Here is a 283,143-nt window from a genome sequence, read left to right as displayed (position 1 = left end):
TTCCCAACCCCTGTACCAATAATGATCCATTTAAATGATTAACAACATAAAAATGCTGCCATCCTCAGCAAATGCTCACAGAATTAACAAGAGCAAGCAAAGGAAAATCACAAAAGCAAACATAAGCAACAAATCAGTGAAACAAAAACCAAAGGAACTATAAGGGACAACCAGACCTTGTAGTATTTTATAGTCCATGAACTTGCACTTGCTCCTAAATTCGTTCTCCATTCTTCATACTCTGGCATTGTGTAAAATGATATTGTAGTTTTACCTCTGGTTGCCTGGACAAGTGAATTCAAGTATTATCATGGCAGTCAATCAGATATTTTATAAAATTACACATCTGGCAGGGGAAAATCCCTCTGGTGCAAACTAGTATGGGATCAAGAATAAAAGTTGAACATACATAAAAATATGTCCATGACAAAACCCAACTGTTATCTACCTTGATAATTGGAGTGACGAACTCAACCAAGAAAGATTCAACTTTAAGAAGAGACGGCCAAAATGAGTGAATGAAGTTGATCAACAACCCTTTGATATGGGAACCATCATGATCCTAAATTTTGGTTGTCAAAGCATGAGCAAACAAAACTTGAGTTTGATTAGTTGATATAAAATTGGAGATCTCGTATGCCAAACCTGATCTGTCATTATCATGAGATGGCCATATCTCAAACCCTTGGCGCTTGCATACTGCTTTCCATGCTGCAAACCAAGGATCTGCTTTATGTTCTGAATTTCAGCATTCTCCATTATCTGCTTGTGGTTTGCCTCTCTGACATTCAACAGTTTTCCCCTGAGAGGAAATACACCATAGTAATCTCTCCCTACGACAGCTATGCCAGACATCTGCAGGGGCAGAACTCAGCATTTCAGTTCAATAGTTAAAGTACACAAAGTTATGTAGAAAGTATGCATTACTCACAGCAAGAGCTTTTGCAGAGTCGCCTTCAGTCAGGATCAAGGTGCACTTCTCAGAGTCCTTCCCACCAGCTTCATTTGCATCCTCAAGCTTAGGAATGCCAGAAATTCTTGACTTCTTGCTTCCATCAGTCTTCTTTAATTCTTTGCTAAGTTTGAAATCAGCCCAGGATAGGACATTCTCTATTATACTGGATTTCTCAACTGCAATCATACAAATTACAAATAGAGCATTAGCATTAGTTGAGCAGTAAAAAACTGATGTAAGCAACTATAGTGTTCTGTATCACATACCTTTCTTGAGGAAATCAATAGAAAGCTCAAACTTTGACCCAAAGCTTCCCTGACGAGTGGTCAAGGTCTCCTTGGTCTGTGAATCAAAGGCCGGATTGTCAATTAGTGCATTAACAAAGACCCACAAATGGCTCTTCACATTGTGCAGCTTCATGTTCGCATTCTTGTTTTTCTTGTTCACAACAGTCATCACATGGTTTGCAATTTGGTTGGTGATATAATCAACATGAGTTCCACCCCTTATGGTTGCAATTCTGTTGACAAAGCTGACCTGCAATAGCATAGCAGATTTTAGGATGCAAGTGTAACCACAACTCAAGAAGCTGCTCTCACATAACCCAATATTACCTGCTGAAACTGCCCTTCACTTTGACAAACACACACTTCCCACCGATCATTGTTTTCATAAATCCTGAAATAATAAACCCATTGTGAATGATCAGATATAACCCTAAAAAAAATTTTGTTTATCGACATCACCAAAACTTTATGTTTGTAGAAAATTAATACAAACGTTTTGAAGTTATCAGGTCTGTCGCAGTTAGCACTCTTCATATACAGGTTAACATAGTCCGAGAAGCTCTTTATGGGCACCCTCTGGCCATCCAACTCGACCTTCACTGTTTTGCCGAGCGTGCCGGCCATATCAACCACTCTCTTCCTCATGAGGGCTACAACATCTTCTTCAAGATGAGCCATGTTGAACTTGGCAAGATCAGGCTTGAAGGTGACCCTGGTCCAGTTCTCGCCCTGCTTGCACTTGGTAATCTGGGGCTCTGACTTCTTCCCCATGTTCTCAGAGAAAACCTGAATTCAAATTGAAGAAGAAACTTCACACTCTGTATCTTAAGATTTAGAATGTCTATCCCCCGTAACATGTGGAGAATGAATTAGTTCATATTGACCATGCCATCTGGACCCTAAAAGTCGGCTTTAAACTAGTGATGACAAATTGAGCCATGTGGATACTAAACCTAACTAACCAATCCCACAACAATTTAAGATGAAATTTCGTAACAACTTTAGCATGTATCACAAAAACAACTAGAGAACAAGTATTAAATTGAAGAGGTACCTTAAGTATCCATATGACAAAATTTATGAACCAATTCACTCGTGAACAACAAAAGAGAACTACACTGAACCGCTCAAAAATTTGTGCAAGCCTAGTAGAACTATTAATCCCAACCTACACTCGAATGCTATATCCGACAGATTTTAAACTGACAACAGAAGGCACTTAGTTCTAATAGTCATATGGCTAGTCAACAGAACTATGGAATCCGAAGCCAAAAAAATTCTAGTAGCTAATTTGTTTGTGACAGATCTACCCCATTTCAAAACACATCAACACCGGAAATATGGCAACCCGAAAGGACAAAACGCCCTTATGAAGAGCGCTCAAGAGACAGCCAAAATATGTCACCTGCTTATACTTCTTCTGGCGACGCCCATCAGCGGTCTCGATGACGAACTCCGTGGAGAAGATGTTAGTGAGTTTGGCGCCGTATCCGTTCCTCCCGCCGGTGGTCTTCTTCTCGTTGTCGTTGTAGTTGCTACTGGTGAGGAGGTGGCCGAAAATCATTTCTGGCACGTAGACGCGCTCCTCCTGGTGGATCTCGACGGGGATCCCGTCGCCGTTGTTGTATACGGAGATGCAGCAGCCGTCGACGTCGATCTGGACGCGGAGCGCGTCCATCTTGGGATCCCGCTGCTTGTTGTCGGCGGCGTTGACGAGGATCTCGTCGAAGATCTTGTAGAGTCCCGGGACGTAGGTGACCGAGCGGTTCACCATGGCACCGTCCTCGAAGACCCAGAGCGGCTGGGTGTGCTTCTCCACCGAGCCGATGTAGGTGTCAGGGCGCAGCAGGATGTGCTCCAGCTGCGTCTTCTTCTGATACATCTCCTCGATGGTCTTGCCTCCGCCGCCGGCGGCGGCGTTGTGGCCGGAGCTGGAGTGGAGAGGGCCCGCCATGGCGGCGACGCGCTGCACACGGAGGTCGTGTGCCTGCGCTAGGGTTTCAGGTGGAGTGTGCGGAGTTGGGGATTGGGGATCTGGGGAGAAAGGAATGGGGTTGGGGGGGTTTATCGAAGCCCAAGGGGTGCGATGCGAGCAACGGGGCTGGGATTCGAAATTTGAATTTGGGGTGCGGGAGTCACGCGGCGGGCTGGGGAACGGACGGTGGGATCGCGTCTGAGGGATCGTGCGGCCGAAATTGAACTGCGGAGTATCCAGAGGCTTCTGTCTCACCCTGACGCTCCAGCGACAGCGAGCAGTGGTCAGCGTTGAGTGTGGACAGAAATTTTTTTACCATGGCCTTCTTTAGGGCTTGTTTAGATCCAGAAATTTTTTGGATTTTGACAGTGTAGCACTTTTGTTTTTATTTGACAAACATTGTCCAATCATGGAGTAACTAGGCTTAAAAGATTCGTCTCACAATTTATAGACAAACTGTGTAATTAGTTTTTATTTTTATATATATTTAATATTCCATGCATGTGCCGCAAGATTCGATGTGATGGGGAATCTTGTAAAATTTTTGGTTTTTGGGTGTATCTAAACAAGGCCTCTTTACCTGAAAACCAAAAACTTTTCAAGATTCCCTGTCACATCAAATTTTGAAGCACATAGACGAAAATAAAAACTAATTACACAGTTTGCCTGTAAATCACGAGATGAATCTTTTGAGCCTAATTAGTCCGTGATTGGATAATATTTGTCAAATAAAAATGAAAATGCTACAGTGCCAAAATCCGAAATTTTTCGGAACTAAACAAGGCCCATGTGTGGGGCAATGAGCGTTTGAATTGCAAAAAATGTACTCTCTCCGTCTAAAAACACATCTCGGTTCTTGAGGAGTCAAAGAATCTTTAAGTTCAAGCTTTGTTTAGTTCGCAAAAATTTTCAAAATTTTCTGTCACATCGAATCTTTAGTCGCATGTATGGAGCATTAAATATAGATGAAAATAAAAACTAAGTGCACAGTTTACCTGTAATTTGTGAGATAAATCTTTTGAGCCTAGTTACTCCATAATTGGACAATGTTTGTCAAATAAAAACGAAAGTGTTACAGTAACCAAAACCAAAATTGTTGCGAACTAAACAAGGCCCTAGTTTATAAATCTTGTTGTTTATATTTGAATCTCTAATTAAGTTCATTATGAAACTATATTTAATAACTAATCTAAATATATTCATTACACATCATAAACATCAATATATGTTTATTTGTATTTAGTCAAAGTTAACAATCTTTGACTCTTTGGAAACCGAGATTTATATGTTTTTTTGGAACGGAGGGAGTAATTTCCTCAGAACAAAAATCGTAATTGTTTAATCTCATAATTCTGTGTTCAAATCTTATCCCGAAAAGAATGTACAGTAAACGTGAGTTTGAAATCAGTTTTTTTTATAGGAGCCACCTTTTAAAAAAAGGCAGTGCATGCATACAAAAAAGACCTGCCGCACCCTATCCATCTAGTATTGGTGATACTCTTCCACGGTGTAGAGGTGGCACCGCCCGGCAAGCTCCTCGTGGGCACAAATGGCGTGTTTGGTTGTCCGTATAGCCATGTCGGCTTTGTGCACGTAGCTGTTCGAGCGTTGGGTTGCCTGGTTGAAAGTTGAGGCATGTCTCATGCTATACAAGATTTCCTCCTGAGCCAGGCTGAGCTCATACGCTCGAAATAGTCGTTTCTTCGTAGCCAGACTCGCGCGATGTAGGAAGCATGCAGCCAGTGCATGTCAGTGAGACAAGCGATGCTTGCACACACGAGAACCAAACGAGATTTCCCTCCATCCAAACTCTGTGGGTGCGATAATCAAACACGGCCCTGTGCATACTCTTAACCTAGCTCCCTAGAGCATGCCTGTTGAGGTATAGCCTGGTTCATCTCAGAAGTTAACCAAACACGTCCAAAATATTTTGAATAAGGAAGTCTCTAGATAATTGCTTTTTGAGTTACCAAAAGTTTTTTCTCTGGTTCGAAGAGTTATAGTTGAAACTATTGTTCGCTAATTTATTTTTAAAAAATACTACTAGCTGATAGGAAAAATACGACTTATACGAACGGAGCCTTAAGTGTGAAAACAGGATACAAGAAGGGCAAACATTTACAACTATACTAATCTAATCTTAAAAAATAAGCGTATTTGGGACAACTTCACAAATTTTGTTCCCCACACTCTATCATTGAACAGTTTCACGGAATCTGAAATGTGTGAAGCACCACTTTAGATGCTCACACAACTCTATTTTATTCTCGAGCAGAGTACGTGAAGTTGAATATGTTTAGTTAAAAAATATGAAGTGAACAGTCCTTCAACCTTAAGAATCACAAAAATATAAACTAGAGAAAGTAATTCTAGTTTGATACTTCTCTCTCTGCCCCAATATAAATGTACATTTATTTAAAAAAAATCAAACATTCAAATTTAACTCAATATCAGCATATGCATTTATTTTACGATGAATGGCTAAGTTAATGTATTTTGTATAAAAAATATTTATAACTTAAATAAGTACTAGTAGATTTATCATGAGATATTTTTATAGTATTAGGATTGTGCCCGTGCGTTGCAACGGAAAACTCCACTTTGTAAAACGAGCATATGGTTCTATCAAACCAAGCACAAAATGAAGGGGAACAAATCCATATTTTGTTTAGTTGCAAGTACCGGTGGTGCACTCTTAAAGGTTCTTCAATTAAATTGTCATCCAAACGAAAATAGTAGGGTACCGCTAACAATGAAGTTGGCAAACAAATTATTTAGAAGTATAAAAACATGTTGCTTTTATTCAGGCATGCGTGTTGTTGTAGGCTGGGTCGCCGCCTCCTTGCTCGTGCCGATCCTGCATTTCCCAGCCGGTCGCCAGGTCATCGCCGCCGGCCATCAGGCAAGCTGCAACGGTGCCATGGAAACAGGACCATGCAAGCAGGCGTGTAGCCGGCCAAGAGCATAACTTAAATACACATATATACACAGTAGCAAATGGTACTTGAATGTAGTTTCGTATCTGGTGGAGATCTTGCAAAGAAAATTATCTTTGAGAACGAACGAGCAGCCTGGCCACATCCTCGATCGACATCCGAGAGGGGAACAGGCCCCCGCGGGCATGATGGTCTCGAGGCGACGGCCGGCCACGGCAAACCTAGCGGCAGCGGTGGCAGACGACCAGCAGGAAGGCCACGACAAACCAAGGCCTTGTTTAGATACACTCCAAAACCTAAAATTTTACAAGATTTCTCATCACATCGAATTTTGCGGCACATGCATGAAACATTAAGTATATATAAAAATAATAACTAATTACACAGTTTATTTGTAAATCGAGACAAATCTTTTAAGTCTAATTGCTCCATGATTGAATTAACATTTGTCAAATAAAAACGAAAGTGCTACGGTGTCAAAATCCATAATTTTTGCATCTAAACAAAGCCCAAGTAGAGAGATATCTATCGGCAGGAAGCCATAGCGGTGGCGGCAAACGGCAGGATGGAGTCCAGCGGCGGCGTTGGGCTGGACGGCGAGCGTACTCGGGGCAAAATTCAGCGCGCGAAGAAATTGGATCACTGATCGACCAGTCAACCTGGCTGCTGGCTTCTGGTCGTCAGCACAATCAGCTCATTGGCCACGCCGTCCACCTCGAACATACTGCACCCAGGCACCATCAGCTCCCCGACCGACCTCGACATCGCCGTGCGCGGCACACACGTTCAGCAGCGTGTTCACGGCATTGACCGCAACGTATGCCTCCATGCATCTTCAATGACTCCGGCCGGCCAACGACTGTCTCCCATGCATCTTCAGTGACTCCGACGACGGTCTCCAGAGCGTGCTCACCGAGATCCACCTGGACACGCACACGGACGCAACATGCTAGGGCACAAGACGCGTTACGTACGCCTACCTTGGATTGCACGATCCGTTGCCGGCTCGATTGTCCATCTCTGTTGTAGGCGGGGAGCTATGTTTAGATCCCAAATCTTTACACTCCAAAATTTTTGGCTGTAAACTTTACATTCAAGTAGGTGTTTAGATGCTTCCTAAATTTTTTGGTCTGCAAGACACATGACACGGGTCCCCAAGCAAGTTTACACAGCTTTGGGGCTCCAAGGTCCCAAATTCCAAATCTTTACAGCCAAATTTACAAGCCTCTGTTTAGATCCATTCTTCCAAAAAGTGCTTATTTCTCCAAAAATTTTGGTTGTTTGGCTGCATCTAAACAGGCCCTAAACAGGCCCTAAGTTGAAGAAGGACGTGTGATTATCTTCGAAGCCAAGCCGAATGGATATTTAAGCTATTATTAGTTGTTTATTACCACATAGAATGTGTCAACATAGTAGCTAGATTGATCCACGGCCTATGGCTCACGCAAGCATGGGCACAAGGGCTCGTGTCTTTGGAGCGTTCACAATGGGTTGAACTAATCTTGGATCTTAGTTGGGTCCTATAAACAATTAGACATCACCTCTTATCCTAGCTACCAACAATGTATGGAATCGGGGACGGACCAATCTTGAATCCTCCCCTAGTTTCTTCCTCACCAAATCTAACGGAGCTACACGTGGATGTGTCATAGAGGTGTCGTCATCGCCCCATTGTCCGCTTCTCGTAGCCTGACCCTGCCACAAGGTCCTTCAACTCCAACATCGACCATGGGCTCCTACGCCCAAGGGGGTGCAACGATGGTGCCATGGGGGCCCTTCTGACCAAGGCAGAGAGAGTGGTTCTAGCCAAGGATGGGGCCAACATTTAGGATGGTGGCGCCGACATCGGTGGACGCCGACAACGACGATGATAATCCCCTCTATTCGACGGGAGCAGCAACAACATGAAAGAGAAGAAGGGTAAGAAAGGGAGCACAATTTCTTTATTTTTTTCAAGCCGGGTTTGATTCAACGGAGCGAGTCTTTAGTAAAATCGGCTCGTGGGGTATGAGAGCGGGTTCGATCTTCATATTTATTGTATGGGAGTGGTGTCGAACCGCACACTTCAGACGCTCTTAGAACTGCGACATTAGCAGTCTCACAACATCTTCAATAATTTATAGAAAACATCACTTGATAAAGTAATAAGTTTTTTGAGTGACTAAAAAAATTTACAGTTTCTAAATTCTCGCTCCTAGAAGATAGAAGTTAATTTTACACAAAATTCTCAAACTATTTTTGAATCGTCCCACCACTTTTATATTTTATTTCTCTCTTGTACATCTGCATCTTGAACCATGGCCTACTTTTTATTTTTCCTCACGTTCTTGCACCTTTAGATTAGCGGGATGGATACCGTGCATATTTATCCGTGCAATGAAGTGGGTTTTTTTTCAAGTGCGGGAAGATTGAGAGTTGAGATATGGAGTTGTTGGATAGCACTTGTTTCAATCTTGCCAAAAAGTTTAGATTGAAAGTGGTTTTTGAAAACTTTTGGAGATGCTCTTATATTAAAGGTGTTCTCTCCATCTAAAAAAGTGCACTTCTAGCATTCAGAAATTATCCTATAGTAGGGTTCACCTGACTTCACTAGCTTTGTGAGAGGAGAGGAAAAAAAGCTCACATGAACAATGCGTGAACAGTGCATGCATTAGAGGAGCTGGGATCCAGTGGGAGCTCTACCAAATGGGGCCTAAGTATACTTCTAAGCCATGATCCACCTAGCACTAATATGCAACTTTTGCATGTTATGATACCATTTGCTACTTTCTCCTAGCTAGATTATGAGCATCAATATTCATATTCCTACTCTCGTGAGCAAAATCAACATAAATAAAACCACGATCCCTAGCCCTAACCTCCTTCGCAACTTGGCCATATGAACACATGCCTTCTTTGCCAAGACATAATACATTAGCATTGTCTGAAGCTAACAGGAAGGACTGCAACGTTAGATCAAAGGCCAGCGCTAATCCTTCCATGCATGCAATTGTCTTAGTCGTTTCACATCAATAATACCATCCAGTACCACACCTAAAGCCCTCAAGATTCTTCTCTACCTAGCCGCGAGCAACAATCGCTGCCTATGGTCTATCCATGTTCCTAGAGATTGTTGCATCAACATTGATTTTCATACAACCCACGGAGGCGCGAACCACTTCGGACTCTTAGTCTAGACTATCATATTCACCACCCAAGACGGTTTAGACGCTAGTAAATCAACCACATATTTGTTTATTACAAAACTATATGTCGGTAGGGGGCTTTGGAAAATATTCTCATATATAGCTTTTCTTCTTGTGTACCAAGTAGCTCACATCATCACCACTGCACGAACAAGATCGCCACGAGACACTGACTTGATCAATGTGGCCACCCATGCCCTGGCGTCTTCCTCTTGTACTGTATCCTCACTCAAATGTTCAACAAATTTTTCGCGCTCTAGCACCCCACACATCATGCAATATTGCACTCAAGTAAAGACTACCGCCAAGAGTCCAGAGCACCGCACAATGCCCAAAAGTGTTGTGGTTTGCCATGTTCTGGTGTTGAAGCACGTCGGCTAATGGCAACGAGTACCGTGCCAAACGCGAGAGGAAGACACTTATCTTTGAACAAACTTAGACTTGCCTTAAAGAAGACCACTCATTTTCTTCCTCTCTCATACTTGATCTTTGGACGTTCTCCATGATAACACATGTCTTAGCATTAACATTTTGTAGACCAAATGTACAATGGAGATCTTCTTTTTGTCATGATGCCAAGTCCAAAAATCGGGTTGTCATTGATTACACAAAGGTATATAGACATTATAGCCTCCTTAGGGCACTCACAATGCAAGACTCTATCACAGAGTCCAAGACACTTAATTACATATTATTTATGGTATTTTGCTGATGTGACAGCATATTTATTGAAGAAAGAGGTAGAAAAAATAAGACTTCAAGTCTTATTTAGACTCCAAGTCCACATTGTTCGAGGTAATAAATAACTTTAGACTCTATGATAGAGTCTGTATTGTGAGTGCCCTTATCAGCTTGCATAAAAAACTAATGAAGCTTTGATGTACCCCAGGTTACCAACATGTAGTTTCACTGGACCCAATGCGCTTGATCAAACCCTGTTGAAGGACCTCTGCCGTATCTAGTAGCGAGCTTCCTATCCCGGAGAGGGCCCAGCCCAGTGCGGCCACCAAAAAGTCACGATATTACCTCAGTAGCTTGAGGCCTTGTTAGTTCATCTCAAAAACCATTTTTTTTTCAAGATTTTTCGTCACATCGAATTTTGCAGCACATACATAGAGCATTAAATATTAATAAAAAATAACTAATTACACAGTTTACCTATAATTTACGAGACGAATCTTTTGAGCCTAGTTAGTCTATGGTTAAACAACAATTGTTAAATACAAACAAAAATGCTATAGTACTCAAGCTCAATTTTTTTCACCAACTAAACAAGACCTAAGCCACAAACTTCATGAGCATTCCCTTGCCGCCCAAAAAACAATGCGCTCTTATGCACCACAGATCCACACTCGAAAAAAACATTCTTGTTGGCCTAAGAGAAGAAGAAAAGAAGGGCCCGAACAGAATCAATAAATTGCAGCCCACTAACGCACAAAAGAGGTGGTCGTAGTGTTTTTTAGCTCGATTAGCAAATATGCTTGTGCGTTGCAACGGGAGAAAAAAAACTACTAAATAGTCACGCAAAACAATAACGCCAATGGTACATATGTATTTTATAATTTTTGCTTTTTTACTTTATTTCATGATGACAGTCACATTCATAATGTAAGTTAATGCTGACAATAAATAACAAATATCCTATTAAACTTGTATTGAATTAAAATATACCTTAATATAGTTTTTCCTTCCATTGCGAAACACATAATCATTTAGATATAAATATATCCTAACTTTACAGTTTTTTATACTACCCATATGTTTCTATGATTCAATATCGACCTTTATAGCTTTTTTGACGCATTATATCAGCCTCCATAACTTAATGCACAAACAACATAATAAGTGTTGAAAAAATAGGGGTTATGCACCGAGGCGTGCCTTAGACAGGAATCGAACAGTACAGAGTTAGTGAAGTCTTTGGGAACACCAACAACGAGGACATTCTCCTCGTACTCCTAGCCACCTCCACGTATTCTAGGTCTACCTCTAGCACGTTCTTACTCATCACTGAACCTATATGCTTACAACATATGCAAGGATAATTTAATACAACTATAGTTAAAGCACAATCAACAAGATTCATAACATCTATGGATACATTATATTTTTATAAATCTAACAAAGTTGGTTTAGATTGTTTCTAAATTTTTATGATTTTTGGTGAATTTTGTAAAATCTTTGTTTTTTATAAAAAAAGAAAAATGAAAAAAATAAAAATGTTTGCATAGGCTTGGTCCAGCTAACGAAGCTAGACTAACTGCAAGGATCTAACAAAACTGGTTTAGAATTCTTCTAATTTTTTATAATTTTTGGTGAATTTTGTAAAATCTCTATTTTTTATAAAAAAGAGAAAATAAAAGAAAAAGAAAAATGTTTGCATGGGCTTGGTCCAGCCTAACGAAGCTAGATTAACTGTAAGGATTTGGCCCAAGTAAAAAAAAGAAGCCCACTTGAATTTGGACATTTTGCATCAGAAACTCTAATTTATTTTTAAAACTATTAAGATCTTTTGACTTCTTTCTCTCTTGTATTTTTATATCTGGAACCCTGTATTTTTCTATTCTCTTCCATACTCTTAATCGACAATTGACGGACAAAGGTAGAGATGGATACGGTGGACAGGGGCAGATACAAACCGGCAGACTGAAATATTAATAATTATATATTAGGAAAAGATTAGCAGAAGACTAACATTTGCCATGCCAATCTTAAAGCAAGCGATCTAATATAAAAATATAAGATAATATTTTGGTGAGACAATTAAGGTCGGCACTTAGTTTGTTACCAACAAAATAAAAAAAATTCTAGCTACTTTTTATACTGCTTGTGTATCAAATCTCTTAAACTAAGAGCAACTCCAACAGTTTGCTAAAATTACTTGGCATCCTACGATTTTTGCTAAAATCACAAAAAAACAGCCTCCAACAAGTTGGCAAAACTACTTGGCAATTTTGTGAGCTTGGCAAAATTCCTCCTTCACTTGGCAAATATGCCAAGTCCTCCATCGCTTGGCATCACGTGTATCCCAATTTGCCAATTTGTTGGAGGCTCAATTTTGTGATTTTGGAAAAAATCCTAGGATGGCAAGTCCTTTTGCCAAGCCCAAATAGCAAACTGTTGGAGAATGCTTCTTTTTTCACTTGACATTTGGTTTTGAGACTTGGCAAAACTATAGATTGAGTTTTAGCAACTGTTGGAGTTGCTCTTAAAGTATCTCCAGCAGCACTGCCTAAATCAGACTACCTAAATATCTATTTGGTACGGTAGCCAACTATTTTTCTACTATCTAAATTTTGCTCTCGACTCCGGTAATACTAGCTAAAATATGCTACCCAAACTTAAACTCATCCAAACAGAGAATGAGAGGGGTCCTACATATCATCCTCTCTTATGTCGTCATCACCATAAATGAACTTGTCATTGGGGAGGGGAGCAGAGGTAGCCCTGGGAGATGTTGGAAGAGGTGTGGCCACCGTCGTCGAGAGTAGGGGAGGAGGTCGCGCACCGGGCAGGCCGCCCACGCCAGGAGCAAGTTGTCTGCACTGAGGGGCTCAACGCGGGAGCCACAGAACACGAGCGTTGTGCCTGGGGCAGGGCCATAGTGCTAGTGGCAGGGGTGTCAGATCCGGCCTTGCTAGACCCATAGATGGTAGCAGTGGCACTCAAAGGGGGGCAATAAAGTTGAGCATGCAGTCCGTGGGCCAAAGGCACGGCCCAAAGCACGATGATTTGGCCCGGCCTGAGCACCACATAGTCCGGATCCCAACCGTGCCCGTGTCAGCCCGAAGCATGTAGCGGGTCGTGCTTGGGCCGGCCCCTCGGGCCGCCGGACGGCCCGGTCCGGTCCGCTTTTAACAGTAGGCACAGTGTCGGTTCGGTATGAGGGAATTTATGAAATTTGAAGTATCAAGTTCTATGACATGTGAAACTTGTGACTTTTGGCATGTAAAATATAATGTGTGAAGTATCAAGGTCTATGACCTAAATATGATTTACTTGTGCCTTGTTAAATTATGTATAAAATATGGTGTTTTTTATATAATGCCCCATAAGCCGATCCGATGGACTATGGGGCCTCATGCTCTTCAGACCGACATAGCCCAAAAATCGGCCCACGTATCGTGCCTGGGCCGTCAGGCAAACACGATGGCCTGTGGAGGCATGGCCCGGTGGCATGATAGGCCAGACAGACCGATGCCCTATCAGGCCATGCCTAGCACGGGGTCGTGCCATGTCGAGCCGGCCCAACCCGTTGCTCAACTTTAGGGGGTGACAAGGCACCTGCATATTCATGGAACTAAGGACGCGAGGGGCATGATCGGAGATGGCCCATGCTGAGGAAGGCCGCGCATGGCAAGCCACGTCGGTGAGGAAAGTCCAGCGGCAGAGGACTCATTAACGCCTTCGGGGAGGACTGCGGGCAACGATGTTAGGTGCTTCCGAGCGCGTCCGGAGGAAAGAGAGGAACACAAAATAGGTAAAGTGATTTATTGGCCCAACAAATGTAGGTAGTGGGAGGAGGAATTTGTTTGACCAACAAAAAAAGGAGCTGCTAAGAAGTTTTTTATAGCCTCCACTACATAAATAGGATAGGTAGTCTATGTTAGATAACTTATTGGAGATGCTCTTACCTATATTTTAGGTCTTTGTTCTAACTAGAAGATTGACTAAAAATCTAACTTACGAAAAGGCATACGTCATGCTAAAGGGTCTTTAGCCTAGTAGTTAAAGCACCTGGAGCATCTAGTAGGCCTAAGTTTGACTTCCCGTCGGAGCAAATTTAAACAGGTTTAGAATAAAAAAGAGTTTAAAAACATAGGGTGAGTTTTTCCTCGCTAACTTTGGTAAAAAAACATATGCTATGTTTGTAATATAGCTTATTCTGACATTTAAAATTTATTATGAAATATAAAAGATTTGGTGAACAAAGAGGAAATGTTTACTAAATAGAAATCCTCGATTTAGTAGTTATCATATTTTTATATAGGCAATGGATCTAGTGCAAACTCTTTTATATATAATAAGGGAACTAAGAGCCCACTTTTTAATTACAAGGAATAGGAATAGAGTCAGATTTTAATTATTATAGAAAGTTAAAATAAAAGGTACATACGACTATTACAGTTTCTCTTATTTTATTAAAATAGCTAAAATATGTTATATGTTTAGACATAGGATAGAGAATACTCCCTCCATCATAAAATAAAGTGTATTATGACTTTTAAATTTTGTATCAAAATATAATGTATTTTATATAATGATAATGTTTTGATTTGATAAGATTTGTTAAAAGAAGTCATAATTTGAGAAGAAACTTTATAATTGGAATAACCTATAGGTGCATGCATCATTTAATTGTTCTATTAAGCTGTCTTAAATTTTTTAGAACACATTGTATTATATAAGAGGAAGTAGCTTGTTTAGTTTATAGAAAATTTTGCAAATTTTTTTAGATTTCTCGTAATATCAAATCTTGCAGCACATGGAGCATTAAATATTGATAAAAGAAATAACTAAAAACTAATTACACAGTTTATCTATAATTTGTAAAACAAATCTTTTAAACCTAGTTGGTCTATGATTAGACAATATTTGTCAAATACAAATAAAAGTGTTATAATGTCTATTTTGCAAAAAAATTTATAACTAAACAAGGTCCTAGAAGATTGGCTGCAAAAGATGGAAAGGAGAAGGAAAGGAGAAGCCTGTTTTCCTTCTCCTCCAAGACCAGCGGATTTGTGCTATCCCCTGTCCTCCAACAACTCGAAAAAATCCCGTCGACAAAATGGAAACAAAGACCCGCTTTATAAGAAAACACAAACCGAAAACATGGCATAAAACCCCCGATTGTAAGGATCTGACCGCTAGGGTTTTCGGCCCTTTCCTCACCGTCGCCGCCATGTATGGGAACTCCGGCGAAGCACCCCCGTGCCGTCCCACGCCACCTACAGGCCGCAGTCTCCACCGTCTCCACCGCGCAGATACTCCGCTCTTCCGGCTACTCCGCCGCGGAACCTGCCGCGCTCCGCGCCCTCTCCGACATCGCCGGCCGCTACATCGCGTCCTTGGGCCGCACCGCAGCAGCTTTCGCAGAGGCCCGCGGCCGCACGGAGCCCAACGTCGCCGACGCCGTCCTCGCGCTCGAGGACCACGCGCTTGGCGGCTTCCCCGGAGCGTCCGACCCCACGCGGCCGTTGCTCTGTTCCGGCGCTCTCGCGGAGCTCGCGCAGTTCGTCGCCGCGGTGAGGGAGGTCCCGTTCGCGAAGCCCCTGCCGAGGAGGGATCCGGGCTGCGGCTCCAGCGACGGGTGGGAGAGCTTCGCGGCAGCGGGGAGGGAGCCGCCGCTGAGGCACGTTCCACAGTGGCTGCCATGCTTCCCCGAGGGGTGGGAGGAACGCGTTCGCTGCCAGGTGGCATCGAATGACGAGAAGGACGCAGGGCAAGTGGTAACGGTGATGAACGGTAATGGCAAGAGAGGCATGCCGGAGAATAGGGAGAAGCTGTCGTTCCGCTTGGGACAAAAGCGGCAGCGTGTGAAACCATCCAACAAGCATGGTGGTGCCTTCGAACGTTTGACAAAACAAGGAGAAAATTCTCTATCCATAGAATGTATCTCTTCAGCTTCAAATTTAGTCATTGGTCCATAGAATGTATCTCTTCAGCTTCAAATTAAGTTACTGGTCCCTTGGCATGGAAAAATTCTGAAGCATCCTTCTGTGTTGGCCTTCAGGTCTGAAACTGTTATTAACACACGTGTATTTTAACTGAAGCTTTCAAGTAAGTCTCTTCAAATTGCGCCTTATTCTTGTTAATTATCTTCTATTCAATTTTTTCAGGCATTCACAAGAGCCAAATCAGCACCTTCTGTTTCCTATCGCTGCCTAAATGTATCAGATGTCCTTGATAGGGATCAATAAGTGAGGGCGCTAACAATGCTGATTGTTGTTGCGGAATGACTCCGATTTGCTCCTATTCCAATAATTCAGCTTAGGTTTGGCTCTTTCTTCTATCTGCAATTTAATCTGGTTAACCTACTTCTTTATATGATGCCTTTGTTTTGGCAAGGCATATGGTATCTAAACTGAAAGCAAAAAGAATTGGTAGGTAAACACAATTGACTTAGTGGTAAACGTGATAAACCAGTTTGAATTGAAATATTAAAATGCAGCATCATTTATTCTTCCTTTATGGCAGATTGCTCTGACCAGCTATTACTACAGTTTATGCATATGAAATAGTGTGTGAAAGAAGTATAGTACAATTGTGCTCTCAAGAAAAAGAAACTGTGCAATTTTGCTCTCATAAAGGATAGTGCTTGACACTGCATGTCTACTTTCTGTATAGTGCATTCACTTTTAGGATGCAAATTATAATAGGTTCGCTTCACATACTTTACATCAAAGAACTATTTTAGCTATATGTAAGTGGTCTGAAAGGTTATGACCCATTGTGTGAGGGCTATTTCATATGTTTTAGCCCATGTTATTTTTGAGTCCCTATTTGTTTGTCTTTGGAGAAAAGATGAGTACCCCAGATCTCAGTTATCCATTATGTGTATTATATTTTGTGCATTAACAGTTAGCAAAGTGTTTAATTTCTTCTGGATTGAAATCTTCAAATGACTGTGGCATGTTAGCCAGGCTGCCCACAGGATTAGCTTGGGCTCACTCTATGCCAACATGTGTTTTCTGTCGCTGGCCTTGTGCCTGTGAGCACACTAGTAGATGTGATTGTTGATTTGTGTTAAGCAATGATGTTAGCTTTGGTTCTGTTTCTGTAGGCCTAACCCTAGTGCTCATTTACCAAAATGCCTATATACATATGCGTGCAATCACTACAGTGATTAATCAATCTACTATTCTGTGAGCCAATTTCGCTTATAGTTCCTATGGCTTGTTTATGCTTTTGGTATCGTTGGCTTAATGTAGGTGAATCAAAAGCAGTTTACCATCTATGATCTGCATTTGCTTTTGCTTCATCTTATTGAAGTGCACCATTTCATTATTTTGATACTCAGATTTCCCAACAAATTTCTTGGCAAGGGAACAAATGGTCAGATCACAATTGTGAATTCAACTCTGCTGCTAGAGGTCTATAAGGTGTTGGGAGCTTCTGTATGGACTATCGGACTGCAGGATTTGAGAAGATCTGGGCCATTGTCTATTGGTGCAACATCATATTCTATCAGAAGTGATAGGTCTACTGGAGTTCATAATGTTGTGCTGTCCCCATTATGGCCACTTGATTCGGAGTTCCTGAAACGAATAACATGTACAAGAGAGTATTGCAAGGCGTTCTGGACACCCTCGATGGCGAGTAAAGTAATTCAACATCTCTTGCTTTGCTGCCAGTTACTTGGAACTCTGTACCCTGCTGGTTGTGCAGAGCTTCAGGGAGATACAGATGACGAATACTGCCCTGTTTGGTTTTGTTTAGATCCATTTTTTTTTTTTTTGGATTTTGATACTGTATGTAGTACTTTCGGTTTTATTTGATAAACGCTGTAGCACTTTCATTTTTATTTCCATGGTGTATCGCCGTCCCTAATTGGAGTTTTGGTCAAAACAAAACTTATTTCAAATATAAGCAAACTCAACAAACAATTGAAACTTGGAAACATGCGCGTAGGAAAGCGTATCGGCAGATTTTAGCACATCGCGTGAAAGTAGACCATCTGATTGCCCGATGGCTCGCGCGTCAGTCCAGGTCAGCTGGAAAGCCTCCTCGAAAACAGCCCGGTCATACAGCACAGCTTCCATGAAGGACTCGCACGCGGTGACGGTGCGCTGCGAGAGAGACCCCCTGGTGGCTGCCTCCACTTGGATCTGGTTCTTGCACTGCCCGAACGTGCCGTGGTCGACGGAGAGGAAGAGCTTCGCCTCGGGGAAGCGGACGTCGGTGTCGAACGGCGTTGGGTGCTGGTACAAGCCCCCCCCGAATGGTCGCCCTCGCGTCCTCGCGTGCCTGCTGCTCGAGGAGGCTTGAGTTGGCGAGGGAGCGCAGCGCGGACACGACACGACGTCGTCGTAGCGCGCCCAGCGGTGGGCGCCGGCCATCTGGACGGGCACGGCCGGGCTGTAGCCAGCGTGAGGAGGAGGCCGCTCCCACGCGCCGTCGACGCCGTTGCGGATGACGCGGGGGATGCGACGCCGGTCGTTGTCACTGTCGTTGTCGGGTGCCGCAGCTTGGTTCATGGCTACGAGAACCAGAGGAGACTCTGACGGATGGGTTGCGACTTGCGATCGCTGCGGTTGTCGTCGTCGTCGCGCTGAGCTGTTCGCTTCATGAGCCGGTGACGAGTTGAGAGGGGTTGGCCCTGGTCATAGGAAGGAGCGAGTGTGGCATCACGCCAAGCGTGTATGTTGACTTTGTGATGGGGATTGACTTGTGTGAAGAACCACTGGGCAAGTTGACTTTGGGTGTCCCATCTCCCATGTGATGTGCCATTGTCCAGGGAAATTGCTAAACGCCTAAACCTGTGGATACGAGAACACTGTAATTGACATTCATCTATTTCCTTACAAAAAAAAGGACATTCATCTATTTCACCCTCACCTAGAAAACAAAGTATTTTTAAACTTTTAAATGTTGTAAACAGTCTAAACAAAACCATCTCAATAACCCGTTGGAGTGGTACTGAACATTGCTGTTTTGATTCAGCACGATAGTAAGGCCTTGTTCTATTACCTAGGATTCCACCCGGAATCATTCTAGCTCATCAAAAGTTATACAAATATAAACTAGATGGTCTGCGCTTGCGAGGCTTTCATGGATCCTGCTGACTTGGACCGATAATTGAACTCGGATGGTTCGGTAAATATCGTCAGAAATTCATTCTGGTTGACTGCTGGCTGCTGCTGCTGCTGCTGTTTGCTTTTGGTTCGCGCTGTTTCAATTGTTTGTTTGGCTGCGTAGCTCAAACTGTCAGATCTTTGCTTATGTGCGCGAAATGATTTGATCTGCCTCCTGCCCTGTGTTGTGTTGTGTGGGCAGTGGGCACCGGCCATTCCCAGAAAACGTTCGGTCTCATTAATCAAGATTGTGCCTGGAACGACGAAGATCGTGCAGTGTTTCCAGAATTCCAGTGCATCAGCGCAATGGTTCGATCGAGCTTACAGTGCCATCAATGCAGATCAAGGTGGCCACGACGTTTTTTTTTTTCAGGCACTAATTTTTGCAGCCCCGTTACAACAAAATCTGCCATGCAGCATTTTACTGAGATATAAGATAACGAAAGGGTAAGTGGTAAGGCTCAGCGCAGCCGCAGCCAGCTTGCCGAGCAGAGGCCCATGGAATAACCTTTTTGTTCACACTGTCTATGGGAAACTTCACATGGATGACTAGATTGTTCCCATTTGGATGTTGAGTACTTGCTCTGATATATTACATCGACTAGATACACATGCTTCTAAGCATACAGTTGAATCAACTACTTCTCGACAATAAATAACAGACACATCAGGATATAATTGAGGGATTATACATGACATTAGGAAACCTATGACCTATTGCTATATATGATGACACAAATGTTTTAACTAAATTGACACCTAAAATGCTGAAGTTAGTACTTTACAGGAGACAGTTGTGACGAAACCAAAAGACATAGTCACCATTGCTAGTTACACCAAAGAGTACCTCTTCATGGTATCAATGGCTCAGCTGCTCTGAAGCATTCATGATCTCAGTCTCCAGTCAGAAATACACAAGCGTTATTGATCTTTACAGGTTGTCACCAATGCTAATAAGAGATCAGCTGTTCCAAGTTATTAAGGAGCAACCATATCAATCTGACTCTTCACAGGTGTTACCGGATGATTGAATGGTCTGCCTCTTCAATTCACAGGAATGTACATAAAACTTGCATGTCAACGGCTGGCAACATAAACCGTATGTAGCAGTAGCACTACAGTTGAAGCCTATGGAGGATCTCGCACTGAAGGACTAGCCATTCTAACACGATGAGCGACAGATGGAGGTGGCCTGCCAACTGCTTCCAATATCCTAGTGAACACAACCTTCGTTGGGACACATGTCACTAGAGGAACTGCTCCCTCTGATTTGATTAAACCACCAAATATGTCATTGCGCCAATGTGCCTTTGCTCGGCCACCTTCTCCGTGGTGTTTTTTTGCGGCGGAAATGGAAGAGAGAGCTCTAAGGTTTGTTTTCTTGGATGACTTCTTATGGGACTTAGCTGATGACCTCCTAGCATCCGAACTGCTTTTCTTATTCACCTTAACCTGGTGATTCGAAGAAGACGAGTACTTTCTTAAGGTTGGTTTCATCTCATAATCAGAATACACAAGACCACCTTCATTATCGCCATCCAACAGTGCTCCTGACGGATTTGAACGGGGAACTCTTTGCATGGCAGTTCTTCTACCTGTTGGCCAAGCAGGTGGAGTAGCTGTGCTCTCTTGCATACCACTGTCACCGCAGAATACCAGATGATCTGTGGAACCATCTTCAACTATTTCAATTTGGATAGGGTGTCCAACAATTGCTTTGCCATTAAGTCTGCTCATTAAGGAGACAAGAGGGACATGCTCTCCTTGGTAGCTGGCCTGAACTTTAAGGTTAACATTGAACAACATTGGTCCCATGCCACCAAAACGTGAAGTCAACTTCCTTTGGTAAAATGAAGGTCCATCCCAATATGCATTCCGATCAACATGATACTGTTCAGCGTCCATATCTAAGTGAGAAAGATTTGAAGAGTCATTCTCATAGTCATTAAAGTAACCGTAGCCTCGGCTAAGATCTTTTGTGATTCTCAAGGCTGAATGGTATTTTTTACCATAGTACAAGTTAGCCTCTGAATGGCTCATGTCCTCAAACAAATTAGTTTCCTCAGAATCATAATTGGGCTCCTCTTTAATTTGGTAAAAGCTTTCCTCAAAAAACTGCTCACCAGATGTGTGCATACCTTCTTTTCTGGGATTCCCACCATTTGTGTTATGCAAAGACCCTTTTAATGGTCCATTGTATTTGTTTAACCATGTATTTCCATCTCTCATATCCACTAATCTTTTTGCGGCATTACGATTGTTACGTTTACCTTTCATGTGCCACTGAGAGACACCCAGCTCAGAAGAACCATCCTCTTCCTCAGATTCATTTTGGGGCACATAAGTAGAATATGTCACCTCATTGTCATCATAATGCACATGTTTGAACTTGTCAGAAGCTGGAACAGAATACGGATCAGGAGCACATGATTCTATGGGTAGAATCACACTTGCATCTGCCAAAAAAATTGTCATACAAAAGTTATCAATAAAATCTACAGAAAACTAATGCAAGAAATGACATTAGTAACAGACAATAAATTGAAGTCACAGAAGTTTCCGGCAAAACAAAAAAAAGCAGAACAAAGGTACACAGTAAATATTTCAAGGAACTATTTATGGCCTTCTAGCAATCTACTCCCTCCATTCCAAATTATAAGACATTTTTTTAGATACATAGTTTTTGCTATGCACTTAGATATACACTATGTCTAAATGCATAGTAAAAGCAATGTATCTAGAAAAGTCAAAATGTCTTATAATTTGGAGCGGAGGGAGTATTTGTTAATGAATCAGGCTCTGGGATTCCGAGATTCCTTGTTTTGCACGATTTTTGTCAAATTATATTAACAGTCAAATTCTGACTGTAAATCTGTAATACAAAACCCCAAGGAAAAAAAGAATGCAAGCCAGGGATGCTGAAATAGTAAGAAGCAATAGATCTATACCTACTCTTTCACCTCTAAACTACCAGTTCAGAAATGCCCAATAGAAGTACAAATAATTCTTTTAGTCATGGATTTACTTTATGACTAATTATTGCATCTTTAAAGTCTCATAGTTCTATAAGTATGACTGTGTTCCCTTGTATTTGATTCCTCCACCTCATATGCCCAATTACTTAACCATAAGACAAGGTCATTACAGTATCTCATACCTACAACTGTTCTTTTTTCTTAACCTATTTACCCAGTAAAACTGAATCAATAATCGTCAACATCATCCAACAAGCCTTACCCATGGTTTGAACAAATGAGTCACATGTAGAAATTAATTATAGCAACTTAGTTCTTCATCACCCTTAACCCTGAGCATGTACATATTTACAAATGATACAAGGGGTCCAGTGCATGTATATAGTTACAGTGATCCAATATACGAAAGTAAATCATGCTGTATATGGGTAAGTGAAGAATGCAATCTGAAGCATGTTTGTGAAGTGAAACTTTAAAACATGTTTTATGCAGGGCAAATGAATCATCAAAAGAGCCACAGCAGTCATGCGAAACAAACATCTGTACTGCCATGTTAATAATGAGAGCCATGTTTTTGAGGGAAAAAACACCTCCACTTTCAGCTACAGACGGTAATTTTCAGCCCTTATTGCCAATATTTGGATCACTAAATCGCAAGTCTGATGCTAATAGTAATGTTTTAGTGTGTTGTGCTATGCTATAGCCAGCATTCTATGACCATGTAACATGAATTCAAACCATTGGAAAGAAGAGAATCGAGGTGAATACACATACTTTGCAGAAGTTCAGCATCATCTTCAGTCTCACTTTCTGAGCATTCCCTCTCTGAAGACTCGGTTATTTGCTTCTCAACGAAGTCAGAAGAAGTGTGCTCCTCAGAAAAATAACCAGGATGCTGAAGATAGCTTTCATTCTCAAAATCAGCTCCAGTAGAAGACATCTTTATAGAAGGTAAATCACTATGACTCTGAGTTTCACCAGAATCACTAGCCATGTATGTATATTTACTTCTTCTGGACCGGGAGGTAGCAAGTGAAGGATTATTATTCTCCCCAATTAACAAAGCCCCAAAATCATCATTTTGCTTTAAGTGAGGAGGCAAGTTTTCACTGCTCTGCAATACTTGAGAAAGTGGTCTTCGTCTGTCTGATTTTGAAACAAGAGAATCTTCAAAATCACTTCCGTCCGATCTATTTTTCTTCACAATTGTACTCCTCTCCTTGTTCTCTAAAGTGGCACCTCCATGAGAATGTCTCGAATGGGAGAAATCACCCATGTGATTACTGACAACATTTCCTTCAGTAAGAGATTCTGAAAAGTTTCTCTTTGAACCAGCATGTAGAAAACATTGTCCCACTTCTTTCTTTACATCAGGAGGAACAGATGCATCTTTGCGCTTCTTGCTCTTTTTACTCTTGTAGCGAGTACTTCCAAGGTCTTTGCGATGTTTTGTGCAAGCTGCATTTCATGAAGACAGCTCAGTTTTAGATGCAGAATGCTTGAAGCTCATGGGTAACATACAAGAAACAACCTAAACAACTAACAAAACTCTTCACTGTCACCTAAACTTACCAGAAATATTACCAGGAGGTCCAGGTCTGAAACCTTGAGTTTGATACTTTGATGCAAGCTGTTTCCTCTCCAATTCAAGTGCATGAAGAATAGCATCTTCTCTCCGTGCATATTTCTCTCTTTTCTTCACAACAGTCCCTTGAGTGGCCTCTGCCTTCTCAATACAGGCATCAAACTCTCCACACCTGAATGCTTTAACACGTTTTGATTTCTCAAGGTTGTACCAATCCCTAGGAAACAAAAGGAAAAGTGAATACAAACAGAATATGTGGGAGAACTTCAAAATTCAGAAAATACCATTAATCCAGATAGTTAGAAATGGAATTGAAGGAATGGAAAGCATCCAAAGCCTAGTCACAGGCATGTGGAGCCATGCCTCGTTCCTTGTGCCAGGAATGCCATCATTCCCAAACATGGGAGCACTCTTGTCCCAGCCTTGTCAAAACCTTTTTCAAATAGCATAGCGTGTTCCTCAATCACATTTCTCAAACCCCATTGACCCAGAAACTTTGTGACCCTCCCAAAGAATCATCTTTGGTGTTTGGATAGGAGTGTGTGAAAATTACCATTCTACATGCCAGAATCATCACCAAGAAATGAATATTATTGTTCCTATTATTAACCTTTTTTTCATTAATCTGAACTTCTTGGTTTTCATACCTAGTCTAACCCAACTTGCTTGGGGCTAATGTTTTGTTGTAGTAGTAGTTCAGAATAAATAAAATTGGATATGGAAATACAGTATATACCCAGCTACTATTCCAGGATATTGACTAGCAAAATCATTGGAAGAAGTCTTAATAGATATGCTTAAAATTAGCTGAAAAAAATTTGAAAACACAGATTCACAACAGAGGAAGTTTTGACAATAGAGCATCAGATGTAATAATGTGATCATAATAAACTAAGAAAAAGGGAATAATAGGTACAATCAAGGACATGGAGACTTCTTGAATCGCTAAGACCTAATCACCTCACAACAATAATTCTAAGATTTTAATTCTCCTAGTGAAGTGCTCCATCCATTCAAAATAAGTCATTTTAGTTGTCTTAAATCAAACTTATTACCTTTGACCAACTTTATAAACAAATGCACTAACATCTACAACATCAAACTAGGTTCCTCAAATCCACCATGAATTATGCTTCGATAGTGTATATATTTGATATAGATGTTAATATATTTTCATATAAATTTGGTCAAAGCTATAGAAGTTTCATTTTGGAGGATACTAAAAGTCTAAAACGACCTACAATTTGGAACAGAGGGACTACATGAAGAAGTAGCTTAGAATATCAAAAGCTATCTGTCCTATCTCACAAACAAAATCTGTTAACTACATGAAGAAGTATTATTCTACATCATATCTACAAACAAATATAGTAGCTTAGAATATTATGGCACAATAGGGGCACAATAGAGCAAGTATAAAAACTGTAATCTTATCTACAATCTGTCTGGATACCAAAAGGAAACAATTCTTTGTGCGACATAAAATCCGCATGACATACTGTAATCGAGATGTTAGCAACACTAGAATACATATGCTCAGGAATTTCAGGTTCTTGAGAAAGCAAGGGCACAAAGCCACCATAATTCTAGAACATATCCTATGTTTCCACTACATATCCTGAATCTGCTATTTTCCCACTTCTAAAACTTCCATACATCAAATTGTTTACACTAACATCGAACCAAAGATACCATGAGCCACGATCATGAAACTGCCTGGGAAAGTTTTCCAAGAAAGAAAAAAAGACAATTAATGCTTTCAAAGTTAGTAAGGAAATAGACCCACTACATATCACAGCCACCAAGTTCCCAGGTAAGTGGAGTCGAGGAATGTTATTAAGCAACGTTGTAAGGTACGTGGAGAAAAGTTTGGACAAGGCAGGGACAATATTGTTCCAGCGTTCCCAGAACAGGAGCAACATTCCAGGGACTAGGAATGTGGTATCGTTCCATGTTCCCAGTGACCGTGCTACATATCCTATGAACAACATTATTTGCAAGGTCTAAGAAAGAAACTAGCAATGAGCTTGACTACAAGCAAAGAAGATAGTACTTGTTGAGCCCCCATTCTCTCAGGCATCGTAGCTTCCATGAAAGAAAGAGCCAAGTATCCCACATGGATCAGAAATAACAATAACAAGCAATCTAAAATGTACAACAGCACAGGGCTCAGGGGTAGAAAAACTAAAACAAAATAAGGGAGTGGGACCTTACACGCTTGCGTCTTCCCGGCCGAGGAGCTTGACCGGCGTGCCGGACCTCGGCGACATGATCTGCGACGGTGGGAGCTCCTCGGGGCCCAGGATCCTGCCGGGCCACCAGGACCCGTTCCTCCGCCGCACCCACACGATGGTCCCGGGAGAGGTGTCCCCGACGCCGCAGCAGCCTCCATCTCCGTCCGCTCCTCCCTCCACCGAGCTCCCCACCATCCCGCCTCACACCAAACCCTAACCGCCGGCCGGCCCGCGCGCCTCACCCCGCTTCGAGAAGCTCCCCTCCCCCTCGAGATCTGGACACCATTCAAATCCCGGAGGGTGCCGGCATCCAGAGGCGCGTCCCTCACGGCGCCGGCCCCGCGCGACTTATTCCACCGAGATCACTCTGCCCGCGGCGCGCTCGCCCTCGCCTCAGGCAGCTTCTAGAAGCTTCTTCTCAGAGGCTCCCAGAGCCCCCTTTATCCTTCTGCTGCTGCTTCTGCTGCTGCTCCTCCTCCTCCCTCCGCCCACGCCGGCGCGGGGATAGGGGCTCCACGGAGTCTCCGGCTCGCTGCCGGTGAAGTGGTCGGTTCCGGCGTGGGCGGCCCTGGAATATTATTTCCCTCTGTTTTTGTTGGGAGGAAAAAAATGTGAAATAAAAAGGTTTTCTTTTCTTTCTGGGCAGTTTGGTTCCTGGTTTCCGGTGGTCCGGTCCGCGTGAGAGACAAAGAGAGGGCTGCCGCCTGCCGGTGCCGGGGGGCGGACCGCCGGAGGGAAAAGGAAAGGTAACCGACGGGCGGGCTGGCCCGACCCCAGAGGCCGGAGGGAAACGTGTAGACCGAGCCGGAGCGGGCGGGCGTACTCGCCCGTATCGACCGGCGCCAGCCCGACGGACAGACAGCCCACGTGGGGTGACGACGTGAGGGGAGGCGTCACGGCAGTTTTTTTACCCCCGTTTTCCAGCTGGACCCGTACAAGCGGACCAATTGGGATACAAGTGTACGTCAGACATTACCAGATGTGGTAGGAATAGGATTGGACAAGCCTTTGCATGAAGCCTCGTTTTGCAAATTGAAAAATAAATTGAACATTCTTATACCTTCTCTAACATATTACTTCCGTCCCACAATAGATAATGGTATGGGATGCTTGTATGTCAAACTTTCTCAACTTTGTCTATATTTATAGAAAATACATGTATATATCATGGGCGGATTTAGGGGTATTTTCCTGTATTTCTGGGAATACCCAACTATTTTGGTGCACTTTTATGTAAATATGTATATATACTTATATATATAAATATATAATGCTATAATATATAGTATTTTCGCATATTTGAGCTCAAAAGATGTAAAAAACTGGCATTTCAATTAGAAATCTATATTCTGGAAAGCAAATTTTGGTTTAAAGTTGCTGACGTGGAAAGCAAATTTTGGTTTAAAGTTGCTGACGTGTAGTGCAGTTGGCTATATTTTAAGCCTACGAATTCGACTTTATGGAAGTAGGAATATCCAAGTTTCAAATCCTGGCTCCGCCACTAGTATATATAAGTGCTATTCTACACTCTAGGTGTAGAATACTATTCTACACAAAAGTGTTATACTGAACAAAATTTAGTATTGTTCAGTATTTCGTGGTCCTGAGTGTACGACTGGATGATACTGAACATTGTTCAGTACTACTCAGTATTTTTTCTGCTCAGTTTTGACTTACGGTGTAGAATAATATTCTACACCTAGGGTGTAGAATAGCGCTGTCGTAGGATGTGATTATTAGATATAAGCATGACTTGCTAACCTAAGAGTATACATTGAAAAATCAAATGTATTTGAGATCATATTCTACCACGATTGCTTCTATGTTTGTATTGTATGTGTCTAGTGGTTGGTCTGTTCGCTAGTCTGAAAAGTCAAGGCTGAAATTACTGTTGGCTGATTTATTATGAGAGAAAAACACTGTTGTCTTGTTCATGAGCTAGTGAACCTAAGCGTATGAATCAAGTTGACGAGCTATACAAGTGCCAAAATCAACTTTAACAAGATAATCGCTCATGGGCATGTGAAGAAGCTTGAAGAGGGATCAAACCGAGTTTGAGAAGCAAGCAACAGCTAGTTTATGTCAATGAGAGAAAAAGTGTAATGTCTACCCTAATATTCAAAGCATCTATCTCAAGCAGTGTCACCCTTTGTAGTAATTAATGACAAAGGCGGAGAAAGAGAGAGAGTAGAACAAAGATATTATTAAGGGAGGATTCAAACTGTGACGGCTAGACCAGACCAGACCACAACATGAAGCAATAATATGTGGGCCACGCCCACAAAAATCATCCTTAAGGACATCCGCAATGGTAATTTGCAAATAACTAGCTAGATGAGACATAGAAATAATACAAAATGAATATTATAGTGGAGAATTATGTGAGCTATGATAGAGGAGTTTCTGGGAGATTATTTCAGACTAGCTATTTGGGAGTCACTAGTTATTTGATCTCTCTCTTTAATAATTCATAGATTTTTTTCTAAGACGAGCTATTTGAGAACCGCTGGAGACACCCTGAGGCCTCTGGAATGTTTTGCCTTGTTTTCATACCAACCATAGCATATTTTTGAAGAGAGCCAGTGAATAATAGAATTCCCACTGAAATCCTTCCACCGTAGGCTAGTTGAATCTGGCCCAAGAGTTTGAGATGGGTTTTGCGACTGAGGTAGGTTTAGATCTAGAATTTTTATTTTATTTTTTAGACGTCGTGGACATGACAGTAGGATTTGAACGAGAGGCTGCACTCATTATTGATGAAGAGGAGGAGCTAGGGGAGACCCGTCCATGGGCCGAACAGCAACATGGCAAACTTAGGAGACTGCAGGCAATCAATTGAATGCCGCCGCTCGGAGTGGGATTGACTATTGAGCAAAGTTTGCTCCTCCGAACTAAAGTTTGGATGGCCGTGACTCTTACACTTCAGCCCTCCCGCTCTCATCCGCTGGCAGAGGAGAAAATTGCATATTTTGGAGTCTGATCCTAGCAGAAGGGCAAAAAGGATCTGTTTAGAAGGCAAATAAATGTGTTTAGATTAAGAAAGAGAAAAAATATATCAAATATCATGGAAATCAAAGGATCAATGTTTAGAGGGCTATTTTTATAAAATCAATATTTGAAATCCTAAATTTGCGAAATTATGCATTTTTCTCCTTGTCGGAAACGGTTACGGACCAATTTTCCCCTCTCTCGCGGCCTGCGTATCCCTCTTCCCTCGGCTGCTTCCTCCTCCCTCCGCATCCACACCATGGAATCCTAGCGCTAGCTCGGCTAAATCGAGGGGCAACCAGTGGTGCAAACAAATCGGGTGATGCTGCAGGCGTACAGCCGCTCCTGCGCGCATGGCAGCACGTGGCGCGCGCCGTGCTCGTGCAGCCGGACAGCCGCCGACCGGCATTGGCGGCTTTGCGTGCTGCTGGTGAGTGGTGACTGGTGAGTGCTACTAATCTCATATGGGCTAGGCGGCTGGCCGTCTCACGGAAACTCGAAAGCACATCAGGGTCTGCGATTGGCGCACGGCAGCTGCTTGTATCGATTTACTTTTTTGTTGATGCCTTCTGAAGTCTCAATCTCCCAATCTGGCAAGTGGCAAATCCCCATGAGTCCATGGAATATCATACTTCTTCATCTCTATTTCAATTGCATAAATTGAAATCGACGATTATATATTTGTACCGAATTTTTATAGACTTGCACAAACTGAATTGGTTAAATGGGATCATCATTTAATCATTCCTAAATACTACTTTAGTTGTCTTTTGTGAAAAATACATCTCTGATTTCTTGTAAGTGTCCAACTTTTGTGTGTTAATTCAAGTTCAGTGACTATTCTGATGAAGATACAGGAGGCAAGGACGAACCAAATCACCATCAGTTAGGTAATTTTCTAATCATTTTTATGTTTTCATCAAGTTTGTTGTACAATTTAACATGAATACCAAATATCATCTGAATTATGCATTTTATGCTTTAATTTTATTATCTATAAGGTCCCTTGGGAACGTAGGAAAATTTCCTAAAGACCTGTGTTTTTCCTATAAAATTGAATTGAATCCTGTAAAATTTCTACATACCTATACGAAAATCCTGCGTTCCAAAGGGGCGCTAAGTATGTGACTAATGTGGGTAGTTTAAACGTTGGCCTTATGTGTGAGGATTCAGCAACTCCGCCACATTAAAGACCATGCAGCATGCCAGATGACTAGGGCAGCAAACTGCAGCTGCACACTGCACTGGAGATCTGCGAGATCAGGTACAAGAGCGGAGTGGAATGATTATTTATGTTCGGATCAGCTACTGCACCTGCGGTAGACCTGCTCCAGTTCGTCAGCCTCGGCAAACACGGAGATCTTGACTACGGGTGCGGCTGGCCAAATTGATTCCAATCCTTGTATCCTTTTGTAGTTTTGCTTACTATTGATTGATCCCCCCAGGAGTTCAGGTACTTAGTTTAGATCTCCAGACATCGTAGCGTGATGGACTCTGTGACTGTAGGAGAAACCCACCCCGACTGTCCTGTGCATAGCGGTAAGGATCTCATCCCAGCCATCACGCAGTAACAATTTCTACCACAATTATGTGTCATAACTCCAAGACAAATTTAACATGGATCATATTGTTAGATATATACTAGCTTTTTATTTTTATGGAATCGTGATGTAGCATTTCCTCCGAACACAAACACATTCACTAGACCTGAGCCTGAGATATGTAAGTTGGGTAGTGGAGTCGATCTGCCATATAAGTTCAGAAAAGGAATTAAACATAATAAAGTATTGAGTGACAATGCCGGGAAATCAGAAGCACCACATATTCCAACATGACTGTTAAAGTGTACAGAAAAGAAGACAAGAAGTTCAGCATGAACAAGCTATCAAGAAAGTTTGCAGCAGTCATCAAAGAAGTTTTGTCAATGTGGTCATTCGCTGATAAGTAAGCACCTTATTAGATGCTAAAGAGCAGACCAGCATGCTAAGTTGTCTGAATAAACATTATGATGGGTATGGCTAGTTGAAGATATTAAGAGCCTGCTTCTTTATCTCCACAGCTTCAAGGAGCTTCTTAGCCACCGCGCACGCGTACACCGAAGAGCCCTTAGGTATCTGCAGTATCAAGATATGAAGTATTATAACTAATGTCTGTGCTACAGACACAGGGAAAAGGATCAAGAACCTACTTTCGTTTAAGAAAATTTGTTTGTTACCTTTGTATTGAACATGAATATATGGTGATCTCCTATGATTCCCCCAACAACATGGATGAGCTCAAGACGAAACTCCTCTAGAACCTTTGCAGCACAAAGCAAAGAGTTGGCTCTCTTCTTCTCTGTGAACTTGATATTTATTTCATCATCAACTATGCGGACATCAACATCGCACTCCTTGGACCTTCTTTGAACCCAGGAGCTCCTTATAGCCCCATTCATCTGATTGTTTTGGTCATCACTTACTGGCTGCATTGAAGAGCTTTCCCCATCATCAGCTGCTTCATCATCCAACTTCAGTATCTTCCTCCTGTCAGTGCTGTTCCTCTTCTTTTCCAGTAAGATCTTCAGTTCTTTCACTGTTCTATTAAGCTCATTGATGTAGTCAATGGCATCTCCAACTATAGAGGCCCTGTCATTCTGGAGAATAGTTTTACAGCAATTCAGAATTCATAGCCTCTTATTCACTAAGAGTACAATAAATGTAGATTTAGGAAAGAAAAACAATATTGCATTGTGCTGGGCATAACTAGAGTTTCTGGAATGGAAATTCTCTTATCCCGCATATTTTATAATTTCATTCTATTTTGTTGGATGCTGATACTAAAGATCAATTTACGTGCATCTGTCCACTGATACATGCAAAAATTCCATGATCGCATTCCTCCACATACTTGAACTGATAGCACTTTATAAGAGTTTGCTAATGACAAATCCATCTTTAATAAAGTTTTTTTTATCATACACACATTTGTTTTAAATTTTATTTTTCCTAGGGAAAACAATCTGAATACATGTTCCAATACATCCTGTACGAATAGAACTTACTAAATGTTCTACAAATCCATGCAACTGTGGAAAATGAGTTCTGTAATGAGAGAAGCAATTAAGGAATTTGTGCTTGGAGAGATAAGTTATACAAACCTTAGTAGGGTTTGGGAACAGTGATCTTAAAGCCCCATACTTCACATTTAGCTGCTCCCTCCTCTCTCTTTCAGTTGCAAAGTTAGCTTTTCCCTTGCCCTTGCCAAATCCACCTTTCTGTCTTCTAGTCCCCAGTACTGGGCTGTCGAACTGTCTCCCATCTATCTCCTGGAAAATATTTCCTGAGACCCCTGCTACCCCGACCATCCCATCTCTCTCATCATCACTGGTAAATATCCCATAGTTTTGTGGTAGTGAATGATAGAGATCCTTCAACATATGAGATTGAGTAGCATGATAACCTAATGGTAGAGTTGAATCGCTGAACATCATTCCACTTTCATGAGTTGCTACTCCTTGAAGGTCATTGGTAATGTCCAAAGGATTGACCATGTTCTGTGCTGGATCACCAAAGATATGTTCTGTCGAAGGAAATTCAGGAATCAAACTGCACCTTTGGATCTGTAGAGAATTTAGAAGATCATGTGCAGCTGCATAAGTGCCATTTCCATATGATGCAGGGTCGTAGTCCAGGACCTGTTGTTCCACAGTTATGTTATGTGGACCTTCTATCTGGTGGCTGAGGATACGATCTTGGACACCATAGACAACAGGAACTAAATTTGCAGTTTCTGCTGGAGGAACTCCTTGGATCATGTGATCACTATGGTCCTGCTCCATGTCAATCCCAAGCTGGTGATGAATTTGGTCGATCACCCTTGCAGGCTCAGAGGTAAGGTTGGCTGGATTGGAGTGATCTTCTATGATAAAGGGCGCAAGTCTGAAGTTCTGCTGTTCAACATCTGTATTGTCATAGATGGAAGATTGGGAAGAATCATGGATCATCGATCCTTCCATGAGAATATGATCATGAGAACCATCAAAATAGCCTCCCCCAGCAATCATTTTGGCCCTGGTTACCTTCACTCAAGATAAAAAAATACAGCATTTAGGAACTATATGCACCATATAAGTATCTATTTAGCAAAACACTTAGGAAGAAGCAAAGGCAGGAGACAAAACTGATTAAGAAACATAGAAGTAGCATGCTAGAGGATCTGAAATAGACAAAAAATATTAGCTGGTGCCCATGAATTGAGGGAAAAGATGTCTCGACCTGTATGAAACAACGATGGAGTTGATTAAGCAGAGAAGATTGCAGCTGGCTTAGTTGGTTTGATTGTTTGAGAGGAGGAAGAGAATACTCAAGGTTTAAGCTAGGCAATCTGTTTCTCTCTATCTTTTCCGTGTGGAGTTTTATTAGCACATGGATGAGACAGGAAGCCTTTTTGCTTCCTTAGGACCCAACAAACTGCCTTGCGTCTTTATTTGCGCCCTACACCTAAAAATATTAATCTTGCTAGTTTGTGCTTCAACTACCAAGCTCAACAATTAATCAGCAGAACACAGACTAGTATAAGTATTGACAATGACCAAAGTGCCCTTTACCTTCTTGAAATCTTCTAAACAATGCACTACAAGTCCAATAGTTGAAAAGGGTATGTTTAAATCTCAAAGACATAAGCAAAACTTCATTCTTTAGATACATATTGTTTCTTCAGGTTGGTATAAACAAAGTCGGCAGATTCAATCTAGCATTTGCATCCTGCCAATAGTACGAAAAACTGAAAGTAAAGAGAAGAGAACAGTACCAAGATTATTTTGACAGACCAGATAGCAAACACGCTGTTCAGAAACTAGTTGCTGAAAACCATCCTTGTGAAGTAGTTTGAGTGTGCTGCTAGTAATATATATACAACGTCATGGTAAAAGGCAAAATGTAATTGGCATGTGGCCAGTACCGCAGTAGTACGGAAATTTGGTTGCCACGTAAAATTGATGAACAGATAACAGAATATGTTTATATCAACACCAATCATTTCCTAAAAGTTTCTCTTGAACATTCTTAGAAGAGGTCAAAGTGAAGGGCTATCAGATTTCAGATCATCATCATCATTAAGAATGGCCATGAGAAAGATGGAAAACTCACACTCTTTGAACTTGGCATCTTTGCTGTTATTCATGCCATAGGAAGTTGGGAAATGCAAGTCATGCCTTCTCCGTTCCTCCGTATTTTACGGACATTATGCTGTAGTGTGCTTTCAGAAACTAAAAGGACAAGTCCAACTACCTGAAACACTGGACAGTTGCAAAGGGAGTCATAACCTTGCATCACTGCATAGAACCTAATAATCATGTCATGCTTGCATTTCTTTGTACTTTGTAAACTTCGATCCAGTATACAGTAGTTATGCGGTTGACATTTCTGGAGTTCTTATTATTTCCCATACAATATATGTGCTAGGCAGAGACTGTCTAAACGAGGACTCTCTGAATATATGTTTCAGGAACATACCGTGTCCTTTTTCAATTTTGACTGCAAATGAACACCTCATCCAACAGAAGGGTCAAGAGAAACACCCTGCAGCCCATCTCAAATCCATCTTCAAGAGGGAGGGAACACCTATGAGAAAACAACAGAGTGATGGAGCTCAACTGCCAAGGCTCGTCTGCGCTTAGCTTTGTGACTTTGGTGATGGATCTTATGGCCATCCTTGAATTTGTTCATGGCAGCATTCATGACAGCCTGTTCTAACCATGTGGTATGGGGTTCATATGTTTTTCTGGAGCTGTAAATGCTTGGCAATGAATACGTAACTACAATTGGTTTACTAAACTAGCATTCTGATCGTTTTGCAGAGCTGTATTACAGTGGCAAATTCAATTAGCAATAGGAGGCAAATTGAGCTGGAAGTTGAAAAACAGTGAAATTCGAAAGTTTTAGTATTAAACTTCGAATTGGGGAGGTGATTCCAACGGGAGGTAGGTTGAATTAATCGCCTCTGAAGGGTGCCAACTCTTCTGATGGATACCGGTGAAGTAAACTGAAAGATTAATCGCCTCTGACTCTGAATGCCAATGCCAAGTCTTGTGATGGATATCCAGGTGAAGTAAACCGGAAACATGGATGGTCTGGTACTTCGAGTTAAACACGTTTTGATATTTGTTTTGTACGTAGTACTTTTGTCTGCGGCTTCAGGATATGAGCCAACACCGGTTCTCTTTTCCTTTTTTTTTTTTGTTTTGACAACACCGATTCCGTGCTTGAAAGTTGGACTTGGATACGCCATCCTGTCCTTATCACTACTCCTTACAGGGGAATCGAAAAAAAAAAGAAGAGATGGCAATACGAGCATGGCTGGAAACCTCGACACAAGTCACAGCGTGGTAATAAAATAACACACGTATAATGCCCCGGGCAAATCCATTCAGTCTCGTACAAGGAAGGTGTTATTTGCCGAAATGACTGACGCAATGACGCTGCCGTACAGCAAGCATGTCTCAACTCCTCCAATCAAGATCCAACAACAACATCGAGACTTCTCAAAAAAAAAAAAAAACGAGACCCTAGGAACGCACGGTCGGGCCGAAACGCGGAGACCCTAACGGGCTGGACCGGAGCCGTCCACGCCGCCACGAGCCCACGAGGGTAGAGCCTCGCACCAGCCAGCCCTAGAGCCCGCAACGGCTATTTTCTCCTACCCTGCCCTCCGGCGGCGGCTCGGCGTACTAGCCGTTGGCCGTGGCCGTGTGGTGCGGCGGGCGTTCCCCTCTTCCCTCCTCCTCTTCCTCCTACAAATAATCTTTCGTGGCCGATCCCTAAACCCCACAAAGCAAAGCATCAATTCTCTCTCCTTCGCGCATTCTCCTCGCCTCCCCACGACGATCTCAAGCCGCTCGCCGGGGAGTCGAGACACGCGCACTTCTCGCCTCGTTCATAAGCTCGTCTCTTTGTTCTTTCCGCTGTTAATCTTCTTGTTTGATTATTTTCTGTGCTTGATTCTAACCTGCTATTATTTTAGTTCGCGTTTAATTCCATCGCTACTGCTGTTGTTATTTCTCTGTTGTGCTTGCCCTGTTCTTTTGTTTGCTCTCTAACCATGGACGCAGGATCCCACTCGATCTCCTCGGAGAAGAGCCGCGCCGCCGCCGCGCCCCGGCCGCCGCTGCAGGAGGCGGTCTCCCGCCCCTACATGCCATCGCTGGGCTCGGGATGCCGTAACCCGTCGGCCAAGTGCTACGTGAGTCCCTTTCTCTTGCTACTGGATCGAGTAAGGTGGGTGTTCGATGGTTTGCCTGACCACCAAGTTTGGCTGGTTCTCCTCCTGTTTGTGTTCTGCAGGGCGACAGATTCATCCCGGACAGATCGGCGATGGACATGGACATGGCACACTTCCTGCTCACTGAGCCCAGGAAGGACAAGGAGAACGCGGCGGCGTCCCCGTCCAAGGAGGCGTACCGGAGGCTGCTCGCGGAGAAGCTGCTCAACAACCGGACACGGATCCTCGCCTTCAGGAACAAGCCGCCGGAGCCCGAGAACGTATCTTTCGCCGATGCGGCTTCCTCCAACCTGCAGGCCAAGCCTGCTAAGCAGCGGCGCCACATTCCCCAGGTATGCGCAATAGATCTTCTGATTCGGCTTCTATCCATCTTATGCAACGGGTTGTAGTGGCATGGGAGAATGGTGGATCACTGATGCGGTTGAATCAAAATGTGCAGTCTGCCGAGAGGACCCTAGACGCCCCAGAGCTTGTTGATGACTACTACCTCAACCTGCTTGACTGGGGGAGCAACAATGTGCTGTCCATTGCTCTGGGAGACACACTGTACCTGTGGGATGCGTCGAGTGGATCCACATCCGAGCTTGTGACCATCGATGAGGACAGCGGTCCTATTACCAGTGTTAGCTGGGCTCCTGATGGTCGGCACATCGCCGTGGGGCTCAACTCGTCCGACGTCCAGCTTTGGGACACCAGCTCCAACCGACTGGTACGTAACAGTGTCCTGCTTCATCCAAAAACTGCAATGCATGTTCACTGTTGCTGAATTAAATCGTTTTTTCTATGCAGTTGAGAACACTCAGAGGTGTGCATGAGGCAAGGGTAGGTTCACTGGCATGGAACAACAGCATCCTAACCACCGGTGGCATGGATGGCAAGATTGTGAACAATGACGTGAGGATTAGAGACCACGTTGTGCAGACTTACGAGGGGCACAGCCAGGAGGTGTGCGGGCTCAAGTGGTCTGGATCAGGGCAGCAGCTGGCCAGCGGAGGCAACGACAACCTTCTGCACATTTGGGATGTGTCGATGGCATCATCCATGCCATCTGCTGGCCGCAACCAGTGGCTACATAGGCTCGAGGACCACACGGCCGCCGTGAAGGCACTCGCGTGGTGCCCGTTCCAGAGCAACTTGCTTGCCACTGGCGGTGGTGGCAGCGATCGTTGCATCAAGTTCTGGAACACACACACTGGTGCGTGCCTGAACTCAGTTGACACCGGATCACAGGTGTGCGCTCTTCTCTGGAACAAGAATGAGAGGGAGCTGCTGAGTTCACATGGATTCACACAGAACCAACTGACTTTGTGGAAGTACCCATCGATGGTGAAGATGGCTGAACTTACTGGCCATACCTCTCGTGTCCTTTTCATGGCTCAGGTGAATTTTTCGCACCAGTTAACAAATACTTATCTGCATCTGTGCCATGGAACTATCTGCATTTGAGTACATGCTAGTGTGAACATTGCTTATATAATTCTTTCGTGGTGAAACTGCAGAGTCCTGATGGATGCACAGTAGCGTCAGCTGCTGCAGATGAGACCCTCCGGTTCTGGAACGTTTTTGGAGCCCCTGAAGCGCCCAAGCCTGCTGCCAAAGCTTCCCACACTGGGATGTTCAACAGCTTCAACCATATCCGATAGGATGAGTCATGAGGATAGTCTCTTTCTAAAGCAGATGATATCTGCCTACCATCGCTAAGCAGGTGGCATGAGGGAGCACTGCAATCCTAATGCATCATTTTTTGGTATGCTCATTGCTCAATTTCTCAGTACAAGCACAATCTCTTGGTGATCTTGGAGTGGGAACTGAATTGACACATGCTCTTTCCGTTGGTAGCTTTCAGGAGGGTCAGAAATCAATGACAGTTCGCTTCGTAGACGTCGTCTTCATCAAGTAGATATCTGCAATGATACTGGAACCAGAACCTCGAAATGCAGAGTCTTAGAGATTGAATTGCAGAGTCGGTGACTTCAGGAATCAGAAGAAAAAGATGTATACCCCTAGCCTCAGAGGTTGATAGCAAATTTGTTACTTGTCCTGTGTTGTGTATGCTGATCATTAACAGTAACACTCTGTACAAAGTATAATGTTTTCCTCCTCTTTATTGAACATCAATAGCGCCTATTTGATGTGCCAATTATTGTTAATCAAGACAGCGATTCTTTTTTGCAATTTTTAATGGAATATTTGTCGGTTGTAAATCAAGACAACCATTATTTTTGCAAATTATAATTTGCCATTTTGGTTGCAACATCAAGAGAACCTGTGTCAGATAATGGAATACCATGTCATTTCTCATTAAAGTTTCGTTTATGAACACTTTCAATAGACTGAAAAGATTAAAACCAATTTCCATACTCCAAAAGTATAGAATGTAGAGAATTGCGGCTTCCTTCCAGAATGTTCCATGGTGGCTTGGAAGAAGTCATGCTTTCGATGGTGAAGATGGCTGAACTTACTGGCCCTCTCGTGTCCTTTTCATGGCTCAGGTGAATTTTTCACACCAGTTAACATGCCCTCTCGTTATCTGCATGGTGAAACTGTGCCGAGTCCTGATGGATGCACAGTCGCGTCAGCTGTTACTGGAACGTTTTTGGAGCCCCTGGAAAGCCCAAGCCTGCAGCCAAAGCTTCCCACACTGGGATGTTCAACAGCTTCGACCATATCCGATAGGATGAGCCATGAGGATAGTCTCTTCTATTGGATATGGTCCCAGTGGCCTGTCAATTTGTTGGGAACTGTTCTTAGTTTAATCATGCGAGTACGCTCTTTTTGTTATTGATTTGGCTTTTGGTTCAAATTTTTGCTTACTAGTTCTCCTGCTATGCTAATACAGATGACATCTACTTACCAGATGGCGTGTGGGAGCACTGCAGTCGTCATGCATCATTCTTTGGTATGCTCATTGCTCAATTGCTCAGTACAAACACTATCTGTTGGTGATCTTGGAGTAAAGAACTAAATCTGACACCTCGTATTTTCGTCGGTAGCTTCAGGAGGGTCAGAAATCAATGACACGTAGATGTTATCTGCAATGACACAGGAACTTGAACCTCAGAGATTGAATTACAGACTCTGTGACTTCAGAAATCAGAAGTGCAGATAAGATATACTGCCCCTAGCCTTTGTTAACATTTTTTTTTACTTGTCCTGTCATGTGTATGCCGGCCACTAGCACCACTCGATGTACAGCGAAGTATAATGTTTTCCCCCTTTTGGTTGGAACATCAAGAGCGCCCGTTTGATGTGTCAATTATTTGTAAATCAAGACAGCAAAAATTTTTGCAATTTTTAATGGAATATTTGTCGGTTGGATGCATCAAGAGGGGCAATCTGATTTGCAAATTATTGTAAGTCAAGACAACCATTTGTTTTGCAAATTGTAATTTGTGATTTTGGTTGCAACATCAAGAGATCCTGTGTTAGACAATGGAATATCATGTCAATTTCTTTATTTATGTTTCCCTTAACATTACATAAACATGACCAATTCCACACTCCAAAAGTATAGAATGTAGAGAATTGCGCGCTTGCATCCAGAATGATTCAACTGAGGATGCAGGTGTAACGAGACCAATTCATCCAGAACCGAAGGAAATTTAAGTTCAGTGGCGGCTTTGGAAGAAGCCATTATCAGCACTGTATGTTGTTTTATATGCTCTCAAAAAAAGAAGGGTTTTCCTTCGTCTAACAAAATAACCACCAAGGTTGACTCCTGAATGCCTAATAAGAGGTAAAGAACTATGGGTACCATTGGCATCTAGCTGTAAAGTAAGAAATAAAAATCTTACATTGTCAATCTCTCTCAACATTTTTCTTCTCCTTCTGTAAAGATCTGTCTAAAGTAAGTTCTATATTTGTTTAGTTCACTAAAAAAACACATGCGGGAAACATTAAATATAAACAGAAATAAAAACTAATTGCACAGCCTATAAATCACGAGATAAATCTGATAAACTTAGTTAGTCATTGATTAAACAATAATTACCAAATAAAAACAAAATGTTAACGTACCCAAAAAAATCACAACTACACAAGGCCGCTCCGTTGTGTTACTGTAGGGGTCCGTAGAAGGAACAGTGCTTTCATGTGGACCACGGATTGAGATTCTGACACTCCCTTTGTCGCGTTGCGCAGGTGCGCACCCCGCCGAGGCGCCCAGCGCCAGGCAGGCTTTGCCGGTTCGCCCGCCCGGAACCGGACGAGAGCCGAGCGGTGGCGCGGTAACAAGATAGTAGTGGCGAGCACGAGAGATTCCGCGTGTTCCGCTCCGACGGCCGCACAGCTCATCGCCCTGGCTCGCTGCCGCGCCACCACCCAACAACCAACAAGACGACTAGGCATGCGCGCGTTCTCGGATCCCCCTCTCCTGCTAGGACACGGCCAGCGGCATGTGATCTCGTCAATACAAAGCCGCCGGTCGCTCCGCATATGCGCGCGCTCCTCGGCTCATGTGGAAGTGGAACGGCCGGCCGTGGTTTTTGTTCGCGCGGTGCGCCGCTGTCCTGTGTCGCGCCGCGAGGCACAGCACAGGCATGCGCGCGTACGGCGTACCCGGCCGGGGGCTGATTCGTTCGGTGGCCTCCCTGTCCTGTCATCTAGTAGTCGCAGCATGTTACTGAGTAGGTGCCTCCAGAACTCACACGACGGCTGTGAACTGGGTTGGTTTGAGCTATCAACAAAAAACCACTCCTCCGTACAACTACATAATAAACAGTTAAACACGACTTGATGCTACTGACACGCTAGCGACTGATCGAAATGGTTCCATCCCCTTCAACTTTAAGCATACGATTCCAGACCCAAAACTGAAACCTAAGCATGCGATGCTCGCGGAAAGCCGTTCACTTTAGGGTAGGGTAGAGGGATAGAGTGGAAATGCGAACAAAGACAAACGAATCGTAGGATAGCTACTAGCTAGCTTCTCAAATCTACATGCTGCCCCGGCCCCAAAGAAGAATCTTTCAACCTCAAGGCTCAAGCTGACCTGCAGTAGTCCCAGACATGGGAGTGCCATTTTCTACGTACAATTACTCTTTCAATCTCTCTACCGCCTTCAATTCACTGGCACCTAATTGACTCCAATTAAGCCGCCTGTTTTTAAAAATTCCACGCCTCGGATCCCTTTGTCTGATCATGTACAGGGTACATCAGTACAAGGATCAATTAATTTATACTATTCATATTTATATTAGGGAGCAGGCACGACTCATTTTGTAGTGGTTCAGATGAGAGCTAACCCCTGTCCATGTGACGTACAATCATGCCGTGAAGCACATCACAGTCTCCAGTAGTCGCACACACGAAATGAACATCACGGATCCAGCACGGCTGAAGCAGATTAATTCCGTGGCGTGCTCTTTTCTGATCAAGCTGCCGTTTGATCGGAGGTGGTCCGTGCATCATGATCAGCGGGACTTTGTAACCGTCGGTGCACCGATCGATCGAGCTCCGATAGCCAGAGATCACGCTGACGCGCCCACCTAAACCCGCGCGCCGGCTCGGCTCCGGCCGGGCCAGCCGATCGAGGAAACGGCAAGGCGAAAAAAAGCGAGAGTGGCAAATTGGGCGAGCGGCGACGAACGGAGGGCGGGTGGGGCGGCGGTCACGGCCAAGTTGGCGCCCACGAATATTCCCGCTCCCGTCCGGGGCCACGCGACGCCCACCGGCAACATCTCCCCGCGTCCCTCTCTCGGCCGTTCTCGCGCGCCGGAATAATTCCCCTCCACCAATCCTCCATCGGCAAAGGCCGTGCGCAGCTCTCGCTATCATCGTCGATCCATCGATCAGCCATTCCATCGCCATGGCATTGGCATATCCACTGACGCGCATAGTCCCGATCGTTCTCGCGAGCCGTTAATAAAATCCCGTCGCGTTCGTTCACCTCGGTTGGCACCGGTATATGCAGTCGACGAGCCGTTCTTGATCCCGTGCTCCCGGCCGGCGGCTCCGGTAGCCGCCCGCCTGCGCATTGACCGCCGGCCGCCGGGGGTGGGAGTGGGCACATGGCGGCATGCCGCGCCTACGCCTACGCACGTACAGTGCACTGCACAGAATTCAGAATTGGTTGTCGAAGCAAATCTAGCAGCGATCAGACAGCTTCTCTGGCCTACGACCGGAAGACACGGCACGCACACATGCCAGCTCCGCTCTTGTCGGGGGCCGGCGTCCACGTGGCGCGCCGCCGCACATGCCCCTTGGCCTGTCCTGTCCCGCCTCCCGCGCCCTCCCTCCCTTGTGTCTGAACCCCAAAGAGAGAAAGAGAGACGGCCGGCGAATCGAACGCGCGTGAGCGTGGGTCGTCTTCGCATGGGCACCATCTGACGGCCGCGGGAGCGCGGTGCCGACGACTCCGCTTCCGCTCCCGGGCGGCGGCGGTGTCCACGCGGCGCGCCCCGGTTGGGCCGGCGTCCTTGGCGTTTGTTAGCTCTGTTCCGGCACAAGGCTCCCCGAGATTCCGCGCACACATGAGTGAGGGTGAGGTGAGTACAGGATGATTATGATGGCATGGCGGGCGATGCCGATGCCGATGCGCTCCTCTCTCTCTCTCTCTCTCTCTCTCTCTCTCTCTCTCTCTCTCTCTCTCTCTCTCTAGCCGTCTCCTACATATTCCTCCTCTCTCTCTCTATCTCTGTCTCTCCGCCCAGCTTTCGAACGCGACACTCATCGCAGCACATTCCCGTCAGGCCGGAATCCGCCTCGGGCTTCGCCGAAATCCTACGCTACCTTCTCCTCCTCGCCCCGGCCCCGAGCGCACCAGATTCACACCGCGCCGTGCGGCAGGCAGCTTGCCTCTAGCTAGCCGCAAGCTGCAGCGGACGTGCGTGCGTGTGCCTGCGCGAGCTGCTTGCTAGCTAGTTGCAGCTCGAGCTGCTAGCTGTTTCTCGCGCGGCGAACCACCAGCTGCGCGGTGATCGACAAGCCGGCCCCGGCCGCGGGGAGATAGCTAGGAGGCCGAGGGACATCACACAAGCAGGCAGGCCACGCGATCGATGAGCATGTTCGAGGGGATGGAGAGGGCCGGGTACGGCGGCGCTGGGCCGATGGGCGGGGTGGTGCTGTCGCGGGACCCCAAGCCGCGGCTGCGGTGGACGCCCGACCTGCACGAGCGCTTCGTCGAGGCCGTCACCAAGCTCGGCGGGCCCGACAGTGAGTACCCGCACTCCCTCTACTGCTTGCCTGCTCTCTTCTTGTACTACTGCTACCATGCCATGCCATGCACCATCAGTTCGACACAGCCCAAAGCTCCCATCAGGTCGTTGCAACAGTAAAAGCTTAACAGCAGCATGCATGCTCCAGCTTCGAACCCATCTGCTCTCGTTGATTGGAGCATGCGCAAAGATTCCAAAAACACTTGATCATCTAACTGCATCTATACTACATGGTGACCATGTATAGTGTTCCGCCGATTGCTAGCTTCACTGATAATGTTTTTTTACTGATCATGTACTATATTAGATCCTTTTTTTGGATCCTGGTTGTGATCCTGTTTTGGGGTTTCTGAATCTGACATCGTTTTCTACTTGATTATGCTGCGCGCGACAACAGAGGCGACGCCCAAGTCAGTGCTGAGGCTGATGGGAATGAAAGGGCTCACTTTGTACCACTTGAAGAGTCACCTCCAGGTACCACCACCTAGTACTTCGATCTCTTCTCTCCAAATTCATGTGTAGATAAACAAATGTTGTCCATGTATCGCTTTCTCCGGTGATGTCTCGTCCTTGTTGTCTTGTTGGTGACGATGATCGATGTCTTGTGCGCAGAAATACAGGCTTGGAAAGCAGAGCAAGAAAGACACAGGTTTGGAAGCCAGCAGAGGGGGTATGTACCTTGCAAATACGAATACTAATACAAACTGCTAAAATTGAGCAAGGATAACATAAAGATTCTTTTCCAAATCTTACATTTTCTTTTTGCTCTCTATCCTCACAGCATTCGCGGCGCAGGGCATCAATTTCTCCACACCAGTACCTCCTAGCATTCCATCTACGGCCAGTAACAATACGGGGTGAGTAGTGGGTGTCAAAATCCAATCCTGCATGCTTCCTTTAGAAGCAGTACATAGATTCATGCGTGTCTGCTTAACAGCGTCGCCATGTTGTCTGAAGAACAAGCATTTGCCTTCAGTAGTAACAATCTAGTTAACTCGATTCTGTTGCATCAGTGAAAGTGTGAAACTAAAAGGCTGGTGTCAAAAGGACTGATGAACATGAAAAGTAGGAGTACAATTGAACGAAATAGCAGCAGCAGATCGTGCTATTTTTTGTTGAAAAAAAAGCTATGTAGATCATACTATCGGTAATTTAGATACTTGTGGTCAATTCTTATAAAAGATAAATGCCTTCCAAATTCCTAAACAAGACGTGCTTGTTTAATTTAAACTATACTGGTCGGCTAATGATTGAGAAGTCGGAGTCATTCGAAAGGGAGACGTTGACCTCGCAGAAAAAAAAGGGACGTTGATGTGACAAGGGAATATTTGAGTTTATCAAAGCCTGCTGGAGTTCCGGCGTTGATTAGTTGATTGATAAGTTGCATAAGCAGTTTTTATAATGTTATAAAAAACAATCTAGAAAGAGCGGCTAGTGAAGTGATATAAGTTAAATGCTGGATTAGGATTCCAGAATCGGCCTATTTCGGTATTTCTGTTACCCAACTGAAGCTATGTGATGTTTGAACTACCTCTTTTTAGGAAAAAAAAAAAGAACTGTTTCCAAATGGTTTCAATTTGTGTGGATTTACATCATTCTTCATCTCGGTTATGATTCTCCTATTTCCGGTTGCCTTATCAATTCCTGAACATGCATCAGAGAAACGCCACTTGCGGATGCGCTGAAGTACCAAATTGAAGTCCAAAGGAAACTGCACGAACAGCTCGAGGTTAGACTAGACTACCCTCAAACCTTCTCTGCCACTGCAACTACTGCAGTCACGAATACAAGATTTTGACCTCTTGATTTGTTTTCCACATGCAGGTTCAGAAGAAGCTGCAAATGCGGATCGAGGCGCAAGGCAAATATCTGCAGACGATACTCGAGAAAGCCCAGAGCAACCTCTCCTACGACGCAACCGGAGGCGCAAATCTAGAAGCAACCAGGTCACAGCTGACGGACTTCAACCTCGCGCTCTCAGGGTTCATGGACAACGTGACCCAAGTGTGCGAGCAGAAAAATGGCGAGCTGGCGAAAGCCATGTCCGAGGACGGCCTCAGAGCGAGCAATAATCTTGGATTTCAGCTGTACCACCATGGAGTTCAGGACAGGGACGATGTCAAGTGCGCGACGGATGAAGGGCTGCTGCTGCTGGACCTGAACATTAGAGGAGGGTACGATCACCGGGCTTCGGCGGATCTGAAGATGAATCAGCACATGAGGTAAAACAGTTCAGTAGAAAGGCGACGGCTATAGTTTAACCTAAGGGTTGCCCTTGTGTTTGTGAGAAATTCTTTCGGCCATCCTGGTCCCTGAGGATGCTTTGTTTACGGTGATGGCCAGCATATTGCTAATGTAAAATTTGGTGAGAGGCTCCGAATAAGCGTAGCTAATCTTATACAAGATCTTTATACTTCTATTTCAGGCATCTATACAACAGTGTTAAAATGAGCCATACGTCGTTGAAATGGTCTAAAAATTACAATATGAATCCAAAAAAATGTAACCTAAGAAAAAAATGTGTTAGGACGGCCAGTGTTATAACAAAATCAAATAAAGTATATTGGATTTTGATTTTTTAGATAATGGATATAAAAATCCGACCTCGGAGCCTCTATATTGGCTTTTGATAACTTAGTGCAACCCATTCATTCTCCAATGTTTATGCGTGCGATACTGACAAGAGGTACAAATCTTTTTTTTCTTAATGAAGATGGTCACAAACAAAAATCACAGCATGGTCGATATAAAGGTAGACTTGCAGCATGGCAACATGGCAACTATGAATTTACTAGAGAAGAAGAGAAGATAAAAAATGATTAGAAAATTTAAATTGATAACAGGAATAAGGAACCGAACAATTTGTAGGTGACTTGGATAGCACCAAGAGAAATTTGGTCCACCTTTGATTTAGCCTAGGTAGAAAATTTCACGGCCACATGATAGAGGTGACAAGTGAGAGACAAAAAGAACAGAGGAAGGTGACAATAGTTAAGGAATCGATGAATGCATGATAGCTATATACTTCGTAGAGTTCATGTCGACTGATGCAACAGAAGCAGATAGAGAGAAAATATAATTAAAGAAACAAATAAAACTATTAAAAAGATATTCTCAATTAAAAGAAAAAATAACATAAAAAGCAAGTACTCACACCTGTTTGGTAACCTTACTAGTTTTGTTTAGCCCTTGTTTACTTCCACCCAAAATCCAAAGATTTTTCAAGATTCCTCATCACATCGAATCTTTAGACACATGCATGAAGTATTAAATATAAACAAAAATAAAAACTAATTGCACAATTTAGTCGAAATTTACGAGACGAATCTTTTGAGCCTAGTTAGTCCATGATTGGACAATAATTACCACAAACAAACGAAAGTGCTACAGTATCGCGAAAACATTTCGAAAAGGACTAAACAAGGCCTTAGTGCCTATTTGGCATGGCTCCTCCTCCAACTGCTTTTTCGCAAGAGCGAGAGATCTACAAGCCGGTTTTTAGGAGATGTTTGGGACTGCTCCGCTTATACCTGGGCATGCAGCCCGAGCCCGTGAGCACGGCCCGAAGCCCGTCATTTTGGCCCGACCCTAGCCCGGCCCGGCCCGAAGGTCATTGGGCCCGGGCTGGCACGGCACGGGGCTGCAGGCCGTGCTTGGGCCGCACTTCAGGCCCGCGGGCCGGCCCGGCCCGGCCCGCCAAATAACAACATTGTATAAAATAACTCATTTTGATATCTAAATCTATTCTCTACATATGTCATATGTATTTGAGTGTGTTATTTATACTGATGAAGTGATGAATTGATGAATGTGTTTGAAATATGCTTTTAAATCTGTGTTTATTGATATCTTATTGTTCAACGGGCTATGGGCTGGCCCGGCCTGACGGGCCCGCCCGGTACGCAAAAAGGCCCACGGGCCCGTGCCTGGGCCTGAGGTCAGGCCCGCAGGCCGGTAAGGCACGGCCCGCAGAGCACGACGGCCCCCCTCGGCCCGTTAGGCAACGTGCCGGGCCGGCCCGGTGTCGTGCCGGGCCGGCCCGGTGTCGTGCCGGGCCGGGCCGGGCCGGCCCGTTGCCCAGGTATAGCTCCGCTACATGTTTTTCAGCTCCACTCCATGTTTTTTAGCCAAATGGTTTTAGCTCCACGCACTCAGTTCGAGAAAAAAAGGGTGGAGTTACGAGAGCACAAAGAGTTACTCCTCAAACTCTAGTTTTTTGTAGAGCTGCTCCACGATTGAGTTTGTGGAGTAATCCCAAACACCCCCTTAGTCTACACCCAGAAATGAACAGCGTGGCATGGTAACAGGAAATGCCATTCAGTCGTATTTAGGCCATGTTTGGCTTCCCTTGCTAAATTTTAGTCACTTTAGTAGCTAAAATTCCAAACACATTGATTAAAAAGAGCTAAAATAGTTTAGTCTCATTAGTCACCCAAGAGTAATTAAAATAGTTTTAGCTAGCTAAAGTTTAACAAGGAGAACCAAACAGGTCCTTGCATTTAGCTGCTAAACAACACTATCCTGGCGGGAAGTGGCCACTGGAAAATAAAATGTTTCCGAAAACAAGGTTCAGATCAAACAGCAGAAATGCGGAACCAACCAAATCAATGGTACGTTCAGGAGAAGATTCAGTGAGCTCCAGCGTCAAGCACGTATCAATGTCTGAATCTCTACTTACAAACACACACGTAAAAGATTAGGAACAACCCACGAGATCTTTGCTACTCATAGCAGCCAGGGATTTTATTTCTCAAGCATCAACCTACATCTAGTAAAAATGAAGAACTGGAATTCTCAAGCATCCAGATTGTTCAATGGTATTCAATCGGCGCAGGTGTCTCCTTGAGCTGCATACCCTGGAAATGAATGTCCTGCACATCAGAAGCAAAGGAATTCAGTTCAGACACCACATATGTAATACTTCGTTTGAATCATCTAAGATTTGGTAGAGGCAATCTTGTCCTTGCCAACGGATCGGAGTGCACATACCGACGCAAAGTGATTGACGTCGCGGTGGTGCGCCTCGTCGGAGCGCACCACGACAACCACATCCTTGAGCGTCGCATCAGCTGGGAGCTGCCAGTAGTCGATGGCAATGGCCGGCGCGGGGACGTTCTCGATCTTGCCGGCCTCGAGGTCCTTGAGGTACTCGGTGTAGGAGTGGATGGCCTCCTCCTCGAGGTAGCCGACGACACGGTGCGCGAACTTGGGGGAGATGAGGTAGCCGAGGAAGTAGGCGTTGAAGAAGACGCCCTGCACGGCGAGGACGAGCGCGCGCTCGTACCACTTGGGCTTGGCCACCTCCATGAAGGTCATGAGGTGCATGCGCTCGTTCTCCGCCTCCTCCAGCAGCGCCCGGATCCAGCCGCCGCTGTGCTCGAAGCGGCGGAGCGAGCGCAGGTGCAGCAGCATGCCGCCCACCATCCCCGGCACCGCCGCCACCGTTTCCAGCATCATGGCGCGGCAGCCGTACCTCCTCTGCGCCAATTAACTCTCCATGTTAGCAAAATACTACTCAGGAAGATAGAATTCTTCAGGGTTAATCTGGCCCGTTTTGTTTTTGAATGAACTCTGCCCCGTTTTGTTGGAGACTGGCATGGATGTTCCAAGGAAATGGGAGGGACGAGCAGGGGTCACCTGGAAGAATATGTCGGTAGGCACGCGCAGCAATTTGACGGTCCAGTAGGCGATCTTGTCGAGCAGCACCTTGGGTTCGTGGTGCCTGGTGAGATCGATCGAGGTGTCCGGCTTGTACGCCTCCCATGGCTGCAAAATTAGCACACCAGACACGACAACTGAGACGCCGGTCAGCGAAAAGCGCGGCCTTTAGTCGGTGCGCTACTTACCCTGAAGCAAGACCACCTCCACTCGACGCCGTCCTTGCTCATCAGCTTCGACGGCGCGACGCCCCAGTAGCTGCTCACCACTTTGTCCTTCTTTCCGTCTCCCTCCTTAGCGGCCTCCACCGCCTCCGCCTTCGCCGCCGCGGTGCTTCCTGCGTTCCCCTTGGACGCCGCCGCCTCCTCCTTCGCCTCGGCGGCGGAGGTGGACAACAGCCGCACCCACACGGCCGCCCCGCGCCATTCCCCGCCGCCGGCCAGGGCCAGCAGTGGCCTCGGCGGCGCAGCCGCGGGAGAGGAGGAAACCGAGCCGAAGACGCGCGGGCCCAGGTGGCGGAGGAGGACGGATCCTGCGGCGCGGGTGCTCATCGTCGCCGGACGCCGGCCACTGGTGCGGTGAACTGGTGAAGGGTGGATGAAGGATTTCTCTAGAAAGTGCTCTGCTTGCTTCGCTGGCTCGCTGCTAGTGTTGTCGGATATTGTGAGCACGTGGTCGCTCGCGACTCCGCGATCGCAGCCTCGCAGTGGCAGCAGATGTCCCCAATTTTGGGAGTGCTTCTTTAGAACAAGGTCAATAATAGAAAAGAAATGTTTGGTTATGAGTTAAGTGATTAGAATCAAGTTATACAATAAATTATTTTATATTTATTTTTAAATATATTTTTCTATTTTTTTATAACATTTGTTATTTAGACCTATCATTATCTATGTATCCGTGTCTAGTTTGATGTTTACATAAGAGTTAAGCTATTTTCTTTCTTTTTTCCTATATATCAGCATTAGCTTGGTTAGGGTACTCATAATGCAGACTCTATCATAGAGTTTAAAGTTATTTATTACCTCGAACAATGTGGACTTGGAATCTTATTTTTTCTAACTCTTTCTTGAATAAATATGTTGCCACGTCAACAAAATACCATAAATAATATATAATTAAGTGTCTTCGACTCTATGATAGAGTCTTGCATCGTGAGTGCCTTTATAAGGCTATTATTGTACCTGCTCTTATGCGACGGATGATGAGTGCAAATCCAAGCTGGGCCCGCCTGTCATGATAATTCCGGCTGCTAAGCTGAAAAAAAAATCCGGAGCCATCGCTTTATGACGTGAGGCGGCTGCTATAGAGGTGTTAGATAGTACGGAGTAGCTTTGTTTTTTAGGCCTTGTTTAATTCCACCCAAAATACAAAATACATTTTTTTAAAAAATTTCTCATCATATCGAATCTTTTGACACATGTATAGAGTATTAAATATTGATGAAAATAAAAATTAATTACACAGTTTAATCGGAATTTACGAGACGAATCTTTTGAGCCTAGTTAATTTATGTTTGGACAATAATTACCACAAACAAACAAAATGCTACAGTATAGTGAAATTTTTTCCTTGAGAAACTAAGACCTTATTTAGTTGACTTCAAAAACTAAAAACTTTTCAAAATTCCTCGTCACATCGAATCTTGCGGCATATGCATGAAGCATTAAATATAGATGAAAACAAAAACTAATTGCGCAGTTTGCTTGTAAATCGTGAGATTAATCTTTTAAGCCTAGTTACTTTATGATTGGACAATATTTATCAAATAAAAATAAACATGCTACAATATCAAAAATCTAAAAACTTTTTTATCTAAACACGGCCTTAAAAACAATGGAGAGATAATTTCGACTCTCATCTTCTCAGGGCAAGCACAACGCGGGCACCTAGCAGCCTTTGCCTGGAAAAAGGTGACCATCCACGTTTGTCCTATGGGTTAAAATCACCGTTACTCAACCCAAGTTGCATGTGCTTTGAGAGAAAAGCCAAACACATGAACCAGATGTGGTCCCAACACTCTAGAGCCACTACTCGCACCACACTACCACAGTGCTGGTTAGGCCTCGTTTCGATCTAATTTTTTTTATTTTGATACTGTAGTATTTTCATTTTTATTTAACAAATATTATTTAATTATAAAGTAACTAGATTTAAAAGAATTGTTTCGTGATTTACAGATAAATTATGTAATTAGTTTTTATTTTTATTTATATTTAATACTCTATATATGTATCGTAAAATTCGATGTGACAGTAAATTTTAAAAAAATAAAATTTAGAATAAACTAAACAAGGTTTTGAGCATATAAACAATTTTTGTCAAATAAAAATAAAAATACTATAGGAGCCCATAAAAAAATTGGGAACTAAAGAAGGCTTTGAAAACAGTTTACTCTTTTTTCCCGATCATTCCCGACCATTTTCATCCCGATGACGGCGACAACACAGGACGGCAGGAGCGCGAGCATAGGGCAGAAAAGTCACAAGCGAGCATGAGCATGGCGCGTGGCCTTGTTTAGTTCATCCTGAAAACCAAAAAGTTTTCAAGATTTTCCGTCACATCGAATCTTGTAACACATGTATGAAACATTAAATATAGACGAAATTAAAAACTAATTACACAGTTTAGTTGTAAATCACGAGACGAATCTTTTAATCCTAATTAGTCCATAATTAAATAATATTTGTCATAAATAAACGAAAATACTACAGTATCGAAAACTTTTCACCTTTCGAAACTAAACAAGGCCCTGGTCGCCTGGAGCTACCCTGGCATGTGCCATGTGGTCGTGACTGGTGACAGACTTGTGAGAGGGAATGGAGGTAGGTGGGGAATGATAAGGTGTTTAACACATAGGCCTTGTTTAGGCCTTGTTTAGTTCTGAAAAATTTTGGGAAATTGACATTGTAGTATTTTCGTTTATATTTAATAAATATTGTCCAATCATACACTAATTAGGCTCAAATAATTTGTCTCCTTAATTTCGACCAAACTATGCAATTAGTTTTTATTTTCATTTATATTTAATACTCCATGCATGCGTCTAAAGATTCGATGTGACGGGGAATGTGAAAAATTTTGCAAAATTTTCTAGGAACTAAACAAGGCCTTAGTTCACCCCAAAATTCAAAAAGTTTTCAAGATTCCCCGTAACATCGAATCTTGCGACACATGCATGAAGCATTAAATATAAACGAAAACAAAAACTAATTATATAGTTTGTCTGTAAATCGCGAGACGAATCTTTTGATCCTAGTTAGTTTATAATTGGACAATATTTGTCAAATAAAAACGAAAGTGATACAGTAGCGAAATCCGAAATTTTTCCGAAACTAAACAAGGCCATAGGATGTTGGACACATAATGAGGTATTAAATATAAATTAAAAAATAATTAATTATATAGATAGTGACTAATTTGCACGACAAATTTTTTTAAACTTAATTAGTCTATGATTGATAATATGATGCTACAGTAAATATGTTACCAATAACGAGTTAATTAAATTTAATAAATTTATCTCGTGGATAGTAAAAGCTTCTGTAATTTTTTTATTATTATTATCTGATAAATATTCTAAAACTTTACTGAGTAACTTCTCGTGCATAGTTTTGAGCATCTCCAACAGTTTATTATTTAACTTTATCATCCTTAATTTTTTTTTGGCATACTAGAAAAAACACTATACGATAGTTTGCTATCTGATTTGGCATCTTTGCTAAGTTGGTAAAAATCTCTCAATTACGTGCATATATGAGCGCGCTTCCCCGGCACGCATCGAGATGTCCTACTAGTTCACTCTAAGGCCCTTAGATGAAAAATTTTTAGAAACTAATAAAAAATAATTACATAGTTCGTTTGGAAACTGCAAGACAAATCTATTAAGCATAATTAATTTATTATTAGCACATGTGGGTTACTATAACACTTAAAGCTAATCATGAACTAAATAGGCTTAAAAGGTTGGTTTCGTGATTTTCTAGCAATCTGTGTAATTAATTTATTTTTTTATCTACATTTAATATTCAATGCATGTGTCTAAAGATTTGATGGGATTGATGAAAATTTTTTAGGTGGGGAACTAAACAGGGCCTAAAACCAATTTTTTTAAAAAATTTCTCGTCATATCGAATTTTGCGGTATATGGATGGAGCATTAAATATAAATAAAAACAAAAATTAATTGTACAGTTTGTTTGTAAATTATAAGATAAATCTTTTAAGTTTAGTTAATCTATGATTGGACAATGTTTGTCAAATAAAAATGAAAACGCTAAGTGTCAAAATCTAAAAAAAAAATGATCCAAACAAGGCCGCGTCTGCTTGTGGTTCAGTTCAGAGCATCATGGCTACCTGCTCTGACTGCTCTACCAGTGCTGCCGCCGCGTGTGATGTTTGTGAGCATTCATGAATACTCCTGTCATTTTTTCAAAAAAAAAGTGTTTATTACAAATTGAGTGGAAGCATAAACTAATCTTAACAATTAAATAAAAAAATACCATGTAGCTAATATATAGGTCCACGATTCAAGTATTTGGGAAGTTAAAATTACAAAACTATTGAAGATGATCTTTTTTTTTGTTTTCACATATTATTTTGAAAGTTGGCAAATATTATGATTGCTAAAGAAAAAATCCAAACTATTGAAGATACTCTTTATATAGTGTACTAAAAAAAGTTTGTTAATAATGGAAACAAATATCGAGGTGCGGTGTATCTTCGTGTTGCCTCCCTGGGGTGTGGGTTTGGTCTATTTAGATTGGAGATAAAAAAAATTTTAGGTGTTACATCGGATATGTCGGAAGGATATCGAAAGGAGTTTTTAGAAATTAATATAAAAACAAACTACATAGCTGGTCGGGAAACGGTAAGATAAATCTATTAAGTATAATTAATCTGTCATTCACACATGTAGGTTACTGTAGCACTTAAGGCTAATCATATACTAACAGACTTCAAAGATTCGTCTCGCGATTTTCAATCAAACTGTGTAATTAGTTTATTTTTTGATCTAAATTTAATGTTTCATGCATGTGTCTAAAGATTCGATAAGATGGATAAAAATTTTTTAGATAGGAAACTAAACAGGGCCTTGGTTGTGTTGGATGTCTGTTGTGCAGTTTTTTTTACGTTGGACACGTTCAGTAGGCATTTGCAACAGAATTCATTGCACAGCGCAAATATTGTTGTGACTTGCTGTGATTGCCCTAGCGCCGCTGCCGCCGCTGGTCCCAGGAGTGGGGATCTATTGTTTTTAATAAATTTTTTTAATAAATTGAGTTTAAAGTTAGTGTTTTTTCATATTAAATTTATTGGTATTAGAGTTCTATCTTTTTCTTCTCCTCTTCGGCGACGGCGAAGGAGAGAGGTGGAATTGTCTTCTCTATGGCGGCTCCGTTGAAGATAAGAACGACAACTTCGGTGTCAACATCTTCATCAACATGACGATATGGAGACTTTTGTTTTCGGACGGCGACATCAAGACAGAGATAATGTCGCCGCTATGGAATAATGTTCTCTAGTCTCTTCTTTGTTTTATTATGATTAGATCTAGCCACAATGAAGGGCTAGAGAGAATAATTTTGAGATTAGTTTTCCTCGCTCTTCGGTGGCAGAAAGAAAAAGAAGGACGACACTTGAAAGAAGAAGTTCCTCAATTCCGCATATTGGAATGTTGGCCGTCGTTCTTTGGGTATTTGTTCTCAGGCTATTTGCTGAGTGTTTGACTATGCAAGCATCCATACTGCAAAACATCTAACATGTTAGGTTTTGAATTGTGCTTTTCACAGCATAGGTACTATATTGTAATCCAAAGCATCTGTAATGTTTTCGATATGCGCAGCTATCATATAATATAATTTTTCTTTGGTCGCAAAAAAATAGGCATTTGCAACAGAGCGTTGTTATGCCGAACTGCCACGGAACGGAAGGGTTTCCTCGACCTGGACTACTGGAACGGTAGCCTCTTCCAGGACTAGGAGATCGGATCGGACAAGGCCTCCAGCAGTACAGCGTGAAGTACAACCTACAACCGGGGGTCATGGTGAATGCTGCAGGACACAAGGCGTGAACAAGGCCTCAAGCTGAACACACCGTCCTGCCTCGTTGCAGAGCAACTCAAGCTCGCAGTCATCCGGATTGCGGAGACAATCCCCTGAACACCATTCTAGACCCCCTTTTTTTTTTTCAGTTTGCGTCGCGATTGCCAAATCTATCTCGGTTTCGCTACGGCGCCAGCGGCTCCTCCGCCGAGGCGGGTGAACGTCCCACGCCGATGTCCGGCAGGTCCGAATTGACGGCGAACCGGAGCAACCCTTTCTTCTCAACGAACCGCAGCGCCGGCTGCAGCACGAGCCCGACGGCCACGGCGCCGAGGCTGACCAGCGCCACCTTGAGCGTCGACAGCGCCAGCACCACCACGATCAGCGCCGTGGGCGGCACTAGCATCGCGACGCACCCGGCGGTCCCCAGCGGGACGCGGTACGGCCGCGGCGCGTCGGGCCGGCGCACGCGCAGGAGCACGAAGGCGATGAACTCGAGCAGCATGCCGAAGCAGTAGAGGAAGTTCTCGGCGGCCACGATCTCCTGGAAGCTCAGGGAGGAGAGCAGCAGGACGCCCGACGCCGAGAAGAGGATGCCCACCAGCGGCGTCCCGTGCCGCGACCGCCGCGCGAAGAAGGCCGGCAGCATGCCCCGCTCCGCCATGCCCAGCAGCTGGTACGAGTCGCTGCTCATCTCCGCCACGAACATGCCCATGTTCGACAGCGCCGCCGCCGCCTGCACCCACCACATGAGCCACGCGCCGCCGAGGAGCTTGGCGAGGTCCGAGAAGTAGCCGTCGCTCCACTGGCCCCTGTCCAGCGGCACCGCGCCGGTCCCGGCGAGGAGAGGGTACAGGTAACCCACCACCACGAAGATGACCGCGTACAAGAGCGCCTTGGGCAGCGTCTTGCCGGGGTTTTCCACCTCGCCGGACAGCGTGCTGATGGAGTCCCAGTAGTTGAGGTTCCAGAACAGCGTGTTGAGGTACAGGTTCCAGTCGACGTTGTGGAGGTCGACCACCAGCCACCTGGCCGGCCGGAGCCTTGGCAGCGAGATGAGCCCCATGACGAAGAAAGGCAGGATGGAGAACACCCCGAGGCATATGGCGACCCAGCCGACGACGGTGAGCCCCCTGTAGTTGAGCATCGTCAGCACCGCCGTGAGCCCAAGCACCGCGAACGTCCTCGGCGGGCCGCCGCCCAGCGCCGGCACGGCAGACTTGAGGTAGTCCAGGAACAGGACGGGGTACAGGGCATTGTCGATGACGCCGCTCAGCCACTTCACCCACCCCTGCTGGAATCCCCAGTAGGGGCCAAGCGCCGAGGCGACCCACACGACGTAGCCGCCGTTCTCCGGGAACATGGTGCCCAGCTCCGCCGTGATCAGCGCCTCCGGGATGCTCCAGATGACGGGGAGGGCAAGGAAGCCGACGATGGCGAGGAGCGGCCCCGCCGCGCCCACGCTGTCCTCGATGCCGAACGGTCCGCCGGAGACCTCGTAGAAGATGAGGAAAACGAGCGGGACGATGGAGACCTTGCGGAGCGCCGCCGGCACCGGCACCGACCCCGCGTCCTCGCCATTGGCGTCGGGGAGGCCCCTGTACTCCGTGCTGCATTCGCCCATTGCAGCGGTACCGGCTGCCGGTGCGGTGTTCTCGGCGGCGAGTTTCTGCATAAAATCAGATTGGTCCGTCAGATGATTCCATCGTATCAGGTTAGGATTACAGATAGAAGAAGAACAAGAGAAACTCTTCACATCGTATGACAAACCAAATCATGCCAATGCTAGTATGATCACGAAACATGTAACAAATTGGAAAACGAGACAGATGATTTACCAACAGAACAAGCAGCTATTTGAGTCAGTCGTATGTATCTAATCTATAGTACTACGTTTGTAGATTTTGATGAGACGTTGAAACTGGGCATGTACTCGTCTCCTGATGCTGCTTGTGATCGTGATCAAGCGGATGCATGCTACAGAAGTCGGAGTATACAAACACCTCGATAAATAACAGGACTCTGCTTGGATTACTCGCCTGAAACGAATTTGTCGTGAGAACGAGCGGGAGGTGTTCTGTTCAGAGAAGGCGGTGGCCGTGATGGCCGGCCGGTGACACCTGTCGCCGCAGAGACGACCATGCAGCCTGCACCGGCTACACCTGTAACGAAATCACGACGGCCATATAGGGATGGGTGCCCGGTCCACTACCGAGAAGCCAGTCTTATTTGGGCCGACAAGGCTACGGCAGTTAAACTGGACCAAGTGTGGGCCTTGAGTGGCTTATCATACGGCCCATTTATTAATTCACTGAGCCTTACCGAGCTTAATAAGCTGCTCCAAATCTCATAAAAACAAAAATACAGGAAAAGAAAAGAATAAAAATCATCGATTGGGCCTCAGAAGAAGTCAAGATTCGTTACGGAGAAGATAAGGTGAGGGGTCAACGGAAATGGATTTATTCGGCGGTGAGGAAGGCTGGCGAGCCGTTCCGTGTTCCGGCCTCCGTTACCGAAGAGCAGAGCCCTCGCTGATCGGCCGCGGCGAACACAAGGATACCGCAAGAAACGGCTAGTCAGGTGAGAGTGAGATGAAGGATGGATGGAGGCCGAACATGGTGCTCACCTCTTGTTGTCCGGTGTCCGAGGCAGCCTCCACGGGAGGCGGTGGCGTCGCTGGCGACGTCGCCGTCGATCCCTGCTGGTGATCGTGGAGCACAGCGAGCAGCACCTCCGACTGCGTGTAGCCCTCGCCCATGGTCCTTGGGACCTTAGCTCCGGACCGACGACGCTTCTTCCTCTAGCGAGCAAGGCCGTGCAGCGTGGACCGTGTACAATATAATGAGAGCTTCTCTAGCAGATATAGCTACATATTCCATTCAACTTCTAAGCCTATAGAAACTAGCAGCAATATAGGAGATGAAGAAATGCTCCAACATACTCCTTATGTACCAGAATAATGCTCAACTTGTATTTTAAGGTGTCAACAGATTTTTTTTAAGAAAAAATAATATTAACATTTGAACCTCTAAATATGTTTAGTATGAAAATATATGATAGTACATGTTTAATCTAATAATATCTATTTTGATGTCATAATATTTCTACGTTTTCATATGCTCCTCGAAGCGAGGATGGAGTATTCTCGCTTATTTTAGAAAGGATGGAGTATCTCTTAGGCCGGCTTATTATCCCTATAATACTAATCCTTAAAGGCATCTCATATATGAAACAAGGCTTCTCTCCTGTAGAGATTATACGTAGAAGTCAACCCACTTAAAAGGGGCTGCTTAGCTGGCTTCCAATTTTTTCACAACCAAACTCATAAGAAGTCAAAACTTTTAGTCATCGATTGGTTCATTGTCAAAGAATTGGCACACATGGCCAAAGTTTTGATAAGTTTCTAAAAACTTCTTAGAAATTGCATAAGGGAGAAAAAAAATTGTTGTCTACTATTGTTGTGCCACTCAACCAATTGCACACCTATAATTTTAGCAAACTTAAATTTTGACATACCATAATTTTCATTGGGCGAAAGCCAACTAAGCAAACCCCAAACTCAATGGAGCACACTAAAGTCCCGCCGCCCCAATACTTTGGGCGCCACCTCTACAGGGGTGGCCACACTTGTTGCATGTTGGATTGTGATGTAAGAATTTCGATTTCCTATCGCACGTCGTGGAGGCGCGGGGCTTGTAACTGCACCCTAGGCTCTAGGGGGAGAAGTGGTTCAGCGACACGGTCACTGTCATGCCATTCTACATCGATCAATCTCTAGGCGCAACAAAATATTATAAAGTAGTAGTTGAACCTAAGAGACGCCAAGGGCTTGTTTGGCACAACTTTATCACACACCTTCATGAGATGTTGTGTCAAACATTTTTTTCAAAGTAACTTATGAGATGCTCTTTTTATGCGCTCACAAAGAAATGGAGAGAGGAGAAGCTGAAAAAAGTAGTTTTTTTTACAGCTCTTTTCCTCATTTCTTTCTCAGCCATAAATGAAGTTGTTGATGAAGCAATTTTACTAACTACTTTTTTTAAAATAGCTTAACTTTTAAAAAAAACTGCCCATGAAACTGTTTTACTCACTAGTGATGCTGGGCTATACTAAACGAGGCCTAATTCTACATTGCAATTTGCAATGACAATCTCTGTAATATTTTGTTGCAGCTACAAACTACAGGGCAAACGTGGGCTTTGGATGGCTTGACCATATGGCCCATTTATCAATTCACGGGGCCTTATCGGAGTGATGAAGCTTCTCCTGGGCCTTGTTTAGTTCCAAAAAAAATTTGCAAAATTTTTCAGATTTCTTATCACATCAAATCTTTAAACGCATGTATAAAGTATTAAATATAGATAAAAATAAAAACTAATTACATAGTTTGGTCGAAATTGACGAGACGAATCTTTTAAGTCTAGTTAGTACATAATTCGATAATATTTATCAAATACAAACAAAATTAATACTATTTCTATTTTGCAAAAAAATTTGAAACTAAACAAGGCCCTAATAATAATGGAACTGAACTCAGAAGTCAAGATTCGTCTCCGAGACGATAAGGTGAGAGGTCAACGGAGATGATGGAATTCTCCGGCGGCGAGGCAGGCAGCAGGCTGGCGAACCGGGACACCCAAGAAGCAAGGCGACCCAGGTGAGCCAGCCGTTCGTCTGCCGGCTGGCTGCACCGCGCTAGCCAGCTCATCCGCCGATCAACGCCGGCGATACAAGCATACTAGTGCATACAGCAAGAAACAAACACAGCTACTGAGGTAAGGGTGGAGCGCGGGAGATCGAGACAGTTCACCTCTTGTTGTCCGGTGTCGCCGGAGCCAGCGTCGGCGGCCGGCCGTGGCGTCGCCGTCGAGGTCGAGCCCTGGCGGTCCTGGAGCACGGCCAGCGGCACCTCCGACCGCACGTCGTCGCCCATGTCGTGAGCTCCGGACGATGCTTCTTCCTCCCGCGAGCAGCGCCGTGCGGTGTGGACGTGATGTATAGGTACTGAGCAGAGAGATTGGGGGGCGAAGAGCCAACAGGTCACTTTCCTTGCGATCCCAGCGTCAAGCAGGGCCTTGAGCAGAGTCTTGCACGTCTGGATATTTTTCAGTTCCCAAAACACGCAGAAGTTGTGCGCCTCGCGTTTGCCGATTGAGAAGAGAAATCAAGGACCTTCTCAAAAAAGTTTTGCAAAATTTTTCAGATTCCTCATCAAAACAAATCTTGCGATACATGTATATAGCACTAAATATAAATAAAAAATAATTAATTATATAGTTTATCTGTAATTTGTGAGATCAATCTTTTAAGCTTAGTTAGTCTATGATTAGACAATATTTGTTAAATACAAACGAAAGTGCTATAGTGTCCATTTTTTTAAAAAAACTTCATAGCCGATAAGTCTTTAGGCGTTACATCGAATATCATGTGATGGTGTGATAGGGTGTTCGAATACTAATAAAAAATAAATTATAGAATATATTAGGAAAACATGACACAAGACCTGGGCCTTGTTTAGTTCCGAAAAATTTTGGGAAATGGACACTGTAGCACTTTCGTTTGTATTTGACAAATATTGTCCAATCATGGACTAACTAGACTCAAAAGATTCGTCTCGTCAATTTCGACCAAACTGTGCAATTAGTTTTTATTTTCGTTTATATTTAATACTCCATGCATGCGTCTAAAGATTCGATGTGACGGGGAATGTGAAAAATTTTGCAAAATTTTCTGGAAAGTAAACAAGGCCCTGGTTCGTTTTTGTTGGTTTTGAGACTAGGGCCTTGTTTAGTTCCAAAAAATTTTGGAAAACCGACACTGTAGCACTTTCGTTTGTATTTGATAAATATTGTTCAATCATAGACTAACTAGGCTCAAAAGATTCGTCTCGTCAATTCCGACCAAACTGTGCAATTAGTTTTTATTTTCGTCTATATTTAATACTCCGTGCATGCATCTAAAAATTCGATGTGACGGAGAATCAGAAAAATTTTGCAAAATTTTTTGAGAACTAAACAAGGCCTAGGAACTATTCCAGCCAATCTATATCTATACAAATAACCTAACAATCCAACTGGAACAGTTTTAGAGCAGTCATTCCAGATTTTTGAGACTAGGAACTATTCCAACCAATTTATATCTATACAAATAACCTAACAATCTAGCTGGAACAGTTTCAGGGCAGTCATTCCAGATTAAAAGAACAGGTCCTAAATTTAATTAATCCGTCAATAACATATAGATTACTGTAATAGTATCTAATTATAGATTAATTAGATTTAAAAAATTTATCTTCCAAAATTCAATTAATCTATGTAATTATTTTTTATTTTATCTATATTTAATAATATATATATTTAGATATTTGATAGAATAAGATAAAAAGTTTTTGAATGGAACTAAACAAAGCCCAACACTCACTACACGTCGGCGAGAAAAGCAACAATGGCGCACTCTGCCTGCTGACCAGCCCACCAGGGAGGCTGGGAGGGGGAAAAAAGGCTCGCCTTTGTCGGGAGCAATCGGCCACATGACCGGCGACATTTTTCAGTATTTTCCCCTGCTACTGATTCGGCGGTAGTACGCCGGTACTTAAGTAATCCATAGGGAGATCAGCTGGATTTGCCCGTCTGCGATGCAGATAAGAAAATGTTGGTTCCGAGCAAGGGAGGTCAGTTTCGTGGCGACCGCTGGGCTGCTGCCTGCTGGTCCCTGACCCACCTCGGTGGCTCGGTGCACACAGCACAAGACGCCCGCGCGAGGCTGATGGTGATGAGCAAGAGCATCTAGGGCATGTGCGCATGGCGAGGGCTCATTCGTCTGTGTTGCCTGTGCCTGCATGGGCTCCTGGCACTGTAGCCAGATCTAGCACGTGAGCGAGCAGTTGCATGGATACTCCCGTCCAAACCCGCACCGCGCTGCTCCTGCTCCATCGCATCCGAGTATCCGACGAGTCAAAGGTATCACAGGGAGGAGAGGACGGAGGACGACGAGAAGCAAAGGATCTCGAGGGGCTTTAGTTCCTAAAAACTTAGCAAAATTTTTAAAATTACGATAGATGTATGAAACATTAAATATAAATAAAAAATAATTAATTACATAATTTATCTGTAATTTATAAATCAAATCTTTTAAACCAATTTAGTCTATAGCTAAACAATAACTGTTAAATACAAAGAAATTATTATAGTAGCCAAAATTAAAAAATTTCACTAGCTAAACATACCCAGTAGAGCGTTTGGACTTGCAGGCTCATGAATCAGTTTTTAGGAGTAGTTGAGCATTTTTTTTTTGTCAAGTCAGGCTAGCAATCGGGAAATCATTTCATCACCAATTAAGGTAGGCACCCAACCCACATGATCAAGCAAAATCATTGTGCTACCTGTTCTTCCACTAGAACACAAAAAATCTGCAGAGAGAGAATAGAGAACTAAACTTAACTCCCCCAATAATGGCAGAAACAGTTTCTATATAGGAGTATACCTGAAATTCTTCTACAATTAATCGGACCGACTTGTCCGTTGGAGCAGAGCAGGCTTGTGTATCAGGATGGATTAGCCTCACCGAGCCAGCAAGGGCGACGGGCTACCAACCGGGAGCAGGGATCCGTGTCAGCTTGCTTGCGTCGGGACCAATCCACCGCCATTATACACTTCCGCCAAGCAGCGGGGACCGTACTGCGTGCTGTCGATGGCACGGAATGTAGAGATGCTGCGGGCACGGCACTTGGTGGCTTGGTGCAGTGCAGTGCTGTGGTGTGGTGCGGTGGGGCTTGTGGCTCGCCGTGAGCACCCGGATGGATGCCCGGATCATCTCTGTGCGGTGCCTAGCAGCTGCGAGCGCCAAACCTAACCGGCAGCAGGTAGCTAGGTTGGTCGGCTAGGACCATCGAGGTCCGTCACCATCCGACGCTGGACCGATGGAATGATCCAAGTGGAAATACCGGTAAGACCGTAAAGAAAGTATCGATAATGGGATACCCGTGATCATTCCGTGGTTACAGTCTTGGACGAGAGATTTTGGAATGAACTGCAGCTAGCTCTGAGTATTCATGTTTGAACAAAGTTCATCGGAACGAGACATTACCACCATTCACCGGAGTTCTTTATCACTCAATCTATGATAGAAATCGAGGTCGAGCAGAGCAGATACAGTTTTGCATATGACGCATCGCCGCAGTTGGTAGGTATATTCACTAGCTAACAGAGGCGTCGCCATCGTGCTGGAAAAGTCCACACGGCGATAAGTGGCCCATCATCTCGCTCCAAATCGTCATTAACAATGCATTAGGGCCGCGCGCGATCTTAATGCTAGCCGGCATCGATGCCAACTCCTCTTCCCGAGCAATCGCCCTGATGCCAAGTTGCCAGTAGAGGGAGGGTGAAAGGCGAGCGCTTTGGCGTCCGGCGGGGCGAGCCCAAAAAAACGAGCAGGGGGGAGCGGTTAAAAAGCGGGCAAAAAAAGGGGAGACGCCGCGAGCGGCAGACAGACAGGCAGGCAAGGCCAAAGGCGGGGGCGGAGCGCGAGAGGCGACGCGAGAGGAGGAGGAGGCGGTGCTGTGCTGTGCTGCGGTGGCCTTGCCATGGTTATAAAAAGTAACGGAGCGCGACGCGGGTAGAATCCGGAAGGCCCGCCGCTGCCCCCTTCTTCCTTCCCGTCCCACACACGCCGCCAGCCGCCGCCGCCGCCGCCGCCGGTGCCGGTGCGGCTCGCTTCCTTCCCCCCGGGTCCGCGCGGGCTGCCTGCGGGAGCAGGGAGGCAGGGCACGCGGCAACCACGTGGGGAGGCGACGACACCACCCTATGATCTGTCCTCGCCCGCAGGGTAAGGTATGGAATCGATTCCTGTGTCGCCTCTACGCGCCTCGCGCTTTTCTGTGCGCCCTGTCTCTGCGGAGGCTTGCTGGCCTCTCTCTCTCTCTGTTTTTGCTTGCTGGGCGGGATTTGGCCCTGGATCTGTGCACCGGACGCCGGATCTGGGCGGCGAGTTGGTGCGCTGTAATGCCTCTTGCGCGATGCTGTGTTTTGTGGTACGGTCTTTTGGATCTGTTTCATTGGCTTGATTTGTATTATGTTGGGAAAAGGTCCTTTTCTCCCCCTCATCTGAGATGGTAAAAGTGTCCTCTTTTTTTTTTCTTGTCTCAGTTTGGACGATAAATTTTTGTGTTTTTTTTTGTTGCCGTGAAGGTGTAAATTGCGATTGAGGGCCAATGCAGGTTGTTTACTCTAACGCTACCATTTTCTTGTTTGGGGGTTGGGGGTGGCTGTTTGTGCTTGTTTGTCTTTGCAAGATAGTTATTGTTGCCCCGAATTGCCTAATAGACCATTGTCTATGTTTTTGTTTGGAGTATATCATGATTTTCATGAAATTGTTATTGCAACCCATAGAAAAGCAGCTTGGATGTATCTCTGTTGCGTGGTGCTGATGCTCTACATTGACAATACTCTAGTTCATCTTGAATTTAGCTGCAAATGCAATTGCATTGGTTTTCCCAAGGGCATTGATGATAGAGATTGTCACCATTTCAGCAATAGATTTGTTAGCAATGCACGGCAGGAACAATTTCATTATCACTCACGGGAAAGGTAGCCCAACTTTATTAGAAATTCCAACGGTGCCTTTTATTTTTATGTATTCTGGTATATTTGGGTGTGCTAAGATCCTAAGGTTAATTTATTTTTGCAACAATTTGACATGCTCTGTTGCTGTAAATGTTGTCAAGTTTTTTTAGCGCCTTTGAGTCCCTTTTGCTTATTGTGTGCTTTCTGACTCAAACTGCCGATTGGATTGCAGCAGCAGTGAATTTGGGAGCTTGAGGTGTTCATCTGAGACATGGAAAAAGTGACCTGTCGGGCATATCTCCTTCAATGCAAGCAGTTCTTTTCAAAAGAAACTCTTGATTGGTGTGTCTTAGCTCGTGGGAACACCCATCTCTCCTCTCTGGTGAACTACACATAGCTGCTATATGCTTCTCTATGCTCATCAACAAGCAGGCTGATGTGATATTTTCCTGAAGTTACTATATTTCAGTCTATGCCAGACATCTACATGTAACTCCACCACCTTGTTCTTCCTTTGTTTTGTTTTATTGTATTTGCATGATTTTCATTTCTTATTTTCTCTTTTTACAGGGTTAATATCTTCGCTGTGTTCAGCCGACATCTGTTGCTGCCCTAGTTAGTTGTTTTGTCTTTTGTGTTCTATCTGAGGTCAAGGCTCATCCTTGCTACCCTTTGCAACTTCATGCTATGGTTGCAGTGGGCTTGTAGTGGAACAGAATCCTACATACTGAGGTAGTTGTTTATTTTTTTCAAACCATATCAGCCTTACGATCATCTTTTTTCTCTGCTCTGAGACTGTCAATTAATTGCAGACCATATCCTATTTGCTAATTGCAGGCAAGAGATTGATCAGCTAGAACTTGGCAAACATTTGCCTGTGTTGGCTGTTCATATTTCTCTGGACTCGGTTATTCTGTAGGATACCACAACAATGGATAGGTAACTTTTATATTGACTGGCTATTTTAGGTTGCTTTTATTCTTAGTTCTACAGATTCTCTATTTTAGGTTATTTTTGTCTTACAACATGTCTTCGCAGATTCAAGTTGATTAAGGAAGTTGGCGATGGGACTTTCGGGAGTGTATGGCGTGCTATAAATAAACAGAATGGTGAAGTTGTATGTATCCGAAGATAGAACTTCTCTGTAAACATTTTTACTGTGAACTCTGAATCAAATGATAATAACATGAGAATTTGCCGATGCTTTAATGTAGGTTGCTGTTAAGAAAATGAAGAAAAAGTATTATTCTTTTGAGGAATGTATGAGTTTGCGTGAAGTAAAGGTATTTTAGATCAGTGATGTTCCTTTTATCATTCCCTGCTATGTTCTTTAAGCTGACATTTTTTTTTATTGAAGTCTTTGCGTCGCATGAATCATCCTAACATTGTGAAGCTCAAAGAGGTTGTCAGGGAAAATGATATATTATACTTCATAATGGAATACATGGTAAAGATGTTATGTATAGCAAATATTCTACTGTGCCATTATTGTGCTCTTGTTGAATCTGAACCCTTGTTTTTCTAGGAGTGTAACCTCTACCAACTTATGAAAGATAGGGTCAAGCCTTTCTCGGAGTCTGAAGTCCGCAACTGGTGCTTTCAGATTTTTCAGGCTCTTGCTTACATGCACCAGAGGGGCTACTTTCATCGTGACCTCAAACCTGGTAGGTTCTCAGTGTTGTCAACAATCAGTTGAGATGTTGCCATATCATATAAAAAATGGTTACTTTAGTCATCAAATGATTACGAAAACACAGCTTTGACTAACAGTCTATATGATTTTGCAATATAGGTAGTCTAGCAAACTCACGTATTCCTTGCACATATCCTCCCACATTGTGAGATAAGCACAACATCACATGATGTTCATAAACATACCATGATACGAACTACTTTTGAAAAAAATATACACATACCATTTTTAAATGATTAATCTTGTGCAAAAATGTTAATTCGTGGTTGATATTAAGATATTTTGACCACATGCAACCCATAAATGATAATTCCTTGCACTAGAGGGAGCATATGACATGATTGCATCTGAATCAGCAGCTCAGTTTTACTTATGTGTACGCCGTATTGCACTGATAATGCCTTGGTTGTGCAGAGAATCTGTTGGTTAGCAAAGATGTCATAAAGCTAGCAGACTTTGGTCTTGCAAGGGAAGTCTCATCATTGCCACCATATACAGAATATGTCTCAACTCGCTGGTTAGCACTGTCCTCTCTTCAAACTAGACACCAAATTAAAAGGAATCAGTCTTGTCTTATCTTTTGTTATTCCCTATGTTTGAATTCCTTAGGTATCGGGCACCAGAAGTCTTGCTCCAGTCATCTGCTTATGATTCTGCAGTTGGTATGAAAAATAAAAATTAAAACTTACTATTTGCTTATTGTTTGTCTATTTATGGATGGACCAACTCAACTCGTAATCTGACATTTCTTCACCTTGCCATCTCATAGATATGTGGGCAATGGGTGCCATAATGGCTGAGCTGTTGACACTCCATCCTCTCTTTCCTGGAACCAGGTAATATGGTTGTCTGTGTATGCTGCTAAAGGTTGCCTCTCACAAATCTGTTGCTCAATTTGTTTGCTGCTTTCTTGTTGGTCACCTTAATGTTTGACATAAATCAAATTAAATGTCCAACCTTGAACACTCTTGGTTCCAAAATTTAGTTTATTTTGGTTCTTTATCTCTCCAGAAAAGTAGATTTGTTGCAGACCCCTCATTTCAATTAAATAATTAAGAATCTCTATTTTCTTGTTTTGTCTCATCATGGCTATTCTCTTACTCGTTTTCTTGTTTCACTATTTAGTGAAGCGGATGAGATTCACAAGATATGCAATGTTATCGGTAGTCCAGATGAACAATCTTGGCCTCAAGGATTGTCTCTTGCAGAAGCAATGAAGTATCAGTTCCCACAGGTCAATATTCACTAGTTTCTTCTCTTTGGAGCCTCAAAGTTTTTAAAAGAAACATGTGTTAACCTAGAATTATGCAGCCAGTGTATTTGGATCTAATAAAAGTAGATTAAATACCAGAAAACTACAACATGCCCCAGTTCCCAGTTGTTCTGTTGGTGTTATGTCAAATTAGTTGTAGTTCTTTCAACAACAAGTATTTCCTGAACATTTTAGTTTTTGTTAGGTTTAAAATTATTTTTCAATAAGTGATTAAGATTATGTTTAAGACACTCTCAGTGTCCAAGACAATGTTTTTTCTTCACTGGAGGGAGTATCATCATGATTTTCTTGATACTTTCTTTTAGGAACTTGTTTGTCGCAACAAATGAAACAGTACACTACACACGTCATTTAATTCGTCCTAAATTGTTAGAATCTGTTTGTGCTAAGTTTTTCTTGAGTCTTCATCCATTCTGCTACAGTCCATTCAAATCCTATTACTCTTGTACTTGTTGCCAAAATCCCCATCAGATACCAGAAGTGTTTCTGTTTATGCCATTCTCTTTCTTGGTTACCATAGTTGGACTCCACTGATAAGGATGGATTGTGCTACCTTTTGCCCCCTCATTGTGAATGTGAATACATGTTGAATGACTGGTTAATGTTTGATCTAATGTTGAGTGTGTATTCTATCCATGCAGATCAAAGGCAGTCAACTGTCCGAGGTGATGACAACAGCTAGTAGCGAGGCAATTGACCTCATCTCAGTAAGTTCTTCAGTTATAGTATTGTCTTAGATGATATATCAATCAATCATTGCATTACTTAATAATTTAAATTTGTGCATGTCTTGCAGTCACTATGCTCATGGGATCCTAGCAAGAGACCAAAGGCCACAGAGGTCCTCCAGCATGCCTTCTTTCAGGTAATAGTATTCTTTCCACTCTATTTTTATTGACAAGGTTCAGTTACTTGTCTCCTCAGGACTATAATCAGTTTTCCGGTTGCCAACTTTTAGGGTTGTACATCTGTTCCACTTCCTGTCCGTCCAAAAGCTCCTAAAACACCTCCATGTGGTTAGTTAACAGACTAGTATTTTGCTTTGCACCTAATTCATTTAGGATATTATTGTTTTACATGTGTTTGGTTCATTTGTTGTAGTTGGAGCAAAAGGAATTTCAGAGAACAGTGTCGCTAGAAGATTCTCAACTGGAACTCTATCAACGTTGAAGTCTCATAGCAATGCATCCGCAAAATTAAACAGTTTATCTAAGACTGGTATGTTTCTTATATGTTTTAATTGGGCTGGAGCAAGCAAGATTTACAGGATTTAGTTTGATTGTCTATTTTGTTACCAACATTACAGGTGTCCAACGAAAACTTCACTTGGATCGGCAGTCATCACATAAGAGTACAAAACCAACCGAGAATAGCAATAAACTAACTACAAATCGGGTACCAGCTCGGAATAGCCCAGGCAAGTTAGTCTATGATTGGATAATAATCATGAGATGAATCTTTTGAGCCTAGTTATTCTATGATTGGACAATAATTGCCAAATTAAAACGAAAGTGCTACAGTACACAAAACCAAAAAGTTTTTGGAACTAAACACTTCATAGGGTTGCATTGCCCAACTCCTTGCATGAAATTTGGGTTCTGATTTTTAGAAACTTCTTTTCTTGGAATTGCAGGGAATCCTGTACTTAGGCATTCACGCAGCTTGCCTGAAACTGGTCGAGGAACAATCCAAAAGGTCTCATCAATTACAGAGAAACTATCCCAGATGTCTGTGACCTCGAGAACACGAAGCACTGTGAAGCCTGCTGCCCCGGTGCTGAAGGCCGGACATGGTAAGTCGGACTTTCTTGGGAAGTCTGACGATATCCCTCCAGCAAAGAGGCTGACAAGAAAATTGGTCAGCTAAATGAGGATATGTAGAGTGAAAATTCGATCAGCTGCAGGAGGGGAATAGTGTATAGTGCGCAGAAACCAGTGTGCCCAAGAGGATAGCTCAGCCTGAGTGTTTGCCTGTTTACGGTTGTGTGGATTTGCCATCGCCACAGTTTTGCTGCGTCGAGACATCTTAGAATGGGTTTGCAAATCCTTTGTGAAGTGCTAGAGCCTGCATCAAGCCTTCCCCTCTTCCGGGCCGTTGTTGATCTGCTTGTTGCCTGCATCAAGCTTGCCCCCCCAATGTTTTAATAAACATGATTGTGCTATTAATTTGATTTGGTTTGTCTTGCACCAATCTTTGTCACAAGCTGTCCGTCTATATTTACATTAATAGCCTGTAAATCATTGAGCCCAACAAGGGATGGACATTTCACATTTGGTTTGAATGTACAGGTACAGCGCCCAAGTGAGGACGCAGTAAAGCGTCAATTGACGTAGGAGTACGTCATGTAACGATGGCAAACTCGTCCTCATCGTACACGACCTGTCAAAAACGCGAGCTTGGAGAGAATTTTTGTCTTGCTTTCTTTTTTCATTGCAGAGTGAATTATCTCCAACATGGGCAAAGTTATATATTACCAGGGACAGCTTGCTGGGTGTCCCTTGTGGATAATCTGCTCTGTGCCCGCGCTTAGAAAATGTGAGCACAGTAGTTACTCTGATGAGATCAACACAATAGTATCACCAAGGAAAAAAATTACATTGGTCATCAACACACAAACCCTGATCAGTAGTAGCAAACATGTTTTACACAGGCTCCATTCCGTGGACCTCTTTCAACCTCTGTTCACCCTGTAAAAACTAGCACTAGCAGATAGTAGTATCACTCAGCCCTACAGTACTCTAGTATTGTCCATGGATTGGTGGCTTGGCTTCCATCCAAGGCGGCACGCACTGCACATCCAGACGTCACAGGTACTGCGCGTGTATTCGGTCTCTGTTCTGCTCCCACCACACCTTGGCCCTGTCCTCGCCGAACCTCTCCCGGCTGCAGCAACGCCACAAAGAACACACCCCATTAGCATGACACGATTACTTCCAGCATGATTAGATGTCCGATGATGAATCTTAATTGCATCGGTAGATTGAGTTAGCTAGTGTGGCCGTCGACTTGCCTGAAGCGGACGCGGCGGAGCTCGCGGGTGCCGTCGCCGAACTCGCGGATGGTGATGGACACGCCGGGCTCGTCCTGCTCCACCCACTCCGTGGCCTCCAGGTCGCTCGCGTTGCTCACGGACACGGACGCCTCGTCCAGGGACGACGTGGTAGCGCGCGACGGGTCCAGGTGCGGCGGAGCACCCGGCGCCGGCGCGGAGTTGAGCAGGTTGAAGTGGTGCGCCCACACGTGGTCCGACGGGTCCGGCACGGCACTGGACGACGGGTTGCACGCGGCACGGGCCGTGGAAGAAGCTGCCGCCGCCATGGCCCTGCACGAAGTGGCGCGGACGATCGGCTGCTCCCTGCCCACCGCTGTCGTCGGCGGCAGGATCACCGGGCTCTCCCTCGTCGAGCCTGCGCGGGAGTAGAACGACGAGTCTCTCTGCATGCCAACGGTTTCAGTTAGTGTGGTCTGATCCACGACGACAGCACCCAAAAACGTACGTGCGCCCGGTCGAGACGGCGGCCGGACCTGCGTGGCGTCGTCGATGGAGGACGTCGGCGTCGAGATGCCCTGCTGCCGGCTGAACGTCTGCACGTTGTAGAGCTCCACCACGCGGTCGTAGTTCTCCCCCCACCACCGCTGCGCCTCCCACTTGTTGAAAATGTCGCGGCTGCACACGCACACGTTCGATGCTCCGTTAGCTGATCACGCACTTGAAAACTTGATCAAGCAATGGCGCGCAAAGCTAGTTCGTGAGAGGGGGCACCTGAAGCGGATTCGTTTTAGGTCGTTGCCGGCGCCGCCCGGGATGGAGACGAAGGTGATCTGCACGCCGGGCTCCACCTGGGCCGTCCACTCCCTCGGCACGCGATCCTCTTCCAGGACGACAACCTCGTCGTCCTCCTCCTCTTCCTCTTCCTCCGCCTCCTCCTCCCCGATGCTCGGAATCCAGCTCGCGCTCGGGCTCCTGACGTGCTGCTGCGGGAAGCCACGGGCGACCTTGGTGGCCGCGTCCCACGGCGGAGGGGCAGGCATGGTTCTCGCGGCGGTCGCGTCCGTCCTCGTCCTCATGTAACTACTGTAGCCCTCGGCGGCGCCGTCCGACGTGAAGCCCGAGTCGTCGATGACGCCCGGGTACGCGGCAAGGCGGCTGTTACGGTGGAAGCGGTTGCCCCTGAACGACGGGCTCGTCGCGGCCTTGTACTGCCTGCCGGAGCCGGAGAACTTGAGCACCATGTCCTTGAGCTGAAAGCACATTTGCAGAAGGCTTCCTTTTGTCAGATGATCGCAGGTGCAGAATTCATGACATGGCCCATGATTTTTTTTGGCACGAATTAGTTCGCTTCTATTTTTTTTAGATTACGTTCTTAATTAACAACATACACTGTTCAGTTAAAAATCTTGCAACAGTAAGATGACTTTGTTTAATTAGAAGCATAGGCCGTAGGCACATTTCTTTCCAAACAGCATACAAGAGCACCACACCTCGACAGACAATCAAGCGTAAGCGAGAATTCAGTCTTTAAGTAAAGCGTCAATGATAACACCAGATGGTTAATGATGGATTCCACTCTGGTTACTAGTGCCTAAGATTAGCAGTAGCAGACACAAGGCACTTGAGGCTTTAGGGGTTAGATTAGATGAGATGGCTTAGGCGAAGGCTACAGAACACAAAAGCGCACACCCCGCTAACCCAGCACATCTTTCGTCTGAAGCAAGGTACGTACAAAGCACCAACAAAGCAGTTAGTGGTGCTGCGCATAATAACACCCAGAGGGGACGATCTACTACGAGTGCATGTGTTGGTGTGTGCTGTGCGCGGACACATTTGTACCTTGACATAAAGCACAGCAAAGGCACAAAAGCATGCGGGGGGAGCCAACACAAGGATACTCGAGTCCTAGTGATGCATTTCATCAGCCTTGTTGTGACTTGTTGGTGTCATGAGCATGAGGATGCAACAGGCAGCTACGACAGGCCCAGCCTGGGCCTAGGCCCCCCAACCCCAAGCCAGCCCATGTCCAGGACCACACAACGTGTGGCTGCAAACATTTTTTTTTCTTTCTTTTGGTGTGAGACTGGTAAGGACCAGATATGAAACATTCTTTGACGAGAGAGTAGTAAAGCCCAAGGTTAAATCAACCAAAGAATGTCTTTCCAGCTTCCACAACGAGACGATCGCATCTTTGGCAGCAGAACAAAGAAAAAGGAGAGTTGCTTGGAGTTGGAGCTAGAGGACAGCAGCATCTAGCAAGTGCCGCAAAAAAAAAGTGGCGGAATGGAGGGGAACAAAAGTGACAAAATCAAATCACAACATCACATTGCGCACAGAGTCCAAACTCCAAAACCTTGGGGTGTGGGGATCCATAAAATGCAAAGGAAAAAGCAGCCCTCACCACGTCGACTCATGTACCCTTGCTTGACCAGCTTTATATCCAACGGACGTTTTCAAACGTTTTTTCACCGTCACACTCACCCCTGTACTAATTCCAACTCAAACGAGAATGGATTTTTTAAGTTAAGGAAAAAAAAGGTACTACGACTTGTAGGCTTTGTTTACATCCATTTTTTTATCTTATTACTGTAGCACTTTTATTTATATCTGACAATTATTGTTCAAACATATACTAAATAGACTGAAAAGATTTATCTTGCAAACTACATTTAAACTGTGTATAAAAATTTTATTTTTTTTATTTTAGATAGAACTAAACAAGCTCCGGTCCTAGTCTCTTAGATCCAAAAACTTTTTTGATTTTGACACTGTAGTACTTTCATTTTTATTTGACAAACATTATCCAATCCAATCATGGAGTAATTAGACTTAAAAGATTCGTCTCGTGATTTACAGACAAATTATGTAATTAGTTTTTGTTTTTATTTATATTTCAAAAAATTCGATGTGACACAAAATCTTAAAAAAATTTAGGTGAACTAAACAGGGGCCAACTTCCTGTTTCGGCCACGGCCGACCTTGGCAGTACGGGTAAAAGTATTTTGTGTCGCAGAGAAAAGCTGCGGCCTTGTTTAGTTCACCCCAAAAAGCAAAAAGTTTTCAAGATTCCCCGTCACATCGAATCTTGCGGCACATGCATGAAGCATTAAATATATACGAAAGTAAAAACTAATTACACAGTTTAGCTGGAAATCACGAGACGAATATTTTGATCTTAGTTAGTCTATAATTAGATAATATTTGTCACAAACAAACGAAAGTGATACAGTATCGAAATCCGAAATTTTTTTGAACTAAACAAGGCCGCAGCGCTCCCTGTCTCGGCCTCTGTTTGGGCGTCAACAGCGTGGAGACAGCTAGAAGCCGGACAAGAAGCAGCGGACGCCGTACGAAAATTATGTGGGAGACGATGACCTGCGCAGCGCATTGAATCCACGGATCAATGCGTCGCATGGTACTAATGGCCACGGCCGAGACCGAGCAGGACGACAGCCCGGGCCGCGGGCGCCCGCGCGGCGCAACAAATCCATCTGCGCGTCTCATTCCTCGTCCGCCCAGCAGCCGTATCCGCCGCCGTCACATCCATGATCCACGTAGTATGGGGTAGCGTGCATGGAGTAGGGTGAGAGTACTCTACCTGGGATGTGAGTGACTTGCTGCCGGCGTCCCTCCCGTGGGGCGTGGCGGCGCGGGGGCCGCCGTCCTGATCCCCGCCGTCCTTGGTCGAGCAGGCGATGCACGCCAGCATTTCGAAACACTTTGCCGCCGCCCGCCGCAGGGCAAGCGCTGTCCTCGCCTCGACCGCCGGTGGAAGTGGAATGGAACAGTACGTGCGCGCCTGCACCAGAGCAAACCCATCAGTCATGCGACGGGAGCAAGCAACAAGCATACCTAAAACATCTTTCAGACAAGTCAGGCCAGAACCAAAATCCAACAGAAGCTTCAATGACGCAGCGAGGCAGAGAGTCCAGAACTGGCAAGAAGGAAGCACGCGACGAAGAACACGGGCACATGCATCGCCTAGACATGCCCGGGGAACGAAGCGGCAGGCTATCAATTTCAGACCAGCGTGACGCTGGCGCCGTAGTGTCCGTGGTCCGTTCCGTTCCAACGCATGCACGCGCACGGCCAGCGGTTCGCAACCACTCGCCATCAACAACCTGCACCGCTGCACGGCCGGCAACAGCCGAACAGTGACGCTAGAGCCCACGCGTGCGCAAGCGGACCCGACCCGACCCGACCGGCCCCGGCCCGCGCCGGCCCCGTGTGTGCGTGCACGCGCGCCGGGCCGTAGAGCTCAGAGCTCCATGCCAATGCCATGCATGTCGCAGGCCGGCCAGGCATGCCACTGTCGACTCTAGCTAGCTAGCTACGACATGCGGTGCAGTGCATGCTTGTTCCACTGAGCTCGACCTAGCTAGCTCAAGAGCTAGGGAGTAGGGGCACTATGCATCGAGGAGACGAAGTCAATGCGGCGTGGCGAGGCCGCTTTTTTATACTACGGGCACAGAGAAGCTACGGCAAAGCAGAAGGATAGACGGATTGATTGATGTGGGCGGGCGTGGCAGCAAAGCTGGCTGCTGGTGCTGGACTCCTGCACCGGTAGAGGTTCTTGAGCTAGAGAGAACGAGTAGAGTGTCTCTTCCAAATACGATGCCGACTTCACTCGTGGCCAAGAACAAGAAGGTTCTGAACTTCTGATAGATCTCTTACCATGCGTAGTATCACTCGATCTGAAACCACAAACCAGAGGTCCAGCGCCCAGCAGAGCCCAGCCCCAGAGCGAGTGAAGTGCATGCAACAGTAAGACCAGAGCTGCCGGAGGAGAACAGGAAGCAATGAACAGCAACAAATGGCTAACAGTGGCTGGCAGCATCACCTAGCCAGGTTGACAAACACTTGGAGCCAACTAAGTCTACTATGGTAGTACGTGGGGTCCTTGCGCTTTCAAAGCCCTTTGTTTTCATTGAGAAGAAACTGCTTAAACAGAGCAAAAAAAAACAACAAAGGATGTACATACTGACTGGATAAACAGGCGCTTTTAGGCAGGCGCAGCCAGGGGCCACATCCATTGTTTTTATGGTTCAGTGGCTGGGTAGTGGTGCCCACTATTGGCAAAACACAATTTGCAGCTCTCTGTATTATCAGCCAAATCTCCCCAAGAAACATGGTACCCAGAGGTTAACAACCGCACTAATCACTTGTAATTTGCGTGGAAGGAAAAGTGACTACAGTTAAGCAACCAATAATGGCAGTGGTTGATGCCAAAGCTGGGCACAGTTAACTTACTGGTCAGCAAACGCCCATCGGCAATTCCTCCGTCTCCACGCGAATTGGCCAGACACGCCACGCCCACGACAATGCTCCTTGCGCCGCAGCAACAGTGGAATCTGCTTACTGCTGGCCTGCCTGCCTCTGAGTCTCTGACGATGAGATGAGCTCAAGTGAAGAACACCTGCCAAAAATAAAAAGAAGAACGATTTATATGAAGCACAAGCCGGCGGCGGCTACATGTGAGGTGGTGCGCAGATTAACAAGCAATCCTGTGTCGATAAAGGAGCGAGCGAGTACTCATTGCCGGGCAAGGGTGTCCACGCCAGAGCAAAAGGCAACAGCGGGAAACAATGGTGATTGCTGCGGCCCCCCGGATGGACATGGACCCAAGAAAGGGTCGGAGATCTTGATGATCACCATCATATCACAGCAAACGGAGCAGCGCAGAGATAAAGACACACACACACACCAAAAAAAAATTTGCTATATCGAGGAACGAGTAGCGAGAAGCATAGCCAACGAGGCCTCCCAATGCTATGATGTAAGAACAAGATCCCCATTACCTTCCCAGCTCTTCTTCTCCTGGGTTGGCTGCCTGCCGCCGCCGCCTGACGGGTCAAATATCTGGAGCAGGCGCGAGTTGAATGGAGGATCCCAGCAGGGCGGCGGTGGAGCAGCAAGATCCCGCTGGGGGCGTGGGCGACGACACCGGCCTGCTGCCCGCGCTTTTGGATGGTAGCGGCGGTCCGCGGTCGAGGCCAAACAAACGGCAACAGCACGGGGGAGGAGATTTCTTCCCCTTGTTTTTTTCTTCCTCAGCAGCCGCGGCGCTGGCGCAGCGGGGGAGGGTGGTGGTGGTGGCGGAGAAGGGTGGAGGAGTGGAGGGGGGGGGGGGAGGCAGCCTCGCAGCCAGGCAGGTGCGGGGACTGGGCGCCCGGATTCGCTCCCGGCCGTCTGATCCGCCCGCGCCCCCGAAATCGAGCGAGAGAGCACGCGCGGACCGATGCCTGTCTCCGCGTATTTATACATGGCCGCTGCAGGGTGCGGCGGGCCCCACGCGATCGGGGCCGTCCGTATCGCCCCGCCGGGAGGGGACCGCCGCGACTGGATTGGAGCAGTGCGGACTGCCGAGCGAGCGACCGAGCCATATGCTTTCTTTTCTTCTTCCTGCTTGCGTGGCGGCGTAGTAGGCCACGCACACCGGGGCGCCGGCGGCGGGTGGCCGCTGGCCGAGCCGAGGGTCCTTCCGCCGCGCCACGGCATGGGCGTCCCCCGGGACGGGTTGCAGGCTCTGCGGCTGCGAGCTGTTCTGCGCGGCGGTGCGTGGGAGTAGTGCGGAGGCGATGCACGCGCCGTGTCGTCGCGGGCTCGTCCGGTCCGGTGGCGTCGACGTGCCGGATGGGCTCACTTTCACGGTCGCGATGGCTCGGTGCGCCACGCTAGGCGCTAGGCCGCATCATCTTTGGAGGTTGGAGCATCATGAGGGCGCGCGCGCGGGGGGCGTTCTCGGCGTCGTCCCATCATGCGAACGCCGTGTGGGTGTGGGTGGGGGGTAGTGCCGCCCGGAAATGGTAAGCATGCTGCTGCCGACTGTTCCCGAGCCCGTCCGATTTCGTCGTCCATCTTCAGTGGTACCAAGGTCTCAGGGCGCATAATTCCCGGCAATGCAACTTAACGACTGATCAAATCGATTTGCCGGCCCGATCACAGAGAGGAAAAAAAGGGTCGATTTGGTGGCAATTCGGGTCGTTAGCACATCAAGCAGCAGCCCAGCACGCGCGATGGGTACTGTCTGCTTCACAGCCTCCACTCTACTGGCCGCCAGAGGAACGAGTTGTTTCGATGTACAGCGTCCCCGGTGTTAAAGCAGGACAGTTGGTGATGTGACAAGTAGTACAGCTGCCATAAACGGAAATTGGAGTTCAGAATCTCTACCTCCAATGGGAGATTCCTCTCTCGGACTCTATGCATGTTTGGTTCCCACTCATATTCCCACTGTCGAATATGTCCTAAATATTTGCCACGTCTTCGTAAGTCGAAAATAAAGTTTCCACGCTTTTGGAGCTGGGCAACTCTCTGTAAAGTCTCGTGTAAGTTTCGTTTGTATTAACAGACTGCTTATGTAGGTGTTTTTCTAATATGGTAATATTTTTAAAAAAACAAAAGAAGTGAGATTAAACTTTCTTGACACAATTACCAACCCTATATGAGTTATAAATTTAATGTCTATAAAACTATACATTGAGGATGAATGTTTTATCTATATTTTAATTTTATTTTACATATGATGTGGTGGTCTTGCAAACAACATTATAAAGCTCTCTACTGAGAATAGTCTTATTGTTATGCAAGTCTATTTTAATACAACGAAATCATACTACAATTTGTGGTGGCAACTAAAGGTTTGCTCGAGTCCATTAGCCATAAAAATTAGCAGATAAAGTTAGCATTATTAGATCTAAATAGACCTGCTAATAAACATGCTAGCTATTTGCTAGAGATCTACTAACTATTAGTTTTATTAGTTGATTTGGTGTTGCTGATAGGTGCTAATAGTTTATGTACGTCTTGAACTAGCTATCCAACTACCTATTAGCAGGCAGATTTAAATGGAATCTTGCTAAAAAATAGCAACTATTAGCTATTAGCTAGCTAATAATTTTTAGTACTAATAGATTTAAACAAACCCTAAATAGCTGCTAAAGTTGGCTTAACTTGCCTAACCTCAAATATGGCAAATAGTGACTAACAACAAAACATCTCTAGAAAAAAATTATCATAGTTTTTTCCCAAAAAAACTCATAATAATATGACTATTGATTCTGTAAACTTTGACTGTCACATCAACTTAATCATTTACGCGTGAAGTCGATCGCGAAGAGACCACCACATCAAGAACTGCAAAGTGCTTCTGAAGTATCTACGTTAGTCCTTGCAAGATGCACTAGAAAAGAAATGTAGTCTTGAAATCTTCACATAGATAAAAAAAAAGCCATAATTGTATAGATTCCAATGGCGAAGCTACATTAAAATTAGGGGCTGCAAATGCACCTTCTAAAAATTGTTAAAACAATAACTATTATGTCTAATTTTTTGGACATATATACTTTATATGCAGTGCATGACTATGCACCAACAAGATAAAAGTAACCCCCTCTCTATTTTGCTTTAGATTTGGCACTGATTAAGACTATTCATCATAAATAAATAAATTCAGGTAAGCAAGAATAAATTGGATGGACGCGACCCAGGTCGAAACAAATCCCACGTCTAGCACAATCTGCAACATGTGGATATTTTATTAAATATAGCAATGGGTAATTACCCGCTGAGTATATGCAATCCATACTCTTATCTATGAGAAAATATTTTACTTGCTAATTTACCTATACCTGTACACGGGTAAGAGTTTTTTCCATACCCTTACCCACGTGGGTAATGGGTAACCCATGGGTTATCCTTACCCATGATTCCAAGAATACTCGCAAAAAATAAATACATGTTTAAATATTTCAGGCTCCCAGTTTTAGCCAAAGCATCACAAGTCATTAATAAAACCATCAAATATACAAGCTCCATTAACACCTAATCAAGTAATCTAATAGATAAAATCCATCATTACTAGATAACAAGTGGCAAAAATCACAAGTTTCCGTATTGTGCGGCCACTGCAAGGAGATAAGGGAAAGGAGAGGGAGCGGATGGGTGAGGTACTAAGGTGAAATCCTAGGTTTTGACAATATTTCATAAAGAATAATCTACCAGGGAGCGCACAAAATATGTTTAGCCCCATGGTCCACCCATATCCGTCACCAACAATTACAACCATTTGATATATTTTATTTTAAATACTTGTCACTGTTATTATAAAAGAAAAGACACCGGAAGCAAATCTTCCCACCCATTTCACAAAGAATAATCTAAAGTAGAGTCATAAATTTGCATATAAATTAGTCGTCTCTAACATTACTAATAACCTTATGTAAGCCAGCATATGCTATTATATGCATCCTAATTGCTAAGTAATCTATGAACAAACTGCAGAGCAAATTACTATAGTGAGCACGGATTTGCCGGATTGGGTAGTGTAGCATGTTCAACCTTCATGCTCGCTGCAGTATGGATATGGTGTCACATGCATCAAATATTTTAACTCTAACTTCAATAGCATTTATGAATCGTCGAAATAAATCTGCTGCATTTACAGTCAGACGTTAACAAGGTCTAGAAATGGTATGGACGACGAACTGCTCCCTTTCTCATTGAAGGCTTCAGATGGGGGGGCATAAAAATGCTGCCTTTGGCAATACGGCATGGCGCACTCGATCGATCAAGTTTGATCTGCATAGCCCCTCGAGACGAGAGGCTTTGCGAAAAGAAGCGTTGGCATGGCAACGTTAGGCCCGAGCGCAGAAAAAGCTAAAGGGGAAAAACTAAAGCGGTTGATGAGGTTGCGGTGGCTGTATGATAGTTTCTTGAGAACACAACACACACACACACCAAAAAGAAAGCAGGTTGTGCCATGGCATCGAGGGACGGGCATCGTCACTTGCCCCTGCCGGCTGCTGGCGCTGCATCCACGAATGGCCGAGGGGACAGACACAGCATGGACCGACACAATAGCATGATCAGTGAACAGTGAACAGGGCCAAGTTTTGGTTCAGAATTCAGAAAATTGGAGCTGGAGTGCCGCTGCTATCTGCTGTGTGCCACTGCCACGGCACACCCTGAGGTCACAGACAGACCGACCTTTGATTGCTCATTCGGATGACATGGGCAGGTTGCTTGCTTGACCACCGCTAGTTAGCTAGCTAGCTAGCTGGCTTGCTGCTTGGACAAAGTATAACATTACCAGTACATGCCCGGCCGGTTCTGCAAACGACACGCCATTGTTGTGACACGGTCTCGCCATGATGCCTTCCCGTTCTACCTCCACATGTTCTGCCGGCACCGCGGTAATCACCTCACCGGTGTGTAAAGGCAATCATTTGGTGGCGACAACCCGCGCTGTCTTTAGTTTGCTCGGTTATTTATTTAGAGCAGAGGATCAAAATAAGCTAAAGCTAGCTGATGCAAACCGATCCATATGGCTGATGCAAACGGCTACGTACGTAGTAGTCGATCCAGCGAAGAATCTATTCAAAACAGTTGGGCGAGCTAGCAGCAGTAGCACTGTAGCAGGTTGTCGCTGCTTTGCTTTTGCGAGTGCATGCAGCGATGTCCCAGCCCAGCAATCGCCAAAAAAGAAAAAAAAACTGTAGTAGTAGTAGTGTTATTAGTTCCCTGATCCCAAGGCGCATCGCATCTCTCGCAAAGAAAGGAAAGGAGATTCCCACTGCAGCTGCAACAGGGTCAGGGAGAGCTGGGAGCAGCAAAGGTGGTGTTGGCTGCCGGCGGGGCGCCCTGCTCCTTTCTTCCGGCGCGAATTTTGTTGCAGGAGAGGGGGGAGGGGGGGCAACCACGGTCTGCAGGTACGTACACGATGCTGTTTTGTTTATAGCCGTGTGTGTGCTTCCTTCCGTGCACACGCATCCCGCGCGGAAGGAAGGCGGTCAAAGAGGCCTCGCATCGAGCGCGTCACTTGTGTACGGACCACGCAGCCTTCTTGTGCGTTGGGGGTCTCTTCGCGGTTGCACGGCGGGCAGCCTTTCGATCCCAGAACGATCATGACGACCGGCCGGCTTGGAGAATGGAGCCGACTGCATGCAGTTCAAATCCCTCGGCAGTCGGCACGGCACGGTACGCCTTCTGATCGATCTTGATTATATACTACTATTATTATTAACAGTAAGTCATGCCCTAGCAACAATACTCGTTGTTTGTTCTAGCCCGTGAAAATTGAAGAATGTTCGAGTGCGGCTGAACCAACCAGATGGTTCGGTTCGTAGTAGTACAACGTACTCCATCTTTTGAGATGCATGCATAGAGATGTGGGTAGTCACGTACGATCGCGAGCCGTTCTGTCTCTTGCCGGCCCCTCCAAAGGCCTCAGCTGAGCAGATTGGTATAGGTCAGGCAGGTACTACAGGTCAGATGACTGGCCTGGATCCTACGCCTCGTTTAGTTCCGAAAAAGTTTTCGAAACTATATCAATTTTATTTTTATTTAACAAACATTATCTAATCATAGAGAGTAGCTAGGTTTAAAACATTCATCTCGTGATTTACAGGTAAACTGTGCAATTAGCTTTTATTTTCGTCTATATTTAATACTTAATGCATGTGCCGCAAGATTCGATGTGACAGGAAATCTTGAAAAGATTTTGGTTTTTAGGTGAAGTAAACAAGGCCCTAATTCCGAAGGCCATTGAACACTGTGCCAGGCAGGCCACTACAACCACTACCAGTAGTTCTCTAGCTAGCCGCTTTCGTTGCCCATCTCGCCATGCACGAAAACGGCCAAGCACCCCATTTTTTGGCCTCCCCGATGCGCGCGCCCCGGGGAGCGGGAAGCAACTCTTCCGCGCGGCTTTACGCCCCTGCCCCCGCTGCCTGGCCGTTCCAACGTTTAGCCCGTCGCGCACTCGCCCGGCCCGGGCGAAAACGACTGGACGACGTCGTGGCCGGGGCCGGCTCCGCCGCTCCGCTCCCTGTGGCGCCGCCCGCACCGCAGCGGACAGATCGAGGTTTTCCAGGAGGAATAAAAGCAGAGCGCAGGATGCCGGAGCAGATCTTTCACGAAAGCGGGCGGGCGGGCACCGGGCACGGGAGAAAGAGAGCGGGTGGATGCATGGCTTGGCTAGCCCGGCGCAAAGACGGGCGCGAACTAAAGGCGGCACCAGCAGCACAGCGCCGGATCGCGTCGGGTTGTTGGGTGCGCGCGCTGCCTGCGTCTGCGTGTGCAGCCTTTGGGAAAAGGCCACTCGAACTCGATACTCTGTAGAGAGGTGGCTGTGTGTTGGTTGGCGAGCGCGATGGATAGCAACGGGACGATGGCTCACTGTGTGCCGTTGCTATTTTCCCCAGCGTCCTGTAGCTGGTAGGGGGGTGGTTCGGGCCAAGAAAGGGGTGGTGTGCTCTGTGCAGCTGAAAGCCTAGCCCATCACGGCCCACCGGAGCAGACAGGCAGCAGGGCCTAATAAAGACCCGCATCAGTCACCGTTTTTCGAGCCTGCTTCCTGTAGTGCCAAGAAGCATGTCCCGAAAAGAAAACGTGCTGTGGCTGTAATAGTTCCAAAAAGTGAAAAGTTTTCGATATTGTAACATTTTCGTTTGTTTGTGATAAATATTATCCAATCATGGACTAACTAGGATCAAAAGATTCGTCAGCTAAACTGTGTAATTAGTTTTTATTTTCGTCTATATTTAATGTTTCATATATGTGCCACAAAATTCAATGTGATGGAAAATCTTGAAAATTTTTTGGTTTAAACAAGGCCACAATTGATTGCGGATGAACATGAAAGTATGGAGGAGGTGATGGAGCGTACTCCTACACAGAACACGAACAAATGGAGCGAGCTAAAGAGGCAGGCGAGGCGAGCGAACGATCATGCGATTACTCTAGGGCGCATCTCTTTGGTCGGGTGACGATTAGACGGTTCGCTCCACATCGATTCCGGCGAGCTTGACTCAGCCGTCACGTCGGCGGCGCCATTTTTGTGGGTTTTAGAGTTTTGACACGACGGCCCGACGACCATGCCAATCGCCGTTGTTGGAGACGCGCACCTGCGCTCGCGCTCTCGCTTTCGCTGAAATCCACTCCGCCATCGGCATTGCCGCCCTGGGTGCTTGCCCAGCTCGCTTTCTCTCGCTCCGAGTCGATGATCAGCCATGCACGCGTGCTCCAAAGGACAGGACACCGGCGTAGCCATCTTATCATCACTGCATGCACTGCAGTGCGTGGACCGCAGCCTGTCGCCAATGCTTTCGATCAGAAATACTCCGGTGGCAACAGCGAACAGGCCGGCAGCTAGCTTTGCATGTGTTGCCTGACAGAAAAGTAGGAGGAGGACAACGTACTCTCCTGCACTCATACTGAGAAATGCACTGCTCCTCCAAGAGGCGTATTACTCCTGTACTCGTAGTCTCGTACTGAGATAAAATCGGTCAAAACTCAAACGCTCAAAATGCAGTCAGTTTTTTGTGTCTCGCTTTGAATATTCAGAGCTGTCAGTCAATATGACTGAGAGGCAATACACTGGAGATGGAGTGGTGGACAAAATGGTTTGCGCATAGATTGGTCATGATGTAGCGCCCATACGATCATCAGACACTCCGAGTTCTGCAAAGTCGTCCTCAGGTGCTGCCGAGGGCACACCTGAGAATGAACTGACTATGTACGAGGTGTACCACAGTGGTGCAACAGTTGCGTCACGCCCTCACCGAAAGAATACAGTGAAAGTGTGACATTGACATGGTAGCAGAAATGCACTGCTCCTCCAAGGCCTTGTTTAGGCCTTGTTTAGTTCACCCCGAAATCCAAAAAGTTTTTAAGATTCCCTATCACATCGAATTTTGCGGCTCATGCATGAAGCATTAAATATAGACGAAAATAAAAACTAATCACACAGTTTGACTGTAAATCACGAGACGAATCTTTTAGGCCTAGTTAGTCTATGATTGGACAATATTTAGCACAAACAAACGAAAGTGCTACAGTTCCGAAAACTTTTCAGTTTTCGGAACTAAACAAGGCCTTAGTTCCGAAAAGCGAAAAATTTTCGGTACGGTAGCATTTTCGTTTGTTTGTGACAAATATTATCCAATCATGGACTAACTAGGATCAAAAGATTCGTCTCACGATTTACAGCTAAACTGTGTAATTAGTTTTTGTTTTCGTCTATATTTAATGTTTCATGCATGTGCTACAAGATTCGATTTGACGGGGAATCTTGAAAACTTTTTGGTTTTCAGGGTGAACTAAACAAGGCCCAAGAGGAACTGTATACTACTCGCGTTGTAAAAGTGATGTTTTGGATTTCGTGTCATCTTATTTGACTGTTTGTCTTATTTAATAATTTTATATAAATATTAATTATTTTATTATAACTTATTTTATCATTAGAGATATTTTAGTAATAATTTATTTATTTTATAATTTGCAAAATATTTTTTTAAATAAGAAGAATAATCAAACACTAAAAGTCAAGAACGATACTTTTAATGGGACATAGTACTCCTCTATACCAAAATAAGCACAACTTTACTTTCTGATGAGTTAAATATTTTTAAATTTGAAAAATAGACCTATTTAAGAAATCAATAATAGTTGTATCTTGTAATATGTTTATCATGAAAATACATGTCCTCTATTAATTAAATAAGATGGGCAGTTATTTTGATACGGAGAAGATTATGTCATTATATTAAACGTCGACAAGTTTTCAAATATATAGCTGACGACGTACGGCACGTGATGATGCCCTGAGCGACTCTGCAACGTACGGAGTACAAGCTTTCAAACATTCCTTTCGTGCGGTTTTTCAGAGAGGGAGGACTCAGGCCTTGTTTAGTTCCAAAATATTTTGCAAAATGGACACTGTAGCTCTTTCGTTTGTATTTGATAAATATTGTTCAATCATAGACTAACTAGGCTTAAAAGGTTTGTCTCGTCAATTCCGACCAAACTGTGCAATTAGTTTTTATTTTTGTCTATATTTAGTACTTTATGCATGTGTCTAAAGATTCGATGTGACGGGGAATCTGAAAAATTTTGCAAAATTTTTTTTGAAACTAAACAAGGCCTCAGGCCATTCAAACATTCCTTTCGTGCCATTCTGCAACTGACCAACTGTTTTGCGCAGGATTGGAACTAGGCCGCCGAACTAGAACGCATTTGGACATGGAATTATATGTTGTTACTTAGGCTCAGCCGCTCAGGACAACCACGGGCTCAGGATTCAGCCCAAAAAGCAGGTGGCGATTAACGAGAGAGTGGTCACCAGGAAGATGGATAGGAGTAGCACACTGCACACAGTAATCAGATTAGCTATAGAAGTACAACGTCAATCTCCATCTCTATCTCAAACACGTTAACTTCTAAACAGCCAAACACAGGCTGAATGACATATCCTCAGCTACGAGATGTCGTGCTAAGTTCCAGAAACATGCATCCAAACACCAGTAATAAGGATCCAATCGGACGCTTCCCTCCAAACAAAGAAATACAAATTGTACGCCACAGCCCGGGGACCAGGAAATAAATCAGAGGCTTCCCTCAAAACCGAGAAATTCAGGAAATAAATCTGAGGCTTCGAAGGCAAATGCAACACAATTCCCCAGGGTTTCAAATGAGAGAAGAAACATAACAGAAGCAAAACATCAAAGAACGAAAGGGGCCAAAATCATTTTTTTCCCTGAATAAACGTTAGACAAAATTATAATCTTCATATTCCAGTAAAGATACCACTATGGCGCAACATTTTACAATGGGTAGATACAAAAAGAGGGGTTATGTGTACCATTCTTATTTCTATATGTATATATAGATATAGATATATATATCCTAGCTGCCCATTGATTCCGACAGAAATTCCTAGCTTCCACATACTGTTATAACATCCGCTTCAAGTTTGAAGGTGGCCTTCCTTCAGGCTCAAACCACTTGGTAATTACAAGTAACCATTCGAATCCTCTGAGAAAATTTGGGAGGGCTGCCTTCTCTTAATGGATGAACGGTGGTAACCTGAAACAACGATGTGCATAGCATCACAAAAACACATACAAGGTAAGAAACATAAATTCAGGAAGTAGCGTACATTTAGCTGACAAATGCAGCATAGTTTATCAAGCTGACAGTTGGGACAGTGGATGGACAATCAGTTTTACATTGTTCTTATGTACTACCTCCATATACAAGTGCATCTTTTCCTATCTGCCTTCAATTGTAGTAAAAAACCCAGCCTTAAGTTTATGGACAAGAGTACAAAGCAGGGCGTAAGATGGTTGAAAACTCTACTGCAAAGTGGTGGAGATCCTTATTATTTTATGAACTGGTTAGTGGAGATATTTGTTTGGGTTTTTAAACAAAAATCTAACCTTGAAAGCAAACCAGAAGCTACGGATAAGCAAAGTACGGCTTTTACATCGCACTGCATACAATATGAACAGTCTAAAAGGAGGGAGGGAGGATATAGTTTGGTATGGAAGTAGGAAGAGTCATGCGTGGTGTTTTATGGCAAATTGAGTGCAGTGGCCAGTCCATAAACAATGCTAAACTCATCAGAGCCAATACAGTTATGTGATGAAACAAATCAACCAATTGAAATTCAACATTCCAAGGTGTGTAATTCTAAAGTGACCAATTTCTTTTTAAGAAATTCTTAAGTGACCAGTTGCCCCTCCAATTTTCTCATTATGCTCCTACTCATATTTCAGTATGCTCATAGTTCAGAATATGGAGGATAATGGGTAGGTCCTTTAGAAAAAAACAAAATAACCAACCTTCAAATCACTGAAGGTACTTGACGCTGAAAATCCAACAGAGATGGGAAAAAATGTAGATGGATCAGCTGCAGGAACAGCAAATTCCATAGAACCACTGGAAACGAAAGGAAAGCAAGCATTAGCAACTGTCTGTGTGCATGTGTTGAGGGGGTGGGGGATGGATGATGAGGTCCTGTACCTGCGGTTGGACTGATCAATAAGAATAATTGACCATTCCAACACAGAGTTTCTCGAGTCATACCTGCATGCAAGAAAGAAAAGTTAATATATAAGGCTAGAGGTCAGCTAGAGGGGCTAACAGAGAGAACATATAAGTACTGAGATAAATTTAAATAAAGGAACAAATTTTCAAAAAAAAGAAGCAAATCCTTGGATATACTTCAAACAGGAATTATTTATTATTCAGTATCAAATATTAAGTTACGAAAACACAGTCTAGAGATAGTTTTGTGGACCTAGTATTCAATCAATGGAAAAAACAACTTCTATAGGCCTAGACTTGCTTCTTGTATACATCCCAGCTTCTTGTAAAACAAAATGTGGAAGTACCTCAGCAAACACAAACCCTCCCCTCACACCCCCACCGAAAGAAATTGGGGTTGTAGAAAAAAGTAACACTCCCACTGTTTGTACCGAATGGTTAAGTGAACTCTTCCATGCTCTCCACAGCTTCACCTTTGTTATACAACCTAAGCTTTCTATTCACACCCAAAGGCTTGTTAGATGTAATTAAGCTCTTAACATTATTTGGATTCAACAGATTTTTCTTGAGACATACACAGCACCGAAGTATTTAAAGACAGGTAACACAAAGGTTTTGAAACATACTTCCATTCTCCATCTATCTGTCTAACACTTGGAGCCTCCCTGAGTGCAGGCAAAGGTATAGAAATGACAATGTTGTGCAAATCAAATATCTCAGAAGCTTCGTACTCAATGTTCACGTATGTTTCATTTCCAGAGACTGAAGGCCAGCAATTAACTGCAAGTGGCAAGAACAGGTTACAATTCTAAATTTGCAAGTACTACAGAAGACAGTTGAAATATACCTGACAATGGCAGAGATGACTCATCCAACTCCTGGATTCTCCATTTCACAAGAGGGGTTTCATTTTGACCACTAGGGAAAGGCCTGTTTGGATCTTTTGCAGCAACAATTTGCTGACTATTGAACAACTCTTTGTTAATATAAGGGTGTGTCTTGAAGCTAAGTCCAGGTAGATCTTGGTTCTCGATCTGTAAACCATACAATATAGGATATTTATTATCCTCTAATTAAAAACTACTTTAGTTAGAAAATATTGTTAAGCAAAATACCAGCCTTGGAAGCAGGTGATAATGATGATACATATCAGGTTATGATAGAAGGGTTACCCAATAAGGTTTAAATAAATCTGAGGAAATCTCAAGGCGTAAAAAAAAAAGTGTTGTGTCTGTACCAAACATTGTACCACAGTTTTTTTGTGTGTTGTGGTGGTGGTGGGGGGTGGGGGGGGGGGGGGGGGGGTTACTGCTAGTAGGACATTAATTGCTATGACAAATCTTCCAGGAGCAAATTGAATGATAGATCGCACTATTGCAGTATGATCAAATGTAAAAGGTCCCGGAAAAAATATAGAAAATAACCTGCAACTGGATAAAACCGTTGGTGTCATTCAGAACTTGGAGAGCAAGGGTTCCTTGAATATCAAAATTATGAATTCCACCATCCCTTTTAACAGTGGCACTGATCTTTTCTTCGATTGCCACTGTGATAGGATCACTTGTAGGGGCAGATGGCAGTCTTGACTGAATTCCACTTTGTTGAGTATCCTCAGAAATGAGTTCTCCTTCAGCTTTCAAAGATTCAAGAAACTGATCTGTCTTCTGTGCCTTGCCCAATTTCATACCACCAGCCACTTTACTAGTAGCAGTAGGAGCAGAAGAATGACCTGTCCAAGTAAAATAAAAATGACACAAATAAACAACATAATAACAGGCGCTCCAAATAGAGGCGTCCACTAATGAACGATAATAGTAAATGCAAAATGTTGGTTCCATTCAAAATTCACATGAAAGCTGAGACCAAATCTCGTTGAAAGTTGTATGGACGATTTGAGATTTCCGACCAAAAGTTCTGAAAGATAAAAAAATTACTGTCCACTATATTCAGCTCTAAACATAAATCAGTACTATGTAACCATCAACAGCAGTAATAAAATAATCAACGGCGTCAGAATTTCCACATATTCAGTATGCATTAGTTTGCGTACCAACCTTTGGCCTTTTGAGCAAACAACTCCCCAAATATAGGATCACCACCTAGACCACTCCCTCTGGTGTTCATGTCATTAACAACGTTTGTAGTCCTCTGGGAGCCAAATGCGTTTTCAGTCTTGCCTCTACCAATCTGCATAAATTACAACAAATTGCCGATGTTGGTCATAATCTTGTGTAATACAGTTGCAAGTTAGTCAAAGAGCACTGTTAATCACAAATAGCTTTGCACGGGTACTCAATTTTTACTCCTTCCAGAAGATATTAAATTTCCAAGAGAAAAATGACAGTACTGCATGCTGCAAACAAAACACCATGATCGAAATAGGAAAAACACTTTATCTAACCAGAATTTCAAAGGCAAACAAAGACCCATGTGCCACAAAAATATAAATAAAGAATTCAGAAGAAGAAAATAGCCAATGGTATGCCATTTTTTTTGGTAAGAAAGTAACCAAGCTCTACCCACAATATGGCACACCAAATTATAGCAAACATCCAAATAGAGACGAGGCATGACTTTGAACAGGTGCCACAACTAACACTCTACAAGAAAATATTCAAATCAAGGTTCCAGGAATTTATGGGTGGGTTATATTTCCAATCTAGAACTTTTTTATTTTTTGGAAAAGAACAACAGCAGGGGAAGCCCCCACTGTTAGGAATTTTTATTAAACCAAAAAGAACCAACTGTACAAAAGAGACAGAACAAAAAACAGCAGCAAAGAAGGAAACAGGTAGCCTGAGGCTGGCTGGGCCAAACTATGTGCACAAATCTATCCAAGAAAGGAAGAGAGCGCGCATGTTTTCAGAGATCCTGTCAATGAAACCTGTTTTCCAAGCAAGGAAGGGCGTTTGGCCTCTATTAAAAATGAAGTTGTTTCTTTGCTTCCAAATTTGCCAACCACTGATGGTAAAAACTTCCATGAAAATGGGTTTCAGAACCCCCTCCTTCGCTTCCAACAGCATATGAAAGAAATCAATCGCAAGGTTCCACTGAACACCAAGCCAATCTAGAACTTTCAAATATAATAACTTAGTTCTCTTTCATCAAGTTCACCATTTTTTATCTTTTTGCAATATAGTTTGTGAGACGAAATAATTCACTCAATGACTATTTCTCTCAAAAATTTATAAAACATCAATAAAGATGACCTGGAGACCCACATCGCAAGCATGAAAGTGTTGAAAGTAATAATGGCTATTGCCATGATTACAAGATTGTAAAGTTAGACCAACAGAAGAGGTAATATACTGACAAAAGAACGCGACAATGACGAGAAACACTTCTATAGTCCTATGTTTCAGTATTTAATCAGCAACTACATAACTGGAATATAACTAATAAAAGATGGTGATTATTATATTAAAGAACCCATGTCAGGAAATAAATGCAGTAACAAACCAGACAAACTCAAATAGTAAATCTTTTTGCATGTTTTTAGAGCTGTCATGGCTATTGGTTATGTTTACAAAATTTCAGCTTTAACAGTATATAGGCAGGTAAAAAGAAAATCCCTTGATGTTGAATATTCAAGAGAAGTGTGTGTTCCTTTGAGGAAAAGAATAGGACGAACCTTGCTTTTCTCAATCTCAGTAACTCGTTGCCTCATGCGATCCCTAGTTTCATTTATTTTGCTTTGCATGACGAGTTTGTACAGCTTCTCTTCATGGCTCTCCATCTCACAGTACTGTTTAACTTGAGCAACAGTAACATTTTCTTTGTTTCCAAGGGAAATGGCTTCATCAAAAGCAGAAGTGAGGTCAAATGCCGCCCGACAGACACCTTCCTCATCCAAAGAGGGGGAGTATTCAGGTACCTTTGTACGTGTTCAAGGAATCACTGAATTGAATTGGCATTTTGAATATGGAAATGCTATAAGCTTATAATTAGGTCCTAAGCAAGGGCACGTGGTACTAACATAGTGATTCATGTGTTAACCTTGGTTCCAAAAGCAAAGAGTGTATTTATGCTTGTGCATAATGTTCTTTCTTTGATCTTACAAAAGGAAAACAATGCCAGTAACAAAAATTAATAATACAGAGATGGCAAAAATAAATCCATTTTGTGATATTGACAACACAACTTTTGAACAGCATAAACTAGCCTTTGATGGTAGGAATATAACATAAAAACTGGAACAGGATACAAGTTTAGAAAGCAGCCTTAGTGTCTCCAGATCTTCAAGAATGTTACTCTGCTTATTTGTGATGACTAGCAGATATAAGGCTTCAATAGGCTGATAAACATAACGGACATTTTCAGTCTCAACATAAGTGTGTTGCTTTCCAGTTCCCACCAACTTCGGAAATGCTGCAAGTAGTCCCTCAATTCTGCTTCGAGACATATCAACAAATTGTCTTGAAACAAGTGCTGCAGTTGAAGACAAACATAAACAAGACATTATTTGCTACTAGATCACACAAATATAGAAAAAATGGTGGCCGTAGCTTGACAAAAATTAAATGCACCATAGTAAACCTACAATCTACTTTACAGAGCATATTGCACAAAGTTGATTTTAAGTGGTGTTGTTTTGACACAATTGTAGACCCATGGCTCACATACATGCTAATATGCTATATGAACAAAAAGTAAATACAATGCAAGTGTTCAGGGCACATTAAATATATATATACATTACAGCTACAAAAACTGAGAAGAGCGTTAAGTGTTTCAGAAGCAGATATCATTAAAGAATCAACAATACTATTCAGAATTAGTAAATGGGCAATAACCAGCTTACCTTTTCCAGACTTTGATACTACAGAGGCTGCAAGAACCACCTATAATACATAAAAAAGAAAAAGATTGAACTGTCAGATTCTTATGGATACCAAGACATGGGATGCAATCAAGAATGCAGGAATAACGTATATCAATCACCATAATACAATCTCATAATGTCTAGACTCCAGAACGACAAGTGAATTAGTTTATAAAAAGGGAAACACAATATAACGTTGAGTCAATCGAAGTACCATTTTCAATAGTTGTCACTCAGGAATAACCAAAGCTGAATCAGTGAGCTACTTGAACTGCAAAAGGAGAGGAATTAGTTCCACAAACAAAAGACAATGTAAGATGTGTATGAGCACAAACATTCAGTACACAGAGAACATAGTCACAAAGCAATGGGATTTACATGTAGGTATCGTATAAGTTGGTAAAATGCAATAAGATATGCCAAATGCACAAGGGGAACCATTTTATCACAAGTGAAGGCCAACAAACATTCCCGGGCCTCGGGGGAAGACAGGGCAGGGGCCTATAAAGTTTTTAAGAATGTCGATGACAATTGACAACAAACACGAGAATAACTGATCAGCATATACCTCAAAACAATGCAGACAAGTGAGAATATTTTAGCACAACTGATTTTTCTCATATTGTCCAGGTTTTACCATACATTAACCAAACCAGGTTTCAGCTAAACTGAATTTCATTATGCCATACTGGTTTTTTATCATGCGCATGTACACCCAATAATTTTTGCAAAGCAATCGAAGTTAGTAGGCATAATACATGCATATACACCTGTAATTAGATTCAGATCCGATTACGAATAGTATGTTAGGGTATGGGCGCACAGTTTTACCTACGAATTATGTTACGGTTTGGGCGCACGGCTTCGCACAGCACGAAGGGAGGACCAAGGGGAGGGAATACCTGGTGTCCTGGTGGTGCTCGTCGCCGGCCAAGGTGGCGAGTGGCGAAGTAGAACAGCAGCGACGGTCGCTGGGACACCGGGCTGTAGAGGGCGGACGCCGCGTCGGAGCTGGTCGCGAGGACGCTGGGTCCCAGGTTGCGACGCTGGCGAGAGTTCAGGCGGCGACGCCTTCGATCCGATCTACGAGACCCAGAGAGCTGGAAAAGGATCGGGAGGGCATAATGGGTAATTTGCATATGTTTTAACCACCTCTCTGGAGTCAAAATGAGGGTGATGGCACGAGAGAGAGAAACAAAATATTTTCTTTATCTCTAAATAATTGTCGTTATTATTACACATATATGTAATATTTGTATTTCTAAATAAATTTATTTAAAAAATTGGAGTTAAATATCTTTTCAATAATACTAATTATGTAATATAAATATTAATATTTTCTAATATATATTTAGTCAAACTAGTTTTTGAAAAGCGTAAATGACAAATATTTAGGGATAGATAAAGTATATTTAGGCCTTGTTTAGTTCGCAAATTTTTTTGTTTTTGGGTACTGTAGCATTTCGTTTTTATTTGATAAACATTGTCCAATGTGGCAGAACCTCCTGAATTAAGTGGCCCACATGCACCCATCATTGTCTTAAAGACTTCTGATCAACGTGCACGAGTTCCAAATGACTCAAGAAATATGTCGGGTGTCCTCGGGAAACCCGAATCATCCACGTTTTAACTCATACAGGATCAACATGGAGTTACCACAACATTACAACATTTGTTACAAAATAACTTAGATCGGAGTGCGGAAGATTTATAACTTAATTTACAACATATGATGAAGTACAAACTTAACTAAATTTCTAAAAGGTGTGTAGAGTAGCGGAAGCATCCTAGGTGAAGCTTCTAAGGTAGAAGAGGTGGATAAATCATGTCGCGCACACCGACATGACCTCCATAAGCAGTCTAAGTCAGCACCTGCAACAGGGGTTATAAAACCCTGAGTACAAAAGTACTCAACAAGACTTAACCGATTATAAAAGAGATGAAAACTCAGGTATGCAGGTTATAGGAATTCAAGGTAGAGCTTTAGCAAGATCAAAGCATTTCTTTTGCATAAAAGCTTACTAAGATTTAAAACCTACTTTCAAGTTTTAACTCAAGGTTATCATTTATGACTAACCAAATTATTATCAAACTTTCATAAGCAAACCATATCTTTCTTATACCAAAGATTCACTTATTACTACGATGATGGTACGAGGATTGAGGTTCCATATCCGAGGAAACACGGCGATTCGAATCGATTAAACCCAGCTGGGGATTCAGTACCACACGACATATGTAGAACTTAATCTTGCATATGTCAACCTGTTTCTATAGATCCTCCCATACAAGAACGGGTCCAGCGTCACCCGAGAGTACAGTACACCACCATCCTACAGCCAATCTAGATGTTTCCCGGTCATCTCAGATCCGTAAGGTGGGTACACGCTACTCTCGCCATCTCTCCACTCCCAGTACGCGGTTAGCCGTTCTCAAGTATCGGAATAGCTATAGGTAAGGCTTACCAGCGCATGTGGGCTGTACTCAAAGGTCTCAATCACAACAGGCCAACAACGGTACGGTCCTTAATCGACACAGTTGGAGACACTACTTTAAGACTCCATTCTTAAAGCAAGTCCACCGACCGGTCTCAAGTTGAACATCATTAACCATAAAAGTATTCCACAACAACCCTTCAAACTTTCTCATTTGAAAACCTATCTAATAAGCAGGGCTAAGCATACTAAGTATTTTCATAAAACAGGTATCAAGGTTAATATTGAAATCATCAAGGTAGATAATGCGGCAAATAGGATTCACTCAACTCCTATTCACCTAATGCATCATATTAACTCAAGTGATATAAATAACTTTATGAAAATACAAGGATAGGGTTTAATGTCCAGGGCTTGCCTTGGCCGGAAGGGAAGTTCGGCAACTCAGCAAAACCCGAAGGATCCACAAACTCGGAAGCAACCCACTGAGGATCAGATTCTTCCGGAGCGTATTCTATACGTAAAAGTGCATATGCATGATTATGATATACTCATGGCATGATAAAGACATGTTACATGTTCTTGGATGATAACAACAAAATATGATTATCTCGAGTACAATTTACCTTCATGGTAAAGAAACAAACTAATCTAGCTATCAAAGCATGGACTATTATTAAACCAATTTTATCATCTTTATTAAACAATGTTGTGAAACCATCATACCACAAAGATCATTTATATGAAATAAACCATAACCAGGGAGCATATCATGCTAAGTGATCACTGGTTGTCAATCAGTCCAAAAGAACAATCAAAACCTAAAATGATTAGGTTTTCTATTTATCTTAATCAATTCTTAATTAAATATTAATGGCAGAAATTAAGTATTAACATCAAACAATAATTAAATGCCAAAGGTCATTAAGGTTAATGACCTCAGGTCATCACACAATTCCAAAAGCACTCAAATTCTAATTTGGAAATTAAGCTACTCATTATTTAAGTAAAGGCTAGCTAAAAACAATAAACTCTATTTGCACACATAACCAGGACAGCAGCATATACACAACTTCATTCAACCATAATTAGAGATACAAACATCCAATAAAGGTGATATTAGACTTTCTGGAAAGCTTAGATAATTTTCTACAACTTTGTTATTATCTTCGAGAACTGATTTAAAAGATAAAATGGCCAAACAGTATGAATAAACAATTCTGTCCAGACCTTGGACAGAATCAGATATTAAGCTTCATACATCTATAACCAGAGTTCTAGATCACCAAAATTCATGATCCATAACATTTTGGAAAGCTTATGAACATTACTACAATTCATCTTTTATCATGAAAGCATGATTCATAAGTTTGGTAGGTTGAAATTGCACAACTACAGAAACTGATCCAGAATTTGACAGAGATGAACCATTTCTGAAACTTAAATTTAAACAGGCATAACTCATAAACTATAGGGCCAAATGCCACTAAAACTTAACACCAGGTAGATACATGAATTATATACAACTTTGTTATAGACAAGTTTCACATCCATCTTTATCTACCTAGAGCAATTCATAAGGTTCCAGAAACTGTTCAGAAATCACTAATAATTTAATTATAGACAAATAACATTTCATTTATGTTTCAAACTTGGACCTGGGCAAAACCCAGCTCACCAATAGTTGAAATACATCAAAGAGATACTAGAAAACATCATGGTCATCCCTAAATAAATTCCTTTCATGTCTTTATTAATTTATTTAGGTAAATAGACAAAGTAATAACCATATATCAAAAGTACACAATAAATTCTGAGAAAACTACAGAAGCTCATATATGCTCTCCAAAGTCTACTGTATAAATTTCATGCCACTTGGATAAGTATAGCAATTTCCATGAAAAAGATAATTTTCCATCACAAGAAAACATGTAACAGCAAGATAAATAAGAAACTCGACATTTTCTACAAACACATAGCTAAAATATGTATCTGTATGATATAAAGACCTCATATAAAGGTACAGGAACCATATTTTGTATTTATTAATTTTTAGTTTAATTATAGACAATTTAATAAGCACTAAACAAGATAAATTAATAACTTAACCATATATCATCTACTGAACATGAAATTTTTACTGCAACATTCACATAACATCATGAGAACACCATAAAAATTTCAGGGCAATAGGAGCTATACAGAATGAGATATGAATTTCTCCTTTTTAAACATAATTAAAAGGCATAAATCATAACTAATTATTTTACTACAAAACATGGTCAGTTTCATATTTTTAATAAAAACTAGACATCTCATGGAGCACAACAAAATTTGGTTCACCAAAATTGGAGCTACCAAACTCCAGATATGAATTTTCAAAGATTCAACAAAGCATCTACAAACAAGTCCTTATAGCACTATTCACCTGAGTCACAGTCTGTGCAATTAGACCCCTGGGAAACTTCAAATTGTTGCACGGGGTCCCTGGTCGCGAATTGAAAACAGAGGAAATCCTCGTCGGCGGAGGTTTCAGCGCAACAAAGATATGTTGGCGTCGGGGAAGAGGCTGAGAGCATCAGTAGGCTCATGCGCTTCCATTGGTGGCCATGGCTTGCCCCGTGATGATCTGAGGAGGCGTGGCCGCGCGGGCAGCGGTACGGCAGCACAGAGCACGGCCATGAGCCATCATTCCAGGGAGTCTTGTGATGCAACAAGGAGGTCCTTGAGCATCACGGAATGGCAAGGAAGCTAAAGAGACAAACGAGAGATCAAGGGAGCCACTGGAGATAGTTGGCCACGGTGAGGTGGTGCTCGACGGCCATGGTTTTAGGCGGCAGGACAGCAGAGGAAGAAATAGGAAGCAAGGAGGGCGCTGTCGTCCGCTTCGGATGAGGATGGCGTGGAAAAGGCAAGGGCAAGCAGGCGGACAGCTGCGTGGAGGGTATGCCGGACGCCAGCGCGTCCATCGCGGTGTCCGGGAGGTGGAGCTGGCCGGCTACTGTAGCTGGCCTTATCTCCTCCTTCACTGTTTTTTTTAAATTACATCCAAATTTTGAATAGAAGTCAAATTTCTGTCAAAATAAAACTTATTCAGAATTTTGAATGCTACAAAACATTTTTAAGGATCCAAAGCTGATTTTGAAAGGAGAGGGACGAATTTGAGTAAAACAGATTGAAATTCAAATTCCAAATTGGGGAAAAATCCAATTTGAAATTGGGGCAGATTAGAAATTCTAAAATTACTTTTGATTTTTCTCAATAACTTGAAAAACTCCCAGAATAAAAGTTGTTCATTTTGATGAGCCCTACAACTTTCATTTTGATCACTTTTCAAGATTCCAAATAGATTTTGAATTAGGGATTCAAATTGGAAAAGGGGGCAATTTCTGAAAATCTGTATTTTCAAAATTACTTTCAATTTTGTATTGAAACTTCAAAAACTCAAAACACCAAAGTTGTACACCTTGACAAGATCTACAACTTTGCTTTTGAACTCATCCCCAAATTTTGCTTAGTTTTTAAGTTACACAAAAGGGGGTAAAAACTGGGATTGAAATTAGGGTTTTTCCTTAGCTATTCCCTTACCACCCTCCTTAACTAGGGATTAAACAACTATCACAAGCATCACTTCACAAGATAAACATACTTTAATTCCCTAAGCACAATCAACCAAAATAAACTTATTTTAAGTTGATGCATAATGACGTGCATAACAAATATGCTTTGAAATGCTTATGATGACATGATCCAGTTTTAGTGTTCGTAACATCAGGGATGTTACATCCAATCACGGAGTAACTAGGCTCAAAAGATTCATCTCACAAATTACAGGTAAATTGTGCAGTTAGTTTTTATTTTCGTCTATATTTAATGCTCCATACATGCGACCAAAGATTCGATATGACGGGAAATCTTGAAAATTTTTGCGAACTAAACAAGGCCTTAATGGCAAAGAAGAAAAATCACCAAGTTTTAGTGGCACATAAGAAAATGTCATAGATACTAGATATTAAACAAATTTTCTTCTTGAAAAAGTGCTAGGCAGAGTTAAGCTAGCGAACTGCTTCGTCGTCTCCTGTTTGGATACTCTAACCAAGTTAGATGTTAGAATTATTTTATAGCTCATGACTAACCCTCAATTACTTTAGCCGTAAAGGTGTTTGGATGCAATGGTTAGATTAACAATAAATATAATTTTCTAATCATTAGGCTCCTTTGCAGCTGGATTTGGTGTGGCCGACTGTTGTGTGGCCACCTCCCACTCATAAATGACAAAAACAAATCATTTTTACAAATTAAGCATCCATCACATGATAAAATTTATTTTATCCATACAAATGAGATGTCTCACTGAAACATACAAGTTATGAATGAAGCAAAACAAAAATTACGGTGGGTTGGAAGGCGTGGATGTCTTGCGGAGGTGTCGACGAAAGCTAGTCGACAGTCTACCTTGGGGTATACCCACAGTAGTAGTTTATCGGTAGACGGTGCGCAAGCTACGAACTCGATGGTGACGCAAGACACAGACAAGGTTTTTATCCAGGTTCGGCCGCCGTGTGAGCGTAATACCTACGTCCTGCGTCTGATTGTATTGGATTGTGTTGAGATAATTATGACCTGTCCTCTAGGGGACCCCTGCCCCTCCTTATATATCCTGAAGGGACAGAGTTACAAGCAAAGTATCTTATTTGGTACAATATCTTGTAGCCTTGCAGTGCACGCCGACCAGTCGTGCGCCGTACGTCTTCATCCTGTGGGCCGAGCCACCTCTGATGGTGTGGCCCATATAGGCCCATGAGAGTATAGAGGTTTATACCACCACAGCTAGTCCCCGAGCACCATGTATTGTGATGTAACACGCCGTCTTGAGCTTCTTCGATCAGTGAGGCTTGGCGTCTTCAATAAGCAGGAAAGTCGCCCAAACAGTTGCAACGGTATTTTGACCAACTCAAAAGACAATTGATCAACATTGACATCGAAGAAGCAGGTTGTTCGAAGAATGCATGGTGCTCTAAATTAAAAAAGATTTTCTTTCCTGGTGAAGTGTGCCCACTTTACTTTTCTGAAAAGTATAGACCTCAAAAAAGCAAGCATATTCACCGCAAGGTGAAGTGTGCCCACTTAGTCCCCGAGCATGGTAGTAGGTGACGTAGGCACGTGGTGCCATGGTCTAAAGAGAAAAAACCACATAGAAAATCTGATACTGAAATGCATCGACAGATGCATCGTACCGATGTAGTCCCCGAGCTTGCTGGAAGGCGAAGTATGAGCCTTGTAGCAAGGTCTAAAAAATTAAAATTACCTAGTCCAATTCATATGTAACTGAGAAAAGCAGTCCCCAAGCTGCGGTCGGAGAATGATCGAAGCAAGTCCCGAGCACAGCCCAAGGAGTGATTGATGAGTCTCCGAGCACGATCGGTAGTCAGCACAGTCCCCGAGCACGACATAGAGACTGATCGGCCAGTCCCCGAGCGTGGTTGGAAACGTAAACGTGCTTGGTGGTCAGCACAGTCCCCGAGCACGGCGTAGAGATTGGTAGACAAGTCCCCGAGCGTGATTGGGAACGTAAACGTGCTCGGTGGTCGGCACAGTCTTCAAGCACAGCATAGAGAGTAGTCGACAAGTCCCCAAGCGTGGTTGGGAACGTAAACGTGCTCGGTGGTCGGAGCAATCCCCGGGCACAGCGTAGCGAATAGTCGACGAGTCCCCGAGCGTAGCTTGTCGAGTGGACCAAACTCCTGAAAAATAAATATAGAGAATAGGTAGTACATGATGTATAAATAAACTCTAGATAAAAAATCAGTACTGAGATAAGTTTTAGATTTTTTGTTATAAAATTAGCACAAGTAGTTAATTCATCCTAGAGCTTGTACCAGCTCTGGTCTAGCCAACAATCAGCATGAGGTGCGGAACCTAGACACGCGTGGGATTGCCAGCCTCGCCAGAGAGCTACTGCCGACCACCCGGAACACAGAGGACGGATCTCATGCACGTGTAGGGAGGAGTCGGAGATACTACCGGCTCTGGAAAACTCGTGTAGGAGAAAAAACTAGTGTGGCTAAACAAAAAGTTGTTTTTGAAGGATAATAAAAAAATATTATGCCAAAAATAAATAAAATATTAGAAGTGTACTTATCTTTGAACGAAAGTCTTGTCGGTGGTGACAGAATTGTCTGGCCCTCGAGCTTTTTGACTTGTTGTCATGACGGTGGTCGCGGTTGTCGTAGCGCCGTTCTTCGCGGCGATTATTATTGCGAGTCGTGGTCAGAGCAAGTAGGCCAAACAACTTGGTCGATAGCCTGAGCAGGTCGGTGTCGTCGATCTGCCTCCCATTGTAGCAGAGAAGGGGCGACGCGTTGTCGGTGTGGTCTGAGACGTTGATGGTGTGGTCGAAACTGTGGCCAGTGTGGTTGGAGCCGCAGCCGACGTCGGTGAAGAAGTGATCGGCATAGATCGGATCTACGCCTCCTCTGCGGTCATGGCGATGAAGCTGTTGAAACCGACGATGAACGTGAAGCCATCCGCCAAGGCCGCGAAGTGGGGGATGATGGCCATCTTGTTCGTCTAAGAGAGTTGTACGCACACCCCCTACCTGGCGCGCCACTGTCGACGAAAGCTAGTCGGCAGTCTACCTTGGGATATACCCACGGTAGTAGTTTATCGGTAGACGGTGCGCAAGCTACGAACTCGATGGTAACGCAAGACACAGACAAGGTTTTTATCCAGGTTCGGCTGCCGTGTGGGCGTAATACCTACGTCCTGCGTCTGATTGTATTGGATTGTGTTGAGATAATTATGACCTGTCCTCTAGGGGACCCCTGCCCCTCCTTATATATCCTGAAGGGACAGAGTTACAAGCAAAGTATCTTATTTGCTACAATATCTTGTAGCCTTACGGTGCACGCCGACCAGTCGTGCGCCGCACGTCTTCATCCTGTGCGCCGAGCCACCTCTGATGGTGTGGCCCATATAGTCCCATGAGGGTATAGAGGTTTATACCCCCACAGGAGGTGGCGGGCTGGGAGGCGAGTGGAGAATAGAATCCCGTGCGGGCTCAGATGGGAGGCCAATGCCTTTTATCTATGGGTCCCACCTCAAATATCTCCAAATAGCCGAAATAAGCACCTCTTTGGGGGATAGTTTTTTGGGTGGGTTAGATGCAAATAAACCTAATCTAACCCTCATGTTTGCATACTTTAGAGCTATTTAAGCCCTAAATAGCTAAATCTAACTCTAACCCATGGATCCAAATAAGGCCTTTGACTCGTCCACCCAAGCCGCCATTTCGAGGTGATATTTCGTGGGATTTCTTCTTCTTGGGCCTTGTTTACTTCCTGAAGGAAAAAATTTCGCGGCACTGTAGCACTTTCATTTGTTTGTGGTAATTATTGTCTAATTATGGACTAACTATGCTCAAAAGATTTGTCTCGTCAATTTCGACTAAACTGTGCAATTAGTTTTATTTTCGTCTATACTTAGTACTTCATGCATGCGTCTAAAGATTCGATGTGACGAGGAATCTTGAAAAATTTTGAGTTTTTGGGTGAAAGTAAACAAGGCCCACGCGCCAGAGACTCAGGAATTTTTTCCCCAAAATCAACCTTTGCTCCGATTACCAAATGTTATGGAACGGGATATCTGGAACTGAGGCTGGGAATAGCAGGATTTATGGTGGTTTAGTAAGAACAACACGAGGTTGAGGAGGAACACGTCCGGATTTCGTGAGATACATGGATTATTTGGAAGAGAGTTACAGAGTCTTGTTCCTTGATGTCCTACCGGAATTAGCGCCGTTTACATACCACGGACATCCATCACGCACACAGCTAAGCTGCAATGCAAGGCCCACTCGTACAAAGATGGCCCACACACACAGCTAAGCTGCAACGCATGCCTAGACCTGCTTGTGTTAGGTTTGAGAACAAAGGTGGATGAGAATATGGGATATGGATATCCATGGATTTCAAGATATGATGGTATCTATGTTGTCTGCTTGTGCTTGGTTGGATGACGAGCCATTTTTTTGATGGATAAGAGTGCATGGAATAAAGATAGTTGACTAATTGTATCTATTATTTAATAATAATAATAACTAATTATACACTAATAGACATGCATTATCACTATTTTTGTCATTGTAATCAATAATTAAAAATAAATTATGTTAATTGGCAGTACTACCCTAATTATCACATAAAATTTTCCTAATCAACATATTAGCACTTATCTAAACTAACTTTATCATCATAGTTACTAATTAATAGAATAACGTACTAATAAGTCTTAATTTATTTGTTAATAACAGTAACAAGAAAACATAGATAAGTTTATCCACTAGTCGTTTGGTGACCATTGTATTGGATATCCACTCAACCAAATACATCCTATATTTCATATACTTCTCTGCATATACAATCCCAGATAAAAGAATATGAAAGTTCAAAAAAAGATAAAAGAATATATGTATATATTGTGATTAAAAAAATAGATACATCAATGTGTATGCAATCCTTTCAGTCATTACGGGCTGGCCCAAGTGCCAAGACGAACAGGATGTCTCCGTTATGGTATGCATCTTGGCAACAGTGACTAAGCTAGAGTAAATTAGAGGATGATACACTTGACTTATGGGGTGTATAGACTTATGCTATACGTGGTACATATATGATAAAATTTTAGAAAAAAGTTACTGTATTTCCAAATTTTAGGTGGTGCATTTGCACCAACTAGCTGCTTATAGGTAGCTTCGCCTCTGCTTGGCGATGCCTGCAGACCATGTCCCGTAGACCCGTACTGAGATGGGCGTAGGTGGATTCCTGCGTTCTGGCACGTACCATCTCATTTTGTGTCCACCGCCCGGGAGGAGTTGGATCAACGCAAATGACAAACGAGAGATCCTGGGTCGCAAATCCTTGCATTGCAACAACTGGCCAACCGGACAGAAGTGCAGTATCGCAACCTGTGGCACGGGGTGGTCGTCACGCCCTCGGCCTTGGGTCATTGGCTCAATGCTCGTGCCGGGAGATCCGAAACCACCGATCCGACTGGCCAGGCAGGCAACTCATGCATGGCCGACCCCCCACCACACCTGCCTGTTCCGCCGCAGTCACATGCGGTGACCGCCCCCACACACCTCGCTCGCGGCTCGCGGGGAGGTGACCGCATGGCACGTCCAAAAGCTAACACATCTAACCGTACCAACCAAGCAACCCTGCGGCCTTCGCGGCATCACCGAGCGCCGGCCACCTCACCTCGTCCGGCACTCCGGCGGCCCACGCCGCTTCCTCATCCATCACCATCAGCCTGGTTGTGTTCGCCAACTTTCCAAGTGGAGGAAGTTCCGGCCAGGCCAGACCCACCCGATTATACACTGTGGTGGAACCGCTGCTGCTGTGATTATTGCCCTCTTTTCCGTTCCTAATCCCCCGACGTGTTTTTTTTTTTCGAAACACTTTCACCGGCGGCAGCGGCACACCGTCTCATCTCAACGCGCTCGCGACGCAAACGCAATCATATAGGTGGAGCCCCGGTAACATGCGGTGCCTGTCCGTTGGGGGGATTCGGATGGCGTGGGCCGTCGGGGTAGGAGGCAACTCTGTGTCTGGGGTAACGACCCTTGCTTGTCACGGGCTCCAGGTGACAAAGCGACGGATCCTGCTGCTCGATCATGTCCCGGAAAAGGGTCGCCACCACCCTTGTGCGCTGCTAGCTGGCCGATTCCGGCCTGCCTGCTCATGTCGAATTACTACTCCATACCTGCAGCTGCAAGCAAGCCCCCCCTCCACAGTTCCACTCACAATAAAAGGAGTTGGTTAGCTCAGCAGCAGGAGCACGCATAATACTGTCACTGCCTTGCTTCGGTTGATGGATTACAGTAATGCTACAAAAGTACTCCCTTCATCCAGACGCTTGACTTTTTTTATCTCAAGTTTAACCACTTATCTTATTCAAAAAAATTATGCAAAAATAGTCAAATTTAAGTCATTCTTCAAGAATTTTACCAAGCCACAACAAAATAATTGATATTCTGCACAAATTTTTGAAAAAGACAAGTAATCAAATTTGGTGTTGAAAAAGTCAAATGACTTATAATTTGGGATAGATTGAGTTTCGATCAGTGGGGCACACACAAAGCTTTGAGCCTAAGCAAAACGGTCTCATGTTCGCCCACATGAGGCGATGCGAGACAACGGCCGACGGCGGCGGATTGTGTACTCCAGCCGCTTGGTTTGGTACAAATCTGACGCGGAAAATGACCGATAAATATACAGAAGCATGGATTGTTTTGTTTCCGCAGCTACCGCGCGGTGGGTGGAAGGGAGACAGACAAAGGAGGGCCTGGAGGAAATCAGAAGGCAACAGATGCAATAGTCGGCCGGCTCACGGACATCGGTCAGTCAGATCGACGCACCATTAGTCATCTGCAGCAGAGACCACACATGGTTGTCTCCAATCAGTAACCCAGCTGAACCGAGCAATCTTTGGTCTGTGGTGTCAGCTGGAAATGCAACTTACCGTTGGGCGACTGGGAGCTGGCCACGGAGAAGTCCGAGGACGCCATCGGTATGGACATCGACAGCTGGGTCGCCGGGAACGACGGAGCGAGGCTTGCGGCGTTGTCGTCGGAGAGGCCCGGCCAGGAGTCCCTCGCCTTGGGCCACTCGTCGAAGAAGGGCCGCAGCGTCTGGTTCTCCTGCTGCTTGGCGGCGGATTCCATGGCCCCGAACTCGGAGTTCCCTAGGAAGGAGAGTGGCTGCTGCCGCTCCATCTTCGACAGCGAGGTGACTGTGCTCTGACCCAGGTTGCTCAGCGCCCCAAGCTGGGGGTAGCTCGAGAGCGGAAACGAAGAGGTTTGGGATGGCGGGAGGCGCCACTGGTTCTCCATTGATGAGTCAATGGCTTCTGCAATCAGCTGGTTGTGCTCCTCCGCCAAAGATCTTATTCCGTAGGCGTTGTACCTGAATTTCAAAAGGTAGGGTGGTGAACACCGCAAATTAGGAGATGCAAAGGGAAAAAAACACATGCCAACTACAGTATGATTGGTTTAAAGAAGGAACAGTATGCCAAATTAGTCGTCCTAAGAAGGAACAGATAATCAAAGCCCTACACAAGTTACATTTGTCCTTGGCTAGTACATGATCAAATTTATTGACACACTGAAAAACACAGCCATAGCATTCAAAATCAAATTACCCTTGAATTGATTCATTTTAGACTTGTGCAATGACCAAACACCTAAACAAACTGACCATGTTTGGTTTTTTAGTATGTAGGATTCAGATCAAAAGTATATTTACATGGCAAAATAGTGTCTACAAAGACACATGACAGTGTTTCAGTAAAATGAACGCATTTTGGTAAGTAACGCTATCAAGAAACAAAGCCTACCAACAAATCAATAGCGCGCAAGTAGCAACAAAGTGAAAGAACATGCGATGGTACACTAAGAACATCTGTTCAGTAAAACCAACAATTTGTATTGGTGCAAACAAAGCATTGGTATGGGCAAAAGGACATGTGGCCATGTTTCACCTATCACATTGAATGTTTGAATATATGCATAAAATATTAAATGTAGACTATTTACGAAACTAAAAACATAACTAAAGAATAATTTGCGAGACAAATCTTTTTAGCCTAATTAGTCCATGATTGGACACTAATTGTCAAATAAAACAAAAATGCTACAATACTTGTTAAACTTTAAGTCAATGGGAGTTTCATGTAAGTTTCATTTGCATTAAATAGGTTGCCACATAGGCTTTTTTGATGACATGGCAGTGTATTTAAGAAGAGAGAAGAAATGAGTTTCATCTAGGCCAGTCTCAATGCATGTTTTATTAGAGTGTCATGCACATTAAATAGGATGCCACATAAGCAAAAATGCTGACTTGGCAGGATCATTAAATGAAGGAGTTTCATCAGATGAGAGAGGAGTTTCAACCCCATAAAACTCATATGGCTCGGTTACCTAGTTTATAGTCTTGGTAACTGTGTCATGAAACTATGCATTGAGACTGGCCCTAGATGAAACTCTCTTGACACGATTACCAACTCTATATGAGTCTTGGAATTAAATGCCTATGAAACTATGAAATGAAACTCTCCATTAAAAGTAGGTGTTGCATCTAAATTTCATTTCATTTCACATGACATAGCAATCTTGGAAACAACGTCATAAAACTCTCCACTGAGACTGGCCTAACACCCCAACCAAACACCCAACTAGACTTCCAGTATGATGCACATGCTGCCTTTCAGTTCTATCAGTAGTTATGGACCAGATTTATTGTATGCTGCCCCCTAAAAGAGTTGCAAGAGCAACGACTTGATTCTGCAAAATCATAAAGACGTGGAGTAATGGCCAGGGAAGGACAGCATCAGCGAGCAGCAGGCACTAGCGTTGCGACCACTGAACACAAACAAGTTCCATCTTTATGGGCAGCACGTATTCGAAGGCCTTGTTTAGTTCGCAAAAATTTTCAAGATTCTCTGTCACATCGAATCTTTGATCGTATGCATGAAGCATTAAATATAGATAAAAATAAAAACTAATTGCACAGTTTACCTGTAATTTGTGAGATGAATCTTTTGAGCCTAGTTACTCCGTAATTGGACAATGTTTGTCAAATAAAAACGAAAGTGTTACAGTAGCTAAAAACCAAAATTTTTGCCGACTAAAGAAGGCTGAAGCTTGGTCTGTGCCAAAGCCAAGAAGGCTGGGCGCTGCACCTGCACGTCCACCTGACCTGAGAACAACTAATCTCGTAGAGACATGGACACTGCCCTGGGCTTCAGCAGGGGTTTAGAACTGAACCCAGAAAGCGTGGACAGACAACCAGCCAGCGCCTGAACTCTAGCGTAATTTCTTGCAGCGAGTAAAGTCCTAGTAGGTCATGCTGATTGCGCATGGCGCCAGTAAAGTACTGAGCACGCACTACACTACCGGTTTTGATTGCCACTGATTATAGTAGTATGGTGAATGGTGACCATCTGACGCCAATCAGTAAAAAAAAACCATAGCACTGTTAAGAAACAGGATGGCATTGAGCAGAGGTGGGAAAAAAAGGGGAAATAACAGTCACCTGAGATCCTTTGCAGTTCCACCACCAAGAGCTGCGTAGCTGGCAGCATTGTCCATGTGCAGCTGAGACGACCCCATCGACGAGGAGAACGGGGTAGAGATATTGCTGGCCCCGCCACCTCCACCGGTGCTGCCTGCAATGGCCGGGTAAAGAGAGTGATTCTGGAAGCAGCTGCCGTTGGTGGTGGTGGTGGCGGCGGCCAAGGCCAAGGGCGGAGCGGCGGAGACGGCAGCGGCGGTGGCGGGCGGTTGGGACTGGGGCACGAGCTGCGTTTCCACAGGCTTTCTTGAACGGTTGCGGCCGCGGTGCATGTGGCGCTCGCAGTACTTGGAGTCTGGGGCGGCCTCCTTGGAGCACCGCCACTTCTTGCCGTCCGTACGCCGGCACCGCCCCGGCTCCGGATCCAGTTTCTTGCCTAAGTAGTACGTCCCGTACCCACCAACTGCACAGATCACACCGAGAAAATCAGAGGCTGTTTGTTATCCGTTATTTAAGCATCATTTATGCGTTTGCTTTTATCATCTGCCTGTAGTACGCATGCATCTGGGCTCTGCCGTGTCCAAATGGATTGGCATTTGGTACAGGACGGTACCGATGCAGGCGCAAGGTACGCTTCCTATTCTTAGCAGTCGGACAGAAATGGCGAGCGGCGGAGCAGCTGCCGTGTGTTGCATTCAACGAAATTGCTTGCTGGCGAGTGGCGACCTCACCATTACTGATCATCGAGAAAGAGAGGAAATATATAAATGCAAAGCAAAAGTATTCGTACTATTGAGCCACAATGGTGCGTGCTACTGATGCTAACCTCTATTCCAACAACCAGTAAGCTCGGTATCAAATCAAACAGCACAAAATGACCGTCTCATCATTTGATGAATCTTGACGAGACCACGAGCTCAGATTAAAAAAAACAGAAACTTTCCCGGAGCAAATCGGAGGTCGTGTAAAACACACGCGCGGTTCTTGAATCGCGCATCAGGGATTAACAAATGACCGGAGCAAATTAACTAATCGAGGCAAAGTACACTTGATTACTTGATTGGAATAAACAAAGAGTCAGGACCCCGGGGACGGAGCAAGCAAGCACACAAGAAAGCAATAGTATACAGGAAGGATATGGCGGCTGGCATGGCGCCGAGGAGAGGGAGGAGGGATATGCCGTACGTGTGGGATGGCCGTAGAAGCGGGTTGCGAGGGAGTCGAGACCGCGGCGGATTGGAACCACGAGATCCGGCGGGACGGGCACGCCGGCCACCAGGTACTTGTATATGAGCGCCTGCTGCTCCAGCTCCTCGTACTGCGCCGGCGTGAACGGCACCACCGGCCTCGCGGCCGGCCACCGCGAGCTCAACTGGGCGTCCTCCCCCAGGCCGCCGCCGCCGCCCCTGCACCAGCACACATACCACCGCGTCACAACCGCGAACCAGACGGCAACAATGGGAGAGCCACGAGCGAAACGACGACGGCGAGTGGAGGTGGTGGAGTACTTACGCGGAGAGCGGGGTGGAGCGGCAGAAGGGGAGGAGCGACGCCGCCGTGGCCGTGGAGGAGCGGTGGTCGGCGCCTGCCGGGGAAAGAGAGGCATACGGCATCGCCATCTCAACCTGTCTCTCGCGCGCGCTGCTTGCTCCCCGCGGCCGGCCGGACGGCACCCCTCTTTAGAGCAACTCCAGCAGAGCTTCTACTCAAGCCCCAATAGCTAAATATGGGTGCTCAGACTAAAAACATTACTCCAGCACGGTCCCTACTCCAGACCCCATATTTGGCTGGGCACCCATATTTCTCTCCTAGACCCCATTCCTGTTGGCCCAACAGGGCAGCCCCCATCCTCCATCGCGTGTCCTAGCCTCAGCTCATGCTCCTTCTCTCTCTACCCTTGTATGTGCATGACACCCTACGGTAACCGGCTCGATGCTCTAATTGTGTCCATGTCCAAAGGAAGAAGAAAGAGGAAGAAGAAAAGGACACTGACGAGTGGGTCCCTTGTGTCATTCTCTCTGGAATAAGTTTGGGGGCCTAAATTTGGGTGCTACTGTTGGAGTTGAAGCAAAAAAATTGAGCCCCACGAAGTAGGAAGAGCACCCAAATTAAAAGTAGGGGTTTAGTTTTAGGGTCTAATGCTGGAGTTGCTCTTAATGAGCTTCCGGGCTCGTGATGTGCTTTGCTTCGCTCCCTCGCTGGTGCTCGCGCGCGCTGCCTTTATTGCCCCCTTTGTCTCTCTCTGCGTCGCTGTCTGCCTCGCGCTGGAGCGTCAGGCGTGTCGAGACTCCCGGCGAGGCGGCGAGCGAGCAGCGGGGGCGTTTGGACAGCCGACTGGAAACTAGTACTGTACATCCGGTCATTTGTTGATGGTTAGGGTCTTGTTTAGTTCCCAAAAAATTTTACAAAATTTTTCAGATTCCACGTCATATCGAATCTTTAGACACATGCATGAATTACTAAATATAGACAAAAATAAAAACTAATTGCACAGTTTGGTCGGAATTGACGAGATAAATCTTTTGAGCCTATTTAGTCCATGATTGGACAATATTTGTCAAATACAAACGAAAGAGCTACCGTGTCCATTTTGCAAAATATTTTGAAACTAAACAAGGCCTAGATTTGTGTTTAGATTCATCATATCAAATCTTTGGACACATACATTGATCACTAAATGTAAATAAAAAATAAACTAATTACACAGTTTGGTTTAGAATTGCGAGATGAATCTTTTAAGCCTAGTTAGTCTATGATTAGCCTTAAGTTCTATAATAACTCATATGTGCTAATGATATATTAATTATGATTAATAGATTTGTCTTGCAGTTTCTAGACGAGCTATGTAATTTGTTCTTTTATTAGTTTCTTAAAACCCCTCCCGATATCCTTCCGACACATACAACGTGACATCTAAAAAAATTTTAACTTCAATTTAAACAGGGCTAGTTCCGAAAACTTTTTGGTTTTCCAAACCGTAAAACTTTCGTTTTTATTTGATAAATATTATCTAATCATGGAGTAATTAGGCTTAAAAGATTCATTTACACGTAAACTGTACAATTAGTTTTTATTTTCATCTTTATTTAGTGCTTTATGCATGTGCCGCAAGATTCGATGTGACGGAGAATCTTGAAAAGTTTTTGATTTTTGGGGTGAACTAAACGAGGCCTTATATTTAGGGCTTGTTTAGATGCAAAAACTTTTTGGATTTTGACACTGTAGCACTTTCGTTTTTATTTGACAAACATTGTCCAATCATGGAGTAACTAGGCTTAAAAGATTTGTCTCGCGATTTACAGATAAACTGTGTAATTAGTTTTTATTTTTATCTATATTTAATACTTCATGCATGTGCTGTAAGATTCGATGTGACGGAGAATCTTGTAAAGTTTTGGATTTTTGGGTGCATCTAAACAAGGCCTTAGCCTTGTATTCTAGGGCCTTGTTTAGTTCCAAACAATTTTGTAAAATTTTTTAGATTCTCTGTCACGTCAAATCTTTATACTTATGCATGAAGCATTAAATATAGACAAAAATATAAACTAATTAGACAGTTCAATTGTAATTTGTGAGACGAATTTTTTAAGCCTAGTTAGTCTATAATAAACAATATTTATCAAATACAAATAAAAGTGCTACTGTGTCCATTTTGTACAAAATTTTGCAACTAAAGGCCTTGTTTAGTTCCAAAATTTTTTGAAAAAAACAACATTGTATCACTTTTGTTTTTATTTGACAAATATTGTCCAATCATAGAGTAACTAGGCTTAAAAAATTTATCTCGCAATTTACAGACAAACTGTGTAATTGGTTTTTATTTTCATCTATATTTAATGTTTATATGTTGTAAGATTCGATATGACGGATAATCTTAAAAAGTTTTGGGTTTTTGATAAACTAAACAAGGCCTAAACTTCAATCGCTACTCCTTCTATCCCAAAATAAATAAGTGTTATTTACGCTTCTCGAGAAATTCCTTTAACAAAATATATAGTAAAAAATATTAATATTTATAATAAATAATTAGTACCTTTTTAAATTTAATTTTTAACAAATTATTTAAAGATACAAATATTACACGTATTTTCTAAGTCAAATTTATGGTAAAAAAGCTAAAACGTCATTTTTTTGTACGGAGTGAGTACAGTATTGGTGTGGACAAGCCCGACACGAGGAGGGCACTACTGCGCTGGTACGGCACTGCTAGTAGCTGGGCGCGAAGCTCTACTAGGGGCTCCGGCCCAGCTAGATGCCAAGCGATGCCGGCTGTCCCTCTGGCGTTGTGGACTTGTGGTAGTCCACTAGTCCGAAGCACGGTAGCAGCGTAGCGAACTTGTGCGAGTACTCTCTTCTCAGGCGTTGTTTCATCATCCACTCGGAAAAAAAAGGCGTTGTTTCATCAAAAACAAAAAAAAATTCAAGATTATATCATATCGAATTTTATAATATATTCATAGGGCATTAAATATAGTTAAAATCAAAACTAATTACAAAGTTGGCTGTAAAAATTATGAAATAAATCTTTTAAGATTAGTTAGTTCATGATTGAAGAATAATTGTCAAATAAAAATAAAAGTATTATAATATATAAAATCAAAAAAATTAGGAACTAAACAAGACATGAGGATACTCTTCTGTTTCTTTTCTTTTTTTGAGAGATACTCTTCTGTTTCCTATGCTGCTTTGTTTGTTTCCGGGCTTTTATTTTTTGCGCGAGCGGCGAGTGGATATGGATGCAGCACTGTAGCGAAGGTGGTGACAACTGACAAGCATCAGACAGACGAGGGGGCGTGACTGTGGATTTTGGAATTTTCAAGATTCCTCTTCGGCTTGGAGTTTGATATTATAATATTTTTGTTTGTATTTAATAATTATTATCTAACTATAAATTAACTATATTTAAAAATTTATCTCATAAATTTGGCTTGTTTAATTCTGAAAACTTTTTTAGAGTTTGATATTATAATATTTTTGTTTGTATTTAATAATTATTATCTAACTATATATTAACTATGTTTAAAAATTTGTCTCATAAATTACAATTAAACTACGCAATTAATTTATGTATTTGTCTATATTTGTTTTATGAGCCATATTTTTCTGCCAGTAAATAGTGTTTTGGTGTCGTCGTGGTTTCGAGTTTTAGTAGGAGTTTTATTATAGTTTTATTTACATTTAATAAGTTTCTACATAGGTGCTTTTGATGGTGTGACAATATTTTTAAGAAAAGATAAAAAATTAAGTTCCATATAGGAATGAAACTCTCTTGACATAATTATCCACTCTAATCCTAGAATTAAGGAGCTGTTTGGTTGTTGCAACAGTAATGTCAACGTAATTAGTTCGATCGTCTTTCTCATCGGTAACGACCGCAGGTCTAAATCATTTGCGTTTGCAATATAGTCGACGGAACCAAACAGCTCGTAAATATCTATGAAACACAATGTCTATAGCCAGTGCAAATGACAAGCTTATCGAAATAAAGCAAAACCTGGCAGTATATAAGGGGTGGAGATATGATTTCCCTTGCGTTATATGTAGACTTTGTAGTAGAATGGAATCACAATGAATATTAAGTTCATACAAGCTGATAGTCCAAATCGTATGACGCATGCAACGTTGCTCGCTGGTCTGAAAAATTATGTTTGAAAGTATTGTTCGTTGATTTATTATGAAAGAAAAAATACTGTTAGCTAACAGAAAAAATACGGCTTATATATTGATTATTAGCACCACTAAGGTTAGATGATGGGGACACTATGACCGGCATGTAGTTTTCATTACAATCACACATCTCAAACTATGCATCTTCCATCGCACTATCCGGATTCCGGAGTGAAGTTATGGAGGGCCATGCATGCAAGTACTCTCTCGGTCTACATCTATGGAATGCTTGCAAGAAAAATATCTTAACTTTCACCAAATTTATAATGAATAGTGTTAATAATTATCTACCCAACTAAATTTACTAAAATATATTTAATAATGATATTTATCTTGTATTATAAATGGTAATACTTTTTTATATGAGAACAAACTTTAAAACATTTGACTCTTAAAAAAAGTGAGAACCACGTCCTCTTGTGGATAGAGGGAATATTATTTTGGATTGCTTCAAGATTGGGTAAGATGGTACTCCGTAAGTCCAACAAAATTCACCGGTTCTTCTTCAAAACACCAAATGAACACTCGATGACACTATGAAAAAATGGATGTGCAGAACTGATTACATCATTTTCCTCACCCGGTTTTGGTCACAACGATGATCTGACAAATGTTATGCAAGATAGCATGCATAGTTGGTGTTGCCCGAGTCAACCAGATAAAACTTACCTAAAATAGAAAATAATACATTACATAATACAAATACTTAGAACACGAGGAATCTAACTGTGTGTGAATTGAGTTAATAAGATGCCAACAAATGCATTTACCTAGCAGTTGAAAAACTTGTCACCATACCTAGCGAAGGAAGACGAGAAGAATTAGATTAACCAGAATAAATTGGTCATGAGATGGGGAATTATAGCGATGAGAAAAGAAAGAAACAAAGCGTCACAAATTTATTTTCGAGGAAAATGTAGTTTTTTCACGTAGGTGGACCCACCTTTACTGTTATTGGGGGTCTAAACATAGCAACCAAGACATTATCTTTGCGTGGACCCCATCTTAAGGCCTCTACAGACCTTAGACGTTTAAGATGCCCTTAAAGCGACTCCAACAGTTTTGTAAATTTTATTTGGCAAATGTTATTATTTGCGAACTTCCAAAATGATATGGAGAGGGAACAAAAAGAACATCTCCAAGTGTTTGGCAATTTTGACTTGGCAAAAACAAAATTCTACTAATTCTGAAAATCAACAAAGAAGCATGAGGTTATCAGCTTGCTATAAAAGCGTGCGCATGCAGAATGCTAAGCCTATCTAGGTGTGCATAAATGCCAAGAAAGGAGGAGAATTTTCCAAATTGCTATAAATGACAAACCCAATTGCCAAACTGTTGGATAGGAGATTTTGAGAGTTTTGGCAAAAAATAAAAATGCCAAACCTATTTGTAAAACTGTTGTAGTTGCTCAAGTATAACAAGGTTGATCCACCTGGCTAAATGGAGTCCACATCAAACAAATAGGCATGATGTGGTGTATAGAGAGAAGGGACGATGCTCGAATTTTGGCCAGTTGAATCGCACCACACAACCTGTTCCTAGGTAATTGCGAGTAAGGATGAAAACGGTCGAAAACGGTCGAAAAAACTCTTAAATTGTTTTCTATTTTTACATTTGAAATACGAAAACGAAAACGAAAATGGTAAAGTCGGACACAAAAACGAACGCGAACTTACAAAATATCGAGAATTCCGAAAACGAACCAATTCAAGCGGATTTATGTTGAACACGGACGATATACGAAAACTCAATACGAAATACCAATATGTAGTACCAAGTGCATGATTAACTATATACACGATCAAGTTTAAGTGCATATAATAATTAAAAAGTGTATGATCCTTGGTCTTAGGTATTTAATACAATAGTCCACACATAAATATAAGTCTAGAACAAGTAATTAATAGATACCAGGAACGCAGCTAGCCACCAGTAGAAAGAACGCAAATGCGTGATGAGTAGTATGTAATTAGGTTGTGTGACGGTGCAGTTGACTAAATTCGGTTTAAACCAAATTTTGAATTCAAAAAATTTCAAATTAATAGTAGAAAATTAGAAAACGGTCGAAAAATATCTAAACCGTTTTCTACTTTTACATTTGAAATACGAAACATCTAAAATACGAAAGCGAAAGCGGTAAAGTCGGACTAGAAAATACAAATTCGATCGGGTCAAATATAGAAACCGGTTCGGTTCGGCATATTTCCGTTTCGTTTTCATCCTTAATTGCGAGTGACAGCGTCATCATTTCACTCCCCACCTTCCTCCCTCCTGAGATCTTGCATGACACCCGCATAATCTTGCTCATCCTTGTGCTAATTCCTAGCGCACCTTCGCCCACACCCTGAATAAAAAGCCCCAAATCCTCACAAACCCTAATAGGCAGACCCGCCACCGGGGCCATATGCTAGAATAGGTTGCAAATCCAAGAGGATGTTTACACTAATACCAGTGAAGATCGTATCAACTTGGCTCCCAGGTTCCAATTCCACCTCTACAAAGCAACAACCCCCTGCCTCTACATCTTCTTGGCCTATGTAAGCTTTAGAAGGATGAGCACAACAGATCGTATGCAATGTAAGCTTTAGAATATTTCCTCCGTCAAAAAAAACACAATTTTGCATTGATGTAATTACCTAATTAAATGCCTCTATGTACAACTATAAGAGCTAGTACAGCCTAGCTTTATGGAATAAGGTTGTGTTTAGTTTTTGAAGGGAAAAATTTCGTGATATTATAGCATTTTCGTTTGTTTGTAGTAATTATTATCTGATCATGGACCAACTAGGCTTAAAAATTCGTATCGTAAATTTTAACAAAATTGTGTAATTAATTTTTATTTTTTTCTATATTTAATATTTTATGTATACGTTTAAAGATTTGGTGTGATGAAGAATCTTAACAAAATTTTAACAAGGTCCGAGCAACGAGTGGACAGGAGCGGGTCACGTCCGTGCGTGGGCTGCAGCGTTGCGGTTGATTTTTTTTTTTCTTATGGCGCATCATTTTTTTTAACGGGTAGGAGTAGTACTCAATGGGGACACGTCGAGGAATTTTGTTTTGTGTAGATCCCTTAGATGTCAAACCAGGCTTGGACCCCATGTGTGCAAATATTACGGGACAAATTTGAACTGCACAATTGTAGACTTTGGCATTGTTTAGTTGCAAAATATTTTACAAAATATGAATAATACCAATTTCGTTTGTATTTGACAAATATTGTCCAATCATAGACTAAATAGGTTCAAAAGATTCGTCTCGTCAATTTCGACCAAACTGTGTAATTAGTTTTTATTTTCATCTATATTTAATACCTCATGCATACGTCTAAAGATTCGATGTGACGGGGAATTAAAAAATTTTGCAAATTTTTTTGGAACTAAACAATGTGAGGGAGGGAGTAATAAAGTTACAACCTCATAAGTTGGCTATATTGATAACTATATATTAATGTATATGGCATTACATTGCTACTACTGCTCACTATATATTGGCATTGCATTGTGCTACTACGGCCCTTATCAGTTGGCCGTTGAAGCGCCATTGTAGCAGACGAGCAAAACTGCAACGCAAGGTAGCAGATCCACCGGGCGCGGTCTTGTGAAGTTGAGGCCTGCTCATCATACAACGTGTTGGGTCCTGCTCATCATACTGTAACTAGTATAGAGGCAGTGTTAACACTACAGCTTTATTTCACGAATGCATATATAAACAACTAAAGAATGGTTACGAAAATATTATAACAACATTGGTGATATCGCTTAGCGGTCCACATGTATATCTTGCGCGTAGACATTTCGCTCTGTGCTCGACAAATATCTCTTGGCGTAGACATACCGCTTTGTCTCGACGTGGATCTCTCGACGTAGACATATTTTTAACGTACTAAAAGTATGAAAAAAAATAGTGGGTCAACATACTATTATGAGCCACACAGCACACATAAAACTTTTGCAGTATATATTACTGTGCGACTATAGCCGATACTCAAGCAGCTTCTGCTTACCACTCATCTGCAACCCATCCATACAATAGCACTAAGAGCTTATATGTGTTACGGCCTAGGGGAAAAACTAAACATGATCAATTTTCTAGAGATCTATGCATGCATATATGAGCACCTCTTTCGGAAAAAAAGCACACAACTCAATGTGAGTACTGATGGCAAAGATAAAATTGCTATTTTGTCTAACCAAGCTTAAATAGAAGGATTGCTTTTGGGAAATTTTAATTTAGTTACATAATTACTGAAATAGTCGTAAGATCTCAATGAAAAAATAGCAGCAGCATCTAGCTAAAGCATCGGTAATAGTGATTAGCAGAGGTTCTAACTAAGTAAAGATGCATGATATGTTTGAGCGCATATGTTTTCTAAAACTACAACTCTGGTTCAAAGGTCCTACATTGTTCCTAATCTAGACAACTAAATTTTTGTCTCATTACCAGACAACTGACAACTGCATGGCCAGCTTTGCTTTCCAAGCCACTGATCATGTACATATCATCATTGAGAAAATGTCTGGCCTTATTATAATTTGTTTTGACAGTAGAGGTTGGCACATGTCACATTTAGGAAATCTAACTTGGCTAGGACAACTGTCATTGATAGTGTCTTTTCTGCTTACAGTTGTATTTCAAAGTCCAAATAGGTTCCAAGAAATTATCTTGGAATAATCCAAGCAGATCACTCTCATTGCTAATCAGTCTGGGTTAGAAAAGAACCTACATGAAGAGAAAGGATTTACCTTAAGAGGAGTAAATTATCTGAACAGAGAAAGTAGTGAAGTACTCCATTAGGATCCAGGAACAAAGGTTAGCTGAAATAAAAAAAAGATAAATACACATGTTGAAGTTGTTGTAGGTCTTAACTAAATTTCATTACTTCAGAACTGTTAAGTCTATAACTGATAACTGAATGAGAGTTCAAATCCAGATTAGTCAAGGCTCTCATACTGCACACACATGCACCGATAGTGAAAACTGAGGCTTTGTTTAGTTCGCAAAATTTTTTAAGATTCTCTGTCACATTAAATTTTTAAACACATGTATGAGCATTAAATATAAATAGAAAATAATTAATTGCATTGTTTGTCTGTAATTTGCGTGACGAATTTTTTAAGTCTAGTTAGTTCATGGTCGAACAATAATTATTAAATATAAAAAAATATATTACAGTAGCCAAACCTTTTTTTTGGACTACACAAGGCCATAGCAGTAGTATACTCCGACGTATATAGGTATAGGTACGCAGATACAGTACTGTACTCCATGCCACGACAAGTCACATGCCGTGCCACGACGAAAAACAAAGAAATGACAGTGGCAGGAGCCAATTGCCCACTGCCCGCGTACCGGGGACAGCAGCAGCAGCGACGTCACGCTGAAGTGAACCGGCCAGCAGCATCAGGCTCACGGCGCCCGGCCGCGGCCACTACAACTCTACAAGCTGACCCGCGCCCAGCGCGCGGCGACCGGCGAGAGAGCCTGCGCGCTGCGGCGTCCATCACGCCTGGTCGAATCCATCTCGAACCTGCCGCGGCGACTCGCGCCGTGTCGTCGCTACTCTCCGATGGACAGCGTTGCTAAAAGCTCCTACGGTAGACTTAAAGGAGTAATGTACTGTAGAGTCTACTACTCGGACGCTGCAGGGCGCAGCGACGAGGAGCGAGCAACGGAACCAGAGTAAAATACTCCCTCCGTTCTTTGAAGACCTTCAAGAGTGACGTTTTTTATAAAAAAAATATAAAATAAATAAATTATTACTAGAATAATTTTTATAATAAAATAAATCATAACAAAATATATAATATTTATATAAAAATTTTGAATAAGATAAACGGTTAAACAGAATAACACGAAGTCTAAAATAAAATTTTTAATGAGATGGAGGGAGTATACATTTAGACTGGGGTCGGTCATCATGTCCAATTTCCAGCTTTGCAGGGTGAAGTTAGGTCTTGTTTAGCTGAGGAGTTGAAAATTCTTTTAGTATTGTGTCACTTTTATTTTTATTTGATAATTATTATTTAGGTATAAATTAATTAAGTTTAAAAGATTTATCTCACAAATTGTAAATAAAATAAGGAATTAATTATTTTTATTTATATTTTAATATTATATGCATGTGCCGCTAAATAACTAAGGCCTTGTTTAAATCCAAAAGGTTTTTGAATTTTAATACTGTAGCATTTTAGTTTTTATTTAATAAATATTGTTCAATTATAAAGTATCTAGGCTTAAAAAATTCGTCTCACGATTTTACAGGCAAACTGTTTAATTAGTTTTTATTTTTATTTATATTTAATGCTTAATACATCTACCGCAAAATTCGAGATGACAAGAAATCTTAAAAAAAATTTGGTTTTTGGAGTGACCTAGGCCTTGTTTAGGGTGCGTGCGTTCATGGCACATGGCAGCTCTTTGATGGAATGGAACGTCGGCTCCACCCCACATCATATCAAATCTTGCTCTATATATATATATATATATATATATATATATATATATATATATATATATATATATATATATATATATATATATATATATATATAGCAATAAATATATATTAAAAAATAATTGATTAGTCTGTTTGCTTGTAATTTACGAGATAAATCTTTTGAGTCTAATTAGTCTATAATTAAATAATATTTATCAAATATAAAAACTTTTCAAAATTCTTTATCACATCGAATCTTGCGGTACATGCATTAATCATTAAATATAAATGAAAACAAAAACTAATTGTATAGTTTTTCTGTAAATCACGAGACAAATCTTTTAAAGCTAGTTACTTTAAGATTAAATAATATTTGTTAAATAAAAATAAAAGTGCTACAGTGTTAAAATCTAAAAAATAGATTTAAACAAGGCCCTAGATGTCTTCCGTGCAAACGGCCGCTGAAAAAGACTAGGGTCTTGTTTAGTTCCAAAATATTTTGCAAAATCGACACTGTAGCTTTTTCGTTTGTGTTTGACAAATATTGTCCAATCATGGACTAACTAGGCTCAAAAAATTCGTCTCGTCTATTTCGACCAAACTGTGCAATTAGTTTTTATTTTTGTCTATCATGCATGTGTCTAAAGATTCGATGTGTCGTGGAATCTGAAAAATCTTGCAAATTTTTTTTGAACTAAACAAGATCTAACAGCGTTTGCGTGGAAGAAAGAAAGCGAGGAAGAAAAAAAAGGGCTCGAGCACCCGCTTCCGCTTCGGCAGCAGGCAAGGCATCCACGTGTGGGAATCTCCCGGAGGCCGGAGGGTGGGGGAGCCGAAGAGGGGAAGCTATGTTAGACGAATATAGGTATGAGTATTTGATACAATACGTATTGAATATGTGGATACACGTTTTCTCAAAAAAAAAAAATTGGGCCTTATTTAATTTTGGCACCGTAGCATTTTTGTTTTTATTTGACAAATATTATCTAATTATAGATTAACTAGTCTTAAAAGATTTATCTCGTGATTTACATGCAAATTATGTAATTAGTTTTTATTTTTATTTATATCTAATGATTCATGCATATGTTCCAAAATTTGATATGACGAAGAATCTTAAAAAAATTTTGGTTCTCAGGATTAACTAAACAAGGCTCTATTAAAATAATGTACCCGACTATCCGTATTCGTATAGTAGTGAAATTAAAAAAAAATTCGCATCTAAAGAAGGCCTTGGAGTATCCGTGTAATAAGACAGCGGAACAGTTCGGCCGGTAGCTATTCGCGGTAGGAAGAGCGACAGGTTCGGGAGTAATAAATGCCTGTAGCTCGTAGGGGCACGGTCGTCGCCCGGCGACCGGGCGGCCGCCGCGCGCGCCTCGGTCGCCATGCCACCTGCAGCATCAACCCCCCTGCATGCATGCCATGCATGGCGCCGTAGCGGCAGGGGCAGCAGGCCAGTAGCGCCGTAGCGGGTTCCGTCCGTTCCTGGCCTGCCCCATCTACTCCTCCTGCCACTGAGGACTTGTTGGTTGGCAATTTTTTTGAATTTTGAGTACTATAATATTTTATTTGTATTTAGTAATTATTATATATTTATAAATTAATTAGATTTAAAAAAATTCTCACGCAAATTATAAATAAATTGTGTAATTTATTTTTATTTTTTCTATATTTAATCCTTGCTACAAAATTTGATACGACTAAAAATCTAAAAACTTGCAAAAATGCGGAGCAGCGTGGTGCGCGGAGGGGCGAGCTGGCAACTGTCTAGGAGTAGAGTATCCTGTATCCTAGCTAGGATAGGCTAGCTTTCCGTTGGCGTGGTTGGGCTTTGCTGGACAGCTGGTGCACGTGACGGGGCGGGAGGGGGCATGCTTCCCTATATTGGCAGCTACTCCCGCCGTAGCCCCTCGAGGCCTCGACCGGATGATGCCATGTCACATCACGCACTTGCCCTCAAAAAAAGAAAAAAAAATCACGCACTTGCCTGCACTGCATCTGGGCCTTTCACGTCAGGCTCAGGCACCGTCACTTCAGGGGCGAGGGGAGCATGGCTGCATGGTGTGCCCCGTGCCCATGCACCACGCATCATTCGTACGTACAGCTGTTAATCGGGATCGGCTTGGAGTCTCAACTCAAGGGATCGATAAAAAAGCATTGCGAGCATTAGCTGGCCTCGTGCCGTCCGGCCGGATGCGTTGCTTCACGCCGAAGCTTTTTCGTAGCGTCCATCACACCCACTGCACGCCTTGTTTAGCTCCACCACAAAGTTTAAAAAAAACTTTTTAAAATTTTTCATCATATCAAAACTTACGGTACATATATAAAATAAGATTTGATGTGCAACATGTACTACAGACTATGTGCCATCTCATACGGAGTTTAGAGTACATTTGCAGTCGCGTCTGTTTTTCACGATGAGGCCTATTAGTTTCGTCGAAATTTAACTTATGCTAATATTATTTCTTCACTAAAAAGTATGGCTAAAATAGTGCTAAAGAACAATTAAAGCCTCAGTATCAGTATATATTATGGCTATAATATCAGCAATACTCCTAAACATTTTTCTATGACGAGGACACCTAAACAGTTGCGAATGCATACAGACGGTAAAGCACTATAAGCCCCTAAAAAGTTGGTGATATACCGTATACATGAACGAACTCGATCACCCTTGGACCCGCCGGTCGTAGTACCACTGCATTTGACTCCCACAAAGCGTGGTCAAAGAAAAGTGACTTTACTGGCGGGGTAAGAAAAAGGTTTACCAATGTTTCGCAAAAAAAGGTTTTACCGCGCGCAAAAGCGATCGAAGTGACAATGCTGGATGTACGCACCTGACTGATGTTGATACCAGCCACTACTTACAGCCAGCCAGCCAGGAGCGCATGCAGGCCGCAGCATGGGTCTGGTACTCTGGTGGTGGGATTTGAAGTCGTATGCTTGTTCACGCGCGGGACTGGGACGGCGTTCGTCAGGTAGCTGCTGCCCGCGCGTGTTGCGCGACGCCGGGCGCGCGGCCGGGCATGCACTGCACTGGCAACCCGTGTGCACGCCGCGCGTGGTCCAGATCCCCGACCGGGCAGACGACGACGGCCGGTCCAGGTCCAGCGGCTGGGCAGGCACAAGGTTGGGAGGTACCACTACCACCACGCCTCGCTCGTCCGATTATGGAGCAAGAGCACACCTGTCGTCACGCGCGTCATTGTAAGGCGTAACGATCAGAAAATCTTTCCGCTTCAAGCACGCCCGTGGTGCACGTACATATCGCATGCGACGACCCTGATCCACCGTTCGTTTCACGTGTAGGGGTAGGGTGGAGAGAGATCAAATCAGGGGGAAGAGCGACGACGATGAACAACTGGCTAGTGCGAACGAGGCATCGGCGTGGGCAGTCTATTTTTGGCTTCTGCCTAAGCATGCAAGTTGGGGCGGGTTATGGCATCAACCCACTGGGCTGCCCGCGCCGCTAACCCACTGGGCTACTTAGGATAGCCCACTTAGATAGAGTGGGTTGAAGTGCCCAACCCACAAGTACCCAGCGGCAACCCACATACATTCTGCCGCCGTCGTGGCATCGTCCGCCTCGTCGTACTGTAGGTTGCCGAGGGCACGGGTGCGGCCTAGGCGACTGACATGGACGGCACGGCCACGGGCAGCATGCTGCTGCAATTGCGAGGCGTCGTCGGCGGCGCGAGCTGGATGGCGGGGCGTCGCCGCGTCGGAGGTCGGCGGCGGCGGCATGCTGCTGCCACTGCAGGCTCGCGAAGTCCCCGAAGTTGAGGTAGGAGGCGTAGCCGTGGAGGGCGAGCACGACGATGTCGGTTGCGTTGAATCGGAGACCAAAGGCGCAGCGATCCGCACGCGCACCGGCCGGCCAGCAGCAGGTGCTGCAAAGGGACAGGAACTGGATGACGGTCGCCGGCCGTTTTCTCATTTCCCTGCGGGCCAGCACAACGCAATTTGCATCGGTTGATCGGTGTTGAATACGTGCGTTCGGCCATGGCCATTCGCCCATTCCAGAACATCCCGAGAGATGAGAGTCCGTCCATAGAGGAGACTAGCAGATAGCAGCGGACGTGCGTTGCGGCACTTTGCGGGCTGCCACTACTACCCACAACGAGAGAGCGGCGAGTCGTGGGCTGCCGCATCAGCCCACGTAATGCTTGCAGTTGATGCGGACTCGGGGTGGGCTACCCACCGCCGCCCCACTTGCATCCTTACTTCTGCCGCGACTGTGTTTAGATACAACTAAAATCTCAAAACTTTACAAGATTCTATGTCACATTGAATCTTGCGGCATATGCTTGAAGTATTAAATATAAATAAAAAGAATAACTAATTACACAGTTTACATATAAATCACGAGACAAATCTTTTAAGCTCAGTTACTTCATAATTAGACAATGTTTGTCAAATAAAAATAAAAATATTACAGTGTCAAAATCCAAAAACTTTTTGCATCTAAACAAGACCTGTGTCCTGCTGTGTAATATCTGGATGGACCTGCAGACGGATACACACATGCATCGAGACCGTACGTCGTCTATCGAGTGCCTAGTGCAAATCTTTCTCTTTTCTCGGCAGCTTGTGTCCGCTCCTGGCAGCAGATTTTTATTACGTGGAACAAGTGTAGGACTGTAGGAGTATTTTGACCAAAGCGTAAAAAAAACCAGCAGTAACTTTTACAGCATGAAGAGCTGAATATCACGGTTTACTCGGACCGTTTCCAGGCACCCAATCTGCCGATCACGTCCATGTCCATGGTGCAGGCCCTTCACGGCTGGCTGTGCAATAAAACTATGCAACCTCAGCAGTGTGAACAAGGTCATGAACCGGGCAGCGCAACCGGAAGAAGCCGCTACGTGTGGGTGGCCCGCAGGACAGTTGTGCCAAGGACAAGTAGTAGGCCCGAGGGCTCTGGACGACCTTGCTCCTCGGCCCCTGGGGACACGGACACCCGCAACCGCAAGCGGCGGCAGGCCCAGCTCCAGCAGTCCAGCTCGGTCCGCACCGCACGGTCCCGCCCCGGCACCCTACTCGGCCGTGCCTTTCCCGGACAGCACATGCACGTGACGGCACGGGGGAGGCATGCCCCCTCTCCAGGACCAGTCCGTCGCCTCGCCTGCTACTGCTACAGAGCCCCGTCCATATCCATCCGCCTACTGTTCTGCTGACAGGTGGCCTCACCGGGGTAGTCCTGTCCTCCATTTGGACCTTGTTTACTTTCAAAATATTTTGCAAAATAGAAATAGTAGCACTTTCGTTTGTATTTGACAAATATTAGCCAATTATGGACTAACTAGGCTCAAAAGATTCGTCTCATCAATTTCGACCAAACTGTGCAATTAGTTTTTATTTTCATCTATATTTAATACTCTATGCATACGTCTAAAAATTCGATGTGACGAGGAATCTGGAAAGTTTTTGCAAAATTTTTGGGAACTAAACAAGGCCTTGATCTACGGCGGCCGGCGTCTTTGCGCCATTATTGGCGGTAATGATCGTCTTCTGTAGACTCACTTTGACTACAGTGTACAGACTACTGGAGCCGGTTTGGAGCTACTGTAAAAGTCAGCAGAGAAAACCAGAGAGGCAGTGACGAGGATTGGTGCAGCAGTAGTAGCCGCTGCACGGCCTCGCACTGCGGTCTGCAGCAGTAGCCGCTCCTGCTTACGAGGAAGACGGGAGCGCCGGTTGGACGTAGGAGGGTCATCTGAAGCGGTCCATGGAAGGGTCCTCCGAAGATTCGTCTCGTGATTTACAGCTAAACTGTATAATTAGTTTTTGTTTTCGTCTATATTTAATGTTTCATGCATGTACCACAAGATTCGATGTGACGAAGAATCTTAAAAATTTTTTAGAACTAAACATGGCCTCATCTGAGCGGTCGAGTAGGAGGTAGGATAGCCGGCGTTACATGGCGAGAACCAGGAAAATGGTGGCCAGCAAATGCACAACAATGAAGTTAGATCAAGTATTACACGTAGATCCTAATCAGTCCATGTCATCAAAATTCTACGTGGCAGAAAATACCGTTGGCTAATTTATTATAAGAAAAAACACTGCTGAATGGCTGGTACATTCGGTTGATAAGCTCAAACAAACAAGGCGGACTGTAGCACTTTCATTTTTTTTTGACAAACATTAAAATTCATCTCACGATTTATAGATAAACTGTACAATTAATTTTTGTTTTCATCTATATTTAATGTTTCATATATATGTCGTAAAATTTATGTGATCCAGAATTTTAAAAAGTTTTTTGTTTTTGGATAAACTACAAAGCAATGCAGCAACAAACAACGTGTACTTGCTGTTGCCTTTGTATGTTCTGCATTGCATAGCACAAGGGCCTTGTTTAGTTCCCGAAATTTTTTGCAAAGTGTTATTATAGTTTTTTTGTTTGTATTTGACAAATATTATACAACTAAAGACTAACTAAGTTCAAAAGAATCATCTTATAAATTACAAATAAACTGTACAATCAATTATTTTCTATCTATATTTAGTATTTTATGTATGTGCCATAAAATTTGAATTGAGGGGGAATGTATACAGTAGCCAAAAACCAAAAATTTTGCGAACTAAGGCCTTGTTTACTTCTACCTAAAAACCCAAAAATTTTCAAGATTCTCCGTCACATCGAATATTTAAACGCATGTATAAAGTATTATATGTAGACGAAAATAAAAACTAATTGCACAGTTTGGTCGAAATTGACGAGACGAATCTTTTGAGACTAGTTAGTCTATAGTTAGACAATAATTACCATAAATAAACAAAAGTGCTAGAGTGTCACGAAATTTTTCTCTTCGTGACCTAAAGAAGGCCTATAAAACCAATACTACATGCATGGTTGCGATGGGATGCTCGAGTGGGCACTAATGGCAGCCAACGACTTTCTTTTCCAAAGGAAAGGGTATGGTGCATTTGACATCCAGCTGGCAAGATGTGCCCCCAGCTTGTAGGGCCACTGCCCACTCAGTGACAAGACAGCGACCTGTCAGCCCTATCGTTGGTGACCTGGACACTAGGGCCTTGTTTAGGCCTTGTTTCCTTGTTTTTTTTAAAAAAGTTTTATAAAAAACATTAGATTTCTAGACATATCGGTACATGTATAAAATATTAAATATATACGAAAATAAAAAATAATTACATAGTTTATCTGTAATTTATGAGACGAAACTTAAAACCAAAAACTTTTTAAAATTTCCCGTTATATTGAATCTTGCGGCACAGGCATAGAGCATTAAATATAGATAAAAACAAAACTAATTGTACAGTTCGCTTATAAAGCACGAGACAAATATTTTAAATCACGCAAATTACTCTCCAGCCATGTTTTTAGTTTCTTAAATAATCTACATTTAGTACTTCAAGCATGTGTCCAAACATTCGATGTGACGGTTGGTAAAGTTTACCGCTCATAACCAAATAGGACTTAAGGCCTTGTTTAGTTGGGGCACGAAAAATTTTTGGGTGTCACAACGAAGATCATAGGATATCGGAAGAAGTATTTGGATACTAATAAAAAAACTAATTATATAATTAGCCTGAAAACTGCGAGATGAATTTATTAGGCCTAATTAATCTGCATTAGCACATATGGGTTACTGTAGCACTTAAAGATAGATATGGACTAATTAGGCTTAAAAGATTCGTCTCGTGATTTCCAATTTATCTTTTTTTATCTATATTAAATGCTCCACGCATATGTCCAAACATTTGTTGTGATGGGTGAAAACTTTTTGGACATGGAACTAAACAAGACCTAACTGGCTATAAGCTGGCTAAATGCTAAGGTGAAGAAGAAAGAAAAAGAGAAAGATTAAGTGTAGATTGTAAGCTTATAACGAGTTTAGGCATAGAAACCAAAAAATTTAAGGCTGCAAGAAGGCTGCAAGTGTCTTGTTCTTATGAAGGGATCATGTGTTTTACTTAGAGCAAGCGTTTTATGTGAATGACATAGGGGTATTTATTACACAAACACAAGGAGTCTTTCGGCAAAAATAAAAAAAAAGTAAACAAGTGAATGGGCGATACTACACCAGACTTCATCCTCAGTCCTAAGAAGAATGTCGTTTTTGCTATAAGTTTATAGCAAAAACTATACTTTTTAGGGTGGGGGGGTGGGGGGGGGGGACGACAAACCTCCTCTAATTCTAAGATTCCTAAGGCCTTGTTTAGTTCCACCCAAAAACCTAAATTTTTTCAAGATTTTCCGTCACATCAAAGCTTTAGACGTACTATGGAGTATTAAATATAGACAAAAAATAAAAACTAATTACACAGTTTGGTCGAAATTGACGAGACACTTTTGAGTCTAGTTAGTCCATAGTTGAACAATAATTACCATAAACAAACGAAAGTACTACAGTGTCGCGAAAATTTTCCCTTCGGAAACTAAACAAGGCCTAAGAAAAAGAAATGGAGTAAGTAATAGTTCGATATACAATTGTCTTTTCCTGTTATACACATGTTTTCGATCATATGCATCCAGCGATTCGCTTTAGTTTATCTGTTGAATCTGTTGTCTATTTAGCAGTGTTTTTTTTCTCACAACAAAGCAATTCTTGTGGCACATGCATGAAGCATTAAATATAGACGAAAATAAAAACTAATTATACAGTTTTCTTATAAATAACGAGACGAATATTTTGACCATAGTTAGTTTATGATTGGACAATATTTGCCACAAACAAATGAAAGAGCTACAATAGCAAAATCCAAAAAGTTTTCACATCTAAATACAGCCAGTTCTGATTTTTTAAAAAAAAATTGGGTACTGTAGCACTTTCGTTTTTATTTAAAAATTATTGTCAAATTATGAACTAACTAAGCTCAAAAGATTAATCTCATTATTTACAGGTAAATTGTACAATTAGTTTTTATTTTTATCTATATTTAATGCTCGATGTATGTGCCGCAAGATTTGATGTGACTGGAAATCTTGAAAAGTTTTTGGTTTGGGGTTGAACTAAACAAGGCCTAAATTAGCGAGCTGGATGATGTGATGGTAAACTCAACTAAACCAATCATGGAGAGAGACTTATAATTATATGTTAGTAACACTTATCACATGCAATGCAAACACCGAAAATCAACCCATCTCGAAACTGATCCCGGACGATGATGTGATGCGGCCATAGGGCCGGGAGTTGTAGTCGGACAGCGGGCACGGATGCCACTCCCTCACGTACCACACACCTCCCTTTTCCTTCAAGATGGGTCAAAGCTAGGGATGTCAACGGGGAATTCCCCGTCGGAGGTTACTGCCCCAAACCCGTCCCCGCGGGGGCAAATTCTCCCCCATCCCCGTCCCCGTGAAGGGTCACGGGGAGAACTTCTGTCCCATCCCCGTCCCCGCTCGGGGATTAAATCCCCGCGGGGATCCCCGTCTCCGCGTCAATTATATAAACAACAACAAATCACTTACATAAACAACAACAAATATCTAATAAGTCACATGCAAATAACAGCCATTTGTCTATAATTGTCTATTGCATAGTTCATAACAACACAGAAACAATCACATTGTTCATACATTCACCACAAGTGATTCATCAACTAGAAATAGCAACTTAGAATCCAAACATCAAGCATAGGTTTATTATTATCGGGTCTCCACGGGGAACGGGGACGGGGGGAGGCACACCAGACCCGCCCCCGCGAAACCCGACAGGGACAGATTTTGCCCCATTTAGCTCCCCGTGGGGAGAGATTTTACCCCAAACCCATCACCAAATAGGGGAATTCCCCGCGGGGAATCGGGGATCGGTTCCCCATTGACATTTTGAGTCAAAGCTAGCTACTCCATAGCCAGCCACCCGGCCTCGCCATTGATCGAGTGTGCAACCGGGGCCACGTGCCTCAGAATTCAGAGGGCCATGGAGCGATGCCACTGCACGCTGCCCACACAGTTGTTTTCTACTCAAAAACTTTTCACTCTGTCTTATCAAATGTTTGTATATATATATAAAGTTTTAAATATAAATAAAAAATAACTAATTATACAGTATTTAATGATATAAATCTTTTAAACTTATTTAATTTATAAATAGATACTAGTTGCTATAGTTATAAATATGTTATAGTGATAAATATGCTAGAGAACACTTACGTCGTGTTGGTTGGCGCTGCTGCTGTTGCTTCTCGGTAGGTGGCAGTACTCGGCCCGAGTAGGCCAGCGAATGCATGCGGTGCAGTAACGAAAAGCATCCAGCCTGCCTGCATGCATGGCATCTCGCATCCATGATCCATGCCAATGCCATGGTTGTTCCCGGCCGGGCCGGTTGCCGTCGATCGGGTGGCTCTGTTGCTGATGCGCCGACAGGTTTGGCCTCCGCGCGCCAACACGACAGTTGTGCGAGTTCCGCTCCGCTTTGGCATGATAGCGGTAGCGTGCGGTGGCACATCTGTCGCCTACGTACAGTACGTATAATTGCTACTAGGACCCAAGCGTATCTGTCGCGGCGCATATCTGGCACTGTTCGTGGACCACCTCTGCTACCCGAGGAACCATGGAATACATGCAGTATGCACATGTTTGGCTTACTGGCATCCATTCGTCCATTCGTCCATTCAAATTCCCATCAGTCGCAGCAGTCCTCCTGAATTAAATGGAATCGAGTGGCCCGTGGGCTGCTACCGGCCCAAGTTATCTGACACTAGACAAGAGAAAGTGAGTAATGTGATCCGAACAGGGCCAATCAGTGTTAAGCCTTTTATTTCAATTCAGGGTGTAAAGTTTTGATATGTCGATATCACACGAGGGTATCACATTGAGTATTTATATAGTAATGATAAATAAATTATAGAAGTCGTTGGTACTTCACGAGATGTATTTATTAAGCCTAATTAATCTATCATTAGCACATGTTTACTTTAGCTTTACTGTAGCACCACATTGTCAAATTATAAACTAATTAGACTTAAAAGATTCATCTCACAAAATAGTTGCAACTTTGCTAGTCTATATTTAATACTCTATGTGTGTGCAAACACCCAATTGTATAGGCAATAAACTTTAGAGGGAGGAACTAAACAAGGCCTTAGTGAGCAGAGTGTGTCGTGCTGTTAGAATTTTTTATTCTTTGTTTTTGCAAAAATGTTTGTCTCCGTGAAAAAATTACAAAAGTGTATAATATCGCAATCAGAGTGGCTGGATTTAAATCCCGTCAATTGAACAGAACGAAATTCCCTTATCACTATTTGGATTGGTGGAAATTTCTTTTTCTTTGCATTTCTTCTTAAAAAGATCATGACTTTTATATATTAGCTCAAATTAAGATAAAACTTATATGAACATTGTAAAAGCTTGAGGAGATATACAACTTTGTAATTCATGAAATATTCACTTGAAGCCCTTTTGGTTCCTAAAAAATTGGTACAACATTCAGGTATATATTTGCAGATCTAAACATTATATCGACTATTTTTGGTACCAAGATGGCTACAATGAAAATGTTGTGAAGTAAAAGAGTGTAGATCTTATTGAGAAATACATTTGAACGACCATTATTCTGTTGCAGTCTTTTATTTATTCCTTTCCGATGACATGCTATTTCACTTTTTTTTGGCTAACTGATGTTAGGTTTGAAACGTTTGTGGAACGTGGTAGTCTATCATCATCTTAATTTTCAAGTTCTTTATTTATTTTGAGGAATAGAATGAGTTGATCCATCGCTATCCCACTTTAATGAAATCATGTCACTAAATTTAAAATATGAACTAATGACGGACCACCTTATCTTGAATAAGTTAATTTCCCGAACCACACAATTTATTAATGTGCTAGCTAGGACCAATTGTTGTTTCGAATAAATTTGAATTTTGTAGCCAGAATAATTGTTCAAATACAACACATAGTTCACCATCTCATTACATACTGTTTTAATTATAATCTCATACAGGGGCAGTTTTCTTTTGAGGGGAGGCAGAGCTTTGTTAGGGCCAAGCTAGGCCATGGCCTCCTGCCCAATGCAATTTCCGTTTGCTAAATTCTAATTTCTTTACCGTTTATGCAAGATCAGTACTCATTTATAAAGACTAGCCCCTCCTAATACATTCGATGAAGCTGTGTCATCTCATAGAAAATGGTGACCATGTTTTTAAATCGCTAAAAAAAAGTTTGAGAAATCTCTCTAACTTGTCGTCTTGACAATTTTAAATAGGATTTTAAGGGAACCTTGGTGTGTGTGTTTTTTAGTATGTCATATGAAGGATAAAAGAATCTTGTGTAGTTATTACTAACTAAATATGTCAAATTGATCAAACTTGTTTAAGGTGAAATATGATAAAGTGTGGCTAGTACACTCGTCAAAAGCACAAAAAGGTCAACAAAAAAGCAGTGCGGCCTTTATACATCACACACAAAAAAAGAAACTATGTCGAGTCTGGGGTACTAGAGTTAGGCCTATATTTGGGCCGTCCGTGAGAACTGATACTAGTGTAAGTTTGGGCCGACCGTTTCTAGTTTCCCGAAAATATCGACAAATTCCGTCATCCGTATTGGCCCATCTGCCTCACCTACCTTTGTCACATCAATACCACACTAGGACTAGCAGCCTGATAGCGAAGGCTACTGAGAGCATCTCCTTTAGGTACAGTTTCTTCACATTTCAGCATAATCGACACGGTAGCTCTAAAATATTTTACAAAATCGACACTGTAGTTTTTTTGTTTGTATTTGATAAATATTGTCCAATTATGGACTAACTAGGCTTAAAAGATTTGTCTCGTCAATTCCGACCAAACTGTGCAATTAGTATTTATTTTTGTCTATATTTATTATTTAATACTTCATGCATGTATCCAAAGATTCGATGTGACGGGGAATCTGAAAAATTTTGCAAAATTTTTTGGCAACTAAACAAGGCCATATTCGAAGGACTTCAAGAAACTAGCCAAATCTCTCTATATATTTTTCCCTTATTTGGAATGTTAGTTTAAATGCCTAAGAGATTTATAGTTAGATCCAATCAAAATAGTATTTTGTTGTCTATTGTATCAATAAAAATAATAGCGAAATTAGGAGATTGATATAGTGACCTTTTGATTTTTTTTTGTTTTGAAAACGAATATAGGGATTTTGAAGCAAAGCAACACGGAGATAAACACCGATGCGAAGCTGCCGGCGCTTCTTCTTCTTTTTTTTTTGCCAATTACATTTTACATAAGCAAACACTTATAAATATATGCGCACACATCTTATCCTATCAGCATCTCTTAAAAACTAAGCCTACATATCTTATTAAGATTAATAAAATTATCATAGACGTCTCATTGTGGATGAGCAAGCCACCTACCACTAAAAAAAATCACTACTAAATTTTAAAATAAATCTGGAAAATAGACACGTATGCAAGTTAAGAACTTAAATCCAAATAAACAAACTTTATCGTAAGAAACCCAATCAAGTGAGGTAGCATCGATTATAGCCAATCCTAGTTGCCAAGCGAACCCTGCAGATTTGACTGCACTTGCATCATAGCGTGCCCAACAGGGATGGCGAAGGCCAGTCTGCTGTCTGCTCGAAGCTCAAATTTCTTGCGTGGTGGCTAAAAGCCTAAAAGAATGATGAATAGTCTAATATCGTGTGTATCTATATGATGCATAAATATCATTAGATTTATTATATCATATAGTTGATGATATAAATATTGGTATTGTGTTTTATAAATTTATTTAACTTAAGGGCTAGTTTAACTGAGGTACCACTCATCCTAGATCCGGTTCTAGATGCTCTTGCGAAGCTAAAGGCTAAAGTCGTCTTAGAAAATGTTTGGCAAAAATAACTCTAGTGACAAATTTATAGTAATTACTTAGTGTCAAATTTATGAGGAGCGGAGAAAAACTTTGGTGTGGCAAAATTTCCTGGCTTCGGCTTCTCAAACATCTTTTGCAAAGGACTGTTTTAAATGGCCGTTTGGCATAGCTCTATGGTAAGAATCATAAAAGGCCACAGTCGGAGCATTACCAAAGTTTGATTAAGAACTGGAATCGTAGGTCTTGTTTAGATGTGAAAAATTTTTGGTTTTCACTACCGTAGCACTTTCGTTTGTTTATGGCAAATATTGTCTAATTATGGACTAATTAGGATAAAAAGATTCGTTTCGCGCTTTACAAGTAAACTGTGCAATTAGTTTTTATTTTTATATTTAATGCTTCATATACATGTCGAAAGATTCGATGTGATGAGGAATTTTAAAAAAATTTTAGTTTTTGGGTGAACTAAACAAGGCCGTATAATTTTTCATAACAGTGAGATAGTACTGGCACTAGGATTTACTTTTCATTTCACTTTTTTTTTGAGAATCACGTTTTTTTTTCTTCTGAAAACGCACGCGTCATGACTCATGAATATTCAAGGAACACCACGTTGTCCCTGCCGGTACCTCTGCTTTACCGATATACGGAGTACTGTAGAACAGTGCGCGCAGAGAGCCGCCACAGCCCACAGCCCACACCCCTCGCGTTGGCCTCTTTTAAATACCGTGCATCCCGGCGCCGCACATGGCTCACGCGACGCTGCTCCACTGCTCCCAATCCTCCACGAGCCCCCTAGCCTGTCGCCGCGGCAGCCACTACTACTACCGCGCCCCTTCGCACGTCCCGCGCCGCTCCCGCCCCCGCGGACGCGGCGGCGTCGTCAGCCTGCGTCCGATGGCCTCGTCGACGGCGGCTCAGCCCCCCGCGCCGGCGCCCCCGGGCCTGAAGGAGGGCATCGCGGGGCTGTACGACGAGTCTTCGGGGCTGTGGGAGAACATCTGGGGCGACCACATGCACCACGGCTTCTACGACTCGGGCGAGGCCGCGTCCATGGCCGACCACCGACGCGCCCAGATCCGCATGATCGAGGAGGCGCTCGCCTTCGCCGCCGTCCCATCCCCAGGTGTGTCTACGCCCGCATCCTGTCCCAGTCCACCGGGACCGTCCAGTTTTATCGCTTCCTGATTGGTTGAGGACGGCCGGCCAACCCCCGGTCCCGGCTCGCAGAGCTAGCAAACGGCCCAGCTTTTTCTCTCTGCAATAATTTTAGTACGAGTATTATTATACAAGAAAAAAACGACTCACGGCACGAGGCCTGCACGGTGTATGTTCCTTCGCTTGCTTGCTTTGCTCCTTTGTCCGGTACTGTACTCCGGTTGTTAATAAAAAGTTTCTCGCTAACCTGCGATCTAGTACTGAGTATCCGCACAGCATCGTCGATTCGTGGGCACGGGAAGCCACTCACGATGACAGACAGAACAAATCTGATGACCGATCCTTGGCCGTGTCGCCTTCAGTTTGAGTCCGGAAAACTGAGCTCGAGTTGGGATTGCCGGCAAAAATGTTCTGTACAGATGGAACGACGAATGTGTAATCTGTTTACTATTCGCTACCTCAAAAGGCCCTTCTGAAACAGTGGTGCCTGGTGCGATTGAGACTAGCTACCTGCTTCCCGAGAGGCGCGCTCTCGATTCTACGACTAGACTGCGGACTCAGGCGTTATGCATTTTTCCAATCTTCATGGATTGGACGGCTAGGTCTGTCCGTCTGTGATTGCGTATCAATCTTGGATGCATTTTCTGCTCTCTTGTTGCAGCTAGGAGCCTACGAGTACCAACACTGGTTACAGTGCCTATATCCATTGGAGGTCCAAAAACGAGCAATGGTTATAATTCATAGCGAACTGAGCATAGAGAATTACTGTTGGCTGAAATTACTACGAACTCACCTTTTCAACTAATCATTTGTTTTTTGGTGAACCTACTTCACTTAGTTAGATTTCTTTTGGTGAATTGCAGCGGTCCACCCATAAAGTTCATGTCTATGATTTGTTTTGGTACATGAACTCACCTTTTCAACTAATCATTTGTTTTTTGACGATGATGTTTACGTCGACAACCAGTAGTGACTAACAAACAAAGCAATTCCGAGATATTGCCGGTTTGGTCTCTTCAAGATGTTCAAAGAAATAGTATGTGCTATGTGCATTGGTAGGGATGAGTTGTATATCTGTGTATACACATGTGTATTTACTTTGTTTTCAAAGTAAAATTGCCAATCACAATTCTATCCTCATGTAGATGCACCCCAATGCAGACTTCATGTTTTACTGGGTTTCCTGTTTATTTTTGCGTGCAGATGATCCGGAGAAGGCACCAAAAACCATAGTAGATGTTGGATGTGGCATTGGTGGTAGCTCAAGGTACTTGGCTAAGAAATACGGAGCACAGTGCAAGGGGATCACATTGAGCCCTGTTCAAGCTGAAAGAGGAAATGCTCTTGCTGCAGCGCAGGGGTTGTCGGATCAGGTGCACGTCGCTCATACTACTAGTACTTCTCTTGCAGATTGTTTTCGACTGGTGAATTACCTATGAAGCTACCTTTGAGACTGAGACTAACTATATCCGCCGGTTTCTAATGTCTCCCTTCCTCCACCCTGGCGACCGGTGTGACGAAGCAGGTTACTCTGCAAGTTGCTGATGCTCTGGAGCAACCGTTTCCTGATGGGCAGTTTGATCTGGTATGGTCCATGGAGAGTGGCGAGCACATGCCGGACAAGAGAAAGGTAAGCTATTATATCCCCCCGCCCTCCCCCCTCCCAAGGCAAGGCAGCATGGCTTTCTGCACACACAAAAACGAGTTCTCAATCAGATGATGTAAGGGTATCACGGCAAGTCGGCAACGACAAGGGTCGTCATGCATCCGTTTGAATCGGTAGCGTGAGTTTGTTAGAACTTGAGAGAGAGAGAGCATAAAACATTCAACTATCTCCTTTGTGGATACAAAGAAGAATATGCAACGATTGCACTCCAGAACGTATACTGACTTGAGATAAATGGCACGATTAACTTCTATTACAGCGAGTCAGTAACTGATAACTAACCGCGCTAAAAAACTGAAGAGGGTCGTTTTAGTTTGGTTATTCAGTAATTCCGGTCTAACAACATGAACGAGAATTATATTGTTGACGCTATAAACATCAGACAAGTTCAATCTAATTCCCAGATGAATATTTGAATGTGTCGAATTCTCTCTCGGCAATACTTAGAATTAATGTGATTTAATTGCTTGAACTCTTATTTGACTCTCGTAATAGTTTGTTAGTGAGCTGGCACGCGTCGCTGCTCCTGGAGGGACAATAATCATCGTGACATGGTGCCATAGGAACCTCGAACCATCTGAGACTTCGCTAAAACCCGATGAACTGAGTCTCTTGAAGAGGATTTGCGATGCGTACTACCTCCCAGACTGGTGCTCACCTTCAGACTATGTGAACATCGCCAAATCACTGTCTCTGGAGGTAAAAACTGATTCCTTTTGAATTATGATTGGATTTGACATATCTTGTTGTATCTACCTTGTATACAAATCAGCATCGACAAGATCTTGACTACCTTGAATGCTCTATCCACCTACTAGTGGACCACACCAAATTGGTTTGCCTATGTGATATCAATATATATCATAAAAAGATATTTTTCATTGTTGCATGTGGTGCCAGGATATCAAGGCAGCTGATTGGTCAGAGAATGTGGCCCCATTTTGGCCCGCTGTGATAAAATCAGCACTAACATGGAAGGGCCTCACCTCTCTACTGACAAGCGGTATGCAACTTAGCTCTGCCCATCTTACGCTGTTACTGAGTATAGACTGCAGCAAAAATCTTGAACCGATCGGGACCTGAATCAGCTTGGCATTGAATTTTGTCTCTGTCTCAAGGATGGAAGACGATCAGAGGGGCGATGGTGATGCCGCTGATGATCCAAGGTTACAAGAAGGGGCTCATCAAATTCACCATCATCACCTGTCGCAAGCCTGGAGCAGCGTAGGTGACCAAGGGGCAGAAGTTACTGTCAAAGCACCTCTGCTAAGTCCAATAATGTAGATCCATGGCCCCATCACCGTCTATTGTACTGTACTGTACTGTACCAGAATGAACAGTCTCCTGGGACATGTTTTCCAATTGCCATGACATGTCAAATGATCTTCTACCACTCCTGTACCAGAATGCTTTATTTACTCATCTTGCTCAGCCCTATCACCGGCCACCAAAACCTCCATAAACCGTGGAACACAGCAGGTGGAATGAGTACCACCAAGATTTCTATGCTCATAAGCTACAAGTGCGTCGACCACCTTATTACAAGATCTACAGCACACATTTACATAGGCCTTGTTTAGTTGGCAAAATTTTAGGATTTTGGGTACTGTACCACTTTTGTTTGTTTGTGGTAAATATTGTCCAATCATAAACTAATTAGGGTCAAAAGATTCATCTCGCGATTTATAGGTAAACTGTGTAATTAGTTTTTATTTTTGTCTAAATTTAATACCCCATGCATGTGCCGCAAGATTCGATGTGACGAGGAATCTTGAAATTTTTTACGAACTAAACAAGGCCATAAAAAGACACGAATTCTGATATCGATAACAGTCTAAGCTCTGACGATTCCACCCATGGCAGACAGTCGGCAGTCATCATCTCCACTGCCTGACTTGCAGACTTGCAGTCAAAAGCTCCGTCTGCGACTTTGAAGACCCCATGTTCAGGTTTGCGCCAACGTAATGACTGACGGCTTTCCGACAATAAGGCGGCCTTTTCCTTCTGAAATCTATCCGTCAGAGCAGCAGTAACATATGCTACTTCAACAGCCGTTCTTCTTCTTTCCTCTTCTCTCCATTTTGTTCCTTTCATCCCACCACAGCTAGAACAGCAAGACCACCATCAGTTGCGTTTACTGGTCTAGCTTCATGACCCGTTCCATCATCGCTTTCGCCGACCCCGCTAATTCCATCTCACATCTTACGGCTTCCAAATTCAGTTCTCTCAATCTCTCCACACTCTTTTCACCTCCTTGCACTTCAGGAATACATGTCCCCCATCCTCATACAGTCTTTGGCACATGCAGCACGCTGTGTGTAACTTCATTCCCCTGCTTTGCAAAACTCTCTTAACAGCGACTGAGCTTCCATTAGTATTGATCGAGAAGTGGCGTGGTCCCTCTCCCCTGTCCTTCGATCGACGACCGCACCCACCGCAGGTCCTCTTACCAGGACTCATTTGGTCGACATCTCATAAGCCTTTCTTGTCGTTGCCGAATCGCCGTTGTCTCCGGCATAGTGACATTGTACGCTCGACAATGATCTCAGTCTTTTGGCTTTTGCGGATGAATGCTCTCAGTCTCAGGCTCTCAGCCAGCCAAGCATGTGACTGAGGCAAACTTGGCAGCTAGCACGGCACCACTGTCCTCAGCGACTCGTAAACGCGTTTTTTTGCCTGTACATGTTCAGCAGCTACTATGCTGACCATTTAAACAACTTTGAGATATGTGCAGCAAGAGAGAGAGTGCAAAACACTGGGAAAAAAAAGTGCTGAACATAGGAAAAAATGTACTGCAGCACGAATCTTAAAGCACTTTTAAATGGTAGGAGATTAGCACAGCTGAGCATGCACATGCTACGATACATTGTCGCGACTAGCCATGTGGGCTCGACAATCGGCGTGGCTCAGCCACTATCGCATGGGGGATCCAGTTCCGTCTACTATGGGCTGTTGCGACAGATGTATTGGGCTTGGTATTGATGGGTCCATGAGTTCATAGGTCCAGTGTCGTGTATGAGCCTATTTAAAAGAGAGAGATCTCTGGCCAATTATGACTCAGGGCTCTGCAAACTCTTCGCCGGTCGAACCCTTTTCTTGTAAAAACGTGATTAGTCCTTCCTAACTCAGCTGGTTAGGTTGCTTGTAGTGAAACTTATCCATTCAGATTTAAGTCCCCGACTTAATTTATGTATTTTTCTAGACTTATTCTATGATTAACGGCGCTATTCTTTTAGTGGTCGGCGATGTGCTCATCAACATCGAGATGTCTGTGGTGATTTCATTAATGTCGAGATCATGTGCTGACTGGGGTAGGTTGTGTGTATGTGTTCATATGGACGAGTGTACGCTCATATTTGTGAACGCCCGCGTTGTAATTGAGTTTCACAAAAAAAAGTGACCAGTCCTTTTGTTTCAATCAATAAATATAGAGATAATTCTCTAAGTGCTACGGAAAGTTATTTGACTTTCCTATGTGGCACTACAATTATTAAATTCTCTTGTGTGCCATTGTAGCAAAATTTTATCCCTTCCTTGCCACGGTCATCATGTTGTATTATTTTTTGAGGTAAATATTCACGAGAGATACATTGTTGCCGGTTGACAATGTTGCTCCAACTAAACTGACTCGCTGACATAACTGGTTAACTTCCTGGGCCACCCCAAATTCTAGCGATGACATCCATTGTAGGCCAACGCTCCAGGAGGTTGTGACTTGCCAAGCCAGGTCGCCCAGAGGACGAGGCCATGTGGGCGCGTCAAGGTGTGGCTGGAGCGATCACACTTCCTATAGGATTAGGAGCCGATGCCCTCCCCAGCTCCCCTTGATGCATAAGATGTCCATGGGCGTTCTTTGCCATTTGCCAATCCGGTGCCCTGTACCGGGTGGAGTTCCTGCCTTCGTGTTCCTGGTGCCAAAGAAATGGACACCCGCCGTGACCAGGAGTAAGACGGGCATCGACCCAATAAGGTGAGGCACTAGAGTTCGAGTGCATGAGCTGACGTGCCGTGATAAGTACATGATGTTGGTTGGAACGATGATATTGGTCGACAATAATAATGATCTTTTGCACTATTTTCAGAATATAGATGACTTAACAACAATCATAAAAAAAAACTCTAAAAAATATTCAAGTCCTTGTCTTGAAAACATGACTACTGTACTTAAGAAGTCCCGTCCAAGTGTCCAACATGGATGGCCGCGAGTCTGCGAGGACTGAATTCGCCAATCACAGTTGACATTTCATTGGTCAGCTTCGGCCATCGGACCTCGGATCTGCCGTCGCCTTCCAGCAGCCGGCCCTCGCGTTAGGGCACTTAGGCCTTGTTTAGTTTACAAAAAATTTTGTTTTTGTCTACTGTAGCATTTCGTTTTTATTTGACAAACATTATCCAATCACGGAGTAACTAGGCTCAAAAGATTCATCTCACAAATTACAGGTAAACTGTGTAGTTAGTTTTTATTTTTGTCTATATTTAATGTTCCATGCATGCGACCAAATATTCGATTTGATGGGGAATCTTGAAAATTTTTGCGAACTAAACAAGGCCTTAATTACATATTATCATGCAAGACTCTATCACAGAGTCCAAGACACTTAATTACATACTCCCTCCGTCCCTGAAAAAATCAATTCCTAGGATCCGTGCTAGTCAAACTTTTTAAAGTTTGACTAACTTTATAGAAAAGAGTAACAACATCTATAATATAAAATACACATTATATAAAAATATATTTTATGATGAATCTAATAATACTAATTTGATACTATAAATCTTAGCATTTTTTTCTAGAAATTTGGTCAAAGTTTAAAAAGTTTGACTTAGGACAACTCTAGAAATTGATTCTTTCAGGGACGGAGGGAGTATTATTTATGATATTTTACTGATGTGGCAGCATATTTATTGAAGAAAGAGGTAGAAAAAATAAGACTCCAAAGTCTTATTTAGACTTCAAGTCCACATTATTCGAGGTAATAAATAACTTTAGACTCTACAATAAAATCTGCATTGCGAGTTTCCTTACCCTCATCAACCACAAGTCAACAAGCCACTCGTGTTACGTTCGTCGACGACGAGCAGTACTCCAGGCGAGCGCATCGACCACGACAAGACCTTCGACTGCCCTGAAAGAGTCCAAGTGAGGAGTTTCCTGAGTCCTCTGCTCCCCTCCCTCGTTTGAACGAACCTCACCGTCTTTCTCAGATCTGACAACCTGTTTGCCTTCCACGCCCGGTCCACTCCGACGGCTGATCCGCCCTTCTTAACCCCGCCGCCCCGATCCAGCCCCGCCGCACTCCACCACGTCCCCGCAACTCCACCGCTAGCCAAGCTGCCAGCAGACTCCCATCGCCATGGCCGCGGCGCTCTTCCTCCTGCTGGTCCCGCCCGTCGGCCTACTCGCCGCGCTCGCATTCCTCGCGCGGCCCCGCGCCGCGCGGATCCCGCTCAAAGGCCGCCACGTCTTCATCACGGGCGGGTCCAGCGGCATCGGGCTCGCCATGGCCACGGCCGCGGCGCGGGAGGGCGCGCGGGTCTCCATCCTGGCCCGCAACCTCGCCCGCCTCGAGGAGGCGCGCGCCGCCATCCAGCGCGACTCGGGCCGCGACGACGTCGGCGTCCACGCGGCGGACGTGCGGGACGCCGGCGCCGTGGCGCGCGCGCTCCGGGAGGCCGGCCCCGTCGACGTCCTGGTCTGCAACCACGGCGTGTTCGTGCCGCAGGAGCTCGAGAGGCAGGACATAGATGAGATCAAGTGGATGGTCGACATCAACCTCATGGGCACCTTCCACCTCATCAAGGCCGCGCTTCCCGCCATGAAGGCACGCACCCGCGAGACGCGCCTCCCTGGGTCCGTCGCGATCATGTCCTCCCAGGCCGGCCAGGTAGATACCGCGTGGAATCGTCCGCTGCCTTGCCTGCCATGCAGCTAAGGTGTTCGATGTAATGCTGCTCGCTTGGGAGATTAATCTTTTCGTTGGTAACATCTTTGCTGCAGGTTGGTATTTATGGTTACACCGCGTACTCAGCGAGCAAGTTTGCTCTTCGGGGATTGGGTGAGGCGTTGCAGCATGAGGTTGTCGCGGACAATATTCATGTCTCATTGATATTCCCTCCTGACACCGAGACTCCGGGATTTGAAGAGGGTATGTCTCATTTATATTTTACACTTCCATTTGTTTCATTCTTTTTTTTAGAAGTATAGGGTGTAGTCCCTGTCTTAGCATTAGCAAAGACACCAAAAATTTGATCAATATTCAGGTAGAGCTCACCTGTCCATAGCTCAGGAAAAAAAACTCAACTCAAACCTCGCCACACTTTCAGAATCACTACTAACACCTCCCATCTTTAACAGACTAAACCAAGCCTTTGTATTACATTCAGTGGAACTCTCGGAGCTTCCTCTGGAACGCGTGCTGAAATTTAAACTTGTCCCACTTGTCGTTCACGAGTTCAAGTCTTATGACCAAGTCCTTCAGCAGCGCCGACTTCATAGAGAACTCTTGTTTCTTCTGGTGTGGACATAGAATGATCCATGTCTAAAGCATAGTTGCAATTTTTAAGAGCAGCAATCTCATGTCTGTCCAGACTGAGACCTGAAAGTATAAATTGTTTCTTAGTTTCCAAAGCCCCCACAGGGCTGCAGCACAAAAGCAATTACAAACTAAAAACTTTCTATTGCTTAACTAAAGCTGTCCAATGGACAAAAAGTCACTGCCTAGTTCTCTGTCAAAAACTTAAGAAAGATAAATCCACAGCTGCTTTGCCACCGCACACTCAAAAAATAGATGCTGTACAGGTTCAGTCTCTGTACAGAAAAGGCAGGTCATGTCATCAACCTTTTTTCTGATGCTTAGGTTGTCTCTAGTTAAGATTTTATAAATAGAAAACAACCAGAGGAAAAACTGAACTCTAGGGGGTACTTTAAGGTGCCAAACCGCCAGCACATGAACTGGTATGATTCCTCTAACTTAATAGTTCTATACAAAGATTGGGAAGAATATATCCTGTTGGAGTTAAACTGCCATATTAGAGTGTCTTCTTCCCCAGTAAAAAATTATAGTTGAGGTATTTGTTTCATTCTGTGCATGGCTCATAGTATGATCTCATTTCTTTACAATAGTGCATGTTTCATGGTATCATTTTCTCAAGCACAACATTAAAGGGAGGGAGTAGAAAAATTGTCACTATGCTTGCCATCCTATGTTCTGAATACACGGTGTACACATTTTATTACTGAATGCTAAGCATGTGGTTTGCCTAATTTCAGAGCATAAGAGGAGGCCAGAATTGACAAACATCCTGGCAGGATCGTCTGGTGGAATGAAGGCCGATGATGTTGCCAACAAGGCTCTGGACGGCATCAAATCTGCAAAATTCATTGTCCCCTGCAATTTCGAGGGCGCAATGTTAGCTGTTGCCACTGCTGGTTTATCCCCGCAAAGCTCCCCGTTATTGGCATTCATAGAGGTGATTGGCGCTGGACTCATGCGGTTTGCGGCACTTTGTTTCCAATGGAATTGGTTCTCTACCATAGAGAGCTATTATGCCAAGAACAAGAAGAGCGAGTGACAACACAAACCCGCGAGTGATAACACAAACCATACCTGGACATTATTTTTCCAGATTTCATGAGAGTTAAAAGGAACAAATAAATCACATGTGACCTAATGTAAATGTAGCCTGGTACTAGAGAAGTTGAAGTTATCTATTTTTCCCCATTATTTTTCATCAGATCATGTCGACAATGTTAGATTCCGGCAAAAACAATAGAACGAAAGGCACTAAAGAGCTTGATTTGATGACCTACATGTGTAAATCCGCGTTTGATTGCCTGCTTCAGAGCGAGATCGTGTGTAAATCCTTCCATAATGCACCTTCTATTGCAAATTATAAGAAATTTTAGTTTTTCTAGATATATAACTTTTTGCTATATACTTAGATATTGTATGTCTAGTATATGCTCCAGCACTCTAGGTCGGCTGCGATTGGTTCGACGTGGGCTTCACGAGACGAGGCCTTATTTCGCAAATTTTTTTAGATTTGGCTACTGTGATATTTTCGTTTCATTAGTGTCTAATTATAGATTAATTAGGTTTACAAGTAAGAGAGAATTCCTTTTGAGCCACCATAAAAGATCATAATTCCTTGTGAGCCACGGAAAAAGCTAACGTACTTTAGCGCCACTACTTCAAATTTTCTTTGCCCTCCGTTAGATTAGGCTCTAACGGTGTCAAACTGCAGGTGTAAAAAGTCAAAAATACCCTTAGATGTAAATATGTTGTTAATTTTTTTGAGCATCTTAATGATTTCAAATGGAAAAAAAACTCAAAACTAAAAAGTTATAAATCTCGTCGAGATCTACAATTTTTGTATAAAAATTATCTTAATTCAATATCGCAAAAAGATATGATTTTTATAAGATATATATTAACCATATCAAAACATATCTTTTTTTGCAAAATTAAATGAAAAAAATATATGAAAATTGTAGATCTCGATGAGATCTACAACTTTCTAGTTTTGTGTTTCATAAGAAGTCGTTAAGATGCTTAAAAATATTAATGACATATTTAGACCTAAGAGTATTTTTTTGTCTTTTCACACCTGCGGTTTAACACCGTTAGAGCCCAATCTGACGACACTGGCTTGGAGGGCAAAAAAAATTTGGAGCAATGGCGTTGGAGTTCATTGAACTTCTTCAGTGGCTCATAAGAAATTACGATCTTTTATAGTGGCTCACAGGGAAGAATGAGCTCTGAAGAAACAAGAATCTGACGGGCCACGGGCCACTTATTTTGGGTTGTTTGGGCCACTTTTACTTTTGTTGTGCTTAGAGCTCCTAGTGGCACTTGCTATGGTGGTGATGTCTGCTGTACACACACCCGTTCAACTCTGTTTCACTAAGTTTATCCAATGAATCACTCTTTAACAAAAAGTTGGAACATATTAACTTGGAACGTTAGAGGTATCAATTCCTCTTGGAAATGGAATCATATCGGAAACAAGATATGTGATAGCTCATGTGATATTATTCGCTTAGAACAACTCCAATAGTTTTGCAAATAGGTTTGACATTCTTGTTTTTTTTTGCCAAAACTCTCAAAATCTCTTATCCAACAGTTTGGCAATCGCGTTTGGCATTTATAGCAAGTTGGCTAATTCTCTTTCTTTCTTGGCATTTATGCACACCTAGAATAGGCTTGACATTCTGCATGCACGTGCTTTTATAGCAAGCTGACAACCTGATGCTTCTTCGTTGATCTTCAGAACCAGTAGAATTTTGTTTTTGCCAAGTCAAAATTGCCAAATACTTGGAGATGTCCTTTTTGTTTTCTCCTCATATCGTTTTAGGAGTTAGCAAATAACAACATTTACCAAATAAAATTTGCAAAACTGTTGGAGTTGCTCCTACAAAAAATAAAAGGAAGAGCACTTTGATGCCAAAAATTGGCCTAATGTTATTGATAGCTTTGAAGTGCTCCCTTCGGTGGGGGCCTCTAGGGGTATCTTGGTTGCATGGAAAAGCTCGTTTGATAGACAATAAATCTTCTTCAATGAATTTGCTATATCCATCCAGTTCTTCTCCAAACTTGATAATTCCAGTGTGTTTATGGGCCTTGCACCCCTGAGGGGGGAATAGCTTTCACAAACTCGATAAAAGAAATTAACATGCATGCTGATATTGACTAGACTATTCTTGGGGATTTTAATCTGATAAGAAAACCAGAGAATAGAAATAAACTTGGTGGGGATCGAAAATGAAATGTTTAGATTCAACTCAGCAATAAGTTCACTGGGGCTAAATGGGGTCAAACTACAAGCAAGGAATTGTACCTAGTCCAACATGCAGCCTTCACCTCTCTTGAAAAAATTGGACTGCATTTTTAGATCCAATAGTTGGGTCAATTCATATCCAAACACTTCAGCCAAAGCTCTTGACAATTGACATGGTGCCCTCAGATCATTGTCCATGCTTAATTTCAGTTTCAATTGTGATTCCAAGAAGCCGATTTTTTATAATTGAAAAAGACTGGGTGAAACATGCAGATTTTTAGGAAATTCTGGCCACCCGCCAACTCCATCGATAGTGCAAAGAATATAACTGCAAAGTTCAAATTGCTTAGGAAAGGATTAAGAGATTGGCAGGCCTCTTTATTAACAAGCTTAAAGACCTTAATCACAAGTCAGTGCGTATGGACTATGGAGCCATAGCTGACATGGCGATAGCACACCCATCTTGTAGTATTGTACTCCCCCGTTAAATTAAATTCTAGATATGTATCTAGACATTGTCTAAGTACGTATTTAGAATCTAATTTATATATTACTTCAGAGGGAATAATAGTGTCATCTGCACTTTAGTGGCACACCGCAAAACATGTTTTCGTTTATATTTATTCAAATTCGCAAATATCTGCTCTCTTTTTTTGTCGGTTCAGAGGGCAGATTACATTGACGCCACTCGTGTACTATTTTCTAATAGGGAAACATAAAGATTGGACGAATTTGGATGAATTGCAGCAAATTGAATATTCTACTGACCGTGTGCTGACATGTTTGTTAAGGCAAAAGACGAGACCCGATTCGCATGCCTGTATTTTGATCCGGAGCGTCCGAATGGAGATTAACGAACGAGATTGCACGGGCTCCTGGCGAGAGCGAGGCCAAGCCAAGGTGAAGGTCTTCTGCAGCTGTGCGGAAGGATTAGGCTGCTCCGTGCAGCGGTGACCGTTGAGCAGAGAAGCTGCTGTCCGGTGGATTCGTCCATGGCCACCGCCCCTCCCTGCGCCTGTGCTTGCGGCGCTCCGTCCCCATCGCTGCGATGCCCTCTCTCCCTGCCAGTCCCCTTCTCTTCCCCTCATCCCGCCGTCCGGCTCGCCGCCCCGCCGCTTCTCGCGCGCCGTCTCGCCGTGTCTCGTCCAAGGGCAGCCTCAGCGCTGGAAGCCCTCGTGCTGGAGTTTGACAACGAGGACGAGGACGAGGACGAGGGCGAGGAAGTGGAGGAGTCCGGGGCGGGCCTGTTCCAGGGTGAGGAGTGGGCGGCGACCGCCGACGAGAGGGACGCGGTGAGGTCCCCCGAGCTGGAGGTGTTCGAGCTCGAGGAGCTGCCGGAGCAGTGGCGTCGTTCGAGGATCGCCTGGCTCTGCAAGGAGCTCCCCGCCTACAAGCACTCCACCTTCACCCGCATCCTTAACGCCCAGCGAAAGTGGATCACCCAGGACGACGCCACCTACGTCGCTGTCCACTGCCTCCGCATCCGCCACAACGACGCCGCATTCCGGGTTAGTATTCACTATTCAGCACCGCGCACTGTCACCTCCCTCCATTAGTCCCATTACCTGTTTGATCAAGTGTTTCTCAAATTAAATATATCTATGTGCTTACAAGCTAAAGTTATTGCTCGCCAACTGTTCGGTGAATCGCCTAAACAGTTATATAGACACAATCGGTTGACATAATGGATGATTCGATAAATGCTTTCAGGTGTACAGCTGGATGGTACGGCAGCACTGGTACCGCTTCAACTTTGCGCTAGCCACAAGAGTGGCCGATTGTCTTGCCAGAGAAGGCAAGGTTGAGAAGTGCCGAGAGGTGTTTGATGCGATGATCAAGCAAGGCCGAGTGCCGGCTGAATCCACCTTCCACATATTGGTGGTTGCATATCTCAGTGTTGCTAGAGGGCGTTGTCTTGAGGAGGCATGCACCATCTACAACCAGATGATACAGATGGGTGGCTATAAGCCTCGCCTCAGCCTGCATAATTCACTGTTCCGTGCACTTGTGAGTAAAACAGGAGGCACTGCGAAGCACAATCTCAGGCAGGCTGAGTTTGTCTACCACAATATAGTCACAAGTAACCTTGCGGTGCACAAGGATATTTATGCAGGGCTCATCTGGCTCCACAGCTATCAAGATGTCATTGACAGAGACAGGATCAAAGCTCTTAGGGATGAGATGAAGCGAGCTGGGTTTGAGGAGAGCACTGATGTGCTGGTGTCATGGATGAGGGCCTTCTCCAAGGAAGGAGATATTAAAGAAACTGAGGCAACATGGCATTGGCTTCTTCGGAGTGGTTGTGAGCTTCCTGTGCAAGCTTATATCTGCCGCATGGAGCTGTATGCACGCTCTGGTGAGCCTATGAAATCCCTAGAAATTTTCAAGGAAATGAAGAATCAGAACATTCCTCCTAATGTTGCATCATATCATAAGATTATTGAGATAATGGCAAAAGCTAGAGAGATAGAGATTGCAGAAAAACTCATGGATGAGTTTGTTGAAAGTGATATGAAACATCTGATGCCAGCCTTTCTTGACTTGATGTATTTGTATCTGGATCTGGATATGCATCACAAACTGGAACAGACTTTCACAAAATGCCTTGGCCGATGTCGTCCAAATAGAATATTGTACACCATTTATCTGGAATCACTTGTGAGGATTGGGAATGTCACAAAGGCCGAGGAGATCTTTGGGGAAATGCATAAAAATGGGATGATAGGTACTAATGCTAAGTCTTGCAACATCATGCTTAGAGGCTATCTTTCGGCAGAGGACTATCTGAAAGCTGAGAGCATTTATGAGTTAATGTGTAAAAAGAAGTATGATATACCAGTGGATTCTTTGGAGAAACTTCAAAGTGGCCTCCTCAGTAACAAGAAAGTTGTGAAGCCACCAAAACCTGTGAGCATGAAGTTGGATGAAGAGCAGCGTGAGATTTTGATTGGCTTGCTCCTTGGAGGCACCCAAATAGAATCTCATGCACAGAAAGGGGTCTACATTGTCAACTTTAAGTTCCAGGAAGATTCTAATGCTCATTCAGTTCTAAGGGTGCATATTCATGAACGTTTCTTTGAATGGCTGCCTTCAGCATGCAGATCACTGAATAGGGAGAGCGAGATCCCTTATCGATTTTCAACCATACCTCATGCACATTTTGGCTTCTTTGCAGATCAGTTCTTTCAGAAAGGCCAGCCTGTTCTCCCAAAACTTGTTCATAGGTGGCTTTCCCCACGGGTTCTGGCATATTGGTTCATGTTTGGGGGCTTCAGACTGCAATCAGGTGATATTGTTCTTAAGGTCAGTGGCGGGAACATCGATGGTGTTGAGAGAATTGTGAAATCCTTGCAAACACAATCTTTAACATGTAAAGTGAAGAGGAAAGGAAGATTCTTTTGGATAGGTTTTCAGGGAAGCAATGGCGACTCTTTCTGGAAAATAGTTGAACCTTATGTGTTGGACAGTTTTGCAAGTTCTACTGAGGAAAGTCACAATGTAGGTTCTGATGGCTTGCAAGATAGTGATACATATTATGATGATGATACACAGAGGCATGATAGAGAAAGTGATGAGTGAGGACAGACTTCGTTCACAAGTAGTCTACAGGCTCTGTAACTTCATCAGAATTATGACAAGTCTATAAATTTGGTTAGAGGTACGTCATGCATACTTTCCAACTAACACCTGTCGCCCAGATTGATCTATCACCAACCCAGCTGATCGGTTGCAGTCTTGTACTATAGACAGTCCTGAGCAGAAAGATATATGGTAGCTTGGTGGATTCCCTTGTTCAGTTTTTGCTGTCCATTCGTTTGTTAGGCTCCAAGATTTCCAGCAGAAAAATGCGTCATGTTCAGAAAGCCAGTTACAGTTACGACAGCATATTCGAACATGCCACTTTGGCACTTTCCAATGCAACCTAGAGCTTAACAATTCACCTGCAATCACCTAACATCATTTCAATGTAAAGAAGAATGAACAAAGCAATCCTAGTCAATCAACTAGTATAATAATCTATCCTAATTTCTTGCTGGAACTACCATGGAATCCTAGGTCCCTAGACTAGAGATCTCCTTGCAAGAGCCTGGTCAGCAAGCTAGTCAGAAGCGCATCCCTTCTCTCAGCCCTGTCCTCCTCCCTCATCCTCCTCTGCTCCTCGCGCTCCGCCCATGCCTGCTCCAGCATCAGCCTCTCCTGCTCTATCCTCCGCATCGATTCCCGCCATTGCTCTTCGAAGAACAGCCGCTCCTGCGCCCGCCTCGCCATCATCTCCTGGCGCTGCACGTCCAGGCGGAGCTGCTGCTCGAAGAAATCGCGCAGCAGGCCACGAATGGCGGCGCTCGTCGTCGACGTCTGCGCGGCCTTCGTGTTCCTGCTTCGTCGGGGCGGCTCGTCGTCGCCGCCGCCGTCGTCAGGCTCCTCGCGTCCCGACGGATCGGCCGATCTTTTCTGCTTCTTTCTACCGGGAGCTCCGACCGGTTCAGACCCATGGAGCTGCTGTCTCTGCATGTTTCCGCTGCGACTCCTCTGACGAGCAAGGGAAGGGAAACGGCTGCCGTCTTCTCTTCTGGTCCAGATGTTTCGTCTTCCCTTCCCTGGTGAAAAATGACGAGTAGTTTACAATGACAAAACATGGAGGCACCAATCCTGTTGCGATTCTCGACAGTCTTGAAACCAGACTGACCTTGTTGTAGTTGTAGCGTTCGATGAGGCTCTTCCTCGCTAGCACTCTTCAGTATTTCAGGGACGCAGCGCTGCTGATCTAGCTGCGCGTGCCGCCGAGCTGCGATGAGCCCTCGTCCCTGCGGCCTGCGCGCCCCGCTGTGGCCCTGTGGCAGCAGCAGCAGCACCCTCTCGGCCTCCCCTTCCGCTCCTGGCTCCCCGCGCGCCGTCAGATTTTGCATTCCCAGGCGTGGCGCGCGTACATAAAGGAAACGCGTACGTGCTGGACTGCTGGTGAATGTGGAAGGCGAGACCGCGTGGTGGGGCGTCTGACACGACGAGACGGGATTAGCAAGACAGCGGCCGCATGCATGCAGCAGCGGCCGACGGTTTTTTTCGCTTTCGTGTTTTCCGTCGCCTTTCTGGAGTTCTGACGCTTCCTGATCTCCGCCACGACGCTCAAAATTCACCGTTTCACACATCCCAGCAGTGTGAATGGCTTTGCTCCTGTCCACACGGGCAGTGCAGTTCGCCACGTCATCGTGGATCATGGTCGCCCGACATGTTGATCCGTACTTATGACCGTATGGAATGCCGCCGATGGGAGATCTGGTGACGCGCACTTGTCGTTTGTTTCCAGGTGCAGGTGCAGCGGCTAGCGACATTGACCCGTGACCTCTTCTCGTTCAGCACGGCTCGGGGTTGGCAGGCAGGAAGGGCAGCCGTCAACGCATCCGCCGCGCGCCTTCGCACGACAGCGATGACGTGCACGCAGCACGCACGCGCGCGGCGCGCCTGCCCAGATCGGAACATCGCTGTCAGTTGGAACGCGCCGCCGGCCGCCGCCGGCCGTTCTTTGAGCATTTTTACCCTTTCCCAAAGGAGGAAGAGCGTCACGATGAGGCAGTTTCTGATTAGTGCAGGTGACGGTATCACGGTACAGCTATTAGGCCCTGTTTAGTTCCCCACCAAAAAAATTTTCATCCATCCCATCGAATCTTTGGACACATGCATGGAACATTAAATGTAGATAAAAAAATAAACTAATTACACAGTTTAGTTGAGAATCGCGAGACGAATCTTTTAAGCCTAGTTACTCCATGATTAGCCTTAAGTGCTACAGTAACCCACATATGCTAATGACAAATTAATTATGCTTAATAAATTTGTCTTGCAGTTTCCTGACGAGCTATGTAATTTGTTTTTTTATTAGTTTCTAAAAACCCCTCCCGACATCCTTCCGACACATCCGATATGACACCTAAAAAATTTTCATCTCCAATCTAAACAGGCCCTTAGTCACATGCGCGTGGGCAGCAGGCCAGCAGCGGCGGCAGTACGACAGATCGAGCAGCCGAATCCTGCAATGCAGAGGCATCCGCCGCTTTTCTGCAGATTCGCCCAGGTCCCTGCCCCCCGTCAGGCGTGAGGCGTGAGTACTACTACTCCAATCAATGTCCGATCCCAATCGTCCAAATATTAGGAGTAACCACGGCAACCGAAGAGGCCGGCCGTCGGCGAGACAAGACGCCGTCGCCAATGTTTAAGGTCTTGTTTTCTACTCAATCCATCCCAAATTGTAAGTCGTTTGACTTTTTTAATATCAAGTTTGACCACTCGTCTTATTCAAAGTTTTGTACAAAATATCACTTTTTTTTATTGTGTATTGGTTTATTAATAAAAGTTCTTCAAGAATGACTCAAAATTTGACTATATTTGCACAAATTTTTTGAATAGGACGAGTGGTCAAACTTGTGGTAAAAAAAGTCAAACGACTTACAATTTGGGATGGAGGGAGTATATAGTCGGATTAGATGTGTTGAGATGAATTGGTGTGAAACATAAATTCCACTTAATCTACACTAAGTCACCAACATATGGATTGAAGTGCCGTCAACATCCATCTAACCCTGGCGCCAGTTTCCGCGCACACCGGGCCATCGACCACGCGGCACGGCGTGAACGTACACTGATACAGTACACAGCAGGCTCTGTTCTATCAGTTCCTACTTCCACCGGGGCTCCTCCTGGGCCTGCTATGTTTCCATCTAGATTTCACACCTTTCCCTAGGCTGGGCCGAATTCTAGAGGAGAACGGCCCGTTGCCACAGAGTCCACAGGCGAGCGATTGGGTGGGTCGCTCGCTGTCGCGATGTTGAACCGTAAAGGGCAAGGCCCACCTCCACTGTAAAATTACAGTCGTAGCGATGGCACTTATCACGTGAGCTCCAGCCTCTCCCAAGTCCAAAGGGTACAACGGAAGATGATGTTACCGAGGCCGGCAGACATTCTTGGAGATAATCCGCGTCTGTCCGATCTCCGAGTGTGTACTTGGTATCGTATTCGTGTGGTACGGCAGCGAGGATACTGGCCTCGTTCATATACTGTAAAGTGTAAACATCCGAGACCGCAACGAGGACAAGGATGGAAGCGACGAATCTCAGCAAGACGTACACGGCCGAGCACCTGACATTTTCACTTCCCTGCATTCCTCCAGGAATCATTCGGAAACAACAGAGTTCGTCCCTCCTCTACCCCCACTCCACTCTCCTTCTAGAGTAACAACACGTATCGCAATCGCGTGCACTAGCACAGCCCCACAGCACCTACTAGGAATCTCCGCGATTCAATTCACCACCCGCAGTCCCCACCGGAGCTGAGCATCTACGCTACGGCGCTGTACAGCATTGCGGTCGGGCCATTACCGCTCCTCCAGACAACAGACAGAAACGGCAGCAATTGAATGGCGGGGCACGGTGGCGTTGGTGATCGTTGCGTCGGGTAGTACGCGCGCACCCGCCGGGCGCCGGCGCCCCGAAACAACCAGGCACGCAAAAGGGACGCAGGCACGAAAGGGACGGCGCGGGAACGGGAGAGCGAGAGCGGAAGGGCCGACGCTCGGCAGGCGGCAGGCGGCAGTCACGCGGTGGGGGGAACCCGAAAAGAGAAAGGGCAGGGCCGGCCGGGTACCTTTCGCGCTGTTGCCTGGCTGTTATTGGGTTCCTCGTTCTGCTGCTCTGCCCTCTGCCCCTGGCCTGCCTGCCTGCCGGCCGGCCTCCCTCCTTCACTCCCCGTGAGTCGCCGCCGCGCCGCGGCGTCCAGGTTCGTTTCCGTCTACTAGTTTCCATCCATGGCTAGATTATTATAGCTTGTAGCAGTTACAGCGGCTGGTTTGGTTCGAGATGGTGCGTGCTTCCATGGCCCTGTTTTGAGAGGCACGCGCCGTCCGTCTCATCTCTCGCTGGCTTTGCTCCTGACTCCTCAGGGATGGCGGACGGGAGCCTCTGCGCCTGGTGGTGCTGTGCCGTAGCCTGCGCGCTGGCGGTTGTCGCAGCGGACGGCGTCCTCGTGGACATCACCTATGTGGAAAGCGCCGTGGCCAAAGGAGCAGGTGAGCGCAGCGCAGCGCAGCTGCTCTTCTTCACCGATTCATTCATTCCCTGTCGCTGTGTGCGGTTAGTGTCCCTTGGAAATCGAAGGGTTCGTTGCGTCTATGCCTGATGGATGTTTTCGCTCCCAGTGTGTTTGGATGGTAGCGCGCCGGCGTACCATCTCGCCCGCGGCTCCGGCTCCGGCGAGAACAGCTGGCTGGTCCATTTCGAGGTTTGCTTCTTCCAACTTTCAAGGGGAATGGTCACAATCTGCTTCAACTAGTAATCCATTTTTATATGTTCAGTTCAACTCAGTGCAGTAGTGCACTCATTGCCTTTTTTTTTCGATACGAGGGATCTCCCCCATTTCCATTGATTTCCAACGACCGTTTGAACATAGAGTTTAGACAAGATCAGGTACCCAGAACCAAAGCTTACAACCGATCAGATTTAAAAACGCAACCACCTGCTGCACATTCACGGCCACTATCCTGAGAACAGCAAAAGAAGCGTTCCAACAGAAGACGCATCAAACGCTACAACATGAAAACAGAATAGAGTTTTGCAAACAGCAGTTTCCCAGATAACTGGAGCCCAGATAAGTGCACTCAATTGCTGCAGGGTGGAGGATGGTGCAACAATGTCACGACCTGCCTGCAGCGGAAGCGCACGCGATTGGGATCATCCAAGGAGATGGCGACGCAGATTGCCTTCTCCGGAATCCTCAGTGACACGCCGGATGGCAACCCAGGTACTGAATTTCAGTAGTAGTTGCACGGTGGAGAATTACTCTCTGTTTACTGCTATACTGCAGTATCATCTTCGTTTTGTAGCAATTCAGACCACCTAGACCTGTAGCTTCACATGCTGAATGCCTGTGCAACCATCGAAACCAGACTTTTACAATTGGAACAAAGTCAAGGTTCGGTACTGCGATGGTTCATCTTTCACTGGCGATGTTGAAGAAGTTGATCCTGTGAGTCCATAGTTCCATACTCCACAATTTCTCAATCTTGTGTTTTTAAGGTCCTGTTTTTCCCCTTTCAGATCATATGATGTTGTAGAGCCTGGAACTTTGTTCCATTATCTAAAAAGATCATATGATGTTGCAAGAAAATCTACTACCATGATGCCCCACCTAATTTCCCCCCTCTTTTGCCTTTTGTTTAGACAACAAAGTTACACTTTAGAGGTGCGAGGATATGGCAAGCTGTCATGGAGGACCTGCTTGCAAAAGGGATGGACAAAGCTGAAAATGTGTGCATTCTCACAAGCATAGTTCTTGGCAACCATAATGGTTCGCAAGACTAACTAGATTGAGACAGGCTCTAATTTCAGGCTGTTCTGCTGGCGGTTTAACCTCCATACTACACTGTGACAGATTTCATGACCTTCTGCCGCTGGCTGCAAGAGTTAAATGCCTTTCTGATGCTGGGTTCTTCATTAACGAGTAAGACAATATCATTTCTACTAGTAGCCAGCCCACAGCAAAAAGAAAAACCACAAATGTGATTTTTGAGCCTTTAAAATGTACTCCCTCCGTTCCAAATTATAAGTCATTCCAAGAATCTTGGAGAGTCAAAGCATTTTCAAGTTTGACCAAAAATATAGAGAGAAATATAAAAAATTATGTCATAAAATAGGTACACTATGAAAATATAACTAACAAAGAATCTAATGATATTTGGTTGGTTCCAAAAATGTTATTATTTTGCTATATAAATTTGGTCAAACTTAAAAAACTTTGACTCTCCAAGATTCATGGAATGACTTATAATTTAGGGCGGAGGGAGTAGTTCACATTATAATAAACAAAGTGCACTTACATGGGGAACAAACAAAATGGCTCATATAGTCTTTCTGGACACTGGAATGCTTTTCTAACATTTATGATCCTTTTGCTGGCAGGAAAGATGTTGCTGGAGTTGGGTACATTGCTGCTTTTTTCAACGATGTGGTTACAACACATGTACACACTTTTTACTTACCCTCTGTAGTACTAATAATAGATGAATATCATGTGGGATAATTGCAACACATCCAGTACAAAATAACGAGAAGATTCCTACGCTTCAGTTCAGCTGATTAAATGAAACTTATTTCATTTGCAGAAGTCCAGAACACATTGTTCACCTGTTATTCTATATAAGCTGATTACATTGTTTTCAAATGGCTTAGGGGTCAGCAAATAATTTACCGCCTTCATGCACTTCAATGTTACCTCCAGGAATGGTAAGATATAAATTGTAAGCAGAATCACAATGCACCTGCAGCCAGGCAACACATTTCAGTCAAAAGTACATCTTGCTTTGGATGCAGTGCTTTTTCCCCAAGAACGAGGTGAAACAGATACATACACCTCTATTCATCCTCAACGCAGCATATGATTCATGGCAGGTTATCATTTGAGGATCTTTGTAACTGTAAATATGGGTGTCTTCCGTTATTGTTGCAAATCTTTCTGGTGTTGTTGTCATATACACATTCTTGCTGCAGGTAAGGAACATTTTGGTGCCAGGAGTTGCTGACCCTCATGGTAAATGGCATAGCTGTAAGCATGACATCGGCCAGTGCTCTGCATCGCAGCTACGGGTATTGCAGGGTTGGTCCTATTGCGTCTGCATTCTCCAACAGGCCTGCTATGTCCATGCTTAACTAGTCATGTGGTTCAACATTCGGTGCAGGATTCAGGGGTGATTTTTTGAAGGAAGTGTCTGAACAAGCGAACTCCGACTCAAGAGGGTTGTTCATAAACTCATGCTTCGTGCACTGCCAGTCTGAGTCGCAGGAGCTATGGTTCTCATCTGACTCCCCCAAGCTCGGAAACACAGTAATGCACCAAAAACCCTGAACCTTACATTTACAATTGAATTAGCTCGTGCTTTCAAAGCATGAGGACATTTTATGTTCAATCTAACGGAGTTTTTCTCACCTGTGCAGACAATAGCAAACGCTGTTGGCGACTGGTTCTTCGGTCGCAGCTCCTTCCAGAAGATAGACTGCCCGTACCCTTGTGACTCGACCTGTCACAATGGGATCTACGAGGACTCATCACAAGCATAGCAATTACAGTGGCCTCACTTCGTACTGCCATTCACTATAATACTGTGGTCTTTACTTTTGTACCTTCAAATAATTGTGCGCCATTGATCTGGATGTCTTTTATAACATATTACTTCATAGGAGGTAATAGTAAAAATATTTATTTATTTTATTTTGGAAGGAAATGAAGTGTCAAAGTATGTTGTCTATTTATTTTTATAAACTTTGGTACTACTTTTTCTTTAACGATGGAGAGTCAACAATGATTTTTTTTAACGTGACAGAGGTCTATATGGTACAGGTAATCTTTTTGGAACGTGATATATACAGGTGCGTTTTATAGACTATGTTTTGATAGAGTTTATTTAAACTTGTGGATATCAATATTTGTTTTTTTCCTTAAAACTAGAGAAAATTCTTTTTAAACCTCATATAGACTATGGCGCTCACATACACGCATATGTATACTCATCCCTACACTCACACCCTATCCCTATAAACACCTCCGAATGACTGAGTTAAGCCGACAAAATCTACAGATTGATAAAGTCATCATAGACGTCTCATTAATTTGATCTATATTTTTAAGGTTGTTTTTCTTTAATCATCCCCTTCCTTTATTTCCGTTATTATAGTGATTTTTTATATGAATTAGATTAGTCAGATGAACATTAGGGACTTAGGGCTAAATATTTTGTTTCTCCCTCTCTCTCTCTCTCTCTCTCTCTCTCTCTCTCTCATTTTCATTAACATTTTAGACTTTTAGCTTTTCTTTTATGTGTCCCCCTCACAAACATTTTAGACTTTTAGCTTCATCATAGTGTTCCCAGACAAGAGATCTATGCTTACTGTTGTTGGCCGATGATGCCAGAGAAGCAGCGTCGCTAAGAGCAAGGGCAGTAGGAGCAGGAGCGCTGGGCGCTGCCACTGCACGAGCACCACGGCCTCGGCCAACACCAGGCGTACCAGCAGCATTGCCGCTACCGCTGCCACTGCCACGCCCACTGCCATGGGCGCGGCCGCGGCCAGCACCAATCGCAACAGAAGCACGGCCAGCACCAGAGGTAGCCGATGGCACTGCACCGAACAAGAGGTCAGCAACATTTGTCATGTCGTCGTCGTCTTCTCCGGGCAACCTGCAGTCCCTGAGCTCATCGGCCAAGGTTGGCAAGTACGAGTAGTCGTCCTCACCATCGTTGTTCGCCATGGCCACCACAGCCTCTCCTTCTTCACCTCTCGGCACCGTTCCTCAACGCCTCCGGCGGCACCAGCTTGACGTCGACGACCTGCGAACAGAGAAGAACAATAGGGTTAGATTGATCTAGGGTTTAGATGGAGAAGGAGAAGAAGATGATGAGCGGCAGAGACGAGGTGCTTACCTGCTCGAAGACGGAGCTCGGCGCTGGAGAAATGGAGAAGAAGAGCGGCGAATAGCTAGAGACGAAGGTCGGCGACGAAGAAATGGAGCAGACGAGCGGCGGAGACGGGGAAGAGTGGAAGACGAACGAGGATCTTGTAGATCCGGCGGTGGAGACCTCGCCGGAGTGCAGGAGGACGGCTGGTACCTGGTGGGGAGCGGCGGCGTTGGTGGACTGGCGAAGATTAGGGTTTGGGGCACGGTGGGGACTGGGGAGCGCAGCGGCGCGGGCGGGGAGGGGGAGCGGCGCCGAATGGGATTAGGGTTAGGGCGCCCCCTCTCCTTGGCTTATATACTGGCTCGGGTCGCTAACGGGCCGACCGTTGTTAGCGGGCCAGGCCGTGCCACCCGGCGTGCCGAGGCATTGGCCCAGGCACGGCCTGCTACGTGCCACGGGCCGACACGTGCCCGTTTCCCACCGTGCTCGGACCAAGCCGAATTACCGTGCCTCGGGCCCACGGGCTGCATGCACATCTTTACCCTGGATGCAAGGTAACTTGTCTGATCCTAATACGTTGTTGTAGCCCTTGATTGGATCGATTATGATTGGGGCCACAAGCATAACGAGACACCCAAGGCAAACAGAAAAGTCCAGAGATAGAAACAACATTGCTGTTTAGCGAGGACGAGGCGGGGCCACCGAGGCGGTCGGGGAGCTCTAGGTAGAGGAGCAAGCATGGCTAGAGTAGACGAGTGCACAGGGTGAAGCAGTGTGAGCCCACAGGGCCAGCGAGGCAAGTTCAGGGAGTTCTAGGCAAAGTATTTCCAAAGAAGAGGAGTGCACTGGCGGAGCAATGCAGGTAAAGTAAAAATTGCTTATAAAGACATGCTCTCATAATGCAGGATTTACTCTGAGATTCATGCACAACAAGAGAGACAGTGCTAGGCACGAATCTCAGAGCAAATCCTGTGATCCATAATGCGAGAACATGTGTAGCCCATGAAGATTGGCACGGCTACTCAGGTCGAAGCAAAGTGTGCCGACATCACGACATGGTCAGGGAAGACTGGAAGAGTCGAAGCAAAACTAGCCTCAGAGGAGCATGCATGAAGGGGTCCAAGGCCGAGCGAGGCCAGAGTCAAGCAGGACTGTGAAATAGTTACAACCACCTGTACTTTTTTTTTAAGTTTTTAACAACAGCCTCACCAAATTCTACTCCCTCCATTCCAGACGTTCTAGCTATATATCTAGAGGGTCTGTTTAGTTCCCCTTGCTAAATTTTAGCTACACTTGGATAACTAATAAAACTAAACTATTTTAGCTCCTTTTAGTCAATGTGTTTAGAATTTTAGCTACTAAAATGACTAAAGTTTAGCTAACTAAAATTTAGCAAAAGAAACCAAACAGGACCATAGTGTGAATGGAGGAAGTAATATTTTATCATGGTTGGTGTAACATCATCATGTGGAGTTTTCTACAACATTCTTAATACGGCGCGGGCTTATTTCGTACTCGCAATATTCTTTTTAAAGATTGAAGGACTGCTGCATATAACTAGAGATATCAGACATACTGAACACAGACGCCCTTAGAAAACCTGCTCCTGCTGTAGCAAAACAACGGAAAACCTTAAAAGCAGACTCGCCCCCTCTAGTCTCACGAAATAAGAAAACATATCACCACGACCACCTGGCTTTCACTTCAGTCTTAGCCATGTTTAGGTTCAGGAACTTAGCTCTGAACCCTCTCTGTCAAAAAATAGAAAAGAGAAAAAGAAGACAATAACCGAGACAGAAAAATTGTCCCAAGCCTCGAACTAGCAAGATTCGTACCAAGGAGCACAGCTGACTTCTTTCTACTGCATCGTGCAGGTATAGCAAAGAACGAACACTATAATTATATCCCATACCATACCATATAATCATTTGAATCGAACATCCTGGGAGAGAGATCGGAGGAACACAACAAATTGCAAAACCAGTAACCACCCCTGCAAATAATCCAACCTGGCATTGCAAATGCAAACAATTGATGCCATCAATTTGGTGGCATTCCGCATTCCTCCAGATTCAGGACTAAAAGATCCTTCCAAAATCCTTCCTAACGGTAGGTGGCAGCCCGCTCGCGGCAAATGAATGGCCAGCTCTCCCTCCTACACAGCAAGGACTTATTTGCATCAGTATTATGCTTGAATGACATGCAGAGAAGATAACTAAAGTTTCAAATAAGGCCCTGTTTAGTTCCCCACCCAAAAAAATTTCATCCATCCCATCGAATCTTTGGACACATGCATGGAACATTAAATGTAGATAAAAAAATAAACTAATTACACAGTTTGGTTGAAAATCGCGAGACAAATCTTTTAAGCCTAGTTAGTCCATGATTAGCCTTAAGTGCTACAGTAACCCACATGTGCTAATGACAGATTAATTATAGTTAATAGATTTGTCTTGCAGTTTCCTGATGAGCTATGTAATTTGTTTTTTTATTAGTTTTTAAAAACCCCTCCCGACATCCTTCCGACATATCCGATGTGACATCTAAAAATTTTTCATATACAATCTAAACAGGCCCTAAAAGCCAACTGGAACACAGATATAAATAATACACCCTCAATTCCAAATTCCAACTTGTCTTTTCTAGGTATATAGTTTTTGCTACGCATCTAGATATACACTATGTCTATGTCTAGATAGTGTAGCTTTTACTATGTATCTAGAAATTTGGAATAGAGAAAGTAATAAATACACAATAGGAATAAGATAGGGATGACAAGAGTTAGGTGCAGAATAAGATATAACAATATAACGTGCTTCTATCTTGAAAATAAATGTAAATGCATAGCAAGCTACGATTAACATACTCCCTGTTCCAAACTGTAAGTCGTTCTAGCTTTTTTTAGGTACATAGTTTTTACTACGCATCTGGATATACGTTATCTAGATACGTAATAAAAACTATCTAAATTCTCCCTAAAAACTATGTATCTAGAAAAGTCACAACAATTTACAATTTGAAATGTAGTGAGTATAAGTTAACATTGCATGGACTGACATAGTTGTCATTTAACAATACCCCCTCTGGTCAGGAAAATTTGACGTCCCCGACTGGAGGATGGAGCTAATTTGACTGCCAAAAAGTTGTCAGACGTCAGATATTGAGGTCCAAAGGTAGTAACAACTTTTAAACCGGTCCCACGTGCATAGAAAAGCAGGCAGAACGGTAGGATCGAACATACTATGATTTTTTTTTTGGTAGTGATTCAACTAAAACTGCAACATCCGTTCCTCTGGATATTAAAAGAAAAAGCTACAAGGTATTGCAATAATGCGAAACTGGTTAAGACCAATTAAATTTCTGAAGCATGCCTTGCCTAAGATCAAAGGTGAAAAAGAGAACTGCAAGCAGAAGGGAATATAATAACTATGCGAAGTACATGGCTATACCAACCACAAAGATAAGATAATCCTATGTATGAAAGCATGAAAATTACCCCAGGGCATTCCGTCACCCATGGTAGTGGGTGGAGGTTCTGTCAGGCTATAATTAGTCCAGACAGGTTGACCATTGTGATGAGCCCTCGTCGGATGGATGTAACTGGAAGTCATGTTGTTGTACTGCTGAAATGGTTGTCCACGATAGCTTGGGAAACTTTGCTGAGAATAATTTGCATGTTTGTAACCATCCAATGTGACATGACCTGGACTATGTGTACTCTCTCCCAGGGATGATGCATGAAATAGGTGTCCACTTCTGCAGCAAAAACATGTATACAAGTAAAGCAGCAACTCCCTTGAACTGCCTTAAAGACAATAGTAATGTGCATCTAGATCCTTTGAACAGATTCAGGCAATTTAAATGAGAAGTGGGAAAAACAATACTACTTTCATGTGAAACATCATTTTCAATGATGGTAGTTCCTCAAAGGCATGCAACAGTGCAACGTATGATGCAATAGAAACCAACAGTTATATAGGCAGTAATTTGAGCTGTGTTTTTTTCCTAAAGATGCGAACAAACTATATAAGTGCATACTTGATCAATGCATAATGCAAAATAAAATGACACTAATGCATCCCTGCTGGTTGTCGATAAAAAAAAACTTGGCCAGTGGGGGAAAGACCAACCCCCACGGTATTTCACTAAGAAGAGCTCAACCGGAGCCTGGCCAAGAAAGGTCTGGGCCTCCTCATACATTAACCCATGCTTTGAGGTCCAACCCATTATCAGCTCCCTACACGAGGGCCTGCCCACCACAGCTCGGTTCATCCATGCCGGCCAGGGGAACCAGCGAGTGACCTTTTTTACCCAGCCTGAAATTCACTCCCATGAGGAATTGAACCCAGGACCTAGGGTACACTAAGAAGAGCTCAACCGGAGCCTGGCTAAGAAAGGTCATGAAAGCTGGGCCTCCTCATAGATTAACCCGTGCTTTGAGGCCCAACCCACTATCAGCCCCCTACACAAGGGCCCGCCCACCACAGCTTGGTTCATCCATGCCTGAAATTCGCTCCCATGGGGAATTGAACCCAAGACCTAGGGTGCTACTAAGGTCACTGCAACCACTAGGCTACACAATGTTTTCTAGTCGGCTGGTCGATCCTGGTCGACCTGGGACCGACCAGGCGATTAATCGCGATTAATCAGCGACCAGGTCGATTAATCGACCCTGGTCGTCCCCCTGGTCGTCCCTGGTCGTCCAGGCATATCAGCTGGTCGACCTATATATATACCTCTATATATACACTATATTATACACAATAAAGGAAGCATCAAGACTGCATTACTGTAAACCAACATTCCTCTTCATCTTCAACTCTTTTTGATGTAAACCAACATCTCCTTCTTAACTATTTCTGGAGAACTGGGACAACCAACAGCATCTCCATACCCCCCACATATCTGCCCAGTCAAAAAAGCCCAAAAACAGAGCACACAACCTGGTCGTCCAAGTCATAATCGGACGATTAATTGCGATAAGTGGACGACTAATCGGACGACCAGGTTTCTGGTCGACCTGGTCGGGTCGGACCTCCTAATCGAGCACTCCTGACCAACCAGGACGATTAATCGCGATTAATCGCGATTAATCGGACGACCTGAAAACAGTGGGCTACAGGCCCCTTTGCCTGCTGGTTGTTGATCAGAAGCTTTCAAAAGAGGGGTAACTTCTGTTACACACACCTGAGCACATCTAATCACAATCAAGAAATTAATATGATACCTTTGATTCAAAGGCGAAGGGTTTGAACTTAAAATATCATGACTTTGGATAGGTGCCAATCTGCTAGATCTGTTTGTTTGGCCACTTGCATCTCTCAGGTGAAGACCACTTAACCCAGCTGACAATGATCGATCCTCTTGCAGGAGCGACTCATCACTGCACATTATAATAGCAAAGGAATCTTTAAGTTGTACGATACATTCAAATAAATAACTTTAAAATGCACCATTACCTATAGTTGGGATCCCAATCGGCTGGATCTGGTACTGATGAGGTGGAGGGCAATGCATCTGCTGACGCATCGGAGTGTAAAGGAAAGCCATTGTAATTGGTGGGTGGAAAAGAACCATGACTAGAAGAAGGGTCCAAAGGTAAACCACTGCCAAATCCCCTTTGAGATCTCCAGCTATAATGACTAGAATTAGGGAGTGCATTGTGTAGGTAACTAGAATTTCCTCGGCCATATGCATCAATGCGAGCAGTACTGACACCATCTCCTTGGTGTCCCTGGATCAGTTGAGATGTGTGTTCATGTGGTGGCACTGGCATAGGTGGATAACCCTGGTTCCTCCTCCTATTGTATTGGCCTACAGCAGCAACCTTTCCCAACGAGGAGCCATGTCCACCTCTTGAAGGAGAGGCACCATACTTTCCATTAGGACCTGTTGGGATTTGCATCTGGGAATTTGGCGGTGTAAATTGTGATGGACTGGCCCCAAGAGACATATGCCCTGGACCACCAGGGCTTAACCGAATGCCACCACCATGTGAGAGATGAGGTCTTCGTCGAATATCCGGACTAGATCCAAGAAATGATCCTCCAAGTTGTGAACGTAAATTAAACCCAGAAGGATCCATCGGCGAATTATATATGTTGACACTGTTAAAATCATAGCTTCCATAGCTGATGCCAGCATTATCATTAAAGCTACCATGGCTACCAAAACTGCCACAGCTGCTTCCATATGAGAACGGCATATTTGGTTGCAAAGCATTGTTAAATCGTAGGCATCTGTTAATGCTTCCAACCTAAATAATGCCATAATAAGATGTTACAGGAATATCTTACAACTTATCAACAAAACAGAAGCATGAGAGGAAACACTTGCAACCTGAGGAGAAAGACCAGCACCCAGCAAGTGACCTCCTCCTGGATTGTGGTCAACTACTGCAGCACGACCAACAGGCTACAGCACAAAAAAAGAAACATAAGATGCTTGAATTACAAACTAGATGCTTGACTTACAAACCAGATATTAACTTATCTCCCATGCTTTTTTAGAGCATATCCATTACTAGCAATCTAATTTATCTCAAAACAAGTACTCCCTACATACTGGTAATTCAGGTCATTTTAGACAGGATTTAGCATACCAAGGAGTGATTAATTAGGGTGTATTTTTCCCTATTTTCCCTTATTAAATTGGGTTGCGCTTTGGCGCTTGCATGGCGCGAGTAAATGGATTTTTTTCCCTTTGGCGCTCGCACGGCGCAAAATTAGGATAGGTCTGTTCACTGGCACTCAATTTTTCTTCTTTTGGCGCTCATTTGATCTGACGTTTGGGTTACTACTTGCTTGTTCTATTTAAACGCCTACGTTGGAACATTGCTGTGCATCTACCGACTAGCAACACTAGGTTCCTGATGCATGCATCCATTATTTGAAGTCTACGTGTACATGTTCTTGTGCCACTCTACTAGATGACAATGAAGTCTTTGCTGGTTTGAATTTGAACTTGCCACCAGAAGATGAGAAATGGTGTTCTTCCGTTCTTACTAGAATAATGAACTTAGGTTCTTCAGAGAGCAACATTTTAATTAGATTCTTCAGAGAGCAACATTCCTAAAATAATGTTTTTGTGTGATTGCTTGGCCAATACTTGATGAGGAGGGAGCATGCCGACCATCTCCGCGATGCCGCCGGTGTTGTCACTGATGGACCATGCATGGAGCGAGCAAGGAAGGGGGACCGGGAAGGGGGGGGGGGTGGGGGGGGTGTAACTGAAGGGGCATGATTTTATTGCTCCCGTGAATGAATGAGCATGATAGGAAACGAAGAGTCCGAGGGCAGTCGTGTCCAAAACCTGGTTAAAAGAGCTACAACGACTTCAATTGTGCAAATGATGTCACCCCCTAAAACGACCTCAATTACCGATACAGAGGGAGTAGGATGTGAGAAAATTCATGCAGCAAGCAATCTGGACTCTGGATTAAGACTGTACTTACAATTCGTGGGGTCTCCTGGACAGGCTCATAAGGACCAGTGAAGGCTTCACCAGTGATGAATGGATGATATGAGGCCTGAAATAGGTTTTAGCATTTGTGAAGAACATCCAACGATTCTTCGAGATACAAATTAGTTCCATAGAAACCAAGTAATATAAAGTTTAGAAGCATCAGTATTGAAATATTTTCCATTTTACAAAGACAATATTATACACAAAAACGAAAATGTACTGGTGTCATCGGCAAATACCTGCAGCGGTGACCATCTCTTATTAGGATCAAACTCAACAAGTCCTCTCAAGAAATCAACCAATGCCAAGCAATCAGCCTTTTCTGTCTCTGAACAGAAATTGCAAGAAGTGAGAATATATAGTGATACTTTCAACTTTGTAACGAAAACTATGATTTGTTTGTTGCTTTTTTTAAAAACACATGGGTATGGCATTTTTCATTCAAGAAATTTGCACTTGTCATTGCAATGAATGCAAGAGGCCCATTAATAAAGCATCAAATGTGCTGCATAACTCCAGTACATGCAAGTATTAGTCCATGTAATTTGTCCAGTTCATGAAGCATATTCAACTGAAGCACACAATCTGGATGAGACATGCAGCTGGAGTTAGGTTCTAACTATGTGTAGTTCACTGAGCTGCAGACTCATCGTCTAATCCACATTACTGCAGACATCACTGATAAATATAAATACCAGCTCTGCGATCGAAGAAAATAGTTATGCTACAGTCTCATATAGATTTTGAAGGTTGAGGGACCTCCATGTCAGTATCCCCTGTGAGTTGTTACAAACTAAAAAAAAATGGAAGTGCCATTAGATTAATTCAATAAGGAATCTTTATTGTGCAAGAGAGATGCTTATTGAAATAAACATTGGGTGGACCAAAAAATAGTGACGAAGAAACACTAATCTCTGAGAACATACACAACACTAAAGCAGGGATTCCAGTATTAACCTGCCAAGTTTTCCTCACTCAAATTCTTCCAAGGGTATGTATATATCAGTCTGTCAAGCCTTCCACGAGGGAAATACCATCTCCCTACCTTCGGCTTCTTGGAGTCCCTCTGTGTTCAAGGATGCAACCAGGTTATAGATGGTAATGAATAAGGCATGGTATTGACAAAACCATGACAACTTCAAGAAAACCATTAAACTTACTGCTTCGATCTCGCCTTCACTTAAAATTCTGTATGCACTGCTAGCGCCATTGCGAGCCTCACTACTAGGAAAGATACTTCCAACATGCTTAAAAAATTTCCCAGTGTTTTTCGCATCACGTAGCAGATCATCTGGTGGTTGCCCACTGTTTATAATTGAATTTTGAGTAAGCAGATTTTTATGGAGTTCGAGTTTTCTTAACTAAAGTGAAAGAGCCCAAATAGTTACCACCTAATCCAGTATTCGTGATTCACACACAAAAATAAATAAATGGAACTTAAAACCAAGGGATTAATTTTTCAGTAGGAAACACTAACCCAATAATCTCAATCATACGGCAAAGAACATCATATTCTGATGCACCAGGAAATAAAGGCAGCCCTATATACAGCTCAGCAACGATGCAGCCGAATGACCACATGTCAATGGCAGTAGTATATCTGGCATTTGTTAAGCGCACAAGTTGACAAGTTAAGATTCACAAAGCCACAAATCATAATGAGGCTTCAACATAGACTGACAAAAGCAAATCGATTTATGCATTATGAGATGCTTGTGTAACTATAGTCTATAGATAGATAATGCATCTGATTGTAGAGATGACACACAGGATACGGATAACCAAGAAGTACTTCTGGAGACCTGTAATAACGGCTCTGAAAAAGGAAACAGTAGAAGCTTGACTTGAAATCGATAAAATACTACTATAGCATAAAATTCAGACTGCTGAGTGGGTTCAAACAAAACCTGAATATATGAATAAATGGTTTTACCCTCCATGCACGCTGATCCAAAATCAATTACTTTCACTCCAGCTGCTGTTTTTACACTGCAAAAGTCACCATTTAGTCATTAGGCTACAGGATTGATGAACGCCAAGTCGCCAACACTGACATTGAGAGGAATTAACTCACGTTGAAGCTATAAGGATGTTTTCTGGTTTTAGATCACAATGAATAATGCCAGCATCTTTCATGATAATCAAGGCATCCAATATCTGAAAGAATATACACATCACATATGGTAACAGATACATTAGACATTCAGTCAACACATTAAAATGAAAACACACCTGTCTTGAGAAAGTTCGAACATATTTCATCTGCAAACCTCTTAAACTATTCCTTTTTAACAGCTCATACCTGAAAATGTAGGTTTATGTCACCATATGAATCAAGTCTAGTGCAGATAGTTAGATTGATGAAGATAAGTTAAATGAAAGTTATCTTACAGGTTGTTACCGAGCATTTCAAAGGCTATACACAAATGGTTTTGGCAGAGGAAAAAATCCAGCATCCGGACAATGTGGTGTTGATCATCAGGATCAAATTTCTCATTTAACTGCAGGTAATATTATAGTCACAGTGTGATTCATATTTTTGCAATCATCCAGTAAAAGTAAATACTAACTAGCAACGTAGAGTACCATACCAATCTTAACAAAGAGACCTCCATGATAGCCTGCTGGTAAAAGGCAGGCTGGTTCTTTATAACTTTCACTGCAACATAATTGTTAGTTTCTGCATCCCAGCATTTCGCAACCTGTCCAAAGGTACCTTGGCCAAGCATTTCTTGGACAACATACCTAATTCACGAAGTATCAAAATAAATTTGGCCTATTTAAATGATGTCCATAGTTTTAAAATCCTGAACTCTGAAATGTAAAATGTCAAATAGTAGTGGACCAGTAAAGGTTCATCGTGTAAGCCCCACACACCGAAAGAAGCCAAATATTGTGAAAGTCCAACTATACTAAACATCTAGGTCCATCAAGGCTTGTCTAATGGTTATCAAATACTATATGAAAATCAACTTCACCCAATGCAAATTTCATCTTGTAAAAAATGTACACAAAATTACCAGAAAAAATAGATAATGCGCACTCCTTTCAAAACATAAGTCCATAACCCCAACAAATACAATGAGTAGTTTCAAAATCCTGAACTCTTCTGAAATGTAAAATGTCAAATAGTAGTGGAGCAGTGAAGCTTCATCATATAAGCCCCATGCATAGAAGATTCTAAACATTGTGAAAGCCCAACTATACTAAACAACTGGGTTCATCAAGGCAGAATTTTACTTATAAAAAATGAACGCAGAATTCCAGAATATTATACTCTTTCAAAACATTAATCCATAACCCCAACAAATACAATAAGGAGGCATTAAGTTTAAGGGAAACTTGATGGGCAGTGAACATACATGCATCAATTATATGGTATAGTACAACCACCTAATCTCTCACACATCATTAAAGTAGTAGTAGCAGTAGTAGTTATATTGTGAAATGAAAAACTCCTGGGCAAATGGCTTTATACTGTGAAATGGAAGAATTTGGTACTTTATAAACAGCAAAGATAAGAAAACTAACCTCCGGCTTGACTTTTTATTAACTAGTTCCAGGTTGACATACAATATGAGATCAGAATTTGCATTGTCGAGGCCATCGTTGTGAACAGGAACTGCAGGATTGGTGAGAAAGCGCTTGGGGTTTAGTGACTCTGAGTACTTGAACTCAGGATTGCATTTTTCAAAAGTTTGGATGATGTCTGTGGTTAATCTTGCAACAAACTGCATGAATAAACAAATGTAGTTTAGAGTAGACAATCACTCATCGGAGACATGTGCATAAGAGGTGCATATTATACACAAGAACGACTGTGACAAAATGAGCTGTATCAAACCCACTCATCTTGAAGGATGTCCTTACAGCATTGTGTCCTCTAATCAGGTGTGTATAATTTAAACACCTATAACAACCTAAAGAAAGATTCTTTTGACTTAACAATAACAAGGATCCTTGCATTATGTAAGTTGTCTCCATATCACTTACGATCAAATTAAAAGCTAACATGTTCTGCTGCGCTAGTGGTAGTGATAACAAGACTTGAACAGATAGTAAAAAACATGAAGCTAGTAAATGCTCCATGCTACAAAATACAAATAATACAATGGTTGTATAAGATGCATACAAAATACATGGTTAGGAGGCATGAAGTTTGCACTCAACGGGATTAAGAGTCAAATTACAATTTGAGTGAAAACAATAAACCACCTGGTCAAACCATAGTTGCTTGAACTATGCGTGCAAGCAACAAGAACAAGAGAAATAGCAGCAGGACTGCAGGAGTAGCATCGATGATGATTTGAATAGTTGAAGTCGTAAGAGTTTATAAGCTTTTGATTTACTACGAGCAGTCCAGCACGAAACTACGTCCCAATTGCATCAATTTTTGCGAATTGCTTAATCTAATTGAGAACTCAGCAAATCGAGGCCGTACAACGGCAGCAGGAAGCAAGCATCTCTGGGTAGCCGCAAGAGAGGGGAAGGTGCAGGAAACGTACAGGTCTCTTCCTGACGGCGCGAAGGTTGCTTGAGCGGGCGGAATCCCCATTGCCCGGGCCTGAAGGCGACGCCTCCGCCCGCTCCCCCACCGCCGCAGCGAACGCCTGGAAAGCTGAGGACTCGCTCGGCGCCCACGGCGGCCCGGGGGAGTCCCCCTCCCTCCCAGGCTCCTCCATACGCCTCTGGCAAGCACCTCACCACCTCCCAGTGCGCAGGCGCTGGAGCTCACGGAGATCAACCAGCCGCCCGGCCCACTCCACCGGTACTCCACCCTCCGCTCCTATTAGGATCGCGGCGGCCGAAGCATCGGAACTTCAGCAACAGCAGCAGCAGCTAGGCGGCGGCCGGCGGAGTCCAGCTGCATCCTACACGGCAGCCATCGCTCAATGCTCCTGCGGCTGCCGATCCGATCCTCCTCCCCTCCCCTGCTCCGGCACTCCAGACGCGAAGCCGGCAGCTGGGAATCGGACGGATTGGTCCAGTAGGGTTCTGGGAACGGCACGAGGAGTGGGGTTGCTTGGCGACGCCGGATTCAGGAGGCGGAGCGGAGCGAGGGGTGGGTGGTGGCGGTGGCGGAGGAGTGGGGAATTTGGCGGAGGCGGGGGCGGCAAGTCCCAGTTCCCTCTTCCTCTTCTTCCCCTTCCCCGTCTGCGTCAGCGTCCCCTCTCTATTTCTTTCTGTCAGTGTTTTTTCCGCGGCTTCGCTTCCGGCGAGTATATATACGCGGCTTGATTAATCGAGATATTAACTAACATATTAATTCTTCTATTAGTGGTGAATAATATTCTTCCAGTAGCAACGGGCCCTTGTTATCAACGGCTCACGTGCCACTTCACTCTAAACACGGCTGTCATGGCGTCCTAAGCAAATGGAATGCCAGCGACCCAACGTGACCATCGGATCAGGTAGATCTATGGTCTATGGAGAATAACTCAAGGCTTAACATAAATTGTACTCGATCCATTTTTTTTACACTATTATAAATTGTAATCAATTCATTCTAAACTATAAGATGTTTGATTTTTTTTACATCAAGTTTAATCACTCGCTTTATTCAAAAATTTGTAAAAAATATCACGTATTTGTCATGGGTTGGTTTATTAATAAAAGTTCTTCAAAAATTACTTAATTTAACTGTGTTTATATAAATTTTTTAAATAAGACAAGTGCTTAAACTTAGTTAAAAAAAGTTAAACATCTTATAATTTGAGATAGAGGATGTATCCTTTGTTATCAATAACTTTTATTTCGGCGAGAAACTATAATTCTGTGAACAGGTCATAATATACATAAACAAATGGTTCATGGATAAGTATTTATAACTTACATAATGTCTGCCACACGTGACATGAGGTTTTAGGCCCTCTTTAGTTTGTATAGGTAAAATTTAACTTCCGTCACATCAAATATTTAGACACATATGTGAAGTAGTAATATAGACTATTTACAAAGCTAAAAATACAGCTACAGAATAATTTACAAGACGAATCTTTTAAGCTTAATTAGTCCATAATTGAACATTAATTGTCAAATAAAATGAAAGAGCTACCTCCAACCAAACATCTCCTTATATGCTTACATTCAAACAAAATGGTGTCACGAGATATAAACGGTAGACACCCAACGTGCACCGCTAGCATAAACATAGGCTTAGTGTCGTGCCTAGGCCGCGAACTTGGCCCAAAAGGCCAACAAGACATGTCACGACTTATTGGTCGGCTTGAGGCTTTCTGATCGTCAAATTCTCTTAGGATGAACCATAATTGTTGAATCAACAAAAAACTTGACGAGTATCTTGCTTCTCTTTCTTGCACATAATGACGACTGCACACACGGTTTCATGGCTGGCGACATGATGACGTGGCACAACGACGAGCCACATGGGCAGCACAACGTGTGGCGAGATGCGTTGCAACGGAGTTTGCTCTGAGCAGAGGTGGCACACGTGTGGCGAGATGCGTTGCAGTGGAGTTTGGACAACACGAATGCTATACACCGCCGATAGTTGTGCGACACTTTATGCATAAGTGAAGCATTGCGGGCCACTGTGCCCAATGGCAATTTCACGACACGGTTCAAAGGCTATAGTGTCATGCCTTTGCCGCAACTTAAGGACGGTAATAGCACGAGAAATAGTGCAGCCATGTCTGATAGTGCTATGCCATGCCATGCTAGGGCCAGACCTATAGAAGCAAAAGAGCTCTGCACTTTGCCACTATTCATCAAGAAAAATATATATTATCCATCAAAACACGGTATGTATTAGTACCATATAAGGTCTTGTTTAGATTCATTATCTGCTAATAGTAGCTAATAATAAAAAATGCTACTTAGATAACTATTAGCTATTATTATCTAATTTGGTCTAACAAGTGAGATATTTACTATCTACGAAGCCATGGACCGACATGTTACGTCCTCACCTTCTTAAGAGACCGACGTCCTTGTCGGTCAACCCCAAGTCAAAAATGAAAGGACCTTGATGTCGTCGAGGAGGCCTAGAGGGGGGGTGAATAGGCCTGCAAAAATTCTGCTCAAACAAAAACTAAAACTCAGGGCGGCACTGCCTCCCTTTGAGGGCGGCACTGCCTTCCTACAACCGTGAGTCCAATGGAGCCCAAACTTGGTGAAGATGTACTTGAGATATCCAGTGACAAATCTGCAAAGTTTCAACTCAAAACTCTATCAGATTAGAGGACGGCACTGCCGGCCTGCGCAGGAGGAACTTAGTACAATTCAAAATCCAACCAAGGAAATTTAGATCAAGTAAATTTCCCAGCTTCCTGCAAGTATGTTAGTCACTGAATAGTAGTTATACGCAGCAGAACAAGTACCACCAAGTAGATCGGCCACAAACCTTACAAGCACCTCAACAGCAATATAAACTTGCAAGAATGTAAAACAAGCACAATATGACACGGTGTTTATCCCGTGGTTCAGCTCGCCACCAAGGCTTGCCTAAGTCCACGTTGTTGAGGTATCCACAAAAGGATTGGCTCGCCACCAAGGCTTGCCTTGCCCTCGTTCTCAAATCAAGAGAATGAACTCTTGAGATGAGGGGTGATTTCACTAGTTGCAAGAGAGTCTTACAAACTGTCCCGCTGCTCACCACAAGCACGGGAGCTCGCCGGACGACGCCTAGCCGTCTAGGAGGCTTTACCTCCAAGAGTAACAAATGCACAACAAAGATCAACGAAGCTCAGCAAGTGCTCAAGGTTAGGATTGCTCTAATATGCTCTCTAACACTTAATCACACAGCCCCAACACTAAATTGTGCACTAAGCACAATACTCTCACAAAGAGAGGGTTGGGGAGAGGCTTTGCAAAGGTTGGGAAGGTCTGGAGCATCAGCAGCACGACCAGAAGCAGTGGGATGGGTATATATACTCATTCCACTCAAACTAGCCGTTAGGATTTGAAAACTAGCCGTTGTGACTGTACAGGGGTGGCACTGCCGCCCATCATGGGCGGCACTGCCGCCCTTGTAAAAACAGCACAGGTCACCTTACGGAAAAAGCCATAACTTTTTACTCCGAACTCCGTTTGCAGTGATCTTGGACTTTTCGGAAAGCTTGTTTCAAGGGCTATCCAACCCTGCAGAGAACAAGCTCCAAGATCAACTTGTGCAGGTACAGTGCTAAGTGTTTTCTCTCATGTTAGCACTTGGGTTCAGTTAGTTTGAGCACTTGAGACTTGTCTATCATTCGTTTTGCATCCCCCTTAATAGTACGGCATACCTATACTCAAGAACAAGAGAATATAACTAATTTGATCACTTGAGTCTTCAATGTCTTCATATGCCATTTCATCTCAATATTACTCCATAAAGGGTTGCAATCAACTTTGTCTCCTTTCTTTGAGCAAACATACCTTGAGCATGTGACTTGACCCATTTCAACACATATGAGTTCACCTCCATGGCTTCAAGTCACTTCTACTAATGATTTGATTCTCAACACAATATGACTCCTTATAGCTTGATTAGTTCCTCGACTCAATGCAAGTACTCTCTTCTTCACCTTAGCCATGGTACCTCGGTCCTTAAGCCGTCGCTTATCCCTTCACCTCCGCTTAGTCCCTCAAAGCCCTTTCCTTGCTATCTTCACCTTATCAAGCCATACTCACGTCATATCATATTAAGCATCCATTGAATAACCATTTCTTCAATATCGTGATCTTTGCTTGAATATCTTCTAGATATAAATATTGAGATCAATCAAGCTTCAGTTTGACTCACATAGAGACATATATGGATCAACAACAATATGGTCAAGCCAATTCACAGTTCCTTATATCCTCTCTATTTTGGCTTGACACTCAATACTCACTTCAATCTTTATCTTCATACTTCTAGCTTGATCAAACTTGGTTCACTATCAAACTCTTATCAAACTCTTCTTGTTCATGAAAAGCAAGCCATTGTAGAGACCAATCCAAGAACATCAACTCATGTCTCTTTTGCCATTTGTCAAATATGCTTGCTTTCTCATGATGTTATGATATCCCACAACATAGAGGCCTTTCCATAGATTTCATTTGCATTGTTGTCTTTGGCTTGAGCTAGATTGTTTCCATAATCCTCTAATACAACAATACACAAATTGGCCTTCATTTCAACACTATGTGGCATATCATCAAGTTTACCTGCTTGTTGAGCCTTGCATATACTTGTTCATACACAATCCACAAGTATATGCAATAGACTCAATATCCTGTTCAACACTTAGCAAACTTATTAGACCTTTAATCATGTTGTCATTCAATTCACCAAAACCCACAAAGGGCTAGATGCACTTTCAAAAAACGTTCTCTTTTGGCCACGTCTTTGCGTCCACACCAGCCATACACGACATGTTTGCGCAACTACGACACACGTGCCCGTAAAACCGCGAGAGTCGGTTCCGATACCATTATGTAACGTCCCATCTCCACGAGGCTGGGTCCGCTTACATCAGACCGAACATAGACTATCCCCACAAACCAACATCAGTCTTTTTTGCGTACTTTGTCTTCACTCGTGTTGTCGGTCACTCATCCCTAAATTTCTCTAGGTTAAACACACTTAACATTAGAGTTCTTTGGAGATAAGCTTCTAGAAAAGAAATTGCAATTTATTGATATGAGTATCTTATTAATTCTATTAAACCCTGGACCGCGAGATGTTACAGGCAATGTCTACCGTCCATAAGTAAGTGAGTCATCGCCTCTTGGGCAACTCTCCGCCGATCGACTCGGTTCGTTTGTTTTATAACTTGTACTTTTTTATCAGTTAGTAGTATTTTTTTATAATAAATTAGCGAACCGTATTTTTAATCATAGTTAGCATACACAGGTCAATGAGAAATGGTACTATACTACTCTTGATTCCTGAACTCCGTCCCTTGGAGTAGAACACTCCAACGCGTGTTTGATCGCGGAAACAGAGGCGCCATGCCATCTTCGTGCGACTCCAGCGAGGACCCAACTACGCGCGCGGCAGCCGGCAGCCACCCGTCAACCAGAAGTCTGGGACGATTGCCGAGTTGCGTGCAGTTCGTGCCCGTGGTGATTCGACTACGAAGCGAGGAGAATTTGCCGAATGACCATAACCGAAGGAAGAAACACTCTCCCTTTAGCGCCGGACTGACTCCGAATCTGACTTCAGAATTGACACGGTCCCGCCATTCATAATAATCCACAGGCCCACACGCCCCAACAACGCGGACGGCTTCCAGAACGGAAGACGCGTCAGCACGAACCCGTCAAGCACGCACTCAAGCAAGGTCTCGTCATCAACATGCCATCATCAGGTGCCAGCAAGAAATGCAGCAGAGGCTGATCAAGAGCATCAGATTGTTCAGACGCAACAGCAACATCCGGACACTTCGACAGGCAGGATTTTCACCTAATGCTGCTCTTACAGTACGCTATAAACTCGTCGCCAAATACATTACACTGCACTATAGCTAAGGTAAGGTAACCTTGTGGAGCGGACACTGGGCCCTGCATCACCCTGTACATGGCCAAAAGATTCACAACAGCTAACTGTGGCCTCACCACCTCAGCTGTTTCACCCCTTTCTTCTTGACAACAGCATCAAAGCGCCCGTCAACCATGCTGATCTGGTCCATAAGGGACCGTCGGATGTGTCCCGGTGGCGTCTCTGTGATACCTGCCAAGTACACGTCCGAGGAGAGGTCGAACTTCAGTGTGGCCATGGGGGTGTTGGGCTTCTTGATCAAGTCATCCTCCAGCAGTATCTCGGCTACACGTGACAGTATGCTGAATGCTACCCCAACAAGAACCCTAGAGTAGGCCTCCACAATTGCATGCCCCACGTCCTGCATCCAGTAGCCATTCTTCAGCCAAAGTTTCGAATTACAGCATTTTAGAATTTAGGCCTATCAGAAATGTTGCAGTGCAATGTCGAACTTACCACATTGTATTGGACCTTTAAAACATCTATAAAAGTTGGAGGCAGGTTCGGATATCTGGATTTCAGAAGCTGCACAAGTGTGTCAACCCTTTCGATGCATGCAGACATCTTGTCAAGTTCTGATGAGCTATCCTTCATGAAGCTCCAGGAATGGCGTCCTGGGGACCTCTTGCTTCTTTCCTCTAGAATTCTTTGGTTCCATGCAAACACTGCACCCTCCAACCGGTTAATAGTCTCGAGCACACTATGCTCAGTTTTCAAACTGAGCGAAACAAATATTTCCTCTATAGGAATATACTGTGTGGTTATAGCCTGATACAAATCTTCCCCCAAGCTAGCTCTCCCAGACTGCAAAGAACAAAGTATTTGCATTGCATCAGAATCTCATTCTATCACTAACTAATTTTGTAGGCAAACGGAAGCTCAAAGCTTGCTGCAAGACCGCCGAAAGGTGTACTAACACATGATTAAATTAAAGTGGATACTTGCCTTAGGAAGGGCATCCATAACAGCTGCCGGAATAGGCATATGGAATAGGACTTGTTCGTTGATGGATTTTGCAGCTTTGAGGATCTGATGAACAAGCTTAGCCTGAAAAACAAGCCTTTTTCGCTGAAATTGAGATAGCCCTTCCTCAGGGACACGAGGAGATGGGAGCCACCACTTTTTACTCTTCCTTGGACCTGTAATTTTGCCCCGACCATCAGCTCTGCTACCACTCTCCTCATACCAGAACTCTGTATCTATCATAGAGTCCATCACTTCCTGCATATTTTTCGTTGCATACACCATTACTAATACAAAATATGCCACAAAGAGTTGGAGAGTATGCCACAGAGTGGAGATGAAAAATGTCAACATACAATGAGCATCGCATCAAGCTTCTGAAGGGCAGGAAGGTTCACATGAACATCTGAGCGGGCCTTTGGAGTCATAATCTGCATGGTTCAGTCAAAAAATAACTAAGTTAGATTGTGGCAAAGTGAGGAACATTCTATTTGGAGGCTAATTACCTCAAATGTGCATCCATCTGCCCCGCTTTGCTTCGTTGGAACCAACTCCACCATATAAGTTGTAGGAGACAGCAACCAGTCCATTTCTTTTCTCCACCTGATCTTTTTATCTTCGCACAATGGTTCCAGCTTCCAGAGTTCTCCAAAAACAGTTGCTGTAACATTAAGTCCCCCTTTTTCTGTCAGGATCAAGGAGCACAGGGACACTACAATATACACAAAATAAATTGCTTCTAGAAGTGTACCAGAGAGATTGATTATGCCATTGGACAAGGCCAGAGCCGCGCAAACGCCCCTAGCTCCTCCTGAAGTATCATCACCGAGCAATAGCTTTGCAAATTTTTCCTTCATGTTTTCAATATCTGAAGCGCTCAAGGTATATGTGATTGGTTTCTTCCCTTTGAAAGGGAGTAGATGAATTGCGATGGGTGTACCCAACTCATCTAGTGAATGCTCATCCTGCTTGCTAAGGCAGTGTGAAGAGAAGGAAGAACCAGAAGCATCTTTACTAGAGCAACTAGAGACTTCATCATCAAGGGAATCAGTGGTGACACATCCATCTCCGCCTGTTGTTGCACTAATGGCACTATCATCGTCATAGGCGGAACTGTTGATAATGCAGGTCTCGAGGCCATTATATGTCATCACCCCTACATCAATATGTATTTTAACTTATCTTTGCCATAATGAAATAGAAAGATGTTAATTCAGGAAAATAATTTGGCAATATGTGTTGTCAAACAGATGCCAACTTGCCTCCACTCAGGATATTGCTAAATAAAAGGAAAGAAGAAAACAGATTACAGGACAACCCGTTTACAAATCACAGCTATCATCCAGAGACCTAATTTGAGGTCCCATAAACAATAGTGTATAAACCAGCATTGTCCTAATCAATGTGTAGCACTCTAGCACTAGACAATTTTTTTGTTGTGTAGTGCCCCAGTCATTTATTTTAATTCCCCATGGTGTCATTAGAATATTATCAGAAGAATTAAGAAGGCCATTGCACATGCTTGTGTGAACTTCCTATAAGCTGTAGTGAATCTTGTATTTACCAATGCCTGTAATAGAAATACTTCCTCTTGTACAATACTGAACCTGCCTATTCATCCAACTTCCACCAAAACAGAGGGGCAAATTAATGACTAAAATACTATGCACAATTGCTAAGAAAGCAAATCGCTGCAAATAAAACATCAATCAAAAACTAAGAAAATCTAATGGTAAGTTGAGGTATAGTAATAATAACCCTTGTTGTTCAGGTTCTTGTGCCATTTTTTCATCTGAAATTTCACTGCAGAGCTACAACATCCGGTTGTTGATTGCAGGACCTACACACACTTCAGTTTCACTAACATTTCGCTTTGTACTAAGCACAAAAAACTAGGAAAAAAAAGAAACTAAAATGCAAGGACTTGAGAAAGAACAATGCCGCAGCTACTATCTAGTGCCATATATCTACTCGTGAGATCACAGAGGCCAGAGCCAGTTTATTTTGAAATCATAGCAACATAGGGTTTTTAGGTTTTATTTTGCAATTGCCTAGCCCACACATGGCATGCGAATGCCATTGAGAATTTGCAAGATTCCTGCAACAGCTAGTAATTCCAACGACGGGGCATGGCCCAATTCTTTTGTTGAGCCTTTCCACTGGGCAGTGTCTAAAAAGCAGTGTACCACTAGGTCTGTACCGGCTAGTCTTTTGCGCACAAAGTCAATGAGAGCGTAGATGCCGGACCTGACATTGCAGAAAACAGCCGGGGACCACGCTTGAGCTGTAGTACTATAAGTATACAAACCTGCTAAGTACTGCTTAAGCCTTGTTTAGTTCGCAAAAATTTTCAAGATTCTCTGTCACATCGAATCTTTGGTCATATGCATGGAGCATTAAATAAAGATAAAAATAAAAACTAATTACACAGTTTATCTGAAATTTGTGAGATGAATCTTTTGAGCCTAGCTACTCCGTGATTGGACAATGTTTGTCAAATAAAAACGAAAGTGCAGTAGCCAAAAAACCAAAATTTTGCCAACTAAACAAGGGGTTAGTGCTAACGAATTCTAACCTAGAGGGGGAAAAAAGTAGCAAAAGGAGGATTCGATTGTCAAACGAATGCCCATCAGACTGACAAAAAAAATTGGTTCATGGAGTCTAGTACTACGGCTGTGCAACGGAAGGACCAAGCTACTACTCCGTATCATCAGAATGCGAACATGGTGCGGCCGGGCCGGCCGCACAAGGCCGTGTGGCTCGTTGGCTGTTCCTGTTGCTCCTTTGGTGCCCCCCCCCCCGCCCCCCGGGATCTTCCCGTGACCCCGCACGTTCCCAACCCACTGCACGGCGCGGCGCTGCAGCCGCTGCCGCAAGGGGAGGGGGGGCCAGTCTGTAGGGACGGGCCGGGACACCTCTGATGAATAGTCATGTCTGCCGTGACCTCGCCCACGTTGCCGTCCCTCTCTAGCCTCTACTACTATTGTCTACCCCTTCTTTTTTAAATTTTAATTTTCTCTATGTATGTACACTTTTTCTCGTCTTCTTGTGTGCGATTTTGGGCAGGTGAAAAGCTAGTGAATAAAATTTTCAAAAAAAAAGGCAGTGAATAAAGTTTGCTTGATCCTAGGATGACAGGATCTAGTCTAGATTAATAAAAATCTAATAAGATTCAAGGGATCGCAGGTACGGGGCAGGCTGCACGGCCCAACCTCTCACAAACTCAACAAGTATAGTGTACTCTTGCTACCAAACCATAAAGCAATGCTAGAAAATGGTGAACATATCGGCAACACAACACAAGCTGCATAATCGAAGGTACACATCCGGTACAAGAGATCCAACATTGTAGGATACTCAAGAAGAAACCCAAATCTGGCTGAACACAAAGGAACTGATACTGAATGCACAGGAAGAAAGAGGGGGAGGGAGATCTTGGGCTGGCAGGCAAGTTTGCTTACTGTCGGGCTCTTTGTCCATGTCGATGCTGAAGTCCTGCGGCCGCCGCCGGCAGCACGCCAGCGTCTTCATCCTCATCTCCGCCGATCCCTCCTCCTCCTCCGCAACCGCGCCGCGCCCGTGCTAGAACCAGTAACTGAAAGACATGAATGAAGACGACGAAACCCCACCATCAGGATTTGAATGAGGAGCAGACCGGTCGTCAGACCGCAAAACTGCTGCAAAAATTAAATGCGCTGCGATCTCCCAAAGATAAACACAACACTACTCTCCCCACCAGTGTCCACCGGTACTCCCAACTCGCAATAATCACGGGGCGGCGTACATGGCGACCGCCCGCTCGTCCGCCCGCAGAAAAAGAAGCCTAGCTTTAATTTACTGCCGCGACGCGCCACCACACCCCCAGCCCACACGAAACACCAGGGTCTCCACAGCGCGGCTTTTCGGGCGCTAATGATTAGAGCATCAAAGAGAAGCCGGACGAGGAGGCTGGAGGTAATCTTGCAATTAGATGCGGCTAATGATAGTGTCCTGATAAGGCGAGGCGAATGTGGACGTACCCTTCCCACTAGTGGTAGCAGTAGCAGCAATCCGCAAGCTCGTCCGGACGGACGCGAGTTATTATTACGGCGCGTGGTGGGCCGGCGATCCTGACGTACCGCGCCTACAGCACCAGTAGTAGCATCAGGGGCAAGGTGGTCGCCGGAGATGAGGACGCAGCGCCGGCGCCGCGGCGGCGGCCGTGCAGGTGCAGGAGCAGGGCGGAGGCGTTTGAAATTTGAACTGGGCGGACTGCCGGGATGGACAGGAGCGTGGACTGTGGAGGAGAAGACGACGTGACGACGTGTGGGCTTTTGCGCGCTGTGGGACTGCAGCTGCTAGCGTCGGTCGGTTACTCCTCGGTCTAGTGCGGCACGGCTGGCCTGGTCTGGGGACTCTGGGCGCGGCTGCGGCCTCGCCTCCTCGTCCTCGCTTTCCCAAGGAAACACAGGCTGCGGGAAAGCGATGACCTGAAAAGGCGAGGTGGTGGTAGAGTAGTAGTAAAAACCAGAGCACCTGCGGCGGGGAAAAGGCCGGAATTTTGACTGTTCTTTTCAGACAAAGCACACTCGCGTACTACCCTGATTCATTACGAGAGCAAACCATTCTTTCAATTGACTGCTCTTATTTATCCGTTCTAAAGGTAACCAAAAAAATATATAAAAATAAATTCACTGTGCTTTCTCTCATCCTTTCTTTCCCCGGCGTTTGATTACGGCACCGGCGCCGACGGCTGCCGTCGCGAGAAGCAGGATGGCGCTAGCTATTGCTAATCCCGCCGGAAGAGGAAGCTACATGTTTCCGCCGTGTCTTCAACTAGTACTTTCTGTGGGCGGCGCAAGCGAAGGAGAGGAGGAGAAGAGGGGAACATGAAGCTCGGGGCTGGGACGGCACACGGCAGGAACTGGAACGGCATGGCGCGTCGGCGCCGGCATTTCTGAGATACTAAGCTCTTGGCGAAATGTCGGCAGGGTAGAGGGAGAGAGAGAGAGAGAGGCACAAGTACCTTTGCAGCTTCGACGCCAACAGTCAGCGGCCGCCCGACATGGATCTGCGAGCGAGAAGAGGAGACTATAGCCGGGGAGGGGAGAGAGCAAGCGAATCGTGAGGAAAGCAAGGGCTTCTTACGATTTACCACTCTGCTGCCGGTGAGGGCGAGGAGCAGGCAGGCAGGCAGGCAGGAACGAATGTGAAAACAAGCGTGACGACTGAGGAGTGAGCAGTGGCTGCAGGGGAGCTGGCGCGGCACAGGGATGGAAGGGAAGGCCTGGGTGCGTGTGGAAAGGGAGTTGGAACTGTCTGACTACTCTCTCTCTCTCGCTTGTAATTTTACAAAATTTTTAAAATTGTGGGTCACGTCAAATCTTACATACATACATAAAATATTAAATATAAAAAAGATAATTAATTATACAGTTTCTGTAATTTATAAGACGAATTTTTTAAAACTATTTAGTTTGTATTTCGATAATATTTATCAAATATAAAAAAACTACAGTAATTATTTTGTAAAAAAATTTTAGAACTAAACAAGGCAAGGCAAGGAGTAATAAATGGTGGAGGAAGATAGAAGTAGCAACAGCGAGCAGGTGATGAAACGCGGAGGAGAAAGGGCGAGCCGCAGTAAGCAACGGCCTCCCTGCCCTGGGATCTCATCCGTACCGTTAAATGCTCAACGAGCGCCCACGATACCACGCCAACTTTTGAGCAGCGCAGATAGGCTCATGTGACGATCCCCCACTTTTTACCGTAGCATAGCATTTCTGTTTTTGAAAAAAGAGAACTTTGTTAATCGAATCTTGACTTTTTCGTTACCTCCTTCACTAGTGACTGTTTTTTTCAAGTTTGTGCTTGCATTGACAAACTACGATGCAGTGAGGTCAGGTCAGGTCTGCCACTAAAAAAAGGGGGGGTTGGAGCCATCTGCATGCGCGGGGTGCGGGGGCACGCAGCATCCAATGCTAAATCTTCTGCAACCGCGATGCCGCATGGTTTGCTTGGGCCTTGATTTCCTGTCACATCGAATTTTTAAAGACGTATACATGAAATATTAAATATAGATGAAAATAAAAACTAATTGCACAGTTTAGTTGAAATTAACGAAACAAATCTTTTAAACCTAGTTAGTCTATAATTAGATAATATTTGTTAAATAAAAACAAAAGTGTTACTATTTCTATTTTGTAAATTTTTTTGGAAGTAAACAAGACCTTGCTTCCCTTCCCACACCACCCTCTGCCACGCTCCGGTGTCCGGTCATTTTCTTCCTCATCGGCCACATGCCTTCCCTTTACCTGACCGATCGTTTCACCCCTGGGCCCTGGCCTTCACGGTACTCCTACATAGACGTCAGAAAAACCATCTCCGGACCGTTGGATCCTAAATCGACGGCCCTGAAACCCCTAAACCTCGGGGTGCTGTTCAAAGGACTCGTTGTCACGTGAAAGAGTAGTACAAGTTCTGTACGTGCAGCCGAAAATGTACAGTATTTTCTCCGTCCTACGGATATGCCAATCATCGCTACGGTGCTGATGAACGCCTAGGTGATCCTGGCTGGATCGATGGCTCAGCCGAGCCAAGAGCGTACGCGCACAGAAACAAAGTGCATTGATGAGCGTGGAAGAATAGAAGGATTTGCTACAAACAAATCCGTCCATCGGCTGGTGGCTGTAGCACGCAGACATGCCAATTTCGTGGTCCCCAGGGCCGCAAATCCGCAATTCCCCGTGCGCCGCGAGGCGACAATCGGGCGCATTGTGCTTCTCGGGCCCGTTGAAGATTTTACACACCGGGAACGGCGTGCCGTGGCCACCGGGGGCCGGTGGATCGGTTGAAACGGCGCGTGGAAAAGCGAAAACTAGTGCTCTTGCTGCCCCCCACTTCCTTCCAGGTGAACTGAAGTGTACCGTGCAGGAGGAGTAATAACGGTCCGGTTGAAGGTCCGTTTTTGTTGGGCCTGAAATGGAACAGCTGTCCTCCTCTTCATAGTTCAAAAAGATTGGCCGTTGGAACTACGCAAAATTTCGTTACCAGTTTGCCTTTCTCAATGAAACTTGCTAGGAGCTTAATTTTGTGATACAAATCTGCTGTGCCCTGATAAATAGAATCATTTTGCTGTGAGAGCGACCTCAAATATGTTTGTCGTTTTAATTACAGGTGGACTTTAGGGCTTGAGTTATGCCGAGATGAACTGGCCGCGTGGCCAGATAAGACAGTCATCAGATTTTTCAACCGAAAGGATACAGATACTACTCCTCGGATGCAGTTCAGATCAACCACACAACCAGCACACCGGGAACGGCAACAGCGCAATGATGATGGACGGACAACGAACTGTTTGGCTCAAAGTGAAGTCGTGGCCCAACTCCCCTGTTAAGCGAAGCAGTAGTGCAGATCGAGATCGTAAGCACTGGCACGCATGTGATTAGCAACAGTGACAGCGGCAACCTACCTCGTAAGTCCTACATATAGATCTTATAATTAAAGTGAAGCAAAGGAATGTGCGATCGTGCACCGTGCCATGCCAGATCGGGAACTACTACTGCCTTGGACGTGAGGGCACCCGAGTAAAAGCAAGCAGCGCACGCACGTACGCCACCGCCGGCCGGAGCGCTCCAAGCTGCCGCTCTGGCCGAAGGTGCTAGCGGCCACGGGGTACGTGGCGAGCACACATGCGGATGTCTCATGGCCTTCGCAGCTTCCGCTACTGGCGACGATGTGTAGCTTTGGCTCCTTCCATGTCGCGGTGATCGGGTAGGTGTAGGTCTGCCGAGCCGGACAGACGCGCGGGCGCGTGGGCGTGTGGATCTATCGGGCATGACGAATGGGCACAAGGGACAGGCAGACAGGCTTGGGGGCTCTTGCGGTCCGGCCGTTCGGACGCAATCACCCGTCCGGCAGATTCCCGCCCAAAATTTTCCCGCGTCATTAGTCTGCGCGCCTATGGCGCTGGCGCCAGAATTTTGCGGCTGATGGCGCACGATGCTCTCGCGTACAACACTCGAATTCCGCTGCGGGCCGTATGTTTAATGGACCTTATAGACTATTTGTTGGACTGTTTTTTTAACTGTTTTTTTGAACTGTTTTTTTGACTGTTTTTTTTTTGACTGTTTTCTGGACTGTTTTCTATTTCGAAAATGATATTAAATGAAAATGAATATTATATGCTACTTCAAATGTCTTCGTAAAAATATGTCTTCATAAGTTTCTTAGACAAATGATTATTATATTTTTTGTTGTACATCATTGAAACATTTGGGAACATGACGATTCGGTAAAAACAACTCACAAATCAGGTGTAATTTTAAAGATTACTGAGGCATCAACATTTAAACAAGAATGACGCCAAAGGATGCATAATACTGACAAGTAGCTCTAAACATGTTATCAAAAAGTTGAATTGTGGTACTCGCTTAGTGTAAAATATCTACAGACTTAGAAACAAGTCCAGACCACAATTTCTTTCCGAAAGGTAACAAAAACAGACCAGAAGAGAACTCTGTAAGCTTAAACATCTGGGCACATTAACATAGCCGCTCATGTATATACTCCATAGTACATTGTTCAGTCGCTGAAAAATTGTGGGGTATCTTGAAACTTTTAAGTGATTAAATCACTGAAAAATTGTTCCTGTATAAGAAGAAATTGTAATGGTTATATTGCAGATAGTCCTAAAACATGACAATTGAATTAAAGTTGAATTGGAAATTGACTAACATTTTCCTCATAGAACTTTTTCATGAATTCTGAATTTGCCTTGTTGTGCGGAGTTGTAACCAGCTGGAATAGAAATTTTGCACGTAGAGGTACGACATCAACCTATAATGGAAAATATATTAGAAAATATCATCTCAGGAAAAAGAAACAAACAAACACATGGAATTATAATCTTTATGCTTACATTAGAGAATTTTTGAATTGTTGTACCATTGTAAGTCTGCATAAACTGGAGAACAAAGATTCCTGAGTCATACCTATATTAAACAAGAGATTAATGTTATACTTTGTGTTACAGTTTGTTGCATCAAAGATAATTCAAAATACTCAAAATATTTGAAGTTTAAAAAAAAAGTCAAATTAAGAAAATGTAATTCATTACACATATAAAAAGGAGTACATAATGATTACCTAAAGTTGCACTTGGGGATGTTCAAATAGTTGACATCAAACTCATAAATCTTGTAAATGATATTCTCAGGGAAATTGGATTCAAAAAATATCCTGAAGTTTCTGATAACATTCTGAACTTTATTGGCTGAGGCTTTTATGTTTTTATTTGGCTCAAGAACATCAAAACATTTGCGAACAAAGTTGACAACAACCAAAAACCATTGACCATCATGGAAACAAGGGATATGTAGCTGTATTTAAATAATATAAATCAGTGTAAATTCATAACATATTAAAAAATATCTAGATATGTAGACTTGTACTCTTTTAAATAAAATAACTTACAAGTTTAGCACGATGAAGAGAAAATCCAACAGTTTCCAGATATGTACACTTGTACTTTTTGAAATCAATTGCATCTTCAATGAGCACAGACTATGTGCAAAGACACTAATTAGTTAGATGCAAAATGACAAAACATTTTAGATAATAGCACTATCAATGAATTAGTATTTATGAAATTATGAAAATTCGTGCAACAAAATATTGAAGAAAAGGTAAATATAATATACTAGTAAAAAACTATGTACAAAATTTAATTTGTGGATACATTTATTTAGAACATTACGTTTAGCAAAGTAGAACATAAATATGAGAACAAAATATGATTTCGCTGATTAAAAAGGTACTTCAATATATAAAATATTCAACACATTTCTCATAACAAAACATAACTGGCAGAACATGAAATATCTATTTCCAGAACATTAGAACTGGTTGCACAGAACATCAATGCTTAGGACTAAAGAAGTGTAACTAGATGGTTATAACATGAAACTTTTAAACTAGAATCATTCACTACGTCTTGTGTAACAGACACAAAACAGATGAAAGAATTGCATACTTACTGATATTGAACTGTCAAAGAATTGCAAGAAAAGATGACCTTCAATAAGAGACATTAATTTCTGGTTCATTGACAGCATCTTACAGAAACAGTCCATCATATGAAAATGAAGCCAACCACCATTCATCATTGAGAGAGAAGCTTTGTATAGGTCAACCCAAGATGATCCAATTTGAACTATACGAAAACTAATTCAAAAGAAATTGAGAATTAATTAGGCTCTGATTAATTTCAAGTATACGACATAAATATTATATGAATTCATTTCAAGTATACGACATAAATATTTATATGTTCCAGGAGAATGAGATATTACCCTCGTTCACTCTTGACGATGTTACGAGTCACAAGATGGTAGAACTTTTCTTCTATGTCACTATTAAATATAATTTGAATCAGCCTGCCTTCATCTTCTGCTGTCTGAATTATTTCATTCAGTTCTTCTATTTCCTTGTTTGTTGTATAGGCTTCTTTTTCTTTTCTTATAATTTCTGCATGCTTTGATGATGTTTCTGCTAAATCAGACTTTGTAGTATCCAGTTGCACCCCTTCCTCAAGAATCATTTGCTGAGCAGTTCTGAAACTTTTCTTCAACCCTCTTAGTATACTAGAATCATAATCATCATCTGAACAAAGCATATCAGATTTCTGAAAAAGATCAAAATTTGGAAAATCCACAATTTCTTTTGGATGCTGATATGATGGAGTGAAAAATGTTATTGATTCATTAAGGGACAATCCATAAAATTCGCCTTGCTTCATACTTCTCTGACCAGGAGTTTCCTTTGTTTTTGTATCTATCTCTTCTTGGTTACTGTGCTGCATGTCTTGTGTGTGATGCATGTCTTTTGCCAAAGGAGTATCTGATGTCTTGGTAACCTTTGGCTTCTGAAGTCTCTGAATAACTGACTCAACAATGTTGTTAGAATTACTTTTGTGAACAAGATTGGCCTGTGCTATTTCAGGACTGTTTTTTTGTTTAGAAGAAACAAATTTGTTCAATTGCTCTGATTGAATACAAGGAGTGATTACAGTAGCATCATTTTCTTTGACAGGTTCTGATGTTTGATGAAGAACACTTGGGGGCTTCAAGTTTTGAGAAGCAACATTTGCATCATCTCTAGATGTACTTAACTTCTCTGCAAAATTTTCAGAACTTGCTGTAGCTTTTTCAAACTTTTTGGTATGAGATGTTTCTCTGTCATCAGTTTGAAAATTTTCAGAACTTGAGTTTTTCACAAAGATTCTGTAATCGTTTTGTTGAAAAACGAATCTTGACACGATCTTGTCTTGCCATTTTCACTACAAGTTTAACCACAGATTGTGTAAAAGAACATTAAGTATAAAGTACTGGAACATGACATTGATATTGATAGAACAAAGAAAAGAAAGCACATAGGAAATAAAAAGAAAAAAAAAGACAACAATACAGAGAACATCCATCAGAACGTAGCTGCATATCAGATCTATATTGTATGACTAAAACTCATGAAATCATTCTTTAAACTAAAAAGAGAATACTGAAGAATATGACAGAGGACATAATGTACAATATAGTTGAACACTAGATTAGATTTGTGAGAACAAAGAAATATTAATATATTTCAGTGACGTTATTCTAATATGTTAGAAGGAACTCAAGTTCTAAATTTACAATTGCAATATGTTACCAAGTCTGAAAATTACATAATAAATTTCACTCTAAAACAACATTGGAACATACAACTCTGGAGTATAGTTTTCTATAACAAAATGAATAAGAGCAATATTCTAAAAGAATCAGGGAATGGACAAAATAATACAAATCAATATAAAGAATTCTGAATTTTAGTCAATATAAAGATCGTGACTGGAATTGAGAAAAAAAGAAAATAATTAATACAAGTCGCCATTGCTCACCTTCAACTCTACAGAGTTGTCCTCCTCGTTCTTCAGCGATTCGGACCTGGATCTGGAGAAGAACGGGTAGAGAATCAATGGAGCCGGTGCACTACCGCTCAGTCGCCGAATCAATGGTGGGGAGAAAACGACTGATAAAAAAAGGCGAAAAGGCGGCGCACAAACCAATGCTTCGACGGCGATTCAGAACAGGCGTCGAACCACGGCTCACCGCCCCACTCGAGAACCGCCGGAGGGGCAGCGGTCCAGAACCACCGCTCACCGCCGCACTCCAGAACCGCCGTCACTCAGGAACACAACATAGTGGTTTTTGAGAAATGAAGAGTAATAGATGAAACAGATAAGTACTCAGAAAAAAGAAAGAACCGCCACTCCGTTACGGTCCTGGTGGAGTGGGGAAGAAAGAGCACAAATGGGCTAGCAAATGGGCCGGTAGAAAAATGGGCCCGCAGAGGAAAATAGGACATTTCTAAGTTCCGTTTTGATAAAAATCAATACAAGAAATTAGGTCAACAAAAAAAGCAAAATATATATTGAAAAACAATAATTTTGATATTTTGAAAAAACTTTTTGAGGCCACAAGAAAGTGTTAGCATAACAATGAAAATATATTTTACTTTTTGAATGTGCATAACAATGAAAATATATTTTATTTTTTAAAACAGTACCAACTTCAAATAAAAAATTAGGAAGAATTAAAAATATTATTTTATAAAGAAATTCTACATACTATATAAAGTTATAACTTGGAATTATATACAATAGAACATGTATTTTGAATATCGTGAACATTATATTTGTCTTATAGTCTGTCGAACTACAAAATATATCAAAAGCGTGTGCAGAAACATCACAGATATATGAAACAACATTTCTCTTGAGCAAATTTTCAAAAGAGAATATCACAATTGTCAGAACATCAGTGCTCGTTACAGAAAATGTCAAACACAGTACGTCTGAACATCATGTATGTTACATTTGAACATCACAGTGAAGTGGTAATAATTAGAACAATTCTGGTACAAAAAACACTAAGACCAGGTTCCAGGGAACTCTGGAACATCAGTCTATTAAAAACATCTTCTCAGCCTTCATATTTGGAATTACACCTTCATTGTTTACATGGTTCATCAGTTTATAAGAAACGACCTTCCGAAACTCAGCAACATCACTCTGTTAAATTGTAAAAGAAAACATTAGAAAATAAAACAATAATAAAATTTAATTTTAAACTTGTTTTTAAATTTTCTTTATTTACAACAGAATATATGAAAAATGGTTGAAAGAGAAGAAATTTAAATTCAAATGTAGAGCTGATAACTTACTGGCTTGAATTTCTTGAGAGAGATGCCATCAAAATGTTCAATGAACATCATCACATAGAGGCCACAGTCGAAACTACAAAAAAATGAACAGAAAATCAAATTATATTATACTAATTTAAAACATTCTCATATACAGAATTAATATAGGTAATCCATTACTTATTAGACTGTTGAGGGCAATCAATGATCTTCTTGTCATACTGAAGTAATGCCCTATCAAATATTTTACATTCTTTGCAACTTGTTTGGAAATTTGTAACCTGAAAATTTATTAGTACAAAAGTTTTTATGTGAAACTGTTAGAACATAGAAGATTAATAAGAGTTCTACTAAATAATTGATGAAAAAGGAATTCACCAAATTAGATATGAAACAATTTGTATCTTTAGCACAAGGAATACTGGAAGATGAGAAAAAATTGATCTCTTTTTGTAGTGAATTAACGCAGAGAAGGAACCAATGGTCTTGAGCGCAAATTGGGAAAAAAAGCTGCATAAAAAATATAAAGAAAAGAATATTAATTCATAGAATAATAAGAATCTTACAACTCAACTTGAAACTTTTGATGACTATGAATAAAATATAACATACAAGATCAGCTTCAACAATGTCATAATCGTTATTGATCTGTAACATTTCTTTATGAATACACTCAACTTCAAACTTTTGAGGTCTTTGAACAAGCTTTTGCTGTAAAGTTTAATATATAAAACACATATTTAGAAAATATATGGTACATAATTAACAAAATATAAATAAGCAAACAGAACTTACAACTAAGAAAGGGGAGAAACATATCTTGGCCCTATCAATTCTGGGTTCAGCTAATTGGCTCCTAGTGATATTAATTGATTCACCAAAAAGAGCCATCACGTCATCAATGATGTGTCCTCTAGGCTTTAACGACTGACGAAAGTTTTCATATGTTGAGTGAATGCAAGAAATAATAACAAAAGGAGATCTATAAAAAAATTTAAATCAGTAAATCATTGACCAAAGATAGAAAGAAGAATTAGAAAGTAATTACTTATAAGAAGAATCTTACGATTGAAGAAAATCCTTATCATGCATGAAGTCATCTCGAATATATTTATTATATATACTTGAGATGTAACTAGCTGCTGTAATGACAATAGAATCATCAGGAATTTCTGCAGTTGCTTTCTTTTTCTTCCTCTTATAAATGACATTAGAACATTTCCGCTTTAGAATATCTACAATATAAAAACAAATAAATTAAGGAGTAAAAGATTATACAACAACTACATATGAGTACCCTAAGCATAACACACTGCATTTTCTATAGCACATAAAACTTCAATTATATTTGCTAGAATGGTAGAAGTTGAAAAACCTTTACTATTTGAAGTAGATTCATGAAATTCAGATTTTCCATTCTCAGAACCTTTAGAATCATGCGTGTGCATTTCATGAACAATAGATTTGTCTTGCGCCTTATTTGCCAAATGTGTCTGACAACAATTAAAGAACAACATTTCTGAAGTCAGATTTCAATAATCTTAATACAATAATAATAGAATAGAACATGAATTATTTAAAACTTGATGTTGTGATATTTAAAACTTGTAGGAACATGTTAAGTACTGAACTTATGTTCTAGAAATGTCAAAACTTCAACTTTGAATAAGAAAAAGTTGGCAACATCATTAACAAAGTAATAATTCATTTATGAAAGATAATACAAATTCTAAAGATTATGAAAGATACATGGAACTACGATGAAAGATTAACAGAACATCAATGAAACCAAACAAGAACATGACAACTATAAAGAAAATATACATAAAAATGAAAAGTACCGTTCTCTTGGAACAAGTATGTTGCTCTTCTGTAGAAGTAATAGCATTGGAAGATGATCGAAAATAAAATACATCAGAAGAAAGAGATGCCAAGCATTTTGAAAATACCGAACCCAAACATTCTTCAGCAGTAATTGATGTAGATTGACCATCAACAACCAAAGAATTGACCTCAGAGAGTAGTTGCTCATAATGCTTCCGAACTAATGGTTCAATGCAATTAGGAACCTTTACAAAAAAAATAACAATTAGACAAATAATACAAATGTGCTTATTCTCTATATGAATTTTACAGTAAAATAAAATGCTTACATCAAAAGCAGCATCACAACGAATAGCTCCATAGGAATTCATATTACCAGAAGAAGCTTCTTCCCGTTCAGAACTTATTGAAATATCAGTCTCATTATCATTGTCAATAGGATTATGAGCCTTTATCAAGTTGGCTATAGAAGCAATTTTATCAAGAGGTAAATGATATGGTGTGTGTGAAATATCTCGAAACTACAAAAGTGAAACAAAATCAAAGATAGAGAAAACCTTAGATAATAATAAAGACAAAAACAGCTCATGATTAATAAATTATTACTTACCGGAACAACACCAAATTCTACACTATTCTCAGATAGTGGAAATCTAACATGATCAGCATCAACAACTAGAGAAAAATCCTCAGTTTTCACATGGCAGAAACGGGGTAAGGCATAAGATATCACATGAGCATTGCCAAATTCTGTATTCATATCCAAAAAATCCATATAGACAACCTAAAAACAAATAATTAATTCATAAGAATCAGGTAAAAAAAACATAAAAATAACGAGCAAGAATATAAAAAAAGAAATTACCACAAGTAATGGCAAGCATGAGCCATAACAATGAGTGTTATTTCGTATATGAACATCATGAGAAGCAATGTTTTCTTGAAAGCGTAGAAGTTCTTGTATAATATAGTCAAATGCAAAAGTAGCCCAATCATAATTCCTTATTTCTGCAGGTCTCATAAGATAGCTAAGAATATTCAAATCAAAAGAGTTCTGAGTATTCGGACAGATCAAAGTTCCTAGAGCCACTACCATAAAAGAACGCATAAAAGCATCTTCATTGTTTTCAGCTAAACACAATCTCACAGCTTCAGCAATTGATGGTTTACGGCCATTAATGACATAATCAACAGAAACTAATCGTGCTTCCTCAATCAACTCTGCAGAAACATTATCCAAATTCACTGGAGTATCACCACAAATAAAACCAAATACTTGCTGAATCATTGCTCTTGTAAATCTGATACGTTTATCACCATACTGAAACTCTTTAACACCAACTTGAAAATTCCTCATAACCCATTCAAGTAAAGGAATAGGGACTGTGAAAACAGATAAGTTCAAGAAGTGACCAAATCCATTAGCTCGAACAAAATACTTTTGTTTTTCTGAAAGATCATCACAAAGTTTCTTCAACCGACTTGTTGAACAACGAATCTTCACAAGATTTTGCTTAGCCATTATTGTACTACACATTAATAACAAAGCAAAAACATTTTTTAGTTACTAAAAGAAAATCATAAACATCATAACAGAATATCACTTAATTATTAATTAAAATAACAAAAAGAAATATGATACCAGAACATCATAATAACCAAAACAGTACACTAAATGCTTACTAAGAGAACATCACACTGTACAACAGATCATCACCTACTAACAAACATAACATCACCTGATAAACAGAACATCAACTGCTAATCAACAGAACATCACCTACTAACGAACGGAACATCACCTACTAATAAACAGAACATCACCTACTAATAAACAGAACATCACCTGCTATACTTAAGTGTATGCAACAAACATAAACTTAAAACAGTTTACACTTTACATTCAAAATAATACTAAAACTATAAATTTCAAAGTTAGGATATCAGAACATTTGTATTGAATAAAAATAGTTATCTTTTCTAGTTCATGGATAACTATAGTTGAATAAAATGTCCCAAATTTGTGAATATGATAAATTTGCCACTTCCTAATCTCTTGTAAAAATTGAAATGCCCCAACAACTAAGCAGGTAGGAGTTGAAGATGTTATTAACACATTATAATAAACAAGTTAGTCATGGCCGAACTTAACTTTCTTGTACAACAGAATAAGTTAGGGTTTCAAATCAAATATGAAAAAAACAACATTTTAACAAACAACTAGAAAAAACTAAATCTAAACAGATACATGATTGAAAAAAATGGATTCAATCGCAGGAAGAACAGGAAGAAAAAACATAGATCCAGAACGACTTACAGCTAAGAGAACAACAAGCACCAGAGAAATACAGCAACGGGCATGCTGAACCAACGCCGCCGAGATAGAACAAAGGGAAGTCACCGGCGCCGAGAGAGAACAAAGGGAACTGACCGCCTCCAACGCCGCCGACGCCGGTCAGAGGCAAACGCGAAATCGCCACCGCCGACGGGAGAGGAAACAGTCAACAGATAATGGACCAGCGCCGACGCGAGAAGAAACAGTCGAGAGGAAACGAGAAGATAGAGCCACCAGTCAAACGAAGTGTAGGCCCAAAAATAATAAACGCGGAAAATAGTCCAGGCCCACGAGAAGACAAAAAACAGTCCAGGCCCGCGAGAACAAAAGAAACAGTCCAGGCCCACAGAAGAAAGGACCAGCGCGCCACAGAAGTCGGACGGGGGCGGGAAACGGGGGCGGGAAACAGGGGCGGGAACCATCGGACGGAGGCTCCGGTCCGAACGTTCGGACCGGAAGATTCGGCGACAGGCTTGGCTTGGCAGCGTCGTGCCGGATCCGCGAGACAACCGCAGGGCAGCGTGCGACCGAGAACCCGAGGCCGAGGGCGAGAGGTACGGCGGCCACGCGACGTTACTCACTGTCACTGTGGTGTGTGGAGGCCGCGAGACTCTTTGGAGCGAGCGACAGTGACGAGCCTTCGCCGTTCGCCCGTCGGAAATTTGAGATTGGAACCATGATGCTTTTTTGAGCTACACGTGACAGGTACAGTCAGTGGGAAATGGAGAGCCAAGCAATCATGATCCACTTAATCTTGTCCGCCAACCGGCGCTTAGGCCTTGTTTAGTTCCAAAAAATTTTGCAAAATTTTTCAGATTCTCCGTCACATCGAATCTTTAGACGCATGTATGGAGTATTAAATATAGACAAAAATAAAAACTAATTGCACAGTTTGATCGGAATTGACGAGACGAATCTTTTAAGCCTAGTTAGTCTATGATTGGACAATATTTATCAAATACAAACGAAAATGCTACAGTATCCATTTTGCAAAAATTTTTGCAACTAAACAAGGCCTTAATACCTTCGCTCTCGTTTTCTTCCTTACAGAGGCCAGCCCACAGCGTGGACGGATGCCTACTTATACATTTGTGCACGAGCGCAGCAGTGAACGTTGAGCTGGGTAGATGAAGCTGTCGATGGCCGTCGTCTCCGCCGAACTCTGGATGTGGTCGTCGGTGGAATGCTCAAGGATGTGCCTTATTCAGCAACAGGCAACAGCCGCGGTGGACAGCTCGTTGCTTCACTAGCACGGTGGCACCAAGCGGGCGAGATAACAGTCCATTGCCTTGTCTGATTGTTCTCAGCTGCTTGGAGACAGGTCGAGTTTTGAGGACATGGTTCTACATGGCCTTATGTTTTAATAATTCGGGGTTTTAGAGCTTGTTTTTGTTGTTGTGTTTGTAATAAGGCCTTATTTAGTTTTCAAAAAAATTCAAGATTCTCAATCACATCGAATCTTTAGACAAATGCATGGAACATTAAATATAGACGAAAACAGAAACTAATTACACAATTTGTCTGTAATTTGCGAGACAAATCTTTTGAACCTAGTTAGTCCGTGATATGACAATAATTATCAAATACAAACAAAAATGCTACACTAGCCAAAACCAAAAACTTTCGAACTGCCTAATTATAGACTGGTTCATTTTTACCAGGAAGTATGAAGCCAGAACTCCTTCTCATTATCTTAAAAAAAACTGCTAGCAAACCAGCGCAAAGAGCCGAAGCCGGTCGACTAGGACCTCAACATCTCCGCATGGACAAGCAAGGGGTGAGACCGAGAGAACAACTCTAGAGGAGGGAGGGTGGCTGAACCGAAGGCGAGCTCGAGCAGACGAGTACAGAGCATGGAGGGGACTTTACGATTGAACTCATCAATATGGCTTATCAGTTATTATACAGTTTTTCTCTCACAACAAATTAAGGATCAGTATTTTTCAGCATCAGCATAAGCCAAATTTTAGCAAACACGACGGCCATGACAAAGTGCAGGAGGACAAGGCTGGATAGAAGATAGATCTGGCCGGCAACAGAATAGAAGCTTGAAGCCACTGTCCACTGACCGTACCTTAGCAGCCGGGTCTCTTCTGAAAACAGGCTATATTGTACCCATTAACTCATATGGGCAGACTCGGGCCTGGCCCGTCAGATTTGTTTTTCCTTTTGAAAGGTTGGCCTGTCAAATTTGTCAATATCAAAGGTCGTATGCACACCTATATAACCTTGTGTTTGTTATAATAGTGGCGCGCATACATCTAAGCCCATCACTGCATGTCTAAGCCCCTCTTGTTGGCAACTAATCTTGCTTGTTCATCCATTCTAAAACCGTCGGCACAAAAGTTAGACTCCTATATGTCTGCTTGATAATTCAAAATCGGCCACTGCCGCACATGATATATGAGTGATCGTAGAAAACTTATATAAATATGGACAAGGGTAAGATATAAGAATGTGTAATTCATTTATGCTCAAGATGAAACAAACAAAAGAAAGTTCTACCATTGTGCACTGGCAGTACTGTACTAGTCAGGTCACCGCATACATTCCTTTATATTTAGGGGGGAAAAACGTGCCAAAAATCATCTGGTCCTGTTCGCTTTGGGCCTAACTATAGCAGAGGCCGAGAATAGGTTAAGGCCTTGTTTAGTTCCTCAAAAATTTTACAAAATTTTTCAGATTCCCCATCACATCGAATCTTTAGACGTATGCATGGAGTATTAAATATAAATGAAAATAAAAACTAATTACACAGTTTGGTCGGAATTGACGAGACAAATCTTTTGAGCCTAGTTAGTCTATAATTGGACAATATTTATCAAATACAAACGAAAGTGTTACTATTCTTATTTTACAAAATTTTTTGGAACTAAACAAGGCCTAACACATATGGCCCAAGCATGCGGGTCGTCGATTGCGGATTGCACACGCCCGCTACATATCAATGGGCGAACTGAACCGTAGCAATCCAATAGACAATTGGATCCAGTTCTCTTCCGGCGACATCAAACAGGAAAAAAAAAAGATAATCAACTGTTTTCTCAGTGTTTCTCTTTCTCAGCATAGTCAGTGATCAGTCCCAGTGCTAAACAAGCTTTTCAATCAATTTATTTTCAGGGGCTCCAAGAAACAAATTCTATATTGCGTAATAATCTCTTTGCTTTATGATGGGGGATACTTACAGGGTTACAAAAACACACCAAGCGAACTTCCAAAACCAAAGGAGCAAAAGAACAGTGTTCACTCAAGGCAAGCCATGAAAAAAGGACTCACGCATGACAAAGGGAACATGCACTCGCAAACCATGAAATGTAAAAGGGAGACTTCTAAAATCCGTTGGTGGCAGTTTTTTTGCACATGATATGATGGTTAGACAAGAACCATGAACACTCTTCAATTCTGAACTCCACAGAATATTTCTGTAAGAGGAAAGATTGCATGTCTCAAGCTGCCAAAACTATAATCACAACAAGCAGCACAACCCCAAATATGACCATAAGCAAGCAAATCTGCCAACGAAAGGACTTGTTAAGGTGCAGAATAGAACAGCAATAAAGCTTCAGTAATTTGCATTAGTCTGAACTTACTAGGGACGAGTTCGATTTCTGAGTCTTTGCTGCTTTGGTTACCTCTTTCTTTGCCTCTTTGGTCAGCACTTCAGATTTTTCAATGTTCATGTTGATCTCCTCTGAAACAGGACAGTATACACATGAGCTAAGAAGCCAAAAATTAGGGCATCATATGTACAAATACAATGTAAAAACTTGCCGATTATAATTCCTTGGGAATGTACGAGGGTAGCAAGATCTTTAAACACTTCATTTACTTCACCAATCTGTTGTTGGATATCTTGGATGGCTTGCTCTCTTTCCTCAATTATAGCTTCATTGAAAACAATTTCATTGTCCAATTGCAGCACCTCTTGTCTTCAGAGTAACATGGTTCATCAGAAAACTAGGGGAAAAAAACAGGAAATAGGATTCTACAAATTCTTGATAGTGATGTCAAAGTTTTTATCTCACATAACAGGTTTAGCGTGTAGGTTATATCACAATGTGAGCCTTGTTGGATGTAAAGATTTTTTTTTTATCCACTGCCATCAAACATTATTTCTTTGCTAGTCTAAAAATCTCTTTATCTCTTGTGCAGACATATATCCTTGTAAATTCAGATGACAGGCCACTTGTACCGACTAATAAAATAGCTCAAGCCCTATAGTTTCACCACAAACTCATGGGCAAATATGCCATGGAACATAAGGCTTAGTTAAACATCCTGCGTTTTCAAGTAAATGAGCTAATGCAACAGTCAGCAGATATATCTTAACATTTATAATTAAACCACATTTGCCTAATGCACAGTTTCAGCTGAGCTTCCACCTGACTACCAGCTAATAGCTCAATACTGACCTTTTTGCAGCAAGCAATGCACGCTGCTCAGGCATATTACCAGATTCAGAACTTCGGTCATCTGTAGTATAGCTGCATCACAAAGACCACAATAATATACAGAAGATTAGCAGACAGCTCAGTCAAAGACAAAACAGCACAATTAAAATCATTTAGTTTAGATTACACTAAGTGAAGCCCATTAGGTAAATTACAATGCAATGGTAGGACCATGATACAGAAGAAAAACATAAGTCAAAGACTACACATCTATTTATAGCTATCTGTGAAAGCATACACATTGACTACTGGTGACTTTCTCCATAGACCAAAAAGTTTTTTTCTTCTAGGGGAACAAAAACAAGGAAGAAGAGCTGCTTCACTTAGATGCTATAGACAATAGACAACTGACTTTCTATGCAAAAGCTACAGCAAAAAATCCTTGTGTGTGTTGGGCCGAAGGGGGGGGGGGGGGGGGCTTTAGTGAGATGGAATAATTTGCCATGAACATTGTAATAAACTCAAGTCAAGGATGAATAGTGCTTAGTATCCTGTGTGGCCTTTTGTCAGCATGGTTCACTTACACAGTTGCACTTTAACATAACTCTTTTGAACAATTACGGCAACATATTTATATTAACTAGCAAATAACAGCAATCCATAATTCCACATAACTCAACTTCACATCTTATAAGTAACATGTGTATCTAATGTAATTTATAAACATAAGTGCCAAACTAAAGCATTTTCATAACAGGAGAGAGAATGGAACACATAAGAAGAATTTCAGTATGGATTGGTTTAATTATGAACAGAATTACTTTGACTGAGCATTCTGGGGAACAACTGGCTTATATGCTGTCTCCCTCTGAATCGCAAGACTCTGAAGTTTCCTGAACTCCTCCATTGTGGCAGCAAAATCTTTGGCAAGCTTCATATCAGCTATCCTCTTGTCTGCCTGTAACAACAAAAAACCCTGAGTCGTACCTAGACGGCTAAGGTTGTACTATACATGTATAAATACATGCATTCACAGACAAATTTCTGTTTACTGCAATTGATTGCTTCAACAGACTTATGCATACAAAAATGGCAATGATCAAACTAAAGGAGCTTAGATAGTTAGATAAGTAAGAAATCACTACTGACACTTGTATCAGTGCTCCTGTCTGCTTCAGCAGCCTTTTGGAGCTTGTCTTTCGCATCCTTTGCTAATTGAAGAATGTTCTGGCTAGTCTTTTGCCTGCAAGGGGATCAAAGCATTAGTTAGATGTAGAAAGCGACATGAGCGAGCAAAGAAAGCAACATGTAGTTTAAGGCATGATTTAGCGATCCTATCGATAGAAGAGCAGACCAATTGCTCCAAACTTGAATTGGGCAAGGCTAACTAGTACTTCAGCTAGCAAATGACGCGAGGGTTTATGCTGATCGCTGAATATGTAAAGCATAAGAGGGCTCGAGGAGAGACAGGTTATCACGAAGCGTGAGGGTGTCCTTGGGCGTGCCGAGCGAGTTGAGGAGGCGGCGGTAGGAGGCCACCGCGGTGGTTATCTGGAAGACGAGCGCCCGCGCGTCGTTGGAGCCCCCTCTCGCCTTCCTCCCGAGGGGCGCCCTGAGCGCCCCCGCCTCCAGATCCGCGAAGCTCATCGCCGATCCTTCTCCTTGCTCCCACCCCTTCCGCCTTTATCAACAGCCACCGCGCCGGAACAAACCCCAGGCGGCGGATGAAGCGCTGGAGCAGAGCGTACTTGGGGATAGACTTTTTCGGCTGTTGCTGTCGCCGTCGTCGTCACCGGCCACCGGCCAAGCGGGAGTAGTCTATTCCACGGATCGTGCGTGGTATTGCTACAGCCTACAGGTGGTGAGGTGAGGTGGTGGTGGGCGCCACCACGAAGCGGCACGAATAAAAAACGGGAGAGGCCGCGGGCGGCGGGGGCTCTCCGGTAGTCCGGTGGTCTACGGTCTCCCACTCTCCCACGACACGAATTTGCAGTAGCGACCGTCGCCGCGCCGCACTCGCACGGCCGCGTCGCGCTGCAGCGAAAAGGCGACGTGTGGTCGATCCAGGATTTTATAAAGACTGGGGTTAAATTGATCGTTATGTAGCGGTAGAACTGCATGATTCAATTATTAATTTATATCAAGACCTTAAGGACATAGGAGGACTTGATAAACGCCCGTTGATCTTCTGCTCCTTTCTCTCAGTGATGACGTGGTCCTGCGGCCTGCACATAGATGAATCCTACGCTCGACGGTGATTTGTACATCACATCAGGCGCCAGTGGATGCCTACTGGCCCAACTATAGCGTAGTGACAAGGTATTGGCAAGCGACGGGCACTAGCTACGAGCGGCGGCACGAGTAAGCGTGCATCTGCGTGAGAGGGGCAAGTCAACAAAAGATTCGGATCCTAATCTGCTTGGACTGGTTGACTTGGAAGCTATTGAGTGAACTTTAATAAACTAATAACTAAACTAAAAATTATTGAGCTCTAGCTCACCTACATGATCCACGACTAGGGCTTTAGCCCGCCCTACGCCTGAGTCCGCCAAGGACTGATATGCATCGAGATGCAAATCAGAATTGCTGATGAATTGGATTTCGAGAGTAGAATGAGCTGATTGGGCCGGGACTATCATAAAAAAGAAATAAGTTGGAATAGAATTCGGATAGCAGTTAGTCGAATATTGATTTTTTAGTTTTCCATTTAGATATCTACGGTTGCTCAAAAAAAGATATCTACTTAATTTCAGCAATGTAAGTATATATAATTTTATCAATAATTTCAGAAGACAATATTATTTGCAAGTAGAGATTAATGTATATAAAACATGCAACACATACAATAATATATTCATCAAATAAATATTTTATTCATTAAATACGTATAGAAACAAAAAAAATATATAAATAAATCATTACTTAAATCATATATAAATATGCATGATTAAAAACAAAATTATATAAAACAATATTTGAGAACAATAATATATCTATAGCAACAGATATGTAAGATTGAAACTAAAACAAAACAATATTAAATTAAACTTAATGTTACATATGAATATTAAATTTTATATCATTAGTCATATAGATGACCTTAAATTGTTTCAGAGCATATGTCAGTAGTAATACTGAAACCATTAGTCATCATAAAAATAACTTTAAATTATTTTCATCATATGTATATTTTTCGTGGATACTGATAACTGTCAGATATTCCATAACTTTTTTAGATATGGATTTGGAATTGTATAGAAACAAAGTTATGATAACTGGATTCAGATACATCCATTTTGGTATTGATATCGGAAACAAATGTTGATGCGGATATCCATATTCAAGAGCCTGGTTAAGGAATTGTTTGAAAAGCTCTAACATCAGTTACCTGACTCTTACATTAGGATAGCACGCTTGTGATTGCGAGCAAACGAGATAGCTCAATAGCATGACAAAAAAGATACATCCATTTTGGTACCGATATCGGAAACAAATGCTGATGCGGATATCCATATTCAAGAGCCTGAAAAGCTCTAACGTTCAGTTACCCGACTCTTATGGGGTGTTTGAGACTGCTTCACAAACTCTGCTCCACAAACTCCACCGTAGAGCAGCTCCACAAAAAACTGAAGTTTGTGAAGTACCTCTTTAGATGCTCTCACAACTCCACACTTTTTCCTCGAACCGAGTGCGTTGAGCTAAAACCGTTTGACTAAAAAACGTGGAGCGAAGCTGAAAAACGTGGAGCAGAGGAGTCCCAAACAACCCCTTACATTAGGATAGCACGCTTGTGATTGCGAGCGATAGCTGAATAGCATGGCAAAAAATTTCTATATATAATTTAAATTAAAATACTCCATATTCTAAATTATAAATCATTTTAACTTTCTTGAATAATCAAGCATATCAAGTTTTATAAAAAAATATAGAGATAATTGCAATGATTTATAACATTAAATAGGTATTACTATGAAAATATAATTAATAAATAATATATTCATACTTAGGTGGTTTTATAAATGTTATAATTTTATTATATAAATTTGGTCAAACTTAAGACGTTCAAATGACTTATGGGATGAAGGAAATACTTTTAATGAAGGAAATAAAGATGCAAATCTAGATGTGATATCAAGCCATTCTAGAATATAGTATTGTTCCCTTGATTTAATTCCTAGGCTAGACACGCTAGGCCATGATATCATCCAAGCCATTATGGGATGGAGGGAGTATGAAGTAGGGGTTATGATTCGGGTCACATACAAAACAAGGATGACGTGAGGGTATTTTGAGAAGTAAAAAAAGCCAAATTATCACTCTTAATATTAGTTATTAGCAAACGTATCTGTGTGTTGCTACGATCTCAATATGTCGTTCTAACTCATCTAAGCATGGGTCTAAGTTTATATTACATATGGGACACATAGGATGTAAGTGCATTTTGGAAAGTATAAAAAGGGGCAGAACAAACCCCCACACTTTTTAATCAGACTAGCAAATGTGACGTGCTCATGCATTGCATAGAACCAAATGTCTTATAAGTTACCAGACTCCGTACCATAGGTGCGAGTTGTTCTAACGTGCACGTATGAAATAAGGACACTCACAATGCAGACTCTATCATGGAGTTTAAAGTTATTTATTACCTTGAACAATGTAGACTTGGAGTCTAAATAAGACTTGGAGTCTTATTTTTTCTATATATTTCTTCAATAAATATGCTAGTAAAATATCATAAATAATATGTAATTAATTGTCTTGGACTCTGTGATAGAGTCTTGCATTGGGAGTGCGCTAAAGAGGATGCGAGAGCGGTTTGTTGGGAAGTAAAAAAGCAGGACCGAAAAAACACTTTGGTTTTTTATGCTATGTGCACGGGCGCCGCAATGGGAACAATGTTTTTCCTTGGAATCGGATTCCATACCATTATTACACATGTTTAGTTTTAAAAATTTTTCAAGATTCCTCATCATATTGAATTTTACGGCACATGCATGATGCATTAAATATATATATAAACAAAAACTAATTACACAATTTATCTGTAAATCGCGAGACGAATTTTTTAAGACTAGCCACTCCATAATTAGACAATATTTATCAAATAAAAACGAAAATGCTGTAGTATTGAAATGCAAAAAAATTTTGCGAACTGAACCAGGCCTAAGTCTCATATAAACACGGTGCATGAATCCGCATCATATACGGGATACAGAGGGCATGTGGATATTAGGAATAGAAAAAACAGGTTGATTCACTCAAGATATTAGGTAGAGATGGAGATACTTTAGGTTATATATATATATATATATATATATATATATATATATATATATATATATATATATAGATTGAATATTGGTCATAGATATAGACACGTAGAAACATAATCAATATAGTTTAGTATTTGTTGTTAATAGCATCACCAAGAGTTTTTCTAAAACTCACTTGATAATTAATCTTTTGAAAAGTTATTTATATAAAAATCACTTTATATATATTTCTAGTCTCCAACAGTTCTTCTATATCTCATGCCTGATCTAGAGAATATCTTTGACTAGTGAGAATTCTGACACGGAGGATAGTTATATTTATATAACTAATTAAACAAACCATTAAGAATATTTTCTATTAATTCTTCTATTCTTAACACTTAGGCCTTGTTCAATTCTCAAAAAATTGGTTTCGGATACTGTAGCACTTTAATTTTTATTTGGCAAATATTGTCCAATCATGGACTCTTTAGGCTCAAAACATTCATCTCACGATTTATACCAAATTGTGCAATTAGGGCCTGTTTAGATTGGGAACGAAAATTTTTTGGGTGTCACATCGGATGTGTCGGAAGGATGTCGGGAGGGATTTTTAGAAACTAATAAAAAAACAAATTACATAGTTCGTCAGGAAACTGCAAGACAAATTTATTAAGCATAATTAATCTGTCATTAGCATATGTGGGTTACTGTAGCACTTAAGGCTAATCATGGAGTAACTAGGCTTAAAAGATTCGTCTCGCGATTCTCAACTAAATTGTGTAATTAGTTTATTTTTTATCTACATTTAATGTTCCATGCATGTGTCCAAAGATTCGATGGGATGGATGAAAAATTTTTGGGTGAGGAACTAAACAGGGCCTTAGTTTTTATTTTCGTTTGTATTTAATGCTCTGTGCATATGTCGCAAGATTTGATGTGACTCTTGAAAAGTTTTTGTTTTTTAGGTGAACTAGCAAGACCTTAGAAAGGATATAAAGAGTTTTTGAAGTTCCTGTGAGAATCCGGACGGTGACCAACGACGCAACATAAGCAACCATATCATTACGGTTGGTACGTTGCAGAAAGCATCATTATTCTTGTCCGTAGGTACCGGAAAAGGCATCACAGCCTACCGGATAACAGTTTGTTTACATATGCTTTGCTTCGCTAACCTCAAAGGTGCACAAACTTTTCGCAAAACAAGACGCTTTCAGTAATATATATCAGGATCATGTTTCATGCTTCTTGCGGCAGACGTGTCGCCATAAGATTCCACCGTATAAAATTTTCAAGATTACTTATCACATCAAATTTCTAAACGTATTCATGAAACATTAAATATAAATAAAAAATAATTAATTATATAGTTAGTCTGTAGTTTGCGAGATAAATCGTTTGAGCCTAGCTAGTCATGGTTGAACAATAATTACCAAATACAATGAAAGTGCTTTAGTAGCTGAACCAAAAATTTTCGCGAACTAAGAGCTTGTTGTTCCCAACCTTAAAAATTTTTACTCATCACATCGAATATCAGGACGCATACATGAAGTATTAAATATAGATAAAAAAATAAACTAATTACACAGTTTAGTTGGAAAATCATGGGATAAATCTATCAAATCTAGTTAGTATTAGCCTTAAGTGCTACAATAACTTACATGTGCTAATGATAGATTAATTAGACTTAATAAATTCGTCTCGCAGTTTCTAGACGAGTTATGCAATTAATTTTGTATTAGTATCCAAATACTCTTTTCGACATCCTACTAAACATCCAATTGAAAAAAAAATCGCTCTACAACTAAACAAGGCCTAAGCATCGCGAATAGACCGGCACTACGTCGACCAACAGAGACCCAGGCTTCATATTCTCCAGTCTCCACTCCCCTTCCCTGATCAAACAAAATCCTCCGGGGACGAATGTTCAACCGGGGTCTAGACTCTAGACTAGTCCACCCTTGGAGACCGAGCGATACAATGGCGGGCGGGCCTGCCGGGGGCCACGGTTTCCTTGGCGGGCTATGGCCTTGTTTAGTTCCCAAATTTTTTTTTAAGATTCTCTGTCAAATCGAATCTTACGGCACATGCACGAAGCATTAAATATAGACGAAAACAAAAAAATAATTACGCAGTTTACATGTAAACCGCGAGACGAATCTTTTGATTCTAGTTAATCTATGATTGGATAATATTTGCCACAAACAAACGAAATTGCTACAGTAGCGAAATCCAAATTTTTTCTCAAACTAAACAAGACCTATCGAATGGAATGTTCTGGCGAGGATAAGCAGTCCATATGTCGACTGCGGCGCTTCGCTTACAAGGCAGCCAGCCCAGCATGACTCGGCGGGCAACGGGCCGGTCAAGTGTCAACCGTTGGTGGAGATAGCAAGCATCGTCCGCTCGTGCAAGTGCAATCATTCCGCACCGCGTGCATGCGATCCTGTCGCGCCGCCCGCCAGCGCCAGGTCGCCACTAGAGGATTGGTCAAGACTCAAGTCAACGGCACGGCCGGAGGATCGGAGATGAGCAACACGGAAAGCTGGTGAGAAATTGAGAATGCAACAGCAGAGTAGCCACTTCGATCGCCCCCACTTGCCGTTGGGCCAGATGCGCACTCCCGTAATCCGCACGCGGCAAAGTCCAACATAGAGGCCGGCCCGGCGGCGCCCGGGGACACCACTCGAGAAATGCCCCACCTCGTAGCGGGGCCCAACCGCAGGGAGCAGGACCTAGGCCTTATTTACTTCCACCCAAAATCTAATTTTTTTTCAATATTCCTTTTCACATTGAATCTTTAGACGCGTGCATTGAGTATTAAATATAAATAAAAATAAAAACTAATTGCACAGTTTGGTCGAAATTTACTAGACGAATCTTTTAAATATAGTTAGTATATGATTGGACAATAATTACCACAAAACAAACCAAAGTGCTACAGTGTCGCGAAAAAAATTCGGCAAGGAACTAAACAAGGCCCTAACATGCATCGGCGCCCGCGCATCTACCGGGGCTGCGCGGGCCCAGCCCCGCAGAGAAATATTCATGTGCCTGCTCAGTCGTGCTTATCTCCTATCATTCAATAATGCTTTAAGATTCGTGCTGCAGTACACTCTCTCTTATGTTCAGCACTTTTTTTCTCAGTGTTTTGCACTCTCTCTACTGCTACACATATCTCAAAGTTGTTTAAATGACCAGGATAGCAGCTGCTGAGTATGTACAGCGCAAAAAAAAAAAAACGTGTTCCGCCTAGAATGGCCGGGTGGACGGCGCCATGCCCACGGCGCCACCCGACGGCGCCGTCGCGCTACCTCCCCGCGGACGCAACGCAAAGACAACGGCAAAGAGCGAAAGAGAGAGAGCGAGCTGGAAGGTGCAAAGGGGCTGCCGAATGCCGATTCCTCGCAATTTTCTACTTGCTCTTTGCTCCTGTCGTCGTCCTCCCGGTCTTTCTCAAGTTTCCCTTCGGCGGCTTTCGCCACTAATTCATGTGTTACCTGGCCATTACGGGCGAGTCGACCATGACACGACACGGGTGGCTTAAAAAAAAAGAGAGGAAGCGACGCTAAAGAATTGCATCAGGCATTATAGCACAAATAAACAACTGCGGCATCACGGTTACCGTTTAGTGGCTGCTGGTGCGGTGCGATTCGAGAGCGCCGGGAGCCCACGACGACGCATGATTCTTTCCGTGCAGGCTTTCGTAGCTCTCTCACCTTCCCCAGACGTGTCGTCCTACCTGGCTGACCAAGCTACCCAGCCGGTCAATTCGTTGAGCCACTCGATCGATCAGCATGCCGGGATCCGAATTCGGAGCCTCTCCTTTACCGATTCCCTCTTCTTCTTCCTCCCCCCCTCGCCTTCGGTTACGCCACCAGAAAATAGCTAAACCAGTCTGCGAGTGGACGGACGTGTCCATGTGGATTGTTTAGCATCTAGGCCATATCTCCCCTGCCCTCTCTCTTTCCTCTTCTATCATCTTCCTTCTTCGACCCACCAACCCTGGTTGATTCAACGCGCCGCGCGGCGCCTAGTATTCGCCGTCTCACGGTGACCTGTTCGTGGAAATTCCATCATTTATACGTAGAGATAGGCTCAGATGACACGAGCAATTATTCGCGCCAGTGCTTCCAACGATACAGAGGCAGCAGCGGACAGCCGAGAGCAGAATTATTAAGTCGGATTCGGTGGGCAAGCACGCACGGAGCGATTGAGCTGACCGCGCGATGGAGAAGGGGAGCAGCGGGCTGTCCTGCCGCGCCGCCGTCTGCGGCGTCGTCGTGCTCCTCACCGTCATCGCCTTCTCCTGCTCGCTCGCCGCGGAATTCCACAAGGTCAAGGTACGGTGCCCCTTCCTCCGCGCTCTTCTTCGTCTTGCAATTCGGCGACAAACCCGCGTTCCCGGATCTGAGGGGTTCGTTTGTGTGTCTGTGTGTCTGTCGTGTCGGTGTTGCGCAGGAGAAGGACATGAAGCTGGACGGCAGCCTCTGCTCGCTCCCCAAGAGCTCCGCCTTCGAGCTGGGCGTGGCCGCCATCGCCTTCCTCTTCGTGGCGCAGCTCGTGGGCACCACGGCGGCGGTGACCACCGTGTTGGCCGGCAAGCCTAAGAAGAGCTCCGCCGCCAGAGGGCGCGCCGCGTTCGTCGCGCTCCTGGTCCTCTCATGGTACGTACAAAAAAAAAATTGACCGTGGCGACGACGGCGGGCGAATAATGCATATACAAACACCGCTGCTCGCTACGTGATTGATTCCGGCGACAGCAGCAGCCAGGAGTGAACTGAATTTCGTCTCGCCCGGTGTTGTTTGTTGCGTGGATGATGCAGGCTGAGCTTCGCGGTGGCCGTGATCCTGCTGGCGACAGCCGCGAGCATGAACCACGGGCAGCGGTACGGGCGCGGGTGGATGGACGGCGACTGCTACGTGGCCCGGAGCGGCGTGTTCGGCGGCGCGGCGGCCCTTGTCGTCGTCACGGCGCTCATCACCCTCGGCCTCACCTTCGCCACCGAATCGGCCGCGGCCGCGGGTGCCATGGCGACGACGCCCGCATCGTCGTCGTCGTCATCAGCCACATGCACAAGGAGGACACATCTCGACGCGGCGTCGGCGGACGCGGAACAGCCGGGCGGGCGATCCAAGCAATGAGGCAGACAGGCTGGCTGGGGCGCGGCGCGGGGCGGACCAACCGGAGGCGGCTGGTGAGCGGCAACGTTCGTGCCGGCCGCAAAAGGCCGCGCCGCGTGGGGCAGCACGCAGACGCAGCTGGTGGGCTGGCTGGCGGAGCAACGGAAAGTGGCAGACGGCCGCCGGACCAGACCGGTGGGGCCGTGCCGCGGAGGCGGATGGATTATGGATATACCGCTGGTTGGTTGGATATTTAGCAGCCGCGACAGAGGTACATACATACTGTTTTACTGTCCCCATTACAGCGTTACTGACACGTTTACTGACTCGACCGTGCAACATGTAAATGACACAAGCGGTCATTGCAAAAATGCAAACATAAATCATACGGAAAATCACCCTTTTTTCCCCTGCCTGTTGCGTGTTTGTGTGCATGTGTACCAACTTTTTTTTTTTTGAAACGGCATGTGTACCAACTTGGTCCTAGTGGGCATGTTCAGCTTGGCGCCTTGATTGGCTGATCCTGGACGCTGTACTGTGACTGGTTACAATAATGCATTCGAAAGAACATTCTTTCATTTCATGAACCCAAGGCCTTGTTTACTTCCTCCTAAAATCTAATTTTTTTTCAAAATTTTTCATCACATCAAATCTTACGGCACATGTATATAGTATTAAATATAAATAAAAAATAACTAATTTGCACAGTTTAATTATAATTTATAAGATGAATTTTTTTTTTGAGTAATAGAGCTTTTATTAATCCATGTCAAGGTTACAATCAGCAGCTGCTAACCCAGCTAGCCAACCGGAATATCCTCGATCCAGAAATGACAACGATCGGTTGACGAAACCATGGTAGCACAAGAATTCGCCACTGAGTTCGCATCTCTATGAACCTAGCTAATACAGAAATCAGAAAAAGCCTTGCCTAGCTCTATTAAGTCGAAACATAAACCTCCGATGGATGAAGTAGTCGAGTGTTGGCTTTGCAACAGCTTCGAGAGTTCCTGGCAATCCACCTCTAGCATGACCCGGTCCAATTCCATCTCCGTCGCCAATTCAAGACCCTCCCTAGCCGGCATGGCCTTCGCCATGAGCGCATCCGGGACATCGTCAATCCACCTCGCTAGTAGCTTTTGTGAGATGAATATTTTAAATCTAGTTAGTTCATAATTAATAATAATTATCAAATACAAACAAAAGTGCTACAATGTCCAAATCTAAAAAGATTTTAGATCTAAACAAGGCCCAAGTGAGTAAGAAAAAAGATGTTCGTTCGCCCTGTAGACTGCAGCTAGTATAATACTGATAACTTAAGGTTTGCTTAAGTTTATCTTTCGAATTTGCTAGTCATTTAGTAGTACTTTTTTCTTTTAATAAACCAACAAATAATATTTTCAGTTATAACAACCGAATAAGCTCGCGTGTAGACAGTAACTGGAGTATAGATTTCCAACGGGCCGGCCCGGCACGGCCCTGGCCCGTTACGTGCCGTGCCCGGGCTGGCCCGTGCGGGCCTCACCGGGCCACGGGCTTCCACGGGCCGTGCCTCAACGGGCTACGTGCCTGGTGGTCGGCCCAGGCACGCACTACGGGCCGGCAACAGTACCAGGCCGGCCCGCTGAGCACGGCGCCTCCTTTATATACGGGGGCGGGGTTAGGGTTAGTTCTGTTGGGCCGAAATGGCCGTTGCTGCGGGTTGGGTTGTGTGTGTGTGTTTTTTTTTTTTTTTTTTTTTATTAACAGATCGCAGGCCCATAGAGGCCCGTACACATACCACCGGGCCGGGCCGTGCTTTAAGGCCGTGCCTGGGGGTCGGCCCAGGCACGCCCGGCGGGCCTCACCGGGCCGGCCCGGTCGGGCCTCACCGGGCCGCGTGCCTTTTTGGGCCGGGCCAAAATAGGCGTGCTCGGGCCGGGCCTTCGGGCCGCGGGCTGCATGGAAAACTATAAACTGGAGTAAGAATTCTTGAGAGGCAGATGATATAGAAAGTGCAGTGACTCGCAACGCGCGTAGATAGATCGCTGCAAGGACAGCCAAATTCTTGTCGGACAGCTGCAATTTTGTCCAAAAGAATCCGTAGAGTCCTTTGAAAGCAGACAGTTTTCGAAGCGAGACGGCAATCGCGAAGTCAGAATCGGAGGCGTCTGGTGTCCCAGGTCCAACGAAGCCGGCGAGCTACGCGATGCAGTAGAGTACTAGAGTCCATGGCGAAACCGCGAAACTACCTGTGAACTTAAGCTGCATGCAAGTATGGAACATTGCAATGATGACGTGGTTCTGGTTGGCAAAAAAAAAAGGACGCGATTGCATCTGAAGGGCATAACAGGGGTATGTAACGAGTGATTTACAGGTCTCAAATGAGATGATCATTGCACGTGATTCTGCAGCTCCGCTGGAAACGTGGGATAAACGTGGCGCGTGGGGCAGCATGTGCGTGTGCTGCTTTGTTCCAGCCATTCAGGTTGGATTTTTAGGCCTTGTTTAGAAAAAAAATTGAATTTTGAAACTGTAACAATTTTGTTTTTATTTGACAAACATTGTCCAATCATGAAGTAACTATGCTTAAACTATTTGTCTCGCAATTTACAGGCAAATTATGTAATCAGTTTTTATTGTTATCTATATTTAATACTCCATGTATGTGTCACAAAATTCGAAGTGATTGGAAACTTAAAAAGTTTTTGGTTTTTGGGTGAACAACAAGGCGTAGGCGTTAGCAGCAGTCAAGCTTTGCCTGGCCTCTCGTTTGAAAAAAAAGTTCGCTTGTGACCACTGACCACACAGCTCTGTGAATTTTGAGCAGAAAACTACAAGAGCCAAATTTTTTTTTTTTGCTGAAATACACGTCCATGGCCTTGTTTAGTTCCCAAAAAATTTTGCAAAATTTTTCAGATTCCCCGTCACATCGAATCTTTAGACGCATTTATGGAGTATTAAATATAGATGAAAATAAAAACTAATTGCACAGTTTAGTCGAAATTGACGAGACGAATCTTTTGAGCCTAGTTAGTCCATGATTGGACAATTTTTATTAAATACAAACGAAAGTGCTACAGTGTCGATTTTGCAAAAAAATTTGAACTAAACAAGGCCCATGATTCCCACGGTGGCCCGTCCATGCTTCCCCTCCGACGCGAGCCGCATGTCGTCGTTTCTCGTTACTTCGTTAGCGACTTGCTCGACCTCTTTGTTCTCGATTCCCATGTGGGCTGTGGCCCAAGCTCGCGTTTGCTGTGGCGCCCACTTTTCCGGGTGATTGATTCATAGAGCAAGTGAGAACGCTGTGAAGTAAAAAGAATTTATGTCCATCATCCGAGTGATGAATATTTCTGTTTTCATCCAAAAAAAAACAAACAAAGAAATAGAAGTGCGGGAGGGAGTAGTCGTCGGAACTCGGAACACTCGGATCGAAGATTGGCGCTTGCCTACAGCCTACGACAGTTTCCCTTGCCAGAGGCAATGCTGGGCCTATATAAATCTTAAGAAGGCTGAAAGGAAGCACGTCTCCTTATTGTGGGCCGCTAAGCAATGAGTGTCCGCCGGTGGGCCGTTGTATTCTCCACCACGTTCCCATCCTGTCTATTACTTTTCTCTCGCACCAGTGTACATATTATTGTATTAGAAGAAAGAGAGTTCATAATACATAAGTGCCGCTCCTGGTCGTTAGTCCATTATTAGAACCTTACTAGGTAGTTTGCCCGTGCGTTGCTACAGGATAACTAATATTTTATACTTAAAACACACAGATCGCACACAATAAGATAACAATATTGTGAATTAAATACCAACGTTAAAGTGACATTTAATTGAAAAAGCAAAGTTCATGAAATTAACAAAGTCACGAAGAGAAGAGCGTGACATCGATAGGCCTTTCCGTGATGCAACTAACTAAAATAAAATATCGATAAGAAGAGATCTCTAATATTAAATTATCACCCAAGATGCAACAAATCAAAACTTCATCACTGACCACCTTAACTACCTTAGATGCTTTCATGTGATGACTCATTTCCCTAGTTACACCAGTCAAATTGATCTGTTAATCTATGTCTACTCGTCTGGTGTGGACAAAGAAGAAAATTTAAAGGGTTTGCTGTCAAATTAGGGAAATTGTGGTCACTATTACAAGACTCTGATATTTACAAAGTGGTGCTGAGTAGCTTCACAACTTTATTCAGATCTCAGTGACCTGAAAAAGATAATACCTTCTATTCTTGATTCCATAGGAACAATTCTCTCACATCATAAATTGGTAATGAAAAGAGGATGATTCCTATAATAACTCAAACACATATGCGTGTGGTAAACAACATCTAACAACCAACACACGAATATGCATTTTTACAGAAAATACATCTCTATTATCGAATATCATATCATCTCCTATTATCGATTTTTACAGAAAATACATTTTTAAAGAGCAGCAGCCTACTATTTTGAGTGCCTGAATATGCAATCCATTATTCTAAGTACAAAAAAAAAACATGAATCCAGGATCCGAGAAGCTACACAAGCATCAATGTTTCCAGAAATACAGTAGAAAGAATTTTGCACCTCAAAAATAGTTAGGATTTAAAATAAAGGCAGAAGAAGCAAAATAAATTGTGCACAAAGTATATTCTAGTTTCACTTGGTAGTTCATCCATTGCACCTGTTATCATAAATATTAGTTCCCAAGTCCTAGTATCCCACAAGTCATTGCATACAAAGAATTAGGAAGGCTAAGCTGGAATGCAAACCTGCAGTAGAAATCGGCAAGAAGAGATATCTAGGAAGTTTCTTACAGGTGAGATCCGATCATTTTGAAAGCCAGTAAATAATCAAAAAGATAGTGCACATGATCACTGCTAAAAGAATTATAGTGTCCTTCGATTTCTTCCACTTAATGGTGCCTACAATGATGGATATGCATAATTATATGGATGCAGTAACACAGTGGCTGCAAGGAGCCCATTGGGAAAGTAATATTACACAGTAGCGAGTAATACAATTGCATCATAGTCATAGCATAACAAAAAATTGCAATGTCCAAAGGGATCAAAGTATACCAAGAAGACCCTTGATTATCGGGAACTTTTCACCTAACTGCTTGACTTTTTCTTGACCATCTACAAACAAACAAGGCTGTCTGATTGGAAAGGACCACCAGAAAACGCAGAAAACTCCAGGGAGAGATCCTGCTTCCAGCGAAGATCTCAGGCTAGAAATAGCTCGGAGGCCACATCACCATAGAAGCTCTCCCCTTGAATCTTCGCCACTTTCTCCTTCAAAATTGGTTGATACTCTATCTTGCATAAGACAGTCCAACTCTGTGCCATGGCAGCCACTTTGTGCAAGAGTGTCTCCATAATCTGTCACCCAAGTTTCTAAAAACATAAGTCATTTCCAAGTTTCCACAGAGACCAACAAGCTGTTGAGGTAATAACATTAAGCACACAGTTCTTATTTCTAAGCCAAAACTGTCAAATGGAATCTAAGGAATTACCCAACTGTATATTGAAAATATCAGAGATGGTGCACCACAGCTGTTAGGCCGCTACATAGCCAAAGAACAGATGACTAACAGACTGATTTTCACAGCATAAAAGACAAGTCAGATATTCTACTGTCCTTCTTTTACAAAGATTGTCTCATTTCCATGTTCACCTATAGATGACTAACAAACTCATTTAATTTCCACGTTCACCCAAGCCACGTTTCTGGTCTTTCCAGTGCATGTCACAAAAGACATTGATGAAACATGCATGATAGACCACGTATAGAATTGAGCCATCGAATTCTAGCTATCAGGCACCAAGTAAAACTACCATGCTTGAATGCAAAACATCATATATCTGAAATCAACTACAAGGTCATAGGGCCTTGATATTTACTGAGATGACTAAGATGCTTGTGTGGATTCAGGTATTGTAACCTTCAGAGGTCTTCAATGGTATACCCTAAAATGGATCACTTTGTAATGTCTATGATACTTTTAAATTTTAGACGAAGCATAGATGTAAAGAAAGAATTGCAAAGACTGAATTCAAAAGACTGGTTCACAAGGACATGTATAGAGTAATCTATCCAAAAGACCGTAGGGGTTTTGAAGCTGACTTTTCGGATTCAAAAAGTGTTCCTAAACCAGCTAACCTCTTGCTTAGGACAACCATTGAGACAAGCATGTCATTGGACAATAAATTGATCTCTGAGATGATTGAGAATCGCTCTGATACACATCCCAAAAACAGTGGCCACTTCTTAAAAGTCCTACTAAAAAACATGCTGCCACTTTGTGCTGCCTGATTGATCTTGACAATACAACAGTTAGCAGATCTCCTATTCAGTTGACAGAACTCCTAATGCAAAATTCCTACATTGATAGAACTGCTAATTCAAAATTCCTAATTGACAGTGTTGCTCACTTGTGCTTATTGCAAAAGGGAACCACTTGATTATATCTAGATTATATATATGTAAACTGAAATTCACATATCTAGATTATGTAAAAAATTTGGACCAGTTTTGGATTCTAAGTTTTTGCAAGGCTGCAACAAATAAAATTCTGGACAAACCATACAAAATTATATCTAGGTTATATATGTGTAAACTGAAATTCACATATCTAAAATGTAAAATGACTCATTACCACATCTGAAATTTGAAACTACTACTGCCCCTTCTTCTTCCCACACTGAAATCTCAAACTATAGTAACTATGATACTAATTGGATGAGAGAATCCCTTTAATAATGGAATCGCTAGAAATCAAAGACTGCAAAAAATTAGATCTGAATACAGATAACTTCAGGGTTCGTGTGCTTGGTTTCGCATAGCACGAACGAAAGAGAAGGGTGGCCTGGTGGGCATACCTGTTGGGTGCGTGGAGGAGGAGGCGGGCGACGGCGCGGCGAGGAGGAGGCGGGCGAGGTCCGCGCCGCGCGGATCCGCGTGGAGGAGGAGGCGGGCGACGGCGCGCCGAGGAGGCGGGCGAGGTCCGCGCCGCGCGGATCGCGCTGAGGGAGGAGGCGGGCGAGGTCCGCGCCGCGCGGATCCGCGGCGAGGAGGAGGCGGGCGAGGTCCGCGCCGCGCGGATCCGCGTGGAGGAGGAGGCGGGCGACGGCGCGGCGAGGAGGAGGCGGGCGAGTCCGCGCCACGCGGTTCCGCGGCGAGGAGGAGGCGAGCGACGGCGCGGCGAGGAGGAGGCGGGCGAGGTCCGCGCCGCGCGGTTCCGCGTGGAGGAGGAGGCGGGCGACGGCGCGCCGAGGGAGGAGGCGGGCGAGGTCCGCGCGACCGGATCCGCGTGGAGGAGGAGGCGGGCGAGGGCGCGCCGAGGGAGGAGGCGGGCGAGGTACGCGCGATCTGCGTGGAGGAGGAGGCGGGCGAGGGCGTGGATCCGCGCGTCCTGGCCTGGGGAGAGGATGGAAGGAGAGCGCGGGGCGCGAGGATTGAGCGGGCCGCGCAGGACGACGTTTGCAGGAGGCAGGACGAAAGCGGGAGGGGAGAATGTCGCACCAAAACGATGTCCCCTCTTTAGTCTTTTTAGTTGTAGTAGGAGATTAATCTAAAGGAAACTGTGGGATAACATTATGGTTGGATAGACAGGGAGGACCCCTCGAATTGGGGGTTGGTATGTGCCGATTGCAACACGTCGGGAATTCGCGCTCAGCCCACCATCCATTTGCGGCCCACCTCGTGAGCTAACCCATCCCGCAAGCTAAGCGTGGCTCTCAGCTCTGCGTGTATCACTGTCCACCGCACGAGCTGGCCCACCTTGCAACCTGAGTGTTGTTCTCAACAGCTCCGAGTATATCACAGCCCACCCCACGAGTTGGCTACGTCTCAACCTGAATGTTGCTCTCAGCTTCACCAGTATACCATGTGAGCTCATAGAGAGGACAAAAAGAAAACACAATAAAAACAAAAATAGTGTGTATGGGAGGTTGAACAGGAGACCAAAGATTAAAACTATCATTCCTTATAGCTACACAATATACATGATTTGTCTTAGTTATGAAATGAACCGTATCAAACTATCATAGAATATCACAAAAAATATACCATAAAGTATCACATGTATATCACGTGAACATCAGAGAACATCACATGTATATTACGCGAATATCACAATAAATCATAGAAATCACATATATGCTACATGAAACATCGCAAAATACATCATAGAATTATCACATGTATACTATGCAAACATAATAAAATACATATAAAACATCATTGTATATTGCATTAACATTACAAAATAATCATAGAACGTCACATATCTACTACATAAACATCATAACATCTCATGGAATATAGAAAATAAAAAGTAATCATCTTAATCCATGTGTGTTGGAATAAATTAGAGTAAAAATTAGTTATTTTTTACCTTAATCTACTTTAATACATGTGGATTGAAGCACATAAAAGTGCATTTAAAAAAGATCTAAGTTGGGTGGTTGGTTGTTGTACTCCAACTCAGAGTCCCAAACTAGACCACCAACTATCTTAAGATGGTACATTCCACGAACTAAAAATGGCATGAAGGTTTTAGCTAGAAACCAGGTTTACACTATTTACTTCTTTAGAATCACTGTCAAGGGGTTCCAGTTCACATTTTGTATGTCGGGCCTAGGTGACTAGATATAAACCAGAGATTATCAGAAACCCGCCAATGATACTGCAAATAGACATGAGAGATTACATAATTCAAAACTGAAATAAAAAGAATGAAACACATTAATCGTTGTCACTAGAGAATAAAGCAAAAGGTTTGGTAATTAAAAATTAGAACAACTAACAAACCTATATACCTTCCAAGAATTGCTATAGAAGATAAAGCAAAAGGTTGGGTAATTAAAAAGTAGAACACCTAACATACTTATATACCTTCCAAGGTAAATTGGGCTTTCCAGCAAAAGCATCGACAGTAAGGCAGAAAGCACTGGTTGAAGAGCGATGTACAGAGCCACCACAGCAGGGCCCAAAAGTTTGTTGGACCATGTTAGTAAACAATTATTAAGAGCAGATGAGATAACACCCTGGAATAAGGGAAAGAAATTGAGTTTGAGAGAAAAAAACTATATGATATATATTAACTTTGTTTTTTTTAATCTATAAATACTAATGTAATGGGATGCAATTCAAAGCAATGCATCAGAAGCACACATACATATGAACTGATGAGAACATGTAACGATGTAGGAATAAGACAAAAAGAATTATAAAATGCTGATAATAGTTTCATAAGACACATGTAAATTGAGTGCAAATCTTACAGCATATACAACAGTAGCAAGCTCTGATCGAGTCAAAGACCTGTCCTTTTTGTCATTTGTTGCAAAAGTTCCAGAAATGACCATCAGAATAGCTCCAAAAAAGTATGAGTATGCTGTGAGTGATAAACTCAAAGGATATTGCACCAAAATAGGAGCCCCAAATAACATTACAACAATAATGATAATCATAAACCCTAAACCCTAAAACCCTAAACCCTAAACCCTAAACCCTAAACCTAAATCGCAAAAATTGACTGAAGATATTAAACTTGAATTCAAATTGCAACATAAATGTAATATTAGTCGAAGGATGCTGGACACATTGTCTACATATAAAGAATTAAAGACTAATTTTTGCGACTACAATGGATTATACTTTCTTCAGTCAATGACTAAGAATCTTTGGTTGTTCTTCTATGCTTAGACAAAATCCAGTTCTTAAAGTTGTGATGGGCTGATGGCCAGTTGGCCCCGTATCATGTCCTTTCTAGGGTAGGAGGAAGATGCGAGGAACAATGGTTGTATGAATAGGGGAGTTTGGATCTAATAGATCCTTAGCATTTAATTCAGATTTGACCTCGCCCCCCCCCCCCCCCCCCCAAAATCCATGGACTCCATCAATTGAAATAGGTAGTAGAATGTTGATCAATCGATAAAGTTGCCAACATTTCTTATGCCTTTGTCGAAAGAGCTTACAAAGGCTTACTCAAATTGTGCTTCCAAGCATGTCAATCTTTCCTTTTTCAAGCAAACAATAGCATCGATAGAAAAAAAACATTAAAATGCATAAGCAAACAAGTTGATTGACAGCCGGGAAATGGCAAGTATGGAAATACCTGAAAAGCGAAATAAATAGCCATACAGAGACAGTCAAGCACAACACTCCAATATGCAACTTTTTCAGCCCAACCAACCTGGATGGTTCAGTTTGTGACTGTGACATACTAGCAGGCATAGCACCTAGCTCGAGCTCGCCACTACGAAATAGCGCTGGTCCCCTATAAAGCACTATAAGGACAATGCCGAGCACACAGACTACTGTGCCACCAATCTTGGTGCGGCCCTCAATCGAGACCAAGCTTACAGTTTCAGTCCTGCAAACAGGCAATGTTTTTTAACACATAGCAGAAGTAGACTCGAGTGCGTTGACATGTGTGAACGAGAGACTGACCTCGTAATGACGGCTAATATCAAGGTGAAGACAGGGATTGGACGACTGAATTGCAGCGGCGTAGGTGGGATTGGTGTAGCTCAGGCCAAGCAAAAACAACAGCTGGTTGGCATAGATGCTGCAGGCCAAATACGTCTAGATCTGTCAAAAGCAAATTTGCAAGCAACGACAACAGCACTGGTTGTTCAACATTGCGCCAAACCGAGTGAGTGGACTTTACCCTGTGAGACCGAGGATGAAGAAGGAGACCAGGAGCCTCCAGGTCACAGGTGGCAAAGCCTTGGCGTGCGAGCCGCGATGCTGGAAGACGGCGAGGGGCGCGAGGACGGCGAGGGCGAGGAGGTCGCGGAGGACACAGAAGACGACGCGGTTGACGCCGACGTTGAGCGCCAGCTTCGCGACCACGTGGTACCCGGCGTTGATGCGTTGCGAGCCCACCATCGCCGCGTGCGCCCGCCTCCCCTCGCCGTTCCGCTCCCCGGCCGCCATCCCCGCCGAAGCCTATCTTCCACTCGCCTCCGGTTTCCGGTCGTACTCGTCGTTTCAATTTCAGTATAGAGCGTTTACTACAATCGATTGGGCTGGGCTTCTTTGTTGGTCAATTGGCTGGGCTAGTTGTCGATAAACATATTTGGTCCTAACAACTCCTGGGCCTCGGCGGCCGTTGTCGAAAGCCACGGTTTCACAAAGTATCACTATTAGGCTGAATGGGCTGAACATCTTTGGGCTGAATGGGTCGCATTTCAAGTTTCACAAAGTTTTTTCTGTGTGAAAAATGAACCTGATATTTTAAAAGAAATAACGTACTACCTCCGTACTTCAATCACGGTTGACTCGAGACAAATTTTATACTCCTATAACATACATAGTACCGCAACAATAGTTAGAGCTCCCTTACAGAATTAAGAAAAAATGAAGACGTACAGTAGTTAGAGCTGCGAGATTACTCTGCCATAAAGAATAGTTGAGCTGACTCAGCTCGGCAGCGTATCCTGGCCTCCTGTGGTCTTATGAAGCTGATGGAAGCACATGGATCAAAGGATCATGGCTGCCACCTGTCCTGCTTTTTGGTCAAACTAACACTCCCGAATTTTGAAGTCAACATGTCAGTCAATTATTCTCAACTAGGACTAATCAATTATTCTTCTTATATTAAACAACCTTTTCCCATAAAAAATGTCTGTATTATTAGCATATGTCATGCTCTAATAATAAGGCAGTTCTCACTTCTCGAGACACTGTGCAAAGGACGTGCCAGAAAAAAAGGAACAGTGGAGCAGTTGACTGGAACTATCATATTTATATAATAAGTTGACATTATAGACTCGTAGTTATTGCATGTATGAAAAAGGCTGGTTAGATTTTTCGTTTTTCTTCTATGATAAGGAGATTCATTGCACACATATATATAGTAGTCAAGGTTTTGACTTTCTCAAATGCAGTGTTTTCAATGATAAGGGAAAAAGGCGCGCATTGTTGTCATTCATCACATCACCCGACACTTCAACGGGGCTCCACAGATGCGCCACGGCCCACGGGAGTTGACCTTGCCCCCATGCATTTAACCAATCACAAAAGTCCAACAAAAACAAAGTACGACAGGTCAGGAAAAACAGTTTTAGAGTTTGACTCGATCAATATATATAGTTCACCCCGAAATCCAAAAAGTTTTCAAAATTCCCTATCACATCGAATCTTGCGGCACATGCATGAAGCATTAAATATAGACGAAAACAAAAACTAATCACACAGTTTGACTGTAAATTACGAGACGAATCTTTTGACTCTAGTTAGTCTATGATTGGACAATATTTACCACAAACAAACGAAAGTGCTACAGTTCCGAAAACTTTTTAGTTTTCAGAACTAAACAAGGCCATATATATATAATGCTATGCATGCTTGCGTATTTTCCGGCCACCTGCGAAATATAAAAATATGTGGAGAAGTCATCCATGCATGCATGCATGCATGAGGACGCTGTTGACATTTTTTTTTTCTAAATATAAAATAGAAAAATGATCGATCTGAAGCTGTCGCTCCATTTCTAAATTAACAATTTTGTAATGCAATAATTGCATATATGTGGATATGTTCCCGTGGACTTTACTAGCTTGCTGGATCGAAAACCAAAAAACGTGGATACTGTATATACAGATAGATATTAGAAGTAACAATGCCAAATTAAAGAAATACTACATATATAATTACAGACTTATATATATTATCCATGACGGCTTGGTGGATATATATGCATGCATTTGAAGTCGATCTAGTAGGTCGAATGGAATAAAATATGGCAAAAATAATTTGCGATGGAGAGACCCACGTTAATTGCACGCATCCGGCAACCATACAGAGAAACGGGAACTCTTCAGTTGGATTCATTCGTCAGAACCAAGAAACCGATGCAGTCAATCACACATTTGTTTATAGACATGATGCGTCCTCAATGTGGAGACCTAGCTAACCTTGCACGTTGACTAAGCTGGTACCCCTTGAAGCACGCATTTTTCCATTATAAACTTTTCAATAATGTGAATTCGAAAAAAATACTATGTCTTCAGATTATTCATAGAACTCTCTCTTATGGGAAGTCCCAAAGAAAATGTGACCAGCTTAGAAGTAATTACACAGTTTTTTCGTCAAGAAAAAAATTGTAACTAAAATTGTAGTTGAAGAAGACTTGAACCTTAGGTGATTGAGGCCTTGTTTAGTTCACCCAAAAAACAAAAAAGTTTTAAAAATTTTCTGTCACGTTGAATCTTTCGGCACATGCATGAAGCATTAAATATAAACGAAAATAAAAACTAATTGCACAGTTAACTATAAATCGCGAGAAGAATCTTTTAATTCTAGTTAGTACATGATTGAACAATATTTGCCACAAACAAACGAAAGTGCTACAGTAACGAAATCCAAAATCTTTTCGCATCTAAACTAGGCCTGATTAGATACATGACCATGCTTCCCATCACCAACTAGTAATAAACTAATAAGTTATTAGACTCCCATAATGTGATGTATGCCGATAATATCCTAGCTAATTAAGGAAGCGCATAGACGAAAATCAAGTACCTGGCTATATCAAATTGAAGAATTAAACTCGGATGAGTAGGTTTTAAAAGGCCCAATCAAATTAGAGTTCGCCAAACATGCCCTTATCTCTGAGAAGCCTTTTCTTCACGATTTTATTCACGTTGACTTCTGGCATTTAAATACATTAATTTGCAAAATCTTTTTTTCTCTATAAATGTATCTGGACGCGATCAGAAGATTTTGGACGTCGGCAAGATGGAAATAAATATGCAACAGAAAAGGCTGACTTTCCTCATGGCCGAAATGCATACTCCTACTCCTTGGACCTGTAGTTTTCACGTGACACGTGTTGGTGAGCCGCGCACCATCCAAGCGGACGAACGCACATCGCGCCACGTGTGGCTGAAGCATGGTGCCTCAGTTTCCACATCCCTCGTCGCATTGGAATGGTCCAGTTTTTCTCCCCTCTTTCATTTTCGTCGTGTGGACACTAGTACTCCAGGTTTTCGAGCAAGCTGATAATTAATTAAGGCCTTGTTTAGATCTGAAAAACTTTTTGAATTTTAACACTGTAATATTTTTATTTTTATTTGACAAACAATGACCAATTATAGAACAACTAGGCTTAAAAGATTTATATCACGATTTATAGACAAACTGTGCAATTAGTTTTTGTTTTTATCTATATTTAATGCTCTATGCATATACCGTAAGATTCGATGTGATAAGAAATCTTGAAAAGTTTTTGGTTTTTAGATGTACAAACAAGGCCTAAGCCCAAGCACGGAGCAGCTTTAGAGCAAGGTCAATAATTACAACCAAATGCTTGACTATAAGCCAAATGATAAGAGCTAAGTTATATAGTGATTGTCTCGTAGTTGTCTCTAACATAGCTTCTATTTTTTATTCCTTCTCATAACATTTGCTATTTAGATCCACCACTGACTATACATTATTGTCTAGCTTGACACTTGCATGAGAGCTAAACTACCATCTTCTTTCTCTCTTCTCTTATTTATATCAGCATTAATTTAGCTATAAATCCATTATTATACATGCACTTACAACTTCAGATATACGAGACTGACAAAATTTTGACCAAGATACTTTGGCCTTGTTTAGTTGGCAAAATTTTTTGGTTTCGGGTACTGTAACAATTTCATTTGTATTTGGTAATTATTGTTCAACCATAGACTAACTAGGCTCAAAAGATTTGTCTCATAAATTACAGACAAACTGTGTAATTATTTATTTATTTATTTATTTATTTATATTTAATGCTTCACGCATGCGTCCAAAAAATTGATATAACAGAAATTTTAAAAAAATGGAAACTAAACAAAGCCATATACCCCCTCCGTCCCAAAAAGAGTGACGTTTTTTACTTTGAGACATCGCGTTTGACCGTTCGTCTTATTCAAAAATTTTATGTAAATTACAAAATAAATTAATCATGAGCAAAGTATCTCTAATGATAAAATAAGTCTTAACAAAATATATAATATTTTTGTAAAAAATTTGAATAAGACGAATGATCAAATAAGATATCTAAAATTCTAAAACGACACTCTTTTTGAGACGGAGGAAGTATGCAAGAGAGTAGACAAATTAAGGCCTTGTTTACTTCCAAAATTTTTTGCAAAATATGAATAGTGACACTTTCGTTTGTATTTGATAAATATTGTCCAATTATGAACTAACTAGGGTCAAAAGATTTGTCTCGTCAATTTCGACCAAACTGTGCAATTACTTTTTATTTTCGTCTATATTTAATACTCCATGCATGTGTTTAAAGATTCGATGTGACGGAAAATCTGAAAAATTTTGCAAAATTTTTTGAAAGTAAACAAGGTCTAAAGGAGGAGATTCCTGCATCAATGGTGCGGATCGGAGGTCGCTACGCTAGCAAGTGACCAGTGAGCCAGCTCGCCCCCCGCCGGTCCTGAAACGGACAGGACGGGACAGCACAGGATGGCAAGTACGGAAACGGAGAGCCCATGAGCCGCCTCGAGCTCGTCGTCTCCGATCCGGTCGCACTCACGCACGCGCACGGCCGCGGGAGCCATTAGTATATGCCGCATTTCTTCGTCGAGCGCGTAGTATACGTCCAGATGGCCTGGATCACCGGTGGAGGCGGAGGCGGGAGGCGGCAGTAAAGAAATCGGGGACACTGATTGGCCTGTCCACGCATCCGTCCGTCGGCCCGGCAGGCGGCAGCTGCCCAAGGGCCCTGGCGAGTAATGCCGGCCGTGCCCGACTGGCTGAATAATTGGCACAGAGGATAGGATTCCATCTGTCCCGCCATTAGAGCTGGGGAGAGGGAGAGGCAGACGACCTGCTGCTGCCGCCGCCGCTTCCTGGAAGCTTCGTCGTCCCGGCCCCCGGCCACTCCGTTCCAGGCCCATCATTTTTAACTGCATCGGTGCCGGAGGCTCTCCAAAGTCAATCGCGCTCACCTATCCTCAGTTCATCACTTCATCTCGAGGGAAATCGGGAAGTACTCCTAGTAGTTTAGCTTAATCTGGCGGGAGATCCAAGGGACACGGAGGAGTCGTTCATGTATCGGGCTATCAGCTCAATCTACGTCTCATCATCAGGGGATTGGATTAGAGAGAGAGAGCTAATAGTCCCCCTGTTGCTAGCCCTTCGGCGTTTGAACTCTGAAGCAGGCTAGAAATAGTTATAATATAGGTCCAGTTTTAAGGCCTTGTTTAGTTCCAAAATATTTTGCAAAATAGAAATAGTAGTACTTTCGTTTGTATTTTACAAATATTGTCCAATCATAAACTAACTAGACTCAAAAGATTCGTCTTGTCAATTCCGACCAAACTGTGCAATTAGTTTTTATTTTTATCTATATTTAATACTCCATGCATGCGTCTAAAGATTTGATGTGACGGGAAATCTGAAAAATTTTACAAAAATTTTTGAGAACTAAACAAGGCCTAAAGCTATGGATGTTATCATAAGGGAGCGTTTCCATTTGTGTGACTGTTGTACAAACCAAACAGCATCTTAGTTCTTCTCATCTTAGAGAGGCCGGGCAAACTGCTGCAATCCCTAAAACAACATGCGCCCCCCATACATTATACCATCATTTCCTTTTTCTGTGCAATGGCTTGGTTGACATCTATATCTATGTCAAATATGTTTTATAATCCTAAACCTCACTTGCTATGTATCATGACATGCAGGTTGTTCACTTCAGCAATGCACTATCAATTGAAATTTAAAACCCACTAACACATGCAATTGTGATGGTCACCAAGACACACAAGCATTTTGTTGCCCATGTCAATATGCCACATAATTCAATAAATCCGAAGTTCTCGTAGCAACGCGCGGGATATGCTTTTAGTTACTATTTAAACTCCGGTTGTACCCTTTATGCTAATTCCAATAATTTTTCTTTCAAACTATAGTACAACATAAAACCTCATACATGTATCTAGGAAATTGCGAGCACCCGCCGGTGTCAAGTCAAGCAATTAATCTTGGTGGACAGGTTCCACCAAAATGAACTCAACAAATCGAACTATACTCAGTTCACACGATGATTCTAGTATGTACTAGAAAAAGTGAGCAATTTCTACAATTTTCCCAAATAGAAAAACATCTTAATATGAATTTTATAGTGTCAATTGTTGTTCATTATCTGTTGCCGGATATAGTAGTGTTTTGATAGATATTATTAAGTTGAACATCCACCTAGAATAGTGGTTACACTTTTTTACAACTGGATAATAGAATACGCCTTAAATTAATACTTTTGTGCAAAATAAGTTTTACCTAAATCCTTTATTGATACTAGGCCATCTAAAGCATACCCTCTCGTTGGAGCATATAAGTCAAACTCATGGATCTTTCATGAGTATCTAGCATCACCCAAAGATAATATACGGTGACTAACAATCGAACCCATATAAGTGTGTTCCTCAAAAATTGTCATGTAGGACAATAACTTTGCTTTAACAAGCCATTTGAAACACATTAAGGTAAACTAACCTCTCTTACAGAATAGGAGACAAGTGCATCTTAGATGATATGGACCTTAACATCTCTCCTCATCACAGTCTGCCACTTAGATTGTTTTACCATCCTACTTAACGGGTTCTCCAATCACATATAACAAGTTACCACTATGATATGTTTTAGGTGGGTCACAAGACCATCTCACTCGATGCACTATCTACCCACATTACTTCGTATGCGACAACATATTAATAAATTGATCTACCAGATTCTTAAATGTACGCTATCATTCCAAAATTTCACAGTTTTCGACGAACATATTTCGATCACCTCTTTATATGACTTGTTGACTTCTTGTTATCCTTAGAACTGTTTACTTTGGCAATCACTTTCCGGTTATTACATTTCAAAGAAATAGCTGATGTAGTTTTTCAACCAACAGTTTATCTATAAGGAGTTCACGAATGGTGGTATCTAATGATAAGACTTTAATAGAACAACACGACCTCCAAGTCTAAAAACACATACTCACTTGTGGCATAAATCTCATCAGCATCAAATATTCAGTTGAAGCCACCATGACCCTCAAGTACCCTATTTAATAAGAGCACACATACTCCATGTATTTAAGTTGAGTTAACATATAGTCAAATCGCATATGGAACTAAAACTACATTGCAACATAACGTTAAATACGGGTCTAGGAAGAATGGCCCTCACTTGGTGCTCTCACATGTCAGAATAGAATGGCCCAAGAGGTGGGGATGAATGGGGCTCTAAAAATCTAAAGCAAGAATCTTAACGTATGCAAATTCTAAACCCGGCTCCAAGCAACTTGGCATCTAAGTTCTACTAGAGAGAACCAAACTAAGAAGAACTTAGGTCCATCATAACTGATCAAGACCTTAGCAAAGTTGGCACTATATAAGATACAGGTCCTTAAGAACAAGAATAAAAACATATTCTAAGAATTCTACAAACTAATCTTAATTGTCACTCAATGTAACTTGCACACAAAATAACCAAGCAAGTAATAATGCAAGAAATGAAAGAGGGGCAAAGAGAGAAGAATATTTTTCCGCATGGTATCGAGTGTTTGTCACGACCCCTAGTCCATGTTAGAGCACCAAATAGTCAGCAAGAGACTTTATTAAGCTCTGCTTCACTCATCCATATCCTACAACCAATAAATAAACAGAACACTTGGAATAGAAAACTATTTGCAAAAGTCATTTTGAAGAAAAATATCGAGATGCCACCATCAAAAGGAAACTAGCTACTCACGTTGTTTGCTCGGGTCACCTTGCTATTTGTACTGCCTCCGTCCCAAACACAATGCAATTCTAGCTTTTATTGTTGATTAAAGTGCTAAAGTTTAACCAAATTATTAAAAATAACTATTAATATTTATAACGTTAAATAAGTATATTATGAAAAATCGTTTCATAAAGAATCTAATTATACATACAATTGTTAAATTTTTATATAAATTTGGTCAAATTTGACCTATTTTAACATAAAGTTTTTATAATTCGCATGCTTTTAGGACAGAGCGAGTACTGATAACCCGTAGAAGATATTTAATACTAATCAATACGTGCAGAACGAGAATAATGGAACAGAGTCTGAAGATCATCAGGGTCGCAACGTGGATCATGGTTTCTTCAGTTTGACCCGGGGAAGTCCGTACTACTCGACACCCCAAAGTCCTGCAGATTATTTTAATTTTTCTTCCTTCAGAGTTGAGAGCTGCAGTGGCAGTGCATTGCAGACTTTGTTCCTTGGAAGCGTGCACGGACACAGCACATCATTAATGCGATCGAGAACTGATATTGCTTACTATAATTATCGCCGGAGATGGAGTAAACCGATCGAGCAACGCAATGAGCTGAGCACGCACTTGAGAATCCAAATTAATTAATTATTAGTAGTACGGGCAGGGGGCAGTAGCTGTTACAGTATATGAATGAAAGCAGTCGCTGTCTTTTGCGTTGGACGAAACAAATACAAGGCGAGAGGGGTCGCCGTCCCGGGCCTTGGCTGCGGGCGGGAAGCCGACGTGGTTTCCTTTTGACTCCGGCGATGCATCCAATCCATCCATCCGTCCAAGGATTATTCGGCCTAGCTGCCAGCCTGCTTTCAGGCGGACAACCTAGCTAGCAATCTTACAATCCCAATCATGGTTCTTCTCTCCATCCTATAGGTGTTGTCTGGCTGGCTTAGTGGCTCATAAAAAAATCTACTAAAAAAGAAGAAGGAGAAGAAAAAAAATGGTTTTGTTTTACAATTAAGCAGCGCTACTTCTTTGTGGCGCTGCGCTGAGTGGGTCATCTGATGCCTACTGGAGTACGTAGCTTAGACTGACTGACACCTACGCGGCTATGCCTAATTTTGTGTTTTTGGTCTTGTCTTCCGGCTTCTTGGGATCTGGCCCTACTAGCTGAAGAAGAATCTGTACACGGACTTCACTTGCGTTATCTGATGATCCCATGCCTGCCTGTGCCTGATGGCCGTCACCGTCCCCATCGTGTCCGATGGCGACCGCCGCACGCGGCCGACGCCCAATCCCGGAAGCGGTTTTCAGCGTTCCTAGGTAGTACTAGCATATACCACCGATCCATCCATCCATCAGCTTGTTCGTTGTTGGTTTTGGTTTGGTTCCGTTAAAGCCGTGGGTTTGGTGTGGCTCCGATCCGATCCACATCTCGGCAGCTCGGGTCATCAAATGAAATCAGTCCTTGCGAAGGAAGGTCATGGGCAGGCCGTTGAGCGGCAGCGCGAAGGGGCCGAACTGCACGCCGCTCTCGGACTTGGAGGTGGACCACCTGTACTTGGTGGCGAGGTGGTGGAAGAGCACCAGCATCTCCAGCTTGGCGAGCTCGTTGCCCGGGCACGAGTGGGTCCCGTTGCCGAACGGCATGAACGTGTTGGGCTTGGGAGCAACCTGGAATCGCATCAGAGGAGAGCCATTCAGATCGTTAGAGGACATGACATGCTCGACCGATCGATCAGTTTTTCAGAGAAACACACAAATGGCGAAGCAGAAGCCAAGAGAGACTGACTGACCTCGAATCGGGAGGGGTCGAACTTCTCCGGGCATGGGAAGTGGTCGGGGCTGTGGTGGATGTTCCGGAACAGGGGCATCACCTTCCAGCCCTTGGGGATCAGGTACCCTGCAGCCAGCACACACCATGATGAGTTAGTCTATTCATTTCGGTTAGGAACCCGTCCAGTTCATCCGCAGCAGGCAGCAGCGCACGACCGGGACCGGGACCGGGACCGGGACCGGGACGCCTCCAATCCAGCGTGAAACGGTGGCTGGCTGGCGAGAGCCGACTAATAACTCTAGTACTAGTGGTATCGGGAGGGACGGACGACGTGACGCCTCGCTCACCTTGGTACTCCACGTCCTCCACGGCCTCCCGGAAGGTGAAGGACAGGATGGACGCCACCCGCATGGTCTCCTGGATCACACGGCTCGTCATGCGCATCCGCCTCGTGTCCGCCCACGTCAGGGGCTCGTCGGAGGAGGACCCCTTGGACCGCGCGATCTCCTGCTGCTCCTCGATGACCGCCTTGAGCACCGCGGGGTTGTCGCCGAGGAACTTGACCATCCAGGTGAGCACGCTGGCGGTGGTGTCGCGGGCCGCGAAGATGACCCCGATCACGTTGTCCGCGATCTGGGCGTCCGTCAGCGCCTCGCGGTCGTCCAGGAACGACGCCAGGAGGTCCCTCCCGCGCTGCTGCTGCTGCTGCTGCTGCTGCCGCCCGCGCCGGGCCTCGATGATGTGGGCCACGATGGCGCCCAGCCGCTTCCGGGCCTTCATGGCCTTGTGGAACAGGGTGCCCGGCAGGTTCACCGGCATCGAGTTGTACCCTTTCTCCAGCGTCAGGTAGCACTGCTTCAGCTCCTCGATGTACCGCATCTCCTCCTCGCCGAAGATGGACAGCAATGCCACATTCAGCGCGTACTGCAGCCAGCAAGCAGAGGTCACAGGATCAGCGGTCACATTCAGAATCAGGGCAAGGATGGAAGGGAAGGAACAGAGCGGCAGAGCAGAGCATATATATTATGAGGAAGAAGAAGAAGAAGGAGAACCCACCAGCTTCATCTCTTGGAAGGTGTTGACGAGTTGTCCGTCCCAGGAGTCGAGCGAGCGCAGCGCGACGGCCTCGATGGCCGGCACGGAGCCGCGGATGGCCTCGGGGGAGAAAGCCCGGGAGACGAGGCGGCGGAGGTGGGTGTGGTAGTCGCCCTGCTGGAAGAAGATGGCCTGTGGCCCCAGCATGCGCTCCTTGCTCGCCGGGAACGTGGGCTTGAAGAGGTGCGCCTGCGTGACGAGCACGAAGCGCGCCGCCTCAGGGCTGGACACCATCACGCAGGGGCAACCCAGGATGTGGGTCTTGAAGATGGGCCCGTACCGGTTCTGCTTCCGGGCGAAGAACACGTTGGGGTTCTTGGACGAGTAGAGCTGGAACGTCTCGCCCACGTACGGCCAACCCATCGACCCCGGCGGCAGAGGCAGCGCCTTGCCGCACGACGACGCCGGCGAGGCGGACCGCCGCTTCCGGCTGCCGCGGACGGCGGCGCACAAGAGCACGATCGGCGCCAGGAGGCAGACGAAGAGCAACAAGGCGCCCATGATGGATGGCTTTTTGACTTGCTCGCCGCTCTCTCTCTCTCTCTCTCTCTCTCTCTGCTTGTTTGTTGCGGTGAAAGGACGTAAGCAGCTGGAGCTAGGGGAGGGAGGAGACTGCAACCAACGGCGGACGAGGAGGAGAAGAAGAGAAGGGGTGTTGGGGTGGAGGGAAAGGCGAGGGAGGTGGCAGCTATTTATAGATTGGCGGTGAACCTTTAGTCTCTCCCCAAAAATCTACCAGCACGACGCATCGGCATCGCACTCCACCACAGGGGGCCATGGCCATGCGACTGGGCGAGGGGAGAAAGAAAGGGAAGGGGGAAATTATTGCGAGCGCGCGATTAATTGAATCCATCGTTCGCTCCAGCTCAACCTCTCCCTTTCTGGCCCTGTCTCCGAGCTAGCGGATACCGGACACGCACGCTCTCGTACTGCTGCCACTGCCCACTGCCGTAGCTCGGTTTGTCTGGTTGCTTATACGTCTCACTCAAAAACTAAAAACTTTTCAAAATTCTCCGTCACATCAAATCTTACGGCACATGCATGAAGCACTAAATATAAATAAAAATAAAAACTAATTGTACAGTTTATCTATAAATCGCGAGATAAATCTTTTAAACCTAGTTACTCCATAATTGAATAATATTTGTCAAACAAAAACGAAAGTGCTACAATCCCAAAAACTAAAAATTTTTAAAAACTAAATAAGGCCCTAGTCCTCCTGGCCTCTCGCCGCTGCATCAGCTGGCAACCCTTACCGCAGTATAGCTCTCTCGGCTGAGCATCCTTTACCAAGACAAGATAGGCCTTGTTTACTACACTTCAAAAATAAAAAAACTTTTTAAGATTTTCCGTCGCATCGAATCTTGCGGCATATACATAGAACATTAAATATAGATAAAAACAAAACTAATTGCACAGTTTGCCTGTAAATCGCAAGACAAATCTTTTAAGCCTAGTTACTCCATGATTAGACAATGTTTGTCAAATAAAAACGAAAATACTACAGTGTCAAAATCTAAAAAATTTTGGATCTAAACAAATCCATAGTTACTAGTTGTAAGAGGATTATTTTAACACAAATAACTTTTTTTCTCTGATCAAATATGATTCATTTCTGGAACAGAAAGTAACTCATTGTATGAATTGTCCTATATAACAACTTCACACGATTTTTAAGTATGCGTATAAAACTAATTCTTGATCTAAATATAGTTTTTCTCTCTCTGTTAATAAAATATAAAATAATATACTTAGAGCTAGCTTATAATAAGTCATCATTGAAGATGCCCTTAGTTGTTAGCTATCCTTCTCAAATTATCATGTTCGCTTAAGCTTATCTGCCGGATCTGTCAACCATTTAATCATTTAGCGAACATAATTTTTAGCCATAGCTTATCAGCTAAGCGAATAGGTTCGAACTCAAACTTTTCTACCTATTGGCCTGCTTGGTTTATTAAATTTTATATAGTGTACGCTTTCTATCTCAGAAATAAATTGAAATGAACCGCTGCAAAAGGAGGCCTTCTACTAGGAAAAGATTGACATGAGCTTTGTGCGGTGCTCTTTTGTGTTTTTGTTGCGATTAGTTACTCAAACCCTCTAAACCCGAATTGTCTAAAAATGTGGTAAATAATCATAGGCAGTGTTAAATTTGCAAGGCTTGAAATTACATGTTTTGTTTCACAACTCCAATTGTCTAAAATTAAAACATGGCAAAGTTGTATGACTTTGAATTCTATTTTGTTCCACGATTAAGTATATAACACGAAGACCTTTTTCTTAAAAAAAATGTGATGCTAAAACAAGGGATGAAGGGATCCAAACGGGATTAGGACTCTTTTGGTACTGTTTTCTCTAGCTCGGGTTTTGCCTCTTACAACAGTGTACATAGTATCAGGGTCAGTGAAGCCAAAAATATACTAGTTTCGTTGGATCATGATTCATTTTAAACAAAAAGGATAAAAACAATACCTTACTTCGATGTATCTACAGTACAAGGAGAAACCAAAGGCTAAACAAGTCGGAGCTATCTCCACATAATAGCTTGGCCATAATTAATTTACAGAAGAAGATGAATGACGCAGCAGGTAACATAAGAAGGACGACATGTTGAGGTTGCCGGTATGACTGACCGGTTGAAGGGTTAAAAAGCAGCCGGAGCACATTTTAAAATCAAAGGAAGCGGAAGAAGGACCAGGAAAGGAGCATGCGAGTAAGAAATGCTGAACGAGACTCTGAATCTTAAAACGGAAGTAGCACACGTGTTGATCAGACGCTTAGTCAGTCTTCCAGGGAGGGAAACGGTCGTACGCATGCGGGCTTTGCTTGCTTTTTTTCAGTTTTCGAAAAAGAAATTAATTCTTTTTTCTAGCTCGTCTCTTTTTCGCAAGGGTCGTCACCAAAAATCAAAATGTGGTGTGGTGGTGTGATGTACACTCCATCTTGAATTTTGTTAGTAGGTTAACATCCCGATCAAATAAAGAAATTCAAAAGCATGTGCTGGTCAGACGAGTTGACCTTGTGCATGCACGGAGGTGACAGCTGTGAGGGCGTAAATCAATTCGCTCAAGCCTGTGTATATAGTACAATTAGAGGATGTTTGGAACTGCTTCGCAAATTCTGCTTCATTAACTCTACTGTGGAGCAGCTTTATAAAAAACTAGAGCTTGTACAGCACCTCTTTAAATGCTGTTATAACTTCATTTTTTCTCAAACCGAATATGTGAAAGATAAAATTATTTAGCTAAAAAACGTAAAGCGGAGCAGAAAAATGTGACCCCCTTAGACTATCGTTTTCGCCCCCCTTGATTCGCAGTACTTTCTTCTGAACAATAGTCTGAATGTTTCTAAGGGGAGTTCACTGTGGAAACTGGATCAAATATCTGCAGCCCCAGGCTCGCGCCACGTGTTTCCCTGAAGATGCTGCGTCTCTTCTTCCCGGATCCTAATCTTTTTCCTCGTCCCATGCAATGATGCAAGCAAAGGGACAAGTGGCAGCGAGGCAGGGCACAGGCTCCGTTTTTTAATCATTTCCCTGTTGGAAATACACGAGAACTTTGCGAGAGGGTGTATCGCTGCTGCGTTCCAACTTAACTTCCCCAAAGCAAACGTATACTCACCTCGTTTTCGATATCTTCTGTCATCGCTGAGGCCATGACCTTCTAGACTCCAGAGACGTTGCATGCATGCATGCACCATCCCATGCATGGGAACAAAGCATGTATATATGGGTGAAAGTTGTTTGTTAGAATTGTGATGACGTTATCAGTTCGATCGTCTGCATGAATAAGCTACCAGCAGGGTACAAGTATGTACCACCTGTGTCTTTTCTAGAGTTCAATGTACTTACCTGTCTGTCTCCTTCGAAAAATATCGGAGCTGGGAATCATGCATGCTTCACGTAAGAGAACAGGAAGGAGGTACATTTATATATATCTACTGGCATATAAGTATACTCAAATCAGAGTTTGATTTGATATGCATTTCTTTTATCCTTGACGAGAGATCTGGTAAGATATTACAATATTCTGGCACAGCAAAACGGTAGTACTTACATGCATTCCGTAGTGGTGCGTGAGAGTACTGTTACGTGTCAGGAATATCTGTGTCCTCGATCGTCCGTCCCGCGGTTGTGGGAGCATGCATGCATGCATGCAGCGCTAGAGTATAATGTTTCGTCGACAGAAAGTGGTAGAAGCACACACAGTATGATGAAAAGTTCGATTCGGATAGATTCTGCTGCCCGTGCATGATGGGCGTAGTATGTAGTATCCTAGTTGCATGTGCATTTTGGCTGTGCACGCACTCGATCGACGAGGATATGCACCAAGGAGATGGTGCTAGAAGGGGTGGCAGGGTTGTGGGCCGAACCACAGCTGCGCTAGCTCCATGCCGGCCGGGTTTACCGATCGAGGTGTTGGCAGGCCAGCGTCCGTCCAGGGGCACGCGCGCGTGCAGGGTAAGCTGCACGTAGCCCCTGCACCTGAGACGGCGCTCTCGCGAGGGCACATGCACGCGCCGGCCGGTCGGTGGCTGGCGCGCCGCACCCGCACCGCGCCCACCGCCCCCGCGCGCGCGCGGACCGGCCGGATCGTACGATCTAAATCTGGCGTCAAGCCCAGACCGCGCGCGCGCGTGGCACGGTCGCCCTCTTGCCCTTCGCAAAAACCAATCAACCGCGCGCGCCGGTCATTGCCTCATCATGGACGACGTAGCCGGTTTTTTCGTCGAACGCCGGCCGCCGCGCGCGCGCTCCGAGAGCAACCTGACCAATCCGGGCTGGGTCAAGCAATGCCGGCCGCCTCCGGCTCGTCGACACCACGTACGGACACCTGTGTGCTGCGCTGCACGCATCATCCGTCTTTGATGATGGGCCAGGAGAATGCAACTACGAGAAAGATATGCATGGCGCCCCCGGCCGCGCATGCGCTGCGGTGTTTGTCTGGGACGAGCCAGGAATAATCCACATGGATGCATGCGTTCGTGCATGGTACTTGCCCGCCATCTCGATCGAGCTAAAGAGCGTTTGACGGTCGAGTTTGGATCGGCGCGGACGTATCGGTCCCCGGAGCCGTACACCTGCCGCGTGGCCATTGCGTGCTCTCTCCCTCCTCGGTTGTCCCAGGGGTAGTAGGGGGGGGGGGGGGGTATGTGTTGTGTTTGTGTAGCCCACCGGCCGCCGGTAGGGACCGAGAAATATCCTCCCAGCCAACGACCCGCGCCGGCGCTCGCGCCGCGGAGGGCGTTTGCGGCGCCGGGACGAGCGGCCGGGCCACGTCCGCAGGACATACGTGTCCTGAATGATTGCGAGCTTTACGTACGCGTACTCCCGCCGGTTTCCGTCTCTCACATGCATATGTCTATGATCGCTCGATCAACAAAGCGTGCGCGCCTTTGAATTGACCGATCGATGCCCTGCCGGCCGCGTAGCGTCGCACGGCACTGCGCGCGCGCGCACGTACACACATGAACGTTCTCGCTCGGATGGTCGATCGGCACACGGCAGGTCGTACGTGCATCTACGCTTCGGGTGATGATGAGTTCATATTCATCCGCCGGTCCGGTCCGGTCCGGTCTAGAGTCCACACATGTCTGCATTGCATGCATGGCGTCCTAGCAGTTGATGATCCGCAGCATGCGACGGACACCCTCCGTTTTGGGCTTGGCCGCTCCGGCACGTTGCAGCCGATCCAGTGCCCAACGGATTTGCTCGTTGCCAGTTTGGGCAAGTAATCATCGAGGGAGCACCGAAAAGTACGCGCACGGAACCAGCCCGTTGCGACGTCGCGCGTGTCCAGCCGCCCAATAATAAACTACTACTAGTAGTGTGTAGCCGCACAATCAGAATATTGCCGTGTGCGTGGCAGCGCCCAACTCACCCCGGCGGCGGGCAGCGGCAATGGCGTTTCTCCGTCTGATCAGCCGGCGGCTCGGCGCTCCCTACGTGGCCGCCGTGCATGCGCGCAGAAGCGGGCCAGCCCTGTGCTGAGATATAGTGGGATATCTATATATGATCAATGATCATTACGGAATCCACCACTGAGCGAACGCTTGCATGCAAGATGCAACACCTGGGTTGTGTGATTTTGAGTCGCCACGTACGGATAGGAAACAATGTTCAAGATGGTTTTCTTGTTTTCCTTGCTGAGAAGACATCCGGCACATGAATTTCCTTATCAAGAAACGAAGTTGGTCTCGCTCATCGGCGCGGCCCTAGCCCGATAACTCTAATGGATTCAGATGGTTTTCCATGTGTGCACAAGTTAACACTACGGAGTGTTTTCATCTTCGGATGAAGCCAATCTGGTCGGATGAGCACATTAATACCAAGCTTGACCACGATCTTATTTTTGACCAAATAAATGTATACCACTTATTTTCGGCTTAGCTGATGATCTAGACCTTAGCGGACGACTGTCTGTGCCTAATAATATATATATTATTATTGTTCTTGTTTTTTACTTCCTATAGAGTGTCATCGTGTTCTCCTTATCTCATATGTGACTCAGACTTATGATTCATGTCTACGAGTTAGCGTACGTGCAGCAGTGTTCTACAGATTTCGATTCCAATACATATTGAAATAGATGATACGATCGTTACAACAATCTCAGAGCCACAAATCGTTTAGGTGAATATGCAATTTATGTTCGATTGCAAATCACATGCATGTAACGTTTGCTAGAGGGTCACACACACTACTACACGATTCATTTTGCACAGCGTCTGATAAATGGGCTCCGAGACGGGCGTTATTATTGTTCGCCACGGTTATTTAGGGCCGTCTCAAGCCGGCTAGCCCACAGGACAACTGCCACGATTAATCATTAACCGTGGCGGACAATGTTAACTAACCGCCACGGTTAATATGTATTAACCATGACGGTCATTGTAAGGTAACCGCCACGGTTAATAGATATTAATCGTGATAGTTGCTTATAATGTCCGCCACGGTTGCTTATAGATAGATAGAGAACCTTATTTTCAATTCTCTCTAGAGAGACGGAGACAATCCTTTGTCACTTCAAAGTTTAAGCCACAAATTAACCTCAGCTCGGCTCTCATATATACAGTATCTCCTAACTTAGAGTTAAATTTATTCTCTGTAACAAACATAAATTGAAATGAAATCAATTCAATCGGTTTTGAAACTCTAGCTAAATATATACTTCAGACTTAATGAGTTTCGGACTTTTGAAAGACCTTAATTTAATTTATTGCGATTTATACCCCAATAAAATAGCAAAATATAAGCCGCACATCATGATCCAAAGGAAGACCAGGGCGCCACAATGTGCCCGTATGATGTTTATATAATATATAAAAAGGATATCTTCATATTGCCACCTGTTGACTACGGATCAGCAAAAGCATGGCATGGGCGCCCAACCTTATTGCCACCTGTGTGATCAATAATAGGAGATCCTGATCATATCTTCATATTTTTGCTCATTCATGGCTCATGACTAGTTCCAAATGCTATCAGTGCTTGGCAAGACTTGTCATCACCAATCAAGTAACAAGGTGTTTTGTTTGAGCGATAAATTAATTAGTCCATCATCTTCTCACTCCACACTTTTTTAATTTGATTTGTGGAATTGAATAGATTGATGCACCAACACCTCATATTCCTCACAAGCTAATAATTAGTGCTAGTGCAAGAAATGGAGCCATTCCACCAAATCTGAGGAATGAATTCTCATCTCATCTAGAATGGTTTGATTCCTCAAACCAAACACCTTATAAACTCTGTGATGGAATTTATCTTGGAGGCGGCCAGCCCACATAATGAATATGTGCGGCGCACGACGCTGGTTAGGCATGTACCGTAAGGCTACACGAAAATATTGTACTAAATATGATACTTTACTTGTAACTCTGTCCCTTCATAGTATATAAAGAGGGACAGAGGTCCCTAGAGAACAGATCTCATTACATCTTATACCATCAATACAATTAGACGCAGTACATAGGTACGATGCCTTCACGGCGGTCGAACCTGGATAAAATCTTTGTTTGTGTCTTGCGTCACCATCTAGTTCATAGCTTGCGCATCTGTCTACCGATAATCTACTACCTTTGGCATACCCCTAGGTAGACTACTAACCATATTTCGTCAACAGTGGCACACTAGGTAGGGCCGTAGGGGTGTGCGTACAGCTTCCCAGACGAACCAGATAGTCATCATCCCTAACTTCATGGTCGTGGCGGACGGCCTCACGTTCACCATCGACCGGATCACCTGGACCACTGGCTTCAACAGCTTCGCCACCACGACCATGGAGGAGGCACAGATTTGATCTGCGTCGATCACTCCTTCACCGGCATCGGCTATAGCTCCGACCACGCTGGCTACGACTCCGACCACTCCAGCAACGTCTTCGACCATGCCGATAACGTGTTGCCCGCATCCCTGCTACAAAGGGAGGTAGATCGACAACACCGACCTGCTCTGGGCTATCGACCAAATTACTTGGCCTACTTGCTCTGACCATCTGTCGTGTTACAATAATGATCGTCACGAAGAATGGCGCTACGACAACCGTGGCCATCGTCATAACAACACGTCGGAAAGCTCGAGGGCCAGACAATTTTTTCACCACCGAACAGACTTCCGTCCAAAGATAAGTGCACTTCTAATATTGTATAATGTCCTTGACATGATTACCTTTCGAAATAACTTTTTGATTAGCCGACTAGTTTTTTCTCCTACATGAGTTTTCTAGAGCCAACATTGTCTCTGCCTCCTCCCCACATGTACATGAGATTCGCCCTCTGCGTTCTGGGTGGTCGACAGTAGCTTTTTGACAAGAGTGGCTATCCTACGCGTACCTAGGCTTCGCACCTCATGCTCCAGATTGTTGGTCATACCAGAGCTGGTGCAAACTCTAGTATGAATTAACTACTCGTGTTAATTTTAATATAACAAAAAAGCTAAAAATATATGTGATTTTTCTCTAGAGTTTATTTATACATTATGTACAATATATTCTATATATTTATTTTTTATGAGCTTGGTCCAGTCAACAAGCTACGCTCGAGGACTTGTCGACCATTTCCTATGCTGTGCTCAGGGACTGCTCCGACCACCAAGCACGTTTACGTTCCCAACCACGCTCGGAGACTCGTCGACCAGTCTCTACGGTGTGCTCAGGGACTGTGTCGACCACCGAGCACGTTTACATTTCCAACCGCGCTCAGAGACTCGTTAATCACTCCCTACGCTGTGCTCAGGGATTGCTTCGATCACTCTCCGACCACAACTTGGGAACTGTTACCCTTGGTTACATATGAATTAGACTCATATACAACCAAGGAGAGATTTTAATTTTTTAGACCTTGCTACAAGGCTCATACTTCGCCTTTCAGCAAGTTCAGAAACTACATCGTACGGTGCATCTCAGTATAAGAATTTCTACGGTTTTTAGACCCTGGCACCACGTGCTTATGTCACCTACTGCCAGGCTCAGGGACTAAATAGTCACACTTTACCTTACGATGAATAAGTTTGCTTTTCAAACTCTACACTTTTTAGAAAAGTAAAGTGGGCACACTTCACCAGAAAAAAAAATCTTTTTTTCGTAAGAGCACCATGCATTCTTCAGACAACTTGCTTCTTCAGCCTTAACGGTGGTCGACTATCGTCCACGCTGGTCGAAGAAGCTCAAGATGGCGTGTCGTATCATAATACATGGAGCTCGTGGACTAGCTATGAGGATATAAACCCCTATACCCTCATGGCTCGACATGGGGCGCGTCATCAGAGGTGGTCTGGCCCACAAGATGAAGATGTGTGGCGCATGACGCTTGTTAGGCGTGTACTGCAAGGCTAAAAAAAGATATTGTACCAAATATGATACTTTACTTATAACTTTGTCCTTTCATAGTATATAAGGAGAGGCAGGGGTCCCCTACATAATAGATCTGATTACATCTAATGCCATCAATGCAATCAGACGCAAAACGTAGGTATTACGTCCTCACGGTGGCAGAACCTGGATAAAATCATTGTTTGTGTCTTGCGTCACCATCTAGTTCGTAGCTTGCGCACGTGTCTGCCGATAATCTACTATCTTAGGCATATCCGTGGGTAGATTGTCGACCATATTTCGTTGACACCACCCCACAAAAATCTTGTTTGTACTCTCTGTCCATAAAAGAATGTAATTATCACTTTTTAAGGAGCCAAACAATTTAAAATTTGACCAAAGCTATATAAAAATTAGCATTTATAATACAATATAAATATCATTAAATTAATTATAAAATATATTTTTGTCATAAACCTAGTTGGAGATAAAAAAGGTTAATATACACTATTCACTATAGATTTGATCAAAGTTATGTCAGTTTAACTTACATAAATGCCATAGTCGTTGCATCCTTTTATAAACGGAGATTAATACATTAAACCAAAACGTTGGCACCGAAGTGCTTGGAGAGAGCACAATCCATTTGTCATCTAAATGACAAAAAATTATCTCGGTCCTCGAGCTAAATTTTCCCTTCGTCTTAGACACAGGACACCATTGACACATTTTACACATACTTTAACCAACAATATTTATTAGTTACCTAAAGTAAAACAAATATCGTACTACTAGCTAGATCTATCACCAAAAAGTTGTTTATTAAGTGTGCCATATATATTTGTATATTAGCACAAATATTTATAAAAATAATAGTAGGCAAACAAATGAAAAAGACAACATGAGCATAAAAGAGATTTCTGCATAATTCAATAAAATCATTTTTTGTTGTTGTGAAGCCCTTTGGGGGTGGGGGTCTTTGTTGCTATGTTGTAGTGTCCAATTTGGATTTCTTTGTTTACATATAAATCACCGGTTCTCTTACATTATTCTTTCACAAAAAAAATACAGCCAATTTACACAATTGTGTGGTGGCATAAACTAATGTCTGCACATCCGTTCAAATAAAAACAATTTATACATCTTTGAAATTTTAGTTCATATGCGAGTTCCGAGAGAGTTAATCTATTAGCACTTGGTCCCAATAAGATAGCAAAGTACATAATAAATTAAAGTATTTTAGATATGAATTAAGCATGCTTTAATTGGTTAGATTTCTTCTAGCGAAACTGGTGGTTTACTTAGATTTGAGCTTTTAACTTAGCATGGATATTTGCATCTACAACCATCATTCTTTAAATGCATGGTAGGTGGTGTGTCCGTCGATGGTGAGGCATATATTCGATGAATTCATCAATCTCGATATCTATGAGTTCAAATGCATTCATATGGTAGGGTTTGAGTGTGCTCCCATAAAGAGTATATGTGAACATATTGTAAAAAGAATAGAGTATATGTGAACATCTATGTGACTATGCGCACCGTGTTGGACGGGAAAAAAAAGGAAAAGAAATGAGTCTATTTATTTATAAATCGAAAATAAACTCTATCTAGACAATGCCCAATGGAAGTTGACTTATTGTAGGTTTCCTTTAATCGCATTTTTTTGGTCTATACTAGTACGGTCATAGGTTAGTACTAGAGACGACTCTGAGCCCTTTCGAGTTTTGACCAAGCAACTTTTGTGGTATAAAGTTTACGCACACTTGCAATGTCGGCACTAACTGCCGGCCGGGTGCCCGGATCTTCGAACAGCAGGTCCACTCAATATACATGCCACGGAAAGCTACTCCGTCCTTGGTTCATCGTTGAAGAATGCAAGTCGTCCCCCTCAGAAAAAGAAAAAAGAATGCAAGTCGTCGTTGCGCGTGAGAGTTGGTGCCGTAGCATTTGTCTGCATGAGGCTGGAAACGTCGATAACGATAATATTTATTCGATGGAAACGTCATATACAATGACTTTTCCACGCACGCATGCATGCATGTCTACCACCTCCCGTGATCCAAGTCAGTGAACTCCTGGCCCAGGGTGCAATGCAGTGCCAGGCCTTGCATCTGGATGCCTTTGTTGGTGGTTGCTCTCTTCTCCTGGCACAATAATGCAACATGTGTGGTACTTGTTTCACGAACTCCAAATCCAGGGATTATTGCTGCAGCCTGCACCCTGCAGGCATATTATGGAGGCATGCATTGCATTCCCAGATCGAGAATGAATCAGCAGCGCTGCATGCCGCGAAGGCTGCAGGCAGCTGGGCTATACACTATCACCTACCAGGCATTCAGACATGGTACTAGATACTAGTACTGTACTACGAATGGCGGCGTACGTCCCATACGGTTAGGATGCATGTCAGTACGGGGCACATGCATGTACAAACACACGGCCGGGTCATTATTAGCGAACAAACATGCACAAGGCGCGCTAGCTCTGGGCCCTGAAAACAATCATCCTCAGATCGAATGGCTCTCAGTACGTCCCGTGACCGATCGCGTGCAGGACACTGCGGCGTACGCTGCGCGTACGGACATGGCGCGCGCAGACACAGCCCGGATCTCCACTTCGATCTCCTCACACTGTGCGCAGCGAGCACCATCTGCATGCATGCATGTCAGGCTGATAGCGAGCTAGAGGACAAGGCGCGCATAATGCAGCTGGGGGGGGGGGGGGGGGGGGGGGGGATCGTGGATATGCAGCATCAAATTGATCGAATCCAACAGATGTTTGTGGAGCCCGTTGCCGGCTGCGCCTGCGTTGGTTGGGGGTGGGGCGGTTGGTCCCTCGTCGCGTCCGGCCGTCTCCCCGTGCTCGCCAGCCGGCGGACACCCGTCATGGGATTCTGCCTGCGTGCCCATCCGTCGTATGGGGATGATGGGGCCGGTTGCACGTCCGATCCTCCCGGCTTCAATTCAGAACGTACTACGCGGGTGGCGGGTCACCACGTATTTGATCAGATACGCATATGCCCAAAAGCCTGTTAGCCTGGCCTGGAGCCTGGAGGTGCATGATAGATTGATATTATGCACGCATGATCAGACGCCTGCAGATCGAGCTAGCTAGTGCAGGGTCTTGTTTAGTTTCAAAATATTTTACAAAATGGACACTATAGCTCTTTCGTTTGTATTTGACAAATATTGTCCAATCATGGACTAACTAGGCTCAAAAGATTTGTCTCGTCAATTCCGACCAAACTGTGCAATTAGTTTTTATTTTTGTCTATATTTAGTACTTTATACATGTGTTTAAAGATTCGATGTGACGGAGGATCTGAAAAATTTTGCAAAATTTTTTAGAACTAAACAAGGCCCAAGCCACTCATGCATGTGTAGCTAGCAGTACGCGTAGGAGAGTATAGCATGGGCCACCAGAACCACCACGCATGCATTATTTGGCCGTACAAGTAGCTAGCGCGCCGGAGAGGCAGCAGACAGAATATGGATCTCTAGCCGGCCGTACGTGTCGAGATCGTCGTCGCCAGAGGCCGATAACGCATCATCATCTGCAGAGACAATGCAGGGTGGTCAATCCATGCGTCGTACGTACGACCACGCCATAGGGCGCGAGAGATTTCGTCGTCCCTACCCTACCGATCGCGATCGGAGCTAGCTAGCTAGCTAGCTAGGGGCCTGGCGGGCGGGGCGCATGCAGGGCCGGGGTCAGTGCCGACTCTATACGGCGACAGTTACATGTGCCTGCTTCGGTGCCACATGCATGCCTGACTTTACTCCAACACGTACCAGCGTTCGGCCGGTCGATCGCCGAGGCCAAGTCACGCGTGCGTGTCAAGGTCGCGGTTGACCGGGCTATGGTATGACAAATTAGCCGACTACACATAAAGCACCAAGCCACCAACTGGACTAAAGAGGAGGTCTAGTAGAAAAAAAAAATACTCCTACAATCTTCCTCTATCAATCTCAAAAAGGTTTAGTAGAAAAGAAAAATCATGAGGTGAGGGCATCGCCAATTTTGCCTATCAGGGTCCATCGTCACAATGGATATTTACTATTGTAGGTAAGAAAAATTCTCGCGCGTGTGTGTGTTTCTTTCTAATCTCGAACCTGTTTGCTTGCACTTACATCCAACTCAATTAACATATGTTGAGGTGGATTATAGTGAAAATTAAAATAACTTACACCTCAATCCATCGTCACACGTATGGATTGAGTTGAGTACAAGTGCATTCAAACAAGCCCCTAATGTTTGAAACACATCAAACTATACTTTCTAGAAAATGAAAGATTTTATTTAACTACTCTTTGCATATCAAATGAATAGATTACCATTTTCATAGCAATGGCCATATCATTAAGATGCAAGTTTCTTTAAATGAAAGTTTCTTTGCTGTGAGGACAACTATTGTAACAAGGAACGACTAAAAACATCACTATGATGTGAAGACTGATCGAAACACTTATAAAGTTATCATAAGCATCTTACTGATGCATCACTTGCCACTAAAATACAATAATTCATTCATAGTAAATTGGAGACTCAGACGTCAAACCCAACCGAACATGTTTCTTGACAATGACCCTGTGCTAAATCCTTCAGCTGAAGTGTATTTTTCTCTCCTCCTCATATATATTACAGTTAGAGGAGGGCCTAGAGGGAATGCCTGCGTCGGCATGCCAATAATAATACATATACGCGTGATCTGGTCGTCCCATTGTACTCCCAACATAATAATGGCCATTTGGTTGGACCTCAAACGGATTGAGCCCTTGTCTGATCAACATTCGTCGTACTTGAGTCCGATTCTGACTAAATTAAACGAGCCGATGCTTTCTTGGTTGTTTTATGCAAGACTCCAATTCGTGCAGTCTGCATGACCACTCCAATCAATGTCACGTCCGCGGAAGCATGCATCCGACTCGGTTTCATCACATATACCGTGCCGACTACCTATGGCATAGGCTGTGCGACCGGGGACATGTGTGCATGGAAATCAAATATATTTCAAAATTTGATATTGAAAGCGAACATTTTTAGTTTGGGCTTCCAAATCACAAATGCTATTGACATAGATTTTTATTTTTCTTGTTTTATATATACTACATACATGCCCATGAGCTCCGTGGTTCTAACTGAGGTAGGAAATAAGCCTCAATGCTATATAATTTGTATTGTACACGCAAGTTCTTGAAAAGTGAACTTTCATACTATGTACCCCTCATGTCAAAAGTACATGCCGTATTTGAATTTGCATGGTTCTTGATATATATCTTTATATGTTAAGTTCTTATAGTGGAATATATATTCTAAACCATTCAAGTTATGAGATTTTGCAAGTACGGGTCAATATAGTTCTAGTGCATTATAGTGTTCATGCTTTCAACTAAATAGTTAAAGGTATTAATGTTATAATTTTAAGATTTGACTATACAATTTTTTCGAAATGATATATTTTTATGATTAGATGGAGTGCTTAGAGAAACTAAAGCAATGATCTTAAAATAGGGCTCTATTTGGGATTTGAGATTTATGAGGACCATGTTTTCTAGACTCGACTCCAAATGGACCTCAAATTAATACTCTTGCTTTCTGGACCGCCATCAATTGGTCACATAACTCTTAGTCAATTTTATTCTTTTCCATTGCCAAAGGGAAAATGTGCCTTGAAACCGCGCAAGGAGAAGGAGGTGGCGCCAGGGGATCCACTTTGGGGAGAAGAAGGGGTAAGGCCAAGCTGAGGAGGGTGCTAGGAGCGAGGCTATGATGGAATTGGAGTCGATGAGGAGAAGCCACGCTAGAGAGAGATGTCAGGGGGAAGAAGCGAGCTTGCACCAGGAAGAAGGGAGGCGGGGACGGATGGAGGCAAAAAAATAAGAATTGAGGCATGGGGACAGCTAGAGTGGGAGGTGGTAGCATATTTGGTCGTGGTAAATAGGAAAGCGATACATGGTGGATTAGAAAGGGAGTGGTCAGGGGAGGTAATGGTAGGAAAATAAAAATAGAGACCTCCTTTAGAGCATCTAAGAATGAAGGGTTGAGAGAAGGATTTGAGTAGCTTCTAATTTTGAAGCCGCAGTGTAGAAACCGTGCAAAAGTGTATTTGACGCTTCTCCTCTCGTTAAAAATTGAGTAGGAGAATGGATAAAGGGTCTTGCTAGAATTGCTATAATTAACCACTAAAAAAGTACGGGTCTTGGTTCACTTCCAAATTTTATCATGCTAAAGATTTAACAAGCAAAAACTGAGCAAAAACCTTGCTATAGGAGTTTGATAAGTTTTGGTAGCAAACTAAATATTAGTTAAAATTATAGCTTGTCAAATCTTTAACATGGTAAATTTGGGAAGTGGACCAAACAGACTCTTCATTTACGGATCGGAAATTTGCCTTGGTTAAATAAAGTCATCAGCTGCCTGGCGTGCCTAGACAACGCACGCACACATAAAAGTAGCCAAGAGTCCTCCACGGGCTGCAAAGTGGGCGGCATGGTCAGCGAAGGTTTCCCACCCGTCATCATCCAATCCCGCCGATCTCTCAGTTTTGTTCTTCTTTTCAGCTGCCGCAAAAAGCAGCTGGCTCTTCCAACTCTTCCACCGCGAGAAGCAGGAAAGTGACAGTACCACGCACACGGCACATCATCCGGTTATTTTTTTTTCATTGATTGATTGATGATATCCGCCAGCACAAAAACAGCCTATCCGATCCAGCAAACGGAGGAGGCCAACTGTTTCTGGTTTCTCAGCCGGACCAGCTGGGGGGATCGGTCGGAGTCAGTCGACGACGCGCATGCGCTTTTATTCGTTGCCCCCTGTCGGCGATCGCCATCGGCGCGGGCGCATATACGTTCGAGACCGCGACGGGTGACTTTTACGCGTCTCGTCTCGTCGCGACGCCGGGACCTCGCGCATATGCGGGACCCTCCTTCACGGCCACTTGCCACTTGGACGCGGCCGTCGCCGCCGACCCGGTCGAGCGAAACGAAAGGAAACGAGGCCAAAAGTACAGTAGCCAAGCCAACACGAAGACAGCAGCGAGCGAACGCCAGCCGCGGGCTGCGGCAGACAGCGACGCGCGCGCCCGAGACCGAGAGGCCTCCGATCCGATTTGTTGCCTAGCTCCCGGTGACGCGGACGCCGGACGCTTTGCGCGGTTGCGCCAGCGCTTAACCGCGCGCGGGTGCATGCACCCAGCCCGTCGCAGCGCACGCGTGATATGCCACCCCGACGACGTTTGATTAGGCCGCACGCCGCAGGGGAAAACCACGCGAAAGGAAGGCGGAGGGAGGAGCGGTTTTGCTGCCGGGCGCGGCTTGGATTGGATGGGTTTGGTTGGTGTACCTGGTCGGCCGTCCAGATACCAGTAATCTAATGCCATGCAGCCCAGCCCAGCCCACCCCGTCCGTGCCGTCGCTTTCGCTTTCGCTTTCCGTCGTCCCCGCCGCGCCCCGTTCTGGGATCCTCTCTTTTGCTTTGTTTTCCTCGGCGAGCACCCCCCCCCCCTCTGGCCTCGCCTTTTTCGGGTGTTGCTCCGGTGGTCTCGCCTCGCCGTGCACTGAACCTTCAATTGTATGACCTGACCGACCGCGCCCGACCTGACTCACTCACTCCACCTTTCTAGCTAGCCGCATGTGCACAGCGCACGTACTCCGATCCTCCAACCCATCATCGCCAGTGTCATCTATCGTCTACGGCGTTGCCGTGGGCCCGTGGCTTCCCTGGTTGCTTCCTTACTCATGGTTCCTCAATGGCATCCATCCAAAAGGCGAAAGAAAGGGCGCACGGACAGCTTCTTTTAGTGGCGCTCTGGGGTGGGAGATTGGGGTACAGCTGCCACCGCCTGCCGGTGCCGGTCTCGGACTCTTCTTTATTTAGGAAAACACTATTTGCTACTACGGGGGCACTAGTATGCTGACGCGCCTCTCGTCCTGACAGATCATCCTTGTTCTGATCCCGCTTTTGTCTCCCATCTCCCAAAAGCACCCTCTCTGCCTTGTAAAGCAACCAAGGTCTTTCATTAGTTTAAAGCGAGAGGTTGCCGCTGTGCTGATCCAGTCCAGTCCAGTCCAGTAATTGTTGGGTGGACTTGATCGGTGCTTCAGGCGGCCCATGCGCCATCATCCACTCTTTCTCCTGTGTAGAGAAGAGTATGCTTCCTTTTCCGACGATGCCTTTCCCACACTGTCAGAGGCCACTAGCGCACGGCCGTCACACGTCACAACATAGTACAGGGGATAGACGATAAAAGATATACTCGGTCGCACCAAAAACCAAAATCTTTTCAAGATTCTCCGTCACATCGAATCTTACGCCACATGCATGGAGTATTAAATATAGATAAAAATAAAAACTAATTGCACAGTTTATCTGTAAATCACGAGATGAATCTTTTAAACCTAGTTACTCCATAACTGGATAATGTTTGTCAAATAAAAACGAAAGTGCTACAGTTCCGAAAACTTTTCAGTTTTCGGAACTAAGGCTATCTCCAACAAGGAGACTCATTTGGGAACCCAAACCTAAAATGGGTCTCCAACACAATACCTATAGCCTCCAACAGAGTACCCATACAGAAGACCTATTTTGGGTATCAGGAGAGGCATAACCCAAATTTGGGTATCCTCTCTCCTCGAGACCCATTTGCAGAGAGTGTTGTCTTTTAGGTCTTGTTGTTGGAGAAGACTAAAAATAGGTAGGTATGGAACCTTTTACGTGTAGCGCTATTAAAGGTCAAATGGGTCTTGTATTTTGGGTGACGATTGTTGAAGATAGTGTAAACAAGGCCCGCATCCATGCATGCAATCGCTGGCCGGAGATTGTGTCAGCTGGAAGCAGAGAATAGGCGATCCAAGGTAAGCTAATGCGCCAGGATTTTTCCAAACATACTTGTTTAATTTTTTTAACGCATCGCGCACTCGCGTCGTCACCAAAACACCACCAATCGCCCGCTAAAAAAGACGAAAAGGAGCGAGCAGTTGCAGTGCTATGATGTGCGCCCAGGCAGGATCGAGCAACGTTGCAGGCTCGCAGCTGGCTACGCGTTGCTTTCAGGAATCAAAAGGACGCGAAAAAAAAAGGCACTCTTCAGATTTTGATATCACAGTCACGATGAACTGCCTTGGTTTGGTTTCCACTACTAGCGATCCTGCGATCCACGAGCCGATCGACCCGGGCGTACGTGGCGTAATCTGCTTTACAGCGCATTTCGTTGTGTGCCTGTCTGATGGACACAGTATAGCTAATAGCTATAGCTAGGCCCCCGCTGGGACTACTACGCTACTACTGCAGCGCACACCAAAAGCTAGAGATTGCGTACAGATCATGATCATGGAACCAGTGATGATTGAAGAACAGACCACAGCTTTTTAGCTGGTAGTTAAGGGATGGCTGGCCGGTGCGCAAAACGTCAGGAAATCTTTACATGTGAATCGTGTGATGATCACATTTCGTGAGATGTGGGCCACTTTTGGTACTCTACCGAGATATTGTGCGGGCCTGTTAGATCTAGCCATCTAGGTGCATTTCTTCTTCCACTTCCAGCAACCACACAGGGCCCGTGCGTCTCTGATGAGGGGACTAACTCCTTTTCGTGATCTATCTGAAAATATTATTCCTTCTGCAGAGAGTTCTTTTAGCTTATTATGTATGACAAGAATAATAATAATAATTCAAGATAACTCTAGAACAATGGACTACGCGTTCTTAGTCTTGACCATTGAGATTTTTCAGATAGTGGATTTATTCTGACTTCATTCATCTCCTGCTGAAATGGCATGAGAGAACACTTACAAGAGAAAAACAAAAAGATAGACACTTGTGAGCGATACAACATTGCAACTAGTTTTTAAGCGGAAATTATAACCCATCAACTTCTATTGCTTTGGCGTGGAGTTTTCTTTTAGGCAAACAGCAGGGGCAAGCCCCTACGGTGAATTTGTTAAATTTGGAGTGGAAATTAACCATCATCTAAATTACCTGCAAATATTAGGGGCATCAAATTACTTGTCATGTTTTGACTTTCGAGAAGAACATTAGACCGGCAGCAAATCCTGACGGGAACATCATGGACCATCCCTATGGGCTATTGCTGGGCTCAATTCGTGGGGGAGTCATCCGGTCCGAGTGGTAACTTGTGCAGCAGGATCTGTTTTTATGGGCTTTTATTACCCCTTGCAATGGCCCATTAAAAATACATCGGTGCACGAAGGTCCAACTACGTGTTATGTGTATGTTCTTTCCACATCTCTAGTGGATTTTTTTTTCTTATTCTTCTCTTTTCTTTTTCTTTTCTTATATTTCGTTTCTTTATTATTATTATTCATGCTTCATTTATTTTCTATATTTACTTTTTATGTGTTTTTATTACTTTTTTTTCATTTTTTATATTTTATCTTCCTTCTATTTCTTTTTCTTTTTTATTTCTTTTTCTCACTTTTCAAAAACTCAAAGTTGTATCATTAGATAGATCATTGAATATATTTTCATAATAAACTTATTTAAAGATATAAATATTGCACGTATTTTCTATAAACCTAGTCAAAGTTGATAAAGTTTGACGCATCCCATAACGACTTCTATTTTGAGAGGAGGGAGTACTTACACGCCTCTAATGGTTACAAAGAATTGACCATGACCTCAACCAACCTAATACTCATTGGGTGTAGGCAATCAAAAAGGGAAAGCCCTTGAGGCCCAGCTAACACTCATGGATGGAGTTAATCTGCACCAAGCTGCAACATTCCGTTAAGCTTGGCGTCAAACCTTGTGAAACATAACGGTTTTGATGCTTCCAAACCATAGAGTCCGAGCTTTGAGGATGATGTGGGAGTTTAGGCCCTTCTACTAGCCTGTGGACCCAATTACTCATCTTACACCCCCCATCATCAAGGCACCCTCTTCATCAACATTAGGGCTCCTAAAGCCAAAAGCGTCTGAACAGGATAAACCAGATTTTATCTTGCTATAAGATGCGAGTAATAAGCAAGAGGACCCATACTGAAACATGCATTGGAAAAAGTGTGAAATGCTGATGAAAAAAAATTAGTCAATATATTGGTCGGTTCTCTCAAAGATCTTTTTTGTCCATGGTAAGGTGGCGGAGCAAGGATGCTACACAAGGGTATTTCACGTGAATAAAATTCTACAACATAAATAGGCAACAATGCACACAATCATAAGTCTTTGGCAAAGAGGATTTGGTGTGGATGTGGAAGCTATTTTCTTCCACAATGCAAGACAAATATGCTAGTAACATTTTAACATGTATATTTGTGTGTTTTATTAAAATCATGGGTATTCCAATGAATACCTTGGAATACTCCTCCGTCCGCCCTTGTGCCTTCCCAGGGCTCCTTCTAGTTAGGACTAGGAGCAGATGCAATTCTAGAATAGTGCCATGTTAAAGTAGGGCAAGTTTAATCAAATTTATTTATATAAAAAATAATATTTATCATACTAAATATTATTAGATTTATAATGAAATATATTTTTATAATATACTTATTTAACGTTATAAACATTGATATTTTTACGTGTATATTTAATTCAACATCGGACACTTTAATCGAGAGCTGCTGCACGTAGAATTCTTATTGGGACGGAGGCAATGGAACTGACTGTAGGTAAGCCATGAACCGAGGCGTGGGCCCGAAAATTTGGAAAATAACGGCCTGCTTCCATATAGACTAGCCCATTGAAACAACGGGCCTAGCCCACCAGAAGTGAAGTGGACGGCAAGGGCAGGGGACGCCGACCGCCCACCGGAGGCGGAGGGAGATCGAGATCGGCGGGGGATGGCGGCGCGGGAACGGGACGGCGAGGGGAGGCGGGCGCACTTGACGATGGTGGGCGTGCAGCTTGTTTACGCCGGGTACCACGTCATCGCCAAGCAGGCGCTCAACGTTGGGGTCAACCGCGTCGTCTTCTGTGTCTTCCGGGATCTCCTCGCTCTCTCCGTCCTCGCGCCGCTCGCCTTCTTCCAGCACCGTGTCTCGCCCGCGCAGGCGCGTCCGCCGCCTCTCACCTGGCGCCTCGTCGGCTCATTCTTCCTTCTCGGGCTCACTGGGTAAGCCACCAGCTCACTCAAGTGGGCTACAACAAAGGGGATTCATCCGCAACGCAGTGCTGAGCGCTGACTGCTGACTGCTTTGCCTGCGGAATTTCGTGCTCTGATGCCTCCTTTGCTTGGTTTGCAGCGTCTTTGGGAACCAGCTGCTGTTCTTGCTTGGCCTCAGCTACACCAACCCCACCTACGCAGCCGCCATTCAGCCGTCTATTCCTGCCTTCACCTTCATCCTTGCCCTCATCATGGGGTTAGTCTCTCAATCGAGATACTGCACATTCATACTTGCTTTTGAACTTAAAACACCCCGCGTGTTTCAGGACCGAAACGGTGAGCTTGGTCTCAAACGAGGGCAGAGCCAAGATAGGTGGCACAGTCGTCTGTGTGCTGGGAGCTGTTCTCATGGTGCTCTACAGAGGCCCAGCTGTGTTTGGTAGCAGCGAGCTTGAGCTTGATGTTCATAGTCATGGTGTTATAGCTGACATGTCACAGCCTGAGCCTGCCGGACCTCTAACATCTTTGTTCATTGCATTTGGGCTGGAAAAGTTTCACATTGGAGTGCTGTGCTTGATAGGGAACTGTCTATGTATGGCTACTTATCTTGCTTTGCAGGTATTAATGATTTTCAGGTTGCTGAGATACTATGTTGTTGTCTAACATTTGGGATGCTTGATACTTTAAGTTTTAAATTTCCAATAAACGGTCGATCCAGTGTGAGTTCTGCATGTCTCTTTGGGTTCTACCAGTAATTCGAGATGAAGACTTATATGGATCGAGTCTACTGAGAGCACTATAGTTTGATATACATTTCAGCCTTAATAGCTTGCTGGTAGCCTTCCGTCCTGGATGCCTGGCACCCTTGCTGCCTTGCAGGCTTGCAGCTGTAACAATGATGAAAGTTTACCTTATTTCTTGTAGGAGCACACCGCACATGCTATGTAGCCAGCCTCTAATCAGAGACTCAGAGCATTCAATATTGAATATAAACCAAGATTTAGAAAACATTTAGATGATTTGTCGCAGAGAAAAATTAACTTGCTGTAGTGATTTGAATTAGCCTTTTATAAAAGGAGATAATCTATATGACATCATTGGATTAGCATTATCTTATGCCACATACCTGCATTTGAGTTTGGCTTTCACTTTCTTTAGTATGTTAATGTTCCACAGAAAGCTCTCTTGACTATTATTCTTACCATGTCTGTGTCTTGATGTATCAGGCTCCAATTTTGGTGAAGTATCCTTCAAGTCTGTCACTGACTGCATACTCATACTTCTTTGGGGTGGTTTTAATGGTCATTTCAGGAGTCTTTGCAACAAATGATAAACACGATTGGAGTTTGACTCAATCTGAGTTTGCTGCTGTTGTATACGCTGTAAGTTTTCAATTATTTACTGTTCTTATGTTTTCCTAGTGTGTTATTTTGCATGTAAAATTCTTACATCAAATGCATAGCTATCTTATATATGTGATAACTTACTTTTTAGTACTTGGTACTGATGCAGTGGAGTAAGATCCCATGTATGTGACTATGAATTTGAGATTCTGTATCTGTGCTGTGTATGGAGGAGACTATGGCTGCACTTTGCACTAGTCTTGTAGGCCATGAATTAAGTATTTGATGCAATTTGATGCATGCCTTTTGCTACTCAAACTCCACATTTTTTCCCATATTCCAGGGAGTCATGGCATCCGCTCTTAATTATGTCCTATTGACATGGTCCAACAAAATATTGGGCCCTGCTATGGTGGCACTTTATAACCCTCTTCAGCCAGTGGTCTCTGCTCTATTGTCTATGATTTTTCTAGGAAGCCCAATTTACCTTGGAAGGTAAGATGAAGTTATCATTTGTTCTACTTTTCAATCACCTAGCCTTTCCTTACATTTTTGTGTGAAGAGTATTGTTCCAGACTGTCAGGTAAACAGATGTATGTGGTACATAATTTTGTTGCATATTGATGTTCCACTCATATCCTAACGTCAGTGAACTTACTAGTTTCTAACATGTTTCTCATTTCTTTTGATCCAAACTCTGATGTATAATCAGCATTATTTGTTTGCAGTATTATTGGAGGACTTCTAATCATCTCTGGTTTATACCTTGTGACCTGGGCACGGCACAGAGAAAAACTGCCTGGCATTGGAGTATCTTATGTAAAATGTGCATCGGAGTCACTTGATGGTCCTTCTCATGTTGCAAAGAATGTGCCCTTTATATCTCTTTCTAGGCTGCGGGATGTGCCACATGAGTCTTGAGAATTTGGAGGTGTTTGATCTAACTTCTTTTAGGTACCCCCTCTTACTGAAACTATGGATACAGAAAAAGACTCATAAAAAAGAGTGAAATACAGAAATACCACAGACAATAATCTTGATTTTATCATGTAAAATTTCAGTCTACCCTTGTAGGAGCAGTAGGTTAGTTACAAGAGAGATTTGACAGGTTAGGTGTATGTTCGTTGGTTTTATGAGACTTAACAACTCTATGATGTTGGATGGCCCTGACACCAAATGCAATGTGAGGCCCACTGGGGAACTGAAGAAAAGTAGCATGTATTCTGTTAATTGCTACATCTACATACATCTAAAATTTGTAGAGCAGCTCGTATAATCATATTGTCCACAGTTTGCACCATGTTTCTATTAGACGCTGAACTCTGGAATCGCAGCTTTTGCGTTGCCCTCGCACGTTTGACATGTGCTCCCGCTTCGTTCCAGCAATTGTCATTGTGCTGCTCTTGGCTGACGCCTTGTGTGTCGGCTTGTCGGGGCCTCGTCGGTTGAGTTGCCCTTGTCCCAACCCCTTGCCCTGTTTCCGTGCACCGTGCACAGTCCACAAAGTCGGTGGTGGACCCATCGATATGAACATTGTACTATTCCAGTAAAATCTTGAAATTTCATATCAATTCTACTCATGAACCCTTTTTATGGGTTCTGCTACATTTGCAATACAATATAATTCGTATTAGTGAATGCTATACAACATAATTCGTATTAGTGAATGCTATGTGGCCTAGAGTTGTTCTTACTACAATCTATTCAGTATCCAGCGGTGTGTGTGTTTCTCTTGGAATCCTGTGGTACAGATCCTCAGCACTACAGCAGGTAAACAGAAGACGAACGCCTGGTGCTTTGATCATTGTTGCTGCGCCTGGAGCTCGGCCTTCGTGACAAAGATGCCGTGGAAGCCGTAGGGGACACGGGTGGGCAGCTCCACCTCAGCGACGATGTCCAGCTGTGGTGACCTCGCGTCCATCACCACGAACAGGTTCTCGCCAGTGCGCTCGTTGTGGACGTAGCACACCAAGTAGCCGTCGTCCTCGTTGCCGTTCCCCTCCACGTCGTCGGGGACGAAGAACGGCTCCCCCGCAAAGCAGCTGGGCCCGAAGTCGCGCCGCGCCACCGTGCAGTCTCCCGTGCCGGCGCGGTCCAAGTCCAGTTTGGCCACGCCGGAGATCTTCGGCATGGGGTCGCCGATGCCGAGGTACCCGTACCGGTTGCGCCGGCCGAGGTAGCCCGGGTGGATCACGCCGAAATCGAGGTTCCCCGCCGATAGCGGGGTGCGCGACACGGCGCCCGTGCGCAGGTTGATGCGCACCTTCTCGACGCACGAGTGCACGAGCTCCATGCGCTCCAGCGCGTGCTCCACGGACAGGACGTTGGGCGCCACCAGCACCAGCTCCTCGCCGTCGGCCTCCTCCCACGCGTTCAGCGAGTGCATTATGTTGAACCCCGGCACCTCGAACCACCGCATCTCCGACTCGTCCGTGGCATACTTGGGGAGCACGCCGAGCCGGGGCACCTTGCCGGCGTCAGACCCAACAGGCGCGCCGCCCGCCACCATGCCCATGGGCTGCATGACGATTTGTATCTCCGGGAAGATGGCGTACCGCTCCGTGACGGCGAAGTCGTGCAGGAACGACGGCTGCTGCACTGAGAAGATGGGCACGTCGGGGCCCTTGTTCCCGGCCGGGTCGAACCGGAAGTAGGTGACGAACGGCGGCACGGGGCCGTACCGGAACGCGAAGACCTCGCCGGTGACGGGGTCTTTCTTCGGGTGAGCTGTCATGCCCATGAAGAGACGGCCGCCGAAGTCGCACCGGCCGTGCGTGGTCACCTCGCCGGTGGCCGGGTCGACGCGCACGGCGTACGGGAGATCCGACTCGCCAAGCGCGTAGAGGCGGCCGCCGAAGAAGGCGAGGCTGGTGTTCGCGAGCCCCACGCCCTCGGCTGGGTTCATCTGCCCAGTGAGTACTCTGGCCGCCACGACGGCGCCGCGCGCCAGCCCGGCCACGCCGTGGAATCCGGAGAAGACGTTCGGCATGACCGGCGCTCCCGCGTCACGCTCCACGAGGTACTTGTACGTCTGCACGTAGCGCGAGCACAGGACGGGGTCCGACGACGGCGACTCCGCCGTCGGGAGGAGGAGCGAGTGCAGCATGCCGTCGCCGTCGAAGAGGTGGTGCGGCCCACGCGGGAGGTGCTGCGGGTTGGGCCCGTTGCGGATGTAGGCGCCTCCGGCGAGGCAGCGCGGGATGGCGCCGCGCACGACGGGGCATGGCGTCGGCGGCAGCTCGTCCACTGGCGCGAAGTTGGTCGACAGCACGTTCCGCGGGTCCACGGACGGCCGCAGCGCCGGCGGGTCGACGAACGTGTTGATCGCCTCCTCCAACGCGCTGCAGAACGCCATCGGCAGGGACGTGGCTGCCGGGGCAGGCCGGCGGCGAGGCTGAGCCCGAGCCTGAGCTTGGCTCGGCGCACTTGCAATTCTTGAAGTGTTAGCCTTGGTGGCCACGAGCTCTTCCAGCTCCTGTCGCCCGGTCTGCTTCACTGCACTGGACTGAACATTGTCAGTGGCCGGAGGGGAGGTGACAACGGTGGCAGTTGCGGCGGCCGACGGCGGCGGAGACGGGGCGCTCTTCTTCTTCTTCCTGTAGCTGGAGTTCTGTGCAGCAGCAGAGGCGGCAGGAGAGATGTAGTGAACCCTCCCGGACGATCTTGAAGCATGTGCACTCATGGAGAGGTTAGAGGTGATCAATGTTCTCTCCATTCTGCAACCTCTAGATCAATGTGTCTAGATTTGGATCAAAAAGCTTAGGTCAGAAGGTGGTTGGGTTGCTGTCTAATTATTATGTAGCAGCGCGACCGCGATCTGCTTACCAAATTTGCGTGCTAGAAGTGCTCCTGCCGCTGGCATATATGTGGCCATATATAGGCGAGCACATGAGGATATCGGAAGATACTAATCATAGAAGTGGTGGCTGATCCTTGTCATAAAAAAAAACTGCAATACATATTGAAACTCAGGGAGATTTTGGAGCGCTACATTTTATTATGTTGAAAAAGGGCATGTGTAAAGGAAAAAAATAAAGCAAACAAACTAAAATACATCTCAGTGCTGTAACATAGAACCGGACTTACCAAGTATAAAACGAGCGTTCACAGGTAATTCTTAAGTCCTAGAAATTACAATATTAATTGGAAAATAAATAGAAGTGCGACTACACATATTGATAAATTAAAGTTAACCACCATTACTAATACACAAAAAATAACCCCAAATACACTAAGGGCCTGTATGGACTCTACAGCTCAGCTAAATTAGAATATGACCTTTTTAGAATTACAATGTGCAAATCCAGTCCAAATCTAGTGAAGCCCAATTACATCCGTCTAATTTTTCTTTTAGTGAAAAAAGTTGTAGAAAGGCGGATTCAAGCATGAATAAAGCCCTCCACAGCGTGAAACTTGTAGAGGAGAGAGAGTATTTGAGAATTACTCCACACCTTGCATGTAGTGATGTCTGTTCTACAATTTTTTGGAGCGATGCATCAACAAGCGCCGGTGCTGGATGATTTTAAAAAACAATCAGGCCGGCTTTTGACAAGACAGTGAGAGAGAGAGAGAGCAGAACAAATGGAGGATTGGTTCAGGCCTTGTTTAGTTCAAAAAAATTTATAAAATTTATCAAATTTTCCATCACATCGAATCTTACGGTACATATATGAAACATTAAATATAAATAAAACAAATAACTAATTACACAGTTTGTATGTAATTTGCGAGACGAATCTTTTGAGCCTAGGTAGTCCATGATTGGACAATATTTATCAAATACAAATGAAAGTGCTATAGTGTTTATTTTGCCAAAAAAAAATTAGAATTAAACAACACCTTAGTTTTTTATTGGTTGATTGGCCCACCAGTTATGCCTATCCATTGTAAGTTATGAAGAGTGATGCTAGTTTTGAGTAGTGACGTGTGAAATGTTTTTAGGTTTCACTTTTACACCATGGAAGGTCCAGCCTGTTGGTTTGAGCTTATGTGCCGAATCTGCCAGTTATTTAGCAGATCAACGAATAGTATTTTCAGCTATAACTTATCAACCAAACATATGATGCATAATTATAAAGCTGCGCACACACGCTTTTGCATGCATCCTCCTTTGTGTCCTCATAGCTGGTGCTTGCTTAATGTTTCTATTGATGTCTGCCTATATTATTTTTTTCTCGTTGCAACGCACAAATATGGTTTAACTAAAAAACAATTTATGGTACTATCCCACACGGTACGATGGGTTAATATTAGAACTTTGGAAGTTTAGTTCTTTCCATAAACGACCGTAGAAACTTAGGCACATTCCTTTTGTTCGATGTATCAAGGTTCTATAGTTTTTTTTATTAAGAGCCCTAGAGTGGTTATATATTGGAAATAGCATATTAGCACCTTTGTGAATTTCCAGTCATACATCAACATTTCTTTATCCAAACAATTTGATATCATCATTTTCCCCCAAATGCCAACATTATTATTTGGATTTGGATGTGGATTGGGGGGGCCCTCCTGTCCATGTCGACTCTTTGCTTCCGCTCCAACACGGTAGCCTCCTCGTCCCCCGCCACCACTCATCGCCAGGCTCTGATGCTCACTGTTTCGTCGCCATCGTCGTCGTCCTCCTCCCGTTCCCCTCCATGGCCCTACTACCTTCTCTGGATCAGATAAGCGCAAGACTGTTACTTCAACTATTGATTTCCACCTTGACACTGCAGTCTCGCTTGCATTGCCTCACTAACCTCTGTGCAAATGTTTCCACGGATATGAGACACAGTTTAACTTTCCACAGAAAATAGGTACTCACAAGTTTTCACAGAAAAGGTATCCCGTTAACCTGTCTGGAATTCACAAGTTGGGAGTACCAGCTTTTTAAGTCATCTGTAGTATCAAGCTATCAGCTCAGCGTCCCCACACTACGCTCAGATTTTTGTTCGTAAGAATCATAGCGAACGAATGCGTGCAAGCGACACCGCCGATATATATGGCAAGAGATTCCAAGGATACAGATAGCAGCAATCCAAGAAGCAGACACAACCAAACAAACCTATACTGATGCCTGATGGTACGCAACAGAGTTAGTATCTGTCCCAAACAACTGGTGGCTCCTCCCACACAAATAAATAATGCAGTGTGCTGTGCACAGTGGAGCGAAACCGGAGAGGACCACAGGTAAAGCGCGTGCAGGGGACGTCGTGATTGCAACGGGGACGCGACGGGCGGAGAGCACGGGCACGGCCGGGGTTCGCCGTCGCCGCTGCCTCCAATTGCCGTCTCCATCCGGTGAAATTTACGAGCCAGTGGAAGAACAAACGGATAACTACTAGCTCCTAGCTCCGCCCGTGCACAGATCGCCCATTCGCCCTTGCTTCCACTCCACCCAATCCGAGAAGACGAGGGCAATTCGGAGCTGCCATTTACGCGCACAAATAATATTGGAAAGGTCTCTCTCGATCGGTTGATTCGTGGCCGCGGTACAAGAATCGGCACGAGCCACGGCCAGAGGGCATCGTGCAGTTGATGAGACAGCAACGGCGATGTGCGCCAATAATATCTGTGATCGGCAACGGTTGGTGGATGGGGCGATCGGGGTCACCTGCGCTCCATGAGCACCGCTCGTTTGCGAGTCTAAAAAATCGTCGTTGCTGCACGCCTTGTTCACAATAATCTGCAGGGTTTTAGTTTGCCAGGCTCGCTTACGGACGGTGCATCGCATGCAAATAATCTGAGCTCCACCGGTTGACGTCCCGTGTATAGTCGTGGAGCCCCAGATCGGGTCAGGATATTATTGGTGAACTGTGATGTGAGTGATAGAGCCGGTCAGTCAGCCTCGCCGATGCTCATCTCACGGATTTTTTTTTTTTGGTTGAGGAAAATCTCAGCATGGGTGAATTGGAAAGAAGAAAAATCCAGAGACTATGATCTATGAAGAAGAAATGTTCGCATGTGTGGTGTGCTTTTGTTTTCGGTACAAAATCTTGAGCTCTTTCCAACAATATATCTATCCTTCCTGTCACCTGACTGGTACTCTTGTACCGGATTTAGGGTCACTTGAAACCAATATTCTAAAAATAGTTTTTTTTTATGAAAAGTTCCGGATTCAAACCTCTTCAAAGAAGAGGTATCCGTACAATTCAATACAAATCAAATAAGAAAACAATAAAAGGTTGGATATTATTGACCAATATGAAATCTTAAAGTCCATTCATGGGAGGCAAAAAGCTCCATTGCTTTGGTATCTAGACGAAGGCATGCCCTAATTAACCAATCCATATGGTCATCAATGCGTTGCAACGGAACGGAGCGAAGCCGGTGTGTCCCAAAAGTCCCTATAAAAAAAGATTTTATTTAGCTATTATTGAACACAATACCATTCTTACTCAGCCATATTGCCTAGCAAACTGCTACAGCTCCTATCAATAACAAAGATCTACTCAGTTCTGACCACCTTGCTTAGACCAAAAGTTAAATGGATGATTAATATTTTGAGGAGATTTGATGCCTAATACAAAATAAACAACATGCCACAAGGCTTTGGCTTAATGACACTCAAAGAAAAGGCGTTATACTAAAGTTGCATACTTTACTGCCATTTCAATTCCTTCTAGCTAAATTATTCTTTATGAGAATAACCCCTCTTTTTAAAGTACCACATAAATAATTTAAGAGTAAAGTCCACTAGCGGACCTCGAACTTGTAGACTGTGTCATCCCAGTCCCTAAACTCGCAAATCGACCATTTAAGTTCTCAAACTTGTTCATCTATGTCATCCTGGTCTCTAAATTCGCAAATCGTTCGCTTAGGTCCTCGAACATGTTTGACTGTATTATTTCGATCCCTGAACAATCACTAGTTTAGATCATCGGACTTGTTCAGTTGTATCATCCCGATCCCTAAATGCTATAAGTACTATAAACTTGTAAATTCAATATATATTTATAGAACTATCAAAAACTATAAATCTAATTTTGTTAAACTCCCACAAACATGTACTTTAAACTAGAATAAAACAACTCACCATGTACTTTCTATTTTTGAATATGTAATTAAATAACTAAATAGGCACGCATATTTTTACAAATCCTAAAAATGTATGTGCATATTTAGTTATTTAATTATAAAGTTAAAAATAGAAAGTACATATTAATTTCTTTTATTCTAATTTAAAGTACATGTTGCCAGGAGTCTAACAGAATTATATTTATAATTTTTAGATAGTTCTATAAATATATATTAAATTTATAAGTAATAAGTTTACAATATTTAAGGACCCTAGTTTAAGGACCCACATAGATATTAATTTTTTAACAAATGCTTAACATTCCTACTCAAGCAAATTAACTATACAAATATAAAAAAAAAGTGTCTAATTTTTATACAGTCCATAAGTTCAGCATATATTACATGCTCACCTGGTTTCAGACTGAGAGACATTACATGTTACAAGCTCATCGCAAAATGCAAAGTGCAAGTGCAAGTGCAACCAAGGTCCAAAGCCCAATCACGGACAGAAGTAGGAGGTCCTGTTTATTTCTCTTGCTAAATTTTAGTCAACTAAAATTATTTTAGTTACTCTTGGGTGACTAGTGCGACTAAACTATTTTAGCTCTTTTTATGCAATGTATTTGGAAGTTTAGTTATTAAAGTGATTAAAATTTTAGCTAGCTAAAATTTAGCAAAGAAACCAAAGAGGCCGTGACACAATTCTCCTCTACTCATCCTCGTCCCGTATATTCGTCATCAGCGGCACTAAACACACTATCCACGCTAAATGGTGCTACAGCAGCCTTAGCTGTGATAGTGAGGAAATATGCACATTTTCAGCGGTAGCCGGTTTAAAACGCTATAGCGTATTAGCACTGCTGTTTAGAACATTGGTTGAAACATATGAATTTCAAATGAAACAATTTGATCTACAAAATAATGGAGAGAAATTATCAAGGATTGGCTAGGCCTCGTCTCGTTAACAACTTAACATAGAAGCTGATGGACAAAAAGATAGTTTTGATGCTTGGAGGGGACAGTCTAGTCCTCCTGGACCGTGGGAAATGAAAGTGAAAACAAGGACTGGTTGTTTGGTTTTGATTAATACAACTTGACAAAGATTTGAGCCTCTGGTCACACAAACGATGGTGATAAAACATATGAAACATCTATAATCATAAGAGTTCTGTCCACAGACGAATAATCCCACGCGTAGGACTTGTCTGTGTCACTCAGGACCCGTCGACGTCATCCGCTCATCTCGTTTCAGGGCTCATCAATCTACCAAACGAAAGCAAAGACATTCACCATCTCCAACAATTGTAAACCATTTGGCCTCGATCGGATTGTTGGCAATTTTGTCTTGGATTTATCTGGTGCAGGGGGTTAGGGAGACGCACACGTCACCGCTTAACAGCTACACTGCCTATACGGTACTGGCAGGCAAACCATGTCTGTGTCTCTGTGACTAATATATATTTGTCTTTCAGCTTTCAAAGCTTCATAGTTCATAGTCCATACATGATAACACGTAAAGCCCCTTGCAAAAAGAAAAAAAATACAAGACAAATATACGGTTGAAACAGAGGTAAGGACACGACTGCATACAGAATCATGTTAGATTTCTTGTGCTATGGAAGGTAATGCACTTCAATTCTGTTGATCGAACTCCAATTGTGTGAAGCATATAATAGAACAATATTGGAAAGTTGTAGTAGCATATGCAACGTTGGTATAAGAAAAGTTTACTTATGCTATGTGAGGGAACTGGATTGCTTCATGATTTCCCAAGATAGATTACGTGCACGATATCATCAACACAAAGTTCCACAGCCATGAGAGGGGAGAGACGGGAGTTAGAAGATTGGGTTGTTCAGAGATACCTTGCAAATGTTGACAGTGAAGGGCCAAGAAAGACGACTAGAGGAGGAGGGTGAATGTGAGCCAATAAAAAAAAATTGGAACTATCCCAAATAATCCAACAAAAACAACAAATCCAATAAGTGAAGTGGACGGCCTTGACCGGCTTATTTGGCGGCTTGGTTGGCTATGGCCTGCTTCTAAACTAGCTTGGTCCGCTGTGAAGGCGGCCTGGCCGACCCAAGGAGGAACCGGTTAGGCCGGTTCGAGGGAGCTGGTTGAGCCCGTTTGCACAGTCTAGAACTCTGAAAACACCCCTCCAAAATCAAAAATCATTTCAAATGGTCTCAAATAAATCCTAAACTTTGCACAGGGTTCCCTTAGGTGTTTAGAAGCTTTCCACTGAAGATCATAACCCCGAGACCATAGAATCAAACTGGATCTAAAAACCAACCAAATAAAATAGAGTTTTCTCAAACTTCCTCCAAAGGATCAATTTTCGTGCTTGTGATAAATCTATCATATCACTTAACACATATGTTCATCTAGGGTCCTTGCACGTATTCAAAGCCCTTAAACCATCTCTAAAACCACACAAAACTAAAGAAGAGAAGGGAGGGGAACCTGAGAAAGGAAAAAAAATCCAAACACATGTAAGAACTCAGATTCATATCTTAGTTTTTTTTTGTGATCGTGCCGTAGCACATTTCCATTAAGTAGGAGAAAAGTTTTTGTTACAAAATGAATCGCTTATGATAATCTAATGTTACAAGAATCCTAAGTACATAGCTCCCACGCCATTGTAGTTATAGGAGTACAATTTGTGATAGAGAGAAGAAAGCAACGGTTGCCATGGCCACATTAAAGACCCTAGGTGACTATGACCGGCCATGCACCAAGCATTGATCTCGTCCTGAATCTACACTCCCAGCTATGCCGCCGTAGTTGCACTCCTGTATATTAAAGGTTCTTGTATTTCTTTTTTTCAGAGCGTTCAACCGATGAGGAAGAAAAGCGAGTTAAAACCGCGATGAACTTGCTTTGGCACCAGCTTCTTGTTTTGCAACCACCATTGCATTGCACGACCACCACACCGTGTAAATGTAGCCTCCTGATCCATGATGACCAGACTTTCTGCTTGAAGGTACACCCGAGCCGGATGTGGTCCATTATTTTTGCCGCCTAATCACAGATGATACTTCACTGTCTTGAAGTCCATGGTGAAATCGCCTCTCCACTATCCAGTAGCGCTCATGCATGACCAGCCAAAAAAATTCATGCTGAGAGGAGGGCATATCTTCCAATCTGTTTTACACCGAGCGGCGTGGATGTTCCGATAAACAATCTTAGGGGAATGATTGCTTTATTTCCAAGATCAATTAGGTCTAGTTCTTACAGAGAAAAAAATTACCGAAAACACAGACAATGTACTCACTTCATCTATGAATCTCTCACAAGTGCTGGAAAACTAACTTACACTAACATAAAGTCCTAGATGCTAAGGCAAAAGCAATGGAAGAGATGGACTGGTTTGAGCAGCTTCCCCTCTTAAGAGCTATTATATAATCCTAAACTTGACTTTAGATATTTTGGCTGAATCACTTAACCCTAGGGGTAAAATGATCCAGGTAAAGATATGTGATCCGAAGGCCACGAGCCCTACACAAGATAGTTTCGCTTCGACGCAAACTCTCCGATGACGACACGTGCTGCCTTGAACTTCTTCCGAGTTTTGAGGCCCAAACTCGACGAACCGTCTACCAATGGTTTTGAGGTCCACACCACTAAATCTGACTTGGAGAAGTGTATCCGCTACGCCTCTTCCATGATCTCGACATGTGTCACCATCCATCCTCAACCGCTTGATCACCAAGTTCTCGCGCCCACGCTTGACTTGGTTAACTGTCACCTTGACTTGGTCCACACGGTCTGCTCCTCCATATGTACACTTGCTTGTCCATGTCCCCAAATGTCAGCCACCATGGACAGTCTTCCAGCCTTTAGTCCCTCGTCCAAACCTCACATCCATCTTTCATCGTTATGAGTCCATCGGCACGGACCTGCTTGACTTTCTCCATAACCGTCGATTGTCTCAGTGCTCCACACTTGTACACTATAAGACAAGAGACATGTTGCACAAACACCACACTCACACAATGGTTAGTCTCCAAACTCAACCAAAGCTTGCAATTACTCATCAACAATCAACAGACATGTGCATATATCAACCATGTATTCACAAATAGTGTGATATGTTGCTCCAATTAATCATAAATGAAAAGCCTGGAACTCAATTGTGAACTGTCAATGTGTTGTACACGTCTGTAATCTGTGAGTATCCTATCCTTGTCGACAGTAATGTATTTACAGGAATAGGAGCATTGTGTCAGGCAAGAAATAGGTTAGTGATACTCAGGAAATTGAAGTTTTCCTCTTCCTGAGTATTCATCCTCCTGTGTATGTACAAAGCCTTCAGGTGTTTGCGTCAATCAATAGAGTGCTTGTAATTTTTTTTTTTTGAAAGGAAGAGTGCTTGTAATTTGTCCTGAGTGTTAACTGATAGAGGGGAGAGTAGGTTGACTGAAGCCGAGGCCAGAAGCCCCATCCAAGGAACCAGGGGCAACGTGTTTTACTTGGCCATACCGCCTGATATGGCGAAGAAGCCTGGCAAGGAAGGTGCTGTGACAAATTGTGGAGGTATCACAAACCACAGTAACGTGCTTCCGTGCTCTCGTAATAGCCACATTGATGCGCCTGCTGTCGCCCAGAAACCCTACAGCTCCTAGTGGATTCGAGCGAACCTAGAATCGGTACAGATATAAACATCAATATAAGTAATGGAAAACGAACTGATTTGTTATTGTAAATCTGATTCATACTCTACCATATATATAGGAGTCAACAAGAGAGCAGACATGCTACAGTGCTTACCATTGATATGATCACTGCATCTGCCTCCCTACCCTGAAAGCTATCTATGGTTGAAACCTCAACAGGACAAAGCCCAGGATATTCTTGTAGCTTCTCTCTTAACAATTGCACTTGAGCAATGTAGGGTGACTGAACAACAATTGTACTTGGAGACACTCCTACAATCATGATTTTTGAGTCGCCAGTCAGCTCAATAATAGAAGCATAGAAAATCAGGGATAAGTAGGTTCTGCTGATCAAGGTTAACTAGTAACTGATAATCCTAATGTGGGGGTACAAACCCCTATACCCTTACGGCTAGACTTCGGCCAGGAAGCTTGGCCCATTACGAGACGAGTTCAAGGCTTGATCCGACAACCTGGAGTTTCGCGCAAGGAAACAAGATGTGGAGATCAAGCAGGATTCTAGTCGGTTAGAATAGGAATTGATATCGAATTATCCATGGCAATTGTAACCGACTAGGATTAGTTTCCAGATCTGTAACCCTGCCCTCCAGACTATATAAGGAGGGGCAAGGGACCCCCCTAGGATGCATCATATTCTCTCAACACAAATCAATACAACCAGACGCAGGACGTAGGTATTACGCCAACTCGGCGGCCGAACCTGGATAAAAAGCTTGTCCGTGTCTTGCGTCACCATCGAGTTCGTAGTTCGCGCACCGTCTACCGATAAACTACTACCGTGGGTATACCCCAAGGTAGACTGCCGACTAGCTTTCGTCGACAGTGGCGCGCCAGGTAGGGGGTGTGCGTGCAACTTTTCCGGCGAACAAGATGGTCACGATCCCAGCTTCCGCGACCGTGCCCGAAGGCCTCACGTTCACCGTCAGCCAAATCACGTGGACGACGCGCAGCGGCGGTTTCGCGACCACGGTTCCTAAAGAGATCCAGATCCAATCTGAGACCACGTCGTCTCCGACCACGCGCGTAACGACACCAAGCTCCCGACCACCGCTCCCGCTCTACAAGGGAAGGGAGATCGACTGCTCGGACCTCCTCCAAGCACTCGATCGCGCTGACTCCAAGCTATTCGAAGTCTCCCAACTAATAGATGGAGTTCTGCGCCGGCCCGACCAAGCCGCTCGAACGGATTCTTCGAAATTCCGCCGGCCAACTCGTGTCACCACACACGAACGGCTGGGAACATCCCTGACGATAACCTCAACCCCCTCAGGACGATCCGTCGAGCTCAAAAAGGAAGACCATCCTTGCGGCCTGAACAACTCGGCCTCTGTTTATTCACGGCATGTCCGATCCGTTTTCAGCAAAGCGGGCTGGTCGCCGACAAGGAACAATCGCCACCATGTCAACATGGTGACCATCCGAGAGCTACGGGACGGCCAGGTTTCCAGCACCAACTCAAGCACCGGCTCCGTCCCCACCGAGGTTGTGAACACCGAAGACGAGGACTATGACCTGGATTTTCCTTCACACCCTCCGGGTTTCGACCGATTCCCGATATTCCCCCCCCGGCGAGGGGATATTGTATTCAATGTCAGCGCCGACGAACCAGCCGTTGACGGAGAAACAGACGACCAGAGGCAACTCCGTGAACAGCGTAACGCCGAGCGCGCCCGACGGCGTGCAGACGAGCAACAACAGACGCCGCCAGGCAACCTCAACGATGCCTTCGACATGGTCGGGGACCAGCCGGTCTACAAAACGCCAAGCGCCAACGTGGCTGTCGCCATGGCCAATCTGGATCGGCTTCCTGACACCCCCGAATGCCAGGGAGTCCGGACCAGTATCCGAGCACACCTGATCGCCGCAATGGGACAGACAGCCGCTCTGCTCAAGAGAGTCCAGGACGCCTCTTATACGGAAGCCGCCTCCGACCAGACTCATCGTAGCCGGGCCTCACCCAGCAGGCGTCGCCGCAGCCGCTCCCCCGACAACCGTCGAGGGGACTCACGGCGCGACGATGGTGGTCGGGACGCCGATGGCCGCCGCCAGCAGGACCGCGTACGCGGCCAAGAAGAAGAAGATCAACACAGGGATCTCCGCCACAACATCCCCCCCAAAGATGCCCGGGACCGCATCAACAGGCGCGCCGCAGAAAGAGCAGTCCATGAGAACCTGCGCCGCATCGAGTACGACGCGACCCACGGTCCTCCGGGCCTAAGGCAGTTCTCTTCACACCTCCGCCAAGTCGTGTGGCCCCGCAATTTCAAGCTCGAAAAACTTAAAAAATACGACGGCAAGGAAAATCCAGAGAACTGGATCACTCTCTACGAAATCGCCGTCCGATCAGCGGCAGGAGATGAGCACGTCATGGCTAATTACTTCCCCGTAGTCCTCGACCAGGCTGGTCATCAGTGGCTTCTCGGCTTGCCCGAGGACTCCTTCGACTCTTGGGAGGAGCTGCGTCAGGCTTTCATCGACAACTTCATCGCCACATGCGAGCAGCCCGGAAACAAGTATGACCTTGAAAGGATAAGAGACAGGAAGAATGAACCTCTGCGCGATTACATCCGACGATTCTCGGATATGCGTCTCAAAATCCCGAGGATTTCTCATGACGAGGCCATATCAGCCTTTATCAAGGGTTTGCGTTTCCATGAAGCGCTGAGGAACAAGCTATTGCGTAAGCGCCCATCAACGGTAGCGGAGCTCCTCGCCACGGCTAAAAATTACGCCGATGCTGATGACGCAGAAAAACTAATCCGAGACGATGCGAGAGGCACCGACCAGCCCTCCCGGCGAGACGACGGTCGTGGTCGCTACGACAACAGAAATCATCGCCGCTCCGACAACCGCGATCACCGAGAGGGTTGGGATCGGCGGCGCGACAGCCGCGACGACTTCAGAGGAAAGCGCCCTCGCGAGTACGACCACGAAGTAAACACGGTCAAACGTCCCAATGGACGACGGGACTACCAAGACGACTACAACAAAACGTTGAAGGGACCGTGCCAGCTACACCCGAAGTCTAACCATACCATGGAAGAGTGCCGCGTCCTCAAAAGTATCTATACACGGCGGGCCGCCCAAGAAGACACCGCCAAGAAAAGCAGCAAACGCGACGGGCACGACCACGAAGATGAGGATGAGGACCAAGACAGGGACCCCCGACACCAATATGTCAGCCCTACCGACGTGGTTCACTCCATTTTCGGGGGCAAGGTCTCCACTGAGTCCAAGCGAGAAAGAAAACTGTTAAAGAGAGCCTGCCTCAACATAGACAGCACGGACGGGCTGATCGCAGATCCGAAATTTCCCGCCTGGTCCCACAGGGAGATCGCGTTCAGCAGGAAGGACCAGTGGGCCACTATCCCAGAGCCGGGTCGTTTCCCACTGATTCTTGATCCCTGCATCAATAGCATCAGATTCGAGCGCGTGCTCGTGGACGGGGGAAGCTCCATCGACATCCTCTTCCGCAACAGCCTGCCCGCCCTCAAGATATCACCGGCGCAACTAAAACCTTACGACGCCCAATTCTGGGGGGTTTTGCCAGGTCAAAGTTCGGTGCCCCTCGGACAGATAACATTGCCTGTCCAATTCGGCACACCCGATCACTTCCGGACGGAGTTCATCAACTTCGTAGTCGCGGACTTCGACGGGACCTACCACGCCATACTGGGCCGCCCATCACTGACAAAGTTCATGGCAGTCCCGCACTACTCATACCTGGTGCTTAAGATGCCCACGGAGAAGGGCGTCCTGACCGTCAGAGGCAACGTCTATACTGCGTACACCTGCGAAGAAGAAAGTTTCAAGATCACCGAGGCAATTGACCTCTCAATCCGCATGGCGGAAACAGCAACCCAAGCCGCACAGCTGCCCCCCGACCAGCTCCGATTACCCGAGCAAGAGACAGCCAGAAAGAATTCGAAATCCAAGGAGTACAAAGAAGTGCAGCTGGTCGAAGGTAACCCCGAGAAGACAGCCCTCATCGGGGCCAACCTGGATCCAAAATAGGAAGACGCGCTCGTCAGGTTTCTAAAGGACAACGTGAGCGTTTTCGCATGGAAACCCGCAGACATGCCCGGTGTCCCACGAAACCTGATCGAGCACTCCTTAAACGTCTCGAAGACCGCAAGACCAATCAAGCAAAAACTACGACGGTTCGCTCGTGACAAAAAGGAGGCTATTAGGACAGAGATAACACGGCTTCTAGCAGCCGGATTCATAAAAGAGGTGTATCATCCCGATTGGCTCGCCAATCCGGTTCTTGTACGCAAAAAGAATAATGAATGGAGAATGTGCGTTGATTACACCGATCTCAACAAGCACTGTCCTAAAGATCCTTTTGGTCTTCCTCGCATCGACGAGGTGGTCGACTCAACGGCCGGATGCGAACTCCTCTCCTTTCTAGATTGCTACTCTGGTTATCACCAGATCTCGTTAAAGGAAGAAGATCAGATCAAAACATCCTTCATCACACCCTTCGGTGCATATTGTTACACTACCATGTCTTTCGGACTTAAAAACGCCGGGGCCACTTATCAAAGGGCCATCCAGCAATGCCTCCACGACGAGATTCGCGATGACCTCGTCGAGGCCTACGTGGACGACGTGGTCGTAAAAACAAGGGACGCGAGCACCCTGATCGACAACTTAGACCGAACCTTCAAGGCACTCAATAGGTACAAGTGGAAGCTCAACCCCAAGAAATGCATTTTCGGCGTTCCTTCCGGTCTACTGCTCGGCAACGTCGTCAGTCGCGACGGCATACGACCAAACCCTTCAAAAGTCAAAGCCGTACTCGACATGCGACCACCGAAGAACGTCAAGGACATTCAGAAGTTAACCGGATGCATGGCCGCCCTCAGCCGTTTCATTTCAAGGCTGGGAGAAAAAGGCCTCCCTTTCTTCAAACTATTGAAAGCGTCAGAAAAATTCTCCTGGACCGAAGAAGCCAACGCCGCGTTCACTCAGCTTAAGATCTTCCTCACTTCACCGCCTGTCCTCACAGCGCCTCAGCCTAATGAAGACCTGCTCCTTTACATTGCTGCAACCGACAGGGTTGTTTCCACGGCAATAGTGGTCGAGCGAGATGAACCAGGTCACGTCTTCAAGGTCCAGAGACCCGTTTACTTCATAAGCGAAGTTTTAAACGAATCCAAGGCCAGGTACCCACAAATACAGAAGCTTATATACGCCATCCTGATAACGTCAAGAAAACTGAAGCATTACTTCGACGGCCATCGAGTCCTGGTGACAACCAGCTTTCCTCTCGGTGACATCCTGCGCAATAAAGACGCCAATGGCAGAATCGTGAAATGGGCAATGGAGTTATGCCCATTTTCCCTGGAGTTCCAGAGTCGCACCACTGTCAAGTCCCAAGCCCTGGTCGATTTCATTGCCGAATGGACGGATCTCAACGAACCTCCCGTTCCCGATGTCTCAGACCACTGGTCTATGTTCTTCGATGGGTCCTTGAACATCAACGGTGCAGGCGCTGGGATACTGTTCGTATCACCCAACAAGGACAAACTCCGCTACGTCCTTAGGATCCTTTTCCCGGCGTCAAACAACGTCGCCGAATACGAAGCATGCTTACACGGCATACGACTAGCCGTTGAACTGGGGGTCAAGCGCCTCTATGTCTACGGCGACTCTGCCTTGGTCATCAACCAGCTCAACAAGGAGTGGGACGCAACCCACGAGAAGATGGATCTCTACTGCAAAGAAATTCGCAAATGGGAAACTCACTTCTATGGCATAGAGTACATCCACGTGGTCCGGGACAAGAACCAAGCAGCAGATGCGTTGTCAAAGTTAGGCTCATCTCGGGCCCAGATCCCGCGGGGTATTTTTGTCCAGGACATCCATGAGCCAAGCGTAAGCCCTCCCCTGGTCGACAAGCAACCCACCGAGGCAATGCTCATAGATGACGCCACTCCGGCAACCGGTGGGCGTGACTGGCGCACCCCGTTCATCAAATACATATCAGACGGAACAGGCTATCAGGACAAAACAGAGAACGAGCGCCTCATCCGACGGTCAAAGAACTACGTCCTGGTCGACGGAAAACTCATGCGGAAAAACGCAAGCTCCGAAGTACTGCTCAAGTGCATACCCCAAGACGATGGTATCAAGCTCTTGGAAGACATACACGCTGGATCCTGCGGCAACCACGCCGCATCTAGAACGCTGGTCGGAAAGGCTTTCCGAGCAGGTTTTTATTGGCCAACCGCGGTCGGCGACGCAGAAAAACTGGTTCGGCATTGCGAAGGATGTCAGTTTTTCGCTAAGAGGACCCACGTACCCGCCCATGAAATTCAGACTATCCCGTCGTCTTGGCCCTTTGCTTGCTGGGGGCTTGACATGATCGGACCATTTAAACCAGCCCCGGGCAACTTCAAGTTTGTCTTCGTGCTAATCGACAAGTTCTCCAAGTGGATCGAATACATGCCCTTGGTCAAGGCAACCTCCGAGAAGGCCGTGGAGTTTCTCAATCAAATCATACACAGATTCGGCATCCCGAACAGCATAATCACCGACCTGGGCACTCAGTTTACTGGCACCACTTTTTGGGATTTCTGCGATGACAGAGGCATAGTCATAAAATATGTGTCAGTAGCACACCCACGTGCTAACGGTCAAGTCGAACGTGCTAATGGAATGATCGTTGATGCCCTAAAGAAGAGGCTGTACACCGAAAACGACAGAGCACCCGGTCGATGGATGAGAGAATTGCCGGCAGTAGTCTGGGGCCTCCGAACCCAGACCAGTCGAAACACAGGGGTGTCTCCCTACTTCATGGTATACGGTGCAGAGGCGGTCCTGCCGGCCGACATACACTTCAGATCTCCTAGAATCGAGCACTACGACGAGGCGACTGCCGACAACGCCAGGGAACTCGAAGTCAATTGCATGGAGGAAAATCGTTTAGTTTCATGTCTCCGAACAGCAAAATATCTCGCGGCAGTCAGGCGATACTACAACAGGAACGTCAAGGACCGTTCCTTTGTGGTCGGCGATCTGGTGCTTCGATGGAAAACGAACCAGGAGGGAATGCACAAGTTATCCACTCCCTGGGAAGGACCCTTCGTGGTGACCAAGGTCACACGACCTACGTCCTACAGATTGGCATACCCAGACGGAACACGAGTGCCTAACTCTTGGCACATCGACAAACTGCGACGATTCTATCCATAACGTTTTAATGGCTTTCTTTTGTAAGTATCTTATAATTTTTGATAATAATATTCTATATTTCTCGCCTATATCTTGTCGTACGCAGCACCCAGCAAAACTCCTGCAATGGATGCTCTTGGCGACAACCAAGACAAATACGGTGACACGTCACTCAGACATTCTTACAGCGCTCAAAACAACAGTCATGACAAAAGAGAAAACTTTATTACAAACTTTACATACAAAGTTTACAATAAACACCCTGACGGGCAGATACTAGTCTATTCCTACAGACTACTTTATTGGCCTAGCTGCTCGGGCTGATCACCCGCCTGGCCTTGCTGCCCGGACGAAGGGGTCGGGGCCACCGGCGCCTGGCTGGTCGAGACCGCAGGCGTCGACCGCCCATCTCCAGCAACGGACGCGCCCGACAACTCCCTGGCCGACCTATCTGAGCTCGGCTGGTCTGGAGGAGTGGCCGTTCCGCACAGGTTGATGTCGCCGATCACCGTCGACGACAAATCCAGCAGACTACCCCGAAGTTCGTCCGCTTCCTGTGGGCCGACTTCCTTCGGGTACCCCTTCTCCAGCCTGCTCAAGTCAACCAGGGGGTAGTGGGCGCGCACCATGCTGAGGACGTGCGCGCCGGCAAACTCTCCGGCGTCCTTCACAAACTGCTGGAGCCAGTCCCACGCCCGTTGCGCCTTCCCGACTGGGGTCAACTGCGGCGCGCGGGGCTGGCTCTCCGGGAGCTCGGGACTGATCAGGTCCAGGACCGGGGACACTCCTTTCCAGATCTTGCAACAGTTGGCCTTCCAGGAGTCCCGGTCCCTGATCAGCTCATCCAGGTGCTTCTTGGTGTTCACCTTGAGCACTGCAAACGAAATGAAACGTTACCAGACAAGCACAGGGCAGGCAGCAATCAACAAGGCGGCACTCATTACCAGCTAACTCTCGGTCTTTTCGGCCCAACTCCTCTTCCGCTCGCCGCCCGGACTCCTGTGCACTGGCGAGCTGTTGGCCGAGCTGCTCCTTCTCTTGTTGGAGGCTCGCCACCTCCTCCTCCAAGTCTGCGTGAATCGATTAACTGGTCAGCAAAGCAAACTATACAAGTATGTGAAACTGCTCGGAGCGTGTGACTAACCTTCCTGCAGCCGGTACTGGTCGGCCAGGCGACGAGAGAGGTCGAGACGACGCTCCTTTTCGGCGCTCATCTCGACCACCTTCTCTCCGACCTCCGCCCGCAACCGGTCTACCTCCGCGGCAAGGGCCTTGTTCTCGGCCATGACGCCTTCTATCTGGTCAAAGCACCGTTTCCGGTACTTCGCCGTTTTCATAACGTCCTACAAAGCAAGCATATAAGAATGCGCAGAAGACAAGGCAAAAGATCGCGCGGCAGCTCAAAACGCCGCTTACCTTGACCTCGTCGACAAGGCGCTTAGCCGCGCGCTCCACCCTGGCGGCCTCTTCGGACTCGGCGAGCTCCTCATGACCGATAAAGTGATCCCCGCGTTGGCGCCACACATACACGTGTTGGCGGCCATCACGGGGACGACCCTCGATCTCTTCTACCTCGTCGTCGGAGGCCGCCCTGGTTTCCTCCTCCTGGGCTGCGTCACCCCCGGTGGTGGTCCCAGGCGCCACCGTCCCTTGGACCAGACCTGGGGAGCCCGCAGCCGGAGAGGCTCCTGCTCGGGGCGGCAGGGGGACTTCACTCCCCCCGGCAGGAGGAGCGGTCGGAGACTTTCCCTTCTCCGAGGAGTCAGTTGGGGGAGCCTCCCCAGCCCTGGTCGGGCTGCTTGTTGTAGTAGGCGCCGCGCTCGGGAGCCCCTCCGTGCTCCCAGGCGCGACTGCAGCTGTTGGCTGCTCTGTGGTCTGGGGGGCCGCATCCCCAGAACCGCGGGCAGGCTCGCCCGTTCCCTGGCCAGCAGTTTGGCCAGGGTCGACATCCGATGCCGCACTACAGGAACAAAAGTTAAAAAAAAAAAAAGAAAAAAAAATAGAGAGGAGTCCAAAATACGTAAGTTGAACACTTACAGGTCTGACCGCCGATGGGTCGCGGTGAACCTCCTCCTCGCCCGGCCGGTCGGCGCCTGTGCCCCCACCCCGGCAGCTTGCGGGGCAGCCGCGTCGCTGGCCACTCGATCAGTGGCGACCGGCGCAGCGTTTGGGCGGTCCCGAGGCCGTCGGACCAGCGACGGCGCAGCCTCCTCGTCGTCCTCGTCGTCGTCGACGATCCGCACGAGCCGACGACGCTTCGGCGCTTGGCTGCTCTCCGCCGGTAGGTCTGCCGGCAGCTCCGGCGTGGGCAAGGGATTCGCTGGCAATGGCCTTTTCCCCGCTACCCTCTCCTCGGAGGTCAGGACGGGGCGGGCTCGGTCTTCTTCCGACGGGACCTCTCCCACAGGATCTTCCATCCCCGGTGCCAGTGATGCGTACACTACGCACCGGTCGACATCACCGACCTGCAAAAGCAACAGAGGTGAGCCAACTGCAGACGACATAAGAATGATCAAACGGGCTATGCTACATACCTTTGGTGCTGGTCGTCCTAGTTTGAAGGCTTGCACCCGATCACTGCTACGGGTGAAGCCCCCATCGGCAAAGTTAAACAGCTCGTTCAGCAGCTGTTGTACCTCCGCCTTCTCCAGGATCTCCGACCGCATCCTGGTCGGGTCTGCGCTTCCGGCATATTCATACGCCGAGTGCACCCTCTTCTGGCAGGGCATCACCCGGCGGCAAATGAAGTTGCCGACCACGCTAAACCCGTCCAGGCGCGACCAGTCGATCAGCTTCATCAGCTCCGCCACTTGACCGTCGTATTCCGGGCGGTCGCTCCAGCTCGCCCTCTTCTCGGGAACGTACCCCACGTCGCAGAACGTGGAGCTGCCCGGTTCCTCCCTGACGTAGAACCACCTCCTGTACCATTCGGTCAAAGAGGTGTTCCATGGGCAGTGTAGGTAGCGGTTCTTCATCCCATCACGAAGGTTGAGGTATACTCCACCTGCAACCTTGGAGCCTCCAACTGCTCCCTTCTTCCTCAGACAGAAAAGGTACCGGAAAAGATCAAAGTGCGGCTCTATGCCAACATAGGCCTCGCACAGATGGATGAAGGTGGAAATAAGGAGAATCGAGTTCGGGTGCAGATTGCAAATCCCGATCTCATAGTACAAAAGAAGACCCTGTAGAAAGGGATGAACAGGAACACCAAAGCCTCTCTTGATGAAGTCTTCAAAAACGACGATCTCACCGGCGCGAGGGTCGGGGTAGCTCTCCCCTTCTGGCGCCCTCCAGCCGCCGAGCTCTGCGTCGTGCAGAAGCCCCATGTCGACGAGGTCACCAAGAGACTTTGTGGTGCTGCGAGATTTTTTCCACTCCTTGGCCATCAGTTCGGCCCTCTTCCTGGAATCGCTCTTCGCCATTAGAGGTGCGAGTGCGCGCTGGGCTAGGAAAGTGCAGGAGATTGGAGAAGATGAGAGCGGAAGATTTGACGGCAATTGCAGGAGAAGCGGTACAGGAGGTACTATTAGGCCCTTATAAACCCGCGACCCCACCTCTCCCACTTCCTGTATTCTCGGGAAGTGGGCAGGCCATGCGGCGGACGCGGCGTTTCAGCTTACAATGATCATAGGCAATTAATGCGGCGGAGTTTTCGTACCAATTGATGGTTTCCTTTTCTCAAACCATGCAAAGAGCGGTTGTACAGTTGCCAGGCGCGGCTTTTCATGCATCCGTCTGACATATCGTCAGGAGACCCCGTCATGTCAATTTTAATGGGAAAGACTTTTTCAAAAGTAAGAAGACACATACGCCAGTGAGTCAGCAATCCGGGGACTGCACCGACCACCGAGCACTCGACGCTCGGGGACTGGTCGCCCAGTCTATCAGCTCGGAACTTCAGGGACTGCACCGACCACCGAGCACTCGACGCTCGGGGACTGGTCGCCCAGTTTATCAGCTCGGAACTTCAAGGACTGCACCGACCACCGAGCACTCGACGCTCGGGGACTGGTCGCCCAGTTTATCAGCTCGGAACTAAAAGGACTGCATCGACCACCGAGTACTCGACGCTCGGGGACTGGTCGCCCAGTCTATCATCTTGGAACCTCAAGGACTGTACCGACCACCGAGTACTCGACGCTCGGGGACTGGTCGCTCAGTCTATCGGTTCAAGGCTTTAAGGCACGTACCGACCACCGAGCATGATATGCTCGGAGACTGGTCAATTAGTCTATTCAATCGCAGACGAGCATGATATGCTCGGGGACTGGTAAAATCAATTTTTTAGACCTTGCTACAAGGCTCATACTTCGCCTTCCAGCAAGCTCGGGGACTACATCGGTACGATGCATCTTGCGATGCATCTCAGTCTCAAAACTACTTTGGGGAATTTTCTTTTGACCCTGGCACCACGTGCCTACGTCACCTACTACCAGGCTCGGGGACTAAGTGGGCACACTTCACCTTGCGGTGAATATGCTTGCTTTTTAAAAGACTATACTTTTTAGAAAAGTAAAGTGGGCACACTTCACCAAGAAAGAAATTTTTTTTTCAAGAGCACCATGCATTCTTCGAACAACCTGCTTCTTCGATGTCAATGTTGATCAACTGTCTTTTGAGTTGGTCAAAATACCGTTGCAACTGTTCGGGCGACTTTCCTGCTTATTGAAGACGTCAAGCCTCACTGATCGAAGAAGCTCAAGACGGCGTGCTACATCACAATACATGGTGCTCGGGGACTAGCTGTGGGGGTACAAACCCCTATACCCTTACGGCTAGACTTCGGCCAGGAAGCTTGGCCCATTACGAGACGAGTTCAAGGCTTGATCCGACAACCTGGAGTTTCGCGCAAGGAAACAAGATGTGGAGATCAAGCAGGATTCTAGTCGGTTAGAATAGGAATTGATATCGAATTATCCATGGCAATTGTAACCGACTAGGATTAGTTTCCAGATCTGTAACCCTGCCCTCCAGACTATATAAGGAGGGGCAAGGGACCCCCCTAGGATGCATCATATTCTCTCAACACAAATCAATACAACCAGACGCAGGACGTAGGTATTACGCCAACTCGGCGGCCGAACCTGGATAAAAAGCTTGTCCGTGTCTTGCGTCACCATCGAGTTCGTAGTTCGCGCACCGTCTACCGATAAACTACTACCGTGGGTATACCCCAAGGTAGACTGCCGACTAGCTTTCGTCGACACCTAATCAATAACCAACAGGTCTGAAATAGGAATATAGAACATGAAAGGGATATGCAAAGAAAAGCATGATACAACAATGTGCAGTGTTCAAGTAAAGAAGTAAATGGTGTGTGTATATACCACAGTGTACAAGATTAAGAACTTGCTGTGTGACTATATCTGCTTCTCCTTCATTATAAAACGAGCCTGTGCCAGCAGGATCTAAGTGCTCCTTGCAACCAATGTTTAGGGCTCCATTTGGCATCCGGGTGTCAAGTAAGAGCAGTGGGCACCGTGTTATCCAAGTAGCCTAAAATCAACAAAAGATACAATTGACAGGTCTGTAAAACCGATGCAATGTAGTTGTTCATCGCTGTTTATGCAGCGTTTGTTCGATCTTCAATGTTAAAAAAATGGATGCTTTTAACATATATTGATAGAAACACTCAAACACAGCATATCAAATTAACAAATCTACTTTCTTAAAGCTCAACAGATCCCTGAATTTAGCATAAGTGGCCTACAGCAACCCTATAGGAAAAAGTTGTAGAGGATGGATGTTTTTCCTTCACGAAGGATGGATTATTTGAAATCGAATGGTAACGGCATGAGATTCCTATGAACAATGTAGTGAATTCATTGGGATCATTCTGAAACTTTTACTTTTTTTTAATTTAGTGCTCAAGGAAGTCGTATTTTTTTATTATTAAAAAATGCATAGAAGGGAGTTTGATCACCATCCTTGAGCATTGAATCAGAGAGTACTAAGCAAGATCATCCACACTTTATTCCTAGAACTAAAGTGCAAATGTGTATACCTTGACAACTGGAGAGTCAGCAAGAAGATGTGAAGCAACCAAATCAGAGGATTTGAGCAATCCATGGTACATCTCCTTAGATGCCCACATGGCTATTGAATCGTGCATTCTGTACTGGACAGTAAGTCTTGTAGTAAGTAATCCATCATGCAATGACGAGGCTGTTTCCAATAAAGATTTGCCAAGCCCACCGTCCAAGGCCTTCCTCGATAGTACAACGGGTGCAAGCTGGCAGTGGTCACCGGCAAGAATACAGCGTTTCCCCTGCAATATAGGTATCCAGCAGGCTGGTTCAATCGCTTGCCCAGCTTCATCTATAATTACTAAATCAAAGGAACCAGTTCTCCTGACGAGTGGATCAGCTGCCCCTGTATTAGTCGATAGCACAACCTGTGCATCAGAGAGCACTTCTCTGATTGTTTCCTTTTCTTTATTTTCTAGATCCTTTCCGAGTTGCTTCAGTAGTTGGCGAATGCCAGCAGCTAAAGAATCGTCTTCTATGCACTGCCTCAGGTCCTTTCTTAAATCTGTTCTCTTTCTCTCAAGCTCCTTCCTGAACTGTCGAAGTCTGCAATTCACAATCTCTCCCAAGGACTTTGAGGCAACAAAGGGTGATAGTCGAACAGGGTTCCCAACTCGCACAATGTTCAATCCGGTTCTCGACAAACTTTCAACCATTTTATCGACTGCCGCATTGCTTGGAGCTGTCACAAGTACACGCTCGCCCTGCTTGACAGCACGCACAATCAGCTCAGTGAGCAAGACTGTCTTTCCAGTGCCAGGAGGCCCTTGGATTATTAGAACGGGCCTCTTTTTGTTCAAGCCTAATTTCAGAGCCCGTAACTGGGAGGCATCATAAGCATACCTCTCTGATAGATTCAGATCAGGTCCACTTGATTCATCCCAGTCAGTCAGGTTATTCTTCGCCATCTTCACCACGTCTTTACTGTCCCCAAATAATGTTGCCACAACGGCAATGGAAACATTGTCTTCCTGTAAACCATTCCTTTCAAGAAGCATTAACGCTTCAAGGTTCCTCTGCCAAATCAAATGCTCTAGTGGTTAAGATCTTTAATACTGACTGATGAAAGCACTAAAGCAAATACATTTTAGTTATGTGACAGAATTCCAATACCTTATATCTAAGAGAATCAGCCAATCCCTGAATTCGGTCAATTCGCACACTTTTACCAAATAGCCTAGAGAAGGTAGCATCACCATGGCGTGATTCCAGAGCTACAGTAATGCTGCAACCATCTTCCCCAAGATTATAAACAAAGCCTTGCTTGCAAGAAGTGGCGCCCTCGCCACGGCTGTTACATGTTCTCACACAAACCATGTCTCCAGGAGACAATGTAGTTGGAGGCAGCTTATGCCCACCTTCAACTCTGAATAAAACCAAATGCAGACCTCCCAACCCTGCAAAAGTGGCAATTTGGGACAGCAGCAAACATTTCTCTCATTCAATCTGTCAAAGTAATAATTGAGGATAAAATCTGAACATAAAAGCAAAGAAGTAACCGAAACTGTTCCCTCACCAGTGGAGCTGCTGATCACATTCAAGTTGCAAATGGTGTCGCATTGCTCCTGCTGAGCCTGCCCATGGCTCACCAGGTACTCGACAGGCTTGGGTGGCTTGGAATCATCATCTAGCATTGGAACAGCATTCAGTTCTAACTGTGTAAACTCCAGCTCCACATCCCGCTCAATCCTAAGAAGATCTGACATATGCCTAACAAATTCCTCAATGCTGGTCTGCATCAGCCTCACCTTTTTAAGGCTTATACCAATGCTGCTGTGCACGGCCTTAGGCCGCCGTGGAGATGTCGTTCGCACGGCAGCCTGGTGCTCTGAAGAATTGGCCATTTCTTCCAAAACCCTCCATGACTGTGTGGCTCGCAAGTCCGAGATGAGCCCCTGGTGCTGGTAACTCAACAGAACATCACAGAGCTCGCGTTGGAAATGGTCGAACAGGGTGGGGTAGTGCGTGCAGGCCTTGAGGCAGAGCGCCTCCAGACCCTGGGGCATGGGGGCGGCCGAGAGGTAAGGCTGCGCCTGGATGACGAACGCAAGCCTGCCTTCCGCCGACCCCCACTCCAGAGCCAATGCCGTGGGAACGAGGTCGCCTGCCATTTCGGCCGCGGCGAGCTTGGACGCCATGGACCGCATGCCCTGCCTGAGCCACTCCACCACGCACCGGCCGAGCTCGTTCCGCCCCAGCGGGTCGCCGTTCTGGTACAGCGTCGCCACGCTGATGGGCGCCTCCTCCATCGACGGCACGCATTCGCCCCCTCCTCCACCTCCTCCTAAGCCTTTCTCTTCTTCCTCGACCTTCCTCCTCCGCACCCGCCTCTTCGCGGTGCCGCTGGTGCTGCTGACGGCAGGTCGGGGGGCCTGCTTGGTGGGGCTCGACGGCACGGTCCGTACGCGCCGCGGCCGAAGAGATGGGGCATTGGATGACGTTGACCTCGACGGCGTCGACGGCGAAGCACCGGCAGCGAGAAACGTGACCATTTTCTTGCTCGGAGGCTTTGCGGCGGCGCACGAAGAGAACACGAACTTGCCGGAGAGGATATCTAGCGACATGCTGGCATGCTGCTGCTACTTCCTGTCCGCACCACAGCCCAGCCTCCGCCGCCGCCGGACGCGCTCGCGCAGTCGCGCGGCGGAGACAGCGTTACGGGAGGATGCGCGCGCGGGAACGAGCGAACCAACTGACAGAAGGACCGACGAGCGGCTGTACCTTTGCAGGTGAATGAATCCTTCGTGGAAAGCTGATATTTTTCGGCGATGGCGTGGCACGCGGAGCGCGCACCGGCGACTGGTGGCGCAGGGCGCGGGC

At 44.0% G+C, this 283,143-nt stretch overlaps 24 protein-coding genes, 3 long non-coding RNA genes and 2 pseudogenes across 45 annotated transcripts in view; 11 read left to right on the top strand and 18 right to left on the bottom strand.

Annotated features, from left to right (window-relative positions):
- The window catches only part of LOC8073171 (DNA topoisomerase 2), a 7,297-nt gene extending 4,007 nt beyond the window's left edge, over positions 1-3,290 (bottom strand). Inside the window, exons 1-9 of one of the 2 annotated variants that reach the window (XM_021459409.1) lie at positions 2,648-3,290; positions 1,736-2,028; positions 1,570-1,633; positions 1,222-1,492; positions 932-1,131; positions 646-855; positions 449-562; positions 177-284; positions 1-10 (exon numbers count right to left, since the gene is read on the bottom strand). The exon at positions 1-10 is cut by the window's left edge and continues 155 nt beyond it. In XM_021459409.1, the coding sequence (XP_021315084.1) occupies positions 1-10; positions 177-284; positions 449-562; positions 646-855; positions 932-1,131; positions 1,222-1,492; positions 1,570-1,633; positions 1,736-2,028; positions 2,648-3,196 (1,819 nt within the window). In that variant the 5' untranslated portion in view covers positions 3,197-3,290. The remainder of the gene's footprint in view (positions 11-176; positions 285-448; positions 563-645; positions 856-931; positions 1,132-1,221; positions 1,493-1,569; positions 1,634-1,735; positions 2,029-2,647) is intronic. The other variant, XM_021459410.1, reaches the window with a different exon arrangement.
- LOC8073877 lies at positions 15,105-17,888 on the top strand (annotated as a pseudogene).
- On the bottom strand, positions 19,581-26,682 carry LOC8073876 (uncharacterized protein At1g51745). Its single transcript, XM_002452653.2, has 4 exons — positions 25,907-26,682; positions 23,680-23,909; positions 22,882-23,565; positions 19,581-21,588 (listed from the first exon to the last, which is right to left on the bottom strand). The coding sequence occupies exons 1-4, from the start codon at positions 26,119-26,121 to the stop codon at positions 20,261-20,263; spliced, it is 2,457 nt and encodes an 818-aa protein (XP_002452698.1). The 5' UTR covers positions 26,122-26,682; the 3' UTR covers positions 19,581-20,260.
- Positions 29,074-34,730, top strand: LOC110434576. The gene is made up of 2 exons (XR_002452101.1): positions 29,074-29,804; positions 34,402-34,730. It is a non-coding gene; the product is annotated as an uncharacterized LOC110434576 (long non-coding RNA).
- LOC8073170 (transcription factor EAT1) lies at positions 30,713-32,959 on the bottom strand. Its single transcript, XM_002452652.2, has 3 exons — positions 32,054-32,959; positions 31,130-31,549; positions 30,713-31,028 (listed from the first exon to the last, which is right to left on the bottom strand). The coding sequence occupies exons 1-3, from the start codon at positions 32,957-32,959 to the stop codon at positions 30,933-30,935; spliced, it is 1,422 nt and encodes a 473-aa protein (XP_002452697.1). The 3' UTR covers positions 30,713-30,932.
- Positions 35,467-38,403, top strand: LOC110434575 (cell division cycle 20.2, cofactor of APC complex-like). The gene is made up of 6 exons (XM_021458872.1): positions 35,467-36,135; positions 36,237-36,506; positions 36,614-36,883; positions 36,964-37,554; positions 37,674-37,921; positions 38,014-38,403. The coding sequence occupies exons 1-5, from the start codon at positions 35,995-35,997 to the stop codon at positions 37,815-37,817; spliced, it is 1,416 nt and encodes a 471-aa protein (XP_021314547.1). The 5' UTR covers positions 35,467-35,994; the 3' UTR covers positions 37,818-37,921; positions 38,014-38,403.
- Positions 42,453-45,779, top strand: LOC8073875 (myb family transcription factor PHL11). Of its 2 annotated transcripts, XM_021458873.1 has the most exons (7): positions 42,453-42,659; positions 42,864-43,326; positions 43,726-43,802; positions 43,941-43,998; positions 44,110-44,185; positions 44,988-45,057; positions 45,153-45,779. In XM_021458873.1, exons 2-7 carry the CDS (start codon positions 43,170-43,172, stop codon positions 45,552-45,554), a joined length of 840 nt encoding a protein of 279 aa, XP_021314548.1. In that variant the 5' UTR covers positions 42,453-42,659; positions 42,864-43,169; the 3' UTR covers positions 45,555-45,779. The 2 variants fall into 2 exon arrangements, with proteins under 2 accessions (XP_021314548.1, XP_002454431.1); XM_002454386.2 differs by lacking the exon at positions 42,453-42,659 and having other exon boundaries at positions 42,754-43,326.
- On the bottom strand, positions 47,882-49,710 carry LOC8073874 (ubiquinol oxidase 2, mitochondrial). The gene is made up of 4 exons (XM_002452651.2): positions 49,175-49,710; positions 48,966-49,094; positions 48,318-48,806; positions 47,882-48,199 (listed from the first exon to the last, which is right to left on the bottom strand). The coding sequence occupies exons 1-4, from the start codon at positions 49,535-49,537 to the stop codon at positions 48,140-48,142; spliced, it is 1,041 nt and encodes a 346-aa protein (XP_002452696.1). The 5' UTR covers positions 49,538-49,710; the 3' UTR covers positions 47,882-48,139.
- LOC8073169 (polyamine transporter PUT1) lies at positions 54,766-60,219 on the bottom strand. Of its 3 annotated transcripts, XM_021460546.1 has the most exons (3): positions 59,837-60,219; positions 57,653-57,826; positions 54,766-56,695 (listed from the first exon to the last, which is right to left on the bottom strand). In XM_021460546.1, the coding sequence occupies exons 1-3, from the start codon at positions 59,957-59,959 to the stop codon at positions 55,211-55,213; spliced, it is 1,782 nt and encodes a 593-aa protein (XP_021316221.1). In that variant the 5' UTR covers positions 59,960-60,219; the 3' UTR covers positions 54,766-55,210. The 3 variants fall into 3 exon arrangements, with proteins under 3 accessions (XP_021316221.1, XP_002452695.1, XP_021316222.1); XM_002452650.2 differs by lacking the exon at positions 57,653-57,826 and having other exon boundaries at positions 59,837-60,208; XM_021460547.1 differs by lacking the exons at positions 57,653-57,826; positions 59,837-60,219 and adding an exon at positions 56,865-57,644.
- On the top strand, positions 63,345-70,034 carry LOC8073873 (cyclin-dependent kinase F-4). Of its 6 annotated transcripts, XM_021460491.1 has the most exons (19): positions 63,345-63,854; positions 64,819-65,075; positions 65,157-65,318; positions 65,424-65,525; positions 65,625-65,703; positions 65,801-65,869; positions 65,944-66,033; positions 66,112-66,250; positions 66,694-66,796; positions 66,889-66,941; positions 67,049-67,115; positions 67,405-67,513; positions 68,194-68,259; positions 68,349-68,417; positions 68,511-68,568; positions 68,654-68,770; positions 68,859-68,969; positions 69,186-69,344; positions 69,841-70,034. In XM_021460491.1, the coding sequence occupies exons 4-19, from the start codon at positions 65,518-65,520 to the stop codon at positions 69,855-69,857; spliced, it is 1,314 nt and encodes a 437-aa protein (XP_021316166.1). In that variant the 5' UTR covers positions 63,345-63,854; positions 64,819-65,075; positions 65,157-65,318; positions 65,424-65,517; the 3' UTR covers positions 69,858-70,034. The 6 variants fall into 6 exon arrangements, with proteins under 6 accessions (XP_021316166.1, XP_021316163.1, XP_021316162.1 ...); XM_021460488.1 differs by lacking the exon at positions 69,841-70,034 and having other exon boundaries at positions 63,345-63,849; positions 69,186-69,742; XM_021460487.1 differs by lacking the exon at positions 69,841-70,034 and having other exon boundaries at positions 64,822-65,075; positions 69,186-69,742.
- Positions 70,107-76,735, bottom strand: LOC8073872 (protein Brevis radix-like 2). Its single transcript, XM_002452649.2, has 7 exons — positions 76,343-76,735; positions 75,795-75,960; positions 74,143-74,343; positions 71,316-71,794; positions 71,078-71,219; positions 70,563-70,987; positions 70,107-70,435 (listed from the first exon to the last, which is right to left on the bottom strand). Exons 3-7 carry the CDS (start codon positions 74,251-74,253, stop codon positions 70,357-70,359), a joined length of 1,236 nt encoding a protein of 411 aa, XP_002452694.2. The 5' UTR covers positions 74,254-74,343; positions 75,795-75,960; positions 76,343-76,735; the 3' UTR covers positions 70,107-70,356.
- LOC8073871 (coatomer subunit delta-3) lies at positions 86,047-93,357 on the bottom strand. 2 transcript variants are annotated; one of them, XM_002452648.2, is made up of 12 exons: positions 93,093-93,357; positions 92,405-92,461; positions 92,170-92,209; positions 91,573-91,796; positions 91,000-91,242; positions 89,423-89,555; positions 88,793-89,097; positions 88,216-88,402; positions 87,995-88,148; positions 87,345-87,407; positions 87,164-87,260; positions 86,047-86,405 (listed from the first exon to the last, which is right to left on the bottom strand). In XM_002452648.2, exons 2-12 carry the CDS (start codon positions 92,405-92,407, stop codon positions 86,316-86,318), a joined length of 1,539 nt encoding a protein of 512 aa, XP_002452693.1. In that variant the 5' UTR covers positions 92,408-92,461; positions 93,093-93,357; the 3' UTR covers positions 86,047-86,315. The 2 variants fall into 2 exon arrangements, 1 of the variants encoding a protein (XP_002452693.1); XR_002452519.1 differs by lacking the exons at positions 86,047-86,405; positions 87,164-87,260 and adding an exon at positions 87,716-87,864 and having other exon boundaries at positions 87,368-87,407.
- Positions 104,685-109,856, bottom strand: LOC8073168 (growth-regulating factor 4). The gene is given in 5 exon segments (XM_021458792.1): positions 104,685-105,052; positions 105,147-105,589; positions 107,717-108,158; positions 108,881-109,101; positions 109,181-109,856. Coding segments are annotated over 5 exon segments (1,248 nt in total). The 5' UTR covers positions 109,315-109,856; the 3' UTR covers positions 104,685-105,044.
- Positions 134,246-137,835, top strand: LOC8073167 (probable tocopherol O-methyltransferase, chloroplastic). The gene is made up of 6 exons (XM_002454384.2): positions 134,246-134,700; positions 135,936-136,105; positions 136,258-136,362; positions 136,894-137,097; positions 137,299-137,401; positions 137,517-137,835. Exons 1-6 carry the CDS (start codon positions 134,322-134,324, stop codon positions 137,624-137,626), a joined length of 1,071 nt encoding a protein of 356 aa, XP_002454429.2. The 5' UTR covers positions 134,246-134,321; the 3' UTR covers positions 137,627-137,835.
- On the top strand, positions 141,450-144,312 carry LOC8073166 (3-dehydrosphinganine reductase TSC10A). Its single transcript, XM_002454383.2, has 3 exons — positions 141,450-142,283; positions 142,397-142,544; positions 143,669-144,312. The coding sequence occupies exons 1-3, from the start codon at positions 141,753-141,755 to the stop codon at positions 143,968-143,970; spliced, it is 981 nt and encodes a 326-aa protein (XP_002454428.1). The 5' UTR covers positions 141,450-141,752; the 3' UTR covers positions 143,971-144,312.
- LOC8073870 (pentatricopeptide repeat-containing protein OTP51, chloroplastic) lies at positions 147,060-149,971 on the top strand. The gene is made up of 2 exons (XM_002454382.2): positions 147,060-147,683; positions 147,886-149,971. Exons 1-2 carry the CDS (start codon positions 147,168-147,170, stop codon positions 149,752-149,754), a joined length of 2,385 nt encoding a protein of 794 aa, XP_002454427.1. The 5' UTR covers positions 147,060-147,167; the 3' UTR covers positions 149,755-149,971.
- LOC8073165 (vicilin-like seed storage protein At2g18540) lies at positions 150,085-151,305 on the bottom strand. Its single transcript, XM_021460065.1, has 2 exons — positions 150,863-151,305; positions 150,085-150,773 (listed from the first exon to the last, which is right to left on the bottom strand). Exons 1-2 carry the CDS (start codon positions 151,080-151,082, stop codon positions 150,241-150,243), a joined length of 753 nt encoding a protein of 250 aa, XP_021315740.1. The 5' UTR covers positions 151,083-151,305; the 3' UTR covers positions 150,085-150,240.
- On the top strand, positions 153,382-157,462 carry LOC8073869 (pectin acetylesterase 8). 3 transcript variants are annotated; one of them, XM_021458421.1, is made up of 13 exons: positions 153,382-153,942; positions 154,106-154,231; positions 154,361-154,443; positions 154,833-154,962; positions 155,045-155,187; positions 155,382-155,468; positions 155,593-155,661; positions 156,120-156,180; positions 156,390-156,443; positions 156,531-156,608; positions 156,708-156,813; positions 156,896-157,041; positions 157,152-157,462. In XM_021458421.1, the coding sequence occupies exons 2-13, from the start codon at positions 154,202-154,204 to the stop codon at positions 157,272-157,274; spliced, it is 1,110 nt and encodes a 369-aa protein (XP_021314096.1). In that variant the 5' UTR covers positions 153,382-153,942; positions 154,106-154,201; the 3' UTR covers positions 157,275-157,462. The 3 variants fall into 3 exon arrangements, with proteins under 3 accessions (XP_021314096.1, XP_021314097.1, XP_002454426.1); XM_021458422.1 differs by having other exon boundaries at positions 153,385-153,942; positions 155,108-155,187; XM_002454381.2 differs by having other exon boundaries at positions 153,387-153,942; positions 155,108-155,187; positions 155,537-155,661.
- LOC8073868 (serine/threonine-protein kinase minibrain) lies at positions 160,157-171,274 on the bottom strand. Its single transcript, XM_002452645.2, has 18 exons — positions 170,578-171,274; positions 169,604-169,803; positions 168,664-168,817; positions 168,464-168,573; positions 168,305-168,374; positions 168,147-168,229; positions 167,980-168,061; positions 167,848-167,888; positions 167,550-167,672; positions 167,233-167,377; positions 167,030-167,138; positions 166,312-166,400; positions 166,062-166,136; positions 164,948-165,022; positions 164,068-164,864; positions 163,836-163,991; positions 162,105-162,364; positions 160,157-160,763 (listed from the first exon to the last, which is right to left on the bottom strand). Exons 1-18 carry the CDS (start codon positions 170,752-170,754, stop codon positions 160,687-160,689), a joined length of 2,823 nt encoding a protein of 940 aa, XP_002452690.2. The 5' UTR covers positions 170,755-171,274; the 3' UTR covers positions 160,157-160,686.
- LOC8073867 (rop guanine nucleotide exchange factor 14) lies at positions 176,344-182,760 on the bottom strand. 5 transcript variants are annotated; one of them, XM_002452644.2, is made up of 9 exons: positions 182,628-182,760; positions 182,506-182,550; positions 180,962-181,095; positions 178,252-178,656; positions 178,007-178,161; positions 177,857-177,931; positions 177,483-177,758; positions 176,994-177,341; positions 176,344-176,898 (listed from the first exon to the last, which is right to left on the bottom strand). In XM_002452644.2, the coding sequence occupies exons 3-9, from the start codon at positions 181,035-181,037 to the stop codon at positions 176,611-176,613; spliced, it is 1,623 nt and encodes a 540-aa protein (XP_002452689.1). In that variant the 5' UTR covers positions 181,038-181,095; positions 182,506-182,550; positions 182,628-182,760; the 3' UTR covers positions 176,344-176,610. The 5 variants fall into 5 exon arrangements, with proteins under 5 accessions (XP_002452689.1, XP_021315708.1, XP_021315707.1 ...); XM_021460033.1 differs by having other exon boundaries at positions 176,369-176,898; positions 182,635-182,747; XM_021460032.1 differs by having other exon boundaries at positions 176,369-176,898; positions 182,506-182,726.
- On the bottom strand, positions 190,324-191,429 carry LOC110434450. Its single transcript, XR_002451954.1, has 4 exons — positions 191,331-191,429; positions 190,899-191,228; positions 190,740-190,812; positions 190,324-190,587 (listed from the first exon to the last, which is right to left on the bottom strand). It is a non-coding gene; the product is annotated as an uncharacterized LOC110434450 (long non-coding RNA).
- On the bottom strand, positions 197,967-201,205 carry LOC8073164 (syntaxin-22). The gene is made up of 7 exons (XM_002452642.2): positions 200,737-201,205; positions 200,418-200,511; positions 200,090-200,226; positions 199,290-199,361; positions 198,649-198,806; positions 198,468-198,568; positions 197,967-198,389 (listed from the first exon to the last, which is right to left on the bottom strand). The coding sequence occupies exons 1-7, from the start codon at positions 200,913-200,915 to the stop codon at positions 198,324-198,326; spliced, it is 807 nt and encodes a 268-aa protein (XP_002452687.1). The 5' UTR covers positions 200,916-201,205; the 3' UTR covers positions 197,967-198,323.
- LOC8073865 lies at positions 208,139-210,231 on the top strand. The gene is made up of 3 exons (XM_002454380.2): positions 208,139-208,863; positions 208,982-209,187; positions 209,347-210,231. The coding sequence occupies exons 1-3, from the start codon at positions 208,750-208,752 to the stop codon at positions 209,663-209,665; spliced, it is 639 nt and encodes a 212-aa protein (XP_002454425.1). The 5' UTR covers positions 208,139-208,749; the 3' UTR covers positions 209,666-210,231.
- On the bottom strand, positions 214,496-216,560 carry LOC110434472. Its single transcript, XR_002451982.1, has 2 exons — positions 216,502-216,560; positions 214,496-215,001 (listed from the first exon to the last, which is right to left on the bottom strand). It is a non-coding gene; the product is annotated as an uncharacterized LOC110434472 (long non-coding RNA).
- LOC8073864 lies at positions 216,945-220,601 on the bottom strand (annotated as a pseudogene).
- LOC8073163 (abscisic acid 8'-hydroxylase 1) lies at positions 229,053-231,916 on the bottom strand. The gene is made up of 4 exons (XM_002452640.2): positions 231,193-231,916; positions 230,484-231,060; positions 230,156-230,262; positions 229,053-230,033 (listed from the first exon to the last, which is right to left on the bottom strand). The coding sequence occupies exons 1-4, from the start codon at positions 231,730-231,732 to the stop codon at positions 229,821-229,823; spliced, it is 1,437 nt and encodes a 478-aa protein (XP_002452685.1). The 5' UTR covers positions 231,733-231,916; the 3' UTR covers positions 229,053-229,820.
- Positions 252,798-255,679, top strand: LOC8073863 (WAT1-related protein At5g45370). Its single transcript, XM_021459322.1, has 6 exons — positions 252,798-253,107; positions 253,238-253,354; positions 253,425-253,716; positions 254,325-254,480; positions 254,785-254,936; positions 255,170-255,679. Exons 1-6 carry the CDS (start codon positions 252,836-252,838, stop codon positions 255,360-255,362), a joined length of 1,182 nt encoding a protein of 393 aa, XP_021314997.1. The 5' UTR covers positions 252,798-252,835; the 3' UTR covers positions 255,363-255,679.
- Positions 255,978-258,397, bottom strand: LOC110434687 (zeaxanthin 7,8(7',8')-cleavage dioxygenase, chromoplastic-like). The gene has a single exon (XM_021459320.1). The coding sequence runs from the start codon at positions 258,154-258,156 to the stop codon at positions 256,243-256,245; it is 1,914 nt and encodes a 637-aa protein (XP_021314995.1). The 5' UTR covers positions 258,157-258,397; the 3' UTR covers positions 255,978-256,242.
- LOC8073162 (DNA-binding protein SMUBP-2) lies at positions 265,628-283,114 on the bottom strand. 3 transcript variants are annotated; one of them, XM_002452639.2, is made up of 6 exons: positions 281,840-283,097; positions 281,437-281,720; positions 280,302-281,339; positions 279,625-279,793; positions 267,213-267,370; positions 265,628-267,082 (listed from the first exon to the last, which is right to left on the bottom strand). In XM_002452639.2, exons 1-6 carry the CDS (start codon positions 282,885-282,887, stop codon positions 266,834-266,836), a joined length of 2,946 nt encoding a protein of 981 aa, XP_002452684.1. In that variant the 5' UTR covers positions 282,888-283,097; the 3' UTR covers positions 265,628-266,833. The 3 variants fall into 3 exon arrangements, with proteins under 3 accessions (XP_002452684.1, XP_021315780.1, XP_021315779.1); XM_021460105.1 differs by lacking the exons at positions 265,628-267,082; positions 267,213-267,370 and adding an exon at positions 279,164-279,504 and having other exon boundaries at positions 281,840-283,114; XM_021460104.1 differs by lacking the exons at positions 265,628-267,082; positions 267,213-267,370 and adding an exon at positions 279,490-279,524 and having other exon boundaries at positions 281,840-283,114.

The sequence above is a fragment of the Sorghum bicolor genome, chromosome 4 (assembly GCF_000003195.3).
Source record: "Sorghum bicolor cultivar BTx623 chromosome 4, Sorghum_bicolor_NCBIv3, whole genome shotgun sequence".
Taxonomy (NCBI): Eukaryota; Viridiplantae; Streptophyta; class Magnoliopsida; order Poales; family Poaceae; genus Sorghum; species Sorghum bicolor.
Note: the sequence above shows the minus strand (reverse complement) of the source record. Positions and strands in the feature narration are given on the sequence as shown.

Coding starts and splice junctions, on each gene's coding strand:
- LOC8073876 (XM_002452653.2), bottom strand. CDS start 26,121: ATGGTGGGGAGCTCGGTGGAGGGAGGAGCGGACGGAGATGGAGGCTGC. Junction 23,910..25,906: donor GGCCGGGAAGACGCAAGCGT/GTAAGGTCCCAC, acceptor TTTGTTTCCTAG/GGATTGGTACAACCTTGAGA. Junction 21,589..22,881: donor TGATGCTGAACTTCTGCAAA/GTATGTGTATTC, acceptor TTTTTTTGGCAG/ATGCAAGTGTGATTCTACCC.
- LOC8073170 (XM_002452652.2), bottom strand. CDS start 32,959: ATGATTGCTGGGGGAGGCTATTTTGATGGTTCTCATGATCATATTCTC. Junction 31,550..32,053: donor TGTTCCCAAACCCTACTAAG/GTTTGTATAACT, acceptor ACTATTCTCCAG/AATGACAGGGCCTCTATAGT. Junction 31,029..31,129: donor TATTCATGTTCAATACAAAG/GTAACAAACAAA, acceptor TTGATACTGCAG/ATACCTAAGGGCTCTTCGGT.
- LOC110434575 (XM_021458872.1), top strand. CDS start 35,995: ATGGACGCAGGATCCCACTCGATCTCCTCGGAGAAGAGCCGCGCCGCC. Junction 36,507..36,613: donor AGCGGCGCCACATTCCCCAG/GTATGCGCAATA, acceptor CAAAATGTGCAG/TCTGCCGAGAGGACCCTAGA. Junction 36,884..36,963: donor ACACCAGCTCCAACCGACTG/GTACGTAACAGT, acceptor TTTTCTATGCAG/TTGAGAACACTCAGAGGTGT.
- LOC8073875 (XM_021458873.1), top strand. CDS start 43,170: ATGAGCATGTTCGAGGGGATGGAGAGGGCCGGGTACGGCGGCGCTGGG. Junction 43,803..43,940: donor ACTTGAAGAGTCACCTCCAG/GTACCACCACCT, acceptor TCTTGTGCGCAG/AAATACAGGCTTGGAAAGCA. Junction 43,999..44,109: donor TTTGGAAGCCAGCAGAGGGG/GTATGTACCTTG, acceptor CTATCCTCACAG/CATTCGCGGCGCAGGGCATC.
- LOC8073874 (XM_002452651.2), bottom strand. CDS start 49,537: ATGAGCACCCGCGCCGCAGGATCCGTCCTCCTCCGCCACCTGGGCCCG. Junction 48,807..48,965: donor CTACCGACATATTCTTCCAG/GTGACCCCTGCT, acceptor TAATTGGCGCAG/AGGAGGTACGGCTGCCGCGC. Junction 48,200..48,317: donor ACGTCAATCACTTTGCGTCG/GTATGTGCACTC, acceptor TCTGATGTGCAG/GACATTCATTTCCAGGGTAT.
- LOC8073169 (XM_021460546.1), bottom strand. CDS start 59,959: ATGGGCGACGACGTGCGGTCGGAGGTGCCGCTGGCCGTGCTCCAGGAC. Junction 57,827..59,836: donor GCGACACCGGACAACAAGAG/GTGAACTGTCTC, acceptor CTTGCTCGCTAG/AGGAAGAAGCGTCGTCGGTC. Junction 56,696..57,652: donor CGGACACCGGACAACAAGAG/GTGAGCACCATG, acceptor GATTTTATGCAG/AAACTCGCCGCCGAGAACAC.
- LOC8073873 (XM_021460488.1), top strand. Junction 66,251..66,693: donor TCATCGTGACCTCAAACCTG/GTAGGTTCTCAG, acceptor TTGGTTGTGCAG/AGAATCTGTTGGTTAGCAAA. Junction 68,970..69,185: donor ACCAGCTCGGAATAGCCCAG/GCAAGTTAGTCT, acceptor TTGGAATTGCAG/GGAATCCTGTACTTAGGCAT.
- LOC8073872 (XM_002452649.2), bottom strand. CDS start 74,253: ATGCTGGCGTGCATCGCCTGCTCGACCAAGGACGGCGGGGATCAGGAC. Junction 71,220..71,315: donor CTAAAACGAATCCGCTTCAG/GTGCCCCCTCTC, acceptor GTGCGTGTGCAG/CCGCGACATTTTCAACAAGT. Junction 70,436..70,562: donor CTCCGCCGCGTCCGCTTCAG/GCAAGTCGACGG, acceptor GCGTTGCTGCAG/CCGGGAGAGGTTCGGCGAGG.
- LOC8073871 (XM_002452648.2), bottom strand. Junction 88,403..88,792: donor ACGGTTTTATCCAGTTGCAG/GTTATTTTCTAT, acceptor TATGGTTTACAG/ATCGAGAACCAAGATCTACC. Junction 87,408..87,994: donor CAGATAGATGGAGAATGGAA/GTATGTTTCAAA, acceptor TCTTGCATGCAG/GTATGACTCGAGAAACTCTG.
- LOC8073167 (XM_002454384.2), top strand. CDS start 134,322: ATGGCTCACGCGACGCTGCTCCACTGCTCCCAATCCTCCACGAGCCCC. Junction 136,363..136,893: donor ACATGCCGGACAAGAGAAAG/GTAAGCTATTAT, acceptor CTCTCGTAATAG/TTTGTTAGTGAGCTGGCACG. Junction 137,402..137,516: donor CACCTCTCTACTGACAAGCG/GTATGCAACTTA, acceptor CTCTGTCTCAAG/GATGGAAGACGATCAGAGGG.
- LOC8073166 (XM_002454383.2), top strand. CDS start 141,753: ATGGCCGCGGCGCTCTTCCTCCTGCTGGTCCCGCCCGTCGGCCTACTC. Junction 142,284..142,396: donor TGTCCTCCCAGGCCGGCCAG/GTAGATACCGCG, acceptor TCTTTGCTGCAG/GTTGGTATTTATGGTTACAC. Junction 142,545..143,668: donor GACTCCGGGATTTGAAGAGG/GTATGTCTCATT, acceptor GCCTAATTTCAG/AGCATAAGAGGAGGCCAGAA.
- LOC8073870 (XM_002454382.2), top strand. CDS start 147,168: ATGGCCACCGCCCCTCCCTGCGCCTGTGCTTGCGGCGCTCCGTCCCCA. Junction 147,684..147,885: donor ACAACGACGCCGCATTCCGG/GTTAGTATTCAC, acceptor AAATGCTTTCAG/GTGTACAGCTGGATGGTACG.
- LOC8073165 (XM_021460065.1), bottom strand. CDS start 151,082: ATGCAAAATCTGACGGCGCGCGGGGAGCCAGGAGCGGAAGGGGAGGCC. Junction 150,774..150,862: donor AACGCTACAACTACAACAAG/GTCAGTCTGGTT, acceptor ATTTTTCACCAG/GGAAGGGAAGACGAAACATC.
- LOC8073869 (XM_002454381.2), top strand. CDS start 154,108: ATGGCGGACGGGAGCCTCTGCGCCTGGTGGTGCTGTGCCGTAGCCTGC. Junction 154,232..154,360: donor CGCCGTGGCCAAAGGAGCAG/GTGAGCGCAGCG, acceptor TTTCGCTCCCAG/TGTGTTTGGATGGTAGCGCG. Junction 156,444..156,530: donor CAATGTTACCTCCAGGAATG/GTAAGATATAAA, acceptor CTTTGGATGCAG/TGCTTTTTCCCCAAGAACGA.
- LOC8073868 (XM_002452645.2), bottom strand. CDS start 170,754: ATGGAGGAGCCTGGGAGGGAGGGGGACTCCCCCGGGCCGCCGTGGGCG. Junction 168,574..168,663: donor AGGTCTCTTTGTTAAGATTG/GTATGGTACTCT, acceptor TATTACCTGCAG/TTAAATGAGAAATTTGATCC. Junction 167,673..167,847: donor GAAGTACTTCTTGGTTATCC/GTATCCTGTGTG, acceptor AACAAATGCCAG/ATATACTACTGCCATTGACA.
- LOC8073867 (XM_002452644.2), bottom strand. CDS start 181,037: ATGAGGATGAAGACGCTGGCGTGCTGCCGGCGGCGGCCGCAGGACTTC. Junction 177,932..178,006: donor CAGATGGATGCACATTTGAG/GTAATTAGCCTC, acceptor TGAACCATGCAG/ATTATGACTCCAAAGGCCCG. Junction 176,899..176,993: donor TAAAGGTCCAATACAATGTG/GTAAGTTCGACA, acceptor TACTGGATGCAG/GACGTGGGGCATGCAATTGT.
- LOC8073164 (XM_002452642.2), bottom strand. CDS start 200,915: ATGAGCTTCGCGGATCTGGAGGCGGGGGCGCTCAGGGCGCCCCTCGGG. Junction 198,807..199,289: donor GCATTGCTTGCTGCAAAAAG/GTCAGTATTGAG, acceptor GTTACTCTGAAG/ACAAGAGGTGCTGCAATTGG. Junction 198,569..198,648: donor TTCCCAAGGAATTATAATCG/GCAAGTTTTTAC, acceptor GTCCTGTTTCAG/AGGAGATCAACATGAACATT.
- LOC8073865 (XM_002454380.2), top strand. CDS start 208,750: ATGGAGAAGGGGAGCAGCGGGCTGTCCTGCCGCGCCGCCGTCTGCGGC. Junction 208,864..208,981: donor CGGAATTCCACAAGGTCAAG/GTACGGTGCCCC, acceptor GGTGTTGCGCAG/GAGAAGGACATGAAGCTGGA. Junction 209,188..209,346: donor GCGCTCCTGGTCCTCTCATG/GTACGTACAAAA, acceptor TGGATGATGCAG/GCTGAGCTTCGCGGTGGCCG.
- LOC8073163 (XM_002452640.2), bottom strand. CDS start 231,732: ATGGGCGCCTTGTTGCTCTTCGTCTGCCTCCTGGCGCCGATCGTGCTC. Junction 231,061..231,192: donor CCTTCCAAGAGATGAAGCTG/GTGGGTTCTCCT, acceptor TGCTGGCTGCAG/TACGCGCTGAATGTGGCATT. Junction 230,034..230,155: donor TCGACCCCTCCCGATTCGAG/GTCAGTCAGTCT, acceptor ATGCGATTCCAG/GTTGCTCCCAAGCCCAACAC.
- LOC8073863 (XM_021459322.1), top strand. CDS start 252,836: ATGGCGGCGCGGGAACGGGACGGCGAGGGGAGGCGGGCGCACTTGACG. Junction 253,108..253,237: donor TTCCTTCTCGGGCTCACTGG/GTAAGCCACCAG, acceptor CTTGGTTTGCAG/CGTCTTTGGGAACCAGCTGC. Junction 253,355..253,424: donor ATCCTTGCCCTCATCATGGG/GTTAGTCTCTCA, acceptor CGCGTGTTTCAG/GACCGAAACGGTGAGCTTGG.
- LOC110434687 (XM_021459320.1), bottom strand. CDS start 258,156: ATGGAGAGAACATTGATCACCTCTAACCTCTCCATGAGTGCACATGCT.
- LOC8073162 (XM_002452639.2), bottom strand. CDS start 282,887: ATGTCGCTAGATATCCTCTCCGGCAAGTTCGTGTTCTCTTCGTGCGCC. Junction 281,340..281,436: donor CTGATTCTCTTAGATATAAG/GTATTGGAATTC, acceptor TTGATTTGGCAG/AGGAACCTTGAAGCGTTAAT. Junction 267,371..279,624: donor TCTTAATCTTGTACACTGTG/GTATATACACAC, acceptor TCATGATTGTAG/GAGTGTCTCCAAGTACAATT.